General features: G+C 37.0%; 1 protein-coding gene across 4 annotated transcripts; it reads left to right on the top strand.

Moving 5' to 3' along the window:
* The first annotated feature begins 124,858 nt into the window (after positions 1-124,858).
* On the top strand, positions 124,859-242,046 carry CABCOCO1 (ciliary associated calcium binding coiled-coil 1). Of its 4 annotated transcripts, none has more exons than XM_063103355.1 (8): positions 124,859-125,043; positions 133,138-133,241; positions 144,408-144,577; positions 148,600-148,744; positions 152,965-153,037; positions 228,432-228,554; positions 228,980-229,120; positions 241,965-242,046. In XM_063103355.1, exons 1-8 carry the CDS (start codon positions 124,990-124,992, stop codon positions 242,001-242,003), a joined length of 849 nt encoding a protein of 282 aa, XP_062959425.1. In that variant the 5' UTR covers positions 124,859-124,989; the 3' UTR covers positions 242,004-242,046. The 4 variants fall into 4 exon arrangements, with proteins under 4 accessions (XP_062959425.1, XP_062959424.1, XP_062959426.1 ...); XM_063103354.1 differs by lacking the exon at positions 241,965-242,046 and adding an exon at positions 233,970-234,372; XM_063103356.1 differs by lacking the exons at positions 228,432-228,554; positions 228,980-229,120; positions 241,965-242,046 and adding an exon at positions 201,799-201,867.
* Positions 242,047-288,358: the final 46,312 nt, after the last annotated feature.

Raw genomic sequence — 288,358 nt, 5'->3', positions numbered from 1 at the left:
TCTACTCTTCTATTTTTAATGCTGGCTTCAATTCATTAAATTTATTTCATGACTCACTGTTAAGTTTCAGTCTGTAGTTAGAAAAAGCACTGTGCTGAATTCGGAACCTCAGAGAAGGTGACTGGCTAAAAATCAGAAATCAAGAAATTAGAAAGTGGTGAAACCAGAGGGGAAGGCTCCCTCATAGACACAGGCCATGGTAAAGATTTAGATTTTACAAAAGAAAGACATTGAAAGATTGTGAGCAAGGGTATAACATAATCAGATTTTTTATTACAGTATAGAGCCGTACTATCGAACAGAAATGTAATGCAAGCCACATATCAACAATCAATTTTCTAGCATCCACAGTTTTTAAAAAGATAAAAAAAAAAAAGAAACAGGTAAAATTAATTTCATTTTGTTCTACTTAACCCAATGGATCATTTCACCATGCAATCAATATAAAAAGTATTAATAAGATGCTTTAAAGCTTTTTTTTCATACTAATTGCTTGAAATCTGGTGTGTATTTTACACTTACAGTCCATTTCAATCTAGGCTAGTCATCTGTTGCACAGTAGCCCCTGTGGCTAGTAGTATAGAAATGCATACTGTTGCAGAGAGTGGATTGAAACAGAAAAGGAGGTAATGTGGTAAGACCAGTTAGAAAGAGATTGTCATGGCCCAGGCAAGACATGATAGTTACCCATGCAGTGTGGTACTATATATGGAGAGAAATGGGCAGATGTTAGAGAAAGAGTTGAAAGCAAAATAAGCAGGTCCTAGTGATGGTTTTGGATATTGGGGCGGGGTGGGGGGGAGGTGAATGAATGAAATGGAACTTATCTGACCACCAGGGTATAACTCCTCTCATTCGCCCTTGCAAGGTGGGAAGAGTAAACAGAGGAAACCTTATGTTATGAACCCCTGATGTAGAGGATGTTAGTCTCCTCTAGACACTGTCCTGAGTTCAGTTAACCACAAGAGGGTTAAAATCACAGCTTTTTAAAAATTACGTGATTCCACAATTAGTGAATGTGGATGGCTAAACCTGATTTTAAAAGCCTATTTATTAATTGTTCTACAAACAAATAACTTGTCTGGCATCACTTTGATATTCTCAACTGAAAGCTACATGTGGGTAGAAACTTTGGTTACTGCAGTATTCCCACAAGCTAAATTGATGTCTGGCACATGACATGTGCTTAATAAGTAATGAATGAGTAAATAAATGTGGTTAATGAATGAATGAATAGATCTGCTTTTTTGAGCTCTGGTATTCTCCTGGAACAGTTTCAAATGTAAGACATTTTACATGCATCTGATCATGGCAAATAACTGTACCTCTGTACCTGATGTTTCACTGAGTTAAAAATCCCTTAGTTATTAGCTGCTATTATTTGTGAGGATGAAGGCATTAATCTTTCCTCACCATTTGCCCAAGCTTGTGCATTTATGTATACTTATGGCTGCATTTGTGTGTGTGTGTGTGTATGTGAAGGTGTATCCTGGACTTAAAAATCTATCCATGTTCCACTCATTTAAAGCTCAGAATAAAAAATATGTTTCTTTAATTTGTGACATGCTAGAATCAGATGTGACCACATGACCATGCTGAGCTCTGCCTTTGGAACTATGGTCCCCTCATCAGTCACTGCCTCCACAAGAACAAACATCACAGTATCTCGAATGATGCTTCCTATAGCTACGTTTTATGGCATAGATTCTTATAAGAAACTTTTCAAATACAAGTAAGAAATAAAACTTATTTTTAAGCTTTGTCTCAGAAGTTACAGGTTTCTTACATAAAATGCAGATAGAGCAAATATATGTAAATAAATAACATGGGCTAGCACAATTTGCTCTGAACCCTTCTTTCCCACTTAACAATAGCTATCGCACCTGATAGAGTTTGGATATGTTGTCCCCACCAACTCATGTGGAAATCTGATCCCCAATGTGGCAGTGTTGGAAGCTGTGGGAGTCATGGGGGTGGATCCCTCATGAATGGATTAATGCTCTCCTTGGGGGGTGGGGGTAGTGAGTGAGTTCTCACTCTATTAGTTCCCTTGAGAGCTAGCTGTTTAAAAGACCCTGGCACCTCCCTTCTCTTTCTCATTTCCTCTTGCCATGTGATCTGCTTGTACCCACTGGCTGCCTGCCACTCTCCGCCATGAGTAGAAGTAGCCTGACGCCTGTGCCAGATGCAGCTGTCCCAGAATCTTAAGCCAAATAAACCTCTGTTCTTCAAAAATGACCCAGTCTCCGGTATTCGGTTATAGCAACACAGAAATGGACTGATACAACACTGTTCTGTTATAACGGTGGCATCCTACATACACACCTGTTTGGCATCTGTGTGTATCTACCAAGGGGTTCAACAAATCCCCCATCCTTGGACATCAGAGTGCTTACCACTTTTTCACTATTATAAATAATGCTGCAATACACATGTATGGTAAATGTTTCCACAGTTGTTCTGTTCTTTCTTAAGAATACATTTCTAAGGGGAAAAAATCCATGTTAAAGGTTATGCAAATATTATGGGTCTTAATCCTGCCAAGTTGCCTTGAGAGAGATTGTGTTGATTTCTTCTTCTCCCAGCAGTACAGTACTAGAGTCCCTAATACCACATGCCCCCCAATCAAACTTTTTGTTTTTGCCACTTTGATAGACAAGAAAGTGTCATTTCAACTTCATATTAATTTGCATTTATTTTATTACTAGCAAGTATTATGAATATTTTTTCACATGTATATTGGTGATTTGTATTTATTTGTGCATCATTTATGTCCTTGGCCCATTTTTCTCTGAGAAAGATCATCTTTTCCTCATCCATTTATAAACAAAGTGCCCTTAATATATTAAGAATATTAACCCTTAATTAACATATCATTTTAAACATGTACTAGTTGGTCATTAACTGGAACCAGGGGGTCTTCTGTGATATTTTGGTTAAATTTTTTATATGTTCAAGTCTATTAATCTTTTTATATAGCTTCTGCTTAGATATTATAAGAGAAAGTCATTCTTCAACATAGGTTATATAAACATTTATCAGTAATTTATACTGTGTTACTTTTATGATTTTATTTTTAATATTTAAATATTTGATCCATAAAGAATTAATTTTGGTATAAAGTATGAAGTAAGTATACAATTTGATTCTTTTCCCAAATGGTTAGCCAGTTAGAAGAACATGCCAAAGGTATAATCGAGTTTTTGTTCACCAACATGATTTTCTAACTTTATTACATAAAAATGTTTTACTCTATGGGTAGTAGAGGATTGAGTAAAAGGGAAGAATACCTTAACAGAGAGCCAAAAATAGTAGAAAAATCTCTAAATATGATACATATGTCTAGTTTTTCTAAAACTTTGGGTGTTAGGCAATGTATATGCAATTACTAAAAGCCTAGATTAAATATAAAATTAAACCATAAAATAGATATCCAAAGTTTTTTCTTATCTCTCAGTTCTAGTTTTTAGTTCTCTCCGTTTATTTGACATGACTTTTTCGAAGCAGAGGAAATTCATTTGTAAGAAGATTTGCCAGTATTAAGCTTGAATAGGTAATTGAGTTTCTGACTTAAATGGTATCTATTAACTTATTAATCAAAAAGAGTTGAACATCAAAAATCTTCTCTTGATAAAGTTCTCATTGTTGCAGTTAATAACTACACAAATTTGAATTAGTGAAAATATTTTAAACTTTTTATTACAGAAAATTTTAAACATAAACAGAAGTAGCGAGAATAATATAATAAATCTGATATACCCACCACCTACCTTCAACAATTTTTAAATTCCTGGTTAGGATTCTGTGTTTACCATAAAAACATAAAACTGTCATCACCTAAAAATAATGTAAAATATTTTTTCTAAGCTCTTCCAATATTCATCAGTGCTCATGCATCCCAAATTGTCTTTTCTCTTTTTTTAAAAACAAGTTTGCCTCCTTGATTTGTGACTTAAATAATATATGTACATTAATATATGTGTTGTCTCTTTATAAGTTCTCCTTCAATGTAACGGCTTTTTATCTTTGCCTTTTTGTTGTTGACGTTGTTGGGAAAATTTATTGTTTTGCCATATAGAATTCTCCCACGGTCTGAGTTGTGTTGATTGCCTCTCCTTGGTGAGATATAATAGATTGGTAAGATTCAGATTTTTGTATGTGTTTGTGGCATGCCTATTTCATAGGTGGTTTTGTGCATCATCAAGAGACGCACGCTATTCTCTCTTCTTTTGTGATGGTGGTGGCTGTTGATGATCAATACTAAAATCCACTAATTCAATATTGCTAAAGTTGTAATTATGCTATTTGTTCTCCAGTTATTTACTTAAAAACATCTATAAAGAGCAACTTGGCTTCATCAATTACTTGGGTACAGTAAAGTACAGATTGCACAGGAAAGCCAAGGTAAATATTTGGATATTTTCTTTTTGTTTACCAGTCTAAAAATAATGAACTATTCTCTAGCATCCAGTAATCATCTTGAATTCTAATTTTTGAATATTTTATATTTTGAACATGTCCATTTCAATTGATTGTCTCATCGTTGTTCAGTGCAAACTAATTCAGGTTAACTATGAAGTCCTTTGGAATAGAGCCTTTCTGTCAGGTACAAGATATACATCAGACAAGGGATTAATATCCAGAATTTATAAGGAACTCAAACAACAGCAGCAAAACAAATAATCCAATTTTTAAAAGGCAAGGGAGCTGAGTAGATATTTTTCAAAGAAAGACATACAAATGGCCAACAGGTACATGAAAAAATGCTCAACTTCACTAATCTTCAGGGAAATGCAAATCAAAACCACATTGAGATATTATCTCACCCAGTTAGACTGTCCATTATTAAAAAAAAAACAAGAATAACAAATGCTGGTGAGGATGTAAAAAAATGGGAACTCTTCTACACTGTTGGTGGGACTGTAAATTCACGCAGCCATTATGGAAAACAGTGTGGAGGTTTCTCAGAAAACTACAGATAGAGCTACCATATGATCCAGTAATTGACTTTTGGGTTTGTATCCAAAGGAGTACAAATCATCATGTTGAAGGGGCACCTGCACTCCCATGTTCATCGCAGCTCTATTTACGATAGTCTAAGTATGGAACCAACCTAATTGTCCATCGACAGATGACTAGATAAGGAAAATGTGGTATATATACAAAACAGAATACTACTCAGTCATTAAAAAGAATGAAATTCTGCCATTCTCAGCAACATGGATGAGCTTGGAGAAAATTATATTACATGAAATGAAATAAGCCAGACACAGAAAGAAAAATACCATGTCCTCACTCATAAGTGGGTGCTAAGCAAGAAGGAAGGAAGGAAAGAAGGAGGGAAGAAAACTAAGACCACAATAATATGTTGAACTTTCAGAAGGAAAGAACAAATCTATGTTTACTAGAGGTAGGGGGTGGGGACGGAGGGGGGAATTGGGAAGATATTGGGTAAGGGACACAAAGAATAGCTATGAGTTGTAATAATGAATATGCTAATAATATTGATTGGATCATCACATATTGTACAGAGGTGATGATGGTAGTGAATCCTGTACCCCCCAAAAATTTATAATTAATTATGCTTCAATAAATATATATAAATAAAAGATATGCCAAACTTACTGTGCACATTTCATAAACCAGATCCAGAATTCAGTCATTTCTTTAAAAGCCCTGTTTTCTTTTATAGGAAAATGATATTTCAAGACTCCAATCTGGGTGCTGGAGGGGCTCAGCTTAGTTGACATCCTTTCTTGGCTTTTTCAGAGGATCAATAAAGTAAATACCTACTTTATTAAAAGCTACTTTGACAGGTCATGTTCCATTTCAAAGTCAGTTTTACATCTGTATCTATTTTCTCCCATACTGAAAAGCTTGGTTTTCAATGATACCAATATAATTACTTTTTTGCTTTATCTCACACCACAAGTAAATCAGTCTCAGAATAATTATAGCACCACTACCATCAACAATGTGATTATTGAAAATAGTTTTAAAATTTTTTGCAACTCTTTTTTTGGGGGGTATATCCTACTAGTAATATATAATCAAATTACCGAGTTTTATAACAACTTGAAATAGTTCTTGCTATGAGATTAGATTAACAAGATATAGAGTTAGGTTTATTTGTTCCATTTTGTTTTAGATTTTTAGATATTGCTTTTTAGTTTAATTTTCTTTCATAATATTGTGAAAAACTTAAGGTCTCAAAGTCACATCTTCAAAACAAGATATATTTGAAAAGATGTAGCTGTCTCTTCCACCCTATCAATCCCTCCATTTATAGGTAAGCTTTATTATTATCATTATTGCTTTTTATTTTATGGTATCCTTTCATCATATTGTAAATAAATATCCATATCCCTACTCTCTAGATAAACATTAGCATACTTTTGCCACGTTGTTTTTGCCCTTCTCCATATATCCTAGAGACTGTTTCATAAGAGTACAGAAAGATATTTCTCACTCTATTTTATAGTACTCTATTGTGCAGATGTACAAGAATTTATTCAACATCCTCTATTCAACTTATCCCCTATTCATGTATTCATGCATATGTGGATTGTTTCTAGTCTTTTCTATGACCTCTAATGCTGTAACAGTCTTGTGCATCTTCTCAAATATTTGCCAGTGTTTCTTCATAATAGATTCCTGCAAATGTAATTGCTGGATCAAAGAGTAAATATGTATGTAATTTTGCTAGATACTGGAAAATCTGCCTCCATAGAGGTTGTACTGTTTAATTCTCACCAGCAGTATATAAGTGTCTATTTACCCACAGCCTTTTCAACCAAGTATGCTGTCAGACTTTGGATTTTTGAAATGTTTCTAACAGTGCTTTTAATTTACATTTCTTTTGTGATAGATGAGGTTTAAGCATCCTTTCAAATGGTAAGAGCCATTTGAATTTCTATTCCTGTGAATTGCCTGTTCATATCGCTAACATATTTTTCCAGAAGGCATTCTCTATTTTGAGAAACTCTTTATATTTTAGGCATTATTAGCCCTTGTCTGCGATAATGTGCAAATATGTCCCCAAAGTTTTTAATTTGTCTTTTTACTGTGTTTAATTAGCTATGCAAACTCTTAGTTTTGTAGAATAAAATTTGTTACTCTTTTCTTTTATTGCTTCTGGATTTTGAGTCAAATCTAGTAACATTTTCCCAAATTCCATACAGAGAAATGCACTCGTGTTTTCTTCTTGTACTTGTAGTTTGGTATAATTCTCTTTCTTCGTCCCCCTTCCCACATGCTTATTCATTTGTTTCTCTGTTCCATTTGGAAATTAACGTGGTATGCAATAAAAGTATTGAAATAATGAGCCATATAAAAAAGATAGAAATGAAAATATTCTTTGGTGCAATACCATAATTTTAAAGATCTCTTTATTTTCTTCATCTCTCCACAGTACCCCATGTTTTATGGGGAAGAAAAAAATCACCTGCTCTATAATATAATTCATGATTTGGTGTGTTACCTTTAATTTTATTATATTAACTCAACAATTGAACAGACTTTTGACATGCTTATTAAGCCAAATAAACATCTAATAGAAAATAAAGATGCATCACTTTGTCTTATCTGATCATTTCCTAGTGCAGGGGGGTAATCTATTTATTCATTTATTTATTTTATTAAAACATAATTGATTATACATATTTGTAGGGTACAGAGTTGACTATCAGTGTTCGTGTACCATATGTGATGACCAATTCAGGATTGTTAGGATATACATGATTATAATATGCAGTTATTTTTTGTGTCCATTACCCAATTTTGCCCTAACCCCTTCTTCTTCCCGCTTTCCCACCTGTAGTAACCATAGTTCTGTTCTCTCTTTCTGAAAATTCAGGGTATTAGTGTGGTTGTTGTTTCTTTCCTCCCTCCTTCCTTCTTTCCTTCCTTCCTTCCTTCCTTCCTTCCTTCCTTCCTTCCTTCCTTCCTTCCTTCCTTCCTTCCTTCCTTCTTTCCTTCCTTCCTCCCTCCCTCCCCCTCTCCGTCCCTCCCTTCTCTCTCTCTCCCTCTTTCTTTCTTGGTTTATTCTTCATTTTTTTAGCTCCCACTTATGATAAGGACATGTAGTATTTCTTTTTCAGCGTCTGGTTTATTTCACTTAACATGACTTTCTCCAAGCTCATCCATGTTGCTGTAAATGGCAGAATTTCATTCTTTTTAATGACTGAGTAGTATTCCATTGTATCTATATGTCATATTTTCCTTATCCAGTCATCCATCAATGGACGTTTAGATTAGTTCCAACTCTTGGCTATTATAAATAGAGCAGTGATAAACATGAGAGTGCAGGTATCCCTCCAACATGATGATTTCCATTCTTTGGGGTACACATCCAACAGTAGGATTGATGGCTCATATGGCAGTTCTATCTCTAGTGTGTAAGGAACCTCCATACTGTTGTTCTCCATAATGGCTGTACTGATCTACAGTCTCACCAGCAGTGCAAATAGGTTCTCCTTTCTCTGTATACTCACCAGCATTTGTTATTCTCTGTCTTTTTAATAATAGCCAGACTAACTGGGGTGATATGGTATCTCAGTGTAGTCTTAATTTGCATTTCCCTGGTTAGTGATGTTGAGCATTTTTTCTTGTACCTATTGGCCATTTGTATGCCTTTCTTTGAGAAATGTTTACTCACCTCCTTTGTCAATTTTTAAAATCAGATTATTTGTATTTTTACTGTTAAGTTGTTTGAGTTCTTTATATATTCAGGATATTAATCCCTTTTCTGATGTATAGTTAGCAAATATTTTCTCCCATACTGTAGGTTGTCTTTTCACTCTGCTGACTGTTTCCTTTGCTGTGCAGAAGTTTTTTAGTTTGATATAATCCCACTTGTTTATTTTTTCTTTTGTTGTCTGTGCCTTTGGGGTCTTATTCATAAAGTCTTTGTCTTGTCCTACAAACTGAAGTGTTTCCTCTATGTTTTCTTCTAGGAGTTTTATAGTCTCTGGTCTAACACTTAAGTTTTTAGTCCATTTTGAGTTGATCTTGGTATATGGTGAGAGGTACAGGACTATTTCATTCTTCTGCTTATGGATACCCAGATATCCACTTCTCCCAGAACCATTTTTTGAAGAGGTGGTCCTTTCCCTATTGTATGCTCTTATCAGTCATCTGTACATACATGGGTTGATTTCTGGGTTCTCTATTCTGTTCCTTTGGTCCAAGTGTCTGTTTTTATGCCAGCACCATGCTGTTTTAGTCTATAGCTTTGTAGTATATAATTGAGGTCAGAGAGTGTAATCCCTCCAGCTTTCTTTTATTTTTGCTCAGGATTGCTTTGGCTATTTGGGGTCTTTTATCATTCCACATGAACATTAGGATTGTTTGTTCTATATCTGTGAAGAATGTCATTGATACTTTGATGGAGATTTTATTGAATCTGTAGATCACTTTGGGTAGTATGGACATTTTCACAATAATTCTTCCAATCCATGAACATGGAATGCCTTTCCATCTTGTAGTGTTCTCTTTAATTTCTTTCATCAGTGATTTGTAGTTCTCATTGTAAGGTCTTTCACCTCCTTGGTTAAATTTATTCCTAGGCATTTTATTCTTTTGGCAGCTATTGTAAATGAGCTTGCTTTCTTGATTTCTTTTTCTTCTAGCTCATTGCTGGTGTATAAAAATACTACCAATTTTTGTGTATTGATTTTGTATCCTGCAACTTTACTTAATTCATTTATCAGCTGTAGGAGATTTTTTGGTAGAGTTTTTAGAATTTTGTACATGTAGGATCATGTGCTCTGCAAACAGGTACAATTTGATTTCATCTCTTTCAATTTGGATGCACTTTATTTCTTTTTCTTGCCCAACTGCTCTGGCTAGTAGTTCTAATTCTGTGTTTAAAAGGAGTGCTGAGAGTGGGCATCCTTGTCTTGTTCCTGTTCTTAAAGGAAAAACTTTCAGCTTTTCCCCATTCAGGATGATATTGATGGTGGGTTTGTAATATATGGCTTTTATTGTATTGAGATACTTTCCTTCTATACCTAATTTGTTGAGGGTCTTTATCATGAAGGGATGCTGAATCTTGCCAAATGCTTTTTCTGCATCTATTGAGATAATCATGTGGTTTTTGTCCTTGCTTTTGTTGATGTGGTGCATCACATTTATTGATTTTCATAGATTGAACCATCCTTGCATCACTGGGATGATCATGATGTATAATCTTTTTGACATACTTTTATATTCTTTTAACTAGTACTTTATTGAGGATTTTTTGTGTCTATGTTCAAAGATATGGGCCTGTAGTTTTCTTTTTTTTATCATGTCTCTGTCTGGCTTGATGCTGGCCTCATAGAATGAGTTTGGGAGAATGGTCTCTGCTTCAATTTTTTGAAATAGTTTGAAAAGGATAGGCATTAATTCTTCTTTAAAGGTTTGGTAGAATTCAGCAGCGAAGCCACCCACTCCTGTGCTTTCCTTTATTGGGAGATGCAATTACTTCTTCAATCTTGTTGCTTATTATTGGCCTGCTCAGGTTTTTATTGCTTCTTGGTTCAGTTTTGGTAATTCATATGTTCACAGAAATTTGTCCATTTCCTCTAGGTTTTCAAATTTGTTGGTGTGAAGTGGCTCATAATAGTTTCTAATGATCTTTTGTATTTCTGTGCTTTTGGTTGTAATGTCTCCTTTTTCATTTTTGGTTTGTTATTTGGGTCTTTTTTTAGTTAGACTAGCTAATGGTTTGCCTATTTTGTTTATCTTTTCAAAAAACAAACTTTTGTTTTGTTAATCTTTTATATCATTTTTGGGTCTATTTCATTTAGTTCTGCTCAGATCTTAATTATTTCTTTCCATCTACTCATTTGGGGGTTGGGTTGTTCTTATTTTTCTGGTTATTTGAGATGTAGCATCAAGATTTTTTTTTAAGTCTTTCTATTATGTAAGTATTTATTCCAATAATGTTCCTTCTTAGTACTACTTTTGCAGTACCCCATAGGTTTTGGTATAATATGTCTTTATTTTCATTAGTTTCAAGAAATTTTTTGATCTCCTGTTTAATTTCTTCTTGGACCCATATGTCTTTAAGAAGCACATTGTTTAATTTCCATGTGTTGCTGCAGTTTCTAAAGTTTTGCCTGTTATTGATTTCTAGTTTTAATCCATTGTGATCTGAAAAATACTTGAAATGATTTCAATTTTTAAAAATTTGTTGATCCTTGATTTGTGACCTAACATGCTCTATCCTGGAGAATATTCTCTGTGCTGTTGAGAAGAATGTATATTCTGTAGTCATTGGATGAAATGTTCTATAGTTATCTGCCAGTTAGTCCAGTTGGTCTAAAATAGTTTAAATCTTGTGTTTCTCTGATGATTTTTTTCCTGGATGATCTGTCCAATGTTGACAGAGAGGTGTTCAAGTTCCCAACTATTATTGTTTTGGTTCTATCTCTTTCTTTAGGTCTAATAGTATTTACTTTATACATCTAGGTCCTCCAATGTTGAATATGTATATATCTATGATTGCTATGTCCTCTTGATGAATAGGTCCCTTTATCATTATATAAGGACCTTCTTGGTTTATTTTTATAGTTTTTTGTTTAAAGTCTATTTTATCCAATGTAAGAATAGCTACTCCTGCTCGTTTTTGGTTTCCATTTGCCTGGCATATCTTTTTCCATCCCTTCATTATTAATCTGTGCAAGTTTTTATAGGGTTTCTTGTACAAAACATATAGTTGGGTCATATTTTTTAATCCATTCTGCCACTCTATGTCTTTTGATTGGGGAATTCAACCCATTTACATTTACTGTTGTTGTTGAAAGGTATTGTCTTACTCCTGACATTTTATTGGTTTTTGTATGGTTGTTTTAAATATCTTTTGGTCCTTTCCCTTTTATTGTTTGTCTTTGGTGTTTGTTAGTTTTGTGCTAAGTTAGTTAAGTGATAAGATATAGTTTCTTTCTCTTTCTCAACTGAGTATCTGCTCTACCAGTGGATTTTATTCTATCTGATGTATTCATGGTGGCAATTATCAGTTTTTGGATTCCAGATGCAGGACACCCTTCTGGATTTCTTGTAGGACTGGTTGTGTGGTGATAAACTACTACAATTTTCATTTGTCTGAGAAATACACTATTTTCCTTCATTTCTAAAGGATAGCCTTGTTGGGTATCATGATCTTGACTGGCAGGGTTTTTTTTTTTCTTTCAGTTGTTTGAATATATCATCCCATTCTCTCTTGGCCTGTAAGGTTTCTGTTGAGAAGTCTGCTGTTAGTCTGATGGGGGCTCCCTTGTCAATGACCTGATGTGTTTCTCTTGACATTTTTAGGATTCTCTCTTTGTCTTTGACTTTTGACAGTTTAACTATAATGTGTCTCAGATAGGACCTTTTTAGATTATATTTGATTGGGGATCTTTGAACCTCTTGGATCTGGAAGTCCATATTTCTCCAAATACCTGAGAAGTTTTCAACTGTTATTTCATTGAACAGGTTTTCAATTTCTTTTCCCTTCTCCTCCCCTTCCAGAACACCCACAATTCAGATGTTTGTCTGACAGCTCTCATTTTTTTAAATTATTTTTTTCTTTTTTACTATCTGCATGAGTTATTTCAAAAAGCCTGTCTTCAAAGTCAGAAATTCTTTTCTGCTTGCTCTAGCCTGCTGCTTAAGCTCTCAGTTGTATTTTTTATTTCATTGAATGAATCCTTCAGTTCCGTGAGTTCTGCTACATCCTTTTTTAAGGTATTTATTCTTTATAAATTTCCTCCTTCATATCCTGAATTTCTTTCTTTGTTTTGTTGTGTTGTATAATTGAATCTTCTTGTATCTCATTGAGTTTCCTTAAGAGTGTTGCTCAGAATTCCTTTCCAGTCATTTCAATGTTTTCCTGCTGTTTGGGGTCTAACACTTGAGAATTATTGTATTCCTTTGGTGATGTCATATTTACTTGTTTTTTTGGATTTTTAGTACCCCTACATTGATGTCTGGTCATCTAGTAGAGCAGTTGCTTCTTCTGTTACTATGGAGTGGCTTTTGAGGAAAGAGACTCCCACCTGTAGGTGTGTTTTATTCTGACTATTGGGTGGAGTGTTTTAGTTTTGGTCCTAGGTATATTCAGTAGCATAGTCTCTGTGTGGTTACTTTGGCCATATTCAATTGTGGAGTTTCCATGTTACCTCCATGGCCTTGACACTGGGGCACTCAGTAGTCCATTGCTGAAGTGAGTGATAGTAGGTTGGGTCATCGAGGTCATGAGTGAGAACCTGAGTTCTTGAGAAGTAACTGGATATGCTGTTGCTCCTTGGCTGAGGTAAGTGACCCTGAGCAGACTTACTGGCACCCTGGCTAATGACACCTGACTCGAATAAGTGCTCTGGAGTGATCTGAAGGTCTGTAGCTTATATGTATGACCCTGATGGGTCAGGATTAGGACTAGTCAGAAAGCTGTGGGAGATATCCAGCAAGAGATGTCTAGGATGGTGGCAGCAGAGATGGACCAAATTGTGTGGATTCTAGAGAAACTTAGAAGTTAAAACTAACAGGAGCAGACCACGGATGGTGAGGGCAAGGAAAGAGCTGAGGATCACTATGGGCAAATGTATGAATGGTAGAGGCAGACACAGATCTGGAGAATTTGGGAGGGGAAAGCAACTTTGTGGAAAAAGATGATGAGGTCAGATGTAGAGGAAATTACATATGCTCCTCAATTTATGATGGAGTTACATACTGATAAACCCATTGTAAATTGAAAATGTCATAAATCAAAAATTCATTTAATATACCTAACCTACATAATGTCATAGCCCAGCCTAGCCTAGATGCTCAGAACATACTCAGAACACTTACACTAGCCTACCATTGGGCAAAATCATCTAACACAGAGCCTATTTTGCAATAGAGTATTGATTGAATGCTGTACCTGAAGCTTATTGCTTTCACACCATTGTAAATTCAAACAGTCATAAGTCAGGGACCATCTGTACTTGCCTAACTAGACTGGAGAGGTGTTCACAAATCAACATTTGTATTATAACCTGTGCTGATGTCTGAAAGGGCTTGTGTCACTGGGGCTTAAAAACAATCCTATGGTCTTTGTTGTCTAACTCAAAGTAATTATAAATAATAGAAATTGCAGACCAGGATGGAGACTTTAAGGCCAACCTGAAGAAAAGTTCAGAGTAGATATGTGGTTACTTTTGGGGGGAAAGGTGATTTTTGGAGCTCTTTATATAACACTATAGAGTTGGAGGCCTATCCCATCTGTTTGTTGGATCACCCTAGTGTATACTCGTCCCCACACATGGGCCATAATGTACTCCCAGAAAAAGCAGTGACCTGAATTATCTTTAATGAGCCACAAAATCCAGATAAATGCAAAGACTGTTTTCCCTGAGCTGTTCAGATTGACTGCATTCCCAGTGCATTAATGATGGAAGTCCCCGGTTTAGCTTTGGTTACCCACACACTGCTAAAATGTATTACTGAAGCCTAGTCTGGAACTTGTAAAAAATGAATGCTACCTGGGAAACACAGCAGAAAATAAACTGTAAAGCCAATCTTAAATTTAAAAAATAAGTAAAACTGTGTATATTCTTTCTGTCACCCTGATTTCTGAGATAGACTCATCTCAGATTGATACTGCAGTCTTTCTTGACCATGAAAAAATCTGGTCTTTCTCCATACATAACATGCTCTTTTTTCCAATAGGCCCTTCTCTGGAGAAACTGTGGAAGGAAAAGAAGCATTAATCTGAAGAAATAACATGAAAACTGAGAGAAACTCCAGAGAGATTAAAAGCTGTTGGTAGTTGGCCTGGGAGGAGTAGGCATCCACCTAGGGCCAAGGGCAGCCTGGCAGCAGCAGTAAAACATAGTTGTGGCAGATTTGTTAAGCTCTGCTCTTGTCTCACCCCTCATTGTCTTGGAATAATCATTGCTTTCTCCTTAGCCTCAGAAATCAGCAGTAACTGCTGAGGCCCATGGGTGTGGATATTCTTAGAGCAGCCTTTTGGAAGTGAGGAGCTGATGTAGGTGTAAGTTGGCCAGTCACCTGTAGGTAGCCATTGATCTAACCCCTTCTCCACCAAATTGCTAAAGCTGGTAATTTATAATCCAAAGAGATTACCCTCTCATAATCCTACTTCTATCTAAAAATTTAGAAGTAAATGCCTAAACAGAATTCTTGCCCAATGGAGTTGAGAAACTAGAGTTATCTAAGGAATTCTGTGATTCTAGGGCTCTAAAGTATATCCCTTTTATACTTCCTTCTTAACTATGCCTGACCTTCAGTCCTTCCCTCATATATATTCTCATAGAGTTTTCAAACTGTAGATGTCAACCCATTAGTAGATGATGAATCACTGCAGTGTACAGTGACTAGTATTTTTCAATTAAATCTAATTGATGAGGAGGTAAGACTGTGTTGCTCATCGTAATGGTAAACCTTAGTTTGTCATATTTATGAAATATATTTTGAAATATCATTTTGTACACGTGTATAAAGTGGGTCAGGAGGTAAAATGTATTTCTGACTGTCGAATAAGCTCAGAAAAGTTTTAAAACACCTGTTATCCCCCCAAAAATACGACTTCGCAGACAGCTTGAGGGATACAAACTCTATAAAGTAATGATAACAAACTGAACAACAATAAACAAATGAAGAACTGTTGGAACAGATAGTCCAAATAAGCAGAATGAATATTCTCAAACAGGGAATGGAATATATTAGTGGTGTTAAGTAGTACCAAGAAAAAAGAAAAAAGAACAAGGTGAAATATGAGGTGTGAAAAGTATGACAGGTGAATAATGAACACCAGCTTGTAAAACAAATTAGTGAGCTGCAGTATTCGATTGAGGAACTTTCCCACAGCAGGAAAAGATAATGACAGGACATATAAAAAAAATTCGTACTTGTGGAGATTAGAAATAGAAGTGAAAACATATGGATAATAGAGGTTTTAATGGATAGTTTTAAAAATACAGATGAAGAAATATTAGATAAAATAAGAAAAATTAAATCGCAAAATTTTAAAAGAGCTGAAAAGAGGTCAATGTAGAGCATAAAATAGTAGAAAAACCTTACATCTAGACACATTGGAGTAAAATTTAATAACATCAAAAACAAAGAGAAAATTCTAAAAGTATCCACATATTAAAAAGAAACCACAATTACACTTAGAAAGAAAGAAGCAATAAAGCAATACAAAAATATTTTTATTCTGTAGAAGGAAAATGTCTTTGATTGTAGAATTTTATATTTGCCAATATGCCTTTTATATCGGATGGAAAAATATCATCAGACTTATCAGACCTCATAAGGTTTGCCAAAGTCCCACAATAGAGCTAAATCCAGGAGAATAACTGAAGATATCTGGAGAACAAATGTAATCAAGTCGGTTTTTGAAATGTATTGTCTAAAAAACAAAGGATGACATAAATAAAAATACATCTAAAACAAGCTGGAACTAAAATTCTAGAAAAATGAGCAGGAGAGGAAACAATGCATGAGAGAATATCTTTTGGAGGGATTATATAGAAGATTAAGAAGTCAATATGAAATGAATAGTTTTTTAGAAAACTACAGTTTACCAAAAATAACTCTAGTGGAAACAGAGAGTTAAAAAAAAAAAAAAAAAACATTTTCAATAGAAGAAGTAAAAACAGTAAAGAGACCCTCACACAAAAGCACTAGGTCCAGAAGGTTTCATAGGATAATTCTACCAACTCTACCTTTATGAATCAATTATAATAATTACCCCCTAATAAATACAGACTAGTGTCACATAAATAAGGCTATAGAATTTTTATATAAATTATATTCGTGTATCAGCAAGCAGAATTCAGTGACACTTCTAAGTACAATTATCATGACTAAGTAGGGTTAACTCAAGGAGTGTATATGTGTGCTTCAACATTAGATGCCTTTAAACTAATTCATCATTAAGGAGAAAAATAATATCTCCATAGACCCAGGAAAGGCACTTGACAAAATTAAATATTCATTAATTTTTAAAATACTCAATAAAATAGAATTGATGGAAATGGTCTTAACATGATTTCATTTATCTATTTACCTACATATCTACCCATCTACCCAAGAGCTGATCTCATTTAAGGGAAACACTGGAGGCTATCCTACAAAAGTCAGGAGAGAAAAGCCTATTCCCTCCCTAGCTTTTTTGCTGTTAATCATTGTATTAGAGTTACTGAGCAAAGCAACTAGACAAAAGTAAAGTAAGTGTAGTATGCTACCTTTTATTTTAAGAAGTGAGTTGAAACATATTTTTGTTTGCTTTTTATTAATTGACATGGAATAATTGTACATATTTGTGGGGTACAGGATGATATTTTGATATATGTATACAATGTGTAATGATCAAATCAGCATAATTTGCATATCTGTCACCTCAAATATTTACCATTTCTTTGTGTTAGGAACATTCAAAATCCTCCTTCTAGCTGTTTGAGAATAACACATCATTATTAACTATAGTCACCTAAGTGCTATAGAACACTAGAACTTATTCTTCCTTTCTAGCTGTAAATTTATGATACATAATTTTTTTAAATGTGTAATTACAAGGGAATGAAAGGAATAGGATGGAGGCATAGCGGTAAAAGCTAGACTCACTCAAATTTAGCCAAGTGATCTTTATCAAAGGAGCAAAGGCAATTCAGTGAAGGAAGGATAGTCTTCTCATATACAAAAAGATGAATCTGGATACAGTCCTAAAATCTTTCACATACATGAATTAAACATAGTCTTACCATAAAAGCCACCAATTGTTCTCCTAGGTATTTCTTCAGTTGAGTCAAAAGCTTGTGTCCACACAAAAACCTGCACACAAAGGCTTATAGAAGTTGTATTCATTGCCAAAAAAAACCCTCAAACAACCAAGATATCCTTCACGAGTGAATGGATAAGCAAACTGTGGTATATTCATACAATGGAATATTATTCAGTGATAAAAATGGACTATCAAGCCATAAAAAGACATGGAGGTACATAAAATGCATATTGCTGAATGAATGAAGTCAGTCTGAAAAGGCTACATACTATATGATTCCAACAATATGACATTTTGGAAAAGGCAAAACTATAGAGACAGTAAATAGTTCAGTGGTTGCCAGGGTTCAAGGGAGAGGGAGAAGAGGGATGCATAGGTGAAGCACAGGACATTTGTAGGTGGTGAGATTTCTATATGAAACTATAATGGTGAACACACATCATTATGCATTTGTCAAAACTCATAAAATGTACAACACAAAGAGTGAATTTTAATGTAAATGATGGACTGTAGTTAATTGTAATGTATCAATATTGGTTCATTAATTTTAACAAATACACCACACTAATGCAAGATGTTAATAAAAGAGGATGCTGGAGGCAACGGTGATATGGAACTCAGTAGAATTCACTCAGTGGAACTCAGTGAATCTAAGACTGTACTAAAAATAAAATATATTCATTATTTTTAAAAAATAAAACAAAAAGAAATGAAACAAATGAGCATATGTGTGTACCCAGCCAGTGGCCTTGCCGTACATAGAGAAACTATGCCAAGTGACTTTAAAACAGTAATTTGACTAGATATTCCTAGTGAATAAATCACAATAATTAAATAACTGCAGAAAAAAATTGTAAGTTGTTTTAATAATCATATTGTTGGTGATAATATGAGTATTATTGTTTTGCTACTCTTGTTGTATAATGTGGGATCCAACAAGTGAGTCATTATTTGAAAGACTAATTCTATCAGGCCTAGTGTTATTGGCAACCAGGAGAGAGAAGATGTCGATGTCATACAAAAGAGGTTTAGTAACAAACAAGCAATCCTTGTGGCCTTGAATTAGAATAGCAAGTAATTACATATTCTTATCATTAGCTATGGAGAAGGCCTACAAACAGTGAGCAGTACAGTAGTAAATTATGTGCAACCCTAGCACGCACATATGGCCTGGAAATGGCATTTCACTCTAAAAAGAAGCAGGGCTTCATAGAGAAATGACTGAATCAAGTTTAGGGCAAGGAATGTACAATATAAATGTGAAAAAGAAGAAAGCTATCAAAAACTACTACAATTGTGTCAAAATGATTTACTAGCCAAATTGAAAAGTCCAAGAATGGAACAATTTGAGCAACAATAATGCAAATAATTTCAGTGGTTGGAAAACACATCAAATATGCTTAAATTTATGGACTCATAATAACTTTTTTTGAAAAGAAAAAAGAATAAAACAGAAAAAGGAAATGATTGCTATTTGGGTATGCCAAGGAACCATTTCATTATTTTGAAAACTTGTAAATAAAAGAAAGAATCAAACATTTATCCTGCCTTTCTATATGAATGGTGTCATTGTGTAACCAAATAGTAGATGAGAAGTTTCACTTTATGGAATAATTGCAATTAAAAATGAAGAAAGTTCTCATAAAATTAAAATTCTCTTAAAATTAAAATATCATCATTTTGTCACCCTTAGTTAGTTAATAGATCTAAGAATTGATCACCTCAAAGAGAGAGACAGGTACACATACAGAGAAAGAGAGAGAGATAGAGGGAGAGAGAGAAAACCATGTAGGATGTACCTCTTGATTGAATAACAACACACCACTTTTGAAGAGGTCTCATCAAGATCCTAGATCCAAATAACTAATATACTGTAAATGCATTGACCAGAGAAACACCCTAAATGACATCACAGGGATACAATCTGTAAAATGCCAACTGTGCAAAAATCTACAGGGCAACAAATATGGCTTTATCAACAATAGCAAAAAAATAAAAATAAAAAAGAATTGCAGGGGGAATATACTATGGAAAGGGAACTTATAGATTAAATAGAAAATATTTTTAAAGAAAAATTTGTCATAGGTGGACCTTATCTGGATTCTAATTCAGCAAAAGAACTATAAAAATGAATTATGTCATGCAAGTTAAACTCTCTGTATTTGATGCTACTAAGGGATCACTGATATAATAACTATGTCTACTTTCTTTATATTCCTTATCTTTTACAGATACTAAAAGATTTATGGATGAAATTATGTAATAATTGGGATTTTTCTTCAAAATAATGCAAGAAGAGGAAAAATTACTGGGAGTTATAGGTGAAAAAACAGGAGCCATTAGTTAATAACTGTAAGGTTGATAGTGAGTCCAGCATGCTTCATATTTTTTTATGTGTGCTTTTAATATGTTATAAAATTTCCATTATCTCAGGTTTTTATTTATATTACTAATGCATAGTAAAGAACAAGTGTTCTCTGAGCAATTCTTTAAAATAAATCAATAACATTTGGCCAGTGATTTAAAAAATATATGTACTTATAAAAGAGAAAGGGAATAGTGGAAAAGAGAGTAATAGAAGCCAAATTTTTTTGATTTGTAGATTTAAAGTTGGATCCATAAAAATGTTTTACATGATTATAAAATAAAATTCAATCAAAAAGCAATCATTGAAAATCTAAAAATGAAACAAATGAAGCGGACTTGATCTCCAATTGGTGGCATAATCACATAGAGAAAATCTATTCCAAATGACATTAAGACACAGTAATTTGATTTTACAGTCTTAGTGGGATATAATTTTAAAATAAACCATTTTTCGTAATCAGATTTTTGGTGGTAGTAATGGTGTTATTATTCTCAAACTTCTGTGGTTGTAAACTGAGATAGAGGAAATGAATACTTTTTGTCACTGAGAACTGAGATTTTAGGTGCTGATGTAAATTTAATGAGGGTAAGTAAATACTCAATAGTTCAGAAATGGACTTGGAAGTAATAGTACAAACACATAATATATTTATCTTCTAAATATGTATATTAAATTGCCCCACTCTATTCATGAAGTCTTAAAAATAATGACTAATATTAACAATATATTAGATTCCTATTGTTGCTGTAAAAAAATCACCAAAAATTTAGCGTCTTAGCACAGCACAAGTTTATTCTGTTATAGTATTAGAGACCAGAAGTCCAAAATCAGTTTGACTGAGCTAAATTCAAAGTGTCAGCAGGGATTGTTCCTTCTGGAGATTCTAGGAGAGAATAACATTTCCTTGTTTTTTCCCACTTCTAGAGGTCACCAGTGTAACTAGGTTCATGGTTCCTTCTGCACATCCTTCCAACCTTTCTTCCATTATCACATCTCCTACTACTAATTTGGATTCTTCTGTTTCTCTCTCATAAAGACCCTTGTGATTACATTGAGCCCAGCTGTATAACCCAGAATAATTTTACCATCTCAAGATCCTTTATTTAATTACCTATGCAAATTTTCTTTTACCACATAAGGTAATATACTTGCAGATTCCAGGGATTAAGACATGGATATCCTTAGGGAACATTACTCAGTCTATCATAACCCTCTGTATCCCAAAGATTCACATCCCTCCACATAGAAAACACATTTCCCCCCATCTCGAGGTCACCGAAAGTCTCAACCCATTATAGTGTCAACTCAAGTCCAAAATCTCCTATAAGTCTCATCAGTTCAAAAGAAAATTTATCTTAATTATCTAAGTTAGGTATGGGTGAAACTCTGGGTATGATCCATCCTGTGGTAAAATTCCTCTTTATCTGTGAACCTGCAAAACTCAAGAAACAAGTTATCCCTCTCCCAAACTAAAATGATGGTACAGGCATTAGATAACAGGTGTAGATGCTTCCATTCAAAAAGGGAGAAAATGAAAGGCAAAAAAAAAAAAAAAAAAAAAAAAAATAGGAGTTACTGGTTCCAAGCAATTTTGAAATCCAGTTGGGCAAACTCCATTAGTTTTCAAGTCCCAGAAATAATCCTCTGTGGCCCACAGCTCTACCTTTCAGGCTCACAGCTCTGCCCTCATAGTTATTCTTTTCTCATGAAGGGCAGCACACATTTGCAGCTGGGTAATTTTATCAGCCTATTTTCTGCTTGTACAACCTTGGGGGTCCAACAACTTTGGGGTCCAACCTTCTTTCATTGTGTCTTCTCTCTGCTCCTTTCTGTCTGAGCTGACAATGTTTGTGCTGGTATCACATTCTAATTAACTTTATGTGTCTTTTCTGTGTTTCACTGGGATTCACTACATTGGACAACAATGATTGAATTAATGAGCCTCCCTAATACTCAGATTGTGGTCTTGAAGATCATGTTACACCAAAATGAACCATATTTCTAATAGAGATGGCTAATGGTTCTGGACTGAGGGGATAAAAAACTGACATATCAAAAAGCTTATACTAAAAAGCAGCGAAGTTATAAAAGACTATTAAATTCAAGCCAGAAGGGCTGAGAAGTCAACCTGGTCTAAGATGAAAAAATTTGATCATCGATAAGGATAATAATAAAAATGGCTTGACTATATGAGATGTTTAAATCCATGAGTTTATAATGATGCAAAAATAAATGAATAAATGAATGACATAAGAGCAAACATAACAATACCAAACAAAAATTTAACTGGTCGTTTGGGGGGATACTAATGACCCATTCCATTATTTTGAAAACTGGTAAATAAAGTAAAAAAAAAAATGAAGAATTTATTCTATTTGTTTCATGTGATCTCTGTCTCAAGGTAAGAAAGACTTGACAAGCAACACAAAAACAGAGACAATCAGACACTGTGTATCTCCCAACAGAAGCGCATACCATTACTTATGAAATTCTTTTTTTAAAAAATTGTGCCTAAATCTAATTCAAATTCCAGATCTCTCAATTTACAGAAAATAGAACGTTCAGAAAAACATTAAGGATACTACAGGGAGCAGTCAGCAAAACCTAGACTAAAAAATGCCTAGGAAACAGACGATACAGTTTTTACTCAATTAAAAAGTAATGAAAAGAGAGAGAGAGAGGAAGAAGAAGGGACTGATAGTACAGTGTTTCTCATATTTTAATATGTGTCTGGCATAATTGGAATTCTTATTAAATCACAGGTTCAGATTCAGTAGTTCTCATGTGGAGCCTAAGATTTTGCATTTCTGCCAAACATCTAAATGAGGCTGAATCTACTGCAACTTGGAGGAACATAGCTAAAGTAATAAAGAGAGTTATCAACAAATTAATTGTCGGCACATAATTTATATTCTCATTTAAATAAACATAATGTCAAGAAAAAAATTGTAGAGAACTAGGAAAATCAGAACACTAAATATTGGATTACATAAAGTAATTATTTGATTTTTAATCTTTCAATAATTACATCGTGGTTATGTTTTTGAGTCTTGATCTTTTAGAAATATATTCTGAAATATTTATGGGGAAATAATATGAAATTTTTGATTTGCTTTAAAATAATCTTAAGATGGTAGAGTGGCAGACAGTGAAGGAATTATTAATAAAACAATATTGGTAATGTGTTGCTAATAGTTGAAGTAGAATGGTTAATACATTGGTTTTATTATATTGTTTTTCTATTTTTAATTGATGAAATATTTACATAATGAAATATTTTTACAAAAATTGTTAGGGATAAATAAACATAGTATGACTCTTAGGTTAAAGACAAGCACCACAGAAACAAATAAACATGGAAAGAAACAAAAAGAATGCATAGCTTAAAATTTAAACAAGAAAAAGATAACCTATCCAATGGAAAATAGTAAAATAAAAATAAAAGTTAAAAGAAGACATTATTCAATAACATAACAGAAAGAAATCCAAATATATATAAAATTACAATAAAAGGATCAAACTCACCTATTAAGTCAGATATTCTCAGATTTAGAAACAAATAACATGCCTTTTATAATAGGTCCATTTTAAGCAGAAGAAATTAAAAAGAGTTAAAATTTAAAGAATAGAAAATTTACACAGAAAAAAATATGGACCAGAAGTTGTGATAGCAATATTAAAATTTGTCAAAATAAAATTCAAGGCAAAAATTATGATACTGCACCATGACATCTTTTAATATTGGTTAAAAAGAACAGTAGAGAATATTCTGGTAAAATATAGCCTCAAATTATATAGATTGACAATTGATAGAAATCACATTTTTTTAAAACAACTCATTTAGAAATTGATAGATGAATTGGATAACAACAATAAAGGCACAGATCTTTTGATATTCTTTTGATCTCTTTGATTGAATAATACAATTTATATGCCTGAGCTATTGTTTATACAGAAAAATCTACACCTGAGAGAGAATATTATTCTCTATGAGAATATAAGGAACATTGACAATTCTTCCACAAAGTAAGCCTGAATAAATTCTAAAAAATCTATATCTTCTGATTGTAATGCAATAAAATCAGAAAATATTAAGAAAAACATTGCTAAACATAAAATTTTAGAAAGTAATGTATTAATTCAAAACGCTCAATATAATTAGAAATGATAAGGAATATTGTAAAGTAAAAATTAAAAAGTATATACCAGCATTTGTGGGACAAAGCTAATACAGTATTTAGAGGAAAATATATAGTTTTAAATACACATATATCAGCAAAGAAGAGAGGATGAGACTAAATAAACTAAGCATTATTGTGGGACTTCTCAGTCTCTATAATCATGAGAGGCAACTCCCCTAATAAATCCTCTATCTCTATCTCTATCTCTGTCGCTCTATATCAATATGTATCTTATCCTATTGGTTCTCTATCTCTGGAGAAATCTGACTAATACGTAGGTAATTCTTACACTAGTTATTCCAGAAAATTTAAAAAAGAGAAAGACAAATCTTCCTGGCTCACATTATGAGGTTAGTATAACCTTGATTCCAATACAGGAAAAGGAAAAGAAAAGAAGAGGAGAAAATTTTAGGTGCATGCTACATAAAATATAGTTGCAAATATCCTCTGTAAAATATAAGACATTTAACATTGTATTGAAAGAAAACATTATAATACCAGGAAAGCAAGTATTAATTTTCATCAGCAAATCTATCAATGTATTTCTCCAGACAAAGAAAGAAAAATCATATCATTACCTCAATAGTTTCAGAAAAAAAAAATTAGGGATCTTCAATACCCATTTATAATTTAAACAAAAATACTGTTGGCAAACAAGGAATAGTCAAAAACTTTATTTGACAAGGGTTATAACCAAGAAACTACAGCAAGTTTATACTTAATAGAGAAATATATACATTATTATTGAAGAAATTTCAGATATTATCCCTTACCAATTAGAAAAACCACACGGGAAACCACTTTTACCAGTATTATTAAACATAGTACTAGAAGACTTGATGAATATTTTAAGGAAAGAAAAATAAAGAGCAAGTGTAAGAATTATAAGGGAAGAGTTAAAACTGTCATTATCTGCAGACTATATGATCATGTAAAGTAAGAAGAGATTCAACAAATTTTAAAACTAATAAAAGAATTTGGTAGTTAGCTATGTAAAAGATCTATTTATAAAAATCTAAAGTATTTGTCATGAATACTTATGTCTAGTAAAAGATATGTATAAGAATGTTTGTAGCAACTTTATTCTCAATGGCCCCAAACCACACAACCAAAAAGTTCATCAATAGGAAAATGGGAGACAAATTGTGGTAATTATACAATGAAATACCACTCAAAAATGAAAAAAAAAAAAAGAGTAAATCACCATAAATAAATCTCACAGACATAATGCTGAACAAAAAAGTGAAGACATAAAAGAGTATTTAACATATGGTTCCATTTACAAGAATTTATATAAATTGTAGAAGACACGAAGAAGCCTTTGGAATTCTAGAAATATTCTACATGTTGATCTGTAGCCATAGTTACATGACTGTATACAAAAATAAGAATGTATCAATCTGAAGTTTTATGCAATTTACTATATGTAATTTATACTCCTATTAAAAGTAAACTAAACAATCAGTGACATATCTCTACATGAGTAATAACATAATACAAATATAGTAAATGAAAGAGGCTATTTACAACAGTGCCAAAAATTCTATAAATAATTTAGGACTTAGAGAATACACAAGACTTTTAATGATAAAGGTTTTAATTCATAAGGAGACATACTATTGCTTGTAATGACTTATTAATATGAAGATATCCACATTCCCTGAATATTTGATAGAAATAATAAGTTTATTCTATGATTTATATAGAAATATTAAGAAAAGCTAAATAAAATATGAAAATGAGAAGCAAAAAAAGTAGATATTGACCTACTACAAAGACATAATAACATTTTTTTTACTCTCACAAAAACAAATACTCTTATAACAGAATAAAGAGCTCAGAGACAGACCACTTTTATAAGATCAAAGTTCACTACAAGTCAATGGGGGAAGAAGCAGACTGTTTAGTGGATGTTGTCGGAGAAAACTGGCATGCTATGTGGAAAAAATAGAACTGGTTTTCTACTTGACTTCATAAACATAGAGGGATATAGGATGGATGAAAAACATAAACGTGAAAGATAAAACTACAAAGTCAAAACAGCTATAAGCTTCAGGTAGGGTGGGGGCGAGGGCAGAATACATGAAGGCAGTAAAGAGTGAATAAACACAAAAATGCCAGAGGGGACTTAATTAATACTTGGATGAAGGGAATAATAGGAGGTGAGCTTCCCTCTTTTTTGATTATTTTTAGCCTGAGAGCAAACCACAGTCAAGGCTGTGTAGTTGGCTTTGATACAAAACATGCAGTCTAGCTGCTTGAAAAACCTGAGGACAGGGTTCAGAGCAACTACCACAGCAGGAAAGTGTGTGTTCTGGGGGCAGAGGGGACACAGAATTCCAGGAAATAGAAATCCAGAGACAGAAAGCCCCAAGTTCCTGGCATAAACTCTGCTTAAATCTCTGACTGATACTTGAACATATGCACAAAGTAGACTTAGTAACCTAAATAATGATAAAAGAACTGAACTGAAATTTGGGTTGCCATCCCTCACAGGAGAGACACTTTTCCAGTTTGGGTTCAGCTAATTTAATTGTCTACTAAAAGAAAATAAAATCAACACTCTTCAGAGAAATATAACAAAACCCAGAGCTAATCAATGCAGACCAAATCTGAGGTAAACCAAATGTTGAATTATCCAAGGATTCTAAAGTATCTATTATAACTATGCTCGATGATGTAAAGAAAAATAGGCTCATAATGAATAAAAAGATAGACATTCTGTGCACAGAAATAGGAAGCATAGAAAAAAATTAATGGAAATTCTAGAACTAAAAAGAAAACAATATCTGAAATAAAAATTTTACTGCCTGGAATGGAAATGACAGAGAAAAGAGAAGATAGGTACATAGAAATTATTCAATTTAAGATGGAAGAAAAATATTAGGGAAAAGAAAGAAACAGAGATTTAAAAACCTATAGGACAATTTCAAATGGTCTCATATATGTGTATTTGGAGCCCCAGAAGTAAAGAATAAAGATAATTGAGAAAAAAAAAGTATTAAAGATAAAGTTAATACATAATGTTGAAAGACATCTTTGTCTGAAGCTAAACCCCCAAAACACAAGCCATATGTGAAAATTTCACAGTGCATTAAGGGCATCAAATACAGAAGTCAAGTTAAATACATTCAGGGAAACAGTAATTTATGAGGGGAAACAAATATACTTATAAATTACTGTTTCCCTCCTCATGAATATGTAGAATAAGTAGGACAAGTCAATGGGTGGAAAATATAGATTATTTAGTAGATGATGTGGGGAAAATTGGTTTACTATGATTCTCAACCTGTCTTTACTACTTTTTTGTTTATGCATAAATTCTAAGCAAATCAATCACTGACATTACAGAGTTGTTTACCTGAATTCTTTTACACATATACCACCTCTTTTCACAATCACTTTTGGAAAATGGGAATAACTTTTCTGAACTTTCATCTAACTCACTAAGCATGATGAGCTAAGGAAAGAATTAGAGGGTCCAGTAGAGATTGGGGTAAATTTAAGACAGAAGGCATTCATGCCCTTCCTTGCTTTTGAAGCATCCTTAAGGATAGATAGCTGACCCAAGGGGAAAAAAAAATAGTAGCTTATTAGGTAATTGAGCTCTAGAATATTCCCAAATTGACCTCCAAAGCAAAGGTGCTCTGAAAGCCAAGATCTGCATCTGGGATCTACTTTGAGAGGTTTGGACCAATTGTTCTTCCTTTCTGGAGTCCTCATCACCTGGGCAAAATAAACTCTGAGAGGGTCCTCAATTTTAAAGAGGCTGCTCACCAAATGGAGCAAACGCAGTACCAGATTGGCGAGCCTGCAGATTGCCTAAAATAAAGGCCCGGCCAGTCTTGTATTATATCCTACTTTCTCTCTTTCCACAATGCTTCCCTCCCTTTGGCTGAATGTATTTTTCTCTACCATACAACCAGTGCTCTAAGACTGCTTCCTAAATGCCCAGTCCCTCCTACTGAGTTAGCCCTTTGATGTGCTCTCAGACACAACCCAATCAATATGTTTTGTTTTTCTCCTCAATTTCCCCCCTCTACCTCAGCCACTCAGGGCTTTGAGAATGGAGGTAGGAAGAGCTGATGAGTAAAGGCAGAGAGTGAAAACCTTCCCAAAAGTTTACATTGTAGCGAAAGCATTGAGTGCCTTCCCTCACGTAAAGGAATAAATAGAACACTTCTTATACTCGAGAACATTCTATAGAGGAACTGATTTTAGAACGAGAGACAGGAGAGACCCTCGGCCAGAGCTCCAAGGCTCTTATTACCATTTAAAAAGCAGCTGCTCTGCTTTTTCCTCCTTTCACGTTGGGGTTCTGAATGAGATTGAAGAGGGAAAGAGTGTTCTACTATTTTAATTTTAAAAAGAACAAATACAGAGAAAAGCCAGTGAGGTAGAAGTCTCTGGGGAGGAATTTTCTGACCATCTGTGGAGAATCTTTGTAGGCTTGAGCCCAGCGGGTGCCTCACTGTGTGTCAGAAGGTCAGCTTTCCCAGGCTGTCCCAGGCCAGCCAGGGTGGGGAGCACTGGTCTCAGTATTTTTATTTTTGCAAGTCCTTCTGCAGACCCTTGCAAATGTAAAGCATACACACACACACACACACACACACACTCTCTCACACACACACACACTCACACACACACACACACACTCACACACACACACCCCAAATCATCATCTCTACTGCCAGTATTGACCATTAACATTTCTCCTCAGAAGTGCTATAGAATTACCATTATGACAGAACAGGTTTTTCTTACTTTTTACTTTAAAATATCTCTGTCTGCTTACCTGTTACAATACCCTGTGGTGAACCAAGAAAACCTTGCAAAGGTTTATAGACACAGGTTATATTCCCTGAGCAAAGAACACTGCAGGATGCTTTTATATGTAATGAGAATTCCCCAAATCCACGGTCTTAGATGAATCCAGGTATCTAAATTACTGATATATTAAATTTACTCAAGTAATACAATAGTAAATAAAATACCTTTACATAAACATCATTGGCCAGTTTCTTTTCCACGAGTTTTCACAAATTGAAATGTGTCGTCTTAAAATTCCTATGGTTTTCCTTTGTATTGTTTCAATTTTGTACACATAAATTAAGATTTAAAGCTTGTAGGTAATTTAATAAACACTTAATGCAGAATGTTTATCATTAGAAGAAATGTCTGTTATTATACCAAGTCCCCTGTATTAAAACTGAACAGTAGCCAGAAATATTGTTTTAATTTCTTCAAATATTTAAACCAGAGCAGTCTATGGGTGAAAGTAATGCTGAGTTTAGTTCAGTTGAAAGATAGAAAGAAAAGAAAGAGAAGGAGGGAAAGAGGCAGAAAGAGAGAGGGTGGAAGGAAAGGAAGGAAGGAAGAAAAGGAAAAAAAAGATGACCCATATTGGATTCCAATTCTAAATCAGCTCTTCAGTTTACAGTACTTTCAAATACCCCACTGAGGGGTTCAGTAGAGGATAATTGCAGTATTTGAGTCACTAAATCAATTTAAGTCACATGGATGATCTGCAAACTTTGAAATGGTTAGTTTGAGCTGCTCTGTAGCATTCTGATTTCAGATGAACTCATTTGTAATCATGAGAACTGCTGTCTTGAAATGGAGGCAAAGGGAGATGGAGAACAGCAGAGGTTACACTACATTATATTCAACGGTGCTTAGTGGAGAGTTCATAGTGAACAGGGGTGACAAGCACTCTTGTTTCAGCCTAAATCAAAGTTTTGTTTTGCTTAAGAAGTTACTAAAATATTGAGTATAGTGCTTCCCTTGAGTAGTGAAGTTTCGGAAAATAATTACGGTCTCCTAAAGTCTGTGAAATGAAACAAACTTTAAAAAATTACATGTTTTAAACTTTTTTTATGCTTCGATTTTTTCAGTAATAAAGTATGTTTGAATCTAGTAAATAATAAATTAGACTGTCGTGATATCCTCTGCTCCTCAAATCTCTTCTGCCTCCTTTTCTCCACTTTTTAAAATTAGTGGTATGACCACTTATTAATATGTAATTAGTCTCTGGTAACATTGACAATAATACATTTATAAATGTATAAATGAACAAATATAAAAGTTATGAGTAACAATACCACAATGGTTTATTGGCTGATGAATAAAACTCACATTTTGGGAGGCAGTCAGTTTCTTTAGAGAGACACTGGGCAGTCAGGAAGTCCTGGACTCCAATCTAGCCTCTACACCACTTTTCAGCTTTGCTGTCTTCAGAAAGCAACAGTTCTAAGCTCAAGGCACCCTTATCTGTAAGCTGGCAATGATAACGCCTACCTCCACAAGTTTGATAGGAGAATCAAATGAAATAAAATATGGAAAGTCCTTAGTAAAGTGCCTGGCACATGGTAAGTACTCAATATAAGGGAATGGTTAAGGTTATTGCTATTTTTTTTTATTGTAAATAGGTGTGTCCTATCAATAGATATGATCTGAAATCTAAGCATATTTATATACCTTAGACATCATTTATTCCAAATACTCTCATTGTACAGATACAGTATAAATCTGAAATTGGTTTCCAGAAAAGGGAGTGGCTTTACCAATGTTAAATACCAGCTGGTGACAGCATGGGTGGCAGAACCCAGTTCTGCTGCTTCTCTGCACCACGTGTCTTCCATAATGCTGTGCTGCCATATGTGAATTCATCAAACATTCATTGAGGACTCCATAGGTCAGGCTGTGCTTTAAGTACCAAGGATTCCTCCATAAATACAATGTGGCAGCTCCCTGGAGAAGCTGAGAGTTTAGAATTAAAGCAAAAGAAGGGCATCTCTTAATTCTTTATACAGCTCTTCTGAAAAAAAGATTTCTCAGGTCCAGCGAGCAATCAAACCTGAGTCTCTGGTCTCCAGCAAAACGGCCATTGAATTCTGTAGCTTGCAAAGCCTTGAGTAATGCTGGCCAAATCACTAGCTCTTTATCAGCTCCTTGCATTCTTAGCCAATCAAAGTGATACTTACAAGTGCAAGAGATATTCTTTTAATTTCCCAATTTTATGATCATTGAAAAAAGCCAAAGATGAGGTTTAGACACTATCAATGTTTTTAAAATTCCTTTTTGTTTAAAGTATAGAAATATGTCACATTTCCAGACGGAGCTGAGGAAGAGGCAGAGTTTAAAAGATGCTTTAGGATGATTGCCACATGGGTGGATGATGGCCCCAAGTCTGACACAATGACAAAGTTGGACCCAGAGATAGAGACAATTCTAGCTCTCTTCTGTATCTCCCCATCTTTTCTCTCAAACTCAAGAAAAAGTATTGGATGTGAGTGAACGCAGTGATATTTGCAGAGATGCCAGAGGATCTGCTTTGGCTTCTAACTAAAAGAAAATCCTGTTCACTTTGGTTCAGTAAATGTTTCTCATTAGCAGACTGTGACGTACTTCATGTTTAGAACTTGGAAATATATTCACTCTCTCTTCTAGTCATACTGCCAGGTGGACGACTTGGTCACCAAGAGCTTCAGGCTGTGTTCAACTTACAGTAAGCTCTACGGGTGCACCATGCACACGGCGCTTGAGAGAAATGCACGCAGGGCAGTGGAGCCAGCACCACAAGGAACATGTTTCTCTCTCGTTGGAACAGTGCTAATAAATTCTTCTCTCCCTACTTCATAGATCATCCAATCTTGGTTTGAGCTGTGTGTCCTCTAAGTTGATCTGTTTTACCAAATTCACTATTTTTGCTATGTCTATGCACCAACATACAGAAAGTAAGTAAATACTGAAATGCTTCATAGTTTTCTTTAACCTGGTTCACAATGTGTTACATACTTTATCCACAAAAATAATACCAAGGAAATCAACACTTGATTTGCCTACTACATCTTTTATACTATGTGCTAAAATGTTATTAGAATAAAAAATGTTCATTGGTGCACCTCCCTAAAACATCTCATCCACTTTACCCCAGAAATATGGTTTAGTGCCATAGGGGATATGTGCCAATTGGGAAATGGCATTATTTTGTTACATTTCTTAAATGCAGGTATAACTGTTAGAGATGGAAAAACAATCTGTAAGGTGCTGATCTGACTCAATTCATGCGTCCCAAGAGATAACAAAAAGCATTGACAAACATTTTGCTGAAACAATAACATTAAGATAATTTTGTCTAGAATAATTGGTCTCAAGCATTTTTTAAATTTATTCACAAGTGAACAGTGAATAACTTGTGACACCTTTCTCAAAAACCCCATTCATTTCTTGTAATCCGTTAACAATATGATTAGAAAATATTTTCAAATAAATTTTTTAGGGGCTCCGTCCTCTCAAGAAGGAGGAACTTCTCCTAGTTACCCAAACCCATCAAACCCACCAGTGGAGATGTGACACATAGCACATATTACATGCATGCCCAGCATCATGCTTGCAGTTATGAGGAGACCTCATGGAAGATGGAATCTCTGGTCTGTCAAGCACCTCCAATCTAGCTGATGACATGGAGGCTCACACGTGTCAGGTGAGAGAGAGAGAGAAGCAGAGAGTGGGTGACTAAGGGATCAGTCGGAAGTCAGTGTCAATCAGCACCAAAGGAAGGGGAGAACAAGGGGCCCAGCATCCTTAAGACCTCATGGAACAAACGGAACTCAAGCTGACCCTGCAATTGGTCACAGTCTGTTTTATCATTTTTTCTCACAGGAGAAACAAATGGAAAGGCATGCCAGAAAAGATAAAACATGAGCAAGGATACAGATGCCAGCAGGAGCGGGCTGGTGTCTCCCATCCCTCCATGGGGGTGAAGACTGGACTAATTGTTGCTGGGGCTGCCAGTCCTGTGTTTGTTAAAATACATCATTGCATAGGTAAAAGCAAAGAGATTTGTTTTCACAAAATAAAAACTCCCAGAAAAACTGAATGCATTCCCTTAGAGAAAAGCAGAATCTTCCCAAGCTGGAGGTAATAGGGAGGACAGCATTGGAAGCCAGTACATAGGCCTGGGAGGGAGCTCCCACTGCAGGCAGCAGCTACACGTTTGTTCCTTTTTGTTGTGTTAATATTACATCCATGCTCAGATGTATTTCCTTGGGGATGGGTGTCTGTTTCTCATTAGAACCCCTACTTTATCTTCCTTTCTGGTATTCTTCCTCAATTATTAAATGTTATGCCAATTAATCTTATTAATAAAAGACCCAGATTTAAATAACATTTTTTTCTTGAGTTTGGAATAGCTCAAGCAGACTAGGACTATAGTCAAATCGATCACCTCCATGGGTATTAATAAAAAATCTTGAAAGAATGTTGCCTGGAACCCTGTTCATGACACAGAGACCCCAATACTGTCGTTTTCCAAGGATTTTTTTTTTACTTGGACCTTTGTCCTTTAACCTCTGTTGCTGATGAATGTGCTTAATAAGGAATTTTTATCCACGTGGCCAGACACACTGCACTGTTCACAGGGTGCCAAACATCTGGTTGAAAGGAGAAAATATCAGCCCTAAACTGACATTTCCAAATACTCATATGTTTAGATATGTATAAAGAAAACATCTGGGTTTTGGGGACAGAATTTATCCAAATGATTTGACAATCTTTACTCTTCCATTTGAATGGTCTTAGGAAAGTGTGGATTCTTATTTGTCTATAATTTATTATTATTTTATTATTGCACTACATTGAACATGATAGTTTAATCCTGAAAATTAATGTTAACACTACCACAATCCAATTTTTAAAAAGATGTTCTTAAACAAGTTACTGAATTTGCCTTCTTCCCATTGAGTGGCAGAACTACTTTAGTATCATTCATACATAAATAGTTCTTCACCCTGGGCAAGCCCATCAGCAAGCTTAAATACCCAAGGATATACCTAGGGAGCCCCATACTAATGCTTTCAGTTCTGATGATCTTGCCAGAAAACTGGGCATCAACCTGAGACACACCTTCTCTCTCAATTAAAAACAGATGTATCCTGACCATTACGATTTCAAAATAAAAATGCAGAATCTCTCCAGAAGCTTGTGTAAGTCATATAATTTGGTGTGAGGGCAGGTGACAGTCCACTTAGCTCAATTGGTTAGAGTGTGGTGTTATAACACCAAGGACAAGGGTTCAGATCCCTGTACCAGCCAGCCATCAAAAAATATATATGATTTACGGGAGAAAGTTATAACAATTTTGGACTAAATTGAGAATAGGTTTCCTGATTCAAAAAGAAAAGTGAGGCAAAAAAAAAAAATAGGTAAAACAGTCTCATTTATTACATTACCTTTTAGAAAATATCCATCACTCTTTGCACCAAGATATAACAACACAGTTGATGAGTGGTCTCGTTTCTGGGTCATGATGTTTGCAAGGAGGAGAGTGTCTGGCATACTGATATCACCTCCAGCAATAGCCTGGGGAATTGTTTTCCTCTTTGGGCAACCATAAATCTTGGGGCTGTTTATCATAACCTAACAGGACCCCATCTGAAGGTATGTCAGATGCATTTGGACTCTAATCTCTGACATCAGCTTGGCCTGGCTGGTACTGTGTGTTTACACAGAGCTGTTGGAAAGCTGTGGCGTGTGACAAGTGTCACAGCCCTGCCGTCCTTGAGCAGCCTAATTGCTACCTGATACAGTAGAGAAGGGGCTCCTTGCCAGGCGGGGGAAAGCCAGAAGGGGAAAGGGAAGTGAGTTATTCTGAGGCAAAGTCTGAAACCAAAGGTGTGCAAACATGATTAAACATTTTTCCAATGCTTATAATCAATAAACTAGATAAAATCAAAACATCTTGTAGATTCAATTCCAGCGCATTCTTAAAAAATAAGATGACAACAGAAGGTAGCTACAACTAAGACTGACAGGTTGAAATAAAAACTGAACCTAGCCTGGGACTTGGGCTGCCATAAAAACCGTGAGGAATCAGACCAGAAGATTGCTCTCCCCAGATGAAGAGGACCCAGGAGACAGGAAGAGAGATGGTACTGGGAGGTAGAGGGAAGCTTCCGGAACAAACCATAAAAGTGCATGACTGGGCCTGCCAACGATGGCATTAAGGAAAGTGGCTGGAAAATCAATATGGAAAGGAAAAATTTTAAAAAAGAAGTCTGAAGAAAAATGAAAAACAGCCTCATTAAAACATTTGGAAGCGATTATAAAAACCACCTTGAAATAATCAGTGTTAAACACAGCTTCGGAAAAATGTACTGAGATTTAACTCAGTTAACTCTTTCGTTCCTACACGGATGTCAGTTCTCATAGGCACAACTTTCTGCTAAATATACTCTCCTTCCCACTGTCCTGGTTTTAAATAGGAACATTGATGCAAAGGGGAAGTGACTCCAACAAAATTGAAAGAGATACGGATTAAGAAACCATGCAAATTACCTCTGGTTTTTTTCTTTAAATCATAGAAACCAAAAAAGAACCCAAAGCAAAACTCCGTCATGATTTCACATGAGAGCAGCTTAAACTAACATGTTTGTAATCAATCAATGAAGAAACTTTATTGGATCAGGCTTTTTTTGATTTATTTATTAAATGACTCCATTTTCTTGGCCAGAAAATAGGTCACAATGGAAATGAGGCTTGAGAAAACCAGCAAATAAGGCACATGGGCTTCCTAGCCCTATCTCTAGTGCCATGGTCCCCTGACCAGGAGTCACTAGCCACACTAGGTCAGAACTTCAGGGAGCCTATGATCCTCAGGAATCCTGGACAAAATCTGTGTGTGTGTTTATTTATACATTTCTTCCTGGGTAAAAGATCTGTTTACATTTCAGTAGCTTTTCAAAAGGAGTTTGTGACTCAAAGAAAGTTTAAAGGTTCTCATTCGAAGAAGTGACTGCTTTCAAAATGTGATCGGTGGCAGGGAGCCCCAAGGGCCACACCCTAAATATTCTACCACCTGTACCCTCAGTGCAAAAAATGTCACAATTGGAACTTTATTAGTTAGCTTACAACTAAATCCTGATAAAATGAAAATCCTCTACGTAGGTACACATATATGTACATATACATGTGTATGTATATGTATAATACAAGGGCACTTCAAAAAGTTTGTGGAAAAATTGAATTAAAGATGATGGGAATCCTTCCAGGAACTTTTTGAATATTCCTTGTACATGTCTGTATATGTGTGTGTATATGACCCAAAACAACTCCATCATGCAGCAGCTTTAAATAAAATTGTGTGTGGTGTGTGTGTGTGTGTGTCTGATCGTGAACATGCCTAGTGCACAGATTTCGGTTCTTAACAATATCTTTCAATAAAAGAAACCGGGGCTCTTTGGCCAAATTCTAGGACTGGGGTGTAATGAACCTGGAGCATTTTGTAATAACAGATTAATAAAGAATTGCTAAAAGAAATAACTAAATAAAATGACAATAGCAGATTGGGGGCATGTCAAAGGGATATAGCAGCCACCTGAAAGAGCTCCCAATGGCTAAAGCTGGAAAAATTTGAGCAAATAATAAAGTATTATTGGACCCAAACTATAAAATAAATACCCATGAATCCATATGAACACAAATAAATAATTGAATAAACAAATGGAGGAGAAAAGATAAATATCCTATACGGAAACATTCTAAATAATCAATGTAGGCACTCTGCTCTCAAGAGGGGGAGCACAATTCCCCACTCCCCACTCCTTAAGTGTGAGCTGTGCCTAGTGCAGTATGAAAAGGGAAGGAAAAGGGTAACTCTACCATGGAGAAATGTGGCAAACAGCACCTCAGCCAGGGGATTAAGGTCAATATTAACAGTTACAAATCACATAGGTAAAATGTACCCTTGATATGATATAGTAAAAATGAACTTTACTTCTGTGGCCTTCCTCCCCCAAACCGAGACCATAATCGTAAGAAAAACATCAGGCAAATTTCAATAGAGAGGTGTCCCACAAAATACCTAGTCAGAACCGCCAAAGTCGTCAAAAACAAGGAAATTATTGAGAATCTGTCACTGCCAAGAGGTGCCTAAGGAGACGTGGCTACTAAATGTATGTGGTGTCCTATATGAGATCCTGAATTAGAGAAAGGACTTTAGGTAAAAACAAAGGAAATCAAAATAAAGTATGGACATCAATTAATTTTTTTTAAAAAACCCAAAACTGGAAGTATACACACTAATATTATGATACAAATTGAGGAGAACAGGGTTAGACACAGAAATGGAGAAATCAGGGAGGAAGCTGTGTGGTCATTAAAGGAGTTTTAGCTGAATCTGAAATGTGTTATTTCTTTAAAATAACACTGAAACTTTATGCAGTAGAGATAAATCTGGGTAGTAGCCTTATTATTATTACTATATTGTTCTTTTTTTTCCCCTGTAAGTTTTAAACTTATCAGGGAAATAAGCGTTTTTCAAAAGCAGGAATCAGGGATCCTTTTGAGCTGTGAGCTGTCTTCTTTCTACAATGGTTTTCAAATTGTGCTCTGAGCACTGACTGTCACAATGACCAGAGCAAACACACAGATGCTGAGTGGCCAAGACTCTAGGAAACTACCACTGCTTCAACCAGAGCCATCTGCTCCCATTTATTTTATAAAAGCAGGTGACTGTGGAATTAGGTAGGGTGTTCCCCTTAAAATGGAGACTGCTGGATGTTACCTTTTTTTCTCAGGAACAGCAACATTCAATTCTAGCAGGACACATGGCCACACAAAATACAATTCATATTTCCCATGCTCCCTTGCAGATATGTGTGGCCATCTAACCATCTAAGTTCTAGACAGTGGGATGTAAATAAATTATTCTTAAAGGGAGAGTCCTTCTTTCTCCTGCCTTTCCCACCTTCCTTTTGGATGAAATATGACACGATGCCTGCCACTCCCGGATTTAGCAAATGCCTCGGACTATGAGTTGACCTTGGGAAAGCAAAGAACACGTGGTGGAGAAATGAGAAAAAACATAAACTTGTGTCTTGTTCATGCGACTAGTATTTGGTGGGGGGGGGGGTTGTTTGTTTGTTTGTTTGTTTGTTTGTTCCCTGCAGCCTAATCTAGTTGTAACACTGTTAAAGAAATATTACTCATCTGGATACATCAAATAGCATAGACCTTGGGACCAAGAGAGGACTTTCTCTAATCTCATGGGTTATGATGCTGATGCTGTAATGGAGGCTGGTTCTGGATGTGTGTTGTTTCTGACGCAGGAAAACCCTCATGCCCTAGCTCCCCAGATACTGAGGGAGGAAAGCTTTAGGAAGATGGCTGTAGATTACATGAGGGTACTTCAAAAAGGTTGTGGAAATATAGAATTAAAAGATAATATGACTCCTTCCATGAACTTTTTGAAGTGCCTTTGTATTGTGAAAGAGTGATTTTACAGTAGAGCCATAAGAACAGCATGGTGACTAAAGTTCTGCCTGACGCTGTGCAAGAGAGCTTTCCTTTTCCTCTCCACATCCAGAGATTCCAGTGCTTGCAGGTGGGTCTCTGCTGTGATCTTCCTATAGACACACTGCAGCGGCTGGGGGACTCCAGTCTCCATCAGCGACACTGTGTGGCAGCAACAGCAACAGCAGCAGTGGAGATCTTGGCTCCTGGTAAATGCATTAGACTATTTTGGATTTTTTTCTCCATGTGGTGGCTTATATGTCATGGCCTGAATACATACTTCTAAGGTTCTTGGGCTTGTTAAGGGAAGAAAGGTCCAAGGAGAAAAGAGAGATATTTCCATGACAGCAAGGTGGGGCTTAGAATCGTTTGATTTGAGTATTAAAGGAGAGATGACCTTGTTTTGAACCCCTAGGTGGTGAAGTGGGACATATCAGTTACATGTGTAAGATTTCGTTTAACATAAGGTTTTGCTGCTAAAGTAAATTTGAAAAATCACTGCCTTATTGTGAATGAAAGCTGAGGATTTTACAGTAAACCAGTTAAAACCCCAGACTTCAAGTTAGACACACAGGGTTTGAATTCCAGTCCCCTAGACCCTTTTATGTTCATGAACAGCTAATTTAATCTTTCTAAAGCTCCATTGCGTCTTCCAGACGGAGGCGATAGCTACTTCTAGTTTCCTGTTCATGGATGAGGGCAGTATTGTGCACAATGGGTGTGTGCAGCAGTGAAGGTGAGTTCAGTAATCAAATGATCGACAATGGTTGGCTCGAGGTGGTAGGTAGAATAATGGCTCCCCAAAGATGTCCATGTCCCAATCCAAGGAACCTGTGAATGTCGCCTTCCATGGAAAAGACTTTACAGATGTGGTTAAGGACCCTGAGAAGGAAATATTATCGCAAATTATCTAGGCAGGTCCAACCTAATCACAAGAATTCTAATAAGAGGAGAGCAGGAGTGTCAGAGTAAGAAAAAGATTTGGAGATGCTACACTGCTGGCCTTATAGATGGAAGAATGGGCCACCACCAAGAAATGTAGGTGGCCCATGGAAGCTAGAAACAACAAGGAAACAGATTCTCTCCTGAATTCTCCAAAAGAGATTCAGCCCTGCCAAAACCTTGATTTTAGGACTTCTGACTTCCAGGACTGTAAGAAAAAACATTTTTGATGTTTTAAGCTGGTATGTTTGTGGTAATTTATTATAGCTGCAACAGAAAACAAATACAGTGGGTACATAGAAGTAGCGTTTTCTTGAGACCTTTCATTAGTTTGATCACAACTTAAAAAAACAGTTTCTGGGCCGACCCAGCGGCTCACTCGGGAGAGTGCGGAGCTGGGAGCGCAGCGGCGCTCCCGCCACGGGTTTGGATCCTATATAGGGATGGCCGGTGCACTCACTGGCTGAGCGCGGTACGGGTGTCACCAAGCCAAGGGTTGCGATCCCCTTACCAGTCACGAAAAAGACAAAAAAAAAACAAAACAGTTTCTGGCTTCCAGTCAAGATGGAGGGATAGACGGCAGCACTCTCTTCCACAGCTCAACTAATTTCAACTATTAAAAAGCAAAGACAGCCAAGCTGGGGCCACTAGAGCTCAGGGGAAGAGGAGGAGAGACCTACTGAGTTCATGAAGGTGGGAGAAGCCACGATGAGAGAGAGTAAGAACCGCTCCCACCGTTTTGAGCCCCAACCACTTCAAGGCTGGCCCTGGTGAGTGCATGGAGCAGGAGCTGGCCAAGCCACTGCTGTGCCCTTCAGATGAAGTTGCTTGGAGGCGGCAGGGGAGAAGGTGGCCTTGGTGGCCACCAGGCCAGCAAGATTACTAATAGGGTTCCCATGGACCCACATAGCACTGAGGAGCCACAGCAACTGAAAAAATAAGCCACTCAGAGGCCATGAGTCATTGCAAGGGACCGGGGCACAGCCCATCCCATGAGAAGTGTTTAGAGCACCAGCGGTGGGGGAGACGGGCCCACAGGGAGAACACTGGGGCACAGCAGGAACAGTAGATCTTACCCCACACTCAGCACAGGACCACTCAGTGGAGACTGGTCAGGAATATAGAACTGCAGGGCATGCAGTTTGCTGAAAAGTCTTAGCCCCAGACCAGAGTCACCACACAACCCAGGTGTACTGGACCTCACAAGACCTGGAAGTAATACAAGGTCAACAATTAAAACCTGAGCTGCACAAAAAAAGCCTTCCTCAGGAATCAACAGCAGAGCAGAAATTTAGCTCAACCCCAGAGCTCAAGTGCTGGTCCCTACAGGAAGTTCCCTCATTTTAGAATTAAGCAAAGGACAACAAATTAGTTCCAGTGCAGAGCTGAAGTGGTGGGAACAGCAAATAATCCAACACAGAACTGAAAGAAAAAACAAAATACCTACAGACCAGAGACAAAGTTTGATATTAACTAGTGAAGGTCTCACTTCCCCTAAGAACACCTATAAAACCTAAAAGGACTGGAAGCCCCTGGGCCCCCAAGCCAGGGAGTGGGGGAGGGCCAGGGGCCTCGGCCATGCCCCCAAATATCTGCAACCAGCCCAGTGATGACAACTGAGCCACCACAGTTAGTGTCTTGGGCTCCAGAGCTGGGGTGATGGGGTGCTGAGAGCCTCAGCCATGCCCCACAACACCCACAACCAACCCAGTGAAGACCACTAGAAGTACCCCAGACTCCCGACCTGGGGCAGTAGGGGGCCGAGGGCCTCAGCCATGCCACCCTGACACCTGCAACCAGCCCAGCCATGACCACTGAGCCACTGCTGGAAGTTCCCTGGTCTCCTAAGCATGGTGATGGGGGGCTGAGAGTTTCAGCCACACCCTCCTGACATCTGCATCCAGCCCAGCAATAACTGAGCCACCACTGGAAGCCCCCTTGTCTCCCCTGCAGGAATGAGGGGTGCCACAAACCTGAGCCATGCCCCCCTTCCTGTTTCTCCCACACTATTTCCTTCCCTCTTATATCTCCCCCCCTAAATTGCTCCACAGCAACATCTTAGAATATAAGAAAATAATAATGTAAATAAATAAATACACTTAAAAATTTTTTAAAAAGTTTCCTACTTATGAGACAGGAAAGTGAAATGAGATAACCAGCTCACTACCAGTACTAAAGAAGACGGTGTATTGTGGATGAGCAGGCAAATTTAAGACCATTAACTAGACACAAGTTATTCTGTGAAGCCATCTTTTGGAAAAATGTTCCTTATGTCCTTGAGAGAAAAACACAGTCTTCCTGGAGACAAAGTTTTCCCTCTGGATACATGAAGCTTTAACCAAGGCTTTTATCCAAGAAATAGTGAATCAGGCTTCCCACTTATTCAATGCTTGGCCAAAGACTTTCATCTTGAGTCTCAGTTCAAACATTTTTGTTGTCACCTTTTGAAGTACTGTTAAGGAAGATCTTGAGGCAGCCTAACCTCAGTGGGAAAGTGCCTTAAGTCCTCTGGAATGCATGCTATGGGTACACACACAGAAGGGAGAAAGGGGGACCAATACCTGCCATGTATTTAGCATTTCTATTCCAGACCCATGCAATAATTTGCATGTACACTCATGCATCTGGTTAAGTCAGATAAATACAAGAAAGAAAGCAGAAAATTGGCCACGGAAAACAGAAGTGCTCCCAAAGAAGAATTTCAGATAAAAATATAGATTCTGACAGCAGAATCTTACATATGGAATTTAACCAGTCATTCACACAGATTCCAGAGGGTAACATATGGATATATGATTGTGTGTATAACATCTATATATGACTGGCTGACATGTAAATGACTCTACATAGATGAATGCCATTATAAATATATAAATCTATAAGCCATGTCAATTAACTAGGTATCAACTCTCACCCTCTATCTTAGAAATTCCTAGATGATCACCATCTTGGGCACAAAAGAGATGAAGGATTGAGAAATCTTGAAAAGGAGACAGCTTACCACAATTCTTTCTCAAGTTTATTTTGACTATCAATCTCACGTGACTCTCTATGAGATTAAAAGTTAGGGAGTAGAATAAGTCAAATTACCAAGAGCAGAAATGGGTATTTGGTTCTTTTTTCCCTCACTGCTCCACCATGGCTTTCTCTGCAGGCTGTCATACATGAGCTAAACAACAACAACAAAGAAGCAAAGTTGGATCTATACCCAGTTGTGGGGTAGATCAAGAAAAAACACATGAAAACTGCAACTTCAATTACAACTTCTAGTTCAAACCAACTTTGTAATCTGCACCATCACAAGCTAAGATGGTTTAGAACGTTCTACATTGCTTTACATATGTTTGATTAGCTGGTGAGAGCAAACCAGAGAATCTCTTCATCTTTGCTCAAGGTATTCCTCTGCCCCAGGTGTCTCTCCAGTCTCTCTTTGTCTGCAATGTCAAAACTCACCCTCATGATGAAAAACAGAAGACTTAACAAACCCTTCCAAGAAGAATTCTCAAATATCATCTGTGAGGAAAATAGAATAGTTTGGTCAAGCCCCCTCACCTTGGTCTGGTTGGGTGTGGTGCAGCACATTCTTTGTAAACAAGTTCTGTGTGGGTAGAGTTAGTATGCATGTGTGCCCATGTATCTTTTTAGTTTGTTGCTATTCTTGCATGTTCTTGAGTTTGTGGAGCAGCGGCCCTGAACTGCTGGTCAGCAGAGAACTCATATCTAAAAATAGAGCATGTTTACTTTGCTGGCAGCTGCTCAGTTTTTCTTTGGCTTTTGCTGGTAGCAGTTGAGTTTCTCTTTGGACTGCCTGGCTCTTAGATGTGTGTATGCTGAATGAAGACTATTCTTTCTTCAACCAAGGCTCCAAGGACCTTTTTTCCGGTTACCTAGCTCTTAGACCTGCATGTGAAGGGTTTGTGACCCAGTCTGGACAGTGGGCTTGAGGGGTCTGTGAGCTCCAGACCCAGCCCTAGCTCTACATCATCAGTCACAATTTATCTGTTCTTATCTCTTCTTCCATATTCATGGAGCCAATTCTTTGGAATCATATCCCCACTAGTATTAAAACAATGTATATATGTTTCTGTCTCCCTCATGACACTTAGAAACTTCTAGAAAGCTTTCTACATATCCAGTAAGATTTAACACTTTGCACATAGTATGTACTCATACCCATTAGGATATGTTCAGCTACAAGTAATAAAAGCAACCCCCCCCCCCCAAATAGCTGTAAAATTTAGGAATTGTGTTGTTCTCACTGAATGAGAAATAAACAGATAAGAAGTCCATGGCTGGTATGACAGTCTCACAATATCATTTAGGACGCAGACTCTTTCTGTTTCTCTGCTCTGCCAAACTTAAGATCTATTATTCACATATAGCTGCCTTGTGAACCCAACATGGCTGCTCTCCATCCAGCATTGTATCCATAGTCCAGAGAAGTGGAAGGCTGAAGGCAAAGAAACTTTGCCAGCTGGGTCAACCTCTCCTTTAACCTCAGTAAGTTTTATGGGAGCCCAATCCATGATTTATCTGTATACCTCATTGGACAGGATTATGTCACTTGGCTACCCTTGCTACAAGAGAAGTTGAGAAGTGTAATTTTTTTAAGCCATGTACATTGCCACACCAATCATGGAGATCATTTAAGTTAGTTAAAAATAGAATGGTGAATAGATGACATAGATTTTTAGCAGTGTTGCAGTATCTTGAATGTTATGCAATCATAACATATAAAAGCCAATTATTTCTACACTGACTTTCCTTAGTTGGTGGTTTGAGGACAGTGCTGGCATAGCAAAACTACTATAGATAACACATATTTCTTAAGATATTATCATTGAGATTATTTCTTTCTTATAGCCTTCAATCATTAGACTCAAATGTCAAGAAAATAATTTGGGGGGAGAATTATTTCAAAGAAAACAAGAGAACAGTTATTCACTGTTAGATGAGTCAACTCTAAACAGATTTGTTTAAACCATGATAGAGTTTAAAGATCAGAAATCCTCTATATAGGAAAATTAAGTGGTTAAAGAAAAAATAGTCTACAAACTGCAGTTATTCTCCAGATCTCTCATTTGTCAATTAAATATGCCCTCCATCATATTTCCCTTCAACAACACTGCAAGTGCCCCTGAGGGCTCCAACCAAATTCTGTAATTCTTTGAACTCCCAATGCCAAGAGTGTCTTGCAGTCATTCAGTCCTTAGGGATTTCTTGTTCAGGATTCTGGAGAGAAAAGTATTTCCTAAAATTACTGCTCTAAGCACTGAACAAATATTTGCTAACACACATTAAACTGAAAAGCATCCAGATTTTTGGAAGGGACTAGGGCCCAATAGAAAACCATATAAATGAGGTTAATCTTAGCTGAGAGCAAGTATGCAATCAGGATTTTCAAATATTATTAGTCTATGTCATTTTATTTATTCTTTCAACATTTCAAAGATAACAGAGATGTCTGTTTTAAAGGAACTTGCTAGAACACAAAAGAACCTTAGCAGTAATCTAAACCCTTTATTTACAGATGAAGAAACTGAGACTCAGAGAAGTCAAGGGGCTTAAAGCCACATAGCTCCTTAGTAGCACTGATTTCCCGGCTTCTGGGACTCTTGGCAAAATCAGTACAGTGGGCGGAATATTCCATTTTTATTAAAATGTTTGCTTCTCAAAGTTTCATTATGTTCTGCATGGCCTAATTGTTTTATATTAACATGTTTCATCGAGATATAACAAATGCTTTTTATAAATGCTGAAAAGAGATGGGTAGACCGATCTGTCCTTGCTAACCTTGTCAGTGCTATGCTTCCTCCACCCCCCAGCTTTGAGGAATCACTCATGGGCTCAGATATCATAATGCAGAAGATGGATCTGCCTGCAGAAGGGCTTGAGGTTTTCAGAACCACTAGGGCAGTAGAGCGATTCTGAGTTTCTACAGTATTGGCACTTGTGATTGCAATAATTATGCCACCATATGTGTGACATGGCCATGGTTATTCCAAAGGGCAGAGGCGTGTGCTGAGAACTAACACCAACATTAAATTCAAGGAAAGGGACTCAGGAGAACAGCAGCTATTTGAGACATAAACACTCCCAAGAGAAGACGATGTGGCATGAAAGGAAAGGGAATACCTTTTCTAACTCAGCCAGTGCCAGCACAATCCTTGGCAGGACAAACATCTCTGAGCCTGAGTCTCAATGTATTTGAATTGAAACTGAACAGTACATGTGGCTATCGGCTCCCTACCCAGTCTAACTTTTAAAGCCTCTAAGTGGTAGGAACTTCTTTTTACTGTCAAAGAGCTCACTTTATTAACATTTCTTTCTTTACAGGTAAACACATAAAAAGGGTTATAACCAAGTTACTTTCCTCTAGATGGGCTTTTTATATGTTTTCTTACTTTCCAAGAAATGTTCTCTATTCTACCAAATCTTACCATTATAACTCAAAACATGAGCTATTGGCCTGTTGGACTACTCCCTAAGATATCATAAAAAATATTTGGTTCCTAATCTCCTTTGTTGTTTCATCCAACATTCCTCCCCGCCCCCACTACTGCATTTTATCTGCCACAACCAAGCCAGTCAAGCAGGAACTGATTCACAAGCCCTCTAATCTGAGGCACTGAGGTTTCTGACCAATATGCCAAAAACATGGGATTCTGGGTTATGATGAAATTAAGATAAGTTAATTTCCCAAGCCTATTAAAACTGCTCAGATGATATAACCACCACAAAAACCAAATATTTAAATTCTAAAATATTGAGGGATAATAGAGTCATTATTACTAAAAGGAAATAATTTAAGCCTCCTCTTCTTGGGTACGTTGATTCATTCTTCCCAGTCGATCACTCAGCCTGTGAATCAGACCTCCCAGCATAACCTGATTGGGAAAAATTCAACATATTTTCGTTTAATTTTCTCCAATTCAAACACACTTGCACAATGAGGTGCGCGGCTAGCAATTCAAAGGAACAAACCATTAAATTAAAATTCCTAACTTGATTGTTTGAATCACACTGGGCTAAATTTACATCCACCATAACACTGTGGGAATTCACTCTGTGGGAGATTTTTCTAGCTACATTTTTTTTTTAAGCAAACAAACCTTTTCTTTTTTCTTCGTTTTTTAAGGGTGAATTACTTGTCGCTGTACCTTTAACGATAAGAAGAAAGAAATAAAACTGGGCTCCAGGAGAAAACAATGAGGCAATAATTTTGAAATTAAAATACAACACATGATATATCAATATAATTGTCCTGTGTATGTGAAGATAACTCTGCTTCTATGGTGTTATTTCCTGAGCATGCAAAACCTAATAAAATCTGGAGGGCTGAATTGATGAGAAATTCAGTGTTAGAGATTATGAAAAACACACACTAAAATAGCCACTCGAAATTACTGAAAAACAGTTTTAGTGGGGAATTATTTATCTAAGTAATGCAGGAAGATTTATAGAGATCTCCAAACATTAAAATAAATTACTTACTTAAAACACTTAACATCTTTGACAAAGGAAAATGTGATTATAAAACTAGCTATTTGACCTTGAACTAGTCAGTTGATATTTTTGTGCGTCAGATTTCTTACTGTTTTATTATTCATCCTTAAAGAAACTTTTAGTTCTAAAATTTCCTTGGTTATATGCTTGTGGTGACAGTCTTTTCTTTTCATGTCTTTATTCATCTCATTTCTTCAAAATCAAATCATCGATTATGAGAGAGAAAAGAAAGGTTTAGCAGTGACCAGCTCACCAGTTGATGACACAAATGGCAAATTGCAACACAATCAACTAGGGAAGCATTGACTAATGCTTTTAAGCATCCAAGCAACCATGAAGCATCTGAAGAAAAAAATCATCAAGATGCTAGCCTTTACTACACAAATACAGTTTGACCACTTATTTGCTTGATGTGATCTTGGATGTGTTATTTAAGTGTTCTGTCAGGTCTGTTTTCTTTTTCTCAAACATAAACTGGAAATAACAGTATCTCCTGCACACAATTGCTGGGAGACTTAAATGAGATAATGTGTATATAAACCTCAGTGCCTGCCATACAATAAAAGCTCAATACATATTTCCTATTATTCCTGTCATCATCATAATTATTACAGATTAGCTCTCAGCTGTGATCACCATTTGGGGAATAAATTTGAAAGAGCCTAACATTCCTCTGTCAACATAAACACTACAATTCAACGTTAGATAGGAGTAATTTGGTAGAAGAAATTCTTTCTTTCCTTAGAAATAATAAAACACTCACTCGTGCAAATAAGAACGAATTGTTTTATAAGAACGCAACACACCTTGATTACATAGTCATAAAAAAGGAATTTGCAAGCTCTGGTTCTGTTGTGAAGAAAAAAGGTGAAGGAAAAGGATGAGGAAGAATTTTCTTTCTGTCTCCTGGCATCTGTCCCTAGGTTTTGAATTTTTTTCCCCAGCTAATTAATCCCTTCTATTTATAAACCCACTAATCAAACTTTATAAAAACTCCAAAGGTTTTCTTTTTTTTTTAATGTCTTTTATATTTTTTGGTAAGCTCCACTTCTTTCCACTGCACCTACCTCCCTTCCTCATACACACACACTGGATTTTTGCCAGTTCACTTGGGAATCATGAAGGTACAGGTCTTCCTGCTGCTTCTGTCAGGTGTTGACAGATCATACCAAGGACTTTCCATAGCTTCAACCTGCACTTGTATTTCCTAACCCCAAATTATCTGACTGGAGCAAATTTATTCATCTGCTATTAGTAACAGAGAGAGTTCATAAGGTGCTTGTAAGTATGAAATAAGATAATAAGTTTTTAGCAGATAGCTCAGGACAGGAAGGTACCCAGAATGGAGTGGGGAGAAGAAGCTTAACAAAATGAAGGTATGAAGGCCACAGTAACAGGAAGGACAATAGTCAACAGGAATGGCTGAGAGATTTTCACTGGACCATGCACGCTGTGTGCTCATATTAAAGATACTCATTATGCAATAGAGCAGTGGAAGCTGCTCCCTGCTGTACGAACCAGGCTCAGTTCTGCACCCACATCTAACTTTTGCAAAAATCCCTATACATTTCCTTTTATGTCATTGGTCATTTGAAGAATAAAGGACCAAAGTGGAATTCAGTGTGGGAGTGACAAATCAGTGGCAACAAGCTCAGAGACAGACACTAAAAACTAAACGAATTCAGTGGAAGAAAATGATTAGAGCCATAGAAACCTAAGGCCCCAACTCCAAGAATTTTGGGGGAAATTAAGAGGGATCCTTGAGTTTCATCCCCTTATGTGGAATGAGAGGTCACGTGAATTTTATGTGAAAGTCACAAGACAGGACATCCCAGTGAACTGCTAGGTCACATAGGTGAGGTACTGTACTTGGTAAGTACTCAGCATGGTTAAGTGCTCAATAAATATCAGCTATTCTATTAGTGATGGTTCTTCCTGTTTTGATTTTGGGTGATTTCTGGTTATTTAATATTTGCACCCTATATTTTCTCTCGTAGTACTTACCAACATTTGTAACCATGTTTACTTTCATAGCCTACTTAATTTTCCTTCTTTCATCTGGCTGTGGTTTTTCTAGAATACATATGCCTAGATCTCCTATATTTCTGCATACAAATTACCAAACTTGTATTATTGAATTCCCCTTTTCACCAGACACAAAAACACACCATTTACCCACAAATGAATCAATCTGTGGTTTCCTTTCCCTGGCTATTTCTGCCTGATTATTCTCTGGTCAACTCGAGTACATTCTGGAAATGCTCTAGTCCTAGAAAAAGCAATCATAGGCTTCTAACAAAAAGGGAAACTTCTGCAAAAGCTGATAAAATGACATGAGATGACTACATCAGATGGAGGGAGAATGAAAGGAAGGAAAAATATTTAATTGTCAGAAACCTGCATCAAGCTCTAAGTAACCAAGTTGTTTTCAGTTGGATTTATTTATTGCAAGCAACAGAAACCAACTCTGGCTAACTTAACCAAACACTAAAAGTAAAATGCAATAGGAAAATTGTAACTTGTTGGTACATAAAACTGAAAAAATTAGTAGTAAAGTCTTTGCAATTGTTTGATCTTCAAGGATTATATGTTAATATTAGTGTCTAGTTTCTCCCCAAATTCTTGTTCTGTCCTCTTCAATGATGGTAGCATCTGGCTTTATATAGCGGCAAGAAGGTTGCCAGGAACTCTAGGACTATATCAACTCAGGTTCAGTTCTACTGGAAAAGAGGGCATGTATCTTCTTGAACACCCAAAGAAGAGTGAAAGAACTTTGATTGAATTTGCTTGACTGGTTTTTCTCCTCACTCAACCAACCACCATGGCTGAGGAAAAAATGAACTATGCTAATTAGCTTAAGCTTCAGTCACAGGTACACACGAAGGCCAGCACATGGGGTTGTTCTCCAAAGGAAAATTAAAAATCTGATACCTGGAAAATAGTGAATAATGACAATAGCAGCCATAATAATAAAGCTAACATTTTATTTGTCCTTTGTGTCTGAAAATTATTCTACGTACTTTATGTGTGTTAACTCATTTATTCCTCACTTGCAGGTATATGGGTACATATGATTATTACCTCATTTCACAGATGAGAAAATTGAGGCTCAAAGTAGTTAAAAATAACTTGCCCAGAATTAAGTAAGATTGTTCCTGATAGAGTTGAAATTTGATCTCAGGCAGTCTGGAGGCAGAATGTCTTCATGACCACTCTAACACACCAAATGTGCTACGTCTAGGTGCCAAAAAAAAAGTTAGATATAATTGTGTATTTCATAGGCTCTAGCTATATACTTCTACTCATTGATTTACCCCCCAGACCCTAACGATAGTATTTGGAACATAAGAGGCATTTATTAAATGAATGAGTTAATAAATGAGTGAAAGAATGAGTAATTCAGGTATGAAGTCAGCTATACCTCAGAAAATTTTTTTCTATATTTAATTTTTTATTCATCACTCCTTAAACAAATGTTTCTGTTAGATCGAGAATTAGTTGAAGATCTAGTTTATTTTTTGCATAGGATTAAATAATTGTCCATTCATTAATTTATCTGCTCAGATTTGCAATGCCACTTTATCCTATAAGGTCATATAATAATTTCTCATGTATACTAGGATCTGATTATAGGCTCTTTATTCTGTTTTATTGGTTTAGCTCTCTTTCCTTTTTCTAAATTTATTTTTTAATTAAAATTCTCAGCAAATTTTAAACTTCAGTTAAACTGTAAACTTCTGAGGACAGTCATACCTTGTGAGTTTTCTGTATCTTATCCAAAGGCAGACAATATTAAATACATAAGAGGTTCTTAAAAGTGACAGTTTCTAATTATTGAAAGCCTACCCTGCACCATAAATTTTGCGGATTAATATAATTTGGTCTTTATAGCAGGTGTCCCATTCTGCAAACGACAAAAACTTATGCTGAGAAAGGTTAAGCCATTCTCAAGGTCATGTAACTAGTAATGAGAAAACTGGAATTACAACTCTTGTCTCTCTTACCTCCCTAGATATTTTCCTCAACACTCTTCTCCACTGTACTTCTTCTCTAACCAAAAGCTCATACCACAAGAGGTTATCTATAATGACCAAGCATTTCCACACTTACTAGCTCTATGTAGATGGAACCGTATATATGAAAGTCCAAAATAATTGTATTTAATATTTAATTTTTAGCAAATTTTTAGAACCATTCATTGGTGGGATGAAGGCATGTTTTCTTTTATTACAGTGATAGAAAAGGAAAAAAATAAAGAGGAATTTTTTAAATAGAGAAGAAATAGTCAAAGAAACCATTCTGATGCCGTGCTGGGAAGATGAGCAAAAGTTTCTAACAAGCAAGTAGGTCCAAAGAAAAGGACCCTTTATTGAGAATGATTTAACCTGCCTAAATTTTCAAATCTGGAATTTGTCAAGGGTGCTCGAATGTATTCAGCCAGTCAGCTGCAATAAAGACAATGAATGAGCTCCAGAACTTTCTATCTGTTACTTAACTCATTGTGAAAAATCTTCGGATTTTGTTTCTGTATTAGATTACTTATCAGCTGAATCAAAAGTTCAGGACTCACAGTAAGGAATAAATCAATAGAGAATGAATGCCTTTCTTCTCAAAGACCCCAATAATATAAAATTACCAGAGCTAGCTAAGTTGGAATATACTGAATAACTGAATATATTTATACATTACAGATGGTGTGGAATGCTGCCAGTGGTACCTTGGGGATAACTTAAAGTCTGGCTTTCCTAGGGGCAGACAGATAAAATAGCCAAAATAGAATCCCTTCAGACTTGAATCAAAGAGATGGAATGAAAATGTTAACTCATTTAAAAACTCAAAAGACTTATCTACCCTAATACAAACCAAGGGAATAACTTAATACTTTTGAAAAAAATATTGTTTCTTATCAAATCGTCAGAATAAAAGGTCTTTGGAAAAATGAATAGGACCACAATTTCACCGTACAGACTAAAAATTTGAGACTGTGTTCAAAGGCAAAGTGGAGTGGAGAAAAGATGAATCAATTTTTTGTATAATTCACATAAACTATTCTCCATTTTAAAGGGGATGGAAGCTCAGAATTAACCAGATTGGTAATATTGATTTAGGTCACAGAGCAGTTAAGAATGTTTTATTAGAACCAAAAAGGCACTTTAAAAATCTAGTCTCACTAATTCCTTGTATAGTTCAGACAATCCAGAGTCAGAGGGAATAAGCTGCCTGCCCAAGGTCATACCACTAGTTTAGATGTAGAGGAAGAATAAATATCTAAGACATCCTAGATAACTCCTAGTCAACTGTTTTTTCAACACACTATACTTGTTTTGATTTCTGTGTCTTGTACTTTCTCTGAGCAGCTGCATTCCTGAAGACATATCTAAATATAAACAAGAAACAGAATTTTAGGAAGCTTAATTCAGTTGAAAGAGAAAACCAAAAATCTGAATTTCCTTAAAGTGGATTAAGCCATATTTTATCATCATTTCATCAAAATATCTACCGGACATCTGTGAAGCTCACATCATAGTTAAACTGTGTATTTTACCTTGATTTCATTCAAGAGTGATTTGGGACTAATGTTTCCCTAATATTAATCTTACTCTGTGTGATAATACGATAAACCCATTAACTTAGTAGGCAAAAACTTTTCAAAATTATATGACCACACATATATGTGTGATTATATAAATAAATATTTTATATTATATGTGTATACATCCCCTGTGATGAGATAATGTTTTTCCTGTCTTTTCTATTTATGACTTCATTGTTATTACAGGGCTTCTTGACATGTTTGGAGTATAATCATTATACATGTTTAATTTCACCAAGATTATGCTCCAGTAAGAAATGTATTTTATTCTTCCTTTCATTGGTATAAAGCTTAAATATTCTTTTCATGAGTCTGACTCCCTGTCATCAGATCATCTATTTTAAATGAATTTTTCTTTTCTTGGTTCCAAAATGCAAATTGGGGCAGGAACTCAAGAAAGACTGTTCCCTTGTTTTTAGACTGCTTCTTTCAAATAAGATGTAGATCTACCTTGCCACCCATAAGGACTTTTTAGAACCCCAGGTCACCTGTCCTATAAGTATTTTGACTAAATGGAGACACTATAGCTAATGAAAACTATCCTGTGGTTTGAATTAGACTCTACAGTCTTCACTCCCTGCTCTAATTTGCAGTTACTCGTTCCCTCAGATAGTGTTGCATATTAAAGGACTTCTACAACTGTGTAAACAGCTTCATCCAGGAGCTGGATACCCTGGGCACAGTTGTCACTGATAAGAGACAAAGGGATTATAGTTCAGATATATTTCCAGTGTCAATGTGAAAAGTCCGGTCGATTCCTTAAAATGGCCAGTGTTAATCTCTTGATATTATCTGTATTCTACTGTCTTTAACGGTATCACATTTTGGTTTGGGGGGATACTAATTCCCTTCTTCCTAATGAGTGAAGAGACCAGAATTAATAAACTACAGAATTACACAAATAGCCATAACCTCAAGGGAATTGCAAGCTCCAGAGTGACTTTATTTTGGGTTTCTCCAAACAACAGCTCATTAGATAGCAAAGTACTTTGCATTTGCAATGGTTCATCTCTCTAGGAAGGTTAATGGAAAGTAAATGGATGAGTCCAGACTCTATTCAGCATACCAAATACATCTTCTTTGTACATGAATTTAAATAATCTCCAGTATTTTCCTTGGATGCAGAACCATTGAACTGCATCCACAAATTCAACTCTAAAATCTGCAACATATGAACTTCCATATTAGAAATATTCTACAAGGACATGAGACCTCTGAAAGTGTTGAGTCCCATATGGGACCTTCAGTCTTCTCCCTACACCTAGGCCACCTGTTGAACACTTTAAGTGTTACTGAGATCTTCAATGTGGCAATCAACAAATGATCACTCTTTGATTTGACCCAAATCTCAAAGACTTGAGTAGAGTAAGAGAAGCAGCTACTTGTTCACTGATTTATTCATTCATTCAACAAATATTGTTCAGTGTCTGGCCTTTCTAAGTTTCTAATCAGACAAGAAAATATGTGAAAACTACATTATTTCAAAGAAATCCTCTGGCTTCTCTTGTCAAACCTTCAAATGACTGATATTCAACCTTTTGAAGAAGGGCCACAGCTTCTGTAGAGAAATTGATAAAAGCAATAGACCTTCCAAAAAACAAACAAACAAACAAACAACAAAAAACCTAAATCCAGAAACACACACAAATATTTACATGCTATTTCAAGCGTTTCCAAGTGTTCCAAAAATTGACTCAAGGACATGCTTAAGAAACACTACTATAGATCAAAATCCTCCTAATGAATTAACTGCAGTTAGTGTTACACTTTTCCCATCCCCAGCATTTACTTTAACACTGTACCCATCAGTATTGCAGAATTCAGAGATCAGAACACTGATTTGGGTCACACACACACTCCATTTGCTAAATTTACCACCAATTAAGTGTACTCTATTGCAGGACAAAATGCACATTCTCAAAAACTATAATTATACAGTAGAAAGAGCAAGGGAAGAGTAGTTTTTTTATATTTGTATAATATATAATGATGTAATTAATGAGTCCCATTTTGTCTGAAAAAGCAGATTATATCTTACTTGGAACTTTCACTTTCATTAATTTTTCCCATCTCAACTATTGTACTGCTACCACCTTCATGGCTGTCGCCTTGGCCTAGAATATAATCTATCATCTAGGTATTCCTGGCTGGTGGATAATTGTTCTTCAGCAGATCAATATCACAGTGCTCCAACTTATGTAGTTTTTTTTTAAATTTAATTTTTATTTTTGGCCACAAAACAAGTCTTAATATATTTAAAAAGACTAAGATCATAGAAAATAATAGAAAATATGTTCTCTGACTACAATAACAGAAAAAAATTTACAAAGTTCAAATTTCTAAACAACAAAAAACAACAAATAAATAAACAACACTCTCCTAAATAAACAATGGGTAAAAAGAAGTATCACAGGGAAATTAGAGAGTACTTCGAGATAAAAATCAAAATGCAACATACCAAAATTTATAAGATGCAGGGTTAATGCAATGCTTAGAGAAAAATTTATACCTATAAATATCTGTATTAGAAATAAGAAAAATCTCAAATCAGTAATATAAACTTCTGCTTCAGAAAATAGAAATACAAAAGGAAACTAAATCAAAAGCAAATATAATTAGGAAATAACAAAGATTACAACAAAAATATTTGAAATAAGGAATTAAACAATGGAAAAAACCAACAAAACCAAAAGTTGATTCTTTAAAAACACCAACAAAATTTACAAACCTTTATCTAGAGTGACCAAGAAAAAAAACAGAGAAGTCTAAAATTACCAAAATTAGAAATAAAGGAGGGGAATTATTACATTGTCATTATGGTTTTTTGTGGTGGTAAGATTTAGTTTCTTTCTCTTGCTTGTTTGTATTATGTTCTACCAGTAGATTTTGTTCTTTCTTGTGTATTCATGTTAGTGATTATCATTTTTTGGAATCCAGACACAGGACTTCTTTGAGGATTTCATATAAGGCTCATTGTGTCGTGGTGAACTCCTGCAGTTTTTTGTTTGTCTAGAAAATACACTGTTTTCCCCTCATTTCTGAAGGATAGCTTTGCTGAGTATAATATCCTTGGCTGGCAGTTTTTTTCTTTTAGTATTTTGAATCTATTATGCTATTTTCTTCTGGCCTGTAGATTTTCTGTTGAGAAGTCTACTGTTAGTCTGACAGGGGCTTCTGTATAGATGACTTGACACTTTTCTCTCACTTCCTTTAAGATCCTCTCTTTGATTATGAGCTTTGCCAGTTTGACTACAATGTGTCTTGGAGAGGATCTTTTTGTGTTAAGTCTGTTTGGGAATCTTTGAGCCTCCTGGATCTGAAGGTCTGTTTCTCTCCCTATACCTGGAAAGTTTTCTATTATTTCATTAAGTAGGTTTTCCATGACTTTTCCTTTCCCCTCCCTTTCTGGAACACCCATGACTCAAATGTTTGTGAGCTTAAGGTTGTCTGATAGCTCTCTTTGATTTTCCTCACTTTTATAAATTCTTTTTCCTTTCCTTTTTTTTTTTTTTGGTCCACTTGGGTTATTTCAAAAAGGCTATCTTCAAGATCAGAAATTCTTTCTTCTGCTTGTTCTAGTCTGTTGCTTAAGCTATCAGTTGTGTTGTTTTCTTTCACTGAGGGAATCTTTTAGTTACATGAGTTCTGCTACATTCTTTTTTAAGGTATTAATTTCTTTGTAAATTTCCTCCTTCATATCCTGTATTTTTTTTTTCTTATTTCACTATGTTTTCTAACTGAGTCTTTTCATGTATCAGTGAGGTCCCTTAAGATTGTCTCTCAGAATTCCTTTTCAGACTTTTCTAGGGCTTCCTGCTCTATAGGGTCTGATGTTTGAGAATTACTGTATTCTCTTGGTGGTGTCATATTTTCTTGGGTTTTTGTATTTTTAGTATCTCTACATTGATTTCTGGTCATCTAGTAGAGCAGTTGCTTCTTCTACCACTCTGGAGTGGGCTTGGAGGAGAGAGATATCCTCTTCTTTTACTGGTCTCTGCTGGTGATTCTCCTTGTGCCAATTCAGTTGAGTGTCTGGCAGACAGCATACACAATGACTATGGATATTGCTGCCACTTTTAAAAAGTGGCATTGAGCCACTTTTGCAGCAGTTTCGGTGGTGTCTGTGGTTGGCCACCCATTAAGTGATGTTTTTGGTCTGCTCTTGTACTTGCTTCCAGGTGGAGGGGGCTGCTGTCCTTGGTTCTTGCCTAGGACTCTGGGCATTGTTGTCTTTCCTGTTTCTAGGTGGAGAGGGCTGCTGTCCTCAGCTCATATTTAGGACTCTGGATGTTGCTGTCTTGCCTAATCCCAGGCAGAGGGCCTCTTGCCCTCAGCTCCTACCTAGGACCTGGGGTGCTCCTGTCTTACCTGCTTCTGGACAGAGGGGGCAGGTGCCCTCAGCTCCTGCTGAGGACCCAGAGTGCTGCTGTCTGGCCTGCTTCTGGGCAGAGGGGGCAGCTGCACTCAGCTTCTGCCTAGGGTCCGACTCATGGAGTCTTGACCCAACTTGTCATCTCTTCGAGGTCTCAGAATGCTGGCTTTGCTGGTCTCTCTGAGCTCTAGGCTCATGCACCTCTAAAACTGGGGAAGAGTGTTTGGGGGACCCTGGGTGACAAGCAGATTCTGCACATGGTAACTCTTACCATAAAAAGTCTTCCTGACTAGCAATCCCAAATAAAGAAGAAGTATTTTCCTCTAGCACATCAAATGATCAATTAATTGGCATCGACAATTTCAATATCCACTATGTAAAACAAATCTCATACATGAAGACAAACATCTTGGTGAATAATAAAGTGTCAGTGAACCATATATAATGGTACTAAGGAATTATTATTATTTTTTAAGTGTGATAATGATGTGATTATAGTTTTAAGTACAAATCATTTACAAACACATGTTAAAATATTTATGGATAAAATCATAAGATGTCTGGGAATTGCTTCAAATAACTAGAGAGCAAGGTAGTGCTAAAGTGTAGATAAAATCAGATAAGCCAGGAGTTGATAATATAGAAACTGTGAGATACTAGTTCAGGGTTATTGTATTATTCTCTCTATTTTTTGCATATGTTTGATTTTTTTCATAATAAAAAAGCATTTTTTATAATAAAAAAAATGAGAAAGTGGAAGCATCCAAAATGTCTAACAATTTGTGAATGGATAAATAATATGTCGCATATCCACACAATGGACTATTATTTGGCTATAAAAAGAAATGAAGTACTGATACATGCTATAATGTGGATAAACTTTGAAATCATTATGCTAAGTGAAAGAAGACAGACACAAAGGACCACGTATTGATTCCATTTGTATGAAATGTCCAAAATATGCAAATCTTTGAAAACTGAAAGTAGACTAGTTGTTGCCTAAGACTAGGGAGAATATAGAGATTTAGTGACAACAGTTGAGGGAAATGGGGATTCTTTTGGGGATAACAAAAATGTTCTAAAATTGATTGTGATGATGGATGCACAACTCTGTAAATACACTAAAAGCCATTGGATTATGCATTTTAAAAAGAAGTGATTTGGGAAACAATTAAGGAAACTTGAAGATCAACTGTGTTTTAGACAACATTAAAGAAGTATGGTTAATTTTGTTAGAGGGGATAATGGCATGGTATATATGTAAGGAAATTTCTCTTTTTTTTAATAATAGCATGCTGAAGTATTTAAGCATAAAACATTATGATGTCTGGTATTTGCTTTAAATCACCTCAAAAAACAGATGAAACAATAAGGCAAAATCTATTAATTGTTATATCTAAGTGACAGGCATATGGAATTCATTACACTTCTTTTCCTATGTATGTTCAAAATTTTGAAAAATTAAAAAAAATTGAAAAGAAATCAGTGGGATATAAGAAAAGGAGACATTTTGTATAGTTGTTGTTCCTGTGTCAATATTGCTATCTTGCACAGAATAATAGTTCCATGTTAATACTGGAACTATGTATTATGTGGTGAAATAAGATTCGGAAACACAGTTAAAAGACTGGAAGACTTTTCAGCGTCCTTACAATTTGAAGATACAAGGTGAATCTCTAAGATTGAGGATATACCATGTCATCACAAAGGTTTTCTTTTCCCATATACATGCTGTTTGTTAGATAATATAAAGAGCAAAAGGGCAAGATCATTCTGTAAAATACAACCCATCATTTTTTCATAACTGTGACTTGTCTCTTGTCTTTCTGCAAGCAGCCCAATCTCTACTTATATTAATCCCTCAATTAAAAGGTAAGGAACTAATAATGGACTAGTTAATTTTTTTTCAAATTTCTCAAACTCCCATTTGCTTGAAAATGTGTCTATGACCCAGAACAAGCCATGGTCCAGACCAACGTTGCAAGATGCAATGTTAGATATTGCAAAACTTTAACTCTACTCAGTTTCTAGGGTTTTTCCATGTTTTGTGTGTTCAATGAGCTAAAGTTTTGTGATGTTGGAGAAACACATGGTTTTGGCTGAACAAAAAAGATACCTATGCTTCACAATTCCAGTGCTCCAAGTCATTCTAGTCCTTCAGAATATATTGCATATCTGTGGCACAGACACATGAACAAGTTCAATCTGCACATCTCCTAGAAATTTTATCCTAACCTTATGTTACAAACTATCCTGTGAATGACAGGATGAAGACCTTGAAGTGCTATTCTATGAACCGCATTTTTGCCTTCAGCTTTCCAGATGTTTTAGTGACCCCCTTAGTGCTCAAGCCTTTTGACAGAAGCATCACAGAACTTGAATGGCAAATTAGTTGTCACAATTGTAGATGCTGCAATTAGCTCAGATGTAATAAAACCTTATGTACATTAAAATTTGCTTCAAGCTGATTACAAGAATGGGTATAAATAATTCAACTTTAACTAAACCAAGCCATTCTGGGAAACAATTATTCAGGCTCTCTAGAGACACTGTTGTGACACAGGGTTGAAATTATCAGTTCTGAAATCAAATTGCATTGCAAGTTCATCTTCACTGTATGTTAGTGATAGGGCATGGAAAACCTTCGTTAACTTGTCTAAACCTCAATAACCCTTCTGAAAAATGGAATATAACAGTATCTACTTCATAGGGCTTTGGTGAGGACTAAGTGAAATGATATGGATAATACAAATAAAATATTTAATACAGTGTTTGTATATGGTATGTCTAATTGTTAGTTATTATTTTATTATGGTTTTTATGCAGATTTCCACATTAATTTTATTTTTCTCAAAAAAAAATAGCATTCTACTGAAAAACACTTGAGGATTTAAACAGAATTAACTTCTGATTCTCAGTATCAAGCACAGTACTCCTTATATGGTGGGTGCTCAAAAGATGTTTATCATTGCAGATGAAAGATGAATGATTAAATCAGAGTCTTCTAAACCTTTAGAAGAAAGTCTTATGGCAGTTTTTGAGCTGGTGCAGAAAGGAAGGCCCTGCCTACCCCATTGCACATCCTACTGAAACAGAATAGAAACACATTTCTCTAAATAAAGACTAATATATTCCTAAAAAGAACTTCATGACCAAATTCCATCTTACATTGGCATCAGGATTTCTTTGAATCTGATTATTATCTTAAGCCACATTCCAATGAGCCCAAAGTGTCCTGTGGGGAAAAATAATTACTCAATTGCTAGTAGTTGGCAGATATTCCATTAAAAAAAATAAAAAAGAATTTAAACTGCCTTCGCATTCTTCATTTCAATACCAGTTAAATCAAAAGTGGATGGTGATTAAAATAGAGGCATGCTTATGCACTAGCATTTACAGTGTACATTTTCTAAATTACATTCTTTTTGGTCTTGTTTTAAAAAAGGTTTCATTCTTGATTTTTTTCTTTCCACATGAATTCGATTTTAAACTTTTCTTTTTCTAGTGAGAAAAATACTGAAGTTCTACACATGCCCCTAAGCCCCTAAATGACATATGTCCCTGATGACTTAACTACTTCTCATTTTCAGACTTTACATTTGGAAATTTCTAAAATGGAGAAGACTTATTGCTTAAAAACTGACCTCTTTGTTTAAAATCTTCAAAGAATATAGACATTGAAAAAGTATAAATTTGTTTCAAGTTCTAACACAAAAGTAATGATTTGCTTTAAAAGTTACATGTTGATAGAAAAGTCAATATGAAACTTTTCAAATTTTCAGTCATTCTTAGACATTTCTAAACATCTTTGTGAGTTGAATTTAGGATATAGCAGGAAAATGAGAGAAAATTTTTTAAAGGTTTAAAAATATTTTAGTGTTTAACCATGTCGTACTCAAGCTGGGAGTAACCATGAGGGAGATGAGACCTGTGGTTTATTCCTAGACTGGCCAAATATTGGCTATATCACCAGCATTGGTCACAAAATCTCTCAAGGTTTCAGTTTCCTCATCTCTAATGCAGGGGATTAGACTAAATGGCCTCTAATGTCTCTTTCAGTGCTATGACCCTATGTTGGAAACAGATTATGGGAAAATCTAAATCACTGTGAACTAAAAGGAATGTGAAGGAAGCTTTTGATAGTTAAGTATTCTGAAATGCCCAAACTTTATTGACTGGAATCAGACTCTAATGAAAACAACATCTGGATGTGATTGTTAAAAACCAAATGCAAAAGGGGAATCCAAGTTATGTTAGATGTTACGCTGACTAACATCAGCAGCTTGGGAAAAGAAACAATTAGAAAGAACTAACAAGACAGAAATGGCCAATATGAAAAGAGTGGTTGCTATAAAGCAGGGTGCATTCAATACAGGGGAAATGAAAGGATTCTAAAGTCAAGAAAACTGACAAAGCCAGCAATGTGAAATAGTCCATTAATTCAACCCTTTATGTTGGCCTAATTGACTTCAAAGTATGTTATCCCAACTATAATACAAATTGATACCTCCATGAAAGTCTAAATGATAGGCATTACCCAGACAAGAGTTCTGTCTTAAAAATGTTAAATGAGATTTATGGCTGCATCTGTCAGTCTGTTATAGATTTTATTCTACCCTTTCTAGTAAAAACATTTCTAGTGGTTATGGTTACTAACTGTTGCCAAGTTGGGAACATTTTCATGGGTGGGGTTTAAACATTTGTTAAAATTTTCTTTTCCTAATTTGACAATATTGAAAATCTCTCAGGAACTATTTTTATCCACATATCACTTGAAGTTTCACAACAGCAGAATCTTGTGAGATGTATACCAAATCAAAACTCCAAAGCTATGTGAAAACATAGGCAACAAAAAAATAATAAAAATAACTACCACTCCTACCATTAATTGAAAACCCAATACATAAGCCCACTGTATGACAAGATGTATTAGGTGGATGTTACCTGTGTATTAGAGTTGAAAAACTAAACTGAAGTTCAAAGATGTTAACTAACTTATCTAGTCATAAACCTGGCCAGTAACAGGGTCAGAATTTGAACCCAGGTCTATCCATCTCTAGAGACTGTGCTCACTTCACTATGCCCTGCTGGAATTTACAGAGGTAGGACATGAAATTATACATGTGTGCAAAATGTGTGTATGCACATGCACACAGGCATATTTCTCAGAGGTGAGAGCTCGTTACTTGAATCAGCTTCTCATAGAAGCCCACGACAGATTATAAAATGAACTCAGCAGAACCTGGCTGAATATTTCTCTTGGGAAAACAACAACAACAAAAACAACTAGATTAGAAGTTCTCATCCAATTACTTCACATAAGTTAATGTTCTTCAAAATTTACATGGCTCTTTTATCTTCCTCACCACAGCCTTGATAGAATCTCCTATTTTGCACAGGAGAAAACAGAGGCTCAGAGAGAGTAGATGTTTCATGTGACAGCACAGCACTAGGAACGCTCACTTCCTTCCAATCCACTCATCAGATCTGGACCTCTTCCTGTCCTGCTCATGGCATTCCTGGGAGCACACCACAAGACAAGGCACCAACAGGCTCTCTCCTCTTGAGCTGGGTCTCTTCAGTTCCCTTTAGTTCTAACATTCTGAAATTACTGAGCTCCCTGCCATATGCCCTAGAAAATATTACAGAGTAAAGGGAAGAAATACCCAACTCTTTCTTCTGTCCAGCAAAGAAGGGAAGAACTTCAGTTTCTATTGCAATAATTATGTTTTTGTTTTTGTTTTTTAATAAAAATGAGCTCAGTCTCTTTCTCCTGATTAGGAGCAGAGTGATTCTAAAGTAACTGCAAAATAGTATCCCCACCCCCAAAATACCATTTCCCTTCCCAATCTGCTAAAGGATCCAACTATTCAAGAAAACTCTTGTTCCAACAGTTATCTGCCAAAACTAAATTGCAACATTGGCGGATGCCTAATTTATGAATCAGCTTAGCCCCATATTTTTCTGACTTGTTTGTTACATATCTACCTATCTTTTAGGCACTGCTCAATTTCTAGGAATAGTTGAATATTTTACCACGAGCTTAAACATGCCAAATGTGCATAAATCTTATCAATTGGTAGCCTCAATAAAGAAAGAGGGAGGCAAACTGGGGGCATGGAGGGAAACATATGAGGGTACTTCAAAAGGTTTATGGGAAGATTCATATTATCTTTTGTGTGTGTGTGTGTGTGTGTGTGTGTGTGTGTGTGTGTGTGTGTGTGTGTGTGTGTGTGTGTGTGTGTGTGTGTGTGTGTGTGTGACCGGCCACACTGCGCTCAGCCAGTGAGCGCACTGGCCATCTTTATATAGGATCCGAACCCGCGGCGGAAGCGCTGCTGCGCTCCCAGCGCCGCACTCTCCCGAGTGTGCCACGGGGCGGCCCCATAGTATCTTTTAATTCTATTTTTACACAAACTTTTTGAAGTGCCCTCGTGTAGATGTGTATTTTAGAACTGTAAAGTCTTTATAACTCTTCTGGAGTGATCAGGGAGAGAATGACAGGAAAAAAATAGAGAGAGAAAGGTGGGGGGAGGAAGGAAAGAGAAGAGAGAGGGTGCGGAGAGAGAAAGAGAGAGAGAGAGTGAGAGAGAGAGAGAGATAACCTACATGAGATTGCAGCTATTGAGGAAGTGAAGCAGGCAAATGATTTCCTTTGTAAGATATTCTCCTCGGAGTCACTCTCCTACCTTTCCTCTGTCCACCCTACAGTGCAGAACGGTGGGTGTGTGTGTGCCTTGGTGCAAATGTTCAGGTTTCTGTTCCTACACAGGCTATAACCATCTGCCTACTTTTCCCCTTGCTCTCCAGCCACTCTAAGCAATTACAAATCTACAACCATGCTCAGATGATTTGGAAACCAGTGATCAAAGATATTGCCTCTCATCCTATTATGCACATTCTGATAAATCAAATTCCTCCAAAAGCTGCCATTCCAGATTTCCATCTTGGGAAAACAGAGAAATTTGGCTCTTGTGTGGCAAGCCCATGCCAGGGGGTTCCCCATAACTCAGCACGACAGAAACATGATGTGGAATTTTTTTTTTTTTTTTTTTTTTTGGTATAATTCCGTGTGTCTACCAATGGCTCCCAAACTTCTTTGATGGGAGGATTTTAACTCTTAGATTCATGCCCTCTACAGGTTCTTGACCATGCCTTTAATTGGCGCTCTTTAAACAAGTGAAAAAAGCAAAGCAGACTAATTTAAATCTTAAGCAAATTCTAATTATTATTTCTTAATAACAAGACTCTCCCTTTAAGCTCTCCCTCAAGGTGATACCTCTAATGTCCACCAGTCATAACCCCTGTTTTAGCCCCTGCCACTCAAATACACGCATTTTCCTGTATAAACTTCCCTAGATCCAGTTTTGTGTTTCCGGGCTGTCTACAGAAACAAACAGAGGAAATGACTCCTCACTTTGTCCTTTTACCCATATGGTATAGATGTGTCTAAGAATGGAAGTCACAGGTCCCACGGGCAGAGATGATAGGAAGGGAGAGACAATGATTTATGATGGTCAAAGTGCACAATGGTGCAGGAAGATAAGAGAATAGAGCAATCTCATGCATCAGCCTTGTTCTAAATGATGATTAAAAATAAACAGCTCATCTTTCCTTCTGCTTGAGTAAAAAACTTGTACTGACATATGGGAGTCCATTACTTCTCATAAACACATTTGAAATCAAATAAGTCAAAACAAATGTTTATCAGATATTTACTATATACAAGACTCTATTAATAATTTCACCTCTGTATTTGAACTAGTTCAGCTTTATCTGACGCTTAGCTGATTTTTGCCTTTCTTTTTTATCTCTCCTGGATCGTCTAACTTAGAGTCTTGTTTAGCTCCTATTTTTCTATTTTGTTTTAAGTTAATATAATATTTTATTAAACATTTGCTGTTAGTCATAGCAGCATTTTTCCTACCCACATGTACACTGGGTAGTTGTTTGGGGCATATATTTACCAAGCTACGCACTATGGTTCCTCATAAATCCCTTTTACCAGCAAGTTGACTTAATGAATAAGACAAGAGCTTCTTGCAAACCTCAAAGGACATGTGACTGATCTTCCAAAAAAGGCTTTTCTCAAGAATGCCTGTACCTTCACAACTTCAAGAGTTGTGAACTTATAAATGGTGAGACTGAGTCTTGAATTTCACTTTATTCTTTGCAAGCACAGGGATATTAATGGCCCAGAAACTCTAGAGACACATATTTAAACAGACTTTATTCCTTTCTTTTCTAGATGTTATTCTTTTCTGGAAGTTGAGTTCATCCTCTCCCTTTTTTAGCTGGTATATGAAAGTGATTTTAATTTAGCTTGTAGCTGGTATTATCTGAGATTTGTCCAATAAAAATGACCCAGATTAACAAAAGAAAGGGTAAATCCCCATGTATGTTTGTCCATGTATGTGGATTAAAATAAGCATGATATGCTATATAAAAATATACATACATAATAAGCAAGCAAACACTCAGAAACAAATAAACAAGCAAATAACATTTTGTTATGGACTTAGGAAAGAAAACACATTTAAATGGCAGGCTCAGGAGTGGCAAGGCAGGCTAGAAAAGGAACCAGTGATGAGTACAAGACCCCACACAGAACACAGTCACCTCCTCCCTCAAGTCTGTTATGAGCACTTCCCACAGACAGTCACGGTGATGATTCAGTGAGATAATCCATGTAAAGTGTTTGGAAGAGCATCTAGCACATAGTCAATGATCAATAAAGGCTATTACTGTTGGGTAGTTTGGGGACTATGGAAGGTGTTGGGGATACAGTGGTGAACAAGGCAGAATGAGAACCAGTACTCGACAGAGTAAAATACACATGAAACAAATATGTAAGTGAAATGATTTCAAATTCTGACAGGTTATATGGTAAAAAAAAAAAAAAAGAGCAGCATGCTGAGAGCAAAAATAATGTGCTGGTGCACCTTTTGATAGAGTGGCCAGGGAAGGACTGAAGACATGACATTTGCACTGATTTGGGAACCTCTGCTGAGAAGAGGCCTTTCACTGTGACCTGTTGTGTTCCTTGTCCAAAGGAAAGAAAAAAATCTGCCTTCCCCCCTTTAATTATATCAAAGTTACCCATGAATTCTATTCCCTTAGTTACAATTCTATCTAAACCAACCTCAGTTCCCAACTATCCCTGTATTTTATCTAACTAGCGACGAAGTGCTGTATTTTTTGGCCTCAGATAGATCGGGGTTAAAATCCCACTTATCAGCTGTGCACCTCTGGCCATTTTCTTCATTTGAAAAAGATGGAAAATAAAATCTTCTACTTCATACAAATGTCATGAAGGTAAATGAAATAATGTATGTCCTTGTCACAGTTACTGATATAGAATAAGTGTTCAACAAACAGAGTATTTATAACAATATTGACTAGAGCTTTAATTTAGAGATTTTGTAGGTTTATTACTGAAAAACCAGGGCTGTCTCACTCTTTGTGTTGTTCGTCCTGATTACACTTATTTCACCTTCATCAATTCAAACTCCTTCCAAAAGAAAAAGAGCTCCAAATTCATATACGTAGTCTCCAGGTTCTTAGCTATGAACTTAATTTGTGGACACTTTGAGGAGCTATGTAAAAAGCATCTAGTTTATTTCCTTTATCTGGATGTCAGTCTCCCCAATATCACCAAGTACATAGCTGCTGGCCACTGGAATGGTCTGTGCGGTTGTCCATATAAATGCTGAAATTTCCAAAAGGAAAGCCTGCAAAAAGCAAGAGAAAAAGATCATTCACTCTACCAACTCCCTTTACGAGAGGACAGCTTGTCTTCTTCCAGTTTTGTTACAATGATGACTTACTTATTCTTTTTAGCTCTCTTCCTTAAAAAAAAAAAGTAACTACTGTGGGTTAAGTGTGTTCCCCAAAAGTTCATATATTGGATATTTGACCCCCATGGTAACAGTGTTAAGAGGGTGGGAAATCCAGTTACGGTATTTGAAAGGTGAGGCTTTTAAGAGGTGATTAGACTGTGAAGAATGTGCACTTGTGAATGGATTGATCCACTCATGGAGTATTGAGTATGGTTCCAATGGCTTTATAAGGACAGCAAGTAAGAAAGTTAGTTCTCTCTTGCTTAGCTCATTCTCACCATGTGACACCCTGCATCACTGTTGAGTCACCACGAAAAAGAAGGTCCTCACCAGATGTGTTCCCTTGATCTTGGACTTCCCAGCCAACAAACTGTAATATATCAATTTTGTTTCTTTATAAATTACCCAGTTTCAGTTATTCCATTATGAATAACAGAAATGGACTAATACAGTAACCATTTGCTAAAACAAAAACAAAAACAAAAAAGATAGCAGTTATCACTGTAAGGTGTTTGGATTCAAAGCCAACATCTACTCTTGCCATATTTTGTCACAGTGTACCTAAAGGCCTTCACCCCCCTTCTACAACGCATATTGACTTACCCTTCAACACTTTCAGAGTATTCTACAATGACTATAACAAATGAACTTTATATGAACTGTTGAAAATATTGTCCAGTGCTGTTTCATAGTGAAAATCCCACTTTGCTGCCATCAACTCACCAAGCTCATATACACACATAGGCAGTGGGTATAATTACCTGACCCCAAATGATTTAAACCATACCCTTGCCAACAAGAGTTAATATTTAGCGCTCTGAGCTTGTTGAGGCTTTTTGGTGTCTATTTCCTCATTCACTCTTCTCAGTTCTGCGGACTATGGCAGCTGTCACAGTCCCTATCCACAGATGGAGAAAAACAAAACTGTAGAGAGTTTAGAGGATTTTCAAAAGCCATTATCAATAATATTTATTATTTGCAAGTCACTTATTAACAAGCCATCTGAAAGAGTTTAGACTGGAAAGGTCCCCTCATTTTGATGAAATAGGAAACAAATATTTTCAACCGATGTTCAGTTAGAATATGCCCTTGCAAAACAAAAGAGCTTACAGCACACACAAAAAAATGTAGTTCCTGGAATCATTGATCTTGTCTGGTTTGGACATCCCATTGGATTAAAGCATGAAGACCAAAAAGTCTGGATCACAGGTGAGATCTTCTCCCAGGTGAGTACACTCTCCAAGTGCAAGATCTGTCTCCCTTCTAGAAAGTCTTCCCCATTGAGCCCAACTAGCTGTTTCATAAATCCATGTTTCTGATCACAGGGGCAAGAAGCAGAGACAGTGTGAAAGCCTCAAAACAGGCTCATCACCACTTCTGGACGTCTCCTCTAAGCACCTGTCCTTTTGCCTCTTGGCAGCAAGAAGGGGCAGAATTTTTCAAACATACCAGTAGAAAACACAAAATCTTTGATCATGGAAATCTTACCTTAAAAATAGAAACTTGTAGTTATTTTACATCACCATGAAGGGTAGACATTTAAAAAATGCTATAGAACAGGAGTCCACAGCCTACCATCCGTTTTTATAAACAAAGTTTTATTGGAACACAGCCATGCCACTCACTTTGTGTCTTTTTGTTTGTCTATGGTGTACATGCTATGATGGCAGAGACTGTCTGGTCCACAAAACCTAAAATATTTACTATCTGGCCTTTTACAGGAAAAGTTTGGTGACCCCTGCTATATAATGTAGTCCCCATGTTTGAGGCAGAATAACATACTCGTTTAAAGCATAGACTCTGAAGTCAGTATTCTGTGTTTAAAGCTTGGTTCTTTTTCCAAGTAAGTGAAACCAACTGGAACCTTGAAAAAGTATTCAAGTTCTCCAGGTCTCAGTGTCCTCATCTGTAAAACAGGAAGATTAACAACATCTACCTCATGGAAGTATTTATAAAGATTGATTGAAATAATACATCTAAAGAGTTTAGAATATTGCCTGAAATAAAACATAATTATTAGTATCACATTGGCAACAGCTGTATAAACTGAACTCAAAGAAAAGATACAGCTGGGTTTCGAATGGCACTTAAACATGCTTGTAAGAATTTCCAAGATTCATCGCTGTGTTATACAAAGGGGATTCACAGCTTATTTCCAGTGACAAGCAATAGGCTGACATAAATGACAGCTTAAGAACACAGCCATTTTATATCCTTCCCTCACTCTGTCCCCAAATCATTGCTTTTGATTTCAATAGCTTATGTCTACATATGTCGTACATTAGTCTGTGCTCAGACATTCAGACTTCAAATTATTTGATTTTCAAACTTGTCATTCATGTTTTTCTTCCTCCTCTCATCTCCCCTGGCTTTTAAAAAAATTTTTAAACTCTCAGCACTCATTTCTAAATACTGATTTTACAGCACCCACAAATTCTAGAGCTTTTGGAAAGTGCTGGAGAAGAGAACCCTCACACTTCTGCTTAAGCCAATGTTATGCAAACATCAATGCAATAAAATCCCTAGTGAGCACATGTTAAACGCAGGTACAACCCACACAGAATCTGATTTCATAAGGCTGCAATGGGCCTAGAAAACTGCTTTAGTAGGAAATAAGACAGCTGATTCTGATATAAAACATTTGTAGATCATACTTTGAAAAATACTGCCCTACTTTTACTCTTGCCACTGCTTTATCAAGAGATCAGCTTTCTAAAGTCAATACATGCATCACCATGTTCCCTATCTCTATGCAAAACTGGCTTATATATGTTGGGGGTTGGGAAGAGTGAAAGTGGGGTTGATATTTTTATGGCCTACATTGGTCCCAACGTATAGCATGAATGGGCTCAGTGCAAAGAAAACATAATTTTATGTCTTCATGTAAGAACAGTATAGATTTTTTCTGAGACATGTAATGATGTGTACCATGTGCCAAAGGGTAAAATTTAGCACATAAGACTTTACAGCTGCATTTGATACTTCACAACATGAAGATCCTTATAGATCAATTTAAACTATCTGGTTGGACTATCTGCTTTAGTAATTACAGGATTTTTTCTGACTTTGCCAATTTAGATTTGTAACTCCAAGTTTGGGAAAACCATCTCATGTGAAAGGCTGGTTTTGAAAGTCACTCTGTTCAACATCCCCTTCTCAGCAATGTAATGAATTATTAGTAATATGCTGAAGGCATACAGCTCTGCCAAGATTTACTTCCTGTTTCTACTTGGGCTGGTTTAGTATTATTTTCCAATGTCAGAATTTATTTGAAAACATAATAATTTGGAAATGGATATCTTGCTAATTGGAGCATCTGCCTCTAGCTACAGCTCTGTTCTTTTATTTGTAACATCCTGATTTATAATGATCATCTCACCTTTGCAGATATTGCACAGTACTTAGGAATAATGTTGAGCCCCATTCTGTCTCTGGAATAACATAAAGTCATCCTGGGTTATGGTATTATTCTATTCCCTAAGAATTATCTCTAAACCATGTTCCCTATCGGTTTGGTTTGTTGCCAAAGTTGTGATTTATGTTTGCTTGCTTCTAGACTATATTATTGCAATGCTTTCATATACAAACTAACTGATTAGACATTGCACAGAAAGAAACAAACATAGTTTACTTAATCAAGCATGTTATACATAATTCCCTGTTTCCTTAGGCTTCCTTATGGCTTCCTTTTCTGAGTTGGGTTATGGAATCCATACCATCAAAGTCAAAACCCTGACAATTCCCATTGACGTCTTTGAAACTTGTAAATGTTATGTGTCTAGAATTAAAAATACTCCTTACATCTGGCATAACAAAAGAGCTGCTGGTATTTTGGTAATTGGATGTTTTATCCCGGCAGCGACATATACCAGAGGTGATTCTGTTCTGCTCATAGTTTGTATGCAGATATCATTTAGGCTTCAATATGATGTATATATACAACCTTATCCTTAGGGAGTTCAGCCTCTTGGACTGCCTAGCATGAAGAAAATATGGTCCTAGAGAAGAAGTGGGTTTCTCACGTAATTGAATGTTTCTCCCCATGCAGCAAACCCTTATCCATCTTCCCTGACTGATAGCTATTCAGTGCCCCATGGTCACCTTCAATGATGAGGTGTTTAGTACTTTATTTTTTTATTCTTATTTTTATTGAAACATAATTTATTGTACATACCTGTGGGGTAGAGCATATAATATCTATTCTAGTGTGCAATATGTGATGCTCAAATCAGGATAATTGGTATATCCAACATTACATGATGTAATCACTTTCTGTGGCCTTTTACCAATTTCTCACTAACTTTCCTCCGCCTCTCCCTTTCCCATCTCTGGTGGTCTCAGTTATGTTCTTGCCTATTGAAAGTTCAATAAAATATTGTGATTGTTGTATCATTATTTGTCTTTTTTTTCTTGTTTTATTTTTATTTATTTATTATTATTTTTTTTTAAATTTTATTTTGTCGATATACATTGTGGCTGATTATTGCTCCCCATCACCAAAACCTCCCTCCCTTCTCCCTCCCCCACTCCCCCCCAACAATGTCCTTTCTGTTTGCTTGTCGTTTCAACTTCAAGTAATTGTGGTTGTTATATCTTCCCCCCCCACCCCCCGTTTTGTGTGTGTGTGTGTGTGTGTGTGTGTGTGAATTTATATATTAATTTTTAGCTCCCACAAATAAGTGAGAACATGTGGTATTTCTCTTTCTGTGCCTGACTTGTTTCACTTAATATAATTCTCTCTAGGTCCATCCATGTTGTTGCAAATGGCAGTATTTCATTCTTTTTTATAGCTGAGTAGTATTCCATTGTGTAGATGTACCACATTTTCCGTATCCACTCATCCGATGATGGACATTTGGGCTGGTTCCAACTCTTGGCTATTGTAAAGAGTGCTGCGATGAACATTGGGGAACAGGTATACCTTCGACTTGATGATTTCCATTCCTCTGGGTATATTCCCAACAGTGGGATAGCTGGGTCGTATGGTACATCTATCTGCAATTGTTTGAGGAACCTCCATACCATTTTCCATAGAGGCTGCACCATTTTGCAGTCCCACCAACAATGTATGAGAGTTCCTTTTTCTCCGCAACCTCGCCAGCATTTATCGTTCAGGATCTTTTGGATTTTAGCCATCCTAACTGGGGTTAGATGGGATCTCAGTGTAGTTTTGATTTGCATTTCCCGGATGCTGAGTGATGTTGAGCATTTTTTCATATGTCTGTTGGCCATTTGTATATCTTCCTTAGAGAAATGCCTACTTAGCTCTTTTGCCCATTTTTTAATTGGGTTGCTTGTTTTCTTCTTGTAAAGTTGTTTGAGTTCCTTATATATTCTGGATATTAATCCTTTGTCAGATGTATATTTTGCAAATATTTTCTCCCACTCTGTTGGTTGTCTTTTAACTCTTTTAATTGTTTCTTTTGCTGTGCAGAAGCTTTTTAGTTTGATATAATCCCACTTGCTTATTTTTCCTTTGGTTGCCCGTGCTTTTGGGGTCGTATTCATGAAGTCTGTGTCCAGTCCTATTTCCTGAAGTGTTTCTCCTATGTTTTCTTTAAGAAGTTTTATTGTTTCAGGGTGTATATTTAAGTCCTTAATCCATTTTGAGTTGATTTTAGTATACGGTGAGAGGTATGGATCTAGTTTCATTCTCCTGCATATGGATATCCAGTTATCCCAGTACCATTTGCTGAAGAGGCAGTCCCTTCCTCAGTGAATAGGCTTGGTGACTTTATCAAAGATCAGATGGAAGTAACTGTGTGGGTTGATTTCTGGATTCTCTATTCTATTCCATTGGTCAGTGTGTCTGTTTTTATGCCAGTACCATACTGTTTTGGTTATTATAGCTTTGTAGTATAGCTTAAAGTCAGGTAGTGTTATGCCTCCAGCTTTATTTTTTTTGCTCAGCATTGCTTTGGCTATGCATGGTCTTTTATTGTTCCATATAAATGTCTGGATAGTTTTTTCCATTTCTGAGAAAAATGTCTTTGGAATTTTGATGGGGATTGCACTGAATCTGGATATCACTTTGGGTAGTATGGACATTTTCACTATGTTGATTCTTCCAATCCAAGAGCATGGGATATCTCTAATTTCTCTCAGCAGTGGTTTGTAGTTCTAATTATAGAGATTTTTCACCTCCTTGGTTAACTCAATTCCTAAGTAGTTTTTTTTTTTTTTTTGGTGGCTATTGTAAATGGGCAGGCTTTTTTGATTTCTCATTCTGCATGTTCACTATTGGAGAAAAGAAATGCTACTGATTTTTGTGTGTTGATTTTGTATCCTGCTACTGTGCTGAAATCATTTATCAATTCGAAGAGTTTTTTGTAGAGGTTTTAGGCTGTTCGATATATAGGATCATGTCATCTGCAAACAGGGACAGTTTGACTTCATCTTTTCCAATCTGGATGCCCTTTATTTCCTTCTCTTCTCTGATTGCTCTGGCTAGTACTTCCAACACTATGTTGAATAGGAGTGGTGAGAGTGGGCATCCTTGTATAGTTCCTGTTCTTAAAGGAAAAACTTTCAGCTTTTCCCCATTCAGGATGATATTAGCAGTGGGTTTGGCATATATGGCTTTAATTATGTTGAGATACTTTCCCTCTATACCTAACTTATAGAGGGTCTTTGTCATGAATGAGTGCTGTACTTTATCAAATGCTTTTTCAGCATCTATAGAGATGATCATATGGTCCTTGTGTTTGAGTTTATTAATATGGTGTATCACATTTATTGATTTGCGTATGTTGAACCAACCTTGCATCCCTGGGATGAATCCCACTTGATCGTGGTGAATAATTTTACGTATGTGTTGCTGTATTCTGTTTGCTAGTATTTTAGTGAGGATTTTTGCATCTATATTCATCAAGGATATCGGCCTGTAGTTTTCTTTTTTGGTTATATCTTTACCTGGTTTTGGTATCAGGATGATGTTTGCTTCATAAAATGAGTTTGGGAGATTTGCGTCCGTTTCAATCTTTTGGAATAGTTTGTAAAGAATCAGTGTCAATTCCTCTTTGAATGTTTGGTAAAATTCTGCTGTGAATCCATCTGGTCCTGGGCTTTTCTTTGTTGGGAGCCTTCTGATAACAGCTTCAATCTCCTTTATTGTTATTGGTCTGTTCAAATTTTCTACATCGTCATGGTTCAGTTTTGGGAGATTGTGTGTGTCCAGAAATTTATCCATTTCCTCCAGATTTTCAAATTTGTTGGCGTATAGTTTTTTATAGTAGTCTCGAATGATTCCTTGTATTTCAGATGAATCAGTTGTAATATCACCTTTTTCATTTCTAATTTTTGTTATTTGAGTCTTCTCTCTTCTTTTTTTTGTTAGCCATGCTAATGGTTTGTCAATTTTATTTATCTTTTCAGAAAACCAACTTTTTGATTCGTTGATCTTTTGAATTGTTTTTTGGTTTTCAATTTCATTCAGTTCTGCTCTGATCTTAATGATTTCTTTCCGTCTGCTAACTTTAGGTTTGGATTGTTCTTGTTTTTCTAGTTCCTTAAGGTGAAGTGTTAGGTTGTTCACTTGCCATCTTTCCATTCTTCTGAAGTGAGCGTTTAATGCAATAAATTTCCCCCTCAATACTGCTTTTGCCGTATCCCACAGGTTTTGGTATGATGTATCATTGTTTTCATTAGTTTCAATAAATTTTTTGATTTCCTGCTTGATTTCTTCTTGGACCCATATGTCATTAAGTAGAATGCTGTTTAATTTCCATGTGTTTGTATAGTTTCCAGAGTTTCGTTTGTTATTAATTTCTAGTTTTAATCCATTGTGGTCTGAGAAGATACATGGGATAATTCCAATTTTTTTGAATTTATTGAGACTTGATTTGTGACCTAATATGTGATCTATCCTGGAGAATGATCCATGTGCTGATAAGGTGAATGAATATTCTGAGGTTGTTGGGTGGAATGTTCTGTAGACATCTGCCCATTCCAATTGGTCTAGAGTCTTGTTTAGATCTTGTGTTTCTCTACTGATTCTTTGCCTAGATGATCTGTCTAATATTGACAGTGGGGTGTTCAGGTCCCCTGCTATTATGGTATTAGTGTCTATTTCCTTCTTTAGGTCTAATAGAGTTTGCTTTATAAATCTGGCTGCTCCAACATTGGGTGCGTACATATTTATGATTGTTATGTCTTCTTGATGGATCAGTCCTTTTATCATTAAGTAGTGTCCCTCATTGTCTCTTTTTATGGTTTTTAGTTTAAAGTCTATTTTGTCAGATATAAGAATAGCTACTCCAGCTCATTTTTCTTTTCTGTTTGCATGGTAAATCTTTTTCCATCCTTTCACTCTTAGTCTGTGTGAATCTTTATGGGTGAGGTGGGTCTCTTGTAGGCAGCATATAGTTGGGTCCTCCTTTTTGATCCAGTCAGCCAGTCTGTGTCTTTTGATTGGGGAATTTAAGCCTTTTACATTCAGAGTTGTTATTGAAAGGTGTTGATTTATTCCTAGCATTTTATTGGTTGTTTGGTTGTCTTAGGTGTCTTTTGTTCCTTGCTTTCTGATTTACTGTTTGGTTTCTGTGTTTGTTGGTTCCTTAGGTTGTAGATAGCGTTTTTGTTTGCTTGTTTTCTCTTCATGAATGCCATTTTTATTATACTAGTGGGTTTTGATTTTTCTTGGGATTTTATGTCAATGGTAGTTATTTTTCAGGAACCAAACCCAGTACTCCCTTGAGGATTTCTTGTAAGGGTGGTCGTGTGGTAGTGAACTCCCGCAGTTTTTGTTTGTCTGAGTAATATACTATTTGCCCTTCATTTTGGAAGGATAGCCTTGCAGGGTAGAGTATTCTTGGCTGGCAATCTTTGTCTTTTAGTATTTTGAAAATATCATCCCATTCCTTTCTAGCTTTTAGGGTTTGTGATGAAAACTCTGATGTTAGCCTGATTTGGGCTCCCTTATACGTGATTTGACACTTCTCTCTTGCAGCTTTTAAGATTCTCTCTTTGTCTCTGAGTTTTGCCAATTTCACTATAACATGACTTGGAGAAGGCCTTTTTGGGTTGAATACGTTTGGAGATCGTTGAGCTTCCTGGATCTGAAGATCTGTGATTTTTCCTATACCTGGGAAGTTTTCTGCCACTATTTTGTTGAATATGTTTTCAATGGAATCTCCATTTTCCTCCCCTTCTGGAATACCCATGACTCGGATATTTGAGTGCTTAAGGTTGTCTGATATCTCTCTCAGATTTTCTTCAATGTCTTTGATTCTTTTTTCTTTCTTTTTGTCTGCTTGTGTTATTTCAAACTGCCCATCTTCAAGTTCAGAGGTTTTCTCTTCAACTTCGACAAGCCTGCTGGTTAAACTCCCCATTGTGTTTTTTATTTCGCTGAATAACTTCTTCAGTGCAGCAAGTTCTGCTACATTTTTTTTCAGGACATTGATTTCATTGTACATTTCCTCTTTCAGATCCTGTATACTTTTCCTCATTTCATCATGATGTCTAGCTGAGTTTTCTTGTATCTCATTCAGTTTCCTTAGAATTATCACTCGAATTTCCTTGTCAGTCATTTCAAGGGCTTCTTGTTCTATAGGATCTAGAGTTTGAGATTTATTAACTTTTGATGGTGTACTTTTTTGATTTTTTGTATTTCTGGTATCTTTTTTTTGATGTTTATTCATTGTGGCAGGGGGTTTCACAGTCCACTGGTTTGAGACTATTGACTAACTAAGATGTTGCTGTGGTTGCCAATTTGGTATGGCTACCTCCATGACTGCTCAGTTGGCCTCTAGTGCCTTGTGTGTATGGTTGCCTCGGGTCTTGGGCCTCTCCGGGGAGTCACCTTTCTGGTCAGCTTGGACTCTGCTGGGCTGGTGGATCACGTACCACAGGGTGTGTCATCTCTGTTGTGCTTTCACTTCCTGTGCAGGACTTCTCCCTATTCTGTGTGCTCTGGCCCAGGGTGTTGGATCGTGCGGTGGCGACCCCACCGGGTGTGTTGTTTCTGTCGAGTCTCCGCCTCCCTGGCTGCACGTCTCCCCACTCTGTGCGCACTGTGCTGGACTGGGGCGTGTCTTCTGCAACCCTCGTCTATGAGCTGGGCCTTCAAGACCCTGCTCAGCACCGCCTCGCCCAGGAAGTCTACCAGGTTTCTGCTAGGCACAGACGACTGGTCACTCTGGGTGCCTTTGTAGCACTGTGTAGATCTTTCTCGGGACTTGTTCACCTTTGTATCCCCCCGGCATAGACCGAATCTAGCGCCCACCTGCAGCCAGCTCCCCCACAGGTTCAAGCGGACTTGGGAAATCTCCCACCACACTATTCCCAACTGGAAATTGGTTAGGCGTTTTTCTGAACTGGTGGCCACAGAGATGGTATCTGCCTCCCAGTAACAGGAAGTTTACCAGGGGCTGGAATCCAGTGTGTGGTGGAATGACAGTCGGCCCCGCCCATACTTCCTTGCCCTCCCGACAATGGCCGGGGACACCCCATGCCACCAGCCCTACCAGAGAACTGCGGAGGGAGTGGGAGGGGAGGCCGGCCTGCAGGCCCCGGGAAGCCCCGCGCCGGGGCAAGCAAGTGGGAAGGCTCAGTGAGGAACCGAGCCAAGCCGGGCGGAGCTGCCAGCACCTGGGAAAATGGAGGCAGCCCTGGCGCGGTGAGTGAACCAGTGATGCAGGCGGAAGCCGGGTGGGCGTCAGCCCCCCGAGCAGGGCTGGGCCAGGGGTCACTCACAGGGCTGTGCCAGGTCGGGTGCTCACTCTCTGCCTCTGGTTTGTCGCCTTCCCCGTTCTCAGCTGCTGCCGCCTCGGGCTGTTCAGTCGGTCCCGCGGCGCGGCTTGGGCGCTCCCAGGAATCTTCTTTAATGCCGGTCTGAAACCTCGAATCCTGAATAGGGCAGCTGGCCGCCTTCAGTGCAGCCCCGACCTCCGGGATCCTGTCTGCACCCACAGCAGCCCTGGCGCCGTGTTCCCTGTTTGGAGACTTGCTTTTGCAGCTAAGAAACAGTTCTTTTCCTGCTCCACACTTCAAAGCTGTTGCCTGTAAATGAGGCAGCCTCTCCTGCCGGGGGCAAAGTGGCGGTCAGCCTCCACGACCGGCCAGCAGCAGCAGTCCTCCCTTAAGAGATGGCGAGAGGACGGTCCACAAGTTTCCCGGCTGCCTGAGGCCCAGTGGCCGCCTCTTCCACCTCAGCTACTCCGCGCCAACCGCCGCAGCCACCGCCATCTTGAAACATTTCTGTCTTTTTAAAAATTATTTGTTTGTTCTTTCAGCTCCCATTTATGAATAAGGACATTCAGTATTTCTCTTTCTGTGCCTGGCCTATTTCACTTAACACAAATTTCTCTAAGTTCATCCATGTCACTGCTAATGGCAGAATCTCATTCTTTTTTATGGCACAGTAGTATTCAATTGTGTATATATACCACATTTTCCTTATCCAGTCATCCACCCATGGACATTTAGGTTGGTTCCAACTCTTGGCTATTGTAAGTAGAGCTGCAATAAACATGGGAGTGCAGGTATCTCTTCAACACAACGATTTCCATTCTTTTGGGTATATACACAGCAGTTGGACTGCTAGATCGTATGGCAGTTCTATCTGTAGTTGTTTGAGAAACCTCCATCAATTTTCCGTAATGGCTGCACTATTTTACAGTCACACCAACAGCATAGAAGGGTCACCTTTCTCTGCATCTTTGCCAGCATTGGTTATTCTAGGTCTTTTTTATAATAACCAGTCTAAATGAGGTAAGATGATATCTCAGTGTGGTTTTGATTTGCATTTCTCTCATAGTTAGTGATGCTGAGTATTTTTTCATGTGTCTGTTGGCCATTAATGTATCTTTCTTTGAGATATATCTGTTAAGTTCCTTTGCCCATTTTTTAATCAGCTTACTTGTTTTTTTACTAAGTTGTTTGAGTTCCTTATGTATTCTGGCTATTAATCCCTTGTGGGATGCAATGTTTTCAAATATTTTCTCCCATTTTATAGGTTGTCTTTTCAATCTGTTAATGGTTTCTTTTGCTATGTAGAAGCCTTTTGGTTTGATATCATCCCACTTCTTTATTTTTTCTTTTGTTGCCTGTGCTTTTGGGGTCTTATTCATAAAGTCTTTGCACAGTCTTGCTTCCTGAAGTGTTTCCCCTGTGTTTTCTGTTAAGAGTTTTGTAGTTTCAGGTCATATATTTAAGTCTTTAATCCATCTTGCGTTGATTTTGATATACAGCAAGAGATATGAATCCAGTTTCATTCTTCTACATATGGATCTCCTGCATTCCCAGCACCATTTATTGAAGAGGCAGTCTTTCCCCAAGGTATGTTCTTGTTGCCTTTGTAAAAAATCAGTTGACTGTAAATATGTCAGTTGATTTCTGGGTTCTCTATTCTGATCCATTGTTCTGAGTGTCTATTTTTATGCCAGTACCATATTGTTTTGGTTACTATAGCTTTGTAGTATAATTTGAAGTCAGGTAGTGTTATGCCTCTGGCTTTATTTTATTGATTTGTTTTTCCTCAGGTTTGCTCTGGCTATTCAGGGTCTTTTGTTGCTCCATACAGATGTTAGGATTGTCTTTTCCATTTCTGTGAAGAATGCCATTGATATTTTGAAAGGGTTACATCAAGTCTGTAGATTGCTTTGGGTTGTATGAACAATTTTCATAATGTTAATTCTTACAATCCAAGAGCATGTAATGTCTTTTTGTCTTTTTGTGTCCTCTTTACTTTCTTTCAGCAGTGATTTGTATTTGTTATTGTAGAGATCTTTCACCTCCTTGGTTAAATTAATTTCTAGGTATTTTATTTATTTTTTTATTTGGGTGTTTATTGTAAATGGGCTTGCTTTCCTGATTTCTTTTTCTCCTAATGCATTATTGTACTACAAAAATGCTACTGATGTTCCTTTCTTGATTTTGTATACTGCAGCTTTACTAAAATCATTTATCAGCTCTAAGAGGATTTTGTTGTTGTTGTTTTGGGTTTTTTTCTGTTTGTTTGTTTCATAGTCATCAGGTTTTTCTACATATAGGATCATATCATCCTCAAACAGGGGTAGTTTGATTTTATCTTTTCCAACCTGGATGCCCTTTATTCCTTTCTCTTGCCTGATTGATTTGGCTAATACTTCTAATACTATGTTAAATAGGAGTGGTGAGAGTGGGCATCCTCGTCTTGTTCTTATTCCTCAGAGGAAAGTTGTCTGCATTACAAAGGGATGTTGAATTTTGCCAAATGCTTTTTCAGCACCTATTGAGATAATCGTATGGTTTTTGTCCTTGCTTTTGTTGATGTGGTGTATCACATTTATTGACTTGCACATATTGAAACATCTTTACATCCCAGCGATGAATCCCACTTGATCACGATGTATAATTTTTTTGATGTGTTTGTGTATTCCATTGACCTTTGTTTCAATTTTTTGGAATAGTTTGAAGAGAATTGGTATTAATTCCTCTTTAAAGGTTTGATAGAATTCAGCAGTAAAGCTGCCTGATCCTGGGCTTTTCTTTGATGGGAGATTGCTGATTACTGCTTCAATCTCATTGTTTATTTTCGGCCTGTTCAGGCTTTCTATTTCTTCTCGGTAGTTTATATGTGTCAAGAAATTTATCCATTTCCTCCAGGTTTTCAAATTTGTTGGCATATAGTTGTGTATAATAGCCTCTAATGATTTTTTTTTTTTGCATTTCTGTGGTATCAGTTGTAATGTCTCCTTTTTCATTTGTTTTTGGTTACTTGTGTCTTCTCTCTTCTTTTTTAAGTTAGCCAAACTAATAGTTTGTCTTTTTTTTTTTTTTTTCTCCTCTCAAAAAACAAACTTTTTGTTTCATTGATTTTTTTGGTATCATTTTTGGGTCTTTATTTCATTTAGTTCTGTTCTGATCTTAATTATTTCCTTCAGTCTGATAACTTGGGGATTGTATTGTTCTTATTTTCTAGTTCTTTGATGTGTAGCATTAAGTTGTTTATTTGAAGTCTTCCTATTCTTTTGATGTAAGTATTTATTGCAATAAACTTCCCTCTTAGTACTACTTATGCAGTATCCCACAGGTTTTGGTATGATGTATCTTGATTTTCATTAGTTTCAAAAATTTTTTTGATTCCCTGTTTAATTTCTTCTTGTACCCATAGGTTGTTAAGTAGCATGTTGTTTAATTTCCATGTGTTTGTATAGTTTGGAGTTTCATTTGTTATCAATTTCTTTTAACCTGTTGTAGTCTAAAAAGATACTTGGAATAATTTCAATTTTTTTAAAACAATTATTGAGCCTTGATTTGTGACCTAACATATGACCTATCCTGGAGGATGTTCCATGTGCTGATGAGAAGAATGTATATTCTGAAGTTGTTGGATGAAATGCTCTGTAGATATCTGCCAGGTCCAAAAGTGTAGTTTAAGTCCTGTGTTTCTCTGTTGATTGTTGCCTAGATGATCTGTCCAGTGCTAAGAGAAGGATGTTTAGGTCCCCTGTTATTATTGTACCTGGGTCTGTATTTAGGCCTAATAGTGTTTCTTTTATATATCTGGGTGCTCCAGTGTTGGGTGTATGTGTATGTGTATGTGTATATATATACATATATATACATATATATATACATATACATACATATATATATACATATACATACATATATATAAATATGTATATATACACACACACACATATATTTATAATTATGTCTTCTTGCTAGAGAGATTCCTTTTACATTATATAATGGCCTTCTTTCTCTCTTTTTATACTTTCTGGTTTAAAGTCTACTTTATCCAATATAAGAATAGCTATTCATGCTTATTTTTGTTTCATTTGCATGGTATATCTTTTTCCATCCCTTCACTATTAGTCTGTGTGTTTCTTTACAGGTGAGGTGAGTCTCTTGAAGACAGCATATAGTTGGATCTAGCTTTTGAATCCAATCATTCAGTCTGTGAGTTTTGAGTGGGGAACTTAATTCATTTAAATTTAGGGTTGTCATTGAAATATTGTCTTACTCCTGGAATTTTATCAATTTTTGTTTGGTTGTTTTAAATATCTTTTGTTCCTTTCTTCCCCTTCTATTGTTTGTCTTCAGTGTTTGTGCATGTTTTGAAGTGGTAAGATAGTTTTTCTCCAGCTCATTTGTATTTTCATTCTACCAGTGGATTTTTTTTCTTTCTTCTGAATTCATGGTAGTGATTATTGGTTTTTGCCAGATGTAGGACTCCCTTGAGAATTTCTTGTTGGGGTGGTTGTGTGGTGGTGAACTCCTGCAGTTTTTGTTTGTCTGAGAATAACACTATTTCCCTCATTTCTGAAGGTAACCTTGCTGGGTATAGTATTCTTGGCTTGCAATGTTTTTCTTCTAGTATTTTGAATGTTTCATTCCATTCTCTTCTGTCCTGTAGAGTTTCTATTGAGAAGTCTGCTGTTAGTCTGATGGGGACTCCCTTATATGTGACTTGACACTTTTCTTTTACTGTTTTTAAGATTCTCTCTTTGCCTTTGAGATTGGCCAGTTTGAGCTTTGCCAGAGGACCTTTTTGTATTGAATATGTTTGGGAGTTTTCAGCCTCCTAGATTTGAATTTCTGTGTCTCTTCTTATAGCTGGGAAATTCTCCTTGTTATTTCATTGAATAGGTTTTCAATGCCTTTTCCTTTCTCCTTCCTTTCTGGAATACTCATGATTCAGATGTTTGTGTGCTTAGAGTTCTCTGCTAGCTATCTTAGATTTTATTCACTTTTTAAATTCCTTTTTTCTTCTTTTTTGTTCACCTGGGTTATTTCAAATGACCATCTTCAATATCAGAAATTCTTTCTTTTGCTTGCTCTTACCTGCCCCTCACATGCTTGGTTGTGTTTTTTATTTCACTGAATGAATCCTTCAGTTCCAGGAGTTCTGCTACATGTTTTTTTAAGGTATTAATCTCTTTGTAAATTTCATTCTTCACATCCTGGATAGCTTTTCTCATTTCATTGTGAAATCTCACTGAGTCTTCTCATATATTCATTGAGTTACCTTATGATTGTTGCTTGGAATTCCTTTTCAGTCATTTCAAGGGTTTCCTGCTCTATGCAGTTGGGTATTTGAGAATTACTGTATTCCTTTGGTGGTTTATTTTTTCTCTCTCTCTCTCTGTCTCTCTCTCTTTTATTTATTTATTTATTTATTTATTTAGTATTTCTAGTTTATTTACATTGATGTCTGGTCATCTAGTAGAGCAGTTGCTTCTTATATTATTTTGGAGTGAGTTTTGAGGAGAGAGTTCCTCCTGTAGATGTTTTATGTCAACCACTGAGTATGGCATTTTAGTATTATTTCTGGGTAGCCACAGTAATGTAGTCTCTGTGTGGGTATTTCAGCCATATTCAGTGCTGTTTGTGAGTGCCTCTGTAGCCTAGGTACTAGGGCGTTTAGTGATTCCTTGCTGAGGTTAGTGACACTGTGCCTGTTCACCAAGAATGTGGGTGAATGCTCGAGTCCTTTGGAGAAGCACCTAGGTGCCCTGTTGCTTTTTGGCTGGGGTAGGTATCCCTGGGTGGGCTTATTGGCACACAGCTAATATCCTATGACCCTGATGGGTGCACTGGGGTATACTGGAGCTCCTCAGATTGAATAGTTGACTCTGGGTGGGACTTCTATTTCCTCTTTCCTACAGGCACAGGGTCCTCCTGTGTCCTTGCTTCCCCCAATCAAGGGATGGGTTGGTGGTGATTAAAAATTTTCTTTCTTACTCTATTTGCATATGCTGGGTTTCTGCACTCTTGGGGAGTTCTTCATATTTCTCTCCCTGGATCAAGATAGTCACGTGTGCTGAACACATAGCTCCCACCCTCCAGGTGTGCTAGTGCATGGGGGAGCATAATGCTCCTACTCAGTTGGCCCACTGGATCATGGATTGTCACTCACTCGCCTTTTTCTCTGGGTTCTGCAGATGACTCTACTAGTATTAATGCAGTCGAGTGGCTTGCGGGCTCTCTGCATAGTGGCCATGGCTGTTGCCATGGCAGTGAGTCACCCTTGCAGCAGCAGTGGCTATGGCAGTGGCTATTGTGGGCCACCTGCATGGAAGTGGTGTCTGCAGGAGTGGCAAGGGCTGCCCATGGCCTGGGGTTCAGTACTTTAAATGCAGCTGATACCTCTGTTGAATATTTCTTATTGGTGATTCTTTCTTCCTTTTCAACAGGATCCCAATTTTCCTTGTGATAATCTCCATCGTGTAGTCTAGCTTTTTTTTTTTTTTTCTAGAGCACTTGCTATGGACTGAATGTTGTGTCCCCCCAAAATTCATATGTTGAAACACTAATACCCAATGTGATGGCATTTGAAGATGGGACCTTTGGGAAGTAATTAGGTGATAAGGGTGGAGCCTTCATGATATGATTAGTGCCCTTATAGAAAGAGACAGGAGAAAATGAACCTCTCTGTCTCTCTTTCTCTCTCTCTCTCTCTCTACCAAATGAGGAGACCACAAGAAGATGGCTATCTGTAAAACAGAAAGAAAGCCTTCACCAAGAACTCAACGGTGCTGGCACCCTGATCTTGAACCTCCAGCCTCAAGAACTGTGAGAAATAAATGTTTCTTGTTTAAGCCACCCAGTGTATGGTATTTTGGTTGTAGCAGCCAGACCTGACTAAGACAGCACGCATAATGAATTCCAAATGGCAACCATTCAAATAAAAAGACAGTTAAATTTCTCTCAAGCCCTTTCTCCAGACTAAGCATGCCCAATTTCTTTGGCTGCCCCTCACATTCATAGTTTTCAAATATTTCACTTTTCTGTTCAAGTTTTTAGGAATCTCTTTTCTTTGTCAATTTTTCTCCCCCAGCCACTAACAAGCCTATGTAATTCGGGGATTATTACTTAACTATCTAACTTGTATTGTAACTGACATGCATAGGCTGAACCTTCCTACTCAAAAAGTATAGATTCTAAGAAATCTATAGAAGAAACCCAATCTAGAGAAACAGACTTATTAGACAAAGCACTCTGTACAACTCCATGATGGAAGAAAAAAATATACATATATGAGTTCATGTGTGTGTATGTATATATATGCATATATATGTATTTATATATATTTATATCCACAATGATTAATAACTCAAAGTTTCTATTTATTTCCTAAAAGAATAAGCATAATATTATTTTTTAAAGTTTGAAGGGGATAACCCAAATAATAATTATTATCTGAGGTGACAATATTTTAGATAGTATTTGTTTTTTCACATTTGAAATTTTTAAATTTTTTTATATTGTGCTAGCATTGTTTAGTAAATCTTTTAAAGGCAGTCATACGCAAGCTCCAATACTCTTAAAACAATTTGTCACTTAATTATTATAGGATAAGCAACTTCCAAATGTTTAAACAATGGGCATTAAAAAACTTGGAAATTATATTTTTAAACCTTTTAATATAAAACAATTATAACTTTATAATCGAGGCAGAATCATGAAAAATTATCTATCACCCTAAAATAAAGGCAAGGATTTTGAACAAAGAATTAATCTCAAACATTTAGTCAAAATCATTGCCTCTGGGTACATTGTTTTAAATCCATTTCTTTTGGAACCTTAATGCAGAAGATGAACATACAATCATGTTAGCCTACGGTAACACACAACAGAAAATGTATTATTAAACTCTGAATACTTATAAACATCGGTAGACAAAAATGCCCAAAGTAGCTGCCTGATTTGAGACATCTGGAAAATGAAGGCATTATGTATTGACCTGGGATAATTTGCTATGATGCTGGTGATTTTCTATTCATTTTCTTCAGTACTTTTCAAAAGACTATTGTATTTAAAAACCAAATTGCTTGCACTAAGCAATTCCAAAAAAAAAAAATACATCAAGTACACAAATTACTGGAGAAAAATGCGGCCTGTAGTTTCCAACTAAGTTAGATCCACAGAAAATGTCATGTCGAAATCTTGCAGGGTCATCCTTTATACGTTTGTGGATGAATTTATTACCTTATTACCCAGACTATGCCCATTATAGAGCTGCCTGTGTAATGGAAGTTTAGGCAAACATTGATTTCTTGTGGTTAACTTCCGAACATCTTCAGATTATTCTTGTGCACTCTTGGAGCTTATCTCTTTCCCCAGCAGCAGACAAGCAAGTTAATATACAGTGTGTGTGTGTGTGTGTGTGTGTGTGTCCATTTCCATTGACACAATCAGTCACTATATTCCGGAAGACTAAGGAGGGCAGCGGGCAGGTAAAGAGGAATCTCCACGAAACAGCAAAAAGAATATGCACTGTTGGATCTCTTTTTGTCAAACAGTTCAGTTGTGCACCACCAATCTTTTAAAGTCTATGTTTGCACTACCTTCAATTACTTGCTGAAAGCAGCCCAGATTGGCTTGTATGTGTCATTGTTTGTATAGCACAGAAACATGAATTAAATCTGTCAGTCTCTTGATCTGCATGTCAAGTCAATAGTGTACTCATTGTAAGTACTTATCAAAAAAAAAAAAAAGAACTGTTACCCTTAAATAAGAGAGAGAACAATTTATGCCCTTTTGCCTATTTTTTATCACACTTCCTGTATTATTCTTCTTTAAAGTGACATTTATTGGTCAGCAGGGAAAAAAAATCTTGTCAGATGCAATTTTTAATTATAGATTTTGAGATCTTTGAAGGCTTGTGTTACCTCTTTCCATTCAGTCCATAACCACACCAGTAATAGAGAGAGAAAGGTAGATAGTAACACAAGAAACATACTGTTTTGCATTGGGCCTGGTATGGTGTGAAATTACTTCCCTTAGAACTATTTATAAAATCGAATATTCTGGAAGCAGACAGAACATAAAAACAATCTTTTAGGAAGAAAACGGAGGAGACACATTGCTGAAATTCAACATTAAAAAAAAATCTATTGGAAAAAATGAGTTAGCATTCTGCATTTTGTTTAATCACCCAAAATAAACTTCTTTATCACATAAAACACTTCAAGTAAATAGAAGATTCTTTCCAAATCACGTCTTTGAAATCAAACAATTTGAAGACCAGAATTAAAAGATCCCCAATTTTTTATTTAGCTTATGTTATGATTAATACGAATGGAAAGAAAAATGTGCAAAAAATGTACATTTTAATAGCCACAACTAATTAGAAGGAGATAGACGGCACTGATAGTTGAACAATCCCTAAACCTCAGTTTATCAATTGTTCCTTAGGTACTTAATAAGTATAAGATTCATCCTATCCAGCCATTTGATGTGAAAAAGAAAGGTGGACGTTTCCAAAGGAATATAGAACGAGGTAGATAAAGGATTTCAATAATAATTTATATCATCAAACCGTGAATAAGAGTAGGCTCTTTATAATTAAAAATCATTTTGAATTAATAATTAATCCTCATCCCCACAAAACAAATTGGAGGTAAACCAATCAGTTTCCAGCATGGAAAGTTAAGCAATTTATCTCTGGAGCTTTTGGGTTAACATCTTTAACGAAAGTTACATTTATTTTATTTTAAGAGCTTGAAAGAACTCCCAATATGACCAACAATTAATCCAAACCATTAATGTGCTGAAAAATCACTGTGACCATAATTGGAAGTCACTAGAAGAAGTTACCTCTTTTAGACTGAGATGAGAACAAAGATGCTACGGAATGTGTTGTCTTGGGTATTTTTGTCTGGCTGACCTTACTGTACATGAAAAATTGGTGACAGCTGTAGCTGTGAATGGCACAAAGATCTCTCAGTATTCTGTATAACATACACACTCCATCCAGCTCGCTTTGCTTTGTTTCCAGAGGCATTTTATTTTCAAGTTTCAAAGCTGAGAGGCAAGAAATAGTGCCAATTGGAAGTCAAAAACAGTGAGGAGATGTAGTTTAATAGATTCATCTGCATCTCTTTGTTAGCAATCTGTGATTCAGACTTCCATTTTTCCATCACTCGAATGAAATACATCTGAGTCACATAAAAACATAGTCTCTGAATAGTAAATTGTCATAGGAGGGTGAATAGTTTTTGGTTCCCAATTCCAGCATATAAAGTTTGCAAGTAGCAATTAAAGAGTTGCAGGTTTTGTTTGGGCTGGTTCTAGGGCCAGCTTCCAATGTTTGATTATATATATAAACCAAATATTTCATTCCTCTAAAGTGGGGAAGAAATCTTATGAGATCATGCTTTCAAATATACTTCCTGTGTGGCTTTCAAATAGGCCACAAATACCATGTAATGCATTCTCTCTGTCTCTGCATGTGTCTCTGTCTCTCTGTTTTTCTCTCTCTGTCCTGTGTATGGGGGGAGGGGTGTTACCTTTCACAAGTTGTGTTCAGAACATAAAGCAACATGAATCTAAAAACTAGTCTTTTGTCAATCATCAGTCCCTCCATTTGAACTTACTTGCTGAACATCATATGTCTAAATTCGCTCACACAGGGACAGGAAGTACAAATAGCAGACTGATATTCGGGGCATATAAAATTTCATGGCTAATAATATGTTAATTAATGTACTAATGGACAGTTTTTAATGAATTAATACAAATGATTAAAAATTCATTTTAAAAAATATAGTTTTCAGCATAAAATCAGGGAACTTGGAGTCCAAAAATGATGTTGATGCTATTTTCCATGCCTTGATAAAAGGCCAAAAACATAACAAACAGATCCCCTCATACAAGTAACAGAAAATCTGGCCTTTAATTAAGGCAGCAGCCACACGTTTGTGTTACTGTTCTCTAAGCTTCATGGTCACCACCACAGTAGTTGATTTAGTAACCAGCCAAGATTCTGGGGAATCTTGCTGTAACATCCCATGCTCAAAGGTTTAGATGGATTGAAGCCCTATGGCTTAGTAGTTATAAATTTGCAATCTGGAGCCAGACAGACCTGAGTTGAAGTCCTAGTTCTGTCACTTACTGGCTGTGTGACCTTGGGCAAATTACTTTACTCTCTGAGCCTGTGTATTCAACCATTAGAAGTGGAAAATAAAAGAGCTCTACAAGTTTGTACAAGAGCTTTTGCATTTGCTGGAAGGATTAAGAGAAAGAATTCCTACAAAGCACTGGCAAGTATGTACTGAACTGAGGGCATTGACTGTTTATTTTATTCTCATTGAATTAAAGGTTCTATCAGCCGTCAGTTGTCCCCTGGGGAATGCAATTCAGTGATTTATCCCAGAGTAGTCCCTCTACTGAGTGAAACTTCCAGTGGTTTCTAGAGGGGAGCAAAAGCAGAGGGAGGCAGGAAGAGTATCCAGCGAGGAAGGAAGTAGAGGTGAGAAGGAAAGCTCTGCTAATCAACTACTGTGATGTTGACTTTGAACCTCTGCACCAAAGACCTGAAATTAAGCTTCAGCCATTGAATTCTAAGCTATGAGTGGAAACCATGGGAGTGTCCTGGACATTTTCCACTTGCCACTCCAGTGACAATGGGGAAGACTGGTGGAACTCTAGTTGTTTTAGAAAAGTGCAGCAGTAATGAGAGAACCATATTTGGGCAAAGTCTTAGCTCCATAGAGGTTATGCAGAGTGTAAAACCATACAAGGATGGTACAAGCAAAGTGAGCGAGGGGCGATTTCACAATCCCAATTGGTGAGGAATTCTGGGTTCTGCCCTTGAATGTCACTCCTGGAAGCAGAGCTCTGGAGCCTCAAGAACACATGACACATACATTTACACTTGCACATGCACACATGCGCAAGCACAGATACCTTTCCGATTTCAGAAACAGCTTCAGCACAACCATTTAGTTACCTAAGAGAGAGCTCAAAGCTAAAGCTAAGGGTTTGACCCCAAACCAGTACTTAGCACACAAACACTTTCTATCAGTAGTTAGCCCAGACACACCTTATGGCATAATCCCTATAGCTCACTAAATGACTTTTTGAGTAAAATTTATTATAATACAATCAGTGATATCAAGCCAACAAATAACAATGTTACACACAAACCACTGGCAGTCCTGTTTTCTTTATTCCAGAATGGATCCTCAATCTGGCCATGTTTCACCATGTCTATTCCTACTACCCTAGTCCAAGCAGCACCATTTCTCACCTGGTCTCTTTGTTGCTTTTTTCACCTCTTTAGAATCCATACTTTACGTGGCAGCTGAAGAATTTTGTTTAAATGTAAATCAGATCATATCATCCCCTGCTTAATTTCTTCCATCATCTTCCCATTGTGTAGATGAGTTGCCCTGCTGCTGAGGTTTCCAAACTCACCTCTCACTCCTCTCCCTCTGGCCTTGGGTCCTGGGAACAGAATCTTGCTCTCACTTTGGGTCCTTGACACATTCTGTTCACTCTGCCTGGAACACTTGCCTGAAGATTTTCCCATGTAAGTCTCCTTGATAATATCTGGGTCTCATTTAAAATGACACTTCCTCACAGGGTTCTTCTATGTCCTCATAGTCATTATCACAGCATTGTTTTACTGGCCTCACAGCCCTCACTGCTCTTTGATATCTTGGACATTTCTTTGTCTACCTGATAACTGTCTCCTTCGTCCAGTCTAGAACAGAAGCTCCCCATGGGCAGAAACGTTGCCTTATCTACCTCTGAAAAAATTGACACATATTTTTGCTGAATAAGCATGTATTGAATACTTACTATGAACAAATATGATGGTAAGTTCTTTACATGGATTATCTTATTTACTAACTCCCAAAATTTTTGAGGTGGCTACAATAAGTTTCCCCACATACACGAAAGAAATATGCAACTTAGGTTAAGTAACTTGCCCAATCAGACAGCAAGCAGATGATGACACTATGTTTTAAAAATCAGTTCTACTGAGGCATAACTGATCTACAGCAAAATGTTCCCATTTTAAGTGTGGAGATTAACGGGTTTTGACAAATGTATGCACCTGTGTAGCCACCACCACAATTAAGACACAGAACATTTTCATCACTCAAAAGGGTTCCTATCTTTTCCAAAGCAACCTCCCACAAACCCTGGCCCCTGGCAACCAGTGATCTACTTGCTATCACTATAGATTAGATATAGCAGGTGTCCCTGGTGGCATCTATATTTAAACCTACATTACAGACCACATTCAGCTACTTCATTTGGGCCTAAAGCCATTTCTGAAGTTACCATCATCTTTGATACATGGGCGGGTGACCATCAGAAGTTTAGATCAACAAAGACTAATTATGCAAACGTGTATGTAAATAAATACAAATGCACCAGCCATCATTTACTGAGGTTAAACACACACACACACACACACACACACACACACACACACACACACACACACACACACACACACACACACACAACTTAACATTGAGACAACCCAGATTCAAATTCTGGTTTTGCTTCTCACTGTGTTTTGTGACCATAAACTGGTTTTTCACACACCAAGTCTTAATTTTATCATCTACATAAAAAAAAGTAATAATTATGAACACATGGCAGAGTCAGTAAAAAGATTATGAGATCATGTAATTAACATAAAGCTTAGGTGTCTGCACATAACAGGCCATTGATAACCACAGCGTACATTACTATTTCTATTCCAGAAGCTAAGCCACAGTACCTCACAATTACCCATGGAGACTCCGGCATCTCTGAAGTAGACAGAGAAAAAAATTATTACTCGGATTGCTCAGATGGAGAAACCAAAGCAAAGAGCGGTAAAAGTGACTTGCACAGGCTTCAGATAGAACTGCTAGCAATGTGAGGTCAAGAACTCAAGATTTTTCCAAAGAATCTCAAAGTAATTCATGTACATTATTGTCTTCATATTCCTACTAAGCTAGTAGGACAAAACTGATGTCATCGCATTTGGTAAGTGGGGAGTCCAAGATATGGGCGTGTTAAATGACCTATAAGAATTATTAATGTTAAATAATGACAAGAGTGAGGACTAGAATTTTAACCTATGGATTTACCATTTTCTCAGCACAGAGATTGCCTGTCCCACAAACTTTAAAACTGGAGCTTTGCGAATTGAGTTACTGATCAGCGCACTCAAGAAAAATGAAGAGACTAGGGAGACAGAAGGGAAATGGAAAGAACTCTTAAGAAATTTGACAGAATAAAGATAAACACTGCAAATGGTAGAAGTTGTGAATGTGGCCCATATGTTCTTCTGGAGCCTGAAATTACCCAGACAAATAGGTGGGAATATATGGCTGCTAGACAGGCTATGTACCAGAAATATCCAGTTAAGGATGCAGTAATCAAAGTGTTATCAGGAAATGTGTCTTCAGGATCATGGAGAATATGCTATTCCAATGATGATTCAGAAATTTCAAAATTCTTGGTTTGTGGCTGCATAAAATGAGTTATTGGCTTGAACTGAAACAGAGAAGACAGACTTGCAGTGCAGAAAAAGCTTTACTCTCTCTCAGTAGCTCCTTGCAAAAGAATGTTATGATAATTGGTGAAGAAGCACTTTCTAAAATAAGAATTCTGTTTTGGGTACAGAACAATTCTTAATATGTCTATGTTTTAAAAGCAGTAGTTTCTAACACTGCTTAAAAATTTATGGAGTATGATGTTTCAGAATTCTTGTGCCCCTTCTCTGAAGACATAATAGGGAGGAGGGTTTTGCTGATATCAAATCATGAGCTATATAAAGCATACCTCTTTAATACTTGCTGGCACTGACTTAATTCTGCTTCTTACGTGCTAACCTACTTTTTTTTGCCCTTTAATATACAGCAGAGTGAAGGTTATCCCTTCATCTTTTTGATGGAGATATAGAACTTCATTTTTTAGAGAGAGATACTTCTGAGTGTTTCTAAGGATAGCTTATTCCCAGTAGGGCTTAATGAAGACCACAGGTGCTCATACATCAAGGACAATTTAAGAACAGTCCTGCCTAGAGGCAGAATGATAAATCTTAGTAGGAGGTGTTTGAATTATGCTAGAATTCAGAACATGCAATGATAAACTATAGTATTTTACTTCAGTTCATTCCCACCCCAAACTCTTAAGTAATTAAAAGAGCAAAGCAACATTCCATGTGTCTACATGCTTGGGACGTGTGAGGTGCATGTGTACATGTGATTAGGGTTGGAGAATGATTTCGCTCCTCATTGGAGTGATGCTCTCAGTGTTTGAGCTCCAGAGTGACATTGGCCTAAGACAGAGTTAATAGCTGGGAAAAGATAGACACTCAGCAAAACTGAGAAATCAGCAAAAAGTGATCACCAATATCTTTTCATGGGACCATAGCTACCCTTCTTCCCTGCTGTGTGTTTTTGTTGTGCCCCTTATATGTGCTCACATTTCCCCTTGCTGACCACTGGATCCCACCACCTCACCTTCATAATATGGCACCCCACCCAAGAGCAATGGGACAGAACTTTCCTGAGCTCTTGTCAAAATACTAAACTAGGCCCTTTCCCACCCAACACACAATGGCATGTGATCACATACGTATCTAATTTGGCTTGCTTAGCATCTTTTCAAATGCCATTTAGTGCCAATAATTAAAAACAAAGAGTGCTTACATAAAAATATGAATGTTGTACTTTTCGAAAAGAATTGGAAGATTTGAAAACACTGGGCTTACCATCCTGCAAAGTAACAATCTCCAGGAGTGGAGCCGCGGCTGCCCCCTTTAGACAGGGAGTGCACATTGCAGTTTACCAAGTTCCCAGAGGGCTCTTCCCCCACCTCACCATCCCCCCCCTGCCCCGTCCCAGTTTTAATGTGTATTGTGGGGTGGGGTGTGTGGTTAGGGACTTTCAGTCACTGCCAGCAAGTAGCCCTTGAGAACAGAGTGGGTATTTTCCATTCTGGGGAGTTGACAGGACTAGCGGTGGTGTGTCATTGTTGGTTATACACCTGTAGGCACCACTAAGTGTCCATGGATTTGGGGAATTATTTTTTGTTTGTTTGTTTTATTCTTTTATCTTAGAGGAAAAAAAACTAAATTCAAGTAACAAAATGAGTCCAAGACCACAACTGCTCACAGCCCCATCACCTAAACAAATCAGTGCTGTCTTCAACCATGTTGAGACCTTGTTCAAAGGAACATTCCATGACTGCCTATTTGCAGTGATGCTATAGACCTGACTGCACTGTTGTATATTTTCCCTTCACATGACACCAGGAGCCCCCATTTTGTCCCCACCCTTTTTTTTCCTTTTCTCCCCCCAGTACCCGAGGCAACCATACAAACATAAAACAACATCTATAAACATAGATATGTGAGCATTTTTTAAAGAGAAAATGAAGTTGTGCTATATACTTTCTTGGCAATGTGCTTTTCTCACATAACATAGATAAGAGGAGGTTTATGTCACTAAAAACCCTTTGACAAAGTTTCACAGAGAGTCCTAGGGAGCCTTTTGCCTCTTCATAGATGTTCTATCTCCACCTTACGGCTGCTCCCAAGTGATGAACAGACACACGAGTCGGACTCACTCAGGCACAGCTCACTGGGAAAGCCATGTTATTAAAAACCACATTATTTAAAGGTCAGACAGACCTAAGTTTGAACCCTTTCTCTGCCACTACTGTCTCTGTCACCCTTGGTCACGGTGTCCTTTTATCCAATAAGCCATCTAAGAGTATATAATCAATGAGCAGCAGAACATGGGCTCCCCGAATTCGATGCAATTAACTTACCCAGGATTTCACCATGAGGAGCTCTGAAAGTAGGGTAATACTTTAATTCTAGCATACACGTGAAAATATTGTGTTGCCTATTATTTTATTTTGAATTTTATACAGGAGTACCATAATCTTTTTGGTATTTAGTTACTCTGAGAATCTTAATCATGGCTCCCCCTGTTTTGGTTTCTAATGAGGCAATGTTATTTTGTTTCTACGTGAGGCTAATAGCACTTGGGCTCACAGAGCTACGTGAAGATCGCAGGAGACAGATACACATATGGAAAGTGGTCTGCTCCGTCCTGGCACAGTAAGATTCCATAACAGTTCTCTTTAATGCAGTCTGTGTTGCCATCCCATTCCTGCCGCTTTTCCCCATCACAGCCCTCAAGGTTTGGAGACCCTGAAAGCACCTCCCTTAGTGAAGCTTTCCCAGTCTCTCTCTTTCCTTCTTCCTCTTCAGCTCCTTTACAGTGTTCTAGTACTTTCTGCATGCACTTCCTGATATCCTTATCTCCATTGGGAGTTTGAAATCTCCTTGAAGGCAGGAACAGGATCTTCTCTCCTACAAAGTGCTGTCCCTCAGGGGTTCCTTGAATTGAAGACACCCAGTTTCTACTCACAAACAGTGAAATACATGGCAGAGGCAGGGAAGAAAAGAAAGAGAAGCTTCCAAGCTGAAGTGCTGAACAAGGTTACTATCTCAGACTGTCAGCTGCACTCTGGCTGCCCCTCGCTCCCCTTTTCCCCTTTGGCTGCCTCTGGCTATTTTCTCTACTTTTTGTCAGCCTAGCTTTTTTAGCTCAGTGAAATACAAGTGATAAAGGCCTAATTAGCACCTTTATTCTAGAGACACAGAAGAGTAGATGCCCTCCAGCAGCTCTTTTTTTAAAATTTCATTATTTTTTAAATTGATGGATAAAATTGCATATATTATCTTTTGAAGTATATATATATTGTGTTAAATCTAGCTAATTAACAAATGCATTACCTCGCATAGTTATCATTTTTTGGTGAGAACTCTTAACATCTTTGTTTTTCTTAATATTACAATACATCATCATTAACTATAGTCACATGCTGTGCAATAGATCGCTTGAACGTATTTCTTCTAACTGTAAATATACATCCTTTGACCAATATCCCCTCATCCTCCCATCCCCTTTAACCACCCCAGCCTTTGGTAACCAGCATTCTATACTCTACTTCCATGAGATCAACTTTTTTAGATTCCACATGTGAGTGAAATCATGTGATATTTGCCACTTCACTCCTGTTAGAATGGCTGTTATCAAAAAGCCAAAAGATAACCAGTGTTGGCTCAGGATGTGGAGAAAGGGAACTCTTGCACACTGTTGGCAAGAATGCAAATTAATACAGCCATAATGGAAACAGTATGGAGATTCCTCAAAATAGTAAAAATAGAGCTACCATATGATCTAGCAATTTCACTGCTGGGTATATGCAAAAAAAATTAAATTAGCATGTTCATGAGATATCTGCACTCCCATGGTTATTGCAGCACAACTCACTATAGTCAAGTGGCCCTTAAAACTACAGGCAAAGCCCAGGATTTGGCAATGGGCAGAAACCTGCACTTACTCACTCTCTGGACTCTCAAGTATATGCAAAAGCAAAGGATATTGCAACTTTGCTTCTGTCCCAGGTGTTCCAACAGCCTTCATTTTGGAGTTTATCCTGCTTCTGATTTGTACAACCTACCATTTTTTTTATTTTTCAAGGAGGCCAAATCATACATTCTTTATGCACTGTTTAAAATAAAATACAGCCTTAAAACATTCAATAGAGTATCTTTATAGCTTTCTAGTTTCTCAAAATAAAATTAGGTAGACATGAAATGATAAAAGGTATCTTAAGGGAAAAGATATTCATTGCTGTAATTTGTCTCCTAAACGATAGTAATAGATGAGCTATAGCCTCTTTTATCTGAAATTTTGGCTGTCTTCATTTACTCCATGACACAGGGCCCAAGACCTACATTATTGCATTAAGTTTGCAAAGCTATCGAGATGCCCTTCAGTAAGATTCATCATCTTGTCCTAAATTCTCCACACACTCCACTAAAAGCCTAGTGGCAGACTGAAGGGATTGTCAGAAAGCATAAAAGACAAAATAAAAATTTTATGCTCTTTCAGGCAAGTGAAGATTTGCCCTGTAGCAATTTCTGATATTAACTCATGAATCCTCACAACCTATCTAAAGGATAGATTTCTGGAAAGAGCTGCCCTTGTCATTTTACTTGCCTTCAAAACTTGCACCGAACAAAGAACTGGTCCTTCTCCTGGGTTTGGTCTGAGCATCTCCTGATAGCCCAGAGGAGTGGAAGACGGAGCAGATGAGATTCAGAAGCATCTCTACAACTTCCTTCTTTACCTGTCACCAGGAGGGGCAGTCACACAGGGATCTGTGCTGCGTTTAACGCTCTGGCTCGCCATCCTGAAATTCTTACTGAATGTCGACCAAGGTGTTCTGTATGTTCATTTTGCACTGGGCCCCACAAATTATGTTGCCTGACCTGTCTGCCATGCTTCCCAGGAGAAAAGACATTCATGGTATAGCATTTGGGCCGAGACATGTTTCCTTGATCTTCACACACTGATGCTGATAATATAGCAGTAAAGTACACATTTTCTTTTGCCTCATCAGTACTCTCATTTTTCTCTATTTGCTTAAAATGAAATTGGGCTATGTGCTTAGAATTTTATCTAAAACATAAGACTAAGATATCGGTTTTCCTTCTCGAGTCTCTATGCCACATTTACTTCATGTTTTCTTGGTTTGAAATCCTGTTTAAATCACCTTATAGTATCTTCCATTGTTGCCATATAATCCCATACCCTCTTTGCATGTGGTATCCCAACAATGTGCAATTTCTAATACTCAGCATAAAATCATAACTTAGAAAACATCACTGAGCTAATTACAAAGACTATCAAAATAAATCCAAATCTCTTCTGGGCCACAGTCCATATCTGAATCATAATAAGTGTGAAAATGTTTACAAATCATTACGAATTTTTCACATAGTTTTGCTCAGTGTTAGAACCAGTCATGTTTTTCAGTCATTTGAGTCAAAGTGTCGGATCATCTCCAGTGAGAACACTGATTTTAGAAAACATTCGGCTTATTAGCAACTATTAAAATGGAAAAACTGGAGTATCGTGTACTTTATAACATCCAGAATAAGCTAGAAGTAAAATAGCCCTTAAAATGTAGAATATAAGAAACATTCTTCATGAAACCATTTGAAAACCCGCTAAGCATAGTATATTATTTATTTTAAAAACCATTTCACTGAAGGGATAAAGGCAAGAAATTGAAGAAAACTAGCCAGGCACTTTTAACTGTTTTGCATATTCTAATGAATTCACCTATTAAGAAAACCCTATTTAGAAGCCTAAAACTTATATAGTAGTGAAGTAGTTTGTTTATGACAAAATGAAGGGAAATTATTTTAATAACTATTTGCCTATTATTACTTTTATAACCTTGAAATTGAGCTGCTACCTCTGCATAATTCTAAGACTGACTTTTTCATTACTTTATACAATATTCATGTTACCTACTATGTGCAAGACATAGGAAAAATCCAATGATGCTTTACATTTCTTACCCTTTCACACGTTCTTGCTCCTATTAAGACTGAACTACTAGAAATATATTTTGGGAAACAATGAACTCAGTTTTCAAATCCCTAAATCTATGCCTGTAAGAAGCCAGATATTAAATTTTTAAATTCAAGAAAAGGGTTTATTATATATGTTTGTCCTAAAAATGAGCATTAGGGAGTCCATAAACCCCCAAAATTTTATGTAAAATTTTGAATGGAGGAGCATTTTTCTGGTGTGAGCATTTCTGTCTTCCATCTGACTCTCAAAGAATCCATGACTCCAAGCATTAACAGCCTGCGTAAAATACTGCATTCTTCTAGTCTATTCAATCACTCTCATGAGGCTCTTGGGTGCACTCAAAAGCCACGAGGTCCAAAATAAGTCAAATTCCTTATTCTGAAAGTTCTCTGAGATTCTGTGGTTGCATCATTTTTTTGTACTTGGCATCATTTGATTCTTTGATTATTTTTCCTGTGAGTGAGGTATATATTCTCCATGGGGATGCAAACTACTTTGGAGCCATAATTATTTTTAGCCTACTGCAGCTTGGATAAATACTGTGTCCTCAGACATTCATGCTGTGTTATCCACAAATGCTCAGAGGATGTCAGAATTGAGGGCATGTATTTCCTTGATAGCAACAGAAGAGAATTGCCAACTTTACAAATATTTTGTTAAATAAGGTATAGGAAAATAAAAAAGATTACATGTCAATAACACTACGAATTTCTATAAGTAAAAATTATGTTTTTGGCTAAAATGATTCAAATGAATTCATTCTAACTATTTCTATCTTGCTTAACATGACTTTTTCTGAAGCAGAAAATTCAATTACATAATAATACAAAATAACGCCAATAATTTGTCTTTCGGTTCAAAGCTTCAAACACCGTCCTCCAGATTCAGAATTCTGAAATGTGCTATATTTAATATAATTGACCTAGACCTGTCCAACAAAAGTAAACTCTTCTATAGGTCACTTCTTTGGTAAAAGATTGAGAAAATTTGAATAGAAATAGATGTAATTCTTTAAATATCTCCATGCTGATATGCTTGTGTTAATAATGATTGTTATAATCTGCGCAGAAGCAAAGAACCTGATTTTAGATGAAATAAAGAGCTGTGGTCACATCTAACATTTGGCCTCAAATTTGAAACATACCGGTAGCATTGGGAAGACATAGTGGACATTTTGGCCTACTCATTATTTATTGTCTTTCTCTCTCAATAATTTCCTTTCGAGTATCCTTCCTTCCCCAACACAGCCCATTTGGCTCAAGAGAAGCCGACTGCATCCCCAACACCAAAAATAGATCCTGACTGAGCAATCGGCACATCCAATCTCTAGCATAATGGAGATATGTAAAGAATTACATCTATATCTATTCAGATTTTCTCAATTTGTCTTTATGTGCTTGGCTTATTTCACTTAGCATAATGTTCTCTATCCATTCATATTGTTGAAAATGACAGAATTTCTTCTTTTTTTTTTAAAGGCTGAGTAGAATCCCATTGTATATGTATTCCACATTTTCTTTATCTGTTCATCTCTCAATAGACACTTAGGTTGATTCCATATCTTGGCTATTGAGAATAATGCTGCAACAAACATAGGAGTGCAGTTATCTCTTTGACTCTTTAAATATGAAACTAAAATTATCTATTTTGAATGATAATTAATAGCAATTCCTTTTATAACTTCATTAAACTTCATGGTTAGACCATTTCAATCCTCAGATAAGTTAGCCCATGAAATAATGCAGTCAGGAAGAATAAGATTCTGTTCAAGGAAATGTGGCTGCTGTTCCTTTATGTGTATAGCACTGTTTAGTCTAGCTCTGATTTTTCTGATCAATTATTGTCTGATCCTGTTATATCACATTATGTAGATCTTTAAAATATGTTACTTCTAGCACTGGGAGTTTTCCTGCCAATAACTTCATGATTTTGAATTTCTAATAGGAAAATAAGGAAAGGGATAATTATTCATTGTGGAATCTTATTATTTTAGTCTTCATACACGGTTTTCCAAATTGCCTCAGCAGCTCTAGGTCAAATTCAGATGTTAAAGGGAAACTCTGTCCTGATTGATTGCTTTTAAAGGATCGGAGTTGGACCAATGTGTCATAGTGTTTCTCTGATGATGATGTTTAGACAAAAGATTAACATCAAGTCACTGAATGAAGACCTGGTTTAATGTTTTCAATCACAATAATACCCCACTGTCTAGACATCCACTGGGTCACATACAAACCAACAAATGCATTCTATCTACACCTTCTACCCCCAGAGCTCTAGGCCCCACCCCTTACCCCTCAAAATTATGAATCAACAATTATTCCACAGATCCACTTTAGAGGAACACAGTCTTTCAGAAGGGGGAAAAATCAGGAATATTTTGCAACATTGCACAGAATGACCTAATCCAACAAGTCAGCATAAAGCTACGCTATCAATAAAATGTCATAATACAGCAATAGATAAGCATACAAAGTCTTTGGGCGACTAGAAGCCACATGAACAATTTTAGGTCACATGGGTCCTTCCTAGTGAACAGAAAAGGTCCTTTATTAAGTGGACCTCTGGCCATGTAAAATTTGATATGTGGCTTCTAGGAGCGATCTACATTCTGGAAAAGTTGGGCTAATTGAGATCTTTCTAGCTCTATTCTTATCAATTTAATGAACTTCACAGCATTTGAAAATTACCTGGAACCTGTGAGATAGTATTCCTTCCTAAATTTGTCCTGCAGAGTACTACATAACACAGGGATTTAATGAGATAGTTAATAGCGAAAAATGGTCTGACATAAATAGCATTCAATTATTTATTGAAATAACATCCAGGAAGCCAACACCACTTTGTATATTATGTAGCATCACTATCGTATATGGCAACCACTATTAGTATATTACACAGCAGGTTCCAGTTAATTATTTACACAGCAAATGATAGATCTTCTAAAGGCCTGAAGTGTTTATGCAATTGCCTAATTCATACTAAGGTAAGACTAGCCACAATGAGTACCTAGCATTCACTCATTGATGAGGGAGTTGGTTGTCATTATTTCAAAAATAACTAAATATGTTAATCCTTATTTCCTTTCACTTTCCAGGAACATATTTTTTGAATAAAGTGTACATTGAGTGATATTATTGTCTTGACTTGCACCATTCTCCCATAAGAATTTTCTTTCTTAGTCAAATTGTTCCTCTGTCTACCAAATGCATTTTACTTTTTTACGTCATTCACCATATTTACATATTATTCCTTCACCTGGAACTGTTTCTCCTCAACCCTATGACATTGAATTCATCCTTTAAACCCAGCTCTGATCTTGCCAACACCCTATCCCAACCAAAGATTGTTTGTCTGCCTTTTAACCTCAGGAATCGTCATCTTCGTGATTCTAGCAGCCTCAGACAATAGCAAATGTGCCTCCCTGTGCACTATGGAACCTGTTTCATTTGATTTCATAGCATGCATTGCCTGAAGCCCTCACCCGGCATTTTCTTTCATTCTCTGTTATCTTTCTATGTATGGAGTCCTCTCCACAAATAGTCCATAAGCAACTTCAAGACAGAAACCATGCCTTGCCTGTCTTGGCATCCCCCACAGTATACAGCACAATTTAATACAACATAGGCTCACAATTTAGATACAAGGAGGCTGACTTAGAGAAGCAGCATTTTCTTTTTTCTGATTAACACTCAATTTGCAATTGCTCCCTGAAATGCTATAGCTTTACATTCATTCTGCCATATTAACTCATCGTGTTCAAAATATACAGGGAGTTGGAAGGTGACGTCAAGTAAACGGCTGTTTTAAGAAGTTTGGCTATGAAGGGAAGAATAAACCTAAGTCAATGGCTTAAAGAAAAGGCTGGATCAAGGAGTAGTATTATATTTTATGGACAAGGCTTGGAGGGAAACTCGAGAGTATTTATAGGTTACAGAAAAAACGATGGTGGAGCCAGAGAGACGGACATGAGATGAGTTAGAATTCTGATGGGTCAAGTCTAGAAAACAGTGAGACAAGACGGGAACAGTGAAAATTTTATAAACCTTTTAGAAAATACACATTTGTGTGCTGGAAAAATGGGACACATTCAAGTTTTCAAACAAAGCAGTTTAGGTGGCTGCCCATTTGAAACTTAATATGTGATGTGAGCATGGCAGATAGCCAGCACCCTTGCTGGATCTTTAGCATGTGTTGAGTGCTCGCCATGTACCAGGCAGTGTATCAAAGTACTCTTACACATGTTATCTCGTCAATTACCACCCTAGCAATTTAGCATGCTAATACTATACAATTATTCAATGCAGCATAAAAACCTCCACTAGGAAAGCTTATCAAAAGGATTACTTTGTTTTTTTTAACTCAGTCATAGCAGAATGTCCTGGTGCCATTTGCAGGCATCAAAGAGATGTATTTGCATAGTGACCATCTCCAGCAACAACCCCCTCAGAGAAAGTTCCCACAAGGCAGTTACAGTTCTAGAGTTGCAATAAAGCAAATGATTCAGTAAGTTGAATCCGTCCATGGTGTGATTAGCAAAGACACGGAACATTACACAGATCACCAAACTGCAGTGTGCTCAGAGCAAAAAGCACCACAGCCTCTGTCTGAGGATGGAGACCAGAGATAGACCTGTCCAGAGGAGAGCCAGCCTTTCCAGTAAAAATGTTCAGTGGGAGCAGAGGCCCGAAACTGGGTTTTGTTGTTGTTACTGTTTTGTTTTGTTTGTTTACTATTTTTTTTCCTTTATTGCAGAGGTAATCTAGTCTTTTTGTAACCAAAGTGTACAATTCTCAGGTGAAATTATTGCAGAGGTAAACGAGTCTTTGTTTTAACCAAAGCGTATATTTCTTTTATGTTTTTCAACAATACTGAAAAATACTCTCCACAAATATATGAATTTCGTGGATGTTTTTCACTGATGAATCTCAGTCATCAGAAGAAGTTATGTTCTGAAATCATAAATAAAAAATATTTCCTATTTGTTGGGATCAATTAATACAAGGAAATACAACAAAGCAGAAATGGTTTTTTAAAAATCTGTGGAGTATTTAAGACTGCACAGAAGGAAGTGGAAACAAATTAAATTTACAAAGACAGCCTAAAACCAAGAAACTGGACCTGAGAAGCACAGTGTCTCATCAAAATCACTTTATTCACTATGTCAATGTCCATGCAAATGCCCTGTATTCTCCCAGAGTTAGAAAGAACAAACCTTAAATTCCAGAGGACAGTCTCATCTCACAGCTCAGATTCTACCTCACTAATACATTCCCCAGCATTCCTGAAACACATTCAAAACGGGGAGACTGAGCAAGACAAAACACAGAGAATGAAATATTAGTCTCAACAATAGCCATAGCATTCCAAAACCCAAAAAGCAATTACATTTTGTAAACAATTACAAAAATGTATATGTGTGTGTGCATGTGTGCATTGCTTTAACTCATATAGTCGAAAGATTATATTACATCCAGATTTTATTACTCTATTCAACATGCATAGATTATTGAGGTACTCTATCTACCTCGTATCAATAAATAACATTAAATGAAGTAGGACTGATTCACGACTGGCATAAATTTTTTCTGTATTACTACTTTCCATGGACATTGCTGCTTTAGTGTTCTCTCTGTGATACCAATACACACATACCACAATCATAACCATAAACTAAATGACTACATACTCTGAATAGACGGCTGTTAGAAAATACTCACACTAATTGATAATGACATCATGCTGGTATGCACATTAAAATGTAAATGAGGCTTCCAGACTCATTTATAGCTCTTTTATTCAAAGTTTTGCACTTTTTTTTTTTTTTTTCATGGTTTAGAAGGTTCTTCTTAAGGCTGTGGGATTACTTACTCCTGCTGATTTTGCCCCTTGGAATTGGACCAAGAGTACCAATTTTTAGCTGTACTGTAAAACACATGCTTACCAGCAATGAGGCAGAATTGAAATGTATAATGAAAACCACATTACTGAAAGAATACAAGTGAAAAGAAAACTGATTAACAGATTTATCCGGGCAGCCATTGGCTTTATTAAAAATTGAATTATTCTTTGCGTTGAAATATAATCCCACTGTTTCCATGCTTTTGTCTGAGTGTGTATGAAGAGTACGCATCCAAATGAACACCTTTTATCACTGATATATTTTGAAAGGTCGTTTAAAATTCATCTCAAACACATCTGTGAGCTTAAGTGACTTCTTGGGGTCAGATGAAAGATCTAGGAATAGAATGCAGAGCTCTGAACTTCCCCTGCAGTGTTTGTAAAGCTCAGCCAGATTTAGCAAAACCTGGAAAGAAACCAATGCTTGATATTGTGCCCAACTTTTCTTTGGTTCACATTTGTGATGATTCACAGTAAGACCACATGGTTCCACTATGTCTTAACTTTTGCTTATTCTAAGAATTCATGTTTCTAGAAGCCTTCATTATCCTCTAACACTAGGGAGTATGGAGGAAAATTAGAGAAGTGCAGAGCTGGTATTTTGATGAAGAGGTAAGAAATATATTTTTTTCTTTTTCCTTAAAAGTGAAGTTGTAGGAAGCTAATCAATCATATCATTTGGCAGCAAATTCCTAAGTGCAAGAAGGCTTACTTTTGCTGAGTTTAACCCTTACGAGCACATTCTTCTATGTTGAAAATAATTGCACATTACGTGTGTAAATCACAGGCCTGTAACGCACTGCCTAGACATTGTTCACCTATTACACTGCTCATGATCAAGGAGGGAGGAAATACATTTGCTCTCATTCTCAGAGAGCTAAATAAGTTTTTAAAATTCTAATAGAAGCTCTACCAAAAATTTAATATAAGCTCTACCAAAGTGAAGAAGGAAAAAACACTTCATTACTGAAAAATAAATCACTGAGATGAAAATTAGGATCAGAAATGATGGAAACATTAAGAGAAGTAGACTGTGATGATCTCACCAAGTGATATCACCGTAGTCATTTTTCAACGCAGTAGTAATTTGGCTGAGGGATGGTCTGACAGTAGCTCTACATTTTGCTTAGTGGAGAGTTTCCCTTGTGGCATAATACATCACGGAATTGAAAACATTCAGCTTTGTTTTGCACAATTCAGCCCAGGTGGGCCACTATTACACAATAACCATGCAGCTGTTAGTATCATTGCCTAAATTGCCCTTCCTTTTAAAAATTTACAGTATAATCTGCTTAACCAATAGATACTAATGTCCAAAAACTCAGCTCTTATCTACCATTTACTCCCTGTAAAGGTCCAAAATAACTAACAAATCATTCTCAAAGGAATTCCAATTATGCTGCTTGTTCCCTTAAAGAGTATAAAGGAGGAAAATGTCAGCATTGTGTGTAAGAAATAAAGTACTCACAACACCTGCTAACAGTACATACTGTATAAAGCACTTAGCCTGTAATGCATTTCCGGAAATCATTTCAGAAATTTACAAACATAATTTTTGGTCTATCTTCCTACCATTGTAAAGATTCCACCATATGCTACGATTTTTATCTGAATTGCCTGATGCCCTATTCTTGATGTGAACGTGGGGTGGAGGAGCTTACAGATACACAGGTTATGTTAAATACATAGATTTTTGTCAGAGATAATGCTCATGAAAATTAATAGCTTCTGCTGAAACTTTCTGATCCCAGTGAAGTTGCTCATTATTTAACTGATAGTGTTTGGCTTCACCCAAGAGCTGTTGAGCACATCTAAAGAGCTTTGTTCAGTCTGACAAATGATAAGTAAAACATGTGTTTACTCATTTGTTCTCAAGGCTTTGAAAACAGTTTTTTGTACGTCCTATGGACTTTCAAAGAGAACAATAAATTAAACAAATTGGTGACTGAGAACAGAAAGGTCACACCCAGGTGTAATCTATGACTCATTAATAGATAGTAGCCAGAATAACACAGAATTATATTTTATATATTTTATGGGTGAGACTGACTACAGGATAAAGAAGTCTTTAACCAATATATATTTCTGTTAATCAGTCCTTTTGGCAACTTTTGTGGGATTTTTCAGCAAGAAAACATTTTTCTCAACAATTTCTGTAATAGCATGTTTAAAATTGGATCACAAAGGAGCAAATTTACTCATTCCATTGCCCCCGTATGAGCATCTTCCTTCATTGTTTATGTGGGCTTAACAACTCTTTTCTAATTGAAGTGATGTTTCCCTCTGACATGGCTGTTCCTAGATGACAATATTTTACTAATGAGCATATGAATATATCTGACATAGCTTTATGACTGTAATCTCTATGAGCTCAGTGTGTGTTACCAAAGTTATCTGATCTTATTCTGCTGTTTTCTGCTTCTCTAAAATAGCTTTTATTCATGAATTATTTATTTGATTTATCTGAAATGTGTTCACTGCCCAAGGACTTCTGGGCTTATGCATAAAATTTAAACTAAATTCAGCAGCTAAAATCCCTCTTAAACTATAATGAAATTACCAAGTTAATGGAGCCGTGTAATCAAACTAGAGTTAATAAATATGGTGTGGCCTTAATAGATGCTATAAGAACAAATGTCAATAGATATTGACAATTTGCCATGTGAAAGCGTGACATTTCTTATGTTTATACTCATATTGTCACGCATTTATTATTTTTATGGTCCAGTTATACTGAGTGCATTGGAACCACAGTATTGGGCCTTATGTAAATAAAAGAAATAAACAACTTTCCACTTTCCAAAAGTAAGTTATCCAGGATTTTTTTTAAAAATAGCACACATTAAAGTTTGCCATAGGGGTTAGTCCATTAAAATGCACACTCTCCCACTAACACACAGTGTGAAAAATGTGCCTTTAAAGCTTGGAAGAAAAACAGGAGTATGTAGGAGAGGTTTTAGTTATAAATATACTAGACGATGGCTGTTGCACCTCTTTGTGTCTTTTGTTCTTCAGTGGAGAAACTATTTAAACTCATGGGAGTCTGGTTTTAGCATGTGAGGACAAAATCCTTCGGAGCACACGTGGCTCTTAACTTCTTCAAGAAGCTCCTTATAAGCATCTGCTTGCACAGCACGTCCTGTGTTTCGAATTCTGAATTCAAGAATGAAAGTGCTCCCAAAACTGATTGCAGAGTATATAGAACTCTTTTACTTAAATGTGCCCTACCAAACTCTGCCCTAATCCGTAAGCTACATGAAGAGAGGTGGCAAGGATCACACACAACTGCTGCATTGCCTTTTGGATCTTACTGTTCAAAACTTCTTATTTATGTATTCAAAGGAACATTTAAAAACTGGCAGAAAACAGAGATGTGTTTTTTATTTTGACAAAAAAATTTTTTAAATCACATCATTGATTTACTCTCTTCATTAACAACACTAAATGCTTTTAGCTTTCTCTTAACAACAATTTTTGGTGACTAAGCTAATGCTTTGAAAACAGAATTTGGGCAGTGGTAACAAGATGCTTTTCAAGGGAAGATATAACACATTCTTTATGAAGAATCATAATTCATAAGTAGTTCCAGGAAGTTTGAGCATAATGATTTCTGGGTAATTAAACTTTTTAAAATGTTCTCTTGGAAAAAAAGAACTGTTGTAGGTAGTTGTCAAAATGGAATGATAAATACATGCAAGTTCATTATACTATTCTCTCTACATTTGTGTAAGTTTGACAATTTCTATTAAAAAGTAAAACGTAACACTGCATATTACAGAAAATTTACAAAGTACAAATAAACAAAAAGGAGAAACCACCAAAGACAATATTCTAGTCACCATTTCTTGAGTTGTTTTATTAAACAAATATATATTGCTCCAATTATACAAATAGATACATAAATGAGTATCATGTTGTATATATCTTACTTTGTATGGTTCTCTCTTAATTTATCATGAACAATTTCTCAAACGTGCTATACTTCATAACCATATAAAATTTTATTTTATGAATTTAACTGGGCTGATTTTATTATTTCCCCATTACTGGACATTATTTCCCCCTTCACTCCCCCTACAATTATAAAAAATGTTACACTAAAACTTACAGGTGATATTAGTAGACATTTATGATTATGTCTTTAGGACACATTTCCTGAAATGTAATTTCCAAGTCAAGGAATATGGAAAAATTTAGGCATATTGTCAAGAAGTATGCATAAAGTTTTATGTATACTGTCATACGAACTTCCAGAAATACTATAAATTCATATGTCTACAAAAAGTGCATGAGAATGTCCACTGCCCTACATAGTTGTGAATCTCGATAGGCATAGGATGGTATGACTGCTTTAACTTGAATTTCTATCATGATTAGTGAGATTGAACACCTTTCATGTGTTTCTTTTCATTAATATATCTTCTTTTCATATGTGCCTGTTTATTCCCTTGCTTATTTTTCTCGGGAGGGGGGAGGAGATTTGCCTTTTTCTTGTTACTTCATATTCATTTCAGTAATTCTGCTAATTCAATACAAAATAAGATTTTGGTTAATTCGTATGTCTTAATTTTTCCACATTATGACATGATTTCCACATAAATGAAACCATCCTCAACATATTAATCAACCATTGAAGACAATTCAGTCTCATGGCCAAAGTAATAATTATAAAAATGATATTAAGAATGCCTACTCCTCTTATCACTGGCAAAAAAATAGCTACATTCTACATAGATAAGAAGGTGAACTTTAGTTGTAGGTCTGTAAATGAGTCAAAGGGAGAGGGGTAAAATTATGGACGATCTGTGAACACAGCAGTGGCAATCTTAAATTCAAGTGAATTTTCCCTTTACCCCCACAACCCCAGCAATAACACCCCTCCAAGTTCAGTCACCTAAGTCAAGGACCGAATAATGAAATTGTGAAAGTTTTCATGCTATTCTACTTCCTTAATGGTACAATTATTAAAATAGGTGAGAGGAAATAAATTATTTTGGTCATCAGACTATTTATATTAACAAAAGAAGCAATATTCCCTAGTTTCATTTAGAAACTATGGGCACAGTCTACGTTATTTTTTATTTCCTTATGTAGATGCCATTTTAAAAATCCACTTCTGTGCTTATATCAATAGATTTCAACCTATGCCCCTCCTCTGCTAATTATTTTTTAAATTAAGCTTTAATAGGTAAATAAATGTTACATTATGCATCCATTTTAAAACTTATTTATTATAACTATAAACATATATTTACTTACTTCGACATACATTTGTTTATAATTATAAAAACTAGCATAATGAAACTATCCTAGACATGTCAGTTACATCAAACTTGTTTCAATATTCTTACTTGGTTTTGTAGTATTAAAAAACAACAAAAAAAACCAAACTTGCCTGGAAGTGTCAGGTTGCTCATTAGCTCTTTAGGTAAGTCAGGCAAAAAGCAACTAAACCTAACAAACAGTACTAGGATGACCTTTGATATGACATTATATAAGCATGTTATAGGTTTCCTTTTAATGAGTTGTTGATGATTTCATTATGATGCAAACATGTAAACAGCACATATATTTGATTCCACACTGTGCTGTACTTGAGCTGTTCTACAATTTTATGCAAACAGTCATGCTAAGGCCTGAATTTTTTTAAATCATACATAATTAAGACATTCCAATCCAATGAAACATTTATACACTGTTCAAATCCACAGATATGGAAAGAATGTTGCAAATATGCAGAAAGTAACTAACACACAGTTTAACAGGTTGAGGCCCTCCAATATGTTAATATGTGGACTATAGTGTATTTGAGTACATGCTTTTAAATATGGTTTGAAAATATGGCTAATAATAGATGTTTTAATAATCTAATATCAAATCAAATCTTAGTGGAACCTCCAAATACAGTGTGTAAACTACTGCTTTAAGACACAGTACAGTATAGTTATAACTTGGGCTGTTCATCAGAAAAGAAAAAAATTCGATTCCTCTTCTAAATAGTTGTAATACTGGGTAAATAATTAACTCTGTAAGCCTCAGTGACCATGATTGTTGTAAGGTTTAAAGACGATAATGCACAATAAACAGCCACAATTCTAGTTATGATAATGGCAAAGATTACCTTTGCTCAACTGTCATCTTTATTCCAAGGTCTGTCCTTACCATCCTGTTTAAAACTGCAACATGACCAGATCCCCACAATGCCATACCTGATCCCCCACAATCTGCTCTATCTGGTTTTAGAGTTCTTACCATTTTCTTTTTTTGTTGTTTTACACTTGAAACATAATTGATTATGCATATTTATGGAGTACAGAGTTGACTATCAGTATTTCTGCATAATATGTAATGATCAAATCAGTACTATTAGCATGTTCATCATTAAAAATTGTAATCATTCTTTGTGTCCCTTACCCAATTTCTCCCTGACTCCCTCCCCCTTTCCCACCTCTAGTGACCATAGATCTGTTTTCTTCCTCTGATTGTTCAACACATTATTGTGCTTGTTCCTTTCTTTCTCTTCTTTTCTTTCTTTCTCTCTCTTTTTTCTTTCTTTCTCTCTTTCTTTTTCTTTCTTTCTTTCTTTCTTTCTTTCTTTCTTTATTCTTTCCTTCCATCCTTCCTTTCTTTGCCATCTACTTATTAGTGAGGACATGCAGTATTTCTCTTACTGTGCATGGCTTATTTCATTTCACATAATTTTCTCCAAGCTCATCCATATTGCTGCAAATGGTGGAATTTCATTCTTTTTACGGCAGAGTAGTATTCCATTGCGTATATATACCACATTTTCCTTATCCAGTCATCCGTTGGTTCCAACTCTTGGCTATTGTAAATAGAACAGCGATGAACATGGGAGTGTAGGTATCCCTACAACATGAAGATTTCCCAGTAATGGGATTGCTGGATCATATGGTAGTTCTATCTATGGTTGTTTGAGAAACCTCCATACTATTTTCCATAATGGCTGTGCTAAATTACAGTCCCACCAAGTGTAGAATGGTTCCCCTTTCTCTGCATCCTCAACAGTGTTTATTATTCTCTGTCTTTAATAATAGCCAGTATAACTGGGGTGAGGTGATACCTTAATGTGGTTTTGATTTGCATTTCCCTGATGATTAGTGATGGTGAGCATTTTTTTATGTACCTGTTGGCCATTTGTATGTCGTCCTTTGAGAAAGGTCTCTTCAGCTTCTTTGCCCATTTTTAATTGCATTATTTGTTTTTTTAATGTTAAGTTATTTGAGTTCTTTGTATATTCTGGATATTAATTCCTTGTCAAATATATAATTTACAAATATTTTTCCCATTCTATAGGTTGTCTTTTCACTCTGTTGATGGTGTCCTTTGCTGTGCAGAAGCTTTTTAGTTTGATACAATCTCATTTGTTTATTTTTTCCTCTGTTGCTTGTGTTTTGCGGGCCTTATTCATAAAGTCTTTGCCCAGTCCTACATCATGAAGTGTTTCCCCTATATTTTCTTCTAGGAGTGTTATAGTTTCAGGTCTTATACTTAAATCTTTAATCCTCTTTGAGTTGATTTTAGTATACAGCAAGATGTATGGGACTAGTTTCATTATCTTACACATGGATATCCAGTTTTCCCAACACTATTTAGTGAAGAGGCTGTCCTTTCCCCAACGTAGGTTTTGGTGCCTTTGTGAAAGATCAGTTGGTTGTAAGTATCAGGGTTGATTTCTGGCTTCTCTTTCTGTTACGTTGTTCCAAGTATCCATTTTTTATGCCACTGCAATGCTGTTTGTTATAGCTTTGTAGTATAGCTTGAAGTTAGGTAGTGTAATGCCTCTGGTTTAATTTTTCTTTTTGGCTCAGGATTGCTTTGGCTATTTGGAGTCTTTTGTTGTTTCATATAAATTTTAGGGCTGTTTTTTTCTATTTTTGTGAAGAATGTCATTGGTATTTTGATGGGGATTGCATTGAATCTGTAGATCACTTTGGGTAGTACGAACATTTTCACAATGTTAATTCTTCCAATCCATGCACATGGAATGTCTTTCCATCTTTTGGTGTCCTCTTTAATTTCTTTCAGCAGTGTTTTGCAGTTCTCATTGTAGAGATCTTTCATCTCTTTGGTTAAATTTATTTCTAGGTATTTTATTCTTTTGGTAGCTATTGTAAATGGGCTTGATTTCTTGATTTCTTTTTCTGTTTGTTTATTGTCGGTATATAAGAATGCTACTGATTTTTGTGTATTGATTTTGTATCCTGCAACTTTACTGAATTCATTTATGAGCTCTATGATTTTTTTTTTTTTTTTGTAGAGGTTATGGGGTTTTCTATACATGGGATCATGTTATCTGCAAACAATGACAATTTGACTTCATCTTTTCCATTTGGATGCCCTTTATTTCTTTCTCTTGCTTGATTGCTCTGGCTAGTAGTTCTAATACTATGTTGAATATGAGTGGTGAGAGTGGGTGTCTTTGTCTTGTTCCTGTTCTTAAAGGAAAAGCTTTCAGTTTTTCCCCATTCAGGATGATGTTGGCAGTGGCTTTGTCATATATGTCTTTTATTGTGTTGAGATACTTTCCTTCTATACCTAGTTCACTGAAGGTCTTAACATGAAGGGATGCTGAGTCTTGCCAAATGCTTTTTCTGCATCTATTGAATAATCATATGGTTTTTGTCCTTTTGTCCTTTCTTTTGTTGATGTGGTGCATCACACTTACTGATTTGCATATGGTGAACCATCCTTGTATCCCTGGGCTGAATCCCACTTGATCATGGTGCACAATCTTTTTGATGTGTTGCTGTATTCTGTTTGTTAACATCTCATTGAGGAGTCTTGCATCAATGTTCATCAAGGATATTGGCGTGTAGCTTTCTTTTTTTGTTGTGTCTTTATCTGATTTTGGTATCAGAGTGATGCTGGCTTCATAGAATGAGTTTGAGAGAATGGCCTCAGTTTCAATTTTTTGGAATAATTTGAAGAGGATTGGTGTTTATTTTTCTTTAAAGATTTGATAGAATTCAGCAGTGAAGCCATCTGGTCCTGGGCTTTTATTTATTGGGAAACTGCTGATTACTACTTAAATCTCATTGTTCAATATTTGTCTGTTCAGATTTGTATTTATTCTTGGTTCAGTCTTGGTAGCTTGTATGTGTCTGGAAATGTATCCATTTCTTCCAGGTTTTCATATTTGTTGGTGTATAGTTTTTCATAATAGTCTCTAGTGATTCTTTGTATTTCTGTGGTATTAGTTGTAATGTCTCTTTTTTCATTTCTGATTTTTGTTATTTGGGTCTTCTCTCTTCTTTTTCTAGTTAGCCTGACCAATGACTTGTCTATTTTGTTTATCTTCTCAAAAAACCCCAACTTTTTGTTTAATTGATTTTTTGTATCATTCTTTGGGTCTCTACTTCATTTAGTTCTGTTCTGATTTTAATTACTTCTTTCCATTTACTAATATTGGAGTTAAATTGTTTTTGATTTTCTAGTTCTTTGAGATATAATGTTAGGTTGTATATTTGAAGTCTTTCTGTCCTTTTGATGTAAGCACTTATTGCAATGATACTTCTCTCTTAGTACTGCTTCTACAGTATCACATAAGTTCTGGTAAGTTGTGCTTGCATTTTCATTGGTTTCAAGGAATTTTTTGATTTCCTGCTTTATTTCTAATCTGATTCATTGTTCTGGAGCACGTTGTTTAATTTCCATGAATTTGTATATTTTTCAAAGTTTTATTTGTTGTTAATTTGTATTTTATTCCACTGTGGTCTGATAATATACTGACATGATTTCAATGTTTTTAAATTTGTTGAGACAATTTGTGTCCTGACATGTCTATCTTGGAGAATGATCCATGCGCCCATAAGAAGAATGTATATTCTGTCATTGTTGGATGAACTGCTCTGCGTAGGTCTGTCAAGTCCATTTGGTCTGAAGTGCTGTTTAAGTCCAATATTTCTCCTCTAATTCTTTGTTTAGATGATCTGTCCAATACTGAGAGCAGCATGTCAAAGTCAGCAACTATTACTGTGTTGGGGTCTATCTCTCACCTTAGATCCAACAACAGTTTCTTTATATATCTGGGTGCTCTGAGATTGAGTGCATATTTATTAGTGATTGGTGTATCTTGATCCTTTTATTATTATATAGTGTCCTTTGTCTCTTTTTATAGTTCTTGGTTTGAAGTCTACTTTATCTGATGTAAGTATGGCAACTCCTGCTCTCTTTTGGCTCCATTTGCATGGAATGTCTTTTTCCATCCCTTCGTTACTAGTCTATATGTGTCTTTATTGGTGAAGAGAGTTTCTTGTAGGCAGCATATAGTTGGGTCTAATTGTTTAATCCATTCAACCAGTCTATATCTTTTAAGTGAGACATTTAGTCCATTTATATACACAGTTGTTATTGAAAGGTATTGCCTTATTCCTGCCATTTTATTAATTTCTCTCTGGTCGTTTTATATTTCTTTTGTTCCTTTCTTTCCCCTTTGTTGTTTATCTTTACTGTTGGGTGTTCTTTTGTAGTGATAAAATATATTTTCTTTCTCTTTCTCATTTTCATATCTGTTCTACTAGTGGCTTTTACTCTTTCTCATGTATTTACAATGACATCTCTCTCTCTTTTGATTCCAGATGTAGGACTCTCTTGAGGATTTGTTGAAGGTCCAGTCTTGGGGTGATGAATTCCTGCAGTTTTATGTCTCCTTCACTTCTGAAGAAAAGTGTTACTGGATATAGTTCTCCTGGTTGGCAGTTATTTTCTTTAGCACTTTGAATATGCCATCCCACTCTCTCCTAGCCTGCATGGTTTCTATTGAGACATCTGCTATTAGCCTGATAGGGATTCCCTTATAGCTAATTTGACACTTTGCTCTTGCTGTTTTTAGAATTCTTTCTTTGTCTTTGACTTTTGATAATTTGACTATACTATTTCTCAGGTGATCCTTTTAGGTTGAACCTGTTTGGGGATCTTTGAGCTCCTTGGATCTGTAGGCCTGTAGCTCAATACTGGAGAAGTTTTCAGTTATCATTTCATGAAATAGGCTTTGAGTGTCTTTTCCTTTCTCTTTCTCTCCTGTTCCACCCATAATACAAATTTTTCTATGCTTAAGGTTATCAGAAAGATTTTGTAGGTTTTCTTCATTTTTTAAAATTCTTTTTTCTTCCTTTTTTTTGGTACAACTGTGTTAATTCAAAAAACTTGTCTGCTAATTCAGAGATTCTTCCTTCCACCTGTTCTAGCTTGCTGCTTAAGCTGTCAGTTGTAGTTTTTGTTTCTTTGAATGAATTCTTCAGTTCCAGGATTTCTGATTTTTTTTATTGTTTGTATCTCTTTGTTGAATTTCCTTTTGACTTCATTGTGATTTCCATCTGTTTTTTTATCCATCCTTTTGAGTTTCCTTAGTATTGCCATTTGGTAATCCTCTTTAGGCAATTTATTAATTTCCTGTTGTTTGGGGTCTGGTAATGGTGAATTGTAGTCTTCTTTTAGAGGGGACATGTTTCCCTGTTTTTTTCATGCTTCTCATATCTCTGCATTGACATCTAGGCATCTGGCAATGTAGTCACTTCTTTTAATTCTAGGAGTAGCTTTTGAAGGGGTAGACTCTTTCCTGTAGAGGTACTCTATGATAATTGGGTTGGGCATTTTAAGTTTGGATCTGGGTGAGTGCAGTACTGCAGGATTTTTGCAACTTCTTCAACTGTATTCAATTTTAGAGTTGTCTACAGGTGCCTTTGTGACCTAGGCAGTGGGGCCTTCAGCAGGTTCTTGCTGAGGTGGGTTTCCTGTTGCGATGGATGATCTGGTGTTGGTCAGTGAGTAGATGTATACTGTTGCAGCAAATCCTAGAAGCTCTGTAAATGGCCACTGGCTCAGCTGTTGTGTTTGCAGCAAGCCTGTCTGTATGTTGCAGTACCCAGTAGCTCTCTAGAGCTACAAAGGGATGTGGGGGAAGAGGGACCACCATTGGGCTGGATATCAGTAGGAGCACCTGTGGACTCAGCAGGACCAAGAGATGTGCAGAACGTGGTAACTTTTCTGCTCAGCAAGACTGCCTGCTCACCTGCGATGGAGGGGATGCTGCATGGGTTCAGATGCTGGGGTCTCAGTCTTTCTGTCTATTTAGGCTCCAGGCATCCTGGTCTTGGTCCCACCATCACCTGTACGAGTGCAGTAGAATGCAGGCAGGGCCTTCAGACGAGGAGGGTCAGAATCACTGGGTCCAAGAAAGGGCACACTCCTTCCATGGTGAGCATGGCAGAATGCAGGCAGGTCCTCCAGACAAAGACAGTCAGACTTGCTGGGTCCAGGGCAGGGTGCACTTCTGCTGCAGTTAGTGTGGCTACCACTTTGTAAAAGAACTATTAACCTATTAACTGTCAGCTAGTAGGATATGATTTCCTGCTTTAAAAAAAGTTACATATAATATCAGTCTCTTTATAGATCTTAACTTCTCAAACTTACACAGACAAAACACTTTCCAAAATAATAGTGAGTTTTATATTTTGAAATACAATCTAGGTTTATAAAGTTGCTAGAATGGAATTTCTGAGATGACACGGAGTTTTTGCCTCTCTTGTTGACCAAATGCTTCTAACAGTGCCTGATGCTTATACAGTAGTCCATAAAAATTTGTTGGATGAGTAAATGATGATAAGAAAATATCAGCAATTTTAAATAATTTAAAATTCCTTTTACTCCATTTTTTGTTCCTAATAGTCTAATGGTATAATTATGCACTAATCACTAGAGGTAGAGTTAGAAGAAAGACCTTAATATGGAGTCTGTCTCTCTGCATATGGATACAATCCAGGCCGGTTTCATTGGCATGCCCCATGATTTAGGGTTTCGGTAGGGAAGAAGAAGGCACCTCCCTAGGCAAAGAGGGAAGTTAAAGTTTCCGTGTCTCATCATTCCATGCATAGCCTAGCACATATGCTGCCAGAGAAGAACAGGTAGAATTGTTCCAACAGCTTATGTGTCCACAATAAAAATGGACAGTTGAAGGAGGAATAGCAATTTTGCCAATGGGTTCCAGAAGATGCAATGGCAACAAGAAATCAGAAGCATATCCTGCCCTGTTGTCTTGTGCTGTTCTTGGACCCTGGACCTATGACTACTGGGCTCTACCACTTTTGGAGTCCACTGAGTAGTCTGACTCTTCTTGAGCATGGCCAACGTTTGGTGAGAAGGCTGCCACATCAAGAACGGCCAGGAATGGGCCTCTCAGGCAAATATATCCCATGGGTCCTTTAAAAATGCACATTTTAAACATATCTCTGCTACCTAACTCAGCTGCTAAATTGTAATCAGGTTGCATTAGTCAGCTTTGTATCTATGGCCATACAACAATTATTTTAAGACAGTCTAATAATTTAAAAGAAAAAAAATAGTTTCATTACAGAGTGTCATTTGTTTAGAGGATGTAGGGCCCAAAGAGAACGTTGTCTTAGCGACCCTTCTACTAATTACCAGGGCAATTCCAAAGCAAAGCAGAACCTACTAGAACACTGTGGCCTAATCTCATATGAGCTCATGCCTATGACAGGAGTAGAATCCAATGTCATGGTGAATTGACTCAGCTTTTCTATTTGACTCTATTTTCTCACTTCTGTTCTGCCATCCACCTTCCCTTCCCTTCTTTTTTTTCAATCTTTTACTTTTGTTTTTCTGTGCAAACATTCTAAGTTTATATTTAGTATAAGGAACTGTTTCAAGATTTCCTAAGTACTATCTATGTTACATGAAAATAAAATCATCTCTCCTAAGGTTACGTTGCTGGTCAAAAATCTCACTCAACAGAATTCACTGTACTACCTGCACCTCAGGTATGTCTACCTGGATACTGGTGGCCACAAGGTAGAACCATAATGGGCATGATGGGTCTATCATCAAAATAACAAGCTGGAAACCAATCATCAACCACCAGCAGGCTAAGTTACGTAATGTGAAAATTAACACATGTAATCCTCCCATGCTCTTTACAGTTCTAGCCTCCTAGCACACATAGACAATCAGCCCTTTCCCACCCCAAATTAGTGAGTTTTATTGTTATAAAATGAAATAGAAAATGGCATAGTACATCCTATGACAGTTCGTTGCAATCTTCTGAAAGCTGTATGACACCAGGAATTTCTGTAGTGCAGATGCTGAACCCAGCTCTGAGCCACACAAACATGCATTACATCTAAGAAAAACACACATGGGACTTTTGGTGACATAGAAAAATAATATTTAAGAGTTGCCATCTATTATACTAGAATCAGGAGTAATCATAGCTACAAGAATATTTCTATTGATTAACTTACTTTTTCTTCATTGTGTTCTACCTGTTTATTGGATGTTTACCAAAACACTGTAACAGATGTGGTGGTGGGTAGAAAAAAATCACAATAACAGCTTCTGATACTAGTAGGGGGAGTAAAGCTATTTCTAAGGGGAGGTTTAAGAAGGCACAGAAAAGACTTCCTGTTTCCAAAATATAAAACCCACAACTTAGTAATCCTCTATTAAAACCTCATTCATTTGAGCTGCAAAAGCATTTTCCATCTTTAAGAGTCTCCTGGTAAAAGACGAATACCCCATGGTAGGTGCTAAGCCCATATCATCTCATGCTTTAGTTATTACTATGTACCTGCATTGATGGCCAAGAGTAAAACACTAAATGAGTTAGCAATTACTGTGAAGGCATTGGGGAAGGAGGGAGGGGACAAGAGGAGACACTGAGGAGGAGACAGAAAGGCTTCAGAGGTCAGTTTCATCTACCCACCCAGGCTCTTGAGTGTACCACATGGCCAAGATGGTGTAACGTGGTCAGGCAGAGTGAGTGGGCTGTGGAATCACAGAAAGTAGTTTACACCCACGCCTGCCTGCCACATATTTAGCCACGAGACTTAGGCAAGTTACCTTGGCCCTCTGAGCCTAGTGTCCTCATCTGCAAAACAGAAATAATATTATCTACCTCTTAGTGTGAGGCTGATAATTAAATAAGATGATATATTTTATTTCACTTCCCTGGAATTACAGACATGCATATACAGCAGCAGAAATGTTTAATAACCGCAATACTGTGTATTTGCCCAAGCGGATGTCTCAGGCAATGAATGCTTTGGGAAATTATATTGTAATTGAATTTTCAGAGATGAAGCTTCCTTAGAGATTATCTAGTGGCTTTCAAACTTTTTAAACCTCAAAATCCTTCCTTCTAACACAATTTACAAAAAAAGCTATTATATAAAACAGATAAAATTAGAATTTCTATATTTAAAAGTAGGGTGGGAGAAGAGGTAGTGCAGAGAAGCGGGCAATGCTCGCTCAGTCGAGTCATTTCCCAGAATCCGCCAAGAGAGATTTCTTCAAAAATGTATTTGAAGAGCAATGGAGTCCCCTGCCATTAATTAAGTGGCACCTAGTGACTTTTCAGCAGTTTTAGAAGGGAAAAAAAATCAATGTAACTGTTTTAATCATACATATTTCACAAATTTAAAGACTAAAATGAATTTTGATTTTTTACAAAACTTTTTATGGCTAACTCAAATTATGTATTTAAAGCTTGTGCATGTGCTTTAAGAATTAGGGTTAAGGCTGCCTGGTTAGCTCAGTTGGTTAGAGCATGGTGCTGATAACACCAAGATCTGGGGTTCGATCCTCGTACTGGCCAGCAAAAAAAGGAAAAAAAAAAAAAAAAAAAAAGAATTGTCTGCCTTGGCTAACATTCTGGAATCAGGGTGTGGTTTTTTTCCTCAGCTGAAGAATTTTCACATAATATCTACGTCATTGCTTCGGTTTGTTAACTTGTTTTTTGCATTAAATTACCAGTTGACAAATATAGATCAATGACTTAAAAATGGTTCACTGCGGCATTAAAGGAATGATAAAAATACCAATGTAAATACTGCAACAAAAAACAATTTATAAATGGAAGTAGCAGGGCTTACATGCAAATATAGATTATAAATCTTAATATGCTGGGACAAGTGACTCTGTAATAAAACAATCATTCTCACAAGCACAGCCCATGCTGGATGTGTCCCTCCTGGTTTCCAGAAAAATTCCAAATATTACATGACATGGGATAAGGTTTTACTGGGAACAGTCAAAGCTTCAAAGCCAGGATCAGCAAAAAGAAAAGAGAAAGGAACTATTCCTCTCCCCACACTCCCCATGCTCCATGGGGAGGCATGCCAGGGCCCAGGTGATCTGTTCTTTTGCCTTTTTATAGGGCGAGTTTTAAAGAAATCTTGTCAACAGGGAAATACAGTCTGTTTGGCAATGGAAAATTAGGCTTTGGGGAAACAGCTGTCTAACAAGTTGTCTGAGACAGCTAGCTGCTCACGACATGGATAGCACAGGTCGGATGTGTAGTCACAGTCCCCTTATCTGCCATCAATCTGGAGGGTAGCTGAGCTTGGATGCAGCCCCTCCAGCTGGAGGATGGGGTAGACTGGGATGCAGCCCTGCACAGACAATTGTTCAGGAAATCCACAAGGAGTACCCAGGGTCACGTACATGCAACACTGCTCACTTCACAGCAACTCAGTGGTAGGCAGTAACAATAGTATTGAACAAGCTAGGCACAGTCTTTCTTGCCAAAAATTTTAGAGTTAATTTTTGCTATCAGTCAAAGTCCCAGCAGGAAACATATGGCACAAATGTGGAAACTGAGGAAAGTTTAGTGAAGGAGCTATTTACAAATATGTGGGCAGCCATAGGGGAAATCAACAAAGGATGGTGAAGCCCAGAGAAGGCTATAGCTGGGGAGGGGCTGAAGGACAGGCTGTGGTCCTTAAGGCCTTTTGTGTAGGAATCTGGCTACACTTAACCTGTTATCTTACAGGGAGGGAACTGAGAGAATAAAATCCTGACCTCACTCTTCCATCCTCCAACCTCCTGCTGATGTTCTCATTGGCCAAACCCAACCACAAGTCAGAGGGCAAGGAATGCAGCAAATCTAGCTGGTAAAGTCATAAAGATCCGCTTTGCAGGACATGAAGCCAAGCAGAGAAGGGTAGAGAATGGATATGAGGTCAGACAGAGCACGTCCACACACCAAGGAAGACAGGAGCCAGTGGCCATTCTTGAGAGGACAGCCTTAGGAGAGCAAAGTAGACAAGACACTGATCGCAGGGTGTGGGGTGGTTAAGGAGACGAAGAGCAAGAGACTCCTTTCTCAGTAAGTTGATCCGGAAGGAAAGGAGCAAGTTACAAAACTATCTTAAAGAGATCTCTAGAGTAGGAAAAAATAGTATTTTCTGGTTTGGTAAAAAAGACTTAGAGTTTTCATCTGAAGAGCAAAAGGTTCTCTGTAAAGGGAGTGACTGGAACAGGAAGGACCCAAAATGGGAGCATATAGAGCTTTCACAACAACTTGTAGTATTACATGAATAATGTCAAAATAGTACCAACTGCTTACTGGAAATCATTACCTCACCCCCAATTAGTTAGTCTCTCTTAGAATGTATATACTATTACAGTAGGTTTACTATGTTATCTCCTAAGGATGCTTTATTAAAGCAGGACTTCACAATGTACTCACATATGACTGCAACAGCTTAAGGCACTTAATTGAAATAAGACCAAATTTGAGGATTGTAAAGATTTTTTAAAAAACTAAATATATTTCAAAATTGATTAACTATTGGAATACTTGCTGAAAATTAAATATGTAACAAAGAGTAAAGGCAGTTACTTATAAATTAAATGACTATTTTATATTTTTTCTTCCTATATCTAACAGTATCAATGTATTTCAAGGCTAAGAGACAATGTGCTTCTCAATTCCATCTCCAAAGTTGTGTGATCTCTCTCTAGCACTTAAAGGACAAACTGGAATTTTTCTGGCCCTATCCTCGTAAGACTATTATGAGTGTCACTTAATAGGTTGAAGACCTCAGGAATCACAGTGTTTAAACTACTAACATGTCATTAACTTCATTACTGACATTATTTTATTTATTGTTAAAGAAGTCATTAAAACTTAAAATAAGTCAGTGATACAGAAACCATGAAGAAGGAATAGAAATGTTTACCAAGCCTAAGAAGACAGCTGGTCTCACCATAAGTACTGATGGCTATATATTGCCACACCAGATGACCGATATCTATCATAAAATTAGCCTTTCTTAAATGTTTCTCTAGTATTTAAAGGTATACTTTATTTTAAACATCCAATATTTAAATAGGTAAAATTATTAAAATGTTCCTCTTCATGAAAACCTGATTCCATTTGTAAAATGTTGTACTACTCACAGGTTTATACATATTTAGATTGCAGTACTTTCATTAGAACAAGAGCCAAGCCAATTGACCGAATAATATCAATTTTTATTACCCCCACATTTCACCGTGATGTGGTAAAAGTCAAAGTTCTTTATAAAAATAACTGTAAACCAAGACCCATACGTTTCCTTTTCTTTTCCAGCCCTAAAACAATAAACTAAGATAACAAATGGAATTTTGCAGGCTTTGGTTAGAAGCTTTTATCTTCAAAAGAGACCTGAGAAGGAAGACTTAACAGACCTCTCCATGTATGAAGCATAGCACATACTGAGATTTATCTTCTTTGTTGGCACCTCCTTACAAACAAAATGAAAGAAATGGGACGCTAAAATCAGCTTCAACTTGTGCAAATTAATACTAACCTTCAGGCTAATGGGTTTTCAATACTATTCCTTACTGAGCAAAAAATTTGTTCCCCATAAAATTAAAGTGCCTCCTCAAAACTGACTTTTCTAATAAATTACAATATGAAATATATCGATGTAAAACTGAAATTTCTACAAAACAATTCCACCCTTTTGGTACTGTTAGAACTGATTTTTAATGAAGTACTCATCTAGGTCTGGGGTCCAAAACCAAAATGGGGAACAGAAAAACCTAAAAACTGTCAAAGAAATGGCAGAACAATCAAAGGCAAGAAAAATAAGTCAGATCTTTGAGGAAACTAGATCTATGGTTTAGAGAAGCAAACGTCTTAGTGCTTTACCAAACACTACATTTAAAGAATGTGACACATTCTTACCTCGCAGAGGGTGACCAGTTATTTTTAATTTCTTTGGAGTAGAGATCAGAAGGAAACAATGAAAAAATTAAGTATTGTATTGAATATGTAAGGTGGTGGCTCATGTATTAACTGACAATCACTAAAAAGTGACATTTTCACTAATCGAAGGTCTAACATAGTCCTTTTAAATGGGGCTAAAAGTCATAAGCACATTGTTGAGTGAATACTTTGTACTGTGAACTAAACTGTCTTATGAGTGAAAAAATCAAGAAAAGGGGAATACTGCAACCCACTTGAAAAGATGGGCCATACATACACAGAACTAAAGGTACCTCATAAATATAGATTGAGAGAACAAACTATGTGCATAATTTAAACTGTGCAACAATTTGAAGGAAAGTCACAATTATAATAAGGTTCTGTAAAGCACCGTGTTAAATTTGGTCTGAAAGGCAATGGGCTTACTTGATGAAGATGAACATGATGAAATACTATCCTGGCAGCTGTGTGCAGGATGGACTAAAGTCAAGAGAAGCATAGCACTAACACTAATAACTGTAAATTAGCACAACCACTAAGAAAAACAGTAAGGAGGTTTCTAAAACAACTACAGATCTTCCATACCATCCAGCAATCCCACTTCTGGTTATATAACCAAAGGAAAGGAAATCATCATGTCAAAGGGATACCTGCACTACCGTGTTCATTGGAGCTCTTTTCACAATAGCCAAGATATGGAACCAACCTAAATGTCCATTGATGGATGATTGGATAAGGAAAATGTATATATACAACATGAAATACTACTTTGCCATAAGAAAAGAATGAAATTCTCCCATTTGCAACAACGTGGATGAGCTTGGAGAAACTTATGTTGAGTGAAATAAGCAAAGCACAGCGTGATATATACCACATGTCCTCACTCATAAGCAGGAGCTAAGAGAGAAAGAAGGAAGGAAAGAAAGACCACAGTGGTGCATTGGACTTGCTGAAGGAGAGAACATACCTTAGGATACAAAGTGGAGTGGGGAAAGGGGGATGGGGAGGGAGGTTGGGGATAATTGGGGGGATAACTGGGTGGGGGCAGGGGGTATAATCACAACTTGTGGTAACAGGCATTCTGTCCGTATGGATCTGGCCATCACATCTTAGGCCCGAGTGGTGACAATTTGCTCTGTACCCCATGAATATTCATAACCAATAAAATAATAATAATAATAATATCTAACACTTGCAGACCACTGATCTAAACGTTTCCAAATATATTAACTCGTTCCATCTCCACAGTAATACTTGGACGCCGATACTGTTATTATTATCTCATTTTACAGACGGGGAAACTGAAGCACTTAAATAACATCAGATTTTTACAGTGAGCGACCTGCACAGCAACCTTCATGTGGTACATACAAGCAGGGGACGTTTCAGTTTCAAAGCGGGTGTTGCCCATCCACAGAAGTCAAGAATACTCAGACCGACACAAAATATATCTTATTGTTTTTAAATGTGTTTATCGTGGAACATTTCAAATACGTGTAATAGTAGAAGGAACAGTACACTGGTGATCCCCACCCCATGCTCTATTATACCAATCTCGATTTACCTACCACGTCTCCACTCATTTCCCCCGCCCCTCCCTCATTATTTCAGAGTTAATCGCAGACTTTGTATCATTTCATCCACACTAAATCGTTCGGTATGTGTCTCTAAAAGAGGACTTATTTTTCTTTCTAAACGTGACCATAATACCATCCAAACACCGTAAAATTTATAGTAATTGCTTAATATCCAATATCAATCAATGGCCAAAGTTCCAATCACGTATCTCACTTTAATATTTATGGAAAACTTGCAATGTGCTCGCACTAGGCACTTTCACATAGGCCAGTTCATGTGCACTGCTGCTATTTAAATTGCTTTTCCCCCCGCTTTCACTTTACTGAAGGGAACGAGGCTGCCTCTACCAGATGACTCAGAGCCTCCGTGCGCCTCCCTCCGTCCTGCTCCCACCGCGGGGACTCCAGCCGCTTTCCCGGCGGGGCGGAGGCTCCGGCCCGGGAGCCTTTGCGAGGCCGGTTGCCTAGGCGACCAGGGGCCGCGTCTCTCCGGCGAGATCTAGGCCACGACCATGGGGACGACTCCTGGGGGAACGAGCCCCGCGGGAACCACTCCCGAGGTGGAGGTACGCCGCGCCTGTCCTTTCCCGTCTCGGTCCCAGAGACTCCCCCGAGCGCCCGTCCCCAGCAGGCGGGGTGCGCGGCCCAGACCAAGGCGGGTCCCTGGGGAGGCGCCCCTTGTGCGGCCCCGGCGGGTGCGTGGCCCGGGAGGGAGGCGGGATTCGGAGCGGGTCCCCGAGCCCCGCCGCTACCCGGCGCCACCCGCCGCGCGTTGTGCCAGCGAGTATAAACTGTTTAAAATTGTTCAGATTCTTTCATTGGATGGTTCCGTGCCCAAACAACCTCGTAACCACGCGCTTCTAACTCAATTTTTAAAAATCCAAATAAAAAGTGACCCAAATTTTTAAATGGGCCAGTCCCTTTTTGAAATTGCAGCTAATTCTTCTGTAATGATGGCACTTGTGATGGCTCCGAAGGTGTTGAAGGTGTTGTGGAATAACAACTGTTCATTGACAGTGGATTGATCACTATTAGAAGTCTGGAAGTTGGTGTTTCCATTATTATTTTGCCATTTCTGTAAATAAATAAATACATGATCGGAGACAGGAAAAAGGAAAGTGGCTGGAAAATCATGATCTTGGCTTGAGAAAAGTCATGTAGCCTCCTCGGACCCCAGTGGCCTCCTGTGTAACATTAAAAGTTTATTTTGGGGCCCCTCCCTGCACCGAGTCTCAATAAATGGGTTTTAGTTAACTTTATTCATAAACTTCATATCCTGAGATTTTAATTAAGAACACATCTGCCATGCCAGATATTACCAAAAAATGTTTTAAGTCTTCACACACTGAGTCTGTCATATTATTCCTAGGAAGTTTTTTTCTTCAGATATTTTAAGGCTGTAAAGGTGAATAATGATGTTTATATTAACATTGCTTTTTCTCAACTCCCTTATTAGACTAAACAATTTTATGTATGTGCAGAAGATAATATTAGCTCCAATTTTATAAATTAGGAAACACAGAGAGCCAATAATTCTGTGCTGTGCTCAGAAATATGTAAGCTATTCCCAATCCAGATCTCTCCCAATACTGTGTGCAGACTGCTAAGGCATGCCAACTCTCATATGAGTCTTTTGAAATTAGCATGCATTAAAAGCACATTTTAATGTGATAAACTGGTTACTAAGCTAGTAACTCCCTTGTGATCTGTAATGTAAGTAATCCAATTTCAAAAGTAGCATAGGAAATTTGCCAATTAAATTGTGTTATTTAAATATATACAAAAACTTATGAGAACGTAAAAATTGTCAGTGTAGACATACACATAACTTATCCGTATTGATATTGTCCTTTCTACAAAGACTGATAATTTGGGGTCTTAATAAATCCACACTTAAACACACACACACACACACACCTTTTTTTAAGATGTAAAGAAGTGTTATTATGCTTGGGGGGAAAATCACAATTATTTTGTGTAACAATTGATTCAGATCAGTGATCTAGTTGTAGACCTTAGATGATTGTCTACCATTTCTGGACTGTCAGATTGCACACTTGTTAACTTCCTGGAGGAGCAGTTATTCCCCATGACATGCGATTCAGGATGTGCTCAATCTCTTAGTAACAAACTGAAGAAATCAAGTTGTAACTTGGACCCACGTAGCAGTGCTCATTTACTAAGATAGCGCGTTAATACTCTGCATGGTGGAAACTCCATTTTCAGACAGTTGATCCATTCCAGAGCTGTGTCATTCGTCAGAAAGGCAAGCCCTGCCTGCAGCTCATTTGTGCTGACTGGGTGTTTCAGGGGTTAGATAAAAAGGACGGCAAGATTCTCCCTGGTAGTCAGTTCCCAAGGCTGCTGCTTTTTAAGTAGATACTGAAAGGTTCTTCTCAGATCAGATTCTTTCCAGAGTTGATCCTCTGAGAGCTAATTCCTTATGATGACATTTCTAATAAATTCTGTATCCAAATTGACTTACTTAGCTAGTAGACAATCTCGTCAGCTGAGCCAAGCAATAGTGAAATATTTCTTTTCTTGCCAACTCTATCAGAAATAAAGCATAAGCTTCCAATAGTCTGAGGTCTCTCATTTGTTGTTTGTGGCCAATACCTAGAATAGAAACAAACAATTATCCCAGTCACATAGTAGGCACTCAATACTTTATAACTAATTAAAATCGTGGGTGGGCTGAACTATGCCAGGAAAGGTAGTTATCAGATGCTAAAATCTGCTCTGTGAGATGCTGTGAACAAGCAGACTTGGGATGCAGATCCAGGAAAATATTTTTTTCTGTGATATTGTGTAAGCTCTGCTTGCCTACATTATAAATCCCACATTCCAGTTTCTTTAGTAATAGTGGAATAAATGCCTCCCTTTAAAAGATAAGACTAAACTTTGGCAGATATCTGTACAAATGCATAAAAACAGAGAAAATGACAAAAATCTGAAAATAAATGTTTGCTATGTATAGTTCTGTAAGTGAAAGGAGTTTATAAATGTATACTTAGAATTCAGTGATCAGGCTTCTAGCAATAGTGTGTTCATAAACTAACTTTCTTAATATCTTCACAATACTGTTTGGGAAATAGAATCATTTAAGCAGTATACTTAAAAGGAATATATTTCAACTCACATCAGAGACCTAAAAGAAAATGAAAATGATTATTTCCCAGTTGCTTCCTCAGAATGATATCTCTTAAAATGTTACCACATCCCTTAATAGGTGACATTTACTCAATGCATTCGGGGCATTTTCAGGACAGGCGGACGCTTAGATAATCTTGAGTAGAAAGATGATGTCACTTGTCATATACTGTCAATATGTCCAGGAAGAGGCCACAGACAATTCTCTCTACATTAGATGGTCCCTATAGACTTCTGAAAACAGACCTCACTCCATCACTGGCAGGTTAGAGAGAAAACTTGGAGCTCAACTTGAGCAGCAAAATGATTAGATTCCTGCAATTTCAATATAATTCAGGAAATATGTAATGAAATTATGAATTCAATATGAATGAATGGTGATCACAACCTATGCAGGCTATGGGGATGTTGCAAAAAAAGTCACTGAAAATACTGTTCAGAAGGCAGTACTAATGGACCTCAAAATGTTGAACCTCCGGCAAATATTGGTGGTAGGCACGGAGACACTGACGAACATTTAGGTTTTCTTCTTACTATTGGTCTTTCAGTTTAGTGTCTTGTTTAAAATGTCCCGTTCTTCCTTTCCCTTCTGTCCTTCCTCTCGGATAGCACAAATAATCTTCAATCTTTTTCTAATATTTAAGGTTTTATTTTACTAAAGTCAGGTCCTTAACAAATCTAGAATGAATTTTTGATAGACATATTTTGTATATTTGAAATAAGGATCTAATTTTGGTTACTTCTAGGAGGGAATCACCAATTCTGTCACTTTCATTTGCTAAGAAAGCGATCTTGTCTCTTCCCATTGAGAATGCACTGACTGTCACTATCATATTATATGTATACATGAGTGGGCATAAGATTAGACAAAATAGTCAGTGGTAGAGGATAGAGAATCAAAAACTTTATATGTGTATATGTATTTACAAGATTTATATATGTATACATATGTACCTATATAATATATAAAATTTTTGCATTCTCTTTTTTCCACCAACTAACTTGTTCATTCTTGTATCAATATCATACCATTTTATAATAAGCTTTAATACGTAATTTGGAAAGGACCCTCTTACTATTTTTCTTTTTTGAAATGTATGTATTCTTCCATAAGAACTTAAAAATTATTTTGTAAAGTTCCAGAATAATTCCATTGGGACTTCACATTGTCACTGTATTACATTTATAATGTGGGAGGGATTTAATTTTTTGAATTTGAAAGTTTCCAATAAATTTCTTTTCCTGAGTCTTACTTTTAAATTTTTGATAAAGTTTTATAATTTCCTTATGTAGATTACATACCTTTTAAATTATATATATAATTAAGTATAATTTGATCAAGTTTTTGCCATTTTCATTTCTAATTAGTTTCTCATGTATAGAAAACAGTGGTTTTATATATTTATGTTATATAGAACCATCTTACCTAATTTCTTATTAACTCAATGTTAGTATAATGTCAGCTCTGTAAGGTATGCAACCATATAACCTTCAATAAATATTTTTTAGTTTCCTCATTTCTGATATTTAAGCCACATATTTAGTTTTCTTATTGTATGAGTTAGAACCTCCCTAGTGTTTTGAGTTATGAAAATATTATTAGCCAGAATCCCTCTAGAGTTCCTGATTTCAAAAGAATCACTATAATATCCTACAATTCAATATGATGTTGGCTTTTGATTTTGGCAAATAGTCTTTTTCATGTTTAGCTGTTTTTTTTTTCTCTTTGTATTTCAGTGAGAGTTTTGCTGCTGAATTTTAGCAAGTGCCTTTTTATTAATTATTTATATAATCATACAATTTGTAACATTTAATTTACAATATAAATTATGTTAGAACTGTCAATGATGGTCCATCCTTGGATTTATGAAATTAATCTTATTTGGCCATAATGATAATTTATTATTCTTTTAGCACACCGCTGGATTCAATTTTCTAAGATATATTTTAATTACAATTTTTGCATCTGAATTCATTAGTGATTTTGGTTTATAATTTTCTTTTTGCTAGTTCAGGGTTTTGTGTGCACACTATGCTGACTCCTTAAAAAAAAAAGAATTCTCTGCAGTCTGTAATTATTAGACTAACAGAATTCAGGTGGTTTTTGACTATTAGGTAAAACTTCAAGTGTAAAACCATCTGGGCATGGTGACTTTTTAAAAAGCGGACTTCCAGTTTAGTTCGTGTTTGGTCATGTCAGTTTTTTCCCTTACCCCTGTTCAATTTTGATAACTTACATTTCCTAGGAAATCACCCATTTTCTTGGAATTTTCAAATGTATTGCCGCTTCGTGTGGCATTTATTTTCTTTATTTTTTAATTGCATTTTCCAAAGATTTGTCTATTTTACTTATTATTTTAAAGAATCAGCTTTCTTTTACTTATTCCTTTTTATTTATTTTTTATTTCTTAAAAACTGCCTCCTTGATTCCTCAGTTCCTTAGCAAGACTTCGGTGAGGTCTGTGAGGCACTCTCCTTGAATACAAAATTTAAGGGGTGCCAAAAAATTCTGTAATCACATAAATTATATTTTAGTGTAATACTTTAAAAATCAAAATTAATGCAGAAAATCCATTATGAATTAAAATTTTTAATAAAGACAGGATCAGTATTACTGATTTTTCCTTTTATCCCAGGCCCCAATATGGCTTAACACAGCACTGCTGCTTGTGTTAAAAGAGTAAAGATTTTTAACCACCTGATATGCTTTCTAGTGCAAGGCAGTGTATAAACAAATAAAAAAGAGGTCTAGTTTAAAATAGGTCAAGGAATACAATTTAAAACAAAATAAAACCCAGAAGTAAATTCTCCTAAAAGATGATTATCTTAAGCCTGCAAATTTTATTAAAAGTATAGTCACTAATATTAGGGATCTTAGATAGAATTATTATAGTCCAAAAGGGTAAGATTATTGTAGTCCTTTTTATATAGCTTTTGTATGACCTACTTTTCTTTTACCCGGAGATTTTTCACATCAAGTAAATCAATCTGAGTATCTGTATAATTCAATTTTCATGTATATCCTTACTCATTATTAATAATGACAGCAATCTTGGTTGTTTTAAAACATACAAAAATGATTTTTCAAATATGAATCCAAATTTAGGTTTAAATGACGTGACTTAAGTCATAAAGTTAATCAGTAGTGAAACCATCATGAGATCCTGAGTTCCTCTATGTACTGCTTTTCTCATACTCCGCCATCTAGAAGTATCACTCCTGTGATGAAGATAAATTCAGAAAATCACTTAGCAGCCTATGTTGACATGCCAGGATCTTCAGAATTCTAAGAAGAAGTAAAAGATTGAATGTCCCTGAGGAATTTACAGTCTAATGGGATTGATGTTATAGGAATAATTATACTTTACTGCTAATAAAAACATATACAACCCCAAAACTATTAAACAGATATAGAGCCATATATTATAGCTATCTAAAAACTGAGCACATTTAATTCAATTTACAAGAGTCTGAGTGCCTACTAGTTTCAAGATATTAGCTACTAAAATATTTTTTTCTTAATGAGTTTGTAATCTAATAGTATGACCTAGTTTAGATTAATTTACTCACCCTAGATTACAAAAAGATTGCTAATAATGTAGCATATTTTATTTCTAAACTAGATTTTTAAAAATAAAAATAGAATATAATAACTAATATTAAATTACAAACATTAAGTCAATTATCATTACTAATAAGTATTACTAGCTTTGGGATTTTTCTACTCTTGATAAGGAATAAGGAAAATTTGAGATGTAATCTGGAAAACTATAGTAAAGCATTTTCTTGCTGTTCTTATTTATTGATGCCCACTCACATGGAATGCTCAATAAGTATTTGTTGAATTGAAAAACAGTTGTTGCCTTTTCCCTCCCATCTCACAGTCCTTGATTTTCAAATAGTTGCTGCTGTTTGAGCTCTACTTCTCAGTCTCCTCTTTCCATTCAGAGCTCTTCTCTCCATGCTCTGGCTTTGGGCAGTCTCATCTATTCTCACTCTTGCAGTTGACTTCTAAAACAACATCTTTAAACTTGACCTTTTTACTCCAGCATTTCTAATTAACCTCTAATCATTTCTTCCTTGCTGTGCATATTCCACTTTAAACTCAACCTCTGAAATCAAACTCATCTTGCATTTTTAAAACTAGCATCATCTTCCAACAGTCCTACTTCTATTGGTGTCACAGGGTGCCATGTACAGTTGTGCAGACTGTGCTCTGAACAAAAGCACTTGGCTGGGAGGTGAGTGGGAGCTGAAACTATACCCTATTCACACATCGTGCTCTTGGGGGCAGGGCTGTGTCAGCCTTGGGAAAGCCTTGAAGTACTTCCTCCACCCAAAGAGGATGCCTCTCTCTAATTCACACCCAGGTGGCCTGTGTCTTATTTGGAGGCCCTGAATATCACCACCATTTTCTCCAGGTCACCTGTTTCAGAAGCAGAATCTCCATTCTTACTTCCCTTTTTCAGTTCCTCATAATATCATTGTATTCACCCCTTTTTTTTCCATCCACCCTGCCAGGAGGCCAATGCAACCCAGTGATTCTTCACCCCAGAATTGTCTGTACCACCTCTTCTTTTAACTCTTCCTATGTCCTTTCTCTGCTCCTGTCTTTCCTTCACCCTGCTACAGATTACCCTTCCTTAACGCAAAATTTTATCTTGTCATTTCACTGCTCAAAAACTTCATGGGTTCCCTACTGCCTATATTATTAAAAGCAAACTCCTCAGCCTGTTGTTCTTCAACCAGCCAGGGTCTAAAATATTCATGGTCCCTTGCACATTATCCTGCACCTTGTAAGCACTCAGTAAATATCTGTTGAATTATTAAATTTAAGATTTTTCACGTATGTTCCCAATACCCACTTCCCACCTTAGTCCAACGAATTCTCTGCGTATACCCTAGGCACCATTGCAAACTGCTTGATATTTGAAGAACCAGTCCCTAACAGTCCTGCCTTCATAACCTTGGTAGTGCAGATTTGTTCTCTTAGGGCATTATGTACACCCAATCCTGCGAGGCCCATTCCTGGACCTCCTCTCTGTAGACATTCCTCGTCCTGTCCCTGGCCATGTCCCTTCTTTTACACTGAATGCCACGTTTATTATGAGTCATTTATCATGTTCTCTTCTTCTTAAAAGTCATCTTTGGTTTATTTCTCTCACAGATAATAAGGTTTTTGAGGTCAGCAAGTCTTTCTTATTTGTCTTTGCTTCCCCTTGAGCCCCAAGTTCAATGACAAATCTGTAGATATTCAATAAATATTTGTTGATTTTTTACATGTGTCCAAAAGATAGATTGACTAGCCATTTGACTTCTCAGAGGAGAGGTTCCAGTGCATAAAATTGGAAAAGAAAAATGATTATCTAAGAGACTGTTGTTTTGAAAATTTTTGCTGACAGCAACTAGACCACAGAAAGGACAAACTTTTATATCATTGGGTTTTGTATGTAAAACATATAATTGAAATAACTCATTCCACCTTTTTTTTTTTTTTTTTTTCCGGGTAGAGAGATGCTGAATTCCAGGAGCATGAGAAGATTCTGTCTCCAGATTTTCTTTCAGTTGCCCAAATCACTGATTTGCAAGCAGAGGACGCAGGTGGAGTTCAAGAGTAAGCACTTCAGTATTACAAATACAGAATAGCTCTAGTTCTGCATCCATAAATGGCCATGATTTTTTATTACGTATTTTTAACTCTTAAAAAAATATATTTGTTATTATATTGTACGCTGAAATACATGCAGACTCTGGAACACAAAAATACTTAAATAATTGACTTTTTGCACTGCTCAGTAGTCTTCTTTAAGGAAGAAATACGTTGCAAACCAACTTGGTTTTTTTTGTGTGTGTGTGTCCTTTTTTGTGACCGAGCTCAGCCAGTGAGTGAACCGGCCATCCCTATATAGGATCCGAACCCGCGGCGGGAGCGCTGCTGCACTCCTAGCGCCGCACTCTCCCGAGTGAGCCACGGGGTCGGCCCCCAACTTGTTAATATTAATCAAAAGTAGGGATTTCTTGTCAAAAGCAGCCTCTAGCGTATGCCGTCATTTACTTTTCTCTTTCATTCATAAAACTGTCAATATACATGAGAACCTAAAGGGCCTTCTGCGTCATCATAAGAAGAGTACGTTGTGATTTCTGTAATATTAATAATCAATACATTTCATTATTCTGGAAAATCTAAATAGTAGCCATCCTCTGTGATTTTTATTGGAAGCCATACTAAGTAGTCTGATTGAATACATGTTGCTTAAGAATTTATAGGCAATAATTCTAGCCATTTATTTTTACTGTAGATCATTTATTTAGAACTTTAGTCAGATATAGCCAGCAACAGAATTTCCTAAAAGATGTTTTTAGTAATCATCCATTTAAAAAATATCTCACTTTAAAAATGGAAGCCTGACTGGCCATGATGTGTGGAGAAAAGGGATGATGTCATGTGCTGGACTGGAGTATCCTGGTGTCAGGTCTCTGCAAGCCAGCCCTCAGGACACAAGCAAGGTGTTGTGGACCATAATGGACAAACAGGAAATGACTCTGTCATTGGTTATCATTGATAAATCTTACAAATATGATGGAATAGAAATGGCTTACTACTGAGAAGGAACTGTGATAGATGTATTGGCTGGGAGAGAAATCTGGGAAGAAAAGCTTATCAGGAGCAGGCAAATAACACTGACAGGCCTTTTCCCAAGATGCTCTTCCCCCCCAGAGCTTGCAAACTCTGCTACAAACAGACGATCTATGATTTGTACATACTGCTTACTATTTGCATTTTTACAAGTATGAGTTGTGAATTAAAAATATCACAGATTTTAAACAAGTATTTCATGATGATTTTACCATTTTTATGGAAATCAGTGTTCATTGGAAATTCTGATTCTTAGTATGAGAATTGTGTAAAACGCATTCATTGTGTTAATACCACTGATTACTTATATCTTTATGTAAAATATTATTTTCCATTTCTAGGTAACCCCAAATGTTATTGGTCATTGCTATGCAAAACAATAATTATTAAATATTAGGCAAAGTAATACAATGCAAATAACAGATATTTAATACAGTTTACAATTTATTTGTATTAAATATTTAGTAAAAGATATTAAATATAATTAATATGAAATAAAAGGGTTTGCAAACAAATGTTTTTTAGAATTATTTCTTAGCACATAATAAGTTGTGTCATGTATCATACTTTGTGTGACAATTTTTAAAAATTTTAGCTCTCTTTTGTTGTTAAATATCTAAATTCTGAAAATATTTTTAATCTTTAGGAGGTAAGGTCTAGGACAAAATAAATGACACAAAAGGTGTTGCAGAAGTTAATATAAAAACAGCCAGGTTCAATAGCAGGCTGACCTTTTAAATTGTCTCGTTAATATAGAAATCACCTGAGGTAATCTCAAATTTTAGGACATCATCTTTGAATAAATAACATCAGTGTTAAGTTCGGAGCCATTTCTTTGTAATTTGCTTCAGGTTCTTTATATGATTTTTGTAACAGTAATCCTAAAATATTTGCAATCACTCACTCACTTTCTATTTAAAATAGCATTATTATAAATTGAGATTATATACTTTTCAAAATGGCAGAAATATAGTTTAGGTATCCCGTCACCAAGAGACAGAGTTATGGGAAAATCATAGAGTCTACAAAGCTATAAATCTATTTAAATAAATTGTGAGAGATCTGCACATTTCCCCACCTTTTAAAATTAAAAATTGTCTCCATGAAAGCAGCCAACCAAATGATGAAACATTAAGGTATCATTAAAACATATTTCTGGAATGCCCTTTAAGCAAAGTTAGATGTCTGGATACATTTCTCATGATCTCCTAGCTTCTATCAATCATAAGTGTTTTCACGTAACCCTGATTTATTTACAGATCTACCCTGAATCCTCTTTTAAAAAAGGATAGGGACAAAATTGAAAATGACCACATAAACACAGAAATAACAGAAACATCTTTAATAACCTTTGTATAACTGGTCCTCCATGAGCTGTTTAGCTCTTGCCTTGTGATTATTTCTGCATGTTGTCATGTTGAAGAAGTAAAATTGAAATTCAGTTTCAAGAACATGCAAGAATAATGTAAGATATTTACTGAAATTTCTGGAAAGACAAAGTAGATAGGTGCATCACTTATCATTATGGCAAAACTTTCTAAAACACAGTTAGCATCTTTCTGTTTTCCTGCATTTTCTCACACTACGGCTCTAGCCATCTCTTTCCTCTCCCCCATTTCATCTCCCATTATGTATACAGAAAGGGTTTACAAATATGCCAGCAAAATATATGAAAACTTTGCATTCAAGTTATAGCAGTATCCTGTTCCAAATGCCTCCGTGTGCTATCTCCTTTGGAATAAAATGACTGAACAAAGAATAGAAATGATAAATACTTAGCCATGTGGTTCAAGCTGAAGGTCAAGATTCTAATGATACTAGGGAAAGTGGTGGACGGAGTATGGGCATGAGCAAAGGAAGAGGGAGGTCAAAGAGATTTCTCCAAAATATTCTTAGGCGAGTAGTTGCCTTCATTTAAACACAAATAAACATTGAAAAACAAAACTAAAAAGTGAAGAACATATGCAAATATTCAGGTCAAATATTTAATTAAAATTACATAGCGTGCAGATGGCAGATGAAGAGTACACATAGAAGAACAACTAACTGCTAGAAACAGAAGAAACAGGCAAAATCTGATGATTAAAGAGGGCACCAATTCCACAAAACCAGAGATTAAAGAAGAGACGATGAAATATGTAAATAAGAAGGTTTTAGAACTAAGGCAAGGAACTAAAGGTAAAGAATAAAACTAATGTAGAACAAAGTTAGGAAGCAGAAATCAGTGGAATGACAAGTAACCAACATTTAGGGAGTCAAAAGCATATGATTCAGAGTAAAATATTGATTTGAGTTGTTCTTTAGTTACGTAGACAATAGACATTTTAATATATGTAGCAACCCCCCAAAATATGATATCCATGTGCTGTAATTGAAAAATCTACTTTATAACCCAGCTGAAAAATGAATCAATTCATTGTTGAACCTAAAACAATAACAACAAAACCACCAGTGAGAAACTGTGATATAAAAAGCCTTGCAATAAGCATGGGACTTACTTTCAATGAAAATAAAATATAATATGATGATAATAGACTGAAACAATTATTCTAGAACATGTCAACAAAGACAGGTGTGCAAATGAGAAAAAAAAAAGTAAGCTAATTTCTTCCTCTCACCAAAATATAATTGAATGTCAGGTAACAAAGTGCTTTTTAAAAAATGTATCACTAATTTAAAAGGTCAATATTACTAAGTACACAAAAAGGTCATAAATTAATTTTTAAAAAGCAACAGTAGAGGATCTTAAAGAGGCATCTGATCTAAGGAAGATGCCAGCAAATACACAATATAGAAAATTTTTTCATGAGATTAGTTGATGCTAAAATTGTGGACAAAATCCAAACTAGATTGGAGTTTAAAGAAATGGACCCTTTGTATGATGTTGATGGAAGACTTATTTGGCACTGTCTTTCTGGAGGGAAGTTTAGCAATATATATTTCACCATGTCAAATATAACCCAGCAATCGTAATTTCAGAAATTTATTGCCAAATATCTTTGGAGTTTTGGAAAGGTCTTAATCATTTCTCTTCACTCTAGTTTCTTAATAGAAGACATTGAAACCCATTTGGGAATATATGTGCCCGAAATATTATCAGCTATATTTAGAGGTCTCTGTTATTGATAAAACTGGAGAATGTGTAAAGACTTCTCACTTTACTTCCCTCCTGAATACTAATCCTTTCTCAGTTATATTCATTACAAAATTTTTTCCTGGTTTGCAGTTAGTCTTTTCAGCTATATTGTCTTTGGTAATCCAGTTGTTTTTTTGTCTGTTTGTTTTATATATACTAATTTATTGGTCTTTCTCTTTGAGTCTCCTTTTTTTTGTTCTTAGTCTAGCTAAAGGTTTATCAATTTCATTTATCTTTTCAAAAAACTTACTCTTTGTTTCACTGGCTTTTTGTATTGTTTTTTAATCTCTAATTCATTTATTTCTGCACTGATCTTTGTTATTTCTCTACTTCTACTAATTTTAGATTTGCTTTGTTCTTGTTTTTCTAGTTGCTTGAGGTGTAATGTTAGATTATTTGAAGTCTTTCTGCTATTTTGATGTAGGCATTTATTGCTATAATATTTCCTCTAAGAACTAGCTTTGCTGTATCCCATAGGTTCTGGTATGTTGTGTTTTCATTGTCATTTGTCTCCAGGAACTTTTTAAGTTCCATTATAATTTCTTTTTAACCCATTGATTGTTTAGGTGCGTGTTATTTAATTTCCTTGTACAGTTTCCAATGTTTCTTCATTATTTGTTGTGATTGGAAAAAATAATTGATATGATTTCAATTTTTTTTTAAATTAATTAAGACTTGTTTGTTTTATGACTTAGCATATGGTCTATTCTAGAGAATGTTCCATGTGCTGCTGACAAGAATGTGTATTCTGCAGCTGTTGGATAGAATGTTCTATAAATGTCTGTGAGATCCAGTTGGCCGAGGGTGAAATTTAACTCTGATGTTTCTTTGTTGATTTTCTGTCTGTATGATCTGTTCATTGCTAAAAGTGCAGTGTTGAAAACGCCAACAACTATTGTATTGGAATCTCTCTCTTCCATTAAACCTAGTAATATTTTCTTTATATATCTGTTTGCTCCAGTATTAAATGAATATATTTAGAATTATTATATCGTCTTATTGAATTGAGCCCTTTATCATTATTTAATGATCTTCTTTATTTGTTTATTTATTCTTTACTATTCTAGACTTCAAGTCTATCTTATCTAAGTATCTACTCCTGCTCTTTTTCTGTTCACATTTGCATGGAATATCTTTTTCCAAACCTTCATTTCATCCCTTCATATGTGTCTTTACACGTGAGGTGAGGCAGCATATTGTTGGTTTATGTTTTATAATCCATTAAGCCACTCTGTTCTCCTAATCAGGGAGTTTAATTCATTTATATTTAGAATTATTATTGGTAGATAGGTACTTAATACTGCCACATTGTTACTTTTTTTCTGGTTATTTTGTAGATCCTTTTTTCCTTTTTTTCTTTCTATCTTACTGTCTTCCTTTGTGATTAACTGATTTTCTCTAGTAAGATATTTTGATTTCATGCTATTTATGTTTAGTATATCTATTATACAATTTTGTGTTATGGTTACCATGAAGCTTAAAAAAGTTATAGTTTTCTTCTTTTTTTTTTCTTTTTTATTTATTGAAACATAATTGATTGTACGTATCTGTGGGGTAGAGCATTGACTATTCATACCTGTGTGCAATACGTCATGCTCAAATCACAGTAATTTAGTAAATTCAACATTATACAATGTAATCATTTTTTGTGGCCCTTTACCAATTTCTTGCTAATCCCCCTCATCCTCCCTTTTTCCCACCTCTGGTGGCCTCAGTTCTGTTCTCTCCTTCTGAAAGTACAATAAATTATTGTGGTTGTTATATCTTTCTTTCTTTTTTATTTGTGTGTTTTGTTTTCTTTTAGCTCCCACTTATGAGTGAAGACATGTGATATTTCTCTTTCTGTGCCTTGCTTATTTCACTTAATTTTCTCTAAGTTCACCCATGTTGCTGCAAATGGCAGAATTCCATTCTTTTTTATGGCAGAGTAGTATTCCATTGTGTATATATACCACATTTTCTTATCCAGTCACTATCGATGGACATTTAGGTTGGTTCTAACTCTTGGCTATTGTAACCAGAGTTGTGATAAACATGGGATTGCAGGTATCCCTTTGATGTGATGATTTCCATTCCTTTGAGTATATACCGAGCAGTGGGATTGCTGGATCATGTGGCAGTTTTATCTGTAGTTGTTTGAGGAACCTCCACACTGTTTTCCGTAATTGCTGCACCAATTTGCAGTCCACCAACAGTGTTGGAGGGTTCCTTTTTCTCCACATCTTTGCCAGTATTTAATATTCTGTCTTTTCGATAATGGCCAGTGTAACTGGAATGAGATGATATCTCAGTGTGTTCTTGATTTGTATCTCCCTGATGCTTAGTGATGTAGAGCATTTTTTCATGTGTCTGTTGGCCATTTGTATATCTTCCTTCAAGAAATACCTATTTAGCTTCTATGACCATTTTTTAATCAGGTTACTTGTTTTTTTTTACTGTTAAGTTGCTTGAGTACCTTGTATATTCTGAATATTAATCCCTTATCAGATGCATAGTTTGTAAATATTTTCTCTCATTCTGCAGGTTGTTTTTTCTCTGTATTCATTGTGTGTGTGTGTGTGTGTGTGTGTGTGTGTATTTTGCTGTGCAGAAGCTTTTTAGTTTGATATAATCCCATTTGTTTATTTTTACTCTTGTTGCCTATGCTTTTGAGGCTTTATTTATAAAATCTTTGCCCAGTCTTACTTCCTGAAGTGTTTTCCCTATGCAAAAAAAAATAATAATAACAGATTATTTTAAACTAAGAACAATTTAGCTTTGATTGTTAAGAAAAAAGAAAAAAAAGGAGAATCTATGCTTTGGTGTCTTCCCCCAACCATTTCACATTTTGTTGTTTCAAGTTGCATCTTTCAATATTGCCTATCTTTTGTACAGTTGTTTTCTGTGTTATCTTTAATAGGTTTATCTTTTAGTCTCCACACAAAAGATATAAATGGTTCACTTACCACACTTGTAGCATTAGAGTTTTCTGAATTTGTTTGTGCATTTATTTACTACTGAGTTTTATATCTTCAAATGTTTTCTTGTTACACTGTAGCATCTTCTTCTTTCAGACTGAAGAACTTTAACTCCCTTTAGCATTTCTTATAAGGCAGGCCTAGAGTTGATGAATTTTCTTAGCTTTTTTTTGTCTAGGAAAATCTTTATTTCCCCTTCATATTTGAAGATTCATTCTGATGGATACAGAATTTTTGCTCAACAATCTTTTCTGTTTAGCATATTTACTATATCATCTTACTCTCTCCTGGCCTGTGTGCGTTTCTGCTGAAAAATCCATTGAAAGCCATACTGGGGCTCTGTCAAATGCTATGTGTTTCTTTTCTCTTGCTGCTTTCAGTATTTCTTCTTTGTCTTTGGTTTTTAATAATTTGATTATGATGTGCCTTGGGGAGTTCCTCTTTGGATTGAGTTTGGTGATCTCGGACCTTTCTGTACCTGATTGCTGTCATCTTTCTTCATACTTGGGAAATTTTCAGACATTATTTTCTTAAATATGCTTTCTAGGTCTTTTCCTCTCTTTGCTACTTCAGGTACTCCAATTATACATAAGTTATTTTACCTATGGTGTCCCATAATTCCTGCAAGCCTGATTCATTTTTTCTTTTTTCTTTTCTTCTTTTTGCCCTTCTGGTTGGGTCATTTTGTATGTTTGGTTTTCAAACTCACTTATATTTTCCTTTGCTTGATAATGTCTGCTATTGGAGCTTTCTACCAAGTTTTTGAGTTCAAATAAAAGATTCTTTATTCTTAGAATTTCTACTTGTCTTTTAATTGATTCTGTTTTTTTGTTTAGTTTCACATTCTGCTCTTGTATTGTTTTCCAAATATCATTTAATTTTCTATCTGTATTATCTTGTGACTTCCATATCTTCTTTAAGAGGATTATTCTCATTTCTCTGTCAGACATTTCATCAGTTGCCATTATTATGGGTCCATTGCTGGAGCTTTGCTGGTTTCTTTTGGTTATGCTATATTTCTCTGTACTTTCTCAATCTTTGTGTCTTTACAATGATGTCTGCATGTTTGAGGAGGCAGCTACTTCTTTCAGGTTCTGTAGGTATTCTTTGGTGGTGTTAGACCTTTTTTGCTCAATCTCAGAACTTTATCTGTGGCCTGCAGTTGTTTTATTTCTGTGGAAGATTTATAGCAACCACCTCCACTTAAACACTACACTAGAACTGAGTTTCTGTCCTGCAGTTGATTCACAGGCTGAGGAAGACTTATTGCAGGAACTGGAACTTGAATGTTGTGCCTGAGCTAAATTACTGCCTTGCCATTGTTTCACAGTCTAAGGAAGTCTTACTTTGTAGACCAGAATTTAGTTGCGGGCTTTTCACTCACTTCTGGGTTATAGGAAGACTCCACAAGAGTCTGTGGGAAATCCATCCCAGGACTGAGTCTTTCCTGTGCATTTTTCCACTACAACACTGTGGTTCCAGCTCTTCCCCACTATGTGGTGCACTTCAATGCACCCCTGGTGAATCAGCCCCCCAGCATTCCAGATGTTTCCCAGGGAGCAGGCCCTGGGTATGTCCCCTGCAAGGACTCACAGACTACCGGGCAAATTGAACATCCACCTCCTACTCTCTCTTCTTACCTCTGAGACCGCAGATCTAGTGCTTTTCTTGTGAATGGTGCTATGCTGGCCTGGGAAAGGTGGGGGAATAGAACATTCCAAAGTGATCCTTTTCTCCCAGCAGTTGCAGCTCTTCCCACATATGCGAGCACAGGGAAACTTCATGAGTACCTATGTCGGCTTGGGAGGTAGGACTGGATATTCTGAAGTGACCTTTTTTCACAGTGGTCATGACATTTTTCTCCCCTGCAGGCTCCGAGTAGCTTCTTTTGAACAGCACTGCACTGGCTGGCTGTGCTGGCTGCACTGCACCAGCCTGGGGCAGTGGCTGGGGCTTTTTGAAGTTATCCTTCCTGCCCGTGGGCCTCTCTGCCTCTTCTCCTGAGCTCTGGTGTTGATGTTTCCAAAATGTCAATTTTGTGCGTTAATCATTGCTAGTTGATTACCTGTGGGGGAGAGAGATGCCAGGAATCATATATATACACATATACATATATATATATGTAAAATAGCACATAATAGAAATTTCAGTGATAGGTTAACTTAAATTTTGGTTAGGTCAAGGCCTGAATAGTGTTGTCAAAAAATGAGGCTTAGTCTTAGGAGTGATTTTTCTTGTGGTTATAAGATGGCTGCCATAGCAATCAAAGCCACTTATTTACTTTTTTAAATTTTTGTTCAACATGAGAAAAGGAACCTTATCCTTTGTTGTAAATTAATTAGAACAGTTTAGGAGAGTGCCCACCATAGAACAATAATTGTTACAGAGAAACATCATATGCTGAATGGCATTATACAGCATTATGGGAAGGGTGGTGAAATGACCATGATTGGCTTAGAATAATCAGAACTCATTTTGGGGTTTGAGGTCTGCCCTAATACCAGTGTAGATGACCTGCATGGTGGAGAGTTAAACACATGTTAACCTCAGCTTTATTTGTTCCCAAACTTATCTAATCCTGTTGTATTTATTACTCTGATCATACAATTTATTTCAATATTATGAATAATAAGGACTCCCTTTTTTGAAGATGGCAGTATAATATTTTCACACACATACTTTCTGCTCCCTCAGAAATCACGTACAAGCAACAGGAAGTACCAGTTTCATCTTCGTCAAAACAAAGTGAATGCTGAAAGTCCAAACCACAAAATACAAAGATGATTGCCACAACCACTATAGATCAACAGGAAGTATAGGAGAAAATATAAAGAAGGATACACATAGTTGCAGATATTAGGATGAGCTAAAAATATGCTTATTCTCCCGGGAGGATAAACCCCTAAAGGTCCATTCCAAGAACACTTGTTTGCAATAGCAGGACCAGGGTGTACAGTCCTGAAGCAGATACTTTCTGTATCAAAGAAAATAGGATGTTTTGTCGTAGTTAAAGAGAGCATATCCATACCTTTTTTCCCCCTTTTCCTCAGTAAAGAAATAAAAAAAACTAAATGGTTGAATAATTGACATAAAGTTATTTCATACAGAAAATGCCTACTGGTTCGTAACATGGCCACCTGTAGTGTATTTCCTGAAAGCAGGTATTCAGGGACAAAAACTCACTTCATTCAAAGATAAGTAATAAGCAAAATATGCATACAAAGATATTACAAGTAAAAAATAGGAGAGAAATAGGAAAAAAATAGCAGATAAAGAAAACACACTAGAAAGGTATAGCCATGAGGAGAAAAAAATATGATCAAATATTTTATCATGAATTTAGAAAACAACAAGAGTATACAACAGAAATATAGAAGCTCAAGGAAGAAATAATGAGAAATAAGTGTTATAAAACAAAAACAAAAAAAGTAGAAAAGGAAAGATGTTGCAGAATTTAAGGTGAAATTTATGGCAGCCCAAGGAAGAAATAACACTACTGAAAACACACAAAAGAATATAGAAGACAGTAATGAGCAAAGTATACAAAATGAAAAGAAAGTGGATTTGAGAAGTGTTTAAAGGTTAAAGAGAAAATTATAGCTGTAGAAAAAAATGAATAAAACATGTATAATTGGAATTCTTTAAAAAAGGAAATAGAATATTTAACAATCTAGTTCCAGAACATTTTCAGAAATAAAAGAAACTTAATTGTATAAATGGAAAGAAACATTGAATTTCAGAGGGAAAAAATATAATTAAAGTTATTCTGCATCAAAGGTGGAAGAAAATAAAGAGGAGGAGGAGGAGGAAGGAGATGAGTTTGCAGTCTCCCCCTCCCCCCCCCTCTCTCTCTCTCTCTCTTCCCCCCCCCCCGTCTCTCTGTCTTTTAAGTGTCATTTTGTACTTATGCATTTTGATACAAAGGAATATTTTTATATTGTAGGCATCATGGAATTTTCTTTCAAGAAAAATGTCTGTTTTCGAAACCTAGAAAATGAACTGTTCAATATTTAATCTGATTTAATGTCTGGATTTTCCTTTTTCTTACAGAAAACTGGGGACCTTTTTGAATTTCAAAAATCTTCAGACTTGTTTAAAGGATGCCATTCTTCTAGATTATTATGCATCTGGATTTTTGTGGGCTAGAGGAATGGACTTTTCTATTATTCAATATTCAAAATTTATGACTTTACTAGATATGTTACTTCATAATCTTCGAAGTAAGTACATCTGGGGAAAAAGGAAATGTATTTCACCATTTAAATTAATGTTCTTAAGGAAAAATACCTGATTTTATTGCGATTCCTTCAGTAAAATTTATGGGTTTTTCCTGGTTACAGCAAAGATGTAGTTTATATTTTCACTGAATTGTGAAACCTCAATACTTAACGAGGCAAATGTTCTCCTAATGATCAATTTGTCAAAGATATGTCAATTTTCAACGTCATCACCCTCCCAATATTTGGGAACTCTCTGTGATGTTCTTGCAACTTTTCTTTAAATCTAAAAGTTCTCCAAAATAAGAAGTTTATGTAGGTATTAGCTTATCCTTAGAATACCCTGCAGCTGTAAAAAGGAAAGAATAGGGAAGCTTTCTATGTATCATATGGAAAACTGTATATTGTTATTAAGTAAAGAAAGTGCAGCATTGTTTATTTATAAAAGAGACAAAAATAAGAATTTATATATGTTTTTATTTGTATTTACACAAAGAAATGCTGGAAGAATATAGAAAAACTAATAATCAAAATTACCTGCAGGAAATGTAGTGGGAACTCAGCATGTGAGCAACAGGGGTTGGAGGAAGTTTTTTCACAGTACAGTTTCATATATTTTTTTTTGAAACTTGAATATATCACCTATGCAAAAATTAAATTTTTAAAGAGAATATATGACATGAAAAGCCCTAAGCTTTGCAGCTTCTGAGCTCAGTATTCATAAACTAGAAACAGAATAAAGGAAAGTAAAAATGTTTGTAGGTCTCACATTCCAAATATGAGAAGATATTTCTATTTTAAATTTTTCCCATAGCTTATAACTGACTCAAGAATATGTCTTTTAGGTGAAACTTTATATTGTTGATATCAGTTCAATACTGAATTTCTGATCATTGAGCAGGATCCATCCAACTACTCATAAACCATGTGATTGTGAAGGAACCTAACCAGAAAAAAAACAAGGGAACTAGTTTTTCCTTCTGGCAAGAAAAAAAAAATCTCTCCAAACCTTTAAATGTAACAAGGTTGTAGTCATCATCAGGGAAGAATGTAATCTTAGGCAAGCGTGCCAAGGGAGGAGCTAAAACAAACTAAGTGGTAGGAGGGTCCTGAGCACACAGTCAGCCTTTTCATTCAGCAACACTGGAGCAGAAAAAGCACCGTAGAACAACGTTTGGGCTGTTAGCTGTAGTGTGGTCAATCCAGAGTGGGAACTGCATTTTATGAGAATTCAGTTTTTGATCTGATCTTTCTCAAACTTCTGCTCCATATCTCCAAGGCGTTTTACAGTCAATCCATCTAGAATCAATTGGGATAGAACTAAATGATTATGGAACAAGATTTGTAGAGTTTTCTTAACAGTATGCATTTTGGGTTTTAGTTTTTCTAGGGCTTCACCAAGGACAAGCTGTAGAGTATTAAGCAGACTGGATATTTGGCCTTTATCCAGGTCCATAAGCCTAGATTACTCCCCTGTGTATAACATGAATATTAGCAGCTATTGAATATTTTTTAGTCCCTATGATGCTAAAGTGTTTTTCCCCCAAATAGGAATAATAACACCAAGTAACACATGTAAGATTAACTTGTGCCAGCTACAGTGCCAATTGCTTCACAAATATTGTTTTATTTAATTCACACACAACATTATGAGAAAAATAAATAAGATTTAGAAGGATGTTAAATAACCCCTTAAATTTACACATCATCAACCCCAGTGAGTGAGAGCCCATCCTCCTGACTGATACATTACCTGTTCCTGGCTTTGGGCTGAATTCTAGAAAGCACTGTGCATGAGAAATATACTAGTATCTAATATACTAATGTCAGTTTACCAAGAGCTTCACGTGCATTTCCTATTTGCTCCTCACAATAGCACTATCGTTTTGAAAATAGGTATTATTCTCATTTTATGGGTAAAGAAAATGAGACTTGGGTCATCTAGCTAGTAACTGTCATTTATGAGGTACCATCCCTAAGTCTTCCAGTTAATTATAAGACTAGTGTGTTCTTTCATTAACCTAAATTTTCAAGAATAAATTTTATTTCTAGCAGCCCCTATTATTTAAGTGGCTTAATCTTTCACATTTTAATCACATCACTAAATGTGATTTTTAAGAGAGCAAATATTTCAGTTAGATAAGTGAAATGATAACTTCTCTAATTTTTAAAGCAGTTATCTATAGAAAGACATTAGACAGAAAAACAGCTTTAAATAGCCAGTTATTTTTCAGCATAAGGAAATAGCCATTTAAATGGAGTTTTGTGTTTGATAAGTATAATTTCATCTAGAATTATAATCAGTTATCTAAGAATTTCTTTTTTCACTGCATCTCTAATACAATTTTATTAATCAAATGATTCAGATTTTAATTCATTCACTTATGAATTGCTTTTACCAGCAGATTTTTCATTCTGAGGTTATTTCCACTATTTTTGAAAGAAATTTATCATGGAAAGAGAAATGTACAGTAATAATTGAATTCCACTTAGAATGATATAGGAAAGCCTAGTTATCCAGCAATAATTTAGTGTATCTGACATACATAAACGATGGTCTGGGAGGAGGCTATGAGAAATGAACAAACTGTAATTCACTAAATGAGATTTTAATTGTTACGTAGTTTTATGCTTCTTTCTAATTCCTGCAAGTAGAGAAGAATCTAGACTAAACAAATTACAAGTTAGTGTGTATAGTGTCTTTTCCTAACATTTTTAATTACTTTACTATCACTTTGTTAGTCATTTCCACATTGGGGGTATACCACTTACATCCTGAACAGAAAGAGTAGCTGTGTAATCCAGAACTGGCTGGGTCCAACAATCTGCCTATGGTTTCAAAACTTCTTTTCATTTCCTTCCCTCCACCAAAAAAAAAAAAACAAACAAAAAAACCCTCCATTAAAACTAAGACAGACAGAGATTTGGTTGGTGGGGTCCCCACTGAGCAGCACAGTTCCCCCCAGAGCCCACATCCAGGCCCACAGCTGATGTTCACCTCCCCCAGCAGCCGGTCCAGCATCCTTTTCTCTAGAGTCTTTCAACTCCTCCATGTTCTTTGGTTTTATATCCACACACCTATCACTTGTCAGCAAAGGACACTCTGGACACTCCAGTTACCTGAGTTCACTGGGCAGCAGTGGAGGGGATGGATTATAAATAGTATTCTGTCTGCCACAAGTAAAAACAAACATGATCTAACCAAACATGAAAAGAAAGTGGAAGTTAATGTTTTTATTTTAAACATTCTAAAAGTCAAGTCTAGTGTTTTTGACACTTACCTACTTCTTTTTTCAACTGGAGGAATTCCACGGAAGACAGTTTGAGGCATTTGTTTTTGATTGCTTGTAGTTGTAAGAGAATAGACTAATTTTTGGTAACAGTGGCGAAGTTATGTCACTCCTTCTGCACTTTCATCAAGCTCTCACCAGTGCCCCGGGCATACCTGTGAGAAACAGCTTACATAAGTTTTAAGTCTATAGCTGTGGAAAAGAAATACCTCCATATTTCTAACTTGTACTGAAAGTCTTCAGACCCAAATTTCCACATGGTAACAATTAGCTAAAGCCCAGTGCTGGTCAACTCCATTCATTACATTGTCAGCTCTGAGTTTGCCTCTGCTGTCTAGTGACTGAACCTGCTGTCTAGTTCTTCCTCACCAGCTACGTCAACCAACATTTTTGTAATTTTCACATATGATTTTATTCTAAGCACAGTAAAAAAACTCGTTTTTATTTTAATGTAATCTTTAGACAGATTTTGACTTTTTTTCATCTTAAAATTGAAACATAAACTCTTCAGACAATTGTGTAGCATTATAGTAATTTACAGTTTTTGGGTGTGTCAACTGCTCTTCTTTTATTCTTTTTTATTAATTTATTATGAAGAAACAGGAAAAGTTTTACCATTTATTTTCACAAATACCTAACAAAGTAAATTTTGGCACATTAGGGACATCTTGGATTATTTTGTCCCTAAAACATCTATCAAAATAGTGCTTAAGACTTCCCTGTATTTTATTCCAGCACTACATATGTCTTTAGAGGGCAACATAAAATGGCTTGGAGAAGTTATGGCTGAAATAGGACCAACCCATTCACAAAAAAGCGAGGAATGGAATATCTTTGATGTAAAACAAGCCAATGCCATCATTGATTACTTAAAAATCAGGTATGGATTTTTTTTCAATAGTATTTATTTTTCATTTCACATTTTCTAGAAAATATCTATTAAATAAAAAGTAATTCGGTTTTTAGCAAATTCAGATTTTATGCAGTACAGAATTTATGCAGTAATTAACCCAATCAGTAATTAGATAATATTCAAATCTTCTAATAAATAAAAGTTGGAACATTAAACATTTTAGCTAATTTTTAATTATTGTAATAAAGGACTGTGTCTGATAAATATAATTTCATATAGAATTGTAATAAATTATCTAAGAATTTCTTTTTTCTCTGCATCTCTAATTAATATCCTTTTATAACAGAATAATTCAAATTAATCAGATTTAATTATAATAGACTCTATATTTTAGGTATTTGACCTTTTCAACACCTAATTTTACATTTTAAGAAGCAACATTCATTTTCATTTAAATGTTTTTTTAAATGCTTTGTATTAGAAATTGAAGACATTTATGAATATACTTCCTTAAATTTATTGTGTGCCCTGAAATATTTGTAGTATTGACCAATTAAACTCATTACGTCTTACTTTTTTGCTTAGAAAATGATGGTGGATGGAGGGAAAGTATTTTTATTACAGTGATTCTTCACTGGTGAACTAAGAAATCTGTCTTTTTATGTAATCTGTCACTTTATATAGCCTGTCACAAGGTCTGCAAAAGTCATGCATCTTTCCAAAGGGACATTTTTAGAGTTTGCAAATACTCAGACAAGAGTAGGTAAAAATATTTTGCCTAACTAAAAGCTCCTGCAGAATATCTTTGTTCCTCTTACAATATATACTCCAGTGCTTTTCAACTTTAAGATTTAATATTCTAAACTAAAGAGTGCCGAGTGGTATCCTAGACATGCTCATGGTTTGCTTGGCAAGGATCCTGGTTGTAGTCTGGAAGCTTTTTAAAAATTAGTATTCTTAATATGACAAAGTTTATATAGTGGTTTCCGGAATGAATTAATAATGGCATATGATATAATATGCTTTTTATATGATAGCATATGATACAATATGCTTTTTTATATGCTAGCATTTGATATAATGTGATTTCTTAATATAAAAACATACCTCCTAAAGGAGTCTCCCACTAAAAGCCACAGTAGTTTTCATACCAATTAGAGTAAGGCAGCGTCCTTGTGTGTGGAGAGGGGAGGAGATGGAAATCCCAAACTGGAAGAGAAATTGTTCATTCTGCCCATCAGGGTCTGAGGATCACTGGGCAAGAGGTAGCCTCCTTTGCAAATTGTATTGGCATCCTTCTTTCCGTTCTCCCTCTGTTTGAACATGCCAGGTTTCTCTTGTAGAACACATTTTTACAGCTGAGCTCTAAGCTCAGGAGGTTTATAATGGGCACGGGGACTGATAGTTAACCATAGCAGTAAAACCCATGCAAGCACCATAATGATGCTTTCTAGACGGTGGAAGACAGTGGCCCTTTCCCTTTTATCTCATCTCTAGGCATTATTTGGGATCTCAATGTTAGCCACCTTTAGATCCTACCCAGAGTAATTTCATATACCCCAAATCCCTAATCTTACTTCTTGAGGAAAAAAAGTAATATTTAAGGGATTAGTCCAATAAAGTAAAACAGAACTGTTTTTGATGATGTTAAATCTTCATATGGTGATTGTAAAGAAATTATAGATTTTAAATATCCCTATTACAGAAAAATAAAATATCGGTAGGATATCTGGAGTTGATACTGAAGCTGTATAAAGGGAAATGTGCTTTTCTATAACACCTGCTCAACTCCCTCAGAGGTCCACAAATGTAGGTTTAATGGTAATTAAATCATATAATATTTTTCATTTTGAGGACTACAAAGCACTTTTATAAATATGAAGGTAACTCAATTATCAAAAGTACAAGTGTGTTTCGATTTAACCTGATATTAAGTTTACTCAACCACTAAAAGCCCTAGTCAATTTAGGGAGAGCAATTTTTAGAACATGACCCATAGCACATGAAACTTAACTGACAATAAAATTGAAATTTCATTTGATGCTCTTAATACAGTCTGTCATGTGTCTGTGAATTGAAAAACTAATCCCAAAATTCCTCCCCCACATTACTATAAGTACAGGCAAAATCTGTTTGTGCAGTATATATTGTATAATGTATATACACATATAAATACAATATAAAGGCTACTGCTGCTTTTTAATGTAAAGCATCATTTACATTTATATCTCATCCAAGTACACTTCTGTCATTGTGACTTCTACTTATTCCCTGGGAATTAGGTGAAGGTAATGTGCACAGACATATACCCAGTACAAGAAAATCAACCTGCCCCCATTGCTGGCATGAAGCTGGATGTCTTGACCCATTTTCATTCCATTTCCCTTCAATTTAGGACTAAGACTAGATGTTTGACAAAACAGTCTAGGAGCTTGACTCGGCCAGAAGTCTAAAGGAAGAAGGAGAAAATGCTTTCCCACAGTTCAAGTGTCACTTGTTCCCATGTAAAACCACCTAATAGCTCCCCGGTAAATCTGGAGAGTGGGGTCCAGTGAGGCAGGCGACTTGGCCTAACCCTGAGAAAATGGCTCCATAGGTGCCTCCCTGGGACGTCTCACTCTAGTCCTGGCCTTGCCACCAACACTGAGTCTTTGACCACCACATCCCAGTCATGCATTTTAGTTTCATTGTAAACAGTTTATTTACCTCTTGGCATGGGACAATCTAATTCCTATATGCAATCAAAGAATAAGGCTGAAAGATTATGAAATCACAGGAAGGAAGATTTATGAATTAAGTTCTTTGTGCAACACAAGATAGAGAAAAGGAAATTTTATACTAGTTCACTGAGAGAGAGCCAAGCTATTTCCAGAATATTCCATAGTCTTTAATTTTTCTACTCAAAAGCAGTTATTGCCTGTTCAATATTTTTGACCTTAAAGCTTTCTCTAGGTAACCAGTGCGAGGGAGGGAGAATTTGAATTTATTTTCCTTCATTTAATTATCAAACTTCTTTGATCTGGTGTATTGTTTTAGCCAACAAATCAAAGTGCTGTCAAAAGCTAAGTTTTTCTGAATGTGGATGAGTAATTTGAATGTACAAGGTTTTTCTTTTTTCCAAAAAAAAAAAAAAAAAAACCATGAGTGAGCCTGCACACCCATCACTTTTTAACGGGTTGTGTTAGTGGTGAGATCAACTGCTAATATAACTCGGAGAGACCCAGCTGCCTGAGGATCTCTTCACTGATTTCAAATGAATTGAAACTTTGATCCATTACAACATTCAGGAGAAGCCATTATTATACATGCTCTGTAGCTACATTTTGCAAATGTTAATTTCTCAGTTATATTAAAATCAATTTTCTTAAATAGCAAAAGGCACCAGAGTGAAAGAGAAACCACTAAGACATTTTTTGTTCTTAGGCATTTTACTGTATTATGAGTCTATTAATTTTCCCAACCAGCAGGAAGAGAATTAGAAAAATTCAAATATTATCACAAACAGGATATTAGAAGTCATCCCTTCAGTAAATTTTAACTCTCAATAATACGTTTTGAGCTCTTTAAACTTACTAGAAATATTTGTTTTAAGGCCCTCCTATCTTTTGGCTCTTTCTAGCTTTCGTACACTGCCCACCTAGTCTTTAGGGTAGGAAATGAAGAAACGATCTTTTTTAAATTAGTACCTACCTTTGATGTGTGACTAAATATTCTGCAGGAAAATCGGACATCTTTTAAATGGATTTCAGTTCACGTCGCATCATTTTTCAGTTGTTATTGGAGATTAATTTAATCTTGAAACAGTTTGGGAATGCAAGAAGTAATTGACATGGAAGTAGATTATAGAATTCAGTGCCATCCATGGCAGAGGAAATTGACTACAGTTTGAAGCAAAACATAGCAAATAATGTGAAGTGTGATGTTAATGTAGGGATGGTGCATTATTTGGTGTTAAGCCAGGAAAAATCAAGATGCAATCTAATTGCTCCCTTATCCCAAAGCTATCTAATCATCCAAGATGGATTTACTGATACTATTCTAGGTACTATGCTATATTGTCAATGTCTCAAAAGAATAAAACGAATTTTTTAGCATCTCTGGACAATTTCTTTTGTAATAAAGGAGGTGGCTGTCTCTACATTAGCGTTTAATTATCTTTATCTTGGTCGATATGAATTTTCCTTTACATATTTCCTTTTTTTCTTGAAATAAATTTATCAGAGCTGCACATTTATTTTGTATTTCAGCTTATTTCAACACTACAAACTATATGAGTTTCTGTTCTACTCTACCAGGGAAGAAATCGTGATAGGAACTGAGGTAAGTAATTTATCTAGATGGAGCCAATTAAGCTGAATCACTTAATGCATGCTGATCAGCATCTGGATCTTTAACTGCTTAAAGCAACCTCTTGTCAAGATTATTCAACTGTTAATATAACCAACTAGGAGTTTGCAAAAAGAATAATTATATAAAGTGAGCTTTGGATTAAGAAAATAAGCTGTCTTTTGGCATTAAAAGCATTGTTAATCACGTATAGTTTATGTGGTTATGGATTATTTGACAAAGCTCAATTGGATAGGGTATATATGTCTTCATACAAATAAAATCAGGAAAAATGAGTTAAATTAATTCAGTTAAATCTCTTCTAATTTTACATTTATTTTCAGTCTGCTCATTGTTTAAAGCATAATTCAAATCCCACTTCCTTAATGAAACAAACCTACCTTAATTGCATCATAGCTCAAACACAGGATTTAGACAAACACTTCTAAACACAGTCTATGATTTTATTTCTATTGATCTCTTTTTGCTGGATTTCGACTACTGTTACACCAATAGGCACATAAATATGCACCATGTTATATGGTTTTCTGACTGTTACCTGTGGATCCGTATAGTCAATACAACTCAACAGCAGTTTTCTTTAAGGCAAGGATTATCCACTGTTTTTCTACCTTGGCATGTAGTATAATGTGGGACCCACTAAGCCTCTCAGTTAAAACTGCATAAACCATCATTGGCAGCACAGAGAACAGCACTTCTACAGCAAATGGTCTACCCGGAGGCACTTTGAACAGGCTTACATTTAATCACATATTTGTAATTGTTAGAAATGAATCCTGAGTAGGATAACACCTTAAGGAAATGTTCTGAGGGTGCCATACAAAGTGCTTCCTGTAGGTTCTCAATCATTTTAAGAGGCTTCATTGCCTCCTGGAAGTATCAGGGACAGGAGTGGCCATCATCAGAAGTAAACAGTGAATAAGGGGATATTCACATTATCTTTATAACTTCCCTGATATTGAGAACCATATGGCATTTACCAACTAGTCTGTCTTCCTGAACGTTGTTATTCCGGAGTTTGTTAATCGCTTACTTCAAAAACACCTCAGCCACTGTTACTCTCCATTTGAGAGCTCGTTCTAATGCCAGTCTTTTAAAAATGAGTTGCAGGGAAACAAGGAACAATTTTTGCTTTTGACTTGACTTTCCTTGAAATTACTTCTTTGCAATCTCCTCATACTGCAGCTTAAATTGATGTCACTCGACAAAGTTTCACTACAAATGTTTCCATTTCAGAATTACATCATATCGAGTGACAGCATTGCAATAATTATCACCTTGGAATATGACCCTGTCTCATCTATTCAGCAAAACCTTGGGGGAATAACAATGGCCTTAACAGTGACATAAGTAGATATTTAGAGTCATCAAGAAAAATTTTCAGAAAGAACACTCTCTCTCTTTGTTAATTGCACAATTGTGCCTTTCTTCTATATTGTAAGAATATATTTAGGAGACATTGATGCTTATGGAAAGATAAAATGGATGAAGTAGACAGGGATTGCTGTTTTATTTTCCATTGCCTTATTTTCCATCCCCCAAGCTGATCAGAAATATAACAAAATCCTTAAGGAAAGGATATCAGGTCTTCAAGAATTGGAAGAAAACTCATGGAATTTTAGAGGAGTAACAAAGCAGATATTATTCTACAATATTTTGTAGCATTTTAGAAGTGCCTGATAACCTTTGGTAAAAATAATCTGTTTTTTAATTGACAACCTTTCTTGGAGGAGGCAGGGGCCTCCCTCACTGCTGTGATTATGTGTGCTGACCTCAGTGCTATGGGACCATACAAGGGCCACAGGACAACCACACACATGTTTCAAATGTAACACTCAGGCAAGCATTCAAATTAAATAACACTGAAGAAATTTAGTTTCTTTCTTAGCCGTGGATAGAATATTAGAACAAAACACAAATCCTCTCTATTCATAGAAGTATCTGTTCATAAAGGAAAAAAGAATAGTGTAATAGAATATCATCATTTTTTAACTCTTGATAAATAATAGATCTAGGCAACGATGATGACTGGCTGCTAACATCACAAAAAGAGAGAAAACCAGACATTACTTGCCTCCTAATAAAAATATACGAAACTGTCCATAAATTGTTCTTGCTGAACATTTGAACTGGTCACTGTGCTGGTCATTCTTCTAACACTAATTACCCATTGACTGGAAATCTGGAAGACAGAGGAACATATTAAGGATATCACAGGAATACAATTAGCAAACCAGGTTGTGGGAGATTCTATGAGACAGAATATGTGTGATCTCCAACAAATAAATTGCAAGGAAGTAAGAAATATATAATGGATGAATCTGTAGATTAAAAATAACTTGAATTGAACTGCAATGTAAGTATCTTATTTCGACTCTCAGACAATCAAACAGACAGGCAGGCAGACAAATAAACCAAAACACAAACACAAAACATTTATGAGATAATCAGGGCATTTGAACATTGGCTGCATGTTTGGTGATGGCTGCATACTAATTCCTGAAACCTGTGAACATGTTACCTTATATGGCACAAGGAAATGTGAAGATTTGACTGAGTTAAGGAGTTTTAGATGGGGAGATTATTCTGGATTACCCAGGTGGGCTTAATGTAATCATAAACTTTCTCATAAGAGAAAGAGAAAGTCAGGAGAGTCAGAGTCAGAGAGGGGGAGATTTGAAGATGCTAGATCAGCCTTGAAGGTGGAGGAAAAGGCCACCACTTTGTTGTATGGCTTAATATCTGCTATGGCAATGCCTTCTTATTATTCTGCTTCTCAGTATTCTCTTGATTATTATTGTTCATTTTTCTTAAATATTCAATTTAGAATTAAACTCGTGCATACGTGGGTTTTTAGTATACGGCATATAAAAGTATTTAGAAAGTGGCATTTAAAAATCAGTTGGGATAATTGGCTACATGTTTGGTAACAAGAACTTTGATTTCTACCGTGTACCAGTCTTAAACTTGAGTCCAATTTATTTTTTATTTTTTACTTTTTTATTTTAACTTCTCAATATACATTGTAGTTGATTTTCGTGTCCCTTTACCTGTTCCTCTTCCCCACTCCCTCTCTCCCCTCCCCCCCAACTACATCATATTTGCTCACTTGTCTTAACAAGTTCAAGGAATTGTTGTGATTGTTGTATCTTCTTCCCCCCCCAATTTATTTGTTTGTATATTTATTTATTTATTTATTTTTAGCTCCCACAAATAAGTGAGAACATGTGGTATTTCTCTTTCAGTGCCTGACCTGTTTCACTTATATTTTTCTCTAAGTCCATCCATGTTGTTGCAAATGGTAGCATTTCGTTCTTTTTTATAGCAGAGTAGTATTTCATGGTGTAGATATACCACAGTTTCCTTATCCACTCATCTGATGGTGGACATTTGGGCTGGTTCCAACTCTTGGCTATTGTAAATAGTGCTGCAATAAACATGGGAGTACAGGTATCCCTTTGGCATGATGATTTCCATTCTTCTAGGTATATTCCCAGCAGTGGAATAGCTGGGTCATATGGTAGATCTATCTGTAATTGTTTGAGGAACCTCCATACCATTTTCCATAAAGGCCGCACCATTTTGCAGTCCCACCAACAGTGTATGAGTGTTCCTTTTTTTCCACAACCTCACCAGCATTTATCATTCTCAGTCTTTTGTATATTAGCCATCCTAACTGGGGTGAGATGGTATCTCAGTGTGGTTTTGATTTGCATTTCCCGAATGCTGAGTGATGTTGAGCAATTTTTCATGTGTCTGTTGGCCATTCATATATCTTCCTTTGAGAAATGACTATTCACCTCCTTTGCCCACTTTTTAATTGGGTTATTTGCTTTTTTGCTGTAAAGTTGTTTGAGTTCCTTGTATATTCTGGATATTAATCCTTTGTCAGATGTATATTTTGCAAATATTTTCTCCCACTCTGTTGGTTGTCTTTTCGTTCTCTTGATTGTTTTTTTTTTTTTTTTTGCTATGCAGAAACTTTTTAGTTTGATATAATCCCATTTGTCTATTTTTCCTTTGGTTGCCTGTGCTTTTGGGGTCATATTTTTGAAGTCTGTACCCACACCTACTTCCTGGAGTGTTTCCCCTACCTTTTCTTTAAGGAGTTTATTGTTTCTGGATGTATAATTAATTCTTTAATCCATTTTGAGTTGATTTTGGTATATAGTGAAAGGCACGGGTCTAGTTTCATTCTCCTATATATGAATATCCAGTTTTCCCAGCACCGTTTGCTGAAAAGGCAGTCTTTTCCCCAGTGTGTAGACTTGGTGCCTTTGTCAAAGATCAGATGGCTGTAAGTGTACGGGTTGATTTCTGAGTTCTCTATTCTACTCCATTGATATGTGTGTCTGTTTTTATGTCAATACCGTGCTGTTTTGGTTATTATAGCATCATAGTATAGTTTAAAGTCAGATAGTGTTACGTCACCAGCTTTATTTATTTGTTTATTTATTTGCTCAGGATTGCTTTGGCTATTTGTGGTCTTTTGTTATTCCAAATAAATGTCTGGATACTTTTTTCCATTTCTGAGAAAAATGTCATTGGAATTTTGATGGAGATTGCATTGAATCTGTCAATCACTTTGGGTAATATGAACATTTTCACAGTGTTAATTCTTCTGATCCAAGAGCATGGGATATCTTTCCATCTTCTTGTGTCCTCTTTAATTTCTCTCAACAGTGGTTTATAATTCTCTTCGTAGAGATTTTTCACATCCTTGGTTAACTTAAGTATTTTGTTGTTGTTGTTGGCTATTGTAAATAGGCAGGCTTTCTTGATTTCTTTTTCTGCATGTTCACTGTTGGAGTATAGAAATGCAACTAATTTTTGTGTGTTGATTTTGTATCCTGCAACTTTGCTGAAATCATTGATCAACTCTAAAAATTTTTTTTAGAGGCTTTAGGCTGTTCAATATATAGGATCATGTCATCTGCAAACAGGGACAGTTTGACTTCATCTTTTCCAATCTGGATGCCCTTTATTTCCTTCTCTTCTCTGATTGCTCTGGCTAGTACTTCCAACACTATGTTGAATAGGAGTGGTGAGAGTGGGCATCCTTGTCTAGTTCCTGTTCTTAAGGGAAAATGTTTCTAACTTATAGAGAGTCTTTATCATGAACAAATGTTGAATTTTGTCAAATGCTTTTTCGGTGTCTATAGAGATGATCATATGGTTTTTGTCTTGGCTTTTATTGATGTGATGTATCACATTTATTGATTTGAGTATGTTGAACCAACCTTGCATCCCTGGGATGAATACCACTTGATCATGGTGTATAATTTTGTGCATGTGTTGCTGTATTCTGTTAGCTAGTATGCTATTGAGGATTTTTGCATCTATATTCATAAAGGATATTGGCCTGTAGTTTTCTATCTTTGATGTATTTTGGTCTGGTTTTGGCATCAGGGTGATGTTTGCCTCTTAGAGTGAGTTTAGGAGAATGGCCTTTGATTCAATCTTTTGGAATAGTTTGTAGAGAATCGATATCAATTCCTCTTTGAAGGTTTGATAGAACTGTGCAGTGAACCCATCCAGTCCTGGGCTTTTCTTTGTTGGGAGCCTTCTGATAATAGCTTCAATCTCTTTTATTGTTATTGATCTGTTTAGATTTTCTATATCTTCTTGGCTCAGTTTTGGTAGTTTGTGTGTGTCCAGAAATTTATCCATTTCCTCCAGATTTTCAAATTTGTTGGTATATAGTTGTTTATAGTAGTCTCTAATGACCCATATTTCTGAGGTATAAGTTGTAATATTGCCTTCATCATTTCTAATTTTTGTTATTTGGGTCTTCTCTCTTCTTTTCTTACTTAGCCTTGCTAAAGTTTTGTCAATTTTATTTAATATTTCAGAAAACCAATTTTTTGTTTCATTGATCATTTATATCATTTTTCGGGTTTCTAATTCATTTAGTTCTGCTCTGATATTAATTATTTCTTTCCATCTACTAACTTTGGGTTTTGATTGTTCTTGTTTTTCTAGATCATTAAACTGAAGTGTTAGGTTGTTTATTTGCCATCTTTTCATTCTTTTGAAGAAGGCATTTAATGTGATAAATTTCCCCCTTAGTACTGCTTTTGCAGTATCCCACAGGTTTTGGTATGATGTGTCATTATTTTCATTAGTTTCAAGAAATTTTTTGATTTCCTGTTTAATTTCTGCTTGGACCCATATGTCATTAAGTAGAATGTTGTTTAATTTCCATGTGGTTGTATAGTTTCCAAAGTTTCGTTTGTTATTGATTTCTAATTTTCATCCATTGTGATCTGAAAAAATACATGGAATAATTTCAATTTTTTTGAATTTGCTGAGACTTGCTTTATGACCTAACATGTGGCCTATCCTGGAGAATGTTCCATGTGCTGATGAGAATGAATATTCTGAGGTTGTTGGGTGGAATGTTCTGTAGATATCTGCCAAGTCCAATTGGTCTAAAGTGTTGTTTAGATCTTGTGTTTCTCTATTGATTTTTCACCTAGATGATCTGTCCAATGTTGAGAGTGGGGTGTTCAGGTCCCCCTCTATTATGTTGTTAGTGTCTATCTCATTCTTAAGATCTAATTGTGTTTGCTTTATAAATCTGGCTGCTCTGATGTTGGATATGTGTATATTTATGATTGTTATGTCTTCTTGATGGATAAATCCTTTTATCATTATATTGTGTCCTTTTTTATCTCTTTTTATGGTTTTTGGTTTAAAGTCTATTTTATCTGATATAAGAATAGCTATTGCAGCTTATTTTTCATTTCTGTTTGCATGGTATATCTTTTTCCATCCTTTCACTCTTAGTCAATGTGTGTCTTTACAGGTCAGGTGAGTCTCTTGAAGGCAGCATATTGTTGGGTCCATCTTTTTAATCCAGTCAGTCTGTGTCTTTTGAGCAGGGAATTTAATCCTTTTACATTTAGAAATATTATTGAAAGGTGTTGATTTACTCCTAGCATCTTATTGATTTTTGTTTCAATGTCTTAAGTATCTTTTGTTCCTTTCTTTCTGATTTTCTGTTTGTTCTGTGTTTGTTGGTTTCTTGGGATGGTAAACTATTTTTTATCTTTATTGTTAGCATTTCTGTTTTACTGGTAGGTTTTGTTCTTTCTTGAGCATTAGTGGCAGTGATCGTTGTTTTTCAGGAATCAAACCCAGTACTCCCTTGAGAATTTCTAGTAAGGCTGGTTGTGTGGTAGTGAACTCCCACAGTTTTTGTTTGTCTGAGAAATATACTATTTTTCCTACATTTTGGAAGGATAGCCTTGCAGGGTAAAATATTCTTGGCTGGCAATTTTTGTCCTTTAGTATTTTGAATACATCATCCCATTCTTTTCTGGCTTTTAGGGTTTCTGATGAAAAGTTTGATGTTAGTCACATTGGGGTTCCCTTATAGGTGACTTTCTGCTTCTCTCTTGCAGCTTTTAAGATTCTCTCTCTGTGTTTGAGTTTTTCCAGTTTGCCTATAACATGTCTTGGAGAGGATCTTTTTGGGTTGAATATGTTAGGGAATCTTTTGGCCTCCTGGTTCTGAAGATCCATGACTTTCCCTATACCAGGGAAGTTTTCTGCTATTATTTCATTCAATATGTTTTCAATGCCGTTTCCTTTTTCCTCCCCTTCTGGATACCCTTGATTCGTTTATTTGAGTGCTTAAAGTTGTCTGTTATCTCTCTTAGATTTTCTTCATTTTTAAAAAATCCTTTTTTCCTTTTGCTGTTCTGCCTGTGTTAATTCAAACAGCCTGTCTTCAAGGTCAGAAATTCTCTCTTCTGCTTGTTTTAGCTTGCTGGTTGGACTCTCTGTTGTGTTTTTTATTTTGTTGAATGCATCCTTCAGCTCCACAAGGTCTGCTACATTCTTTTTCAGAGAATTGATTTCTTTGTATATTTCTTCTTTCAGGTCCTGTATATTTTTTCTCATTTCATTGTGTTGTCTGAGTTTTCTTGTATCTTATTTAGTTTCCTTAGAATTGTTGCTTGAAATTTCTTATCAGTCATTTCAAGGACTTTCTGATCTATAGGATCTAGAGCTTGAGAGTTAGTATTTTCCTTTGGTGGTGATGTACTTTCTTGATTTTTCATATTTTTGGTATCTTTCCTTTGGTGTTCAGTCATTGTGGCAGGGGGTATCACAGTCCACTTGTTCCACCTTAAAGTGTGGCCTGGATCTTGGAGGCACTGCCAATTCTGGACAGCAGGTACTAGCCTGGGCTGGGGCTAGCATGGTGCCTACCTTTTCCAGCACAACTGGCTCGGGATGTGTGGGCCTGGCAGCTCTCAGGCCTCTCTGGGTGTCAGAGACAGGCCTGGGCTGGAGGTCCTGCAGCACCTGCCCGATCTGGCACAGCTATCTCAAGGTGTGTGGGCCCAGCGGCTCTTGGGCTTCTCTAGGCAGCAGGGACTAGCCTAGGCTGGGGCTCCCATTGCACCTGCCTGTTCCAGCACAGATTACTGGGGACTTGATGAGTCCATTTTATTAAGAGATCTATTTCCCATAATAGCATACATATTCCATAATGGCAAACTATAATTTGGTCCAACGCTTTCCATGATCTAGAAAAGAGGAACAACTTTTTTTTTAAGACTTAAATGTTTGTAAGCTTAGCTAGCAAAGTTCAAAATCATTATGGTTCCCAGAGGTGATCCTGACATTTGGAAATGCTTTTTACCTATAGACATCTACCAGTTTGAAAAAAGTAACAAAGAGACTTAAAAGCTGAGAAGTGGAGCTTTGGTGGACACATGTAGCTAGCAGAACAAAAATTGCAGAGGGAGGAGACTATAGTAAACCTGGCAAGTGGTATTTTGGGACTCCAAAGGACCACATTTTTAAAGATCACCCCTCACATGAAATGAAGTTCAGTTACAAATTATCTCAGTTTCTGGTAGATTTAGTTTATCCATGTGTAATGCTATTAACCTCCTCTCTAAAGTAAAACAAAATCATGCTGCACTACAGATTATATAAACAGTTTTTCATAACCAATGTCAGTCACGTAATAAAAATCACCAGGCACACAGCAAATAGAAACACCAGAAGTATTCCAGATGGTGGAATAATTAGTCATGTACTTTAATTATGCTTAAGAAATAAGGTATATTCCTGAAAATAAAATATAAGATTGGATTTCAGCAAAGAAGTAGAAACCATTAAAAGTACTAAATAGAAACTCTGGAATTAAAAGTACAGAAATTAAAATTAAGAACCAAATGGATGTGTTTAAATAACAGACTTGTCATGGCTGAAGAGAAAAATTGGTAAACTGGAAAATAAGTCAAAAGAAAAATCTGAAATGAAGTGTGGGTAGGCAAAAGCATGTTAAACACAGAGAAGATATAAGAGAATATGGATCTAGTGAAAAAAAGTGACAGAGATGCCAGAAGTCAATGGCAGAATGAGAAGATTAGAAGCAATGTTTGAAGAGCTAATTTTCCAGAAATAACCAACAACATTTGGGCATAGATTTAAGAGTCATTGTGAAACCCCAAATACAAGTAAATCCACACCTAAGCATATCAGAGTAAAATTTCTGAACATGAAAGGTGAATACATTCTTAAAGCCAGTCAGAGGGAAAAAAGACATATTTCCTTCACAGAAGCAACAATAAGATTGTCATCTGACTTCTTAACAAAAACAATGAGAGCCAGAAGACAATGAAGTGACTCCAATTTGTTCTAAGGAAATAAGTGACGATCTAAAATTCCATACCAACAAAAATATTCTTTAAGAAATGAAGATTTTAATGAGATTTTCAGAGAAATGAAAAGTAAGAAAATTCATTTCAAAGAAAAACTCACTAAAGGAAACGCTAACAGGTATTCTCCAGGCATAAAGGAAATAATTCCAGATGGAAAGTGAGAGAAATAGAAAGAAATGACGAGCAAGCCAAATGGAACAGATGATAGATAGATGGTAGACAGGCAGATCTAAGTAAACATTGCATGTATTACACAACGATGCTTTGTAAGGCTTAAAATACACAATGACAGTAGCATATAAATTGAGAGGAAAGAAAATGAATTAAAGTATTCTAAGGTTCTGGCATTGTTTGAGGAAAACAAAAGTGCTTGTTTATAAGCATTTAATAAGTCAAGGATGAATATTATAATTTCTAGGGTAAGCATCGTGAATACATTGTAAATGCTAAGTAATGGAAGAAAATGGAATAATCAAATCAGTTTAAAGTGCTAAATTTAAAATACAAAACTGTAAGAGTATGAGAAAAATATGGAGGAAAATATTTTTAATTGTGAGATTAGCCACCTAAAATTTTTTTACAAAGTTTTAATGAAAGATGCCATGAATGGAGAAAATTACGTTAAGTGAAACAAGCCAGGTGGAGAAAGACGAATACTGCATGTCCTCTCTCATATGTGGGAGCTAAAACAAAAATTTTAAAAGAAAGAAATATACAACAATCACTATAATCTATTGAACTTTCAAAAAGAAAGAACAGAACTGAGGCCACCAGAGGAGGGAAAGGAGGAGAGGAAATGGGAGTTAGCAAGAAATTGGTAAAGGATCACAAAAGAGTATTACATTTTGTAATGATAAATATAATAATTATCCTGATTTGAGCATCACATATTGCACACAGGTATTGATATTCAACAGTGTACCCTACAGATATGTACAATCAATTGTGGTTCAATAAATAAATAAATAAGTATTTAAAGTAAATGGGAGAAAACATTTTCAAATTAGCATATTAAGATCAGAAATATTTTATATGCAAATAGTTGCTGTCATAAAATAAGAAAAAGGCAAACAAGACAGCAGGAACATGGACAAAGAATATGAACAGACATATGCTTTACTGATAAACAGATATAGAGATATTCAACCCTTATGGTCATCAAAGAACTGCAAAAAAAAGGAAAAAATATTTTTCAATTATAACATTGGATAATATAAAAATATTTATTAATACCTTATGTTAATAAGAATGCAAGAAAACATGACTCTGTATATAGTTGATGAGTTAAGCCACTTTGGAGAGCAGATTGGTAAAACCTATAAAGTTTTTTGAATGTGAATATCCTTTGTCCCCTAATTCTAAGAATCTTCCCTGTAAACACATGTACTCATTATATACAGCTATTTATACCTGAACATTTATCATAGTGTGGTTTATAACAGCTAAAAATTGCAAAAGATAAATCAGAAGGGAAATGGTTAAATAAGATGAAGTATAGTCACACCACAGAAAACCATGAAGTCTTTAGAAGGAATGTAGTAGATTCCTGGGTATGGTTATGTGAAGATCTCTAAAACATATTCTTAATTTTAAAAGTGTAGAAGTAGAACAGTATGAATAGTGTTCCCATTTATTTATTTTTAAAAGAATATAGATAAAGCTGTAAATATATGACATGGATATGCACATAAGTGATAGTAAAAGAGCTAGAAGAATTTATGCTAACCATATAAATGGCTCACCTTTGCGAAGTGGAGTGGAAGTAGGAGTTGGATCAGATGTGAAAAGGGACATTGTATTCTGTATATTTCAGATTTCTGTTAGTCTTTTACAATGTGAATGTCTTCATGTATTGCTTTTATAATAATAAAATTGTTCTTTAGTTCATCCCCAAAAAGTACTGAGACACATTTTGTAAATTAAGTGCAGGCAAATAAGCATGCTTGCAAACTAATATATTAATAAACAGACAGACATCTTCTGGGTTTTTAAAAGATGAAGCTTAAATAGAAAAAAAACGTAAGTGAACACTCAATCTATAAAATTACTCTATAATTGTGTTGCTACCATATTTAAATTTTAAGTATAAACTAGGTTTAGCTGAAAAGTTTAGAGAGTAAAAATACGGTGTTGTGCTATAACATCCCAAATTTTTCCCCAGAAAATAAAATTGATACTATGAATTATGCGTATACACCACATTTTAAAAATATTTATTGAGTTTAATTGCACAAAAATGAGCACATCAAATCTTGGATTATTTGTACTTTTGAAGGTTATATTATGTACATGTATTTAAACATAGGTACACACACATATACATATTTTTGTTTGGATATAAAAAACCTTATAAGATTGTCTGCTTTAATTGTTTCCCTTATTTACAAAATTTAATAGATAGATAAGTTTATTTCTATCCATTTAAATCAGAACACGTAATATGGTTCAGAACTTCACTTTTATAACATGGACATTTTCACACAGGCCCTCTTTGCACCCCTCCAGGGGGCGCCATTCATGTTGTAGTCTATGTGTTTAACGGCGTTGTGCATTGCACAGCCTGTGCAGCCATTGGTGGAGGCCCTGTTTTCACAAGTGGTACTGTCTCAGGATCTGATTATTTTAAATATGATATACTTAGAAAGATATTTAAAGAAAATCATAAATATACCTAAGTGGTTACCTTGCCTAGAGTCATATTTTGGCAACTGTTCATAACCCAAAATAATACCACTAAAGATCGGCAAATATAGAAAATTCAGACCTTAAATCAGTGAATGTCAGCTGTATATAATTTCATGCTCTGCATACTTATTCCTAAAGCAAAAACAAAATAAAGAAAACACTTTTTTCTTCCTTATTTCAAAACCCAAACAGATTATGGGTGTTAATGACACTAAAAAATTGTTAGCTTTGTGGGCAAAGTAACCAGATAGAAACATAAATTTTGTTTTCTTTCTTTAAACTATAACGTTATGGTGTCCTGAATAAACAAAATATGAGACTTATGTAAATATACACCCCTTTTAAGGGGAGGGGGGATGGAGCAAAGACAACATTGCATGTCTGATCATATTTTGGAAAGGAGGAAGGCAACCGAAGCGTAGCTATAAAGATATCTTTTTTCTCTTCAGTTTACCCTTGAGATGCACCTATCAAAATAATCTAAACTTATCCAAGATTAAGATGCTTTTAATCTTGAAAAAGGCTTTTTTCTTGTTGGATGATTCTATTAGCAAACTGCTGGAAGGGAAAAATCATACAGCACACAATTTGTAGTTTGACCTGCTCACATTGGGTGTTGCTAAAGAAAATCAATCAGAAATTGTTGTGTTAAAATAACTCTATCTGCTCTACCTGGCATGTGTGACTAACTGTCTTTAGAATCTATCATTTAAAGAAAGTGGTGGACACTTGGATATACAGTTTATCAAACTTCACTCTAGCCCTTTTTTTCCAAAGCACAGAACGAAAATCATCCTTCCCTAAATATAAATCTTTTAAGGGAAATTCAAAAACATCTTTCTGCAGCAAAATAATTGACAGATGGCAGGAGCATAATTTAAAGATGGTTTGCATCACAGATCACATGGCCCCTCAGCCCTTGAGCCTGTCATTTAAGTCTTTCCTTCCCATCCGTTGGTGCATGAGCATCAATCTCAGATTCCTCTGGGACCAGAATCGCTGATTGAGCAAGGTGGGGCTTTTCGTAATAATAGTTTTCCTACTTACTTCTGCCTGCAAGTGTGAGGCTCTTCCTACTCCCTGAATACTCTCCAACATTTTTTTCTGCCAACCCAATGCTATTATTATTCCCTCACAGCTCAGTTTGTGAGACATTCCTCTTAGAGAAAAAAGAAAGGAAGGAAGGAAGGAGGGGGGGAGGAAGGAAGGAGAAAAAAAAATATTCTCTAACATTATTGTTGACATTTTATTTCCTCAGCATTAGATACCTTGTTCAAGAAAGCTATCATCATGTACTCTTTTAGTAATTGACTTCTAATTATAGAACTACATCTCACAGAACTAATTATACAGTTCCGTGAAATCAGAGTAATTGACATTATTGTTTCTCTTGTTTTTCTCAACATAGGAACTATACACATTCATCTAATGTTCGATAATTGTTTCCTGAATCAATTAATGTAAAAGAAGGGCATTTTTATTATATTGACTAATTCCAAAACATTATATTTGGAAAATAGTACTTTGATGTGTAGACTAAAGAACTTAAATCAATTTTTTAAAGTTATCAATCATTAAGGCTATTACCAGGAAATTAAAAGCTGCTTTTAGAAGAAAATATATTTACATTAGTCATTTTTAATTATGGAGAATCTGCTTTATATGGACCACCTTTGGAAACGTCTAATGATAGCCCACTATAAATCAAGACTCAAAAATAACCAGAGGCCACTAATACTTTTGACTTTGTCAAAATTTAAAACTTCTATTTTGGGGGATGAGAATGCCACAAAAAAAATTAAAAAGCAAACTTAAAATAAAATTTGTGTAAAAATGACAGAAAAGGCATAATAGTCTAATATTCTGTGTAATGATTTCTTACAAATTGATAAGAAAAAGGTAATGAGCTAATGGAAAAATTAACAAGGCATATTTACAAGAGAAGATATATAACTAGACAACAAACTTGTGCAAAGGTTTTCACTTTTTGCAGCACACAAGGAAATGCAAATTAAACTAAAATTATTACATTCTCAAAAATCAAAATAACACACTGTCATGTAAGAGTGTCATGAACTGGCAGTCTCAGAGACTGCTGGGAAGTATGTAAATTGGTAAACTTTCCAGAAAGCAGTTCAGCAAGATGTATCAAATTTTTAAATGGGTTTACCTTTTGAGCCAACAATTGTACTTCCCTGAGTTTATCCCAAGTAGATAATCAGACAATTGGCAGAAACTGGGTGCATATATTTGTCCATAATAGAAAAAAAGACATGAAGTACATAAATGTCTGTCGTTAGAAGGAAGTTTTAAAAATGTATGGTTTGTCTATGTAATTCTATCATCAAGAGTACTCACAGAGTGTTGTACTTATGATGGGAAGTTATTCACACTGTGTTAATTATGTGATGAAAACATGCTACTAAATGTGTCTATTGTGACTGCAGTTTATAGTTTCTACATCTATGTATACATACATAGACAATAGGTCTTGAAAGACATATCAAATGGTTAGCAGTAGGCATTTGATGTTGACTGTATATCAGACAATCTCTGCTTTCTCTTCGCATTTGTCTATATGTCCTGAAATTATTTTTTGCGATCAGCACATATTAAGTGCAGCAGTTTTTTTAAAAGAGAAATAGCTTAAACTGTTGACGTTTTACTCGATTCCATTTTATTTTCCTTATTCAGCAATATTTCTTTTTTTCTTGCTTAACTTTAAAAGATTGCATAACATTATGAAAATGTCTGTTTTATTTTAAAGAGATGCACTTCATGTTTATGTGATTAGGTAGTATTTTTTTCCCCTAAAGCAAAAGGTTCTATTGCAAATGAAGATTTAATTTTTCCTTGAAAATGAGCATCTTATTATTATATAAATCAAAAATTATAAATCACAAAAAATGTCCAGAGCAATCACAATAAGACCTAGAAGGCAGGACTTTAGCCACAGGATTTACTCTACTTACTGTTTAAGATAGTGTCTGGCCAATAGATGGCAGGGCGTAGAGGAACGAATTCAGTCTAGGAAAAATCAACATATCTCCATTCTGTAATTACATACCCACCGAATCCATTAATAATCCATTTTTCTGGTTTAAAGACAAAGTGATCATCAGTCTTTTCTAGGATGTCCAGACATGCCTAAGATGTAGATATCAGGTTCAGCAACCCACATTTGAAAAGGGACATTTTCAAATGAAAATGTGTTCAGAGGAAGGTAACCTGGATTTTCCAGGGCCAGAGGCCTCTGAAGAAAGAGAGATTCAGAGTGAATATAATGACCATCTTCAAATCTAAAAGACTTGCAAGATAAAAGAGATTTATCCTGTCTGCATAACCTTCAGATGGCAGACCAAAAGGCCAGTGGATCTTTTAGGAGAGACTTTTTGACTAAATAAATGCTATCACTTTCTAAATAATAGAAGTATCCAGAAATGGGAGAGAGGAGATGTGGGAGTGCAGGATGCATGCCCTTCCTTGCATTTATACTACCAACTCTTAGCACAGGTCCTGGCAAACAGAAGTCACTTAATAAATTTTATTGAATGATTGAGAGGTAATAAAGTTTATCATCATTGAATATATTTCAAGTTTAGCAATATGTTTTTCATTGAATGCTATTTTGTAAAGTTGTTTAAAGCATTAGATGGGAGATTGAGCTAGATGATCTATAAGTGACCATCTCAGATTCTTCTAAGGTTTTCTGGGATAATTTCAATTTGAACTATTTTGTTCTATTCTTCCCACAAGCACACCTCTAAATGTGCTTCTCGTTAGTAAAGTCCAAAATTTATGAAGGGCCAGTCTTACTCTGGGTAGCATAACTAACAGAATGACAAAGTGGATTCATCTCTACAGCCTGGAAATCACATTGCACTGCTACATGGAGTGGATAGAGAAATACAGTTGTTCTTAACTAGGAAGTCATTTACCATCGATATATAGCTAGCTCTGTCAACGAAGGCAGACTTACACATTAATAAATGTAATCACATGTAAGTCAACCAAGACTCTAGGGTGATATATTTTTATTGATTACTCTTTAAAAGAAGATTTTGGTCACAGTTCTATAATATTGGGCCACATACCAGTGTTTCTATAGTGTTCAAGTTTGATCATAGGCCACCTTTAAGGCTTGGTGAGTGGTTGACAGATGGCTGAGAATATGCAAGTATGCGTTGTGCAGAAAAGCATGCAAGTGAGGAGTCAATCAAGAGAGAGTAAACACACTTAGAAAGAGGCTACCTTATTGGTATTCTGACTACAGAATTGGGCAACTTTCTATGCAAATTCTGCAGCTGCATCAGCACCACTGACACTATAGGAGTGAAGAGGGAACAAAAGACAAAGTTGTCTGTGGATGAATAGCTCTGCTCTTGATCAAGGAAATAACATCAGGTAGATGAGGAAGACGGTTTTTATTTTTGTTGTTTAAGTTGCCTCTTTTTTTTTTTTTTTTCTTGTTTGCCTGGAGCGCTAATGACCATAGCAGAAACAGCAACTTTAACTGATGAATATGGAGTTTCATAGCTCCCAGAGCACGGCTTTTGGACTAATAAGAATATAGAGGGGAGCTGCAACCCACTTTCCCTTATTTCAAGATTTGCATGCCTGGTACACACAGTATCACACAAATGTGTCAATGCTTATGGGTACTTTAAAGAAAGAAAGAACCAAAAGGGTACACCATTGTTCAAGGATTTTTTCTACCCTTATTCAATTTTCTACGCTTAATCAATACATGGTAACTTAAAGAATTAGGGACTTGCGATCAGCTATTTTAGATGGGGAAAAACAGAAAAGCTAACGAATGCAGATATTTTGCTTCATTTAAAGAGTGAAAATCTGATTTGAATTATCTTTCCTTCAATCAAAAGCAAAATATATTAGATAAATATCACTTATTAGTATTCATGATCTGGAGCAACTCATGTCTCTGCTATGAAACCTGGCCTGGCATGTGTAGACCAAGCTGAATCCCCCTCTCCTATAGACCACTGTTCTGATTTGTACTAAGGCATTGTGCCTTACAGTGTTTGTTTATATGTAATCAGATCATAGCTGGGTTGCAGAGGCCTGCCTCTGCCTTTTGACACACAAACTCACACACATGCATACAGTTGATTCCTAAAAGCTTGAGGAAAATGGTGACATGTTACTATATATCTTTAGCTTTCTTTAAGAGGTCAGGCCAGAGATTATACATAAGGGATCACACAGAAATCTTGATATTCCCCTGTCCAAGTTTCCCCTGTTGGTTTTAAAAATACGTGCACAAATTCTTTAATACTTCTCCCCTCAAGAGGTAAAGCCTAATTCCTCTCCCCTTGAAAGTGGGCTGGACTTACTGTTTTGCTTCTAGTGAACAGAATATGGCAGAAGTGATGGGCTGCCACTTCCAAGAATAAGCTATAAAAAATCTGTGGTTTCCATCTTGGTTGCTCTCTTGATGTCTTTTTCTTGACTCATTTGCACTGGAGGATGCCAGTTGCAATGTGGTGAGGACACTTAAGAAACTTCTGGGGAGGTCCACGTGGCAAGGGCCTAAGACACTCCTATAGCCACATGAGTGGGCTTGGAAGTAGATCCTCCCCTAGTTGAGCCTTGAGATGACTACACACCTGACCCACAGCTTGACAGCCATCTCTCGAGAGACTCTGAGCCACAACCACCCAGCTAGATCACGTTCAGGTTTCAGAACCACAGACTCGTGTGTTTCTAAATGTTCGTGGTTTTAAGCTGCCAAGTTTGGGGTAATTTGTTATGCAGCAATACATAACTAAAACAGTTCCCATTTACAACAGCAGCTGAAATCCCTGTCTTTTGCCCCATATTTCAATCACCCCCCAAATGCTCACTTCGTATTCTTTCATTTTCTCCTCCTCTGTCTGGCTTCCCATGAACAACCCACTCTGGTCTGCTCTGAGCTCTCTTCAGTCTCAGAGAAGCCCCCTGGAATAATGGTAAAAAATCCAGTTCTCCACCATGAATGACCCATCTCCAAAATCATTGCACATATAGGTGCTTAATAAATAACTGTTCACTCTAAGTGAGAGCTAAAAAAGAAACAAACCACCACCACCACAATAATACTCTGAATTGTCAGAAGGAGAGAACAGAACTATGGCTACTAGAGGTGGGAAGGGGAAGAGGGAGGAGATAAGGGGAAAATTGGGTAATGGACAAAAAGAATAATTACATTTAGTAATGATGAATATATTAATAATCCTTATTTGATCATCACATATTGTACAAAAATACTGATAGTTAACTCTGTACCCCACAAATATGTATAATCAATAATTTCAATTAAAAAAATTAATAATAAATAAATATTTAATGTATTTGTAATCACATAAAGATTAAATTAAATTTAGATTACATTTAGAAAGTAAATAAATAACTGTTCATAGAATAACGAGATTTCAACTTCTTTTAACTTATGTAAACAAAAAGCATTCATTTGAAAAATATCTTCTTGACAACTCAGACTAAAGTCATAGACCTGCTTACGTGTTTGAAACTGAGCCTTTTATAAGCAAGATGTGCTACTAATAACTATAAAACTTCACCTGGTGCCTGAGCCAGGCAGACATTGGACTCAGTGCACCGTTTGGTTTCTGGAACAAGATAGACAAACATTTCAATTCCACGAGGGCAAAGCTGAAGTACAGTTAAAGCTCAACAAGTACTTTGCCCTAAGGAACAATTCCAGGTTCAAGGCCACTGTCTTTTAAATGCATTTCCAGTTCCAGGTATTGCCTTTAATCTCCAGGTCAGTGTCTGTCGCCACCTGATTACCAAGGTATTTCTTGAACAAATGTAGTATGCCTACCAGTGTTCTGAGTACTCTGGGGGTTTTAACTGTTAATAAGCCAGTAAGTTTGTGTACCGATAATACTTTCACCACTGTCATGTGACACTGGTTAGCAAAAGGAACACAGCTACTCATAATGCTAACAGCCTAGCAAGAGAAACAGACATTAATTTAGTAAACCCACAGGCATATAATCACAAACCAAGTACTGTAAAGGAAAGATACAGGTTACTGTAAAGAGGTGTATTAAAAAGCCTTCTCTAATCTGGGGATCAATGAATGAAGGAAGGCTCCTCTGAGCCAGTTATCTTTTGGTAGATATCTAGGGACAATGTGTTAACTAGGCAAAAGTGTAGGGCAAAGAGAAGTTAAGTTTGTTGAGCATTTACTATGTGCCAGAAATTATATAAGCACTTTAAATATTAACATATGTAGTCTTCACAACAGCCACAGGCGGTAGACACCACTTTAACCACCTTTTAAAGGTATGAAACCAAGGACTAATGTCCGCATGCTTAACCACTGTCCCAAACTCCTCTGCAGAGGCTTTGATTTAGTCCCTATGGGCAAAAGAAAGCCTTGAATAAAAGAGACTATTTAGACCACTTTTAAGTAAGCAGTATGTAATAATATTGATTACCCTCAGAAGTTTTAACAGTTAAAACACAAAATAAGACATAGTTTAATTTTATTACCCTCTAAACATGCACTCTAAAAGGATAAAGGATGATAAAAATAATATTGTAACCAAGTTATTTTACATAATTCATCACTTTTACAACCTTTTCAATTTCTTTATGCTTTCTACCCAAGAACCGCATGGTGTTCTTTTTTATGTAATAAATACTGCTAACCAAATATATATATTTCAGCTTATACACAGTTTATGAAAACGGACATTGCACTGTATACTAAATGATAGCCAAAATTGAGAAAAGAGAAGGGAAAGTAGCTTATTATTCTTTGTTAAATAATGAATGTTTTCGAAATAATATTGTTAAATGCAAATGAGCATTGATCTAAATGTAAATTTTTCAAAACTTGAAATGTTCCTTATAATAAACTCTTTGGCTGAAGTTCTGAATATTTAATTGTTCTGTTTTCCTAGAATGAATGCAGTCACCTATTCAACATAATTAGTTATCTAGGGAAAAACAATTATAATTGAACATAGCTATTTCCCAAATGCATTTTAAATAACGTAAACAATCTGACATTAAATATTTGGCCTGTTCCTTAGATGTCTTCTGTTTGCTCTTCGAGATCCATTTCTACCTTTTTCTATCCACCTTGTGCCTCCAAAGGCCAGTGATGATTTATGGGAACTGTCAATAGGCTCCTTTACCCTCTGTCTCCCAGTTAGGCCAGCTGGGGAAGGGTCATGCATGGGAGAAGAGTGGGGCTGAGGTGTTTTTACTCCCAGCTGCCTCCTTATTGGGTCATTGCCTGTCGGGTGCATCCTCAACAAAAGGTTGGAGTTCCTGTCCTGTTTGTGCAGCTTTTCTCTCTGTATTCTAAAAACTGCTCTCTCCGCTTACCTCATTAGCCTCAGGATCTAAAAGAGATAAGATGCTGCACCACCCCTTGTTACTTTCCCCAAAACCAGCCTACACCTTTGTGATTAAATCGTCCCTTTATTAAGTCCTCCTCAATGACCCAGCTTCAGTGTGCTATTTTCTCTTAGAACCCAACTGTGCAGTGATTGATACCGGGAGTAGCCTCAGGAAACTGACCCTCAAAATGGGATTCTGAATCAGGTTGTTCACATATATGCATGGTGTCCAGATAACTTATCGGGCAGGAGTGGCCGGGAAGCTGGTGTGGGACACTGAGGGACAAGGTTGAGAGCTGACTCTAAGGATATTCGACAGAAGAGGATTAAATAGAAGGTTGAGCAGGCTGTGTTGATGTGAGTGCACTCGATCAGGACTTGAGACTTGAGAATGTGTCTCAAGCACTCAGGAGTGGCATTAATAGTCTGCTGGGCTGGCTGGCTAACTGAAGGCTGAACTCAGTGGTGGCCGATAATCAATTACACAGAACTTGCCCAACATATTGGAGAGGAGGGATTCTGATGGTTCAGGGACATGAAATAATGTACAACCTGTTTAGCCTTTTCTTAACCACTACCTTGAGAGTGTCCAGAGGACACACTCCCCTCATCGAGGCATTAAGAAGTGCCCGTGGTGAGTAGATTACCACCATCACTGGTCACCGCGGTAGTGGCAGTTCTCTGTGGACTGACTCTGCCCAGGGAAGTGAGATGTTTGGAACCATGTTCAGAATGGAGACCTTGCTGAAGGGAGCAGTCCCCATCCACCATTCCTGTGACATGTTTATACTTTATTAATCACTAAATGAATTTTTGAAGATATTAGTGAAAAAAAGTTGCCACAATGGAACCCTTTTTGAAGAAAACTGCAGCAAAATCTATACTGCTCAGTAATGCTTTAATGAATGTGCTCTGTATAATGGATACAAAAAAGTGCGAAGCATTACTTCAAGTCTGGCACAAGACAAAAACAGAAGCTGATACATGAACTTGGTTCAAAGGTAAACTCTCCCCACTTGGTAGTTGGATTACCATTGACAATTTTCTTAATCTCTATGAAGCTCAATTTCTTCACCTAGAAAATGAGGGGACTAATATCTACTTCCCATCATTATGAGGATAAACAAGATAGGGCCTGACACAGGACAGCAGCTCAACTAACAAGGCAAATTAAGTTAGCCTTGGGCGTTTTAGTCTCATTGCATTTGCAACCTAATACCACATACTATGCTGTAAACTTGACATCAGGCTCCATGTCTCCTTATCTCATTTTATATCCCCACTGCCCAGCACATAGACATATACATGCCAGATGCTAAATGTGTGAGCAATTGAATGAGTGAATTTGCTACTGTGAGGACGCAATGCAAGTGGTCACGGTATGATTTACCTTCCTTTTCCTCTATCAGTGTTTAAATTTCACCTCTCCATCTTCTGCCTTTATAATTAGGGAAGAATTTCTTAACCTCACTAAGCTGTAGGTTCCTCCTCTTTAAAACTGAGGTAACACCTCTCTTTTAGTCCATGTGGGCTGCTATAACAAAAATATCATAAACTAGGTGTCTTATAAACAATAGAAATTTATTTCTTCCAGTTCTAGAGGCTAAGTCCAAGACCAAGGTGCCAGCAGATTCAGTGTCTAGTGAAGGCCCATTGTCCGCTACATAGACAGTGCCTTCTGACCGCGTCCTCACTTGGTGGAAGGGCAACAAATTCCCCCAGGCACTAATACCACTCATGAGGGCAGAGCCTAATAAGAGGGTGACCTAATCACCTCCTAAAGGCCCCACCTCTTAACACCACACATTCTGGATTAGTTTTCAACATATGGATTTGGAGGGGGACACAAACATTCAGACCATAGCAACTGCCTATCCTCATAGAGGTGCTATAAAAAATAAATTAGATAACAGTTTAAAATAACTGGAAAATAGGGAGTACTCCATAAATTTTATTACCCTTTCTTTTCTCCTACTTGTATATCAAGAACCCAACACATTATAGGCACTGAAATAAATATTGTCTGTGATGGACCATGCGTGAAGTTCTAACTTTGAAAGTCTATACTCTATTTATTCCTTTTGTAAAAAAAAAAACTCCTAAGTATCAGATTACTGCTCATGGGATTGCAAAATATGTTCATGTCTTTTATGGTTAGAATGCTGTAAGAATTTGGAAAAGGTCCCACTTCTGAAAGTTATTGCAATAAATCCAAAATGCATAGATGTGGAAAATATTTAACATTCAACAGTTAATTTTGAATAGGAAAAATATACTCCTATAGTTAACTTTATCCCTTTTATTTCTGCAAATCATAAGAAGAGATTATTTGGATAGGTTCTCCAAAAAAGCTTCCTCAAATCATTTCTAATGGGATACATGAACTCAAGTGTCACCCAAAGATTATTCTTAACAAATGCACATATTGTTTGACTTTACTTGGAATAAACAAAAAGCTTCAAATTAAATTATTACTTAGACACAAAGTCATTAAATTAAAATAAGGCCAGACATTTGGAATTAAGTCAGTTTAAGATAGTCACCTTTCATTAAATCATGGCTACAATATTTGGATTATTTTATTAGCTTTGTGCCATAACCATAAAAACTCAGTTAAAATTTCACGGTAAATGCAGAGTGCCTTTACACAACTTTACAAAATCAGCACATTTAAACAAATTCCTTTTACAGACTAAAAAAGACTCCAATAACCACAAAATCTCTAAAAACAAAAGGCAAAAAAAGTAGAAAGTTTTTAAAAGTCATTTAAATTTCTATTGGCCTGACTTCCCTTTTTTCCTTCAAATAGAAAAAAAATGTGTATATATTGACAACAACTCAATGCTATTTTCCCTCATTTTTCTAATTTTTCTTAGGGCACCAGCACTATATCACCAAAATTATAACTAATTTAAATTGATTTTTTTAAAAGTGCTTTATTTATAGTCTCATTTGTGTCAAGCGGCTTTTCAAAAAACACATTTTTCAGATTAAAGGAAATATTCATGGTAACATAAGCTCCACTTGCCATTTTAAAATTATAAAACGAATTAACAGGGGAAAGGATATGAATTAAAGCATGAGTGACTTTATAAAATAAACATTTTACATAATTTGTTAATTTAAATTTTTGTTACCTCAATGTAGACAAAATGATTTAAGAACATATGCATTTATTTGCCAAAAGCAAGAAGAATTTTGCCTAATTACTATTTTAAATAATTTTTCCAGTGAGCTTTTTTGTATATAGAGTCAAGGGAAACTTTTTGTTATTTACCGTAGATTCCCAATTCTGAATCTAGTGTTGTGATTAGAGACTTGAGATGCTGAATTAATGTGTGTGTATCAGTGTGTGTGTGTCAGTGTGTGTGTGTCAGTGTGTGTGTGTAGGGTCGTAGATATAAAGATAGTGATAGAGACTTTATTATAGTAGCTTCTTTAAGGAGCTCTTAGAGTTAACTGGAGAAACTCTAAGTTTCTGTTGAACACAGTTCGGATCCTAAAGCAGTGTGATGCTATTTATATTCCATAAATGTACAGTAAATACAAAAATATTCTTACTTTTCAAAACAATGTAAATATGTTAACAATAAAGCATAAAATTTAAAAATAATTTCATATCTTTCAAATGTGAAAAATACTTCATTCAGAAATAGCTATTCTCATCCATCTGCCACCAGCTCTGATGGAGTATATTGTAACAGACCGTGTTCGAACCAAGAATAAATAGAATAGTAGATACTTCTTTAAAAATCCTTTTGAAGGTTTTTGCGATCTTCCATGGCAGTCAGGACTGAAGAGTCCACAATCCCAGACAGAAGTAAAGATTTTTTAAATGACCCCAATATTTGCATGTGGCTCCTCCCTAGTGGCATTTGCTGAGTCCAAGAAAGTGCAAGGCAAGAAGTTGAGGAGCAGGCAGAGGGCAGCTTCTAAGAAGCAGAGAAGCCAGTAGAATTTTTGGCAATTTCCTAAGACTAGAAAACAAATATTAGAGCATGGGCATGCCAAAGGAGCCAGAATCAAGAGGACAAGATCGCAAGAAGAAAGCAGATGAACAGAAATGAACCTGACACTCTGTGACAGCTTTCCATTCCAGGCATTTGCTGATTCTTAAGATGTAGATGGCAAATGACTCAAATGCTGTGTGAAGAGAGCATCTGGATAGCAGAGCAGAGCCTTCAGCAGTCTTGTGGCACTAGGGGCACAAAAAAATTAAAGCTCAGAAACCAAGAAGAGAAGGGTCCTGGTCAGTTGAGACCCCAGAGTGCTATATCCTAAAAGTGGGGTAAACTTAAAAGTATACCTAGCCTTACAAAGTTTGAAAACCAGCCCCGAGTCAGCTCAGTCCATGGTTGGGTTGAGGTGATCTGCTCCTACTCCTTGTCTGCCTGGAGGAAGATGGCAATGATAACTTCAAATGGTGAAATATATGTGTAATTGGACTCCTGGAAAGAGAAAAGGAGGAAGGAAAGAAAAAATATTTGAAGAAATAGTGCCCAATTTTTATCCAAATTTTGTGAAAACTGTAAACTCACAGATCCAGAAAGCTCAACGAACTCCAAACATAAGACACATAAAGAAAACTGAACCATCATACATCATAATCAAATTGCTAAAGAGAAATCCTAAAAGCAATCAGAGAATAAAAATACATTATCTTTTTCCACACAGAGAAACTAAGATAATGTGATAATTGAAAACTTTTCTCCTGAGAATAGGAAGGAGTGGCTATTCTCACTACTTAATATTTAATATACACTGGCAATCCTCACCACTGCAATAAGACAGGAAAAATCTGGGGGTATAAAAATGGGAAAGTAAGATTCAAAACTCTCATTTTTCACATCTGACATGATTGTGTATGTAGAATGCAAAAGAATCTACAGAAAAATTATTGGAACTAATAAAAGAATTTTGCAAGATACTGAACAAATGGCCAACATACAAAAATAATTTTTTTCTATTTACTAGCAAGAAGTAATTGGGAAATCAAACTGAATGAAATGATAACATTTAAAATAACATCAAAATATATAAAGAATAAAATATATAACAAAGTGTGTAAGGCATGTATATGTGAAAGATTAAAACATTATTGAGCAAAATTGAGCATTTACTTGACAAACTGATTTTAAAATGTATTAAAAAATTGCAAAAGGCAAAGGCTAAATCACTCTTGAAGAACATAATTGGAGGGTTTATACTACTGTGTTTCAAGAGTTATAAATTCATAGTAATTAAAAATCACTGTAACTAATTTACACTCTTTGGCTTAAAGATAGATAAATTGACCCCTGGAAAAGAATGGGTGCAGAAATAGACCCACATGTACACTACACTGTCAATTAGTTCATGACAAAGGTGACAATGTAGAACAGAGGGAAAATGCAATCTTTTCACTAAATGATTCTGGGTAAAGTAAATATTCCATAAGGAAAATAATAAATCTGGACCCTTAACTCATATAAACAAAGATCAATTCCAGATAAATTGTGGGTCTAAACATGAAGCTTATGAAGAAACATAGAAAAAGATCCCCATGGGCTTTAAAAGGTCACACACACACACAAAAAAAACAAACCATAAAAGAAAAAGTTGATAAGCTATACTACATTAATATTAAGGATTTCTTTTCAGCCATAGCAACAACAAATCGTGAAGAGGACAAAACTATGAATAAATGGGAGAAAACACTTGCCATAAAATGTATGTGACAAAAAGCACACCCACAAACAGATAAAGAGCAAAAAATCCATAAGATGTGAGACAAACCAATATTTTTAAATGGCCAAAAACTTGAATAAAGATGTCACAAAAGAAGATATCCAAATGAAAGGTTGTGTCCAACTTTATTAGTCATCAAGAAAATGCAAATAAAATCAGCTGTAAGCTGACCTCTGTCTGCGTGGTCTCTCCTTGTAGTCTGTCCGTGTAGCTAGCCGGACTTCATAACAAGGTGCTTGGATCCCTAAAGTGGAGGTTGCAAGAGGGCAGAAGCAGAAGCCGCCAGTCCTCTTAGAGCTTAGGCCCAGAACTGGCACAGTGTCACTTCAACCATGTCACACTGGTTGAAATAGTCACAGAGCCAGCTACAGTTCGAAGAGAGCATAAATAAACTCCTCCTCTCCATGGGGGGTGATGAGAATTCGCAGCCATCCATAAACCACCCCATCTTCCCACCTCCCTCAAATTTGTTCTTGTCCAAAACCAGCTCATCATCCATGTTCACTTTAAATCCTCTGCCTTTTATGAATTATTAACCCACTAAACTGAAAATAGCTCTTCCATTTCCCCCTGTGAACTCTCATTTTATCTCTACCTTTCTTGGGGCACTTTTAACTTTCAATCTTGAATTATTTATAAAAGTCTTATCTCCTCTACATTTTAAATATCATTTATTTCTAGTTTCTGAAATGAGAAATTCATATTGTAGAAAATTAGCAGGATTCATTTCTGAGTAATATGTGCCTCCCCCCACACCGCTTTACACATATGAGTTGCCAAATAAAACTTTATTGAGTGAAGATTGGAATAAAATTCAAACTTTCTAGGAGGTCGATACTAGGTACTTCAGAGGTGGCTTGGTTCACTACTTTCTTCCTTATACTCAATCGTATTTTTTTAGATACAGATAGACAAATTGATACTAAAAATGTTTGTATGTATTTTACCAGGCTCATATTGGGGGGAAAAGTCATCATTAAAAAAAAAAAGAAAGAAAGAAAGAAAAGAAAAAGATAACACAATGGGTAACACTTATAAAGTTCTTAACTATGTGCCAGGCACAGTTCTGAGCACTTCACCCCGCTAACACCCTACAAAGTTTTAAAGAAAAGGAAAAAATAATCAAGGAATGAAAAACAAAGAAAACAAAAGAGCCAGAAAAAATTACTCTATAAGACCCTGAATAGCTCCAAGACATCTGAAATTCTGACATAAGCTGGCTACATGATGAGGGAGGCCAGACTCTAAGAACATACACAAGAAAGGACTTAGTGGAAAAAGGCATTTTTTTCTCTGAATTAGAATCTACTCTTTCCATATTTATATGGAGTACTCTCTATCTCATGAATTCTTATTTTTGAAAATAAATACATCAATTTTCTGCCTATTGGAACTTTGAGAACTTCATATTGCCTTAGTTTACTTTTTAATATAATGTTAAAATCTTTAACTACGCATACAGGATAAGAAAGACTAACACTAACTTAGTTTTTAAAACTGATGCTCTACCTACAGGTCCTATTAGAATTAGAGAAAAGTAAACAAATTTCCTACTTATATTTAACAACCAAAAAGTATTATATGTTCAATACTATGTTTTATGACTTTCTTGTTTTGTTGAAAAACAAAACAGGAATATAATATGGAATCTGACATCAGGGAATTATGCAATCTATTTGAAAAGATAAAATTAAATATTTAGGCAATTAACAGTAAAACTTTATTTAAAACACAAGATAAGAGATCAAGAAAAGGAAGAATCGCTGGGAAATACAATAGCAAAATAAAATTTTGTATGAGGAGTTGGGAATTGAAGTGGGCCTTCAAAGAAGAGTAGTATTTAGAAAGGTTAGCAAAGAACATTCCAGATTTGAGAAGGCAGAAATTAGTAACTGCACAAGGAAGGGCACGGACACAAGAATGATAACATTTTAATCCCCAAACAAGGAAAATACTACTCCTCTTGAGCAGGGGTAGACATTGGAGATTTGAGGAATATATAATCTAATGGGTAAGGTAGGCTAGATTATGGGTAGTCAGTGTAGTTCAGGTTTGGTACAACAACCCGAAACCGTTTTCATACTTGACTTTGAAAGTATTTACTACACTTAACGGGAACTTTGAGGAGTTTTAACATAGGAAAGTTCTTCCTGAAGCATAGTTGGAATGAAATCTTCCTATTCGTTTGCCGTAAAATCAACATGACGTTCCATAAAGAGATCATTATTTTTGACGTGAAGCAAAGGTCAGATTTTGGGTGTGTATTTGCATCCATGAATGTATGATGTGTGTAGGTGTTTAAATTTCCAAAGTCAGGGTCAAGAGGCAGGTTAAAGTACACAGTGTCATGACAACCAAGCAAGCTATTCATTTCAGTTCAAAGAGTAGTCAATTCACTGGAAAATGTTCAATCAATTAAGTTTAAATTAAAATAGCTATGAATTATTTGCGAAAAGCAACCACAGTTGTAAGAAAACATATAAAATATGCATGTTTTCCACCAAGATACTATTCTTTAAACATGAAGCAAAAGTCAGAGTTTGGGTGTGTACGTGTGCCTGTGTGTGTGTGTTCGCATGAGTGTGTCTGTCTTAATTTCCAAAGTCGAGATCAGGAGGCAGATTAGGACTACACTGGGTCAAGACAACCAATCAAGTTGTCATTTCAGTCCACAAACTACACAATTCACTGGGAAAAAAGTTGAAGCAACTGAGTTTAAAATAAAATATTTACCAATACATTGTAAAAAGTCACTGTAAGTTTCTCTAATAAAAGGTATTAATACATGTATTGTTTCACCAGATCTAACAGCTCGTAGCTCTATCATAGAAATATACTTGATTAAACTGAAGGGACATATTTCTTATGAAAAAAATTAAAATGCTCATTTCTACCCAATGCTTATATCTTCTAGGTGCTTAGGAATTGATTCCTAATTCATAATAAAAGGTCCAGCAAAATTGCCAAATGAAAAACTTTCATCAATTATTTTTCATTTCATAAATATGCTTTGAAAACATTTTGTTAATTTTACAAAAAGTCATTATGTTAAATAAATACCTTTTGGGTACATCTACTAATAGAGTAAAATAAGTCCAATATATAATTTTCTTCTAAATGCCTCAGAATTTCAGGAAGGTGTTAATAAGGCTGTGACTTCCTGTGTCTTAAACTACACATTAAATGTGATCATTGCTTCCCTAAATCTTAGAAAAACCAATTATGAAAGTTATAAGGGACTTTTTGGAAAGGTAATGACGTAATGACATGTTCACAAAACTACTTTCTTTGATTTCCAACTTAAACTAAGAAATGTCAGGCCTATGCTATAAACTCCTACGAACTATTAGGTACAATACTATTGAGACGACATTGAGAGACAACACTGAAATCCAGGCTTAAACTCTTCAGTTTATGAACATAAAAGAGAGTTGCAGATGACACATGGTAGAAAATTTAAAGATTGCCCTCCCCTCCCTTTTTTTTTTTTTTTTTTTTTGTTAGCTTTCAAAGAACCAGAAAATACTCAGCATGGGGTCTGCTCTTCCCCACTGATGAGCAAGACTGGTGAGTGGATCTGAAATGGCTTCTCTTGTTTTTTCTGACCTAACCTTTTAATCAAGAATGGTGTCATATCAGGGCAAGCATTAAGCTGTAGGTTATGAGAGCCTTCCTTCTGTGTTTTTCTCTAAATTTTTTGAAACTCCTTAACTAGAAGTTTCTTTTCCATGTTAGGAGTTTGTCCTGTTTTGTGGTGTGCAACTTTAGTTTCCACTTACTGAATTTGGAGGGATGTTAATGGTTACCAGAAAGAGATTCCCTCAATTAAAAATAAATAAGTAGTTTAAAAAATTGGATCTATTTAGTGGGGAAAAAAAAGTCCCAAACAAAACAAACAAAGAGACCAAAAAAAAAAAAAACAGAAAGAAGGAAAAGGAAGAAGGGGAGGAGGAAGAAAAAAAAAAGAAGGAAGGGAGAAAGAGGGAGAGTGAGGAAGGAGAGAAAAAACAAATTGACTCACTAAAGTTAGATGAAGATCCACCCAGAGAAAAAATTGTAAACTCTACATGCTTTGAACCCACAAAGAAATTAAAGAAAACACGTGACATACAAAGATTAAAAACAATAAAATGAAAAAGGGACTGGTATTCTAAAAAGAGAGAAAAATGGCATCACTGAAGGACTTTAAAATATTTAGCAATAGTAAAGAGTAGTAATGACATTGCAGAAAAACCAACCTGTGACATGGACACAAGCTTCAGGAATTCACACAAGAAATGTGTGGGGAAGGTCATGGAAACAAGGATTTCCAGAGATCCAATGGATGTCCGATGTACGTAGGACTGCTCTCTCTGAAGAAAACAGCAGAATGAATCAAATTTTTAAAAATCACTTAAAGACATAATTGAAATAACATTCTGTAGTGAAGGAAGAAAATCTGAAGAACAGAGTCGCTGATCTAGACAGAATCTGGGGAAGTTACTGAACTTCATTTTAAAGCATTCAAGCAATTGAAATGAGTCATCAACAAAGGAATAGGTTAAACACACACACACGCACGCGCGCACACACACACGCACGCGCGCACACACACACACACACACACCACACACACACACACACACACACACACACACACACACACACACACACACACACACACTGACTTAAGAATTTTTGTTAGCAGCTTTAGATGGAAGAAAATTGTGCACAATGCCAACAGAGCTTTGGAAGAAAAGAGCTTTGACTCTAGAATTACATACTCAGTCAAATTGGTATACACATGTCCAGACAATAGGAAATAATCTCAAATGTACAAAGTTTGAGGAAGCATATCTCTAACGTTTCCAGGTAACTTTTGTGAAAAATCCACTTGTCAACACAATCTGACCAAAATAGAGAATAAAAACTATAGGAATGGGAAAATCATAGGAGGTGAGATGGCTGGTGAATATCAAATTCAGATGAATATAAAATTAAGGCTAAATAATTAGCAAAGTATAAAACAATGTAATTATTCTAATTACTGAAGGTAAAACTACATCATGTTGGGAGAAAATGGTAAAACCCTCAGAGAACACCACAGTGTCTGTCAGGATTCTAGGCATGAAACAGACAGCATCCTCAAAAACCTTAGATGGGTCTATTTACATGGGGGTGGAAACCTCCATAGGCAGGTGAGCACCCATGTACAAGCAGCAGCAGGGAAGCATGAGTACCTTTGCTTAGAGTATCTGGTTACCCACTTCTGCTGCTTTCTTGGGCAGGCTTATACTTCCCTGCTCCATTGAAGTTAGACTTGGGCACTTGCCTCTGGCAAATAAAATGTGAGCTGATATGTCATGAATTAGATGGGAAGAAGCTTTTGAAGCCAGTTTGTGCTTCTCTAGCACGTGGATCTCAGGTCAGAAATCAGAAAGCAGCACCACAACCAAAACTCGATGGACATGTACCATAAACAATAAATAACCTTTATGGTTGTAAGTCACTGGCATTTGCAAATAATTTACAGTAGCAAATCTGGCCTTTTCTCACTAGTGTAGTACCCCTAAGCCTAAAGAGGAAAGGGAAAAGCAAGGTGTTACTAGAGTATAAGAAATAGAATCGTGCGAGAGGAACCACAAACAGGAACTGAAGTCACAGAGGCATAAAGAATAGGCCAGAACCATACGAAGCAGCAGGGAATGGAGGAATAAAGAAAATAACCTGACTTCTGTTTCCTCCTGCCCTCTCTCTTACATCCCACTTGTGGCTCGGTTTGCTCTAATGCAGCTGGAAGCAAAGGACTAATGAATGATTCATTTTTCAGAATTCTGTGTCACAAGCTGGGTTTCCCATAATCAGATGCTAAGATGGTATTTGGGTGTAAAATCTTTATTAGGGACCAGTACCTGTGAAGGGAAGGCAGAAGATGCAGAATTAGACAGGGAATGATGTCGAACACAGTAACAAAGACAATGAACTACAAAACCTCAGCCAGTGCACTGGGGAGCTCTAGAGTGGGAATTATTATCCATTAGAGCATTCCACATAAGGCCAAAATGACCAGCCATACGCCCATCATGCCAGCTCTATGAAGGCTGATGGCAAAGCTAGTTGATATCAACAGGCTGAGTCATTTTGTCTACTTGGTTATTTAGTTCTTCTATGGTGAATGGTCTCTGGTGGGCATTAGCATGTGATACACAAACAAACTATATTTGTATTTCAACTATAGCCTTCAGAGAAGACATTATTTTAAGCAGCCAAATATTTTTAAATATAACATTTTAGTCCACAAAATAAACCTCAATAAATTTCTATATTAGAAATAGTATGTAATAAACTGTCTGACAGTGCTGCATTAAAATTAGAAATGAAAAACATATGTAGAAAGAAACAATAAAACAACAGTTGTTTGCAATTATTAAAATACTCTGCCAATAACTCTTTAGCCAAAGAGTAAATCTAAACAAAAATGCTAGAAAAATAACAATCTACACTCTAATTGCCAAACCTATGGGACGTAACCAAAGCTTTATTCAGGATCTTAAAATTGTTTTAATGTGAAACAATAAAAAAAAAATAATAAAGCATTCTACTCAAGATTCCATAGAAAAAAACAAAAATAACAGCAAGGAAATTAGAAGAAATTCATTAATTAAGATAAAAGCAGAAAATAATGAATTTTTAAAAAGAAAAGCAGTATCATTAATAAATTCAAGAATTGCTTCCTTAAAATAAAAATATGCTAGGGAAAAATATTAGCTAGCCACAATTTAAAAAGGAAACACCAGTACAAAAGAAAGAAAAAAAAAAGGAATTAGAAAGCAGCAATGACCATAGATCACCACAGAGAATAAATATGATTGAAAGGAAAGAAAAAATTATCAAAATAGACATAAGATTATGTTGAAAGCCTAAACCAATCAATAGCTATGAGGGAAACACTGAAAACAAAGAAAACTTCAGCAGTGAATTTTTTATTTTCATTTTTTATTTTAATTTATCAATATACAATATAGTTGATTTTTGTGTTCCTTTACCAATTCATCCTTTTCCTCCCTTCCTCTCCTCCCCTCGCCCCATCAACATCATATCTGTTCAACTGTCTTAACAAAATCAAGGAATCCTTGTGATTGTTGTGTCTTCTTCCCCCACCCCCCACCACCCCATTTTTGTATATTACTTATTTATTTTCATCAATTCCCACAAATAAGTGCGAGAACATGTGGTATATTTCTCTCTGTGTGCCTGGCTTATTTCACTTAATATCATCTTCTCTAAGTCCTTCCATGTTGCTCTGAATGGTAGTATTTTATTTTATTTTTTATAGCAGAGTAGTATTCCATTGTGTAGATATACCACATTTTCCTTATCCACTCATCTGATGATGGGCATTTAGGCTGGTTCCAACTCTCAGCTATTGTAAATAGTGCTGCAATAAATATGGGAGTACAGGTATCCCATTGATGATTTCCATTCCTCTGGGTATATACACAGCAGTGGAATAGCTGGGTCATATGGTAGATCTATCTGCAATTGTTTGAGAAACCTCCGTACCATTTTCCATAAAGGCTACACCATTTTGCAGTCCCACCAACAATGTATGAGAGTTCCTTTTTCTCCGCAACCTCACCAGCACTTATCATTCTCAGTCTTTTGGGTATTAGCCATCCTAACTGGAGTGAGATGGTATCTCAAAGTGGTTTTGATTTGCATTTCCCTAATGCTGAGTGATGTTGAGCATTTTTTCATGTGTCTGAAAAAATATTTTTTTCATATATTTAATTCTTTAATGCATTTTGAGTTGATTTTGGTATATGGTGAGATGTACAGGTCTAGTTTCATCCTCTTACATATGAATGTCCAATTTTTCCAGCACCATTTACTGAAGAGGCAGTCTCTTCCCCAGTGTGTAGTCATGGAGCCTTTATCAAGAATTTTTTCAACCTTCAAATAATAGATAATTGACATGTATTTAAACTCTTTCAAGGCTAGAGAAAAAAGAAAAGGTGCTCAGGTTTCTTTTCGGTTTTTTGTTTTTGTTTATTTTTTGGGGGGAGGGAGTTTTCTGAAGCCAAAATAATGATTTCAAATCCTGTCAAAAGTGGTCTAAAAGAGAAAACTACAAACCAGTTTACTCCTGAATATTGGTAGAAGTGATCTACCTAAAATTTTAGCAAGTAGAATTTAGTGATACTTTAAAAGAGTAACGTACCACGATCAAGTGGAGTTATTGCAGGAATGCAAGGATGGTCCATTGACGTAAGTCATCACTTAGCAGACAAGGAAAAAATTGTTATCTTCATGATAAACAGTAAAAAACATTTGATAAAATTTCATATTCACACACATGGCTGATAGGAACTGTTATTTAAATAGGAATACAAGGATATTTAATGTATGAAAAGTATGCATTTCCCAAATCAAAAGTTAAAATATGAAATACTAGAATCATTCCTATTAAAAATAATGGTGAGAGAAGTTTTCCTACTATTATTTAACATTTTTATGACTTACTAGCCAATGCATTAAGAGAATGAAGTGTATTAGGGCACTCAAGTTGCCATAAACAAGTGCCACAAACTGGATGACATAAACAATAAAAATTTTTTGTCTCACAGTTCTGGAGGCTGGAAGTCCAAGAACAGGGTGCCAGCATGGTCAGTTTCTGGTGAGAGCTCTCTTCCTGGTTTGCAGATGGCCCTCTTCTCACTATGTCCTCACATGGCAGAGAGGAAGAAAAAGCTCTCTAGTGTCTCTTCTTGTAAGGACTCTAATCCTGTCAAATTAGCACCTCACCCTTATGAGCTCATTTAACCCTACTTACTTCCTTAGTCACATCGGCGGTTAAGCAAAATCATGAATACCTTCAAATTGTATAACTATATATCTGAAAAATTAAAGACAATCAATTGACAATTCCTCGAAAAAAAGTAGCATTCAGTATGCTGGATATTAAAAAATAAAATATAAGATTGAATAGCCTACTTATATTTATTTAAACAATATAATTAGAAAATATAGTGGAATAAAAACTCCACTCACAAAAGTAAGAAAAGTTCTAGATAGCTGTGAAAATGTCAAAAGAATATGCTAGACCCAAATGATTAAACTATAAACTTTCCTGGAAAACATAAAGACTTGAACAAAAGAAGGAGCATACTTTCTTTGATAAAAATACTCACTTTTATATAAATTCAAGCTCTTTCTTAGTGTGTATCTAAACCATAATAAAATCTGTGGTGGGGTACCCCCATTATGGTGTATGTAGATTGAGAAGAGAGAATATCACAAAATTATTCTTCCATCTGGAGAAATAAACATATAATGTAATAGGGAATTATCCCACCAGATACAATGATACAGGATCTAGAAAAGACGAACAGAGCACAATAAAGAGTTTTAAAATAGTTGTGAACCCATATGGGATCTTTATTTAGCACAATAAAAAATTTAGAAATATGTAGCTGTGAACATATATGGCATATATCTTAATAAACGGTGAATATGGCATCCAAATCGATGACTGAAATGTGCATAATGGGAACACACTCATTACCAGCTCACTTTTTACATCAAAGAAAATGTCAGATAGATATAATGTATAGATTTTTCAAATTAGGTACTAGAACTAGATAAACATATAGGTGATCTCATTTAAAATCTGTTTATAACTTTGGATGGGAGGGTCTTTCTCAGCATATCACATAAACCATAAAGGAAAAGATTCATAACTGTGAAATGTCAAAATTATATTTTTAATAGAAAGAGGTACCAAAAACAAACAACAAATTTAAAAGGAGAAACATTATTTGTAACATCATGTAAAGGGTTAATATCCCCAGCATCTTAGAAATCAATAAGAAAAAGAAAAACACCACAATGGTAAAATAGACAAACAACATGAACCAGCATTTCCTAAAAGAAGAAAGAAAATGGCCACTAAATAGATGAAAAAAGATATTCAGGTTCACTAATAATCAAAAAAATACAAAAAAGATACTGTGATATTGTTATTCCTTTGTCAGATTGGCAACCCCGAGTGTCAGCATGTGTGTGAGAAAGTCTCTCTCACTGTTTGTGGAAATTTAAATTGGTACTCTACTAGAGTATGATTTGTTAAAATGTATCACGCTTTTAGAAAGGCATTTCTAAAAGTAGCAATTCTAATTTCAAAGCTTTATTCCAAGAAGATAATTTGATATGGGTAGTGATATGTCTATCTGGATTTTTGTCCTAACATTGTATTTTTTTACAATCATGAATATTTGGAAAATAGTGTTCCTCAATAAGAAATTGATTAAGCACATATCAGTACATACATCCAATGTAAGATTACATACCCATTAATAATGATGAGCTCAGAATTTTCATGTGAGATTGACATGGCAAGAGTACAAAATACCTGTATCATAGCACCCTATTTCTTAGCATAAACAAATACACACAAATATAATATTAAGTGCACCAATATAAAACATATGGATTTATTTTTGTGTGCATATTTGATTACAAAACAAAATATCTGGAAAATGTTTATCTAAATGTTAATGTTTTATGGGATTTGGGGTGAGTTTTAGTTTCTTCTTTTGAATTTTGACCATTTTGTTTTGCTTGAACTCTTTTACAATGATTCTGTTTATTTTTATAATTTAAAAACAATAAAGCCTCTTTCATTGGTGGGAATAATATTATGAATATTATTATATTATGATACTCTGCTCATTTATAATGGTTAGAAAATACTAATGTTTGTGGAATCATGCAAATACGATTGCCCAGAACTGGATGACTTCCTTTTCACTCCCACAGACTTCATCTGTGACACTTGTATATATTATAATAATAAAAGACAAAATGTGATCTTTGAGTTATCACCTTGTATTAGATTATAAGCTTCTTGAAGGTAAGATTGTTTATTTAGATATTTATTTATTTATTTGGCTCTCCTACAGATCTTAACAAAGGGAAGTACTCATTTACTCATAGGGAAGTAAACATTTACTGAGTTGAACCAATGGTACTTCCACAACCAACAAAAAATAGCATAATCTTTATACCTACACCAATAAAACTAGACTTTTCAAATAACTCTAGTTACAAAGAGAGAGATTCATAAATTTCCCATTGCATAAATCTCAAGAATCATTTTTACAATAGTAAGATTTTCACTGATGTTCTCAGAATATTGAGGAAAGAGATTTAAATTGTTACAAGTTAATTAAAATGCATGTAAAAGAGCTCTAGAGTTCAAAGAATACACAATCAAACCCCTTACGCATAGCATTTCTCTTCAATAAAAAAAAGAAAAAAAATCAAACTGTTTTCATCCATAACTGTCTTCAAATAGCAGAAGCTCGGTTAAAAAAAAGTGATTTTTGCATGTATCTAGGATAAAAGAAAAGCAGAAATGTTTTTCTGATAATTGTTATTCTATGCCTTTTCTCTATTTCTTTAATGTGCTTTTATGTTAATCAAGAACATTTTCTAATTTTTCAAATGATCAGCATGACTCAATAAAAAATAAACCAAAATAATTTTGAACACCTAACTGGTAATATTTTTAAATATTCCTTAAGCTGGAACAATTAGATGTTTGAGTTACTTACTCTGAATGCTAATGTATGAATACTTTTCTCCTGTTCCACATTCATCTCTCTATATATAAACTATTTAAGTCACAGTATAATTATGGAATATGTTAGTAGACGGAAAGCAAAGTGTTTTATCAATGCCTGTAAGCACTATTTACATTAGCATCTGTTACAGAATTCATTTTAAATTTTATTTCTAGCGACTTAAAATCTGTGGGTCATACATATTAGTATTTTTAGGCAATAATGTCATAGGATTAAACCCGTTTTTTAACCTTCCTTTGTTTCAACATGCTTTTGAATGAATCCAGAGATATAGGTATATTTTTCTGATTTTTTTAAACTTTCTGATTTCTTTACTTCCTTTTAGCTCTGTAAGTCTTCTTGTGTGTTGTTGATTCTTCTTTCTATTTTTGTTGTTTTTCTTTTAAATGTACAAAGTTAGTTCTTACCTATATTTATGTGCAAGCCCTCTAACACTTAGCATGCCAATATGGAAGCGTCTGGCAATAAAAATACCTTTCCTGAAATATGGAAGCATGGAAACAGATCTGCCAGTATTGCGATTAGCCTGTCAGTGTTTACAAAGCAGCAACAAATGTCACCAGGTGACTGTAGATCACTGGGCAGAAACATATCAGTAGGGAGTTAGCCTCAGAAGTAAACTCATGAGGTATCTCCTTGCCGGTTAAAAAGAAAGAATAATCTGGAATAGCTCTACGCATTTTATATCTTCCTTTAAAGATGAAAATGTGTTGAACCCTTGAGATTTCAAGGAGAAGGGTTTTAACAGTACTATTTTCTTTTATATGCTTACATTGTTTCAATTAGTATTGAAAAGACCCCAAAAGATTACTTCAAAATTTGGATTTTCAGAAACCAGGCTAAGCTTCTGCCAGCACACCTGGCAGGGGCCTGGAGAGAGGCAGTTTATCCATGCAGGGCCCAGGTTTCAGTCAACGCAACTGGCAGCAGTTTAGGGAAATGACGTAGCCAGAGCCGAGACTCCTAAGCCCCTCCCTCCTCCTTTCTTCACCCCATTCCGGTTCCCCTCTTGGAGCCTGGAGACGGGCAATGGCAAGATGGGGAGGGTGTCCCGCGCAGCTCTCTCGCCAGCAAGAAAGACGCGGTACACACAGGATCCTTCTGCAGTAAAGCTTTAATGCAACTTGAGAGGCAGTGCACAAGCTACTAGGGCGGAGACCCCGAACAACGAAAACCCATCCCCTTATATAGCATTCAGTCCCTCGCTTAGGACGTGTCCTTCCCTGATTGGCGTGGCGCCATCAGCCCAGATGACGCCACGGGAGAGGAAGAGATCGGAGGTAGGGGAATTCCCAGCGCGCGCTCTAGTCTAGTGACTTGTCGGAAGTCAGCGCCATGTTGTAATGGCGGTTACAGCATAGTGTGGGCGGCTCCCCACACCTCCCCCTTCTTTATTATAAAGAGGCTGGTACAAGCTTAATGGCCACAAAATTGTTTCACCAGCAGTCCTGTCTTAGGTCGACCCGTCTCAGACTATGACCTTACCCGTCACAGGTTAACCCTATCGCCACCGGGCACCATGTCTTAGGTCGGTACACGTCTGGGGGAAGTTGCCCGTCTCGGGATCTACTGGAGTGGACTTTGAAAGATGAGGCCAATACGAGCAAGGGCGAACTCCGCTGATCAACTTTCAGGGAGGCCAGCCAAAGGAAGAAAAACAAAAAAGGGGGAGTTGGTAAAATTTATTTCCTGAGCATGGATAGCCAAATATCGGGATTGGCTCCCTGCTCTAGAGCTACAAGCGCTTGGGCTATAACCACCTTGTCTCTCCGTATCTGGGTTGTCAATCTGCAGACCAACCATAGTAAGAGCACAATTCCACCACAAAGAAGCATGCCAACCCCAATTACTCCCGCCCACTCCTTGAAGTGGGACACGGCGGCTCCAATCCAGGAGGACAGTCCATCAGCGAAGGAGGCATCCACTCTTGTTGAATTCACGGACACAATGGCAGAACGTAGCTGGTCCATCAGCGCATCAAAGTCTCCTGTCCAATTTCCTGAAAGATACTGAGACAACTGATTAGACAGCGTAGCATTCCAGCATTGTGCATAGAAACAGGTATCATTGTTGCAAGCAATTTGACTCTCCTCCACCGTTATATTGACTAGAATAAACACAAAGGGGGGATAAAGGCAGACTGGTGTTGGCGGCACAGACACATTTTTCCCAGACTCTATGATGGACACAGAGGATTCAAAGATGTCAGAAGTATTGAATTTAAAGGTAGCATTCCCCCAACTTCCCCCCTTAACAAAGGCAAACGGGGAAAGATCCGTGCAACTACCATTCACCCCACACAACAACCATACATCAAATGGGTTGGTATGGGTCGCCATCAAGGGATTTTGATATGTCCAATTGTAGCCTGGAGAGGTCTCATTATACATAGTACCCATATAAGGTGAAAAGGTAAATTTATCTTTTCTTGCCCACCCCGTCTTTTTAGACTGGCAGCCCGTCCAGGGCGGGGTGTCCCCTGCTACTCTGGATCCCAAGCAATATGGGGCCCATTTTGCCTGTGAGGGAACGCTACTGCTGTTCCCCTTTGGCTCGAAGGCGGGCCAAATTCCTGATATCCAGGTGGCATTGGCTGAGGCTGACTGTGTTGGGAAATCAAACCATGCTGCAGTTTGGTTATACAGTTTTATACAAGGAGCCTCGTCTGTAGATCGGTTAGAAACGATCAAAAAACATAGGCTGCCATCAAGAGTAAAATTCCTATTCCCCCCAATACTAGCTATCTCCTCATCCATAGGTAAATAAGGCAAATCTAAGGTTCTATTGGTACTAAAAAATCGAGGGAACAATTTTGCATCATGGTGAATTGGCATCGGTAGAGGGAACACCGACAGGATTCCCCAGCGTGGTTCCCCCGTCGCAAACAAGGTCAGGGTCAATATCAACAGGATCAGGGGGGGCTCCCATCTCTCTGGTCTTGTCATCCTGTGTCGGTCCCAGAATTGTCCTGGTAAGTCTTTCTGGAACCCAGAAGGGGTTTTCTTCTTCCTGTGGAAAAACACAAACAGCTCCCCTGGATCTTATCAAGATAGGATCCGGTCCTCTCCATTGTCCCGTTAAAACATCCTTCCACTTTACCAGTTCTTTAGGTCGGTCAGGATCTGAACAATGACGATCAGCGGCCGCATGGCCGTGTGCATCAAGATTTAGGAAGTTAAGGGTAAAGAGCGCCATAGAAACAGCGACTCTCGGGACTGGGGGCAATGACTCCTCAAGTCCCCCTTTTTGTTTTATGAGGTAGGATTTGAGCGTGCGGTGAGCACGCTCCACAATGCCTTGTCCTTGAGGATTATAAGGCAAACCAGTCAAGTGGGTCACATTCATTTGGTGACAAAACTGTTTAAACTTTTGAGAAGTGTAGGCCGGTCCATTATCTGTTTTTAGCACCCTGGGCTTGCCCCAAGCGCTCCATGCCTCCAGACAATGTTGGATAACATGTGAGGCTTTCTCTCCTGTTAATGGAGTAGCAAAAAGAACACCTGAACATGTGTCTACCGAGACATGCAGATTCTGAAACCTCCCAAAGGAGGGGACATGTGTCACATCCATCTGCCAAACTTGCAGTGGCTGGATCCCACGTGGATTAATGCCAACATGCGGGGTGGGCAGAAACTGACAACAATTTTGACATTGAGTAACAATCTCCCTAGCCTCTTTTCTGGTTAAGGCAAATCGACGGCGTAAAGTTTCGGCCGTCACATGAAATTTTGAATGAAAATTTGTGGCTGCATCTAGCCTGGATGATAGGGCAACCGCAACCATTGTAGTAGCCCGATCTGCTAGCTCATTTCCCTGAGTCATCGGACCAGGCAGGCCCGAATGAGCTCTAATATGTGTTATAAACACAGGGAATTTTCTGTTGAGAAGAATGTGTTGAATTTGTTGAAAAATTCGGGCAGGCTTGCTGGAGGGCTTAATTAATCCCGCCACCTCAAGAATCTTAACTGCATTAACCACATAGGAGGAATCTGATACAATATTAATCGGGCCTGGGAAGGTGATAAGGACCTCGAGCACCACTAAGCACTCTACAACTTGAGGTGATTTTTCATTATACTGTTTAGAAAAAGCCTCATTATTAACCACATAGGCACCTACGCCCGTCTTTGATCCATCTGTATACACTACAGTCCCATTCGCAAGTGGTTCTTGAGACACTATGCGTGGGAACACAATAGGTTGATTCAAGGCAAACTGTAAAATCGGATGTCGTGGATAATGATTGTCAATCAGCCCAGCAAAGGAAGTGACCAACACCGCCCAGTCGTTAGAAGTGGCAGCTAACACTTGGACCTGATTCATTGTATAAGGCACTATTAAAATTTTGGGTTCCCTTCCAAAATGGGTAAGGGCTACCTTCAACCCACGGAGTGCAAGCTGAGCAATTGCATCTGGGAACCAAGAGATAACTTTGGCTGGCGACACATTGGGATGAACCCATAGCAAGGGTCCATCTTGCCACAAAACTGCAGTGGGCAATTGAAATGTTTTAAAAATGCATAAATCAAAGGGCTTGGCATCATCTATGCGCTGTAATTGAGCATTTTGTAAGGCACTCTCAACAATTTGTAAGGCTTGAATAGCTGCTGGAGTCAAACTCCTCGGAGAGGAAATATGTGGATCCCCCTCCAGGACATCAAATAAAGGTTTTAACTCAGCAGAAGGGATCTTTAAAAATGGCCGCAGCCAATTTATATCTCCCAATAATTTTTGAAAATCATTTAAGGTATGCAAATTATCCCTACGGATTTCCAGCTTCTGAGGAACTATTTTATCAGGGTAGATGACCGTTCCTAGAAACGAGCCAATCTCCGCAAACTGAACCTTTTCTGTGGCAACTTGAAGCCCCCAGCATCCTAAAGTCTTAAAAAGAAGGGGATATGCGGCCTGTAAAACTTCTAAATCCTTATGACACATTAAAAGATCATCCATATAGTGGATTAGAATCAAAGTTGGGAATTGTTTCCTAATGGGTTCAAGTGCCAACTGAACATATAATTGACACATAGTGGGGCTGTTGGCCATGCCTTGTGGCAAAACTCTCCATTGAAATCTTCTATCAGGTTCCAAATGATTAGTGGCTGGCAGAGTAAATGCGAACCTCTGTCTATCTTTTGGACACAAGGGAATGGAAAAGAAACAATCCTTAATATCTATAATTATTGTTCTCCATGACTTTGGCAAGGCGGAGAGTAAGGGCAAACCTCGTTGTACTGAACCAAACAGGCGCATTTGCGAATTAATGGCTCGCAAGTCATGGAGGAGTCTCCACTTCCCTGATTTTTTCTTGATGACAAAAACAGGGGTATTCCAGGGGGAGACAGAAGGCTCTAGATGACCGAGCTGTAATTGTTCCTCCACCAATCTCGTGGCAGCTTCCAGTTTTTCAGAGGACAGAGGCCATTGAGGAACCCACACCGCCTCCTCTGTAAGCCACGGTATGGGCATCGAGCCCTCAATGGCCCCTAGGAAAAACCCAAGCCCTGTCTGCCGGGATTACCGGAGGGGGAAATCGGCTCGATCCTGCCTTGTTCTCTGCGTCCCAAGCCTCCTCCCTGCTTATAACCCATGTTTTGCATCATCTGTTGGGCCTGTGGGGAATATTCATTTGACAATACAAAGCCCATGTTTTGCAAAACATCTCTTCCCCAGAGATTAACTGGGAGAGGCAATACATAGGGGGTAAACCGTCCCTTTTGTCCTTCTGGCGTCTCCCAAGACAAGGCGGTAGAACTGATTATGGGGCTGGATCGATACCCGAGGCCTTGTAAAGTATGTGAAGATGCTGTGGTGGGCCAGGACCGTGGCCACCAGAAAGAGGACACGATACTCTTGTCAGCCCCCGTATCTAGGATGCCCTCAAATTCTTTCCCGTTTACTTTTAGCTTTAATTTAGGCCTATCTTTGAGGGAGAGAACCAGATAAGCAGAGTCTGTTCCAGAGGAGCCCATCTTCCCCCTATCAATCCCGGGGGGAGTATCATCAGGGAGAAGGACAAGCTGTGCAATTCTGTCTCCCTCACTTATGGAAAAAACCCCCTCTGGACATGAGCACAAGACTTGAACCTCAGAGTGGTCATTGTCGACCACACCTGGATGAACAGCTAAACCTTTTAAGGTAAGTGAGCCTCTGCCAAGTATGAGGCCCATTGTCCCAGTTGGCAAAGGATCAATAGGTTGAACGGGGACCGGCTGAATGCCCATATGGGACATTAATAAGAAGTCGGAGGAGGCGTGCAGGTCCATTCTTGTGTGTCTTCTGACTGGACTTTCTCCCCTTTCCCCTGGCCTCTGTCCACCTTGTTCCCATACTTTTGAGGGCCCTGAGAACGTGGGCCCACCCTCACGTTTTTTGAATCCATCTTGTGTTGGTCCTCAGGTGGCGGGAGGAGTCGCCCCTTGATGTCCCTGACGGAGCGGCACTGACTAGCTTTATGATACCCCTTGCTACAACGGGAGCAAAGGGACACCCTGTCCTTATCTGGGGCGGGACAATCTTTCTTTAAATGTCCCACCTGGCCGCACTTGAAGCAGGTTCTCCTGTTCATCCCCTGCCTCAATGGTCTCTGTGACTGTAGGATGGCGGCAGCCAGCCCTGCATTGGTAAGGGGACCTCCAAGTTCTCGGCATGCTCTGAGCCAATCCTGTAACCCTTTATTTTTTCTCGGGGCTATAGCTGCTCGACATTCTTGTGTAGCCTGTTCAAAAATAAGTTGTTCAACAAGAGGTGCAGCTTGGTCAGGGTCTCCAAAAATACGCCCTGCTGCCTCTGTCATGCGAGCTACAAAATCTGAAAATGGTTCTTGAGGTCCCTGGATAATTTTTGTGAGCTGCCCAGAGGCTTCCCCTTTCTTGGGGAGCGTCTTCCAAGCCTTGATGGCAGTGCTAGAAATCTGAACATAAGCACCCCATGGGAAGGCTGTCTGATCAGCGGCAAATTGGCCCTGGCCTGTTAACATATCAAAAGTCCAAGTCTGCTGCTCAGGGGTCAACGCGACAGCGTTTGCCCTGGCTTGAGCCTGTGCCGCCTCATGCCATAGCGCCTTCCATTCCATGTATTGGCCCATTGTAGGAAGGGCAGCTTTAGCCAGCATTTGCCAATCCGCAGGTGTCATGGCGGCGCCGGCAAATCTTTCTAACATTACTACAGTGAAATTGGCATTTACCCCATACTTTCTAACTGCCTCGGCAAGATCTTTGATTTGGCTGTACTCAACAGGGGCATGGATTCGCCCTCCGCCTTCCACCTCAAAAACTGGGAAGGCGGCTTGCACCTTTCTCCTCACTTTATCAGGAAGAAAAGAAAGAGGATTGGAGCGCCCCTCATAGGGAGGAGGTGGAGGTGCTGAAGGCGCAGCTCATGCGGGAGCCATTGGGGGCGGCCGCTTCTCCTGCTTCCTAAAGGGCCTCCTCCACCCATCGGGGTGATACCTTTCCTCCTCATATCTAGCCCCTGGTTCGATCCCGGGTTTCGGCACCAGATGTCCCGCGCAGCTCTCTCGCCAGCAAGAAAGACGCGGTACACACAGGATCCTTCTGCAGTAAAGCTTTAATGCAACTTGAGAGGCAGTGCACAAGCTACTAGGGCGGAGACCCCGAACAACGAAAACCCATCCCCTTATATAGCATTCAGTCCCTCGCTTAGGACGTGTCCTTCCCTGATTGGCGTGGCGCCATCAGCCCAGATGACGCCACGGGAGAGGAAGAGATCGGAGGTAGGGGAATTCCCAGCGCGCGCTCTAGTCTAGTGACTTGTCGGAAGTCAGCGCCATGTTGTAATGGCGGTTACAGCATAGTGTGGGCGGCTCCCCACAGGAGGGCAGATCATGTCTAGGGTTGAGCTTTTGATTGGCACAGCTTTGAAGTTTGGTTACATATAGGGGGAACTGAGCAAATAAGTAAATACATCAAAAAACAATGGGCTTTGTTACTATAGAAGAAGGGAGTTATAGGGCCAGCCCCGTGGTGCACTTGGGAGAGTGCGGCACTTGGGAGCGCAGTGGTGCTCCCGCCACGGGTTTGGATCCTATATAGGAATGGCCGGGGCACTCATTGGCTGAGCGCGGTGCGGACGGCACCAATCCCAGGGTTGCAATGCCCTTACCGGTCACAAAAAAGAAGAAGAAGAAGGGAGTTATATATGAGGGTACTTCAAAAAATTTATGGAAAGATTTGTACTATCTTTTAAATCTATTTTCCACAAACTCTCTAAAGTACCCTCATATTTAGTAAGGGGGAAGACTAAAATAAACCATGTGGTATTGGAGGTATTAGTGTAAACTAATGGGCTGATTGATAGATAGATGTAGATAAATAATATAATATATTATAAATTTTTTCTAACTTTGTCTTCTGGGATGGCCCAGAGCAATGATACCTCAGTAACAATGAGCATACTTAAGGATTATGCTTTACTTTGAAGTTCTAATTGCTATAACCTGTGACTGTGTACTATGGCCTATTTCAAACAATTATTAGTAATTGTTGTTATGCTTTTATAGCACAGTAAATTCAGTTCAAGGCATTTCTTGAAAGAATACATACAAATGGCCCACAGGTATATGAAAAATGCTCAATGTCACTAATCAGGGAAATGAAAATCAAAACCACAGTGAGATATCACCTCATACCTATCAGAATGGCTATTATCAAAACAAAAACAAAAGACAGGTGTTGGCAAGGAGGTGGAGAAATTGGAATGCTCACACACTGTTTGTTGGTGGGAATGCAAAATGGTACTATGGAAAACAGTATAGAAGTTCCTCAAAAATTAAAAATGTAACTACCATATGATCCAGCAATCCCACTGCTGAGTATTTATCCAAAAGAATTGAAATTATGATCTTGAAGAGATATTTGCACTACTGTGTTCATTGCAGCACTATCATAATAGTGATGATGCAGGAAAACCTAAATGTCCATCAGCAGATGAATGGACAAAGAAAATGTGGTATATACATAAAATGAAATACTATTTGGTCTTTAAAAAGAAGGATATGCTGCAATATGAAGAACGTGGATGAACCTTGAGGACATTATGCTAAGTGAAATAAGCCAGTTACAGAAAGACAAATACCATATGATTTCACTTATGTGAAATACTTAAAATAGTCAAATTCATAAAATCAAAGAATAGATTAGTGGTTATCAGGGGCTTAGGAGAGGGAGAAATGTGGAGTTACTGATCAATGGGCATAAAATTTCAGTCAAACAAGATAAATAAGCTCTAGAGATCTCCTGTACAACATTGTACCTATAGTCAATAATAATGTATTGTACTCTAAAAATTAGCAAAGAGGACAGATCTCATGTTAAGTATTCAAAACAATAAAATAAAATAAAATAGTAAATGCTATCCAAAACAAAACAATGAACACACTTAGCACCCAGCTTTTGGTTTCTAAGTACCTTTGTCCACTCAAAGAAAATTGGGCTTCTTAAGAAATGGCTGACTGGGATGGGGAAAGAAAATAATCAGATGACTCTAGAATATGCTGTTGCTCCAGAAAGTAAAAAGGCATACAGAAAATGAGAGGATTTTGTCAAAAAGACAACAGGATCCAGCTTGAAGTGTCTCCTATTAGCCAATTTGAACATCAAAATAAATTACGATAGTAAAAGATTGTAACTATTTGAGTGAAATACATATCTATGAAACACTATTGTTAAAAGTACATGAATAAAGAAAGTAAATGTATGGAGGAGAAAGAGGATGCATCAATATAATGACAACTGATAAATCCACAAGGAATAATGGAATTAAAATATTATCATTTGGTAACCATCACAATAATTGATTTAGGAATGAATGATCAAAGAATGCTAAATCTGGTAGAGGTAAGTTTGATAAGGAACTGAATAAAGTCTCAATGTATCTTCCCTTAAAATTATTATTAATTGCTTATTAATAAATAAAATATGCTGAATATTTAACTTCACAGTGGAGACACTTGGCAGATGTCATCTCATCCAAGTCATAAACATTTATAAGACAAGTAATAAGGAAAATCCTCATTGTTTCCTCCTGATACACTGAAACAAGAAGAACACAACATCGCTTCTGTGGTCTTCCTGTCAAAAACGCATAATGAGGACACATCAAACAAACCCAAAGAGAAATATTCTCAAAACTGTTGTAGACTATTCAAAAATGTCAAGGTCAAGAAAAGTAAGGAAAGACTGAGGAACTCCTATAAATTGAAAAAGGCTAAAGGAACATTTAAATAGAACACATGCTTCGAAATTGGATCCCGGACTTATAAATGAAGTTATTGCAATAGTTGTCAAATTTCATCGGAGTCTGGGGATCCTGTGGCAATATTTGATCAAACTTAATTTGAATAGCTGTTCAGTTATTAAAGAGAGTTGTATAAGACAGTTGTCGCTGTCCTTAAGACATGCACACTGAAGTATAACAAGGAATGCAGCATTAATCTGCAGTTTATTCTCAGTGGTTATACACGAGCACTATGTATTATTTCTGTAACTTATACATAAACTTGAAGTTGTTTTGAAAAGAAAAAGTAAAACAATAAAAAAAGATTTTGAGCAAAATTTGATGTAATATTAAAAAATCTCAAGGTCTGAGTCATGGGAATGCTGGGAATGTTCACACAGGCCGTCAGGAGAAGCTGCTTCCTCACATTTCGGCTCCTGTTTCTGTTGGGTTTTGCTACATGATCCTGCCTGAGGAGGCATGGTTGGCTCATTTCCTTCAACTGAAGATGAAGCCCGTGTAAAGTCTGGGATGGTAAACTTCATGTTATTTTCCTCTTATCCCCATTGTATTGTGGAGGTTTCTAGTACTTGCCTATTCTCTTATTGTACCTTCTAATTTTTCTCATTCCCATTCTTATAGATCCCAGAAATTGCAGTATTTTGAGTAACGGATATTAAGTCCTTAGATTACAATTTATCTCTTCTAAAATTTCCAAACAATAAAGAATCCTGTCATTTAAATGTTTTGGTTAGCTAGATTCCAGATTAAAAAGCAAAGGGAAATTATGATTGTATGGTTTGATTATTTAAATATCTGGCATATAAAAATTTGCCAATTTTACATGGCAATAATATTTCAAAGTAACTTTTATTATGTGCAACCATTATCCAAGTCTTTTTTTTAATTTTTAAATCTACTTTTTGAATATTTTACTGACCCAAAGATCTGTAAGTATGAGCTAAAAGAAAAAATATTTAAATTAAAGCAGTCTGCCTTGATTCCCCAGGGGAGTGATGAACTAGTATTTTAATTGCTAACAAATTTAATTATTCAACCCAGGTGTGAACCATCAAAAGTTTAGAGAACTCCTCTGCTTTAAGCGAGTGCTTTGCATTTGTATGAAAATACAAATGCCATTAATTTCTAATATAGAATTCAGCTTCAGAAAGCTGTCGGATTTGTACTGTGATTACATTATTTTGTTTCAACTGTAAATTCCCCAAATAGTAAAGCTATCGATATCTGACTATAAAAATAACATGTACCACCCAAAAGGTAAGCCCTACTGATGTAGCCCACTTTATGTTTTTTCAATCTTTCCCTCCATTCTTACGATTTATTCAAATGGCATTTTTTTTTGACAAAACTATAATGAAATGATAGTTTTCTTATTGGAAATAAATTTTTTATGTAAACAGGTATTAGAATCATATAATCTATATCCACTACTCCTGTTACTTTTCAAATCTAATGAAACTGTCTATTCAATATAGCTTTCTTGGACTTGCATGACTGTTAGTCTTCAAAATAGCAAGGCGAGCTCATAAAGACACATGGCAGCTGCCAAGATCACAATTACTTTTATATTGATTTAACTCTAGTAAAATACTAAAAATATTTTGTCTCCTGGGAACAACTTGAAAATATACCAGTGAGATTGAAATATAGGACAAGGGCCATCTTTTAAATATTAATTTGGTCCAAATTTCCATCTTTGTCATTTCAGTGAATGTTTTTAGAGCCTCTATTGGGATGAGAAGAACCAGTTTAGAAATTTTTATGTTTTTATTCTATTTCTACCTATTTCTACATTTACTAAGATTGGTTTACCTATCTACTATCTGGTTAGCTAAACATACCATTATAAGTAATATATACCATTTGTAAGTAATACCATTTATATATACTTTTTATAAATACATGCCACTTATAAGTAATAAATGCATTTATCTGCTGTAATGTCTTCTGGTTTTGATTGCTTAGCCTGATAGTTCTAAAATATCTCCGTCATTTTTAAAGCATTATGTAATTTTAACCTATTTAGATTTTGCTTCATTCAGATCATGCATCCTACCAATTTTGCTATATTTTGAGATAAGATTTTATGTTGCATACATACCTTAAAAGAAAGATGAAATTACCTATAATCATTTTTCACCAAAGGAAAAATATTTAGCATATATGAAATCTACCTATCTTGAGTTGTGATAACAAATATTTTCTAATTCAGAAGAAGGACTCCCTATTTTAGACATTTAATCAAGAGCTGGATAAGGACAGAACTGGTTGCTGTAGATGCAACTTATACCAGAGTCACACCATAGTGCCCTCCTGTGGAGGTTTGGTTAAAACTTCATTTTTGTGCCCATGAGAATGATTTTTGAACTTAGTGGCAAAGTCATCATATTCAGAATTACTAAAATTTGATATAATTTTTTTCCATGTGTATTAGATGTTAAATTACTTTTGAAATATAAAAAGCATTCACAGTTCAGAAGATTTGCAGTTCCAAATACAAATTGAGGCATGTCAGCCTTTTATCTGCATTTTCTTAATTATTTTATTAAAATGAATTTTTCTTAAATAATTAAATGATAAAGAGGAAAGAGCATGATCAAATCCTTAACTAAAAAGATAAATTCTTCAGCTAGGACATTTTCAGATTTATGTAATAAAAATAAAGTTTTCTTGTTAAAAGAATAAAGAACTATAACGTTTTTAAATTACAAAAAAAAAGTGACGAGGAAAGTTTAGTTTACAGTATACCCTCATTGAAAAAATATGCAATAGGTGACTTTTTTCAGACTCAAGTTTTCTCCGCCCAGATTAGGAGTTAACCTTTTTTTTTGAGGATAAATTAATGTTGCTTATTATGTATTTATTTCAAAATAATTTGATTCATTTGTTTTTCCTCTCACCCTAAATCTCCTTTTACTCTTAGTTTCAGGGGTATGGAAATGTGAAATTTATCATATGTGGCACATACATGGACATACTCGTATACACCTCAAGACCTCTTTACTGTTAGTACACATTTACAATTAAGTTTCAGTGTATACAAAATTCTTAGACTGGTGGGTTTAGGTATCTAATATTTCCTGTTGTGCTTATTCTTTTTCTCCTAATCCACTGCTTTACCACCCACCCTGTTCCAATTTGCTAATGCTAAGGATGCCTGCTAACTGCTCAAAACCTAATGCCCACCCTCCTTAAGTTAAACAGGTGTGAAGAACCACTAGACCCTAATTAAGACTTCCTTCAAGAAGTAGCGCAGGGTGGGGGGAAGCACTAAAAAGAGTTGAGAAAAACCAGAAGGCTATCTGCAGCATTTTATGTCAACAAGAAATACAATGGATTTTTGTCTCTTCACATAAATCTCTTTAAATCTGTCTCCTGTAAATGGAAAGGGAAAAACACTGTTTTTTCAAAGTTTAAATGTCTATAATTACAGACTGTTAGGTAACTGGCAACGCTCATAACTAGAGAAGGGGGGCTCTTTCTGAAGCAATAGCCAGGATCAAAGAAATTATGAGTAAGCTCATCCAAACTTTAAGTGTTGGATAAAATCTTAAAATAAAAACAGAAATAGGATGAGGAGATGTGCAACAGAGTGGAAGATGTTGTTAGTTTCCTTTAGTAAAAATGGCTTAATTAGTGAGACCAGATTAGATTAGAAACAATTGAGAAACTCAACCTAACCCAAAAGTAACCTTAAAATTCTAGATCAAGTATGCTTAGCACTGAGCATCCTTGTCCATCTATGTTCTCATGAGAATCCAGAAGAATGAAATTCTCCAAAGCCAGGAATATTTGAAGGTCCATTGATGGGCAAAGGTGAAATCTAAGGTGTCTCTGTAGAACTATCTAAAATCAATAGAAAAAAAATCGGGGCCCAGCTAGAAAATGACCCTCATAGGGACCCAGGATGAACCCCAAAACGCCATTCACAAAGTGAGCATCACATGGCCCATAGTCAGAATGGAACATGTGGGGCTCTGAATGCAACCTCTTCAGAAAGCTAATTCACCATCAGCAAGAACTTGGTCTGTTTTCTTCCTACACTCCACGCAGGTCTGAGAGCAGAATTCTGTCAATAATATCAGATACAGTCATCAAGGTGAAATTACCTAAGACTAGGTTATTTTAATGCTTAGATATGGAGTCCTAGTTTCACACCAAGAGCCCCTGGAGCAGCCAGACTTAGAGAGCTTCAGTCTGGTACAGCACAGCTTGGCCACTCCCCCACACCAGCCTTTCTCCAGCTTCCACTGTCCCACAGAGGTCCTCTCGAAAAAGTCAAAGGCCTTGGCTTCAAGGAGTTTACTTTAGACCGTGAATGTTATCACTATCTGGCACCTAAGTTCCTTTTTATTTTAAATCCTAAATTATTTTTCCCTCTTTACTTCCTCTGACACGTGAGCCATGGCAGAAACTGCTCTGAAGGCTTGCTGACAGTCAGGGAGAAGAAGAATGAATGAGCGAGTGAAATAAGCAAAGGGCAGGAAGGAACGCTGGCAGAGGCACTAGCCATTCCGATTCATTATTCCTACAGTCCCTTCCTTTACCAGTTCACAAGTCCCACCGAGGGACCTCTGTGCTGCTATCCAGAACCCGGCCATACACCGGAATCACCTATAGCACTTTAAAAAATAAACTATTGACACCTCCTTTACCATGATTCTAGTTCAGTAAGTCTGGGATAGGGCTTGGCATCTCTAGTTTTTAAAAGGTCTGAGCTGATTTTGCTGCACAGCCATGGCTGAAAAGCAGCAGATTAAACTTTGTCTGCTGCGAGTGGGTATAATTTGCTCACATCAGTACATCTACCATCTCCTCCCCCAAAGAGATGGGAATGAAGTAGGTATGGTTTATTACCTTACAGCTGGGAGACACATCAAAATGAGCACAATACAACCTGTTGGAAGAGTCTTTGAGTGGTCTCCCAACATCCATTCTCCCCTTTTCCCTTGATAGAAGATTTTCAGCTGGGCCAGTATTTGACTGGCATAAAACCTTCACTTCCCAACCTCCTTTGCAATAAGTAAGCAAACTTAGCCAAATCTAAGTTTCGGCTGCTGGGATGTAAGCAGAGGCAGTTTGTGGGACTAAATGGAAGTGTCCTTCAAGGGGAAGAGCATCCCTTTCTTTTTATCCTTTCTCCTAGTTTGCTGGCTGGAATATGAAAGGAATGTTCGGGTGGGGCAACCATTGCAGGCAATAAGGTGGAGCTGGGAATGGAGGTCGGCTAGAGGGGCAGCCAGACAGAAGGAGACTAGATCCCAGAAGACTCTGGACTGCAGAGCCCTGCGGCTTTGTACTGCTCACTTCGCATTTTCATTTGATGGTCAGAGAAAGTACCGTCTTGAAAAGCTGCTGAAATTTGGGGGTTTCTGTCACTTTCACAGCTAATTGCTATCCAAATACACTAATGTCACTACTTTATATTGTTAATAAACAAATATTACCCACCTTTAATTGTTCAATATTTAAATTAAATTTTTAATGATATTTCCAGAATCAAAATATTTTATCGTATCCTCTCCTCTCAAAAATTATTTTTCCTATAATTCTAACATAAAATTGTTGTAGTATATGTTATATTATATCTTAACTGCATTGGACAATGAATTTTATTGTATATAATTTGAACCCTTCTGTAAATTATATACAGTAAAATCCATATACATCTAAACCCAAATAACTTTGAACTTCAGATACATCCACTTGGTCTGTAATAATAGCAAACTGTGGTCTATAAAAGAACAGAGACACTCTTTAGACAGTATTACATAGAAGCTGTTTATAAACCGGCTCTTGCTCTTCTAAGTAGGACAGAGTTTGAATTTGGCAGCATTGGCTGTTTATATGCAAATGGACATTGCTAATTATAAATGTTTTCATTTTGCTGTTTTTTCCAAGTCATTAAGGTAGATCCAGAATCTCTACTTGTAACATTTTATTAGCAGTTTCAGTTTACCATACCGGTATTTTTCAACAGGGGTTCTGCAGGAGAATTAAGTTCTACAGAAAATGATTAATTTTCTTAATTTTCTCAAGGATGGTGCATAGCTAGTAATATTTTAGATGCACAGTAGAGAATTTAGTTCATTACAAACACTGGATGCCTTGGGCGTGATGGTTAAATTCTCCGGGAATCTAGCTTGAGAGGTTGAGAATAGCTACCACTTGAAAGTGAAGTTCTATCTGGAAAATATTCTATAATTCAGACTGCTTTCAAATTCAGACTGGCTTTCCACTCAGATCATCCAAATTAATGATATTTGATAGATATGGAAGTAGCTTTAATTCTTCAGAAAGTTGAGTTCATTTTAAAATTTTTGTCTTTGGTAAGAATTCTCATCTAGACGTTTCAAACATAGATTCAGATTGCAGGTTTTAAGCATGAGGCTGGTATGATAAAAGCAGTATTTTGAGCAAAGTAACTTGGCAATCTTACATACAACATTTTGAAATGAAAAGTGATTAGGAACAGAAAGTCTAATTAGAAAATTAAGAAATTGGGAAATTATTTTTAAAATGCTCAAATATAGCAATGGGAAAAGAAAAGAGTGGGCATATGTAACAAATATTTATAAAGGAAATTTAACATAGAAGTTGATGAACATTTGGAGATGAAAGACTAAGAAGTTAAGATGAACCAAAACTTGCAAAGATTTGAGCAAGAGGATCTAGAAGAGTAATTGTGCCATTAACATAATAAGAAAAACCAATTTTTCATAATAATAGTAAGGGTTGTGATATTGAGTTTAGTGTTAAGTACATTAAGTTTAATGTGACATTGGAATGACAAAATATAAACTTCCTACAACAGTTGGAGATACAGGGCTGGATAAGCATATTAGAAAGAGCATTGATTGAACTGGGAGAGTGAGTTCTTGGATAATAATCTATATCCAGCCATTTTTGTGCAGGTAGGGCTTCTACCATCCACTGTGACATCATAATACAAAGGTGGCAGGTCCGAGGCCATACTGCCATATGAGTGTATCCTTGGGAGTCAGGCTCTGGATATGCATTAGCGGTGGAGGAGAAACCACATTTAAAAAGTAGGGAGCAAACAATATGTAATTCCAGTTGATAGGAGGAATAAGTTCAGATATCTGGATTGTGCAGCATGGTGACTATCATTAGTGAAGATACTGTATTCTTTAAAAATGCAAAGAGTGGGTGTTGTTTTCTCACCACAGAAATGATAACTATGTGAGGTAATTCATTTGTTAATTAGCTAGATTTGACCACTCCACAGTGTATATATACTTCAAAACATCATGTTGTACAAGGTAAATACATATAATTTTATTTCTCAATTTATAAAAAAAAATTAAAATTATGAAATAGAAATGTGTGGAGCTTGAAGCTAATCCATGGGAGATTCTTCTAAACATCAGCTGTATAAAAAGATAGTCAAGTCTTTCCATGAGTTACATGACATTTTACCAACTCTAAAATATATTTTTGAAGACTTGGAATAAAAACCAAAGTGCAAATGAAATGCAAACATTTTATTCAATAAATTTTGAATATGCCATTTTAACTGCAGTTTTTGCAGACTTCTGGAATGTTTTAGTTCAACAGGTGAAAAATTACAACTTCTGATTGGATTAATATGCAAGGTACCTTCTTTTGTCATGTTTAACTTATTATAGAATTGAGAAAAATTCAAAATAATGGAAAATGAAACAAGAGCAAAACCAATAAGCAATTAAATCAATAGAAACTATTCTGACATCAAGAAGTAAATTATAACCCCCCAAAATTCAGATCACAAGGAAAGCAGTAATCCAGTAAGAGGAAGAGATATATCTTAAATAGAAGCAATGAAGAGGCTTCTACTTTACTTGATAATCCAATTAATAGAGGAGTAAATTATGTGACAGTGAAAATTTTTTTTTATTTTTGCGTTTTTACAAAAAATACTAATATCAATTAAGATAACATAAAATGTATAATATGCCTCTACAATGAGAGCATCAACTCAAATTTGTTAACGAGTGCCATCCAGTCAAGGCATAAAGAGTACGTTAAAATATTCCCTACATAAGAGAACCTAAAAAGAACCGTAAATCTTTCAGTTTATGTATGAAGGAAACTTGCTAAAGGTTTTCTGAAATTTGACATCAGTCTTAAAATGTATGTGATGTTACCAGTAATAAGTTGTGAGGCCAAAACTTTCCTAAACTATTAATAATAAAAACATTTTCATTAACCAAGATAAAGAAAAGTTTGGATAATCCTTCTATTCTTTCTACGGAAAATAATATTACAATATCTGAAGAGCTGTTTAGGATATGAAGCCCAAAAAAGTAGGGTAAAATGTATTAGACATAAGGGTCAAGCAGTGAATAATTTTTAAATTTAACTTTCAATTTTATGCTATTTGTGGAATTTGTTAGCTTTTTAATAAATGTGATGTGTTGTTAATTTTTTTATTATTCTATATACTCACATTTGTGAATTCTTTATGTTCACGTTTGTACCTAATTTTGTATCATGATTTTTAGCTCAGGCTTCACAAAATCTGCCCTGGCTGCTGTTTTTGCATTGTTCTTATTGAATGGGGGAAGAAGGGAGACCAGGTGAAAGGTGATAGCTGTGGTCTGAGTGGCCTGAAACAGGGAGGTGGCAGGGAAAGTAGAGAGAAGTCAATTTCAGATATATTTCAGAGCAGATCCAACAGGACTTGCTGAATAATTGGATGCAAAGGGTCGGGGAAAGGGAGGAATCCAGGATGCTTCCCAGGATTTAGTTTGAACAACTGGAAGATGGGAAGGAATAGGTTTAAGGGAAGAAAAGAAAAGTTCCTTTGATCTTGGACGTAATTTGTCGTGTTTTTCCACTATATTACACTGCCTCCAGTGCTGCTTATCATATTATACCTTATAGTCCCATCTGTGTTAGACCATACACTCAAGGAGGACAAAAACTGACTGCTTTTTGCCCTTATGAGCCTAAGATTTCTTTTCCATTGAATGTAACACACGTTGCACCAACTATATGCAAGATGCTCTACCAGAACTAGATTCAAATCCTTTGAATCAAAGTTTAGCTACAATAGATAGATAAATAGATGATAGATAGATAGATAGATAGATAGATAGATAGATAGATAGATAGATAGATAGATAGATAGATAGATAGATAGATAGTAAAACTGGATAAGAGCCCAGGTTTTGCCACTTGTGGGGCCTTGGGACGGTAACATAACATCTCAGAGCCTCTTGTTCCTCATCTAAAAATGAGAATGATTATCCTTCATAAGATTACCACAAAATAAAAATAAAACAATGTATGCTGTATGAATCTGTTTCTGTTGCTTATAACAAAACACCTGGAACTGGGTAATTTAGAAAGAAAATGAAATTTATTGCTTACAGTTTCTGAGGCTGGAAAGTCCAAAGTCTACCTGGTGGTGATGACAGGTGACAACAGTGACCCAGGGGTCTCACATTGCAAGATGGTGGAAGCAGAGAGAGCAAGACAGACTCTCCTCCTCTTTTAAAGCCCTCAGAACCACGACCCTGACCACCATTTTTAATCCATTCACTACTGCAGGGTCCTACAACCCAATCATCTCTTCAAGGCTCCACCTTTCAATCACCATAATAGGATTTCCCACCCTCTCAACAGTCACAGTGGGGGCTAAGTTTCTAATACCTAAAACTTGGGGGACACAATTCAAGCTTCAGTGAGTTTTGGAGGGATATAATTCAATCCACCACATATACAAAATGCTTACTATGGTGCCCAGCATACATTAGCATTCAATAAATGGTAGGATGTACTTGCAAACAGACAATATCTATAGCACAGACATCACAAAATCAGTGCACCAGAAAATATTGAGAGAGAAGTTATATTTTCAGCATAAAAACATATCTTAAATAATTTTAGGAGAAGATAAAATTTTTTGCACTCTTTCAGTACTGAAAAGAGGGAGGAGGACTGTAAGGCACTGTGAGCAAAAATGAAATGAATTTACCCCATTCTTTACTGCACTATTTAACCTCTACTTTCTTAATCATATGCACAGCAGGGGAAGCGATGTGCTAAAACAATTCATGTGTCATGAACAAAGCAGCCCAGACTTTAGCTCAAAAATCACACTAGGAAAACCACCAGTTGGAAGTAAAGTAATAAGGCCAAATTTATTTTTTTAATTGAGTCTTGAGTTACAAGCAACCCTTTAATTACATTAATCAAGCAGGCTTCCTCTCAACAAATGATGAGAATACATTGTTCTAACTTTTGCTAAACTCGTTTTAAAAATTGCTGGATATTATTTGGACACATGGAAAACAAATCCCTTGATTTCTTTTTTATTTTTTTCTTCATTTTTTCCATGTAGCTATAGCAAAAAACAAACACACACTTACTCCTAGGCATGACTTACTGTAAAAGACTGTAAATCACATTTTTAAATTTAAAACCTTTACAACATTTTCGTACTTAAAACATTAGCACACCTCACCTAAATTTCACTTTGTTGTCGTTAGGTTTTAACATCATAATGTTTATTTCCATTGTTCTGACTTTTGAATTTTTGACATATGTTCCCAAGCAAATTCTCTCTACTGATTGGATGATCGTCAACCAGCAGGTAACTTGCCCCATTTAACAGATGGAAAACCTAAGGCTTATAGCAGATTAAATGATTGGCCCAAAAGTTGTGTCATTATTAAATTCCAAAGCTGAGACTGGACCTAGGCCTTCACCAGTGCCCTGTGCATCGTTTGCTCTGGAATGCTCTCCATATGTCTCTCTTTTTTGTACTTTCTCCATCTATTTGGGATTTTCTCTTCCTATTCAACCCCATCTGCATGCTACCTCTTATTTATCCTTCATGATTTAACTCAGACACCATCTTCTCTTTAAGCCTTCCCTGAACCCATTTCTCTCTTCCTTCTTGGCAGAATGAATTATCTGTCCTTCCTCCATATTTTGAGACATGCTACATATACTTCTAATAATTGTTTCACTCTGAAAATCACATTGTATGTCATCACTACCAAGCCCCCTACCCACACACTAGATTGTGACCTCCTTAACACTCAAACACTGTGTGTTGTTTGGCTCTGAGTCCTCACAGCCTAGGACAGTACTTGGTTTGTACTGCATGCTCAGTAAAGGTGAAAATGACTGTACACATGGGATTTTTAAAAACGTAGAGTTTCTTGTTTTCTGAAAAAAAATGAAAAATGAAAGCTTTAAGGAATTGCTGAGAGTTTAATTTTTAAAGATACATGGAATTTTTAGTGGCAGGCAGGGGGAATGTTAAAATTTAAAGCAAGTGATTCGGAATAAGCCCTGAATTGAAATTTCCAAATTATAACATCATTACAGGAAATGTAAAGAACCTTAATTTATATTTCTGTCATTGCCAATTATACTTTGAGAATGCAATAAAATAATTAATATTTTACAGTAAGGGCTTTTAAGAGTATACATTAAACATTTTATGTTTTCTGGCCTTTAAAAATGATTATCGCCATGTAATTTATACTCTGTTCAAGCAAGTATGACAAACATAGCATCCTTTTAATCAGTGTCATCCAGCAGCCCAGCAACAACTCATTTGATCTAGCATTTCATAAACGAAACTTGTTCGAGCCAGATGGTGTTTCTCAGAAAACTAAGAACCATCTTGGCTTGTGAAGAAATAGAACTAGTCCTTCAGTAGATGGCACTCCTGTGTTGTGCTGGCATATCAGCCCTCCTCACGCTAGGAGGTGCTAAAGAGCCAAGCTGCTGTCCTCAGAAAAGAGGCATCACCAGCCCTGGTACTTATTCACTGCCCCACTGCAGTCATAAACCAGCTCAGGCTCCATCTAAGAAAAAATACAAACACCATAGGGATCTTAGTAATTAAATAAGACAATAATTCAATAGAATTCTAATAAAACATGACAAACAGACTGGGAGGGAGGTGAAGCACTATGAGTTTTCATTTCCAAATGCACACCTATATTTTACATACATCGACCATTTGCTACTTTTTTCTTGGATTAATGTCTAGTCCTTTGAAAGGGTAGCAGCATTTTAGTACTATTCCCGAGTGCATATAGTCAGTAATATTTGTCAAGAGCTTTAGGAAGAAAGGACTATATAAATGTCAGTACTTATTAATATTTGGATTTTTTATATTTAGCTATTAAATGTGTTTTCCATAATCTGTGACCAGAGGTCTGTTTGTATCCTTCTAAGTAAAGAAAACTATTGACCAATAACAGTATTCTTCTGTTCTACTTTATAATCAAAGAAATATTTATCAGAATTAACAATTATGCTCAAATTCTTCATGTTTATTTTGACATGTTTTTATATTCCAAGTCCTTTAATGCCACTTATTCCTCTGGATTTGGATGATTATTATGAGGAGTAGCTAGCTGACAGTGGTGTCTGTCTACATACCCTCATACCCTTCCCTTCCTTGATCTTCTCCTCATCTGGCTGTTCCCTAACTGGGACATTATTCAGTCATTGGCTAAATAAAGGGTGATTTACCCAACAGTCTCTTTCTTAGACCAGTTGTAGCCATTTTCATGTAGTAGTATGATTGGCTGTACATGCATTTGTGTCCCTTGCCTCTAACTCCACCTTCAGACCGTAACCCTTGTGAGGGCAGGAATCCTGCCTATAATGTGTCTAGCACATGCTGTGCACCCAGATCAATTGAACTGAACTGAAATCTAAATTTTACATAAAAGGCAAGACTTCTGTTAAACATGTGATCTGGTACAACATAAAGCTTACTAGCAGAGGGTCAGAGCAAATCCAGCAAAATGGTTTTTCATTTTTTTCTTAAATGATATTTCAACTCCCTTTTCTTTGGAAGACCCCAAGTGTTTTTTTTTTTTTAAAGGGAGGGACGAATCAGTTGGGTTGACCTACAACTGGTACTTCGAGATTAGAGTTCAAATCTTAGTTTGGTTTAAAAACCAAGATAGATTTGAGGGCCTCTTACTACATGCCCTATCCACTAATATATTTTTCAAGGATCACACAGATTCCCGTGTTTGGCATTGACTCATAAGAACAAGAATAGTTCAAAATATATTGGCAGAGCTACATAAAGGAGTCTACAAAATACAGCCTATGCTATTTCTGGCTCAGGCCAGCCACATTAGCCCTTCACTTTTATGAGCACTAAATTTCACTCTAGTTTTAATAATAATAACAATAAATATAATAATAAAATCTTGTTTATATAAGAGGTTCATCTTGTTAAAAATGCATTGAGACTCATGGTGCTTCAAAGAACCCAATTTATGCTCTCTTAAAGGTGATAACTTCATGTGATTCATTGCCACCTAGTTCTGAATTTTAAAAATATAATGACTCATCATAATTTTTACATTTCTTAGAGAACCAGCTTGGTTAAAACCATTGCAGTTCTTTTTACAGGGGTCATCTGAACTACAGTTCCCAGGATATTCATGAAAGGGACCTGCTTATGTGTTATGGAAGGCTATAATCTATCATGGCTGGTGCTAGGTCGACCGTTTATGAGTTTACAGTGTCAGCCCAGTGAATTAAAGCTTCGTTGCAGACCAGCTTGCTATGCTATTATTTCCAGTTCATATCCTGTAAATCATCACTCTCACATGACTAGCAGCAATTTCCAGCTAGCATTCTAAACATCCATGTTTTGTCTTAATTGTGCTGTCTGATTCTGTACCTAGAGCAGTGTAACATGACTGGTACCGATAGCTTAGAAAATAAATTCCACTGTCACTAGAACCTATTTAAAGAATAGTCTATGTTCTCACATTTTTTTTTTTTTTTTTTTTTTTTTGGTCAAGCTGTTTGGTATTTATGTTGAAATAATAGGAAATGAATTTAAATAGAAACACTTCTCATGTCTTATCTCTACAAACAAAAAAATCATAATTTACAATAAATTAGCACAGCAGTTGTTAGTGTAGCTCAGCTTCATTTTGCAATTCTCACACCTAAGCTCACAAGATGACACTTTTTCTGATAAGGTAATCTTTATAAGGTAGTTCTGTAGGTGATTAAATCTGACAGATGTAGTGAGATGGTGAAGTTCAGAGATATAACAGCAAATGCTTTTTTAAAAAATCTTGTTAAAATAACAAAATGTCTTATGATCTACAAATAGAAAAATCAATCTGATAAAAGAATAAATCAGTTACAATGTTGTATTGCTGTGTCTAAAACTAAACTAAAATTATTCACCAATAAGTAAATAAATAAGCCAATTATTACAAAATAAACTGTAAGGAAACTGGTATTTTTTTAGAATAAAGAATTAGTGTAATAACACTATTTTTCCAGTCATTTCTTAGTATTTACACATCATTGTTGAGCAGGATGAGAATAAAAATGCTTCTAATATAAATAGAAGCTAAAGAAATAGGATACGTTTTTTCATAACATTTTGATAGTCTGTTCTTCAAAACATGCCTTGAACACCAGAGCCTTCAAAAGTAAAACCTTCATCTCCTGGGGCAATGACGATTATCAGGTGGCTGATGTTTCCAGTGATACTAGCAGTCTGAAAAATGTTAAGGTTTAATCGCAGATTGTATAATTAGATTAACCCAATTGATGCTATGGCTTAGTTTTGCAATATATCTTTATTATTTGAATATTTTTAGCTTTGGTTTCTTATTTCTAGCAGAAGAATTTTGAAACAGTAGCTCATTGTCCTTGCTTGTTTTTGATTACTTAAATGATGTCAGCTTTGTAGAGTGACTGATATTACAATCTGTTGAAGCACTGTATTGCAGAGGTGCTGTTTTCTGATTTTCTTATCCAAATATTGGTTGCCTAATGTACAGAGTTCATTTATAAGTACGGGGAATTTCCTTGAATTGAGTAAATTAACATGCTGGGCCAGATTCGCTAGCTTCATTAGCAACCCCTACTGAAGCTGTGTCCATACAAGTGTGAAAACCAAAAAGACCCTTCAAGGGTTTTCCTGGCCTGAATAATTCCCTGACCAGGGAACAGGCTACACTCATCCTGATATTCCAGTCTTACTGCTGCAATCTATTCATTGTGCCTAACTTCATCTAGCATGGACACCCTTTGGAAGACTCTAACCATTGGCAGAGGATGAATATGAAAAAGTAAGGAGCAATGTTGGACACTCAGATGAGGAGCAGCCAGAGTCATAGGTCATTTGGTGGCAGAGGGAGGTGGGGAGGGCAGCAGGGATATGGAAAAAAAATCCTAAAATTTGGCACGCTGTATGTCAAGATACTATATAGCAGGGGAAAAAATAATGATATAATGACCATATGAGACCACATGATTTTCTACATTTAATTATTCAGTAAATATTTATTACTTTCCCACTGTTTATCAGCCACCTGCCAGGCAGTGAAATGTGGAAAAAAATAAAAGTCCCTACCCTCAGAGAGCTTTGTTTAGCATTGTCGTAGACAAAAATATGTGGCATAAAAATCTTTAAAAAAAAAAAAAAGATTCACACTTTCAAACTCCTCCTACATCTACATGCCAGACACTTTGTATTTTACACATACTGATTTACCCTCACAAAACCCACTCAGTAACCACTGTCATGCCCATTTTCTAGATGAGGAAACAGTGGCCCTTTGTCGTGGGACCATGGGTGAACAGGCGTCCTTATGTTATGCCTTTTATTTCTGACATGACAGTGTTTTGACATAGCAGATGATATAGCCTTTTTAGTGCTAGAATTTTAAAATAATATTTGTGCAGTAGCATCACCTTCTCTGTTTCCCACTCAAAGAAATGAATGATTCAAACCATGAAAACAGCGACTAACATCCATAGGACAGAAGCGGCACTGGAGTCCCTATATGACAGCTGTTGAGACAAAGCCAGCCTACCATTGGGTCTCTATGAAAAGAGTAACTTCGCACAGCTATATAATTTCTTTTATGAAATGGATGGATCTGATCAGGAATGAGCTGCAGGATGGACAATGAAACTTATCCACAAGAGAACTAATATCTTAATTCACCCAGGTTTGACTTTAAAATTATATCAGCCATGAAAATTATTTCTGTCTTCTGTCCTGAGTCATCAGGGTATATTTAATTTTAATCATTAATATGTAAAAATAATAAAAGTCACCAAAATAGTCTATAGTCAATTTTCTGATAAAGTAAATTTGTTTTTTCCCCCTTTATGATTTAAATGGCCTCCAGAAAGTTTTTTGGAACTAAGTGTTAATTAAAAATATGGAAATGGATTTAAAGCACATTGCAGCAGAGAGTGGAAGAATAATCACAAGAGATTTGTTCACACAACCATACCCATTTCTCAATGTGTTTTTAAACTGTCTAGGTTATTGGTTGTTTTTTTCTTCATGCTTGTTCCTAGAGAAAACTGTGATTCCAATGAAAACAGTAATTACAATTACAACAAATAGGAAAAATTGCCATTTGAGCAGGAACATGCAGTTTTAGTCACCAAAAGCAGACTGATGCTCCTATGCTTTCCTATTCACACAAATGAATTAAGCATGTTCTCAGATTTCTTTACAAACCCAATGCTTTTTATACCTTGACATCTTTTTTAAAAACACAATCTTCCATGCCTTACTTTTATTGATTTCTTTGGAACAATGCACTGTAATGCTGGTTCTATGAGGAACCAGTGAACAAATTCTCTTTCTGAAATTACCTGAGAATTTGTTTTCAGATCCTTAGTGTGCATGTATCATTCTACTTTTCTGAACCTCTATTTTCTCACCTATAAACTGGAGATAAATATTTTTGGGGATCTATAGAACTAGTGGGATTCCACTTGCCCCTAAGGACTAGAAGCATGAACTTTGGAGTCAAACATCTGGGTTCAAGTTCTGATGGAATTTACCATTTTCTAGTCGTGTGACCTTGACTGAGTTACTTAACCTCTTTGAGGTTTAGGTTCTTCATCTGAAAAATGAGGTCAGTAAGACTTCTCCTCACAATGTAGTATGACTTGAAGCGCCTAATGTTGATAATATATTGCTTTCTAACTAGCCCAATACCAAGCACAAAGTAAGTTCTCAATAAATAAGAGCTGCTTTTTTTTTCAATCATCACAGTTTATTTTCCTGGACAGGGGCCAGCACTGCCCTTAGAGCTTCTCCTCAGCAAGTATCTTTCACGTTGTTTTGGGGGTCAGCGGCCAGGGGGCCATGAAAAGCGATGTGAATCATGGTCCCTAGAGTCAGGAAACTTGGCGGACTCCCTAGAGATTTTCCTTTTTTTTTTTTTTTTTTTTTTTTTTTTTTTGTCGTTTTTTCGTGACCGGCACTCAGCCAGTGAGTGCACCGGTCATTCCTATATAGGATCTGAACCCGCGGCGGGAGCGTCGCCGCGCTCCCAGCGCAGCACTCTACCGAGTGCGCCACGGGCTCTGCCCTCCCTAGAGATTTTCTGATGTAACTTCCATTGGAAGCTAGATCTGGGGAGTGATATCTCTGGGGAACTCTTTATAATTTTAAACTACACTGTGTCTATAAAATAACTATCACTCACTTTATCCATCGGTTTAATGATCAGTCAGTTAAAAACAACTATCAATGCGATCACACCAGTAAGAATCTGTTTGGTGGTTTGCCATTATGTTAATCTACTCTAGGACTCCACCGATAGCTAAGCAATACAAGTATGGCACTGATACAATAATACATGCACTAGGTTTGCTCCTCTAAGCAGTATTGTTTTTCCTGATGCACTTTTTAAACTGAATTGTAGCTGATCCAACAGAGTAGGCAGCCCTGAAAATTTTTAAGTGGAATACTCAAATACTAATGGAATACTCAACATCAAATGAGCTCCTCCCTGTGTACAAAGACCTGAGCTAGGGACCTTCAAGGTGAATAAGACATGCCCCCTGCCCTCAATTATTTCCACAAAGTGGTCAGAGATCACTCACACATGGCTGTAATTCAAGGGCAATGTGACAAGAACAGTGAAGGAGAAGAAACAAGAAAGACCCTCCGAGAGCACAAAGAAGATCAGGAAAAATGTCACTGGGGTGAGTGAGCTGGCCTGGAAAGCCACATGGAATATGGACTGGCAAGGGCGAGGGAGGAAAGCCCTCCCAGCAGAGGAAGCAGCACAGGCAGGATGGGGCTGGGAAAACAGCTTCATCCATGCTTTTCTTTCCTTTCTTGCATGTAACAAATGTTCGTGGAGCAGCCACTGTGTTCCAGGCACTGTGCATAGCAGGAAAGAGTGAATCGTTCAGTATGGCTGGAGCTCCAGATCTGTGAAGGCAAGAACTTGATTTGAAGGCTACAAGATGGGCATTGTCGTGAAGGAGGGGCAGGTGTGATAGACATCACAGAGGCGCCCCCAGGGAGTTTTGTGGCTGATTTAATGTTAGGACAAGGGAGAGAGAGTAACTGAAAACAACCACAAAGCTTTACATCCGGTGCTGAAGAGGCTGGTGATGTCACTGAAAGACAAAGAAAATGGAGGAGGAGCAGGTTCGGGGAAGATAATTAAGTGGAAATAAATGGACAAGCTTCAGCCTGCCTAAGATGCCAGTAAGCACTGAGTATGGAGTACAAATATTCTTCTACATCATGACAGAAAAATACTGAGTCTGGGAATCTGCACAGGAGGGTGACTTTGAGTCTTGTATAAATAGAGAAAAAGCCACTTGAAATTTAGTAACATAGGATGTAATGTCTGTAACCGGACTAGAGATGACCTAGTCAAACCCCCTAAATTTACAAACAAAGAAACCACATCTCAGACATACTCTACTGAGCAGCAGAGCCAATCCAGGACTCTGACTACACGTTTAAGGAAAAAAAACAAAAATTCAGATTTCTAAAGCATTCAAATCTGGAACAAAGATACCACCTAAAATTTTCAGAGCTTCTATTATTTCAGTTTGTTGTTAACTAAACTAGCATGTATTACAGACTATAAATGAAAGGTCTTTTTTGAGAATATCTATTGCCATATACACAATTGTTCACAAAATCACTTTTGTTGTCAGTTTCTAAGATTTCAGATTCCATGAAAAACCCCAGAACTTTAGGGTACTTAGACCTGCTCCTTACAAGGAAAGATATGACACTTTATGTCATTGAAAGAATGACACCCGCTGTATATAGAATAAAGGGCTCCTGCATAGGAGGAAGGGCTTGGGTGTTCCTGAAAGGGCCCTGTTTCTAGAATGCCAAACACATAAGAGTAATTGGCAACAGTTTCCTGCAAAGCAGGAAAATCCTTCCCTTCTGACCAAAGAGCACCTAATACAGTTGAAGAATTAGTCAGTGGCGATTAAAAAAGAAAAAAAAAGGTGGGGGCTAGAGGGAGCTAAGCAGAGAGGAAAATATTTATAACTGTGACAAGATGTTTCCTGGTAATAATTTATGAACTTACTGGAGGAAAAGGAAACACACAAACTATGAATAAAATATCCAAAACGTAAACATCATGCCTTCTGCAAATTTTCTTTAGTTAAAAATTAAGGTTGAGGTTGCCTAAAGTAAATGACTACATTTTCGTGGTCTCTCATTTCCTTGATGCGAAGGGTTACCAACTGATTTACAACTTCCTGTGCTGTTTTTTAAATCTATATTTGTCAGCACATTTTTAATGTCAGATTACTTAAAATAGACATCTTGGGTCTAAGGGGTCATGAATAATATTACAATGACTTCTCTCAGGATTTCATAGCACTTTACAAACATTCTAAAATTTAGCCCCCAAAACTTGATATTTCTAAATGAAATCAGTTTCAATATAGTTTTAACAAGTGCCCTCCCCCTCTCCCTTCCACTTTCCACTGACGACTCCAGGACTGAAGTGCAGTTCAGTCATTATGCTTTGAAGTCAAGTAAATTGCATGTATAGCTTTATCCAAATAGTTTGACCTCCATTCAGGTAATTTAAACTGTCAAAGTAACAGGAAGTCCACGAAAAAAGAAAAGACTAGAAACAAGCATCTAGGGTTCTTCCATTGTAGTTTCTGTTCTAACCATTATAATTTATTGTCATATAATTCCTGCAAATTATAGGTACGTGTTCATAAAGAGTACTCTCAAATACGAAAGCCATGAGATAGCTTCATCATCATATAAACTAGCATAAGATGAAACAAAAATGCAACATATGTAAAAGCAAATTTTTTAATTTATATTCGATAGGTGGAAACAGGCTTTCCACAAAGATAACTGTATAACTCATCTTTATTATACTGCCTAATTGACAGATATTCATATTTAATTTCAAATCATTTAAAAAGCGATAATTTGGAATATTTCCTCAATTTTAAATATTAAAAACCTCACATTTAAGTAGAACTCCTAGATAAAACCAAGCAAAAATTTATCTATGATTAGAACTCTTTGAAATATTTTATACTGAATTCAAAGACATGCCTTTTAGGACGTAAGCCAGTAAGCTAAACAAATATACTCTAAGTGGCTTCTAAAAACATCTTTTTGAAAAGCATTAGGTATTTTCTAACTATTTATAATGTAACCAAACTTTTTATCTCTCACCCTGAGGAAGTCGCATGATAAGGTCAATCTCACAATCAAAAGTACAATACTGAATTTAGTAATTTCAGGAACTCTGGTATTTCATTTTCACAAGAAAGACATGTTGTAAGTTTGCCCTGTGTGCTCTTACTCTTTACTTTTGACAAAATTTGTTAAAGGGAATGTGTTTTACATGACTGCAATCTGGGCAACCTCAGGCCACATTTGACGCTGAAAAACAAAAGAGAAAGAGAGTGATAATTTGGGTGGGGGTGGGGGAGAGGCAGATTTTTTAATTTGAAAAGTAGGTGTAAACGCTCTCCCTTTCTAAATAGGTGACTTGCCTTAGTCCTCCACATAACCACCCATGTTATCTGGGTCTCAAAAGAGAAGTTGTTTGGGTCCAAGGAACTCTTCAAATAAGGTGTATTGGATATATGTTTGATATTTTAAAGACTGTCACTTTATGGAAACAGGGTGACAGCATGTCCTCATTAACAAATTCTTCTGAGTTAACTGAGCTGCTCGGGCAATGTTAACAATAATGTTGAAATAGCATGGACCGATGTCCTCAATATGGCTACTCTAGTCTGTCTTTCAATGATATCATTAGAAAGACGATCCTTTCAAAAATAACAATAATTATAAATAATAATAATAATACACCTTGAAGTTTAATAATACCTTCCCTTTAAAGAACTCCCAGCATTTTCGTTCACATTATCTAGTTTATGCTTGAAACAATTCGATGTAGTAGCCAGGTAGCAATTATCATTATCCTCCTTTTACAGATAAATAAACTGAGGCCCAGGGATTTTCTTAGCATCACATAATTAGGAATAGAGGCAAGTCTAAAGCCTATAATTCAGTGATCTATTATCCAGATTATTGCATCTTTAGAAACTATCTGGGTATCTGAAGAATGGTTCTATCCCTCAGGAAATATTTGCACCAGAGCCGGATCAAAACATCTTTTCCTTTTAAATTGCATTTACCCTACAAGATGGTACTTCCTTTTCAGATTCATTAAAGAGGATTTTATTGTCTGAGGTCATTAAGACAGGAGTACTCAGATTTCTTGTCAAATTATAATATCGGCCTTAAGCAGAAGTACACTTAGAAATACTAAAGATATCTAAAATACTCCAGAATCAGTTTCTTTAATTATCTAACTTCTTAAAAATGATTATTTCAAGCCCAAGTTAAACAAGATCAAATCAAGTTATATAAATAAAAAATGGGCACAAGGCGTTAACTGGAGTGCCCTAGCCAGATTGCAAATCGGTTTGCTGTGGCCTGCCAATTTAAATTCCTCCTTTCAGATTCAGCTGGAATGGGTAGTCTTCATTTCCTGTTCTAACTTGTACTGAGTTACCGTTCACTGTTTAGGTGATTAGCATGTGTGGATCTGACGGTCTCAAAGCTCTATTAAGTTATAAATGTTCAAACTACCAGTATGCTGTAGATAAAAATAGAAGTTGCTATTAGATGTCTATTCATACCCTGCAGAAGCCTGGCAACATTTTGAACCTTTTCAAAATGTAAATACTGCATATTAAGCATAGGAAAGAAAATTAATGTGCTGCATTTGCAAATTTATTTCCAAGTCAAAAACGTAAAGTGGGAGGAGACTCTCACAGCAGAATTGATATTCTACTTTGACAGGGTATATCAAAGTTTGTAATGGCCCTGACACAAAAGAAAAACACTTCAGAAACGGATTAATTAGTTTCTCTGATAATCTTAGCTTTTGAATTTCCTCTTTTCATTTTAAATTTATGGCCTCAGTCTGACATTACCAGAGTTTATTGCATTTTGCAGGTGGCATTCATATGTCGTTACACTATGTGCAGTATATTGTGGGAAATGGATTACAATTTTTTGTTAAAAATTTCCAGAACCACACAAGTCCTTCTTAATTAGACTTGCAAATGTGTAATGCCTTTCTTCAAGGGGGGAAAATAGTTAAGACATTACAGGAATTTTTGTGTTTTTTTCCCCTGAGTTAATAGTGGGGAAAGTTTGCAATAAAATTTGCTTTTTGAAACCTTGACATTTTTTAGTAAGTTCTGATTTACATATGAAGTCATCATCTGACAATTCCAAACAAATGTCTTTTCAAAGCAAACCATTATTTTTGTCTGTGTGCTTGTGGCTCAAAAAGGGTTGAACAGATTTATCTTGCCTTCTGCCATTCAAAATAGTGGAAAGTTGAAATCTCAACTGCATTTTAAAAATCTTGAATAATTTAATGATAGGTTTTAATAATTTAATAATTACCACCTTAATTATAGATTTCGGTGGTTACAAACACTACCTACAAATCACCTACACTTTCTCCAAAAGTCATGTCTAAAGAAAAATAAGCTAGAGGTAATAACATAGATAATGTTAACATATAAAGTAGAAAAATAAAGCATGAAGTTATACAATTTTAGATAAAATCTCTATACTACTTCTCAGACACAGTAAGAGCTGGAAGCAGAGTCAATTCCTATAAGCATGTTTTTAGACCCAAACTGACTCTTAACTTAGTTCCAGGCGAGTTCAAAATTCTTAACATTTATTCCCATGGTAGATGTCCATTTCATATTGAATATGCAAATTTTTTAAAGCTTTCTAGTGATTTCATCTGGCATGTAAGTAAAGATCTTGAATTTTTTTAAAGCTACATGATGTTTGGTGATAAAATTTTGTATTTATGAGTATTAAATTATGCCAAAAAAGCCATTTACTTGATATTCTTTAAATACCATAGCACAATTCAGCCAAAGCTCAGACTGTAAACCATCTTAAATAACACTAATGCAATGTGCACATAATGAACAGTATAACTAACTTAAGTTAATTTTCATGTAACAGATAACATCTGGGGGAAACGTATATTGGTGAGTTATGCAAAACTAATTTTCTAGCAACCACATCTGTAGATGTTATTTATTGTATGTTCACTTAACAGTCCATTATTCTGTTTAGAAATCTATTCTCTTCTTTATTAGAGCTTTTAATGTACTCACCTTGGTTCCAATGGTCTGCTCATTATCAGAAAAAAATATAAATGGAATTCACATGGAACAACATGATTGTTTTTATTATATCCATTTGTGTGTGAGCATTCAAAAATGGCAAGAGAAACACGTTTATTGCTTTACATTCAAATATTTAGGGGGTATTTGAAAGTCAAGCAAAACCAATTATTTGGCCCAATGGATGGATGTGTATAATCAGAAACTTCTGATTTTTAATCTCAGCATTAGGCCTCAGGCAACTCACTTAAAGTCCTTCGCTTTGTTTCCTGATCTGAAGATTATCCGTGCTATTCTCATATAGAAAAAGGGAGGTTGCTAAATCAGGGTACCAAACAGGAATGTTTTTTTAATAAACATACTTGAGCCTTTTTCTGTTTTTATTTTTCCAGATTTAAGAGGTAACATATTAGATTTTTGAGGGGAAAAAAAATGAGACAATTACAATTCTACAGGAATGTATAAAAATAGTTATAAAACTAGCTTTATTTAATTTGCTTCAACTATTCATAGACTTGAGGAAATTATAACGTTCTTTCAGAAAATCTAACTTAATAAAGCTGACCATGTCTCTCTGTTTTAAATAGATTTTATTACAGAACCAGTGATGTTGTAAAACATGAGGTTTTGTTAAAAAAATACAAAGGCCTAATTGTATTTTTTTAAAGAAAGTATTGCATCAGAGGGTTTTATTTAAACATATTTGCTGGCTCTGTGCTCTCACCACAATTATTGATTCTAATTTTCCTTAAACTTGTTCTTTTAAAAGGCTTCCATTTTTAATGGAGGGGAAAAAAATCACTGTGATGCTTCTGGGCATTATGTTTATTTCAAACTCTATATTTGACAGTGTACCTTATTATTATAAATGAAAAGACTTTCTACTTACCCTCAGCAGAAATTGGGACATTTCTTTCCCTTACAGTACCTCACTAACATAGCTAAATGTAATTCTTCATGAAAGAGAAAAAAACATAGCTATGGTTTGAATCCCTAATCTTAGGCGAAACACCCTGAGGAAAAGAAATTCTCACCCCCAGTTTTTGTGTGCAAATTAAATCGAATTAATAGCTCTATGAGCTACACTCTTAAAAATCAAGGGAAAAAAAAGCTCTACTCTCAGTCAAAACTTCAGGTTCTCAGGATAAATGAGATTTTTCACTCCACTAAAGAAATGATGATGCGGAGCTGAAAAGTTCAAGTTTCCACGTCTGTGCCCAGTAGACACACACACACACACACACACACACACACACACACACACACACACACACAAACACACAGCCAACGACCAGGAAACTGGGTAGTTGGCAAGTAATTCAGATGAGCTTTATAAAGAAATCCAAACCACACGGGTGAGGGATAAAATGAGAAACTTGAGCGCAAATATCTGCTTGTATTTAAATGTATAATCTGATGGGGCAAAGGGTAAAAGTGGGCAGAAACTGCTACGACCTGGATGGAGAGGCGATCTATTGAGAACTTCCACCAGGGGATGAGGGGAGATTAGCAGAAAGGCATAGCCTGCGTATGGAAAAGCATAGCAGCAAGACAAACATGATGACAGCAGATGAGAAAAAATCCTGCTTCAGTAAAAGAAAATACTTTTACCTTGAAGATTAGTTCATGCTTACTTTTTCAGTGCCACAGTAAATTACGTAAACTTCATGTAATTCCTTTCTCTTCTTTTCAATGTCTTACCTATTCCCCAGCCCCCCCAAACTTTCTATATCTCACTCTATATTAAAGTCTGTGCCACTAAGTAAATACTCCATCATCTTCCCTTGTCCTGATTCCCATGTGCAGCTCATTTATTTTATCTATAATGTTTCAGAGGACACTAAAATATACTTAACTGTCTCCTTTTTATAGCTTGGTAAAATAAAGAGCAATAGAAGGTGTGGGAGGGATGAAAAACGACAGTGGTGAAAAAAGATACAAATAATTTGGGGGAAGATGAATTCCTGTAAACCCCATTTAGGGAAAAAAGCAATGGCTTATGAATGTGGTGAGGGAAAAGAATTGTTCTGATATGTTTTCTCTATAATCTATTTTGAATAATATTTAGTTGAATTAAATAATCTCAAATGATATCATCTAACAGAATAAAAATTTAGTGCTTAATAATATCAATAATTTCCAAGTATGGCAACTTGATGACGTATTACAGTTTACTGAAAACTGCATAGGCCAACAAGTCAGGAAATCAGGGTGTAACTCCCTGTCCTGTCACTAAGCAATGATCTGACCTCAGGCCAATCATGTAACTTCTTGGTTTCCAAATCCCTTGTCTACAAAGTTAGGACCTTCAATTCTTCTGTATATTTACACTAAGCAGCAACTTCCCATAAAATCCTGTCAAAATTAATAACGTGAATTCAATGCAAAATACATACACATTGGTAAGACCAAGAAATAACTTAGCTTTCAGTACATTCCAAAACCTATCTAAATCAAAAACGTTGGTATTTAAATGGTGAAATACAGAGTATGTAAGGTTATTTGAAATATTGTGCAGAAATTAGGAATGAAAGCATGATTATTTCAGAATTTTTTTCCAGGGTCTGACTTTGTCAGCATACAGTGGGTGGTTTCATCTCAGGGCCACAATAACAAGCTCATGAGAGTTTACTGTATAAACTTGAACAATTTACTGATTTACTATGAGGAATGTAATAGGCATGAAAACCATAACACTCAAGTGCGCATGTCTTTACAGATCAATTGAGATGGGAAATCAAATTAGGATCAAAATGTTGCTTGTTAAACATGGACTTAAAACAAGAGGAACTAATAAAATGATTCCGACGTTTAATGCTCTTAGTACCCTCATCTCTCCTTTCTCTCCCCCAAATCATGCTGGGATGGGCACCGCCAAAATCGTCTTCTTTGACTCTCTTTTTTCTTGGTTTCCAATGTTGACCAACCATCAGCCTCCCTCTGATTGGTCCACTCATGCAAAACACTTGTTAAATGCTCACAGTGAAGTCTCGCCCTGCCCTGTGTGTTTGTGACATATCTCCTCTCCGATCTACTGTGTACTGGCTTTACATAGAGAGCCTCGATTGTTTTCATCACCAGGTTCTTGATGGCCACTTCACTGCTGCTCCCAAGAGCAGCTCCATTCTGCTGAGTACTGTCACTCACCACCAGGTTGCTATTGAGTTTAATAAGCACCCAACCCTCTGCCAGAACTGAAGATGTAAAGAGGTATGATTGGTTCTCTACCTACAGAGAACTTGCAAGGCAGGGGGAAGGGGATACTGATGCATGAAACAAATACCAAGGCAGTACAGAATAAAATCCTAAACCACCGAGTACAGAAAGAGAATAAGACAATGGGAAAACAAAATGCTAGTTGTAAGATAGGGAGCTACAAAGCACTAGAGACCTAAGAGGGCAAGGCGTCAAGAATTCAGAGAAGATTACTTGAAAGATAACAGACTTGTAACTGGTACATATAAAGGGAACTGACTGAAATCATGGTTACTCACCAAAGCCTACGTCATAATTCAGCTCTTTTCTTCCCCTCCAGCAAGTGATAGAGGTTGTCAAGCCTGCAGGTCACTCCTTCCCAGATCCTCTGGAAGAAGGAATGTCATTTGATATTTACACAACATTCATAGAGCGACCCCCAACACTGGACACAGAAACCAAGGTGTGTTTTCTTTCATTTTTTCATTCATTCTATCTCAGCATTGTATTCTCTAGGAGTGGGAGGAAAAGAACCAAATGTTCTTCCATTTTCCTTGCCTCTAATTTTCCGAGCCAAATATAAATATTTCTTTCAGCATTTATTCAAAGATGGGCCAGCTGACAGTGACTCGGCAATTTTAATCTCTTCCGCCCATCCTCTCTAATCTCCAACTTCACTTTCCCAAAAGTAGGCACTGCCTTGGCACCGTGACTTGATCTGTCATAATCCTCATGAATAATAAAAATGCAAGGTAACATCAAATCAGAATCTCCCTGTAGATTGATATCATTCCTGGTAGAAAATAATCCAAAAGAAGTTTGAGGTTATATTTAAATCGCTGAATGCTCCACATGTCACTTGAGTGTTGTTTACTTTTAATATTGTAGGGGTTGGATCAAGAACAGGGCCCAGAGGAGTCCCAGCCAGAAACTGACACTTCAGACATGGATCCTTTAGTTGGTTTCACCATTGAAGATGTAAAATCATTGCTGGGTCAAGTCACAAATGACATTTTAATCGGCATTCAGGTACTCAGTATTGGTAATGTGCTCACTTACTTTATTATTGGTTAATTAGCCAAGCTCAGCCTTAATCTGCCGGCAAGAGTGATGCTTTTGATAGAGAAGTTCAATTTAACATCTCCACATAATTCTCAGTTGAGTCATCTGACATTCAATAAGATCACAAAATAGATTTGCTAACAGCGTCTAGTGTGGTGTGTGTTATCAGTTTACAAAATCGTTCAACACTGAAACTCAAAAAATAACAGTAAAGACTTCGCCTTGTCAAACTGTAAACATTGCTCATGCGAGAGTAATTGGAGTACATTTCTAAACAGTAAACACAGAAGATCAAACCATAATTCTTAGCTAAGTTTTCTCACCACATTTCTAAAGAGAGACTTTCAAGTCTTTGAACTCCCTCTCAGGTAGCTTGTTCCTTTTTACATGTCACTAATAGCTAAGCAATCGATAACAATGGTGGCATGAGAATGGTGACAGCAGCAGTCATCTCAGTAACACCTGCCCATGGCTGGTCAGCCGGCTTAGCTTTATGCTTAATTCTTTCTCATTCTGTCCAAAAAACAAGCAAACAAGCAACTATTTCTACCTCAACACAGAGACTTACAGGAATTCCCATAATTTCTCAAGCCAAATGATTAAATAAGTGAATTGCATATTTTGAGTGAATTTGCAATTTCTTGTGGAAATAACCATAAATCAGTAGGACAACATAGTGCGTATTTAAAATACTAATCCATCTCAGGGAAGATTTAGTTCTCATTTGAACGTGAGACCATATATAAAAAGCACACTGTATTAACAACCAATTTAAAAAGAGTAAAAGAGCGTGACATAAGCATACCTTGTTTCTTGTTTAACCATCAAATGTTATTGCACTATTTACATGAACATATAATGATTTGGTGCCAACAGAATCAGCCAAAGTCCTTGGCTTAATAAGGAGTGTTTAGTGTTTACCAGAAATAGTGGCAGAACACGTTTTTACACAAAGCTTTATTGTTAACAATCCCGTGAATGTAATAACTGGTTACTGTGTAGAAGGGCAGAGTGCAGTTGAATTAAGCTGAGTTCAGAACATATCTCTTTTTCAGATTTGATAACATTTCATCTAAATATAGTTTATGTATAATCATGGCCCTGGGCCCCTTTGCGATCCCACAGCTCTGAAATTATTGCCAAGAAACTACTAGACAGTAATAGTATTGTTTGCAGACCCCAAAAATTGAAAGTGTCTTTACCAAGGCTATGTTCCATGTATTGAATAGTATGTTTTTAACCATCCATTTAAAAATTATTTTTAATGCTATAGTCTGCAGCATTTATACCACCCCTACTCTAATGACAGAAAGAATATGATTGCTATATATGTATGTTATCTTCCCATTGGCCTGAAGTCATCCTGGAAGTTCTTTAGCTCGCTCACCTAAATTAATTTAGGATAAAGAGAACTTGTACCAAAAAAGAGAGATGCAGATCCATAGGTGCCATGATCATTTCCACATTAAGTGGATTTGTGGACGTCAGCCTGGGCCAAATTGCTGCCAATTTTCCCATGAAATAGCATGATGATGTGGATTTAGATAATGTCTCACGATAGCAAGTCCCTTTATGTACTTTCTTTCGATAATCCTTAGTAATGCTAGTAAACTTCATGCAAATTAGACAGGCACTATCCCTGATAAATTGAAAAATGAGACACAGAAAGACTAAGTCATTTGTCTAGAGTTTTCAGGTTGATGACTGATGAAAGGCCCTGAATGGGAGCTGTGAACTGGGTTCTAGCTCTAATTCCAGCGTTATCCACAAAAACCACAAAATGTCTAATATCACAACCAGACTACTTTGGATTTTAATACTCCCTGTGGTATGGCACTTTTTCAGTGTTTACTCTTGTGTCTTGGTCAAATTCCAAGTTGGGTAAAGACTCTCTGCTTACCTAAATTTCTCCTCTTGTTTTAGATGAGTAAGTTATTTTCCATCTCTAAAACCTGCCTTCCCGTGTTTCTGGCTCTAAAAGCTGCCATATTCCTTTTCAAAGGTAGCTGAATGTCAGTGGTCAGTGTCTATATATTATCTGGACACACTGAACTGCTGTAAGAACATTTAATGAACTAGTATTTGTAAGATGTTTTAAATTTTCGCATATTTTTTTCTGCTTCTTTATTTAAAAGCCATACTGTTAATATAATTTTTGAAGGAAAAGGCAGTAGAAAATTCATATTCTAAGTACAGGTTTTTTCAGAACTCCTTTTCCAGTGTGGTTACAGGTGTATTTCACCTTCTATAATACAGAAATTTGGGAAAATGTCATGTGAATCCTTACTTTTTTTAATGTTAATCCACTTATTTTCCCATTGACTCCCTTTATAGTTTTAGAGATTTATAAAGAATGAAGTTAGCTTGGCCCTGAGATGTTAATTAGAACTATACTGAATAGAGCAAATATTTAAAGCCTTTATAATTTAGGTATTTTAATTTTGAAAATGAAATTATTTTGGCCCTGAGTTGTATAAAAAAATTATACCCAATGGAGCAAACTTTAATACATTTAAAGAATTACATTTCAGTGAAATATGAATGCTAACACTAAATTCTTACATTAAATGTTGGCTGTTTGCCCTGTCTAAGCAATAGGGTAAAAGTACATGACAACCTTGAGGGAAGGTTGCCATCATGGGACCTTCCGTATTTTTAGGTCAACTGGAATTTTCCACGTTACAAAAGCTGAGTGAGCTCACTCAAAGTATTGGTTAATGAAAGGCTATTCAACCCAGGTATCATGGGTTTCCCACTCTTTCCTAAAGGAAATAGAACTAGACCCAGCCCTAGTGGTCATGGATAGTCTATTCAGCAGTGTTCTGAGAAATCACAAGGAGACATGGCACACCAATGACAGCCTGTTTTTGACCAGACATGGCTAAACTGAAATAGCGATCACTGAGGTCTAGAGACCTGAAACGTTACTCTACTCTGTCTGTACACCGCTCTCTTAGGCCCACCTTACCTTCAGGAACCTTTTCCCCAAGGCCCACACTTTTTTGACAAATTCTGTCTTGGTGAAATACCCTAAAGGTCTCTAGGTCTGTGTGAAAACCCTGATGAGAGAGAAAAACAGAAGCTGGCAGATGATAGTAAATCAGTCCTTAGCTGAAAAGAAATGAGATTCTTGGTGGACATAGAAGAGCATTGTAGGAAGAGTCAATTGTTCAGATAGAGCAATCATTCTCAATCTTTTGGAATTGTGACAAGATTATTTCTTCAAACCATTTTAATCCCTATGTAATCCAACATGTTGTATGCCATAAATTTATTTTAATGAAACAGGAGTAACAATTTTTAAAATGTTTCATGACAACATATCAATGAAATATAACATTCATTGGGAGTTGGAATTATGAACTTAAAAGCTAGGGTGTAAAGTTAACATAATCCCATTTCCCTGCTTAATTTCTCAGATAAGAACTAACACCCAGGGTGGTTAAGTGATTTTTTTGCAAGGCCTCATAGCTAACCTAATACCTAAGTTCCCCACTCCTAGACCAGTGCTGTCTTCAACTCTACCAAAATTATGTCGGAAGGGATTAGTAAATCCTGAAAAGTGACAGAGTTCCTTTGTAAGCTGGAGAACCACTTCATCCCTCCTTGCATCTTTCCCCAACCACCAAGAAAGGGAAAGATAACAAATCAGAGGCCAAAACTTGATTCCAGGGCTTTAAAAAACTGGAACCAGAACAGACTGATTGTCATGTGAATTCTGAATTCAGAATTTTTGACAACAATGTGATCTTTTCATAATTATCAACTCCTAATGTGAAAGTAAAATCTTATTAGAGCACTCCTAAAAATAAATAAATAAATAAAATTATATCTGGACCTAAAACAGTACTTGATTTTTTAGAACGTCTTTTATCTAAATTAAAATAATTATAGTTTTTCAAAATACAGTTACACCGAAGGCCTCAAATTATGTTATAGATGTTAATATTATGAACTTTGAATTTATTAACATTTATATGTACAAACTACTCTTCATAGACTTGTAAATGATTTTTAAATCACCTAAACAATCACTACAAAAACACCAATTTTGCCACATTGGCCATCACTGCTTTCTCTGTACGTAATTTTAGTATCCATCATGAAAAAGGAAGACATTTTCAGTGCTACTCATGTTCAGATAATGTGTACATATTTCTGGAATTGTGCAGGTAGCAATGATAGTCCACAGAATATCACTGCCAGAGGCTAAATGCTATCAGAGCTGCAGCAATCACTGAAACCTGTCAGCAATCACTTATTTCTTTCTACCAAAAATATACCACAGAGTGGCATTATTCCAAGAGTTATAATGTATGATGAATACTCTTAATTATGAGAATTGTTCGAATTGTGAGATTATTTGTGTGTTTATTTTGCAACAGAAGCTTTCTGGGCTCCCATTTAGAATGTATGACACAGTAGACAAAAATATCCATTGCAGAGCGGTGGGGTGACTAACACCATGGCAATAACTGAGCCCGGAGCAGTTATTCAGATTCAGTGCTTATTGGTAAAGTCTGTCTGAAAATACAGATAAATTATCCTATCTTCCAACACAAGGCTATGTGAAAAATGGCTGTCCAAATACCACTTCCTCTTCATAGCAGACATGCTATACATTGGGAATGTGCAGAGAAATATGATAAAGTGTTATCACATCACTACAGGCTGAAACACGGCTGTGTCTGCAAAACAGGAAGGTGTGTGAGGGATAATGTCTGTCTTTAGGCACTATAGTATGTCAAAACCACAAAGACAATGTGCAGCAAGAGATAGCTCCGTCATAACCACTTTCTTATGATTGTCTTCACAGACCGAGATAAACGAAAAGCTGCAAATACAGGAAGAGGCTTTTAATGCACGAATAGAAAAATTGAAAAAGGCCTGAGGACTCGGTAAAAGGAGAGTGATGCTAAACTTCACAGAAACAAACAAAACCAGATGCAATAATAAACACTCTAGAGCATCATATCTCCTTCATTTAGTTGTGAAGGGAAACCCAAGCCCTGCTTTTCATTATCCTAACTAATTAGAAAAGTACCAGTCCCAATTTTGCTATCTCCTGTCCTATAACAGCCTCTGAATTTATTGCATCAAGTGTAATAAGAATATGTTGTATACAAGAGTTTGGAGAATTATATATAAAAATACAATTACTTTTACGATATCGTTCTTTGACATTTTGACTAATAAATGCTATTCATCTTCAAGGAGAATGAAGCCAACTTTTTTAAATAACCAGAAATAAATTTTAAAAATAATAATTTTAGCCATATTGACCTTAATGAACTGCCACAATACTGGAGCACTGTGAAAAAATACCAGTACCACACTGCTGAGGATAAAATTTGCTAAACAATAACAATTCAAAGGCATATGCTAGTTTTTTTTTCCCTTGAATCATTTGGTTTTGTTATTTAAATGTTTCAGTGTGAAACCAATTTTCTGAAATTATATAATGCAGTTTGAAGCACTTTAATTTATTCTGTTCTGTATTTGTTATTTCTAATCTTGTTACTCTCCCAGGAGAATACATGACCTATATAAAAAGAAGCGTTGTATAAATGGTTATTAAAGACCAACCTATATATAGATTGTAAAAATCTTAAATACCAATCAAACTCACAGAGCTCCTAAAAATAACTATTATATTGCAGTGGAATGATTGAAAAATATCTCAAGCTTTTACGTACCTTTATTAAAATAATTTCAAAAGAAAAATATCTATTTGCCTACAGATTGTCCCTATTTAGACAAATTAATTAATTACTGCATAAGCTCTTTCCAAAGTTCTTAGACTTCAGAGTATTCTACAATGGAGAACATTGCTAGGAGGGGGCAGTTCCTGAAAGAATTCTTCGGGTTTTATAGTGCTTGCATCTGTGCAGCACTTGGTTGAATATGGGCTGACATTACCCTCTCTATGTGTATCAGAGGAACAGCCCAAACATATTCATTTGGGGCACAGACCAATCTGGCAGCATTTGGTAATTTTCTAAGTACACCAATCAACAAACTAGGAGTATACTTAAGACAAAACCACACTCACTGTTTATGCAGTTCCAGGCTGCAAGGGCTGGAGATATGTTTCTTTCCTGAGCTACCCTCCCTGGGGAAAAACGCTGATGGCCATATGAGATCCCTAGGAGGGCTCATGGGTCTGGATTCCGTCAAGCAGTCATTACTCCAGGGAAAACAGTGAAACTGGGGAAACCGCAAACAGAATAAAGAAGCTTCTAGAAATCACCAGACACAGCTTCAAATGCAATCATTGGCACAGAGTGAACCTGCATTTCTAATAAAGAGTGTACTTGAGCAAGGATACTAGGAGTCTAAAACTTAGTCCAAAATCGCATAATGATCCCTAAACGCTGCATAGAGACAATATGCTTTAAACATGCCTAAAGCTGTGGCCTTTGGATTAAGACCCCTAGAGTCTGATACTGGCTTCACCGTTGGCTTGGACAGACTACTCAACCTCTGTGTGCTCATCTGTTAAGTGGAAAATATTATGTATTTTCGAGGTAGTTATGAGTATTCAATAAATTCATATTAGAGGACTTCTGTTGTCAGGTTTGGTTACAGTTTGCCCCTTAGGATGTACAAAAAGCCACTGCCCGTCCCTACTACCTATTGATCAGCCTCTTTGCCAGAATTCCTCTCTGTCTCTCCGCTGGCACCTGTGGGAGGGTGTGTCCTCCCCACTCTGTTGAAGTCATCCCGTGGTGACCACTCTGCCACGCTGCTGCCCTACTTCTTCCATGTTGGAGCAACCCAGCGATCTCTGTGGCAGCCCAACTTTAAGACTCCATAGTAATAGGAGAAAGAGTAGTCATAGTAGCAGTCGCCACAAATTTTAATTCACAGCCTCTGCTATTTTAAATTAATTTTGAATTAATAACAGATTATAAGCATTTGGTATTTTTAAACAGTGTAAATAAAAAACAAATGTTATCTTAGGTACTCCCATACCTCTCCCCAGATACAACCACAGCTTTCAGTCAATCCTTACAAAAAGTATTTTTTGCCCAAACAATTGGATGTTTATATGGTGGTCTTTATATATATACACACACACACACAATTTGCATTGCTTTTTTACATTGCCTTTTTCATCAAATAATAAGTCTGGAAGATAACTCCTTAACAGTGCATGTTAATGACCACATAATATTTTATCAATTGTATAACTTTTTATAACTGGTCCTATTGATGAGCTTTTTTATAGTTCCCAGCACTTTGTTATCACAACGCTGCATCACCATCCTTGTGCACATGTCTTTGTGAATATGTATTATTTTACCTGTAGTGTAAAGTTCTAGAGTGGGAATTTCTAGGTCAAAAATTGTATGTGCATTTTTTATTTTGATAGATATTGTTAAAGATATTTCACCATTTTGCACACCCACTAACAGTGTATGAGAATGCCTCTTTCTCTACATTGCTACCAACAGCATGCATTAACTAATTTTTTATCTTTGCTGTTCTGATAGATAGAAAATAATGTTACACTATTGTTTTATTGTTTTACCCGACATAGATTGAGCATTTTTTCATATGTTTCTAAGCATGTATTTTCATTTAATCTTCCTAATATCCCTAAAAGACAGACAGATAAGACTCGTTTTATAGTTATGGAGCCTGAAGCTTAGACAGATTATTAAGTTACACAATTAATAATTGGTAGATTAGGGCTTTAAACCCAGGTCTGAACTATTTTACAGATTATGATACTGGAATACAGAGAAATTTTAAGTAACTTTTCCGTGAATATATAGCCAGCAAGTGGTAGAATCAGGTTTTGAAGTTGGGCCTTTGTGATTACAAGACCCACATACTTAACCTTTATCTTCATCTAGCCATCTCATAGTTGGCATGAAATATACTGAAAAGTGACCTTTTTCTTTATTAGCTATAGGAAACAAACTTGCTCATTTTGTTAGCATATTAAGTGTTTGGAAAATCTATGCAAGGGTGGAATGTATAACTCAGCTCCATTCATTCATTCATATACCATATAATATGCATGGGCATCAGTGGTGAGCCAAGTGGACGTGATCTCTGTCCTAACAACCTAGTGAGGAGTGGCTGTTAATAATGACTGTGATAAAGACAAGCTTCAAGGAGTTCTGAGCGTATGGAACAAAGGAGCTTGGTCCGGTCCAAGAGGTCAGGGAAGCTTCTCACATGTATTGACATTTGGGCTAGAATCTGAGACTTGGTAGGATTCAACCAAACAAGGAAATGAAGGAAGGTACATTTCGGGCAGAAAGAGAAGAGTGTGTAAAGTCCCTGGAACAATTAATTGGCCAGAGCCAGAGCTCTCAGTCTTGAACCACATTACAGATTTTTGTTTTTAACCTGAAAACAATGGGAAATTGTTGACAAGTTTTAAGTAGCAAGTGACATCAGATTAGTGTTTTTAAAAAGGTCATTCCCCTGGTACCAATACTTCTATCCACGGAGACATGGAAAGAGAATAGTCTCATAAATAGATTCCTGCTGCTAATGATGTTGTCACACCACTTCTTGGCAAATTTCTAAGAGTGGGAGCTCTAAAGAAAAAAATTTGGCTTTTTTAAAGTCACAGTGTCCATCTACTCTGAGAAGTCTTTGGCACAAAGGCAGCCCTTGGAAGAGCCAATGAAAAAATAATAGCAACCTATCACTTAGGCAAAAAGCAGCTTTTCTCTTACCATCCACAGGAAGATATGTATCTTCCATTTGCAGGAATAATTTGGGGTGTTTCTTCCCTAGTCCCCATGATGTTTCAAAGAGCAAATACATTCGTTATGTTATGAACAAGCCACAGACTGCCACTCTTTCAGGTATTTGCAGGCACCGTTGTGTCTAAATATAACTGTGGAGTCATTTTTCTAAAATCCACATATAAAGCCCCTATTTCTACCCTCCATTTCACTGGAACCATTAGACCATCGTGGTAGGTAATAAGTTTGCATGTTCTGGGACTGCATTTCATTATACTTCAGTTCCCCTAGAGAATGAACGTGCTCCATTTCCCAGCAGCTGTAGTGGAGAAATACTTCTGACATCTCGAATTTCAGAGAGTCTCTAGAAGATATTCCTCTTCTGTACATCAAAGTCATTTTTCCCCTGGACATTCATTTGTTAAGTAAGAGAAGTCAGCACCCTCTCATGGCAGCCAAAATACCTATTAATTTAAGTTTCCTAGGCAAAATGATTCTAGATCAAAATAATTTCATCTCGTTGGAATTCACAAATTCCAAAACAAAGAGACAATACTAAAAATCCGTTTTGCTTTCTAGATCCCTTCCATTTTCATGGAAGTACCAGCAGTGGAGAAGATTGGTTTATCCTATTTTATTTGTTCAGAGCTGACAGAGTTTGTTGTTATTTAATTTTTAGCTTCAGAGAGTGTTCTGTGAAGATGTCTCCAGTGGTTTTTTGGTGTTTGTTTCTTCTTTTTAATCTTGCCTGTAATTTACTCAGGGTACTTTCTAGTACAGATAAGATGAGACAGATAAGTTCCTTGACTTCATGGAGTTCTTAGAATTAATAAAGTTTATATAATCTAGAGGCACATAATAAACAAGTGAATAGATAGGGAGATTTTAGATAAATGATACAAATGAATAAAACAAGCCATGAGATAAAAGGTTCAGGGATGTGGGAGAGCTACTTTACCTGGGCTGCTCTGAGAACTTTTCTTGGAAGGAATGACTGTTTCATCTGAGAACAGAATATGAGAGAGAGCCAGCCATCGGCTGCGCTAAGGAGCATTTGTTCCAGGCAGTGAAGACAGTAAGTAAAGTGGCCTCTGTGCTGCATTGCCAAGTAGAACTTCCGATCGCTCCAAGCAGCTCTCAGGGGAAAGGAGCATACCCAGGGTCACACTCCTGGGAAGTGACAGGCTGTTTGCAAACTCAGACCCTCACATCCCTAATCCAGTGATCTTTCCACTCCACCATGTTGGCATGGCCCTATTTCCCTACTTTTTCAAGAGCATGCAGAATTATAGCCACAAAGTGCTTCTCAGGATAATCCCCAAACCCAAATAAACCTAAGTACTTAAAAGAATCTGGGTCCAAATCTCCTATGACGAAGAATTCCAAGTAAGTTATATTGATACGCCACACCAAAGAAGGAGGAGGAAAAACCCCATTTATGTGTGGGCTCTACATAGTGACTTTCTTCCAAAGCGTACAGTAGGCAAAGGGCAAAAAAAGAGTGCTCTTATAGTTAAGAAACCTGACAAACACTACTTCAGCCAGGTGACCAAGGTCAGGTGTCAACGTCATTAGTCAATAAATCATGTTAATCATGCACCCTCAATATGAGGTGAAAACCGTGTTTTATCTTTGTAATCTTCATCCCAAAAACCTACAACCCCCATGTAATCATGAGGAAATCATCAGACAAATTCCAGTAGAGGAACATCCTACAATATGCCTGACCATTATTCCTCAAAACTATCAAGGTCATCAAAAACAGGGAAAGTATGAGAAAATGTCACAGCCAAGAAGAGCTTAGGGAGACATGATGACTAAATGTAATGAGGTATCCTGAATGGGGTTTGGGAACAGAAAAAGGAAATTAAAGAAATATGAATAAACTATGAACTTTTATTGATAAAAAGATATCAGTATTGGTTTATTAATTGTATCAAATGTACCATACTAATGTAAGATTAGTAATAATTAGTAAAGAAAACTGTGTGGAGGGGAGGGGCAGCAGTACAGGGGAATTCTGTACTACTTGCATGATTTTTCTATACATCTAAAACTGTTCTAAAAAAATCTATTAATTGTTTTTTAAAGAATCTTGGTCAAAGTCAAACAAAATTAATTAGAAGGAAAGATGCCCAGAGTCAGATTTCATCATTACTAGAAGGGCACCCCCTTCTAAATGACACATGAAAAATCAGATATAGTCATCTAGCAAATTAGGAAGTAAAATGCTCAAAAAGAAGGAGAAAGTGCTAAACAAATCCCATTTTAGAGAGGTAATTGCAAACTTCATCAGTCCTGGGCTTCTCCATACCTTTTTAGTTTAATGGCAGAATTTGAAACTTTTTTAAAAATGTGCATATTTCATAAAAGAAGAGAGTAAATTGATTTCTTTTAGAACCTAACACTCTGCAACATAACTTCATAATGTAGTCTATCAGCTAATCTTAAATAAAGAGGTCAACCATTTATAGGATGGTTCCAGTTTCTCAAGCTGCTCACAATGAGGTAAGTCTCCTCCGGATTCTGCTAAGACTTCTCTAAATGAGCATTCCTCATCTTAGATAACACAGAAGGCACAATACACATCCACATACTATATGTTACTTGAAATCAGACTTGGTAATCACATCACCTGCTAGCCTATCACCCAAAAAGTTAAAATAGCCTGGATATTAATGTTTTTTATTGAATAGCAATATCAAAATCAAAGAAAAAAAATAGTCACTGTTTTCATACCAGTGGCATTTTATATTAATGCATTGTTAATACACGGCATTCATAAAACCAAGGCCCAAATTCAACCAGAACAAAAGTAACACAGTGCTTCATCTTCCAAGCCCATGCCTAGTTAATCCCTTACAATGATCAACAAAATGTGTGTGAATTTTCTTGCTTGTTTTCTTATTTTTTATTTTTCTTCTTTTCTTTTCTTTCTTCAGTATAATAATTGATGCTGTTATTTTTTGCTAACTCTTTCCAATTTCCTCTTTGGTGGTTGTTAGACTTTATGGATTAGAATTAAGTTAAAGTTTGCAGTGAATTTGTAATAACCAAAAATTCAAACTGAAAGAATAAAAAGTGTTCTCACTCTACTTTGCCAGACTCAGAACTCGTTATATCTGCTTAGGAAACAGAATTAGTGATTAAACAAAAGTAATGATCCATGGAATTCAATTTTAAAATAGTAGGAACATAGAACCATGGTGCTAAAAATCCTAAATATCACCTAGTTCAACCCTTTCACAGTGAAGAAACTGAAGCCCAAAAAAGTGAGAAGACATTGTGTTCACACAGCTAAATTGTGGCAAGGCCCAGACTAGAATTAGATCATCATTCATTCACTCATTCATTCATTTATTCAAACATGCCATATTCAATGAATGTTTACTGAGTATCTTCGGTATGTCAGAAGCTATGCTACACATACAGGAGCAAAAACAGACATAACCACTGCTCTCATGGAATTTATTGTCTAGTGGGAGAAGTGGACTTTAATCAATCACACAAACAATTATAAAAGAATAACTGTAGTGGGTGCTGTGAAAAAAGGTATACCCTGCAATGAGAGCTTGTATAGAGGAATTTGCCTAAGTCAAAGAAGTTTCCACTGGAAGAGTCTCACTTCAATGATGAATAGGCACTAAGTAGGTGAGGAGGAGAGGAAAGAGCTTTCAGGCAAAGTGAACAAGACAAAATCCCTGTGAAAACAGAACATGGAGGTAGAAGATGTGGAAGGAGAAGATGTGTAGTTGGAGCCTTGTAAGTGAGAAAGAGCATTTTCCAAAATTGAGGATGTATAGGTAAGTGGAAATTAGATAATGCAGAGCCTTGTAGGTCAGGATAAAGAGTTCTGTCTTGTCCTAAATGCAAAGAAAGTTACTAAAAGATTTTAAGCAGAGACTTGGAGATGGTTAGTGAAGGGCTAGCATATGTGCACGATGCAAAGGGGACTCTATTTGCAGCGGAGAGAATGGAGAAGAGACCAGGATGGATGGGGTCCCCCCAGGAGGTTACTGTTCCAGCCCAGTGCTCTTTCTATTATACCACATATGTCTAGAAAGCTGTCCACCAAAATCCATCCTCTTATTCTTCCTAAGGACATGGCTGGATTCCATCTCCAGATCCTTCTGCAGTGAGATGTGAACATGTGACTAAGCTCCAACCAGTGGAAAGCAGACAGAAGTCAAATGTGCTACTTCAAGGGCTTTACTCAAGACTGGACAGCACCTCCTCCAAGTTCCCTCTCCCTCCTTTCTGCTGGCTCCGTGGCAGTGAGGAGAGTGACAATTTGAAGCCAGTGGTGCAACTGTCAGCCTGGGTTCCTGGCACCTGCCAAGTGGGAGCACACATCCAGACAGTCTTATGAGCAAGAAATAAATTTCCATATCTCAGAGCCATTTCATTCTTGAGTCTATCCATTACAGCAATGTAGCCTGTCCTAATGAACTCAATGGGTATGTCTCTCCATGTTTATGCATATGTAACATGTCTCATATGGGTCACTGTCTATAAACTGGAAAAACAACCAGAAAATTCATTAACTAGAGACCTGCTTATAGTTTTATTATATAAGGGAATTACTTCTTAGTTTATACAAGCCCACAGTCCCTCCTAAACTGACATTCTATGAAATAATTGACTGATTGTTGACTCACAAGTTTGATGAATTGCAGGAATTTCCTATGAGGGCTACACTTCAAATACTTTCTCCTTCAAGTGAAGCTAGTAATTTTAGAAATTTCTATGGTTGGCTTAAGATTTCTTTAATATAATGAGAAAAGTATAAACAAAGCCCTAAATTATTAATTTGCTACTATTTTTTCCTTAGGCCAAGGACATTCCTTCAGCCGATACACTCCTTAATTAACTAAAAATTATTTACTACATACCTAGTCCAGGAAACTGGCGAAGGCCCTTACTAGAGCAAATACGGATACATTGGCTGCTATGGATATTAACTATATCAAGTTCTAAAGACTAATACATATTTCTAAAGTATTATTCTGGTTTAGATAATAACATAGAATAAAGTATTATTCTGGTTTAGACAGTAGACAGTTCCATAGGTTAATATAAAAGGCAAGATCAGATCATAGAGTTGGAAATAGAAACAGGACTTAGCTATTTCTTCCCTCAAACATGTTCAGTCACTGGTTGTTCAGTGCTTTGGGCTGCAAGTAAGCAAAATTCTAACTCAAAATGGCTTGGAAAATAACCAAAATGTACTACTGCATTATCTAACAAGAAAGGAATTTCATAGGTAGGGAGCCTCGATGACATTATCAAGAACCTAGATTATTTCTATCTGTGACAGTGCCCTCTTCAGTATCTTAGCTTTTGCTTTCAGAGTTGTACCCCTATAGTCCCAGGGCCTCAGCAACGGTCTCACAAAAAGGCCAAATACTCAATAACAAGTAGCTTTTTCTTCTCTTACATCTCTTTTTAAGAATAACTTTTCCCAATGCCTGCCAAGAGAATTTCTCCCTTGTCCTTTTGGGCCAGAATTGTGTCACATAGTGAATCCTACACCAGACACTGGCAAGGGAAGCAGAAGAATCATGACTGACTAAGATGAGTCAGGATTTACCAACTGGGCTGGGAATGATCAGCCAATTGTTGAACAAAATTGAGATTCTGTTAGAGAGAGAAAAAAAAAGAGAGTGGCTATTGGGTAGGCAACTGCCATTTCTTCTCTACAAAGTGATCTTTCCTCTATCACATTTTGTATCTTGGAATGTCTTAGCATTTTCAGCATTCTTCATTTCCAGTTTTAGATATAAATAGATAGATACATATATACATCTTTTCCTCTTTTTGCTGGCAATCAGTATTATCTCAATGTGTGGGTGTGGTACAAAAATGTTTGTCATAGAAGAAGCTACTGCATTTCAACATGTCCGTGAAAAATAGCTAGAAATTTTTGAAGCCAGACTTATTCGGCTCTGAAGGTGCTGGCCTCATATTGAATTATTATTTCCATTTCCTTTCTGCTGAAATTTTGATGACACAGTCGTCACTCATTCAACCAAGTGTGGCCATTTCAGATTTAGTTAAGTGTCTTTATTCAAGGTGTCCTCACAGGTTCCTTTATTTGTTAGAACTATTTAAAAATAAGTAGCCAGATGAATCGTGAAAGAACTGCAAAGCAATATTCATGGTCCAGCACTAAACTGAGGAGACAAAACAAACAAAATAATGTGGCAATTACAGATTTGGGAGATTGTTCATGCTACAATATAAAACTTAAAAAGACAAAATCTATCATTTGCTATGATATGTATTTTGTGGGGAACAATTGATGGGCAAAGAAAAAGCATTCAAACAAAAAGGGGGGTTATTTCTTAAAGATGAGATGATAGGTGATTATTTTTTAACTAAGAAGAAATAAACACTGCTTCTGGCAGGTTTATGCTGCACCCCAGCCTTCAGTGTCATTCCCCAGCTTCCGGATCAACCCTCTGGAAGCTTGGAGATTTTCCCTGCCCTCTCTGGGCAGTTATGGAGTGTGGACAATAGCAGAAAAAAGCAGCAGGTACTGTTTCCACCCAGGGAAGCCCAAAGAGCGTTCCAGAAAAGGTGTTGTCCAGTCTGAGTTAGATATCTTGACAGGCCCATGGCATCAGGTAAATAGATACATTGCCCCTGTAGTACTAGATGAATTCTAGGAAGGATCTGGTCAAAACCACCTGCATGATGTTAGGCACGTTGCATTACCCCACTGAGTCTCAGGTTTACTGTTTACAAGATGGATGAGCTGAAAAATAGGTAAAAGGAGGCAACGTGGAGAAGCCTTTCCCTAAAACTCAAGAGATATTCCTAACTTTAAAAAAAAAAACTGGAAAACTAGCCTTAGAAAAACACAATGTTAAGAATATTTCAAATTGACTTAAAATGGAAACGCCAGGTGCATTGCCATTAAAGTCAAGAATGAGAGAAAGGCTGTGCTTTGAATTAATTGGATAATTACCTGTTCAACGTCTGTCTCTAGCTCAGGCTGTATCTCTAGAAGGCCAGGAATGGTTTCTGTCTTGCACAGTTCTCTGTCTCCAAGGTCTAGCACAGTGCCTGGCACAGAGTAGGTACTCTGTAAATATTTGGTGGAAGAAAGAACAGAAGGCAGACAGACGCGCTGGATAGATCGCTGTTATTACCACTCGTATTTCGCTTTCCCTGTCACAGTAAGACAATACATGGAAATTGGAAGTGTAATTGGCACGAAACTAAAATCATTGTTATTTGTAAATTATAAGAGTATATGCATTGAAAACCCATGACAAAAACTATTCTAAAAATATCAGTAAGAAGTCAGATGAAAAAATAAATATTAAAAAAATAGATTTTCTGGAATACTATTCTGCTGTAAAAAAGAATGAAATAGTGCCATTTGCAACAACATGGATGAACTTAGAGAGAATTATAATAAGTGAAACGAGTCAGGCACAGAAAGAGAAATATCACATGTTCTCACTTATTTGTGGGAGCTAAAAATAAATAAATAAATCCACAAATAAACTGGGGGGTGGAGGGAAGAAGACACAACAATTCCAATTCCTTGAAGTTGACAACAAGTGAACAGATATGAGGTTGTTGGGAGGGAGGGGGGAGGGGGAGCAGGGAGGGAGGTTTCGGTAACGGGCCCCAATCAACCACATTGTATATTGACAAAATAAAATTTTTTTAAAAAAATAGATTTCCTATAAATTAATGGTTAGATGATACAATGGGGGAAAAATCTCTTACAATAGCAACAAACATACAAAATACTTAAGGTGACAATAAGAAATGTAAAGCACCTACCTGTCTGAAGAAAATTATAAAATCTTCTGAAAAACATTTTGCTAGATGCAAAGTTTCAATATAGTAAACATGTCAGGTTTTAAATGTAATTTCATTGAAAAACTCAGGAAGTATTTTTGTACTTGCTGATGTTAATCTGAGCTCAAGAGCAATACTGAACCAGTGAGAAGAGTAATGAAAAAACTAAAGAGTAATAAGGGCTTTCAGATTTAAAAACATTATAAAACTAAGATACTTAAAAGTATGACAGTGCAAAAAATAAAAGCCGGGTTATGAAACAGAATAGAGAATCCAAAAATGACCTTAATACTAAGAATTTGTTTTATGGTAAAATTTACTTGTGTGACTGAGTCTATGATCACTCAGTCCTGAGATTTTCTCTTAGCTCTGCCTCTCATTGAGAAGCAACTTAAGCTATCTAAGCCTCAGTTTGCTCATCTGTAAAACGGCGATAAAAATAACTATACTGGAATGTTGTGGTAAGGATCAAATGAAATGCATAGTCATTAAAATTAAAAATTCATTAAAAATATTTAGCACTGTACCTAAGTACACAATAAAGGGTAGTTATATACTTTACAAACCAATGAAGAAGCAATCTACAAAAAATGATGCTGAAACAATTAACTATTTGAGGAAAAATGTTTATATGATATATATTTACATTTTACATGTTATATTTTACAGAGTATATCAAGTTGATGCATTAAATATAAATATTCTTATTTTTATTTTTTCTTAATTGATCCATGATAATTGTATTTATTTATGGAGTACAATGTAATATTTGGGTACATTTATACAGTTTGCAATGATCATATCAGGGTATTTAGCATATCCATCACCTCAAATATTTGTCACCTCCTTGTGTTGGGAACATTCAACATCTTGTCAACCAACTACTTGAAGTTATATAATAATTTGTTATTGACTGTACTCTTTCTATATTGCTATAGAACACTGGATTTTAATCTTCCTATCTCTCTACAATTTTGTATCCATTGACCACTCTCTCCCCTCATTTTCCCCCTCCCCTTGTGAGTCTCTAGTAACCACTATTCTACACTCTATTTCTATGAAATCAAGTTTTTCAGCTTCCACGTATGAGTGGTATTTCTCTTCTGTGCCTTATTGTACTTAATATAATTTTCTCCATGTTTCTGCAAATGGCAGAATTTCATTCTTTTTTATGGCTGAGTAGCATTCCATTGTGTATACACACCTCGTTTTTTGTATCTAGTCACCCACTGATGGGCATTTAGGTTGGTTCCAAACCTTGGCTACTATGAATAGAGCCACAATAAACATGAGAGTGCAGGTATCCTCACAACTTGTTGATTCTCTTTCCTTTGGATACATACTCAGTAGTGATGTTGCAGGGTCATATGGTAGTTCTATTTGCAGTTTTTTGACAAACCTTCATACTGTTTTCAATAATGGCTATACTAATTTACATTCCTGCCAACAATGTATTAGATAGAGTTCCCCTTTCTTCACATCCTTGCTGGCATTTGTTATTTTCTGTCTTTTTGATAATAGTTATTCTGACTAGGATGAGGTGATATTTCATTGTGGTTTTGATTTGCATTTTTCTGATGATTAGTTATGTTGGGCATTTTTTTGTATACATCTCAGCCATTTGTATACCTTCTTTTGAGAAATGTCTACACAGCTCATTTGTCCATTGTTTAACCAGAGTATTTGATTTGTGCTGAATTGTTTGGGTTCTTTGTATCTTCTGGATATTAATTCCTTGTTGGATGCATAGTTTGCAAATATTTTCTATTATTCTGCAGGTCGTCTTATTGCTCTGATTGTTTCCCTTGCTTTGCAGAAGCTTTTTAGCTTGATATAATCCCATATGTTTATTTTTGGTTTTGTTGCCTGTGCTTTAGAAGTCTTATTCATAAAATGTTTGCCTGGACCTATGTCCTGAAATGTTTCCCCTGTGTTTTCCTCTAGAAGTTTTATAGTTTGGGGTCTCATATTTAAGTATTTAATCCATTTTGAGTTGATTTTGATATATGGTGGGAGATAGCAGTCTAGTTTCATATGGGTCTCCAATTTTCCCAGAACCCTTTATTGATTTTTTTTTTAATTTCTGTGAAGTTATGTCAATGGTACTTTGATGAGGATTGCATTAAATCTGTAAATCGCTTTGGGTAGTATGGTCATTTTGACAATATTAATGCTTCCAATACATGAGCATGGGATGTCTTTCCATTTTTTGTGTGTGTCTCCTTTAATTTCTTTCATCAGTATTTGATAGTTTTCATTGTAGAGATCTTTCATCTCCTTGGTTAAATTTATTCCTAGGTATTTTATTTTGTTGTTGTTATTACTGTTGTAAATTAGATTTCTTTCTTGATTTCTGTTTCTGCAAGTTTATTGTTGGTGTGTAGAAATGCTACTGATTTTTTTATGTTGATTTTGTATCCTGCAACTTTATTGAATTTATTTATCTGGTCTAAGAGTTCCTTGGTAGTCTTTAGATTTCTTCCTGTATAAAATCATGTCATATACAAACAGGGACAATTTGACTTCCTTCTTCTCAGTTTGGATGCCCTTTATTTCTTCCTCTTGCCTAACTGCTCTGGCTAGAACTTCCAGTACTATGTTGAATAAAGGTGATAAGAGTATGTATCCTTGACTTGTTCCAGTTGAAAAGATGAAAGCTTTTGCTTGTACAGTATGATGATAGCTGTGGGTTTGTCATATACAGCCTTTATTGTATTGAGATACTTTCCTTCTGTACCTAATTTGTTGAGAGTTTTTATAATAAAGGATGCTGAATTTTATCAAATGCTTTTTCTGTGTTTATCAAGATGGTCATTTTTTTTCTTTCATTCTGTTGATGTGATGTATTTCATTTATTGATTTGCATAGTTGAACCATCTTTGCAAGCCTGGGATAAATCCTACTTGATCATGGTGTGTAATCTTTTTGATGTGCTGTCAGATTCAGTTTGCTAGTACCTTATTAAGAATTTTTGCATCTATGTCCATCAGGGATATTGGCCTGTAGTTTTCTGTTTTTGTTGCATCCTTGCTTGGTTTGGTATCAGGGTAAGGATGGCCTCATAGTATGAATTTGGAATAATTCTATTCACTTCAATTTTTTAATTAGTTTAAAGAGCATTAGTATTAGTCCTTCTTTAAATATTTGATAGAATTCAACAGTAAAACCATCTGATCCTGGGCTTTTATTTCTGGGAGAGTTTTTATTAATGATTCAATCTCATTACTTGTTATTGGTCTATTTCAGTTTTCTATTTATTTTTGGTTCTGTTTTGGTAGGTAATATGTGTTCAGGAATTTTCCATTTCCTCTAGGTCTTCAAATTTGGGGGATATAGTTGTTCATAATGACCTCTAATGATCATTTGTATTCCAAAGGAATCAGTTGAATGTCTCCTTTTGCATTTCTGATGTCATTTATTTGGGTATTTTCTCTTTTTTTCTTGGCTAGTCTGGATAATGGTTTGTCAATTTTATCTTTTCAGAAAACCAACTTTTCATTTGATTGATCTCTTGTATTATATTTTTAGTCTCCATTCCATTTATTTCTGCTATGATTTTTATTATTTCTTTTCTTCTATTTACTTTGGGCTTGGTTTGTTCTTGCTTTTCTATTTCCTTGAAGTGCATTGTTACATTGCTTATTTGAAATCTTTCTATTTTTTTCATATAGGTGTTCATTGCTACAAACTTTCCTCTTACTACTGCTTTGACTGTATCTCATAGGTTTTGGTATGTTGTGTTTCTGTCTCCACTTGTTTCAAGAAATTTTTTGGTTTCCTTCTTAATCTCTTCTTTGATTCATTGGTCACTCGGGAGTATGTTGTTTAATTTTCATGTATTTGTGTAGTTTTTTGTTTTTTTTTTAAGTTTTATTTTGTTGATATACATTGTGGCTGATTATTGCTCCCCATCACCAAAACCCCCTTCCCTTCTCCCTCCCCCCTCCCCCCCAACAATGTCCTTTCTGTTTGCTTGTCGTATCAACTTCAAGTAGTTGTGGTTGGTATATCTTCTCTCCCCCCCCCCCCGGTTTGTGTGTGTGTGTGTGTGTGTGTGTGTGTGTGTGAATTTATATATTAATTTTTAGCTCCCACCAATAAGTGAGAACATGTGGTATTTCTCTTTCTGTGCCTGGCTTGTTTCACTTAATATAATTCTCTCAAGGTCCATCCATGTTGTTGCAAATGGCAGTATTTCATTCGTTTTTATAGCTGAGTAGTATTCCATTGTGTAGATGTACCACATTTTCCGTATCCACTCATCTGATGATGGACATTTGGGCTGGTTCCAACTCTTGGCTATTGTAAAGAGTGCTGCGATGAACATTGGGGAACAGGTACACCTTCGACTTGATGATTTCCACTCCTCTGGGTATATTCCCAACAGTGGGATAGCTGGGTCGTATGGTAGATCTGCAATTGTTTGAGGAACCTCCATACCATTTTCCATAGAGGCTGCACCATTTTGCAGTCCCACCAACAATGTATGAGAGTTCCTATTTCTCCGTAACCTCGCCAGCATTTATCGTTCAGAGTCTTTTGGATTTTAGCCATCCTAACTGGGGTTAGATGGTATCTCAATGTGGTTTTGATTTGCATTTCCCGGATGCTGAGTGATGTTGAGCATTTTTTCATATGTCTGTTGGCCATTTGTATATCTTCCTTAGAGAAATGCCTACTTAGCTCTTTTGCCCATTTTTTTAATTGGGTTACTTGTTTTCTTCTTGTAAAGCTGTTTGAGTTCCTTATATATTCTGGATATTAATCCTTTGTCAGATGTATATTTTGCAAATATTTTCTCCCACTCTGTTGGTTGTCTTTTAACTCTGTTAATTGTTTCTTTTGCTGTGCAGAAGCTTTTTAGTTTGATATAATCCCATTTGTTTATTTTTCCTTTGGTGGCCCGTGCTTTTGGGGTCGTATTCATGAAGTCTGTGCCCAGAAGAGAGAAGACTCAAATAACCAAAATTAGAAATGAAAAAGGCGATATTACAACTGATTCATCTGAAATACAAGGAATCATTCGAGACTACTATAAACCACTATACGCCAACAAATTTGAAAATCTGGAGGAAATGGATAAATTTCTGGACACACACAAGCTCCCAAAACTGAACCATGAAGACGTAGAAAATTTGAACAGACCAATAACAATAAAGGAGATTGAAGCTGTTATCAGAAGGCTCCCAACAAAGAAAAGCCCAGGACCAGATGGATTCACAGCAGAATTTTACCAAACATTCAAAGAGGAATTGACACCGATTCTTTACAAACTATTCCAAAAGATTGAAACGGACGCAAATCTCCCAAACTCATTCTATGAAGCAAACATCTTCCTGATACCAAAACCAGGTAAAGATATAAACAAAAAAGAAAACTACAGGCCGATATCCTTGATGAATATAGATGCAAAAATCCTCACTAAAATACTAGCAAACAGAATACAGCAACACATACATAAAATTATTCATCACGATCAAGTGGGATTCACCCCAGGGATGCAAGGTTGGTTCAACATACGCAAATCAATAAATGTGATACACCATATTAATAAACTCAAACACAAGGACCATATGATCATCTCTATAGATGTATTTGTGTAGTTTTGAAAGTTTCTCTTGTTGTTGATTTCTAGTTTTATTCCATTATGATAAGAAAAAGTACTTGATATGATTTCCATTTTTTTGAACTTGTTGAGATCTATTTTGTGGCCCAGCATATGGACAATCCTGAAGAATGTTTTATGTGCTGACAAGAAGAATGTGCATTCTGCAGCTATTGGATAAAATGTTCTGTAAATGTCTGTTAGGTCCATCTGGTCTACGGAGCCATTTAAATATAATATTTCTTTGTTGATTTTCTGTCTCAATAACCTGTCTAATGCTGAAAGAGGGGTGCTAAAGTCCCCAGCTATTATTGTGTTGGCATTATATTTCCCTTCAAACCTGATAATATTTGCTTTATATATATCTGGATGCTCCAGTGTTGGGTACATATATATTTATAATTCTTATATACCTTGCTGTAGTGATCCCTTTATCATTATATCATGCTCTTCCTTATCTCTTAGTATAGACTTTGATTTAAAGTTGTTTTACCAGATATAAGTATAGCTACTGCTACTCATTTTTGTTTTCCATTTGCATGGAACATCTTTTTCCATCTCTTCACTTTTAGCCTATGTTTGTCTTTGTAAGTAAGGTATGTTTCTTGTGGGCAGAATATGAATGAGTTATGCTTTTTTATCAACTCAGCCTCTCTATGTCTTTTAATTGGGACATTAAATTCATCTACATTCAAGATTATTATTGATGTGTGAGGTCTTACTCTTGCCATTTTGTTGATTCTTTTCTGATTGTTTTGTGTATCCTTTGTTCCTTTCTTTCTTATTATTTGTCCTTGTGATTTGCTAGTTTTCTGTACTGATAAGATTTGATTCCTTTCTCTTTCTATTTTGTGTATGTATTTTACCAGTAACTTTATTATTTTCAAGTGTTTTTATGATGGATGTTATCGTTCTTTCTCTTCTAGATGTAAGAATCTCCCACATCTTGTTAGGCCAGTTTGGTTGTGATGAATTCCCTTAATTTTCACTTACCTGGGAAAGACTTTATTTCTGAAAGATAGCATTCCTGGGTATAACATTCCTGACTGGCAGTTTTTTCTTTCAGTACGTTGCATATCTTATCCCCTTCTTTCCTGACATGTAAGGGTTTCAGCTGAGAAGTCTGCTTTCAGTCTGATACAAATACCCTTATACGTGACTTTTGATGCTTTTCTCTTGCTGTTCTTAGAATTCTCTTTGTCTTTAATTTTTGACAGTTTGACTACAATGTGTCTTGGAGAGAACCTTTCTGGGTGACATTTATTTTGGGACCTTTGCTTGCTGGGTTTGGATGTTTGTATCTTTCCCAAGACTAGGGAAGTTTCCAGCTATTATTTCATTACATATGTTTTCAGTGACTGTTTTGTTTTCTTCTCCTACTGGAAGGATCCGACTTTAAATATTCATTCACTTAATCCCATAAATCTTGTAGACTGTTCATTTTTTATGTCTTTTCTTTTCTTCTTTTATCTTTCTTTTTTTTTTTTTTTTGTCTTCCTGAGTTATTTCAAAACAGTGCCCTCAATGTCAGAAATTCTTCTGTGCAATCTAGCCTGTTGTTGAGACTCTGACATATTTTTTATTTTATTCAATGAATTCTTTAATTCCAAGATTTCTGTTTGATTTCTTTAATGATATCTATCTCTTTGTTAAATTTCTCATTCAAATCATGAATTGTTTTTCTGATTTTTGGTGAATTGTCTATATTCTCTTGTATCTCAGTGAATTTCCTTAAGATTATTAATTTGAATTTCTTTTCCAGCAAGTCAACAATTTCCAATTCTTTGGGATCTGTTATTGGATCATTAATGTGTTTCTTTGGTGGTGTCGTGTTTCCTTGCTTTTTTGTGTTTACTGTTTCCCTGTGTTGATATCCGTACATCTGGTGGGAACAGTCACCGCTTTGGATTTTGTAGAATGGCTTGTGTGGGGAAGGACCTACAAATTGTCTTTGGGTGTCAGTTGGGTAGAATACAATGGCTTTGTTCAGGATGGGTGTGGCAGTGTAGACTCTGTGTAGTTCCTTCAGCTGTGATCCACTTTTGCTATGTCTGCATGTGCCTCAGCTGCCTACGCTTAGGGAATTTGTGGCAGTGGTAGCACAACTGTGCTGGATGTGGGCTCACTGTATTGGTTCTCAGTCTGGAGTAGTACACATGCTCACTATGGGTCAGTTATCTCCAAAACTGGCTCACTGAGGATGGGGTTGCTGAATTGATTTTCAGGCTGGGGATGTCACGTCATGTATCTTGTCAGGGATTCTGGGGTTGGTTTGCCAGTGGAAGAGTGTCTGTATTGATTCTCTAACTGAGTGCAGGCCCTCCAGGGCTGTGTCAGCCAGGCTTCTTCTCATTTGGATGTGTGTGTGTACAATGGCTTACAGACTTGGGGGGCAGGGGGCAGTGTCAACCAGGGGCATGACAGCTGGGCTGTTGCTCTGAGTTGGGGGCTTTGGCATGTTTTGGCTCTGTTAGCTGGGTACAGGTCTGCTGGGAGTTGGACCACTGTACCACTTCTTAGGACCAGGTGTATACTCATCCTTTCCTTGACTGACTGAGAGTGGGTCTGCCAAGGACAGGGCTGCAGAGCCACTTCATGAGCAGTAGGCAAGGTCACTAGGTAGGCCTGCAGAGAGGGGGCCCTGACATCTGCTTTTTGGACAGAGGGCAAGACCACTAGGAAGGATTGTTGAGGGGAAGACAACCTGGCCACTTCTCCAGGAGGGCATGAATGCACTTTAGTTCTGTGAGCCCAGGGGTGTGTTCATTAAGTTAGGGACTTGTGAGCTGTTTTTCCAGGTTAGGATCTTGGGTGTGTAGAATTCAGCCCACAGGCAGGGTGTGAGGAGGTCTGCCTATCTGATTTCTGGTTGGAGACTTGGGGGTGTGTCAGTTCAGCAGGCCTGGGATTGGCTTCCCAAACATGCAGAACTGGGATTACAGCGTTTCCTGGTTCCAGTGCTTTGGGATGACAGCTGAGCCTTAAGCCTTGGGAAGCACAATGACTACTGTCCCCAGGGCAGGGTATACTGCCGCAATGGATCTGGTTTCAAGATGATGCTGTACTGCATTGGCTTGGGTCATGAGGATGAGGGGGTGGGAATTGCACAGTATGTGCTCTTTTTCTGGAGCAATGCAGCAGGTGTATTCTAGGTAGCTCCCCACACTTGGCTCTGGGTTTATAAGGACTGTGGAATCCTCCTGCTGTAGGAACTGCAGGTCTTCCTGGTGAGGATGGGGGTTGGTATGGGCCCTCTTCCGACCTTTCTGGAACATCTTTTTTGCACTGATCCTAGTGATAGAGAATTGGCAGCCGAGGCCATGTGCCTCTCTCTCCTCTGGGCATTTGTGTTCTACAGGGATGTCAGAACTAATTTTGGGTAAATTGCAATATGTCTCTCACTCATTCTCTCAGCCACCCCATGTTCTTCTTTTATTTTCACCTGTGATTTTCACATCACTGATAATTTCCATGTCATAAATATTAATTGAATGAGTATGAACTAAGTAGATGATGGAACAATACGTGAGGAAGGCATAAAGAGATTTAGTTTTGGGTCTTGACTATTAGCACTAGATGTGAGGCATAGATGAGCAATATCACTTCTCCAAAGCTAAAATGACTAAATCGGTGTTTCTCCCAGTGAGGTCTACAATTTTTACATTCCACTTGAGCCCTTCAGAATCAGAAGGCAGAATCTAAAAACTGACATTTTTAACCAGCACCCCAATTAATACTTTGTTACCTTAAAGTTTGAGAACCATTCTAATGGCAGACCACTGAGTTTCTTCTAACAACAAAAATGAAGTATTCTGAAGGAAAAAGTAAACAAGCTGAAGAGCAGCTACACTCTGTATATCTGAGAGTGACCACCACTGCAATACTCAAATTTGGGTTCTCAGATAATGGTTATATTTGAGGCAATATCTCTTTAGGTTTGTTCTCCCTTTCCCATGCATCAAATTACACTCATCAAAGCTGCCGGTCTTCAAAAGTGCTTTTAGAAGGCACGTAAATTCAATCCCAAGTCCTCATGATTCAGTCATTTAATCACACCATAAAGTTAATGGAATCCAATTTGAATGTAAACACCTCAACAGCTACATTGTAGTGAATTCACAGTAATCATAAACTGTGGGTTTCAAAATGAATCACCAGACTAATGGAAAGTTCAGAGAGCGCTCCCCTCTCATTGGTCACTGTCCACATCTTCAGCTGCCAGGAAAAGGATCGGAGCTGTCAACACAACACAGTAGCCCAGGCAACCAGCCACACCACTAGGAACTTCTCAACACTTAAAAAAGAAAGTGTTATTATGGAAACTTTCAGATGCTCTTTAGATTGTTCGGACAGCCCATGGCTTATAACAGTAATGATGTCTGGGGTTAGACTCCGCCTGTCAGTTTAGTACCTCTCACAGTAACAGCTCAGAAATGGGTTGCTCTTTGGGTGCTCCTGACTTCACCCCACTGCTGTAAAGTGTGTTACACAGAGGTATATGGTCTCTGGGGTAAGAAGAAATACTGCTATGTTTCCAAAGTCCCAGCAATCCATTGTTCGAACAGCAGGAAATAAAAATGCCAGTGGACTTACAAATATCTAGATGTGGTCTTAATGATGTTGGGCATCCACTAGGTGAAGGCATCCGGATGATTGATTCTGAGCTTTCCATCCATCTATTCTACCATAGTGGCCACTCAACTCTGACTGAAGCTGAGTGGGATTTGCTATTATTACGGAGCTACCTGTGTGAGCTCCTTTTTTTGGGAATGTCTTTTCACATTAGCTTTTCCACCTTGGATGAGATAGCTTTGCCTTAAAGAACCTCAGGATGTGCAGAACTGCTTAGATCAACCTTCTCAACTATGCTTTCTATTCTTCAAACATCCATAGTCATTGTTAAGCTAAGTGGAAAGTAGACCAAATCTTTTTAAAAATTTTTTCTTACAGAAAGATACTGGAATCCACTCACTCTTAAAAAGTTATTAACCTGAAGTAGAAACTATGCATATAAAGGAAGGAGACAGGGATCTCAAAATGTCTTGTATACTTTTTGAGACTAATGTGCTGAACTGCAAATTTAATCTACTGAAGTGGTTTCATGCAAACGCTCCTCTCAAATTCCTTTTGTACAAAATCTTGATGCATAATGTATAGAGTCTGAAAATGGATTAAACTACATTTGGAGATGATCTGGGTTTTTTTTTTAAAAAAAAAAAAAGCAAGCAAAAATAAGCAGGTTTTTTGTTGTTGCCTTTTTTAACCCTTGTTGTTCTCAAGCAATCACATGGATTGTGTCTTCTCAAGGAGCCCTGCGCACAATGTTTCATGTCTCTTTTTTTCTGTCAAAAAGCTAGAAATGTAGAATGTTTTAATTAGAAATGTGAAGGGTGAATTAAATTCATTTCCCTCAGGTTTCCCAACTAAAGCAAGCAAATAGAACGGTAAAACTTTTTCATTTATTCCTGGAGGTAATTCAGCAACCAAATAAGAAAATGAGTGGAATCTTACTGAATAAAATATTTCCTGGTCCTCCACAATCTTAATTACCCTGAGGACTGGGGCCATAGAGAGAACGCAGATCTGTGTGTTGGGGGGAGCAGATGTGATAAATGCCCAGAGACACATTTCTACCAGTGCCCAATCAGGGCCAGGGTAGTGTGAAGGGAGATGGTCAAGGGGAATTGCCAAAGCTTCCAAAAGAATCTCAAGGAATTGGCTACAATCTTATGCTTACGTCTCAGTAGGTCAATGTGTTTGCAATGCTTGGTTTCATCATATGCTTATTTTTTACATATCATTTGAATACTCGTAAATTATAATGGAAAGAGAATTGCAGCTAGAATGAGAAGATTTGGACTCAAGCCCTAAGTCTGACCTTATAATGTTATGTGTCCTTAAACCCACTTGCTTTTGCTGGTTTCAGGCTCATCGTCTATCAAGTAAGGGGAACTACCTACCTTATCCAGCTACCTCTCTGCATCCCAGGGCCACGGGAAGAACAAATGAGAAGAATGGCAGAAGACTTTGTAAAGTTTCAAGCTTCTTCTATGCTGCTGAATTCTCCTCTACTTTGGGTTAACTACTGTTTTTTTCCTGAGAAAACAGTGGCATTCTTGCCTCTTCTCTCATATTCCTCTTCATACAGGTTTCCCAAAGCCAGGGGTGAAGGAACCAAGTCGTCCTAAGGGTAGAGACTTCCAGAGGCTGCACAGCTGACCACTTCCGGTGGGCTCTGTGTATGTGCCCTAACAAGAACTTTTCAGCTGACAATCCCGCACCCCTGACACTTAGAGGGAGGCTTTAGATGAATACAGAGACCCAAATTCCCACCCCAACATTTCTTCCAGCCTCCCTTCGGTACCACTCACCTTGATCCACGTTGTTCCTGACCTTGTGACTGACCTTGTTGCTTTTGTTTCCCTCACCCCTCCAGCTCAATAGGTAGTTTCAGTTGCCTGGTTCTGGCCTTTTGAGTCTCTTCATCATGATTCAGATGATTCACTTAATCACACTCTCTTTACCCACTCCACCCAGTCCCGGTGCCTTACGTCCCAGCCCTGAACAAGGGACAGGCAAAGATAAGGTTTTATATGCAGGTGTGGGAGCTGAGATATGCTTTCCCAAACCGGAAGTATAGGGATTTCTGCCAGCACTGGAGACATTTTCTCTTTTTGGAGCTACAGATGTGGAACAATTGGGAAATTTTAAATTCTGTGGATCAGGTACTTTGGGAAAAGGTGCCTAGGGAAAAAAAAGGATATTTTCCCCTACCCACCCACCTTCTTTTAAATGTTACCACACACCAGCCTATGTCAACACACAGAGGAAACATGTCCCGTTCATGCCTATCCATATAGACACTGATTCAGTGGATGGAGTGTTAAACGGGAAAAGAAGATTAATTACAATTTAAATTTATTCCCCATGATGTCACAATAGTAGGCATTACCAAGTACTTTTTAAAAATGTCTACAATGTAGTAAGAGCAAGGACCATGTCTCCTTTGTTCACTGGAGTATTTCCAGAACCTAGCACAGTACCTGGTACATAGTAGGTGTTTAAAAAGTATTTGTTGCCTAAATGAATACATAAGAAGAAAAAAACAAAGTAGTATTTGAAAGAATTCTGATTATCTGATGCTGATAGAGAGCAGAATTAATGATTTAGAGAACAAGTATCCAGCAGTACAGCTCGCTAATACCTTTTAAAACGTGTTGATGCTCATAAATCCAAAATAAACGACCTGTAAAATCACTTAAGAAGAAAAAATATGCATTTAATCAGGCTTTCAGAGGAAAGTCTGAAGAAAAAGCAGAGAATTTCAAGAATTATTAAATCCCTTCAAATTCAATCACTGGCTGATCACAGACATGCCGCCTGTCCCTCTGCCCACAGGGCTGTCACTGTAGGCAGTCTCATTCAGCCCTTCATTATGAAACTCCTGAATTACAGCCACCTCCTGGAGCCAGAGGGAAAGGCTTTGGATCGGCTGAAAAGGGCAAGTCTACCCAGCACCCTTTCCCACATTCCACACAGAGATCTTAAATAAAGAAGGAGAAATTGAACACATCACCCATAGACTAAAGCCGGCATCTTCAAAGTCATACACACAGCTTTAGCTTCCTGTCAAAAGGGCTCTTCCTCTGGCAAATAAAATTCAAAACACTGTGAAATGCCAGTCTGTGCCTCTGCTTTATAATCCTGTTGAAGTTTCTGGAATTTAACAGTGTTCTGGTATCTTCTATTCCATCCTGGACTTTACCTCCTGTTCTACTAATGAGAGTTACTTTACCTTTCCCAGAGTTTGATTAAGGTCCTGAGGGTGGAAGTAAAATAGATCTATGTTTTTATTACAAACTCAATTAGTGGAAGTTGGAATTGCTCTCTTCAACAAAGTTAAATAAATTGGTAATGAGAAATTTACCTTCACTTGATTTGCTAGTTGCCTTATTAGCTTGGAGTCAACACTATTAAAGGAGAAGATGTTTATTAAGGCTTAAGGTATTTGCTGGATTGAATGCTAAAAAGGAGATGGCGGGATGGCCACACTGCCTGCTTCCAAAGAGGCATGTCCATGACCTAACCAAAATGAGTGACTTTGAGCCCTCGTTTGAATCTCCTCATCTGGGAAAGAGCAATTTACCTGGTAGGTAAGTGCCACCCATTCCTGGGTAACATCTAAAGCTTCTCTTTTCACCCATTGTCATGAGACTGTTTTCTAAGCCAAGTGGGCACTAGCCTAAAGAAAGACCCCTAGTTGCAGGTGAGTCTGAACAAGGCATAGGGACACCTTTCCTTCTCTGCAAAGGGGTAAAACACCTCCACCATAAATGTCAGGGACATAGAAGAAAGAGGCTATTTACTCAAGAAATTTTGCATGCAAGCTTCAAAACCACCTACCCAAAGATGACAATAATGTCTCCCTGCTGTAGCATTCCTAAAATGCCTCGTCTTAACAACCAGGAACAGCTCTAGGCAAAGTTGTGATGTCGGTCAGGGTTGTTTACAGTCCCCTCTCCATTAATTTTTCCCTCAAAAATGTTCTCCTGGAACCCCCACCATATAGTGCCTTTGGTAGAATCTGCAGACCGGTTCACTCTAGTCTCAACACTATGGGCCTCCAGAGGCTGAAAAGTAAAGGCCTCTTTCCCAGAATCTCTGCAGCGTAGGTCCCTGTGAGACCTTGCTTCAGTCAAGTAGATTTCCCCATGAGATTTAGAAGGTAGAGATAGACATCAGAGTGGAGGGTGCTCTCCACTACGACTAACTAGCACAGTGGGAGACAGATGGGAGCAATAACAGAGGCCCCAAGACCAAGTCCTAGCACTGTGGCTACTGAGGCAAGTCAAGGGCGTCTTGTTGATGCAGGTTAGGACAGACATGGTGACGTACACGAGCCAGCAGTTGTAGAGGTGATCTCATTACTCAGCAACTTGATTGTGGCACAGGCAGCAACTGCCCCAGTGGGTGAGTTCTCAGGTGAGGCTCTGAGGTGTGATTCCTGCAAGTTCTGCCTCAAGCCTACTTCTCCAGCCTTTCCACTGATTTCTGTAAACTGCTTATTCCTTGTATAAATTCATTTCCGCTAACTGTATCTAAACTGAATTCGGTTATCTACAACTTAACTCTGACGGAATTGCTTTCTTCCCACATAGGCAAACAAGTGCCTTAATTCTTGGCCCTCCATCTTCTCGGATGAAACGGGTTGATAAACTAATTCATGTTAAGTGGTTAATAACTCATAAAGTAACTTCGCATGGTTAATTGCTTTAACCAAAGCAAATAGATTCTAATGGTAAATATCCAATAATGAATGACCTGCAATGTTGATGTAGGATGTTTTTCCCTAGACAGGAGGCAAATATTTATTAACCTGTAAAGACATTGTCATTAGCGGTTGTTGATGATGATGATGGTGGTGGTGGTGGTGGTGGGAACGGTGATATTTAAAAGCATGAGAGAGCTGACCTAACTTATAAGGCTCACCAAGCTGACATCTCCAACTCCCCACTCCACCCAACCCTCTAACCAGGGCTGGAAACAGCATGCTCATCACCCAGTCTCTCACCTCTCACTGCAGACTCTCCTATGAAGCTCTCTGTGAAACCAGAAGAATCTTCCCAAGAACAAGAAAACCTGCACTCTAAGGGGATGAGCAAGGGTTCCAGCATCTCCCTGAGTTGAGAAGCAGGCAGGGGAAGGAGGAAATTGGGTGGACAATGTCCATCTGCACATCCACAGATGTTCCTGGATCAGCCACTCCGTCAAGACTCCACCCCAGACACCCATGGTGGAGAGGCAAGGCTCATCCTTGCTTCCAGGAGCCCACAGTACAGGGAAATAAGAGGAATCACCATTTCTTAAATCACTTACTGTGTGCTGGACTTTATCTCCATTAATTTCATTCACTCAACAAACATTTTGTTATTGTTTTCATTTAAGGCACTGATGGATAAGTTAGGTTTCCTAATTCCTTATAAAGGAAGCCAGACATGACACCAGGACTCACACAAAATGTTCTCAACTGCAACTGAGGCAAATGCTACAATGAAAACCACAGCACACCTTCTAATGGGGGAGGGAGAGTTGGCGTAACTTGGTGTGCGTGTTCAAGGAAGCCTTCGCAGAAGAAAAGCCATTCCATCTGAGTCCTGAAGATCAACATCAGCTGAAAGAACAGCCAGAGCAAAGGCCCTGAGATGAAAGGAGCTTAAGACAATGAGGTACATATCATTATCCTCATTTTACACATGAAGCAATTGAAATCTGAGACATTACATAACTTTCCAAGCTTATGTAGAACAGAGGGCAGTGTGAGCCCAAAGATAGTGATCTTACCTATAATCCAGTTTCTCCTGGAGGTGGAAACAAAAACACATGGCAGCCTTTAGAAACAGTAATCTTCAGACCTTCTCATGACCTTCAAGGCCACCAATCCTCCTAAAGGAGCTGAGGACAGATTTTTATTTGCTCACTCTACCGGGCTCCAGACTATATTAAATTAAAAGCCTGCTATTTCAGATGCAAAAGTCCTGGGTGCTCTTCGAGAATGAAACTGTCTTCCTCCTCCCTGGGGCCTTTCATACTATTATGGTGCAGTCCCAAGCTATCAATGATAGTGAACAAAATGGGGCTTTGCAGCAGAGGAAAGAAGCTATTCAAACTGCTCCTGATTTCTATAAAAGAGAGATCTTTTGATCTTTGAAACAGCCAAAAGGACAGTTTGATCTTCCTCAAACTCATTTATTTTAGATTCTTGCAAATTTCTTTTCTGAAGGTTTACTTCCTTAGAAAACTCAATATTCAATTGAACAGTGACTTTTATACATTGAAATGCAATATTGAATAGCTGAAGCCTAATAAATGTATCCCAGCTATATAGGATATTTTAAAAATCATAAAAGGGCCGATTGAGCCCAATCCAGGCAAAAATGACAAAGCGAATTCAATGCTTCTTTTGAAAATGAGTCATGGTCAGAAATACTCACTTTGACCAAAAGCTTCTCTTTGAATGCCAGAGGTAAATTTGCTCACTTTCATTTTCTGCCTGGGTTTCAAATCAGCCCTGCAGAACTGAACAAAATCAACTCTGAGAAGCTCTGGCAGCTGTTCCAGATGTAAATGTGAACAGGATAGTGAGGTTGCGCCTATTCTTTCGATGTGTTATTTTCAAAATAGTGCAGATGATATTGAGATACGGACTGATCAGACTTCATATATTTTTCTAGGAAGGAGTAAATAGTTGCTTTGCTCTGCTACATTAACATTCCCCAGGACCACCCCTTCTTTTACTTAGAAAAAGGATGTTTTGTTGTCATGAGCCTCCAAATTACTGGCACAGGGAGAAACTGACATATGTTCCCAGTCGTGGGGGGCTCAGGGGACAACGGGCACAACATATTCAATCGATTAGCCAAAAGAAACAGCCTTTGATGTCAGGGAACCTTTCCAAATTTCATTTAAGACTCAAACAATCTGTGGGAAATCAAAGTTCTCAATCAGAACTTCTGTTCCACTCCTCTGGGTGCAGCCACGGCTGGAGGAACTTTTGTTTTAACAATTTTTTGATAATTGCTCAGTTTGAGAATGTGTTCCCTTCATGGTCCTTTCAACATTAGGCCCTTAAGAAGATGGATAACTTCATTCTCCATTTTCTTCTTGACTTGGGTATATGTTTTAGGAAAATGCAGATAAGCATTTTCAATGAGCCAGTTATTTTGTAGCAACCTTCTTGATGTGACCTCCTAAGAAGGCCTGATCTTACAAAGTATTGCAGGAACTGCCTCTGTTTTGCACACTCCCTGTATCAGCTGAAGTCTGGATTGGAATTTAGACAGGTCCTGGGGCAAGAAGAGCAGGGTGCCCTGTACGGAAGGAAAGACAACCACCTGGAAGAAGGTGGTGGAGGAGGAGGAGCCAGAGATGCATAGTCTATTTGGGTCTCCCTCTCAGAAATAGCAAAGTCAAGAGGAGGAACCAAACATGGTGTCAATTTAGAGATACATCAGGGTTTGGATTTTAGATACATTGGATTTTACGTGGTTCTTTGGATAGCCAAGCAGAAATATAAAATCTTAGGCACTGCCTATGAGCCTGGATCACTTTGACATTTATAGGCAGATGTTTCTGTCATAAACAGGAACATGAGAAGATTCCAGAAAGGGCTTCTTTAGTCCTGTCTGCTCTGCACTGGTGAGACCACATTTTTGGTACCATACCACCCTCAATCTGGACATTACACTTCTATTCATCTGAACACTGTCAGTTCTTCATGATGCTTTCTAATATAGACTCTGACTAGTCGTAGCTTCTACAGACAAGGGTGGTCAAGACGATGAAGGGTGTTCACAGTAGCAAACACCCTAGACATGTTTATGCCAAGAAAGAAATGCTTACAGAAGATCTGACAGCATGAGGATGTGTTGTGTGGAGATTTGATATGCTCTTTTTGCTCCAGAAGGGAGACTCTGTGGGAGTTACAGAAGAGGGGGGCACATTTTGGCTTGAGGGGAAGAATTCACACAATTACAGAAACCCCAAATAATATATGCATTGCTACAGTAATGCATTCCCTACCACAGAAGTCACTCAAGCAAAAACTGGACATCCTCCATGTGAAAGGGATGTTGTAGAAGAAGGGTTTCCCACATTCCTGCAAAATATAGAACTGGAAGAGATCCTCAGTGTCATGTAGTCCAAGTGTCCACGAGATATAAGGAATCCCTGACAATCCTCCTCAAGGCTTGTTGCCTTACCTGCAACTAAGCACTTTCCTTGTAGTGTCAGGATTCCAAGAATATTCTTTGGGAACCACTAACAAGGGTGGTTTCAGTGATAGAGCCTTTTGATTAAAGAATCATAGTATTCCATCTCGAGACCATCGAAAATAACTCCTACTCAAGAAAGTCTCTCTTAGGAGTGGGTAAACTATCCATAGCTTTAAAAAGAAGGGTTAATAATTACTGTCCATGCAAGAGCTCTAAATGGAAAATTCCAAGCAAAAGATAAAATTCTGAGCTTGGATGAATGAATATACATAGACAGGCCCATACCTGTCTCTAGAGCCGTTTGAGGAAAGGACCTATTTTTTCCTCAGAAACAAATGGAGATTCTTTTCCTTTCCTTCAAGAACATTTTAAAACAAACAAATAAACAAAAAATCCAGTATCTGTATTTGTAGACCCTCACAAATCTGTTGTTCCTAGGTTTCTTACACTCCTAGGGCTAGAACATAATGGAACACATTCTGAGAGAAACATAAGATATGCAAAAGGCAATGTCATTCAAGTCATGGTGACAAAAATCAAAGACAGAACAGCACCACACACATCTTAGAACAGGCACGTTCTTTGTATCCAGTATAACATCAGTTTGAAAAACACAACAGTGACAGGATTGCTTTTGTCACTCAGTGTCTCTTGTCTCCTTTTATTCACTTTGCTATTATCTGGTTGTAATTTTATCAGGAGATTGAATCTTGAATCAAGTGTAGACTTCTCATGGAATAACAACGTCAGACATTCACCCAAGGGAAGTTTGGGCAAAGTTTTCAGTGTCAGAAGTAAAAATATTGGAATTGAAAAAGAAGTACAGGGCCGAGCCCGTGGCGCACTCGGTAGAGTGCTGCGCTGGGAGCGCGGCGACGCTCCCGCCGCGGGTTCGGATCCTATATAAGGATGACCAGTGCACTCACTGGCTGAGTGCCGGTCACGAAAAAAAAAAAAAAAAAAAAAAAAACGAAAAAGAAGTACAACCACCTGGATGTATAAAATGGCAGAGAGAGGCTTTTCACATAATTATGAGATGGAAAAAGTTATGAGGCAGAATGCTCAATATTGGGAGAAAAATGGAGGAACCTGGCTTCAAATAAGTAGGACCCATTCTTCTCTAGCATTTTCCCAATTCCACTGCAATCCCCAAGACAGACCATCTGCCAATTGCTCTGGCAAGAGTGTGTCACCAAGCAGAATGGGTGTGTCAGCACAGCTGTTTGTTGTGCTCATTAATTCTGGGATAAAGTCAAGAAAAATCCTCCAATGCAGAAATCAACACTAATCTCAGTGGCTGCAACCTTTAAATAGCCAAAGATCTCCTAGGGAAGCAAGAGAGACAGCAGCGATAAAATTCCAGAGCAAAAATTTAATTTCGTTAAACATCATTTGTAAATGAAACAATAGGGTAGAGTTTGGGGAAGATGTTGACTGATAATAAACGAAAAAGCTGGATATTTGCCCCCTCCAACCTCCCCAAATTCCTATCCACAAAATGCTATTAAAATGAGCAAGTAAAAATACATTCCTATTTCAATTTCTACTGCAGTGCAAAACGCAGCTCTCAAAATGTCAGTTTTCGCTAGTTTGGCCTTTCCCAGAACTGCATAGTTAAACATCAATGAACTGTACGGTTTGGAGGATGCTGTTTAATTGAATTTTTAGGTTAACTGGGGCATAAGCAGAAAACTTGTTTCTGTTTCTTTTTTGGTTCTAGTAGGAATCAATACAAGATATTAATGAAATGAAGATGATTTGTCCTAGAGTCCACAGGCAATTTTCTGGGAAGTTATATGCAAAAGAAATGCTGACAAAAGAAAACAAATAATGCCTCACTGTCCACTGTGCCTGTGTCCTAAGCCCATAGATAGAGCTCTCGGATAGGGTAAGCTGGAGCCCACGTCTCAGCTTAGGACTTCCAGGTCCTCTCCTGCCCATCCACCTACTCCCAAATCTTCTTATTGAGACCTCACAGGACAAATGAGCAGAGGAATGAACATTCATGATGAGAAGAGAGGACAAAATAACTTTACTTAATATTCCATGTGGAAGTGAACACTAAACTCTACCTACTTCAGCCTCACGAAGCAGGAAACAGATTTTACCTGTTAATTATAAATATGGTTCACAGAAAAAATGGTTTACATTTCATGGATAATTTTATGCCTTTTGTTCATTGAACTTTTGCTATGCACAGATGACGATTTGCATGTCACAGCCTCATATCTTTACCAGGTTCAGGGAATGTAATGCCACCACTGTCACCATCCTCGCCGTCATCACAGATGATTTTTCTAGTACACGTGGTTATACAATAGACAAGCATACACGTGCTTACCGTAAAGAAATGAAAGAGAGAAGGCCAGTTCAGAAGTGATTCTAAAAGATCTAAACCATCCAAAACACCCTCCTAAAAAACCTTCAAAATTCTAAGACAGCAAAATTAATTTAATTCTGAAGTTAGAATACTTTTCCTAATTAGCACATTGCCCTTTTGTTTAAATTGTAATAGTCAAATACATTTTTATGTGCTATATGAATACTTCATAGATAATTGAGGCACTTACATAAACAATGGGTATAGAACATATATTCCATTTTAAACTTGTCATTTTACATTTTTTGCAATTTAATAGTACTTAGATCTTAACCTCATTATCTTAAGATTTTGCAGTTTGTATCTCAGATTTGGTGACAATGAAAGGTCGTCTCTGTTATATCTGAAGCTGTGGAATTGTTCAGGAACACGACTCCAAAATGCAACAGTTTCAGTGAGGTTGTATTGTCCATTATACACTGATGTCCACAATGATCCAGTTTCCAGGAATACGTTTTGGTAAAAAGTGAGGACTGAATTTCTATTAATGAAAAACCCATCCTCCCTGCTTTAATTACTATCATGCCTTCCTTGTATCAGGTATAGAGAGAAATTGGTGAGTTTATTATGGTAAACAATCACCATAGGAGCTTCATTGGCACTTGATGGAAAAGAGGGATGTTTCCATCCTTCAATCTGCAGGACAAAAAGGCCCATGCATGGAGTCACCATAGCACTTAGTGACCAGTGTCCACTAACCATGAAAACCGAATAGCCTGTGACTCCTTTGATTCCCTGGCCCAACTTTCTTTGGGAAGAAAGTTGTCTCCAAGAGAGTTGGAAGCACGACGCTCAGTCAGGTTCAGTTCTGAGGCTCTGACTCTACAAGATCAGGAACTTTGCATGCATTGTTCTGAGATCACAGACCACCCTCTCAGATCCCAGAGCATTCCCCCACCACAGTTTACCCCAGGACCAACAGGTAGGACATGGGAGCATGGAAGATGAACCTGTGTGAAATCATCATCACTCCCAGAAGAAGAATCTAAGCATGTACTTGGCTCAAACATGAACCAGGGCCCCTCCGGCAGGCCTGTCGCATGACATCAGACTTGGGAAAAACAAATCAAGCACATGCTTGCTTACTCTGTCCATGATTAACCATCCAAGACAAATAGCATGGATACAAAAACACATATGAAAAAGCTCATGTGTAAGACAAAACCACAAAGGAACAAAAAGCACTAATGTCAGTAATAAAAATACCACGGTGTTTTGTTTCCCACTGACTTAGTCAGAACACTACCAATTATTGATGTCTGACAGAAGTGCAACTCAAACTAGTTGCAACCAGACAGAGAATCTATCAGTTCATGAACCTGGAAATTCAAGGGGTGTCATGCTTCGGGTACTGCCGAATCCAGGCACTTAAATGATGTCTTCATCATGCCTTCATTCTATCACCACATCTTGGCTCTGGTCATTCTGTGCTGGCTTCATTGATATCTCTACAAAAACCCAAAGAATCTTCAAAGGAAGAAAAGTCCCTTTCTCCTAAGAGTTTCAGCAGAAGTCCCAGGGCTATACTTAGCAGCCTAGCTTGTGTTGAGTGCCCATCTGTAGGCTTTTCACTGCACCCAGGAGATGAAATATGCTCCTCTCCTGGTAAGAGGGCTGAGCAGCCCCACCTGAACAACACTGATTAAAAGTGGGGAAGGGGACAGTCCCCAAAGAAAAAGTGAGGATGTGATGGCAAAGTAAGGGGAAAAGGAAGACCACAATCGGATATCATCTCACACCAATTAGAATGGCTATTATCAAAAAGACAAAAAATACCAAATGCTAGCAAGGATGCAGAGAAACAAGAACTCTTATACGCTGTTGGTGGGAATGTAAATTAGTACAGCCATTATGGAAAACATCATGGAGGTTCCTCAAAAAACTCAAAATAGAACTACCATATGATCCAGCAACCCCGTTACTAGATTTTTAACCAAAGGGAAGGAAATTATCACACCAAAGAGATATCTGCACCCCCATGTTTATTGCAGCACTATTCACAATAGCCAAGATATGGAATCAACCTAAGTGTCCATCGATAGAAAAATGGGTAAAGAAAATGTGGTGTGTACACACACACACACACACACACACACACACACACACACACACACACACACTCAATGGAATACTACTCAGCCATGAAAAAAGAATGAAATCCTGTCATTTGTGGCAACATGGATGAGCCTAGAAGACATTATATTAAGTGAAATAAGTACAAAAAAATAAATAGCACATATTCTCATTCACATGTGGAAACTATAAAAAATATTTGGGTTTATAGAAGCAGAAAATAGAATTGTTGTCACTAGAGTCCAGGAAGAGAAGGGGAGTGGGGAGAAAAAGAGGTTGGTTAATGGATACAAAATCACAGATAGATAGGAAAATAAGTTCTAGTGGTCTACAGTATGGCTAAACATCTATAATTAATTTGTTGTATGTTTTCAAATAGTTAGAAGAAAGGTACTCAAATGCTCTCATTACAAAGAAATGGTAAGTTTTTGCTGTACAGATATGCTAATATCATGATTTGATCATCACACATTGTATTGAAATATAACTCTGTAATCCATAAACATGTGTTAATTAATAAGTAAATAAATAGATAAAATGTAAGGAGAAAAGGGTATTTGGCAGGCAAAAAAGATAGCCACTCTAGCTATCAACACACACATGGTGTTCTGTAGATTGGACTTGGAAATACCTAAAATTCTCTGGACCCTCTTGGTGCCTTCTTGGGCATCTGCTCTTGAATACAAGAACCCAAAACAACATCAACCTGAAGATGCAATGTGCATCATCCATTTATTCAACAAGAATTTATTGGGCATTTCCCCCGAGTTAGGTCCCGGGGATACAATGGCAAGCAGGATATGGACAATACGGTAAGAGATGGGATGGGGAATAATACAACAACCACTATCAAGTGTACATTAGGTGGCAGACACTGTGATAAACTTGTTTATGTATTTTTAAGGATGTTATGGAGCACAGAGAAAGAAATCATAGCCCAGACTTAGGGGACCAGAGAATGCTTCCAGAGGAAGTGAAATCAAAGCTGAGGTTTAAAAAATGGGCAAGAATTTAGCAAGTCAAAGGGAGAAGTTCAAGCGAAGGAAACAGAACAAGCAATGTCCCCAAATCAAGAAACAGTACAGTATTTTAAAGAACAGAAAGATTTCTATCAACCCAAAACGTTTATAATATAAATATCCTCAAGGGCAAAAACCTTTCTTATTCAACTCGCTATGTGATCTTAAACAGGTCACTTGAGTCCTCTGGGTCTCTCTCACAACACTATTATAAGGATCAAATGTAATAATGTATGTGAAATACCTAGTAAATTTAAAGTCGTCTACCGTAAAGCACTGTAGAGAATGGAAAGAAATACATAGATTCATAAAATCCTGAGTCATTAAGGAAAAATGACTGGCTCTGTATAAGTGGGCCTCTCAGGAAAAACATGCTTGAAGTTTCTAATGTCTGCTTGACCACTGAGGCCTGCTTATACTCATCGGGAGGGATGAAACTATAGTTTTTAAACAGGAGAGACAGGGTCATGTGTCCTTTGCATCAGTGATCAGAAATTCAGTAAGAGGGAGTGGGCAGTGAGTGTGGAAGAGCGAGCTGTCCAGGAAAACAACGGATGTGTTCAAAGAATGTAGGAACAACGCACTGTAACAGAAGCATCCTTGGCAAGAGAGAGGGATCCCGGGATTTTAAAAAGAAAGGAGAAAAAGTGTATGTGCTGATAATATTCTAAGAATATAACCCACCAAAAAAGATCTGCTTGGAAAATACCTGAAAGGAGCAAAAAATACAGGGCATGAAGAGAGTATGAAAGATTAAGAATCTATGAGAAGAAGCAGTGGAAATAGTCAGGGAGATTCATACTCTTAACTCGTCAGCATAAGGTATGTTTAAATTGTAACCCAGGCCAGAGAGTCATGAATAATCAGTTTGTCTTGGAGAATTCCGGAATTATAAATAAAAGGATACAAAGCATTGTCCAAGATAAATATTGACATAACTGAAGAGGAACTAGAAAAACTTTTAATGAAGCCAAAAATACTGCATCTGGGGAAGATGTTTCACATTCTTATAATAAACACTCGGGTACAAGAAGTTTAAGGACGATGAGTAGGAAGTGTGTCTGTTCGGTTGAAAAATCGACTTGGAACAAAGGCCCTCTCCAATTTAAAACAGTAATACTGTCAAAACATTAATATTAATTTTTAAGGCCATGTTCTTTCTGAAAATAAAGGCAATTCTCTCTGGGAGACACCTATCTGCCCACAAATATGAGAGGATTAGTACTCACATTCCGGAACAGCCATCCAGTTTACACTGTGACAAACGCACATGGTTTCTTCCTCAGGCCCCAGCTGCCCGACGGTGAAGTGCTCTGGGGAGTCATCACGCCAGCTGGGTCTCTAGTAGGCCAAAGCCCTCCCGCCCCTGCAATGACAGACCTCCTTACCAGCTGCGATGCACACCCCCATGGAAAACAGCAGAGGAAGGACTTCATCCATTCCCTCGGGTTCACACCCTGCGTCTTCCCAGGAAGATGCTCAGGTGGGGTAACCTGAAACTTAGAATAAACAGAAGCCCATGATTGCTGCTTAGTGGGAGCCAGTGAAGGATCTTGTCAGCAGAACAGTGCCATGGCAACCAGTTCTTCAAAGCATTTTTTAAAAATACAAGTTGAATTTCATCTGGAAACATCCCAATTACCCAATTAAACTAAGCTGCAAAGTCTTTTTAGAATAAGCTCAGATCATAAGTGAGTGAATAGCTCAAACACAAGCCATGGCTTTCTGATGCTCAGAAAACGCAAGTTTGTTGATACGGTACTCTGGTAGAAAGACAATTTTTTATTCACAGGGGCAATGAAACCAGACTGCATTTGCACAGGAGTCTCAGTGCTGAAGTAACATACGACTGTCTCCCGTTGGGAGTCATGGGATCCTGGTTTTATTTTTCCCACTTAACAGATGGGAAAACTAAGGAGCTATAAGCAGACTCATCCCTGGGGACACAGAAAGATGCCAGGGTAGGACAAATCTGGATTTCTCTTGTTTCTGTGTGTGTGTGTGCATGTGTGTATAGCTCCAAAGAGGGAGAAATCAGGCCCCCAGCCCTGTAGACTCCACTTCTGAAGGGTCTTGTCTCTCACCTCCCTCTCCACCCTTCCTCTACCAGGTGGGTCAGACTTTGAGCATTTCCCACCTGCATATTGCAGATCTCTCCCACTGCTGCTGGACACTTCTACAATAGCACAGATCACAGGCTCCTCCTACAATGAGAGAGAACCAAAGCCTGGTTGTCTCTTATGGCCTGGATTATGTCCCCCTAAAATCCATATGCTGAAGTCCTAACCTTCAGCACCTCAGAATGTGACTGTACTTGAAGATAGAGCCTTTGGCAATATGGGCGGGCCCTAATCCAATAGGACTGGTGTCCTTAGAAGAATAAATGATCAGAATACAGAAAACACACCAGCTGAAGGATGACCACATGAGGACACAGCAAGAAGGTGGCCACCTGCATGCTCAAAAGAGAGACCTCAGCAGAAACCAACGCCACTGACACCTTGGTCTTGGACTTCTAGCCTCCAGAATTGTGAGAATAAACATCTGTTGTTTAAGCTACCTAGTCTGTGGTATCTTGTTATGGCAGCTCTTGCGGACTAAAACGTTGCTCTTAGGAGGGTAGTCAAGGTCTCCTCAATGTCCCAGGTTAATAGAATTGTCTGCTACCCCCTCAATCACCACAAGTTCAATGCTCCAGCGATATCATGCACTTTCAACAATATCAATTGCCTGAGATTTTCTCCATCAATCTAAAATTAACTTCTCTACCTTTGCTTCCTATAAAAGTCTTCCTCATGCCTCTAGCCCAAGCCCAGGGTGGCCAGTTCATGAAGCGTTCCCCAGTCCCTTGCGGATACATCACTAACACTTGAGTGACACTTGCCATGTGGCGGGCTCTCTGCAAAAGCATTTCCTGTGCGCTGTCTCATATAATGTTCACAACTATCCTGTGGGAGAGATACCCCTGCTGATCCCATTTTATGGACGAGGAAACTGAAGCACAGAGAGGAGAGGCAAGGTGCCCACCCCCACAGTCAGGAGGTGGCAGCCTCACTCCAGAGCGCCCGCAGTCCCTTGGCTGTGTGGGCCTTTTTCTGGGTATTGTTGGCTCTGGGTTTCTGCTGCACTTCAAGCCTCAAGGGGAGCACATTTATTTCACTTTGCTTTCTTTGAAAGTTGGGGGCAGTATGTATAGTGGTAAGCTTCTCTGTGTCTCAGCTTCCTCATCTGTAAAATGGGGATAATAATTGATTATATACTTTTGCTCTTTAAGGACTATGTGAACGACTACAGACAGTCCCTGACTTATGATAGCTCAACGTAAGATTTTTTGATATTATGATGGTCCAAAAGTGATAGACTTTCAGCAGAAACCATACTGGGAATACCCATACAACCTATAGGTAGGCTAGGCTAAGCTATGGTGTTTGTTAGGTTAGGTGTAATGAATGCATTTTCACCTTATGATATTTTCACTTTACAATGGGTTTATTGGGATGTAACCCTATTATAAGTAGAGGAGAACCTGTACATTAAAGAAAACACTTGGAACAGCTGGCACATAGCAAGTACTTAATGAATGTTAGACATCAATTGATTAGAGACTACTGTTCTTTCAAAAAGAATGTGAGCTTCTTTGTCCAGGTTACCTTGGTACCCCCAAACCTCTGGGAGCCTAATGTAGAGCTCTGCACATGTTGGGCACTAGGTTTATAGCTATTCAAATATTAATTGAATATGTAATTTTTAACAGATAACACATGTTAATCATCCAACTTCCCATCTCAATTAAAATAAAACCCAAGGTTTCCACCTTACCCTACTGGGCACTGGCATCTCCCTGTTTGACCTCATTTCCTCCTTTCTCGCTCTCCCTCTGTCTACTCCCACCACATTGTGACCACCTTGCTTTTCCTCAAATATGCCTACCACCCTCCTGCCTCAGAGGCTTTGCTGTATTTTTTCTGAGTATGTGACAATTTCTTATGTATCAGTCTCTGTGTTTATTGTCTGTCTCATCTGATTACAATGGGAGCTCCATGAAGGCATGGACTTTGACCCAGAACAGTGAATGGCTCATAGCAGGTGCTCAATAAATATTTCAGGGTTGAATGAACAAACAAATCTCCAAACCCCACAGCAATGCTGAGAGGTAGGTTTTACATGCCCCTTTCACAGATGAGAAAACTGAGGCCCAGAAATATTAAGTAATTTTCCCACAGGCACACATTTAGATAAGGGGCAGAACTCAGATTTTATCGGTGTCTCTCTGGATTCAAAATTCTACCCTCAACACCAGCGTCTCCTAATCTTAAGGCATTCATGTGCCACCTTCCCTATAACATCTGAACTAATATTTACCTAACGTTTTTATTTAAGTCATTTATATATTTTGCATACAATTTTATTTTTTAAAAAAAGCAATAATATCCATGAAATAAATCACACTAAAATAGATACGTTTCCATTCAAATTCAAAATATTCATCAGTATATTTTGAAGCAGAGACGTGGCTCCTGCACTTGAAAACACTGATCTGCACAGCCTCATTCTACATGCCCTTGGGCTGGTCCTGAATACGGACACCCCAGGGATCAGAATCTTCTACACCTTGCAGTGCCTCTTCTCCATGCCCTTTGTCCATTCAGCTTCCTGCTTACAAATCCCCCTGCTCTTTCAGGGACATCTGTCATTGAGGGAAGGCCAGCAAGAGGTTTCATATGCCTTTCAAGCACACATGCACACACTCAACACACACACACCCCAGGTCAGGAGCTCATGTGAGCCTGTGAATACTACAGCTCCCCAACTGAAAGCAAAAGCAAGATGCAGCAAAGAGAAATTAATTGAAAACTTGAGGCTGTCAAGCCATACTGAGGGAAACCTCTCCCTGAGTTGAAGATGGGTGACATAATCAAGGGAAGTGGCTTCTATAAAAGCTCGATTGGTTGATCGAAATCTCCAGTCATCCCCCAAATAATTGCCTGGAAGAAAACAAGGACGGAGTGACCTGTCTGCTCCAGAAGGAGCAGCCAGGCTGGCCGAGGAAGGCACCCCCGACCGTCCTCCCTGCACTGGCCCGGCCATGATGGGCTGAATCTGCTTCAGGAGGTAGATGGCCTCATTATTTTCTGCTCCGATGTTCATGCATATTCCTCACCGATGCTAACTTTTGACAACACATAGGAAGTGCGTGCGCCCTTTGTTTCTGCAGCGTCTTCATTTCCATGTCATGTTTTATAAATATTCGGTCTGCACTCCTCTGGGTGAGGCCTGAGGAGCGATGAACAGGTCCATGGGCCCTACTGTGGGCAAAGCTACCGGAAACAGGACTGCGCCAGGGGCACGCCCTCCTCTGGGTCCCCAAAACATTATCCCATGGGGGTCTTCCTCGGTCCCCTTCCCATCTTGTCTACTCCCTGGTGTTCTCTACAGCTGTCTGTCAAAAATGCAAATATGACCCCCTCTCTCTTTAAGCTCAAACTCCTCAGCAACTCTCCTTTGCCTGCATCAGAAAATGCTTCCTTCCTTCCTTCATGTATGTCCCAGGCCTTTTCAGGGTCTAGCTCCTGCCTACCTCTTCTAAGCTCGTCTCTCAAATCTTCCAGTGTCAACTCAAAACCCCCAGTGTTCTCTCACATCTCTGGTCCTACTTATGTGGTTCCCACTGCCTCAGAGGCCCACTTAACTTTTCTCCTCACTTCTTTGCCTGCCTTAGAAATTCCTTTTTGTCCTTTAAGGCCCCACTCCACTGAAGGGTTCTCTCATCAGCCACCCTGGCCAAGCCGACTGACGTACGGAAGAAAGGTGCCCAGGGTCCTGGAGAACCTCCTTCTACCTGTCAGGCTCTCGCCCCTCACTGTCCAAGTCCAGCTCATGGTCCACTCCACTTCCTTCGGGATGTCTTCTTGGATTTTTTTTCTCTCAACCCACTCAGATCTTTAACTTCCCTGAGTTTTTATGTTATTTAAATGTGCCACACACTTGAACAATTTCCATCTTCCTTTCTCAACTCCACCAAAGATTGGAAAAAATGCCAAAAATTCTGACCAGTTGTCCTTTTCCAGGAATGTGTCCTGAGGAAATCATCAAAAAGCTGATCCCAGGTTTATGTACACAGACTATTCATTGCATCATTTTTTTGTCATAACAAAAACATGCAAACAGCACAAGTGTGCAACAGTAGGAACTGGTTGTAGAAAATACAGCCACGCGGCCATTAGAAATATTTTGAAGAACATTTAAGGACATGGAAAAATGCCCGTGAAATAATGTTACATTAAAAAACAGAATCTAAAATTATATGTAAAATACATATATATTTATATACGTCTTTTTATATATAGTGGTGAGATAGCAGGATGAGCAGCTTGGACTCCAGAACCAGGCTGCCTGAGTAGATTTGATCCTGTGGTCTTGGGAATGTTGCTTAACCACTCTCGGCTTCACTTTCCTCATCTAGAAAGTTGGGATAATAATATACCTTCCATGTGAGGTTACTGGAATGATTAAATTAGTTCATACATGTAAAGTGCGTGGAGTTACATCTGACACATAATAGTCTTATATAACGGTCATTCATCTTTGTTATTATGCACTGAAAAAATACTTGAAGGAACCAAAATACTGCCCTTTCCAGGTGGTGATTTTTATTCTTGTCTTTACATTTTTCCTTTTTTATTTTCCAAATTGCCTGCAATAAGCACATACCATTTTTAAATGAGAGATATATAATGTTTTTAAAGCAGTGAAGTTCCATTCAAAATCCATTTTTTTTGGTGGCTGGCTGGTACAGGGATCCGAACCCTTTCCCTTGCTTGAATTTGATGTTACAATGTTACGACCAACTGAGCTAACCTACCAGCCTCAAGCAATATCAATTTTATTCTTGTCTCCCAGGATCCAGGCATAGACTTTTTCTTTTTTAGAAAGAGAGAGAGGGAGAATGTCCCACCAGCCAGTTCACATTGCCTAAATCTCTAGGCTCTGGGAAAAAAAGGGAAGCTACAAAATCTAGCTATTATAGACATGAGTACCAGGACCAAAGTGGTGCTGTGTCACTTTGAGTAAGTTGCAAATTTCTCTTAATTCTCAATTTCCTCAACTGCACAATGGGGAAAAAATAATTCTTACTTCATAAGGTAGCTAAAGAAAATATAAAATAGAATAGGGTGTGGCACATAGTAGGGACTCAGGAGATATTAGCAATCATGGTCATGATCAGGCTCAGAAAGGAGCTGCCCAATCGGCACACGTACAATGGAAGAAAGAACTTTGGGTCCAGACTAACTCAGGTTTGACTCGAGGCTCACGTCCTCACTTGCAATGCAACATTCGAGATCAAAGGAGACTCTCTCCCCCTGCACCCCCAATTATTCCTTCTCAACATCCTATTTATTGCCTTTTGGAACACTTACCAACCGTTTATTTTTTGTTCATTTGCTTCTTTGTTTCATTTATTTTATCTGTCCTCACAACTAGACTGTAAACCCCATGAGGACGAGGACCAAGCCTACCACATTCATCATATTATTCTCAGTACCAAGCACCATGCCTAGAAAAAACTAGTGATCAATAATTATTTTTTTGTGAAAGAATAAATGCCCAAATGACCAAATAAATCTGGGCAAGTTACTTTAATTGCCTTGTATATTAAGAAAATTAAGTTATATAAGGGGAATACAGTACTTGACACATAGTAGGTGCTTTTTTAGTATTAATCCCTTCTTTCTCGGTGTTTATCAGGTTACCTTTTATCAGATCCACACATTTTCCAAAATTACTTTGACTGTCTGGACAAATACTGCCTGGGATGCATCTTAAACTGTTTTCAACCGTGCCTGCGCAATTGCTTGATGAAGGGAATTTTTTCTACAGAACACAGCAAAAGAAGCTTTGAAACCAGAGTTTTTATAGTTCACACCCCATGCATGCCAGACACAAAAATCACTATGAGGTGCTAATTGGTGACTTAAAAAAAAATAAAATAAATGAAAAATAAAAATGCAACAGTGGGTTTTGGCAGCAAGGAGGAGAGGTTCTTTTCAATCTAAAAGTGGTTGTCATCCCAATTTTTACCACCTTAATTCAGTTCTGAAATGGGGGGGGGGAATGATTATTAAGATGTGTAATAGAAAATTTTCAGAGCAGAGGGAGAAGGTGACTAGAGACCATATGTTGCCCAAGAACGGAGCCTTCAACAAACGTTGAAGAAGAACGAATGTGCTGATTTGCATGCTATTGGCAATTATGTCCTGATGAAAGAATACATCCCATTAGTACTAATGGGCATTATATACACACGCTATTAAAACATCACATAACCTTTCCTGAGACCAAGAGCAAAGGAGAAACCGACAATACATTGCCAGGGGAAAAAGGAAGAACAAACAAACTGCTGGATAAGAAGTTTTTGAACACATTCACATTAGAAAAGACCATATTTCTAGAAAAGACCATACTTCTAATATTAGCAAAGCAATGACTCTCCTAGCATCCCATGTAAAATCATTCCCCTCTGCCAGAAGTGCACAATCCACCGTGACAGTGGCAATGAACGAACCTACAAAATAAGGCATAATGGGTTTGCCCTGTTATTTACCTTGATGCTTGGAGTTCAACCCAAACAGTAACACTTACCCTTAAATCATGCAGTAAATATAAGCTCAGCACTCACTAGAGGATTCAGCAAACAATGGGGCACAAACTACCAGGCAAAGTTAAATATAATTCACCCACGAGTAGTTTGGACAAAGTTTTCAGTGCCGAGAATAAAAACATGGCCACATGCTTCCATCAGCCAGTGGTATGAACTCAAGCCATTCTGACCCATAAATTTCTCCTGAGCCAGGACTCAAGGTTCTCTGCAGTCTCCAGAAGTCAAGCCCAAAGTGGGTCAGGACAAGGATATCAGGAAGGCTGCCCTAAGTTCTTTCTTGGGCAAGGCCTAGTGTGGGCCAGAGAACAAATTCAGTGACATGAGTCACAATAAAATTGGAGTCAATGCCAGAGGAAGCCTTCCCAGGTATTTACAGATGTTTCCATACATCTGGATGAGGGCAGTACACAGATGGTGTGAGATGGCAGCAGGTGTTATGGGGCAGCCTGTCCTCAGTCCTGGAGAGGGACACTTCCTGCCTCAGCACTGCTCCAGTGGCCGGGGACTCTGTGATGTGGCTGTAGGCATTTAAAACACTGTGTCGTAGGGCAAGACCTGCTTGAAGACAGAGAGCATATCATGGCTATCTTTGGGTTTCCCATAGTGCCCACCACTGTGCTTTGTATACACTCAGCACTCAATACACAAGGACTGGTTGAATTATGAAGATAACTTTACATCAAATTTGTATCCTTTCCTTTTATCAGTCCCACAAGTTCCCAGTGCCCTCAACAATGTCACTTTGAGGCTCTACCAAAGCTAAAGATCTAGTCAGACCCAAGTTTAAATTCCATTTCCACCATTTAATAACAGCAAACACTTCTACCATGCCAGGTACGTGTCACACACTATTCTAAATACTTTTATATACTAATTCATTTAATCCATGCAATAATCCAGAGGCAGATGCTGTTGTCATCCCTATATACACACGAAGACACTAAGGCACAAAGACAGATGTTAAGTATCTTGCCCAAGGTCACAAAGCTAGCACTTTCAATCCTGAGTTCAAACCCCAGCTCTAAGAGTCATTAGCTCTGTGGCCTTCGGCAAGTTACTAAACCTTGCTAAGCCCTATTTTTTTATTCAACAAATATATACTGAATGCACACTCTGTGTCAGGGACTGTTCTCAGCATAGGGGATAAAGTGAAGAGTAAGACCAAGATGCCCCTATGCCATTACTTGGAGACTACTCAAAAACACGGACAATATACAATAAGTAAAATTATTTTACTAAAGTACAATGAAGAAAATAAAGCAAAGTGAAGAGAGGGAAAGCCCTTAGTTAAGGTGGTCAAGGAAGTTCTCTCTAAAGTGGAAGCAAATAATCTGGAACATGAATGATAAGCCGGCCAGCCTATTGGCCAAAGTCCAAGATTCCACAGTAAGAAGATACTCAGCTGCTAGTGCCACTTTTAGGGAGGATGCTCATAGGTGGGGGTTAAAGACCTTCATGCTTCATGTCCACTTCCACAGGTCTGCCCACATGCCTCTTCTGCAGATCTTGTCCTGCATCTCCTAATCTTGCTCCTTCCAGGCCCCTGCCCAAACAGCCCAACCAGTTGCCACTGATAATGTGTCTGTGTGTAGTTCTTTCATAAATTCTTATGCTGGGCCCCTTAACTTTGTCACACAAAGTGGAGGACCAAGTGCCTCCATGGTGCTGGCTTTCTCTGGGCAGGGCCACAGGGCATCAGCTGTCCATTCTTGGCTTCCAGCCACCCACATACCAAGAAGACCCATCTGTGAAACAAGCTCTGCTTTTCCTCTTCATGCACCCATAGGTGTGTGACGAGGGAGAGGGACTGGAGCCAAAGTGGAGGATGGCATAGGGGTCTGGCCACCCACTCGCGCAGCTTCCTTGTGCCTTATGGCCCTGCTCAGGGCTGATGCGAGATGATGATGGTGATGATAATGTTGCTGCTGATGATGATGCTGATGATGAAGATGAAGATGTCGGATTGATAAGGGGTCCAGCCAATCTTGATAGATCTGAATGAATCCAACTCATGACAGACAGCTCTGGCCACAAGGCTATCTGATGATACAAGGTCAGATGCTCTGTCCTCCTAGGGATTAGTAGCTTGCCAGGAGACACTTTTTGAAAGCTATATATAGTTCTCTGCTGAGGTTGGCATGGCCTTACTTTAGACCCCTAGAGGTCTGCATTGTGATCCTCTTAATGCTTCTTTCTGTAAACTCCATGTGGAGTCTTTGCCACCACACAATCTGATAGTATCGTAGGACCTGTCAGATCTTACGATCCAAGTGGCAGGGCTGCTTACACTATAGACTGGATCCACTATACTGCTCTCTCCTGGTCTTGGCCCCATGCAAAGCTGGCAGCATTTCATGTCACATGGTAAAAGGATGGAAGCAGTATTGCCAAGTGTGGAATATGCTGCCCCCAAACCCCAAAAAGCATACTAAACACTGTTCTTTTTTCCTTGTAGTTGGAAGGGAGATATAAAATAATTTTTTTTTCTCTTGAGGTGATGTCTCAGCATGACCAGACAACCTGGCCTCTAAAACTTTCACCAGTGCAGTCATTTATCTTCATAGAGTTTATCTCCCACCCTCTAGAACATATATCTTATCAAAACTTTCACTAATTTCTGCTTTTTGCTTCCCCGATCCAATAAATATGATGTCATGGATGTAAAGAACCAATGTGATGCTCTATACAATGTCCAGATGGTCCAGGTCCCTTCAGACTATATTATGACAGTAAGAAGAAGATATATGACAAGAAGTTAAATAACAAGGCCCTGGGGAAAGAATATCTGTTCCACATGAATGTGAATTGTTTCTGATCTTTATTATTAATGGAGAAAGAAAAAAATGCACTCACCAGATCAATGACCACACACTGGTCTACACATCTGAAGCCACGTCGACCTTCTCTAGCAAAGATACCACCAATTCAAATTTTGTGTCCAACATTCCTCAAAAGGCTTGGGCAATCACCGAGACCAATGGCCGTAGGTCTCTTTGGAAAAGAACTGCAGGAATTAATACTCATACACTTGCTATAGTGTCACAGGGTTCTTCCTCAGGGGGACTAGAATTCTTTTTCAGTCAGTGGGCTTCAGGTCCAAGAACCAGCTCAAGTACAGAAAAAGGGTAAAGAGTCATGAATTTTATATATATATGTATACTTTGATGGCTGCCTTCAACTTCCTGACCATTCATTCTTCATTTCCTTGAATTGTATCAATTAAGCAAAACTCTTGTTGATGTCTTATCTGCTTTTCCCTAAAAACAAACATCATGTTCTATTAAACATCTCCAAAGCTCTCTACAAATTAGGCTCCTGGCCACCTCTCTGATCTTGCCACTCATTGTAGTAGCTGTACCTGCCTTGCTTCTGGTGGGCGAGTGCCACTGCCCGGCCTCCCTTATCTGGAGATCTTCCATCCCTGTTACTACTAGGGAGTCCGGTTCTGTAACAGCATCTCCTAACTGTCAGCACTAGCAATAGAGGACTGACAACACCGAACTCCTCAGCAACATCGGTGCTTACCTCTCCAGCACGGTCCTTATTGCTTTGGTAGAAGAGTGTCCTCCTGACCCTTTTGTGGAAAATAGTCGACTAACAGGTTTTCTCACTCTATGTTATATATCCATTCTAGCAGGCCTACTTCTCTGGGGAAAGAATGTCTGTTCCACATGAATGTGAATTGTTTCGGATCTTTATTATTAATGGAGAAAGAAAAAAATGCACTCACCAGATCAATGACCACACACTGGTCTACATATCTGAAGCCACGTCGATCTCTTCCTCCACCATCTGCCTAGACAGTTTTGACATTTCTACTTCATTGTGGACCATTGCATTTTCCAAGTTTCTAAGAGTCATCCTAGCACTGTCTCCTGGGGTCCTTGCCAATGTGATAAATCTCGTGTCCAGAGAAAGTGCTCTCATATTGGTAAACTCTCCCTTATCCAACTTTATATTTCATCTCTTGGTTCAACACTCAGAAGCTAGAGTCACTCTTGGGTAGCATTTCGTATAAAATAGACTCTGAGACAGTGATATGCAAACAAGATGTTTAGGGGGTATGCTCTCGGGAGCAACACCTGTAAGCAGGTAGGGGAAGCAGGATTGACCACAGGGAAAAGTTTAACTGCTGCACTTGCAAAAGAAGCCTCACCTGGAGCCAGGATAGCCCTCAGAGTTGCTCTGAACCCCTACCTGGACAGTTCCTGAATGCAGACTGACCCTGGAGAGGGGACACATCATAGGCAAGGAAACTTCCAGCCACTAAAGTCAATTTCTGAAGAAAATTCACCCTAAACTCCCAGCAACAGGAGAAGTGAAGGGGGAATTAATGTCCATTAGAGAGCACATTAGACATAAACACTTACAATAAAATGAAAACCTCCAAAAGCTTAAGTTAGTGACTTCACATTGAGAAAAAAAAGCAGATACTGAGAATTCCAAAGGATAAAGGTCCCAAATCACAAGTTACAAGGGTAAAATATTTGAAAGAAATGTAAATACTTCATGTGTCTCCATAAAATAATGAACTTTCCTTTAAAAAGGTTAATTGCTCAAAGAATGGTGTTTCTGTGGCCTCAATAATATCGCAGCTTTCACAGACAGTGCAACAGACACACTATTTTGGGCCCCATTGAACCAAGAACAAAGCAGAGGTCACGGTGTTGCTCAAAGCACGTGTTTACGTGTTGTCACATGCCCAGTCATTCCGGCTTCATGCTTACCTACACACTTTGTGACTCTCTCTATGGAACAGAAGCCTTTGTGAAAATAGCTCCCAGCATTGCAAGATGCAAAACACTTTAGTATGAGAGGAAGGAGGCCTAGGTTTACTCTCAGCTGTCTAACAAACTGTGTGACCTCAGGCAGGTCACTTCCCCTCTTGTGGCCTCAACTTTGTCCCTAAGATTGGATGGAATGAAGTAGGTCAGATATTGCAAATACATGGCACGTGGCTTGTATGTACTTGTTCACCTGTCTCACTCTAAGGCTAGATAAGGAACTTAGAATCATTCTCAACAAAATGCTTCAGGAAATCACTAGTAATTAATCAACATTGATACTCACGGTCAAACCTACAGACACCACTGGACTAAGAGCTTCCTACTTGCATCCACAGGCTATGATTGCATACTCAGAGCCTTGTATGGAGAATCCCTAGCCACGCTAGCTCCAGTGACTCAGATATAAATGTCCTTGGATCACATGGCATCAGTAGCGCCCTGGAGACACACAGCTGCTGAGGCAGAAGTTCTAGACTCTGTACCCACTTTCTCCAATGCCCTTTATCCTCTCTGCTTCTTGGTAGGCTATGGCCACACATCCCATCCGTAAATATAAGCTCCAGCCCCATCCATCTCTAACCTGGCCCACTAAGGAACCTCTAGACTGAGGTAGCCCTAGGACATGTCAAACAACAACGCAGCAAGACTATCACAGAAAAAGCCAATTTTAGAACATGTCATCACACCAGTGCAAATTAGTTCTGATCTTCCCATGTCATTAATAGGCATTTTATTTTACAAGAAGGAAACCTTTTATTTCCACGAATATCACAAAGACTGACCCTCCTCAACATTTCCTACCCTCACAATTTCATGAGCACCACTTCCTGCCTCTCCCAACAAACACACACTGGTAAAAAAATCAACTGATCTGTTATGAGCAAGAGTAACAGTCTTCCTGCCTGGCCTATCCGAGCCCTGCTGTTCCCCAAGCTCTCTCCTCCCTCCCAACCCTTCTTGCCTCAAACCACCTCCCTCCTCTGGCTGTAAGAAGCTCATTCTGCATAATGAGGGTTTTGCAAGACAGACCCTGTGGTTCTTAAAAGAATCTAGTGTCCTCATTAGGGTCAATCTTTTAAGGCCCTTCAACTATTTTGAAATTCTTAACTCTGTCCTTGTCCCCAGATTCGTCAGTAATGCTGCCAGATGCAACGTATCATTCAATAAGTCCAACCACTTGTCAAAAATAGTAACTGAATTCCCCATATTGCCAACTCGAAGCTTGATCCCCAGAAGCCCGGATACAAAAATACATGAAGCTCCACTGTGCTCAAATTTCATTTGGAGATTTTTTTGCTGATAGCTTCCAGTTCCCAGGACCCCAAGTTCTCAAATCAAGCCAGAGTTAACATCTCATTAGGTAAAAAGTATGACAGAATATAGAATGTCAGGACTTGCGGGGGACCTCAAAGATCATGTAGTCCAACCCCTTTGTTTTCCTAGTAGGGAAACTATGCTCAGGAAGGTTAAGCAGCTTACTTAGAGTCACAAAGCAAATTAGTAACAAGGCAGGAATTAGAACCCTTGCCTTATGGGCACCCCACACATACACATGCACATGTCCAACATCTTTTATTCCATCCTTCTGGAGGCCAAGGGAACAAATGGAGCCAAATTTCCAACACTAACTTTCCTCTAGCAAGAATATAAATTGCTTACCCAATAGCCATTCCCATTTCACCCTATTTTCCCTCATCTTGAAAGAACTAAGAAAATCCAGGACAAAAAACCAAACAAACAAAAATATTAAAAAGAATGATTTAAGTATCAAATTCCGACAAGGCCATAGCAGTGTAGACCTCATTGGAAAAAGGCACCGGCTACCGAATTCATGTGGCTTGGGGTACCCATCTATGGAAAGGTATTTCCTGGCCCAAAGTACTTCCATTTGCTGTGTGTTGTTCTAAAGCTCCACAGCAAGCATAATTCTTTTGGCCTAAAGAAAAGTTGCACAGAGTTCTCTTAGTTGATTCCTTTATTGTATTTATTTATTCAGTATCATTTGAGCTCCTCTTATGTTTCAGGCACTGTTTTAAGTACAATGTATATGAATAGAGAAATTTTGTGAGGAGAACCTGACAATACGCAAGTAAAATCCATAGTGTGTCAGAAGGTGTTGAGAGCCATGGAGGGAAAGGGGCTGGGAAGGGCTCAGAGTTGGTGGGTGATCAGGACCCCACTGACATGGTGACAATTGAACAGAGACGCAGAGGAAGAAAAGGAGCAAACTGTGTGGATATCTGGAGGAGGCATGTTCTGGGCTGAAGGAACGGTAGCTGCAAAGGTTTTGAGGCTGTGTTGAACAGAGTGACCAAAGAGGAAGTAGTAGAAAATTACATAAGAGGGTAGGATTGGGAGGGATGGGGAGCAAACCATATGGGGCCTTAAAAACCATTGTAAGCCATGAGCCACTAGGGGCTCATAAAAGAGGGTGACATGACTTGACTTACATTTTAAAGGGTCAGTCTACATGATGAGAGATTATTTCACATCCACAAGGCTGGCTATCAACAAAACAGATACTGTAATAGGCAGTGTTGGCAAGGATGTGGAAAAATTAAAACCCTCGTACATTGCTGGTGGGAATGTAAAATGGTGCAGTCACTTTGGAAAACAGTCCTCAAAAGGTTAAACATAGTTACTATATGACTCAACAATTTCAATTCTAGTTATTTACCCAAGAGAAATGAAAACATATGTCCATGCAAAAACTTGTACACAAATGTTCATAACAGCATTATTCATAACAGCCAAAAAAAAAAAAAAATGGAAAGAACCCAAAAGTCATCAACTGATGAACAGATAAATAAAATGTAATATATCCATACTGTAAAATATTATTTGGCAATTTAAAGAAATAAAATACCAACACATGCTATAAACATGGGAGAACCTTGAAAACATTATGCCATTAAGTGAAAGATGCCAGTCACGAAGGATCAAATATTATATGATTCCATTTATATGAATTGTCCAAAACAGGCAAAGCTATAGAAAAAGATTAATGGTTGCCTAGGTCTAGGGGTAGGGGAGGTTAAGAGGAAATAAGAAGTGACTGCCAATGGTTAGGGAGATTTTGGGGGAAATAGTGATGAAAATGTTCTAAAACATTTTGGTGACAGTTACATAACTATAGATATGCTAAAAAACCATAGAATTGTACACTTTAAATAGGCGAATTCTATGTGAATGACATCTTCATAAAGCTATTATTTTAAGAAATCAGGCTATTGTCAGGGCTGCTTTGGTAAGAATATAGAGTATCAAGGGTACAAGCATGGAAACCAATTAGGAGGTCATAGCAAAAACTAAGTGTGGATGATGGTGGTTTGGACAAAGAGTGAGTGATGAAGGTGGAGGAAGTCATTGAGTTTTGTGCGCTTTTTGAAGGATGAGTCTACATCCTTCCTTTGTGATGGATTGACTATGAAATATGTAGTAGAAATGAATGTCAGGTTTAAGGTTTGAGCAACTTATACAGGGAGTTGCCTTGTACTGTGAATAGGAGGACATGGTTGGAAGAAAAAATTACTAGGGGATATCAGACCTGCAGCTCAGTTTCGGCTAAACTTAAGACCCTATTAGACATCTAAGTGGAGGTGTCAATCGGGCACTTCAATCTGGCACTTAGAGGAGAGATGAAAACTAAAAAATAAATATAGGTATGATCCGCATTTAGATACGTTGAACCATAAGATAGAATGATATCACCTAGAAAGTGGGAATTTATATAAAAGATAAATATTCCAAGGATTAAGTCCTGGAACATGCCAACATTTAGGAATTTGGAAAAATGAGGAGAAATCATTTTTTAAAAATGGAGAAGGTGTGGCTATTGAAATGGGAGGAAAAACATTTAAGGGTGGATTCTTGGAGCCAAAGGAAGAAAATGTTTAAATGAAGAGGAAGTAATCACTGGTGTCAAGTGCTTCTGATCTCTCAAGTAAGATGAGGACTGAGAATTGTCTAATAAACTTAACAGTTTGGAGATCATTGTGTGACCTTCACAGGATTAGTCTTGGTGGAGTATTGGAGGCAAAGGACTGGCTGGAGTGACTTCAGGAGAGAATGAAAGCAGAGAAGTTGGAGGAAAACATAAAGATAATTTTTTCAACTAATTTTTCTGTAAAGAAGATCTGAGAAATGGAGCGGCAGCCAGAAGAGGTGTGTGTCAGGAGAAGTTCTTTTTTTAAGGAGTGAAAATCACAGCATATTTGTATGCTGATAGGAAATATCTGGAAGAAGAGTAAACAGACAATATCATTGTCTCCTGTGGATTGAATGTCCCCCCCAAATCATTGAAGCTTAAATTGTGTCCTCCTAAGTTCCAGGTATTGGGAACTAGGTCCCCACTGTGGCAGTGTTGAGAGGGTGGGAAATCCTATTATGGTAATTGAAAGGTGGGGCTTTGAAGAGGTGATTAGATTGTAGAACCATGTTGTAGCTAATGGATTAATAATGGTAGTCGGAGGCGTGGTTCTGAGGGGTTTTTTTTTTTTTTTTTTTTTTTTTTTTTTTTTGTCGTTTTTTCGTGACCGGCACTCAGCCAGTGAGTGCACCAGTCATTCTTATATAGGATCCGAACCCGCGGCGGGAGCGTTGCCGCGCTCCCAGCGCAGCACTCTACCAAGTGCGCCACGCGCTCGGCCCGTTCTGAGGGTTTTAAAAGGAGAGCACATGAGAGTCTCTCTCTCTCTCCCTCTCTCTCTCTCTGCTCCACCATTTCTGCCATGTGAGACCCCTGAGTCACTGTCAGCACCACCAAAACCCTCACCAGATATTTTCCCTGGACTTTGGACTTCCCAGCCTCCAAAACTGTAGGCAATAAATTTCATTTTCTTTAATAAATCACCCAGTTCCTGGTATTTATGTTATAAGCAACAGAAATGGATTGCTGCAATGCCTCAGGAGAGAAGGAAGCAGTGGCAGGAGTCAAACTTTGAAGAGGGAGGAGAGCTTAGGTCTGGGGCAGGAGCAGAGGCTGGCCTCAGACAGGCACATGGACATCCCGTCATGGCAGAAGGGCGTCAGGGAGTGCAATAGCACACATGCAGGTAGATGTGGAAATGGGAATGCATGGACCTCTTCTTTTGATTGCTTCTCTGTGAAGCAGGAAGCAAGATCATTAGCTGAGAGTAAAGAGTGGAAGAGGAGAGGGAGGGGTGCTAGAATCTAGAGGAGAAAGAAGTAAAATACTTCTTTGTAAAGGGAGGAAAAGACTAGACCAAGTTGTTCCGGTAGCCCTAGTGGTTACTAATTAAAGTGCCATTGTTCAGCAAGTGTGTTTTCTTGGCCACATTGAACTGCATAGGTGCAGGTGGAGAGTGGAATTTAATCTGGGTTGGGGTTTTCCAGACAGGTATAATGAAGAGAGAGAGGGTGA

This window comes from Cynocephalus volans, chromosome 7, assembly GCF_027409185.1.
Source record: "Cynocephalus volans isolate mCynVol1 chromosome 7, mCynVol1.pri, whole genome shotgun sequence".
Classification (NCBI taxonomy): domain Eukaryota; kingdom Metazoa; phylum Chordata; class Mammalia; order Dermoptera; family Cynocephalidae; genus Cynocephalus; species Cynocephalus volans.
This window is presented reverse-complemented; position numbering and strand designations above follow the sequence as displayed.

What these genes read in the sequence shown, in the direction of transcription:
- CABCOCO1 (XM_063103354.1), top strand. Translation starts at nt 124,990, where the DNA reads ATGGGGACGACTCCTGGGGGAACGAGCCCCGCGGGAACCACTCCCGAG. An exon ending in GACGCAGGTGGAGTTCAAGA is followed by an intron (nt 133,242 to 144,407) that starts GTAAGCACTTCA and finishes TTTTTCTTACAG; the next exon opens with AAAACTGGGGACCTTTTTGA. An exon ending in GTTACTTCATAATCTTCGAA is followed by an intron (nt 144,578 to 148,599) that starts GTAAGTACATCT and finishes ATTTTATTCCAG; the next exon opens with CACTACATATGTCTTTAGAG.